At 30.6% G+C, this 271431-nt stretch overlaps 5 protein-coding genes across 10 annotated transcripts; 2 read left to right on the forward strand and 3 right to left on the reverse strand.

The window, feature by feature from the left end:
• Positions 1–8728: 8728 nt before the first annotated feature.
• Positions 8729–13017, reverse strand: mTerf3 (mitochondrial transcription termination factor 3). Its single transcript, XM_075355432.1, has 2 exons — positions 11995–13017; positions 8729–9080 (listed from the first exon to the last, which is right to left on the reverse strand). Exons 1-2 carry the CDS (start codon positions 12875–12877, stop codon positions 8803–8805), a joined length of 1161 nt encoding a protein of 386 aa, XP_075211547.1. The 5' UTR covers positions 12878–13017; the 3' UTR covers positions 8729–8802.
• Positions 13018–23476: 10459 nt separating this feature from the next.
• Positions 23477–43063, forward strand: mRpL28 (mitochondrial ribosomal protein L28). The gene is made up of 6 exons (XM_075355434.1): positions 23477–23648; positions 23848–24020; positions 33730–33991; positions 38750–38893; positions 40976–41154; positions 42911–43063. The coding sequence occupies exons 1-6, from the start codon at positions 23625–23627 to the stop codon at positions 42984–42986; spliced, it is 858 nt and encodes a 285-aa protein (XP_075211549.1). The 5' UTR covers positions 23477–23624; the 3' UTR covers positions 42987–43063.
• A 5009-nt stretch (positions 43064–48072) lies between these two features.
• LOC142318865 (putative phosphorylase b kinase regulatory subunit alpha) lies at positions 48073–197305 on the reverse strand. 5 transcript variants are annotated; one of them, XM_075355435.1, is made up of 27 exons: positions 197032–197305; positions 188476–188634; positions 185710–185926; positions 177529–177611; positions 174977–175168; positions 163848–164036; positions 152816–152968; positions 144994–145167; positions 134453–134666; positions 130394–130503; positions 128149–128296; positions 122088–122231; positions 108863–108935; positions 104158–104249; positions 101267–101431; positions 93040–93196; positions 90413–90448; positions 81697–81830; positions 80504–80676; positions 76016–76138; positions 74738–74827; positions 67217–67355; positions 66276–66328; positions 57206–57403; positions 53875–53928; positions 50876–51079; positions 48074–49151 (listed from the first exon to the last, which is right to left on the reverse strand). In XM_075355435.1, exons 1-27 carry the CDS (start codon positions 197107–197109, stop codon positions 48924–48926), a joined length of 3780 nt encoding a protein of 1259 aa, XP_075211550.1. In that variant the 5' UTR covers positions 197110–197305; the 3' UTR covers positions 48074–48923. The 5 variants fall into 5 exon arrangements, with proteins under 5 accessions (XP_075211554.1, XP_075211550.1, XP_075211551.1 ...); XM_075355439.1 differs by lacking the exon at positions 128149–128296 and having other exon boundaries at positions 48073–49151; positions 122088–122235; positions 197032–197117; XM_075355436.1 differs by lacking the exon at positions 90413–90448.
• Positions 197306–208598: 11293 nt separating this feature from the next.
• On the forward strand, positions 208599–211719 carry LOC142320188 (serine/threonine-protein phosphatase alpha-2 isoform-like). The gene is made up of 2 exons (XM_075357873.1): positions 208599–209433; positions 211390–211719. The coding sequence occupies exons 1-2, from the start codon at positions 208735–208737 to the stop codon at positions 211630–211632; spliced, it is 942 nt and encodes a 313-aa protein (XP_075213988.1). The 5' UTR covers positions 208599–208734; the 3' UTR covers positions 211633–211719.
• A 21181-nt stretch (positions 211720–232900) lies between these two features.
• LOC142318866 (uncharacterized) lies at positions 232901–248036 on the reverse strand. 2 transcript variants are annotated; one of them, XM_075355441.1, is made up of 3 exons: positions 247810–248036; positions 244905–245621; positions 232901–240268 (listed from the first exon to the last, which is right to left on the reverse strand). In XM_075355441.1, exons 1-3 carry the CDS (start codon positions 247925–247927, stop codon positions 240249–240251), a joined length of 855 nt encoding a protein of 284 aa, XP_075211556.1. In that variant the 5' UTR covers positions 247928–248036; the 3' UTR covers positions 232901–240248. The 2 variants fall into 2 exon arrangements, with proteins under 2 accessions (XP_075211556.1, XP_075211555.1); XM_075355440.1 differs by having other exon boundaries at positions 232901–245621.
• Positions 248037–271431: the final 23395 nt, after the last annotated feature.

Below are 271431 nucleotides of genomic sequence, written 5' to 3' on the forward strand. Positions count from 1 at the left end.
AGTGTTTCAAAATATCATACCATAATAGAGAGTGTTTCAAAATGATTATCACTTTCAAAGCTATGTAATATTTCTCAAGTTCCACATACATTGATTAATTATAAATGAAATGAAATAGTAACTCAAACAGTTTTAACTGTGTACAAGTTCATAAACTGTTTCCTGTACTGTCCGCTTGAAAGTGCTAGTAGCAAAGAGGCGACTTTCCAACAGAAAGCATTCTGTATTTTGCAGTTTGCAAAGTGTGAATCTTTAATTACCATTCAATGTACATTCCATTTGAAGTTCCTCTGTGATCCTCGAGCGACAATAACATTTGTGGATGTTGTAAACAATTTGAAACCACTGGCTGTATTTGTAAAGGAAATAGTACAGGACAACCAAGTGTGTCTGAAGACAATGTTGAATATGTAAGAGAATCTTTTTATGTCTTTTGACTAAGAAATCTTTCCTCAACTGCAATGCAAACCGTAGAACTTTATTTGGCAACAAGACAGTACACCTCCTAACTGGCATAAAGCTGTATGTGATTGGTTGAATGAAATTCTCCCTGACCGATGGATTGCTTGCTGGGGAGCAGATGATAGGGCTTGTTTGTCGTGGCCTCCACATTCATCTGATCTCACCCTGTGCGATTTTTTTCTTTGGGGTTTATTAAGGATCAAGTCTATTTGCCGCTATTACCAGCTGACCTACCTGACTTGAGACACAGGATTGAAGCAGCTGTTTCATCAATTACTCCAGATTTGCCGATTAAAGTGTCAGATGACCTCTCCTATCAGCTGGATGTGTGCCATGTGACAAATGGTACTTACATTGAACACTTATAGAAAAAACGGTTTGATTGCTCTTTCATTTCATGTTCAATTTATCAATGTAAGTAAAACCTAATAAATATACATAACTTTAAAAACCCCGACTTTCATTTTGAAATATACAATATATTTTATTTTAATTAAAATAATGACATTTTTATTCTGTTGATAAAGTGTCTTGAAGAGGTGTTATATTTATAATATAAGGAAGAGTTTTATAATCTCTGTTTATTCATTTTTTTATGATTATTTTTATATTACTGACTTGGTTAGGTAAAAGCAAATTACATTTATATTTATTCTTAACAGGTACACGTTAATTGCAGTTGCTTTATTAAATGGTAGGTGAAAAATGAACTTTTGTAGTATGTAAGAAATATCTAGTCTAACAGGATATAAACCTTTGCCCTGCTAAGAAGGTTGGCAAATAGTAATTGTCAAATAAAAAATGCTCTGCTGTTTACCAAGTTCCATCATTTTGAAAGTAGCACCAGATGGTTAGGTAAGAGTGAATAAGTTAATTCCAAGATATTGGTTCTTGCAAAATTTGTTTGTCTTAGTGTTAGAATCTTAATTTCTGTTTAGTATTATTTTAACTGCCATCATCTTTTGAAGTTTTGCCATGGGTTTGCTTATTTACTTTTTGGTTTTATTTCCTTACTGAAAAATTAAACAAACATGTAAATAACAATTTAAGTGTTTAATGAGAATAGTATCCGTACCAACTACAATGGTAGTCTCATATTAACTTCATGTAATTGTATAAATTTTTACTGGCGAATTAAGAATATTATGACTTACAACAGTGAGGAAAGATTACATTTTTTATGTTATGTTCTCTTAAACTTAAAACAAATTTTCTGTTGGATTCCAATTTAATGTTAAAAATTCTTATAATTTTATCTGTGCCAAAAATACCATTCTCTAATTTGTTGATAGGCACAACTAGTGGCTACAGCCAGTGGCAGTAGTCACAGCTAAAATTCAAACTCTCAAAAAGTTTATAATGTCAAAGTTATTTATTTTATTAATAAGGGAATGTTATATGTTTATTCAGTATTACGTTTTCTAACATTTCAAATCAAAATTTCTCTCAAACTTTGAGTTTGAAAAAGCATAATGTAAAAAGAGATAGAAGTAGTTTCGTCAAATGGGATTTGAAAAAAAATGTTTTATTTTCAATTCATCTATCAGATATTTCATGCACTAGTAGTAGATGTTTCCTTATTTGTATATAAAAGAAAAATCAAGGGATTTAGAAATTTTGCTTATTATGAAAATGTGTTTTTTATGGAAATAAAAGTAGATTTAACCAGCCAGGTTGGTGTAGTGTTGAAGCTCATCATCGTAAATCAGCTGATTTTGAAGTCGAGAGTTTTTAAATTCAAATCCTAGTAAAGGTAGTTGCTTTTGTTCAGATTCAGAAACTATATCACGGATACCAGTGTTCTTTGGTGGTTGGGGTTCAGTTAACCACACATCACAGTAATGGTCGGCCTCAATCTGTTTATGACTACACGTTTATTGGTACATTTACAGTTACACCCCCAATCACTAATGACTTCAATTGTTAATGCAACTATATATAAGAAGATATTAAAAAAAGGTAATTTTTTAAAAACGTTTATAAATAATCTATAAATAATCATTATTTTATTGCAGTGAAGTTTTTTGTGTGAAAATAGATTTTTGTTATATTCTAAATTTTTGGGAGTTGTAAATTATTGAATTAAAATAATTTTTATATACATCAAATGTATTAAATTAACTGTTTAGAAGATTGGTCAGAGATAGTATAAAACTAAACAGAATAATGAAATTTCTCTGATATTTATTAATTGAACTTGCATAATTCTAAATTTTTATCTTATCTTGATTTCCTTACTTTTTAATAATTATTATATTGTATTTAAAATAGTGAATTGTTTATTTTAAAATAAATGAATTGTGGATGTTAAATGCAACTATTACACAAAAATAACTTTTGGTATTGAGTCCATTTATAAATAAGGTATGTGGTTGTGCACTGTTCTGTCTCGGTGAACAGATTTAACTGAAATTAAAATAAATCTCATTAAAATTTATTAAGTCATCCAATGCTCAGATTATAATTTCCTTCATTAAAATTATTAATAAACAGAAAGATAACACTGAATTTAAAAAACTAGAGAGTTATAAAGGAATTATTTAAATCTTTGATATAAGTTTATATGAACATTATGTCAAAAGAAGTCTTGGACAGGAAGAATCGACCATAACACATTTACAGTATGAAAATTACATACAACACATTTACCTTAGTTACAGTATGAAAATAATTTTAATCTTACTCTACAGGAATACACTGATGACATTAATTTGACAAAATATGTAATTGGTTAAGTTAAAATTTTATAAAATTAAATAATTTGACCTTTCTACATGTTAAAAGAATTGTTAACATAAAAGAAATCATCAGATTCAACAAAATTCATGAGTCAGACTGAAGATCAGTTGGTAGTGGTTCACTAATATTATTTTTTTTAGATGAGCTTTAATAATAATAGCAGCTGTAATCCTACAAACATTTGCAGTGAATATTATGATTTCTCTTATTAGATATGTTTATGAATTTGCTCTGAATTTTATGTAACACTATGCAGATAAGCAACCATTAATCTATGCCATGTGGCATAGATGTTTTATTATATTGAATTCTTCAGTGAAGTTTTGGCTGAAAAAAAGTGTATTTAGTGATGTAACATGTATAAGAAAAAAAGATGATCAGGATGTGTGGGATGATAAGATGTGTAGTGGAAAAGTGTTTCAGTTGTAGTGGGTTTAATATTTTAAAGGGTATTTGTCATGAAAGTTGACAAATAAATACATTAAAAAAAAAATAAATAAATAAATAGAATTAGTATTTTTAAATGTGGTAGTGCAGTGCATTTAATTCAAACTTTGAATTTAAATCAATATATGCTAAACAGTGTACACTGGTAAATAAAGAAATAAATATGACAATCATTGTGAGAATTTTCTAGCAAATATATAAATTGTAGAAAAAAAATATAAGAAGAAATGCAATTAATAAATATGGTTTTTAAGAAATTAATCTTTTTAATTATGAGATAAATGATTCTCATCAGTCAGCAGTAAAGGTTAACTGATATCTCACTAGTTATTATTAATTATGCAACTAGATAATTTAACTTATTTTAGAGTTTGCAAATAAGTTAAAATTTGAAAACCGCTTTTCAAAGTAATTTGAAAATAATTTATTCATTCACCTAATTTGAAATAAATTTTGCTTAAGTTAATAATTGTTGACAGATGGTTATCCTTTTAATTGTTATATCTTAAGTTTAAAATGTTGGTGTGGAACATCTTCCATCAGCACTTATTACCCTATCTTTGGGATAGAAGATGAGTTCAGTAAAGGAGGAATCTAGGAAAGCTACATCTGTTACCAAGATTGATGCATATATAAAAAAATGTAAAGAAAAGTAACATCAAAGAAACAAACATAAAAATATTAAACAAATTTACAGGTATAGTTACCAAATTAAAAAAAAAAAATACAATGTGGGAGGACAACATTCTTTTAAATTCAGTGTTTTGAAAAACAGTTTTCTGTAGCATTTAAAGATTTTATTGTAAGCTCCAGATGTATTTGACTTAAGCAACAGTGGATAGGTTATTTTTTTTTTTTTTTTTTAAATAAAATATGTGCATTATTTATTTGTGTAAACAAAATGCAGTTATTATTAATTAATCGTTATATTTTCTTCTTGAATAATCATCTTTTTTCATGCTTTCAATGTTGAAACAAAATATTGGATATAAATATTTATTTAATCTGAAGTTAAACCCCTTTTTACATATTAGGATAAATACCAAAGTTTTTTTATCTAAAAAGTAGTTAATTAAATAAACATAATTTTAATTTAGAAATTTATTTATTCATACCGACAGCTACAAGTTGATCTCCAGAAGGGGTGAATCCAGATCAAAATGGAAGAAGGGGCAGCTTTCTGAATTTAACTTCTTTCACGGGAAAGGGTAGTCTCTGAGGGGGTTGCTATGCAATAATTCACAGTAGCAAAAGGAAGAATAAAATATTTATTTAAAAAATACTAATTTTGTAACAATAGTTTGCAAGGATTAGATACAAATTTTCTAAACTACAGCTTCAACTATTTGCGCCTTGTTAGCAAAAATCCATTGTCAGCGACTGCATAGCTAATCCATTTAAAAAGTACTTTTGAGGTGACGTACTTACATTCCATTCCTGCAATGAAACACATCTCATGTTACTTGGTTGTAAATTTATCAGTGAAAATGCAGGCAATTTTTTTCTGCAGAAAATCTAGAAGACGATACAAAGACAAAGAAGACTTCTAGAAGATGATACAATGGAATCAAAGTACAGCAGGAACAACTGTGTTTTAAAACAGCAGTCATGATGTTCTCTGCATCTTCCCAATGAACTCGTAGCACTTCAAGAATAGTTTGTGCTGGTTGGCTTTGACTATGTCAAGTGTCTTCAATTGAAGTGCAATTGCTACAATTTCCAGTATAATGGAATACTTAGCAATTAATGCTACTGACACATAAATGAAGATCTGCTTGCACTTTTCTTGATGCTGAATTTTCCTCTTAAGCTCTCTAATGCATTAACAGTATAAAATCAAGTGATCCTTAAAATGCTCATATGCTCATATTTCTCTGACCACCTAGTCTCACATATTTTAGAAATGCTAGCAATAAGCGTGCATCATAAAAAGGACTTGCAGAAAATGTGATTATCTCTTGTTAGTCCTATGCAGTTTCAAATTTCTAGGATAACATATAAATCTTTCAAAACAAGGTTAAGCTTGTGAGAAGAGCAATGGAAGTAGAAAGCTTTTTTGTACTTTTGCCATCACCTGCACACCCCCTTGCCCAGACATTGTGAAACATCTGTTGAAGCCTAAGTCCACACAATAATCAGAGTCTAGGTTTAAGTTTGTCACAAAATCTTCAATGGTTTTGGCAATACTCACAGCATTAAGTTCTTCAAGCTCTACAAAGCCTAAAAATTTTTCTTCAATTTAGTTGGCCTTTTCATCAAAGAAATGTAGTCCAATAGACAGCCATTCTTTAACAGAAACATCTGCAGTTTCATTAGCCAAACTGCTGTAAATGCAAGTTTTTAAAACCCTTGTGTTGATGTATTCTCTGATTGTAGCGATATTAATTATTTTATTTTCGATGATAAGTGATTTCTATGACGCGTTTTTCGATCTATACACAAAACAGTCTTTTAGTTGTGAATCACCTGCTTCGATATGTAAATTGATAAAGTCGATAAGTAAGCTTTCATCCAGATTTTTGCCTCTTGAGAAGTAAATCATCTGTCCCAGAAAAAATGAAGCAGGAAACCATTAAGGACTGTACTTTTTCTATTAACTTTTTTGAAGTTAGAAGTCTACTAGAACAATCTGCACATTCCATTGCAGTGTGATGTCCCTGAGGGACTTTAACAATGCTTTACAATATCGTGCATGTTCTTGTACTTAGGCAAAGGTCTGATGAAAAAAGAACCCCAACCATCTCTTGTTCTAGCTAATGATGGAAACAACACACAATTTTTTCAGAAAGCACCTTTGAGTCACCTTGAGTAAGCCTAGCCATAGTGAATATGTGTCCAGCCACTGGTGATTGAATTTTCTTTTAAAGTGTTAGGCATTTGCCACAAAATTGTAGTTCTTTGAAGGTACCCAGACATTTACCAAATGATGTTTACTCTTATCAATCAGCATAGTGCTCGCCAGGCTGACGAATTTTCCAATATCATTTTGACATTGTCTTCAATTCACACTTTCACTGTGTTGCACATTGGTCTGAACTGTATAAGAAGGCCCTGCAGTTGCAGTCTTTAAACTAGGGGGTGGTTGTACTTCCTTGTCCTGATCCTCATCAGTGCTGCTTGTATTTTTTTGATTTGTTTTAAATTCACTGCAAAAAAGGAATAAATTTAATTTGACCAAACATTGAAGTGAACAAAGATGTGGCAGCTTGCTGCATTGGTTTGACAAGGAAGGTTCTGACATTTTTGTCAAAATTGAGTTCTATAAGGTACATGACTATATTAGTTAAGCCTAATTAAAAAATATGACTCTTATCCTTATAACATTAAAAACATGGAAGAATCATCAATAGAAAGTTTATTAGACATTTTTTAAAAACCACTTTTTTGGACTCGGGGACCCCAAAACAGATATTTCCATATCATAATCGTAAATTTGTCACAAGGTAGTTTTAAATATTATCATGTTTTTACTGACAATTTCAAGATAAACAAGAAGCAAGTCAATTTTACTGAAATAAAAGCAGAACAATTGCCAAAAGTTAAATTTGTAATTAAGCCACGTTTTGTATTATTGTTAATTGTTCATAAAAGGTATTGATTACTGTATTCAGGAGAACTTAACAGAAATTATAAACTTAAATATGAAACTGTATTTTATGTTGAAAGATACAAAAGAATCCCTAGTGGCATAATACACTTGCAAAATGAAGAATAACAGATTTTAAGTTACATTCTTTAAAAAAAAGAGCTGTACTTATGTAGATTTACAGCATATACATTGTAAAATAAAAAATGCATGTAATAAACATCACAGTAAACACTTACCAAAAAATGTTCTAATATTCATTTGTTATAATAAAGTGAATGGCAGGAGGCCGGCATGAAAAAACAATTTTACAGTTGTAAAAAAATTGCATACACTTGTGTGATATTAACACTGCATTAACCATCTAACCAAAAATGTATGCGCTCATATACTTTCTAAATAGCTTCTGGAATATCCCCATCATGTCGTGAAAGGAGACACGAGTGAAGAGACTATTCCACAAAACTCTTGTTGCCGTAAGTAACATGGCACCAGTATGTAAGAGTAGTTCTTAAATCTTTTCACAGATGTTGCGATTGTCTCCGTTTGTAGTTTTTGTTTTAAAATTGTGTTTAATTTTTCAAGAACTTGTTATTTATATATTTTTTGTTTAATTTTTTTACATTTTTTCCATCTTGGATGGAGGGGCAGCTGCCCCCTTCTGGATATCTCTGACTAGAATTAACAGAATTCAGGTTTAGAAACAAGGAATATACACAAGCTATATTTCATTACTGTTTAAACTTCTTTAATTTTTAAAGTAGTATAGATCTACGATGAAATCTGTAATAAACTTACACAGGCTGGTAGTATGCAAACAGCGTATAAGATTTTAAGTAAATTTTACTATTTTCGTTGTAATACTATTGCCAATGTTTCCTTTCTTTTAAGAGAATGCTATATAATTTGGAAAATGAAGTTAATAATTTTATCTAAGATTAGCTTGTAACTTATTTTTCATGCTTACAATATTAATAAAATATCACTTACTTAGTAAAGATATAATCCAGAATTACATATTGTTCATTCTTACCAACCAAATTATTTTTTAACTCAATATCTGAATGTTACACATTTATTTCGGCCTTCCTAAAATAATCCTTAATTTAATATTTCTCAAATGTGTAAAATATTTCATAAAATCAAGCTGTGCAAAATGCATCAGTGAATGAAATGTAAAAGAAATATAATTTTGATTTTGCTTTTTAAATTATTACCAAGTTCCATCATTTTGGAAAGTACCACCAGATGGTTAGGTAAGAGTGAATAAGTTAATTCCGAGATATTGGTATCTGGTCTAAGAAGTAAAGAAAATTTACTATTTTTGCTTCATATTTCATAATGGTGCATAAAATTGGGTCTAATTCTATACTAGTTACTTTACAGAAAGTGCCTATAATTTACAAAGAATAAACTACTTCATATAATCTGATAAAATGATTATAAAGTGAATTTCTACAAAAAATTTTAATAGTAATAATGATATAAATAAAATAACTTTGTAATTATTTAAATCTTTATTCTTAACACAACAATAAATAATAATGCACAATAATACACAAAAAAATCTATAATGTCTTCTGAAACATGTTAAAGACACTAACAGCTGATTTTGCCACATCTCTACAAAATTCAGAATCATCACCACTGATAAGAGATTTCAGTGATACATAACCTGGTTGTGTTGGATTGAACTGAGCTCTTCCAAGCGATTCAAGAAACTTGTGCCTTTGTTGCAATCTAAACACACGGCATGTAAGTACTTCTGGCTGACTGGATATTAACTCGTGGCTTAATTTCATAACGTTATGAAGATAATTAAACCTTTCTAATATATGTTTCTTGCCTGTAACAAACTTGCTCAAATTAAAGTCAAATCTTAACATTACAATTATTATATCATGAAATTACTTTTAAAAAAATGCAATCCTACTCAATAATAATAATTCCTCTTAATGGCAGAGTATTACATGAATTATAAAGTGATATCCATTAAAAGGCAAACCCTCAAATATAAAATTTCTCTCCAATGCAAAATCTTATCAAAATGCTAATCTCATTTTGGTTGAGTGACATATTCGATTTTCATACAAAAAAATGCCCTTACAATTCACTGGGGTGAAATAATCTTTTGTTACCAAATTTACTGTTAACATTCTACTTTAAATTTAAAAAAATTTGCAATATGTTTTTTTCAATACATCGGAAATCAAAACCTGACTTTCCAAAAATGTTGATTAATTAAAGTTTATACTAATCCCATGAGTTATATTAAAACTATAGATTTCATTAGAAACTGGACAAATATTATGATAGCACTTATTTTCGACTGAATAAGAATAAACTATTTCTCTTTATGGCCAATTAAATCAGGTGAAAAAACTGATTTTTCCCAAGTTTTGTAAATATTCACTTATTCTGACAGTGCTTTGCAAGTCTGATCCAATATCACTTACCAAATGTCTCAGAGTCGAATAAAAGATAACTAAAGCACAGTTTGCACCAGATTAAGACTGACCTGTGAAATGAAATAGGCTAGACTAGATTGTGTACTTTATTGTAATTAATCATGAATCCTATCAACATAACAGTATTTTCAAACTTTTTTAATACCAGACCAATTTCTTCTATGTAGATATGATGAGGAGATGCTCATATTTTTGTGTTGTACATTATTACTTCAATTAACATAAATCAAATTAATGTTTTTTTTCTATAAAATTAGAGATAGTAATAATATCTTGTAACATGATCACCTTGTAAAATCTGTGTCTAGGTAATACCACTGGTATGAATATTGTTCAATTTTTATATACTGTATTTTTATGCATAAAAGTTATTTATTCTTATTAAGTTTGGTGAAAAAATGAGAATAACATAAGAAACATTTATTACTATTATAACATGTTTAAATATGTTGTTTTTTTTGTTATTATTAATTTCATAAGAATAAGATGTCTAGTTTACATGAAACAGATATAGCAAATTTGCCAATGACACTATAATATAGTCAGTTCAATTTTTAATTTACCGGTTAGATTGAATGATAAGTTAATATGCTATTATTTGATAAGCCCATTAATAACTAGGGATCAATTACAAATCTGAATATTTTAAATATTACTGATAAAAAGCCAATAATATAAACAATGAAATACCTATAATGAATTTCAAAACAAAATAATTTAAATTTTTAGTATTTTCTGATCAGTTTTATTTAGAAAAATTATGTCACTTTTATACAGCCAGTTTAAATTATGTGAAAATTATTAACATGCAACTTATCAATTTAAGACATTTTATAACTTAATGTTTACAACTGATTCTAACTAGTATGGACTGTTTTTTTACTCCCTAGTACAGTAAAATATCTTTTAACCTGTTATCTGTATATCATGATAGTTTCTATGTTACAGTAGTATCACATTAAGCAATGACCATTACTTATCCAAATTTCTTATCTAGTATTTATTTTGACAAAATATATATATATATATTTTAATAAATATATATATTTTAAGTCAGTTAATGAGCAATATTAATTACTACACTTTAAAATTGGTTAGTAGTGATATTTTTTACTTGCCAATGTAACCCTTAGCAAAATAACAATCTGCAAAAAACTCTGAAAAACTTTGTTCATCTAATCACAGAGATTATTAATCACTGAAATTCAATAAAAGGCATTTTAAAAGCAGCAGCCAAAAGTTGAAAAATGTGCGTTATGTAAATGGAAGGTAAAAAAAGACTAAATTACAAGAGTAATTTTGAATAATTAGTTATTAATTCAATTTTTTTCATACTTTAATATACCACAGTAGGTATTCTTAGGATCAGGAAAACAAATTCTAAATAAAGAATTTGTGGTATAGGAGAAAGTGGGTCAGACAGCAGGTGACCCACACAAGATCAAAGTTTGAGTGCATTATCAGTACTCTAGTCAATAAGCAATCAGTTTTGTAGTTATGGTGATCTGTTCTGCGAGAAGAATTAAGTTATGATTAAAGTTACAGTTCTACGGAGAGAAGAATAAACCATGAATTAACCTTAATAGTTGCCAGAGTCAGCTGTTGAAGATGACTAATATGATTATCCATCGCACACATAACTCATAGCATGGAATATATGGTGTAGTCTGTCTCTGTAGAGACTATATTAAAGTTTAAAAATAAATTAGGCCAAGTGTGCTACATGATCATGTTAAGTATTGCCACCCCTTTGTAATTTATTCCTAACCTCTCCACAAAAGTCTAACCTCAACCCTAACCTATTTGCACAAAATAAATTAATGTCTGCACAGGTCTCAAAAACTCACAAAACTGATAGCTAATTAACTACAGTACTGACAACAGTGTGGACTTTGACCTTGCATTAGTCATTTGTTGTCCAAACCTACTTTCTGACATTTAGATTTTGTGATTTCCTTAATCCTAAGTATACCTATTATGGTACATTAAAGTAGGTACAAAATTGAAGTTGATAAACTAATTCCTCAGAATTACTAACAATTATAATTGCGAAATCAACAATCTGCAGAATAAATGTTTGATATGGATAACTAGAACAAATACATTTGCATAATTAAAATCACATTAACCTTTATTAGGATAGTACATAGCTTATTATTAGAATGTTAAAAAAAAGTCATGTTCATTATCCCAAATATGGTTCAGAATAAAACTGGATTGAAATGTCACTATGCATTTAAATTAATTTTAATGTTGAATATAAATAAAGAACAAAATAAAATTACTACTCACTTTTTGTAAAAAGAAGAGGTTTATTCAATAACATTTTTTTTAATTCATTTGGGTTAAATCCCATTTCTTCCTTCAATGAAAATGTATTAATTCTCACGTGATTTAAATTATATGTAATAAGTTTGGGCTGTTTAACAGCTAGATATCTTGCTTCATTTCCATTTAATTTGAATTCTAACTGAAAATACCCCATTCTAAAATCAATATCTTTGGTACTCACTGATAACCATTCTGGATTTCTTGTGATAATTCTAGCTATCATATCAGAAGTAAACTTTTTACTGGATAAATAATTTATTCTTATTTGTAAATTAGCCAAATCCTCATTAAAAATTCGGGGATTACGGGATATAAACTCTCCAAACTGGTCAGCTGTGACACCATTATCATGCAAAAAGGTTAAATAATGCTTAATATCTTCAAAATCTAATTTTAAGATCAACTCAGCAACATCTTTTTGTTTTTCTAATTTGTAAAGTTTAACTCCTAATTTCACAAATTCCTGTAATGTCGGGGAATTATTCACATATGCAGCTAGATTAAATGAAGGAACAATAGCTGGCGCATAATCTGACACATTTTCTACATTTAATTTAGCTGGATACGAATTTTGTGCATCTGACAGAATATTAATTTCTGTGAACTTATTCACTTCATCACCGATTGAAATATCATACTTATTCTTGTTAACGTCTGTAATAACCTCAGAAGTAACAGAACAATTCTTCTTAACATTACAATAATTACGTTTAAAGGGAGTAATGTGTAGAAAGTCACAATACCAGTTATTAGAACATTCAGAAGACTGAACTGACAAGTTATTATAAACTCTTTTTGCAAACTTTAAAAATCCTTTCGAGCAAAATATAATCCTAACAGACATCTTTCATCACTGGAACCGAAAGGTCATGATTTTACATTAAAGGCTAAATAACATCACATAATACGTGAAAACATTAACCGATTTATTTAAAACAAAGCCAACCTCCAAAATACGGTTACAACTCGCCGAACATTTCTTTAGTGATGGACGACTTTGGAATGAATCGTTCAAACATTTCAATTATAGAGTTTTTCCCGACATATCTAGTGAATAATTTGATAGGCAACGAGAAGTTTGAAAGATAGTATAACCAAAATATATTTTTACTTTTGAACAAAATTCTATTTAAAAACCCATCAAGACAACATTTTGATCAACATGCTAATGACTAATTTATTTATATACAGCATACTCAATTTTAGTTTGTTTTAATGAGGTTAAAGTAATATAATTTATAAATAAATTAAATTCTTACGACAAAAAATAACATGGAAATCGTGAAATTTCTAAACAATATTTATGTACATATTAACAGATAATCTAAAAATTCGGGTTGAAGCTTTTCTTAAAACTATTATTTGATTTAATATTGTTTTTTTTTTAAGAAAATCATTTAATCGGTAATTATTTAGTTGAGGTGCCTCATCCCGAAATCACAAAAAAACATATCAAATTCATTCAAAATTAATATTTATTCATTTAATGATGTATTTTGGTTGTTGGAAAATAGAAAATTAGTAAAAATTTACATAGTAATACAAACAACACATAACACAATCAAAATCGAAAAAAATATTTATATCATAGTGAAACGTTATATTTAAAGATATAAACAATTAATTAAACAGTTAATCTGAATCAGATTGCGATGATACTTCAGCAAAATCATCACACACACGATTTGCCGAATCAATGTGTATTTCACTTACAATTCGCCATAAATGGTGAAATCGTGTTTTATAATCACAATACTCATTTTAAATAAAAATTCGGCCACATATCCCTGGAAATGGTATTTGGAATTTCCATAACGCAGCACATTGATTCTTACTTCACTCCATTGATGTTCGATTGTCTGCGTATGTGCCCAGTGTCCGGATATATAAAATTGTATGTATGATTCACTGATTCACAGTTAAGTGTTGTTAGCCTCCTTTTTGTAAACAATCATAAGATTTCCAACAGTCACTAATAATTGTAGGTCCTGGGTGCACATAGTCCTTTATAATATGGAGCAAAGTTTCCTTATCACGTGTTGGTACTGGAACCATGAAAACTTCTTTTGTGTCTCGTTGTATTCCACCAAATATTCAATTTCCATTTATAATTCTGCCGCGATTATATTTTCGTTTACCGATTTTGGCTTTATCGTTTTCTACAACTTTGTCTAGTTCTCCAATCTTTTTTGAATTAATACACAAATATTCAAAACAAATTTCCCGAAAATAATTGTTCCAATCTACCACAGTACTAGACAATAAATTTAGCTCACTACACCACATATCTTGCCGAGGTGGCTTTATTGCACACCACATTACAAAGAAACGTAAAATAACAGGTAATTCTAACCTAGCGGTGGATAACCAACCATGTATCGGCGAATTGCGAAATGGCTACGTTACACAGTTTACTTTCATGTTTCTTATGTTTGTTAAGTACACGAATGCGTTTTCTACAACGGAGAATGTGTCGATCTTCATTCAGCTTCATTTCCTTATTACACGATGGACATTGTCTGTGTTTCGGCAAAATGCCATGATTGTTAAAAAATTGTCTCACTTTATCAATCGACTGAGAGAATTCAATAAGAGTAATAAATGTAAATTCACAATTTTTACATATACATTTCAGGTCCAGCAGATTTTTATTTCATCCATTGTAAGTAGAGTGACTCTACTTACTGATCGCTGTAAATTCTATAAAGAAAACTTAGACGCCGTGTGATGATAACAGACAACAATGTAATGTAATAAATAAGTTATAAACAATAAAAGTAGTGTAGTGAATAAGAAAGAATTCTACATTATCGGGAGGTGAGAATCTGGATTATCGAGTGTATCAATATTCAAATATCTACTTTTCCGACACTTCATTTCCATCATAAAATACATTTCAAAAGATTTTACAACGATTTGATATGTTTTTTTTTTTGTAATTTCGGGGTGTGGCACCTCAACTAAATAATTACCATTTAATATTGTTTTTCATAAATTAGTAGGAGATATTTTAAATAGGTTGGAAATTTATTAAAAATGCAACAGAAGTATAGAACTCTTTCTGCTAGGTCAAAATATTGTATTGAGTGGTTTGGTAGCGATGAATATTTCTTATTGAGCTCCTATTTAATTATTCTGATGTTTTGTATTATAATGATTGATGTTATTTTCCTATTGTCATGATTGTTTGATGATAGTGTATTGATGCTGTAGGTCAACGCTACTTCTTGTTCAATTATGTGTATGTAAGTAGTTGTATGAACTTATGTGTATATTATGATGCATTGTATTTCATTGTATCATAGCAATAATGGAGTATGACTGTGTGTGTGGGCGATCTCCCCCTTCCTAAAGTAATGCTTCTTTAAACTGTGCTAGAGAGGGTGGTCCGCCAGGGGTGGAGGTTTATTCGGTAATGCGCAGGAACACATACGCACTTATTAACATCTTGCGGAACCTATTAGCGAGCCCAACACTGCTTAGGCGCCCGTAAATGGGGTTCCTCCACCTCGTAAAAAAAGAAAAAGAAGCTATTTAATGAGTCACAACTGCCTTTAGCAAAGGTTGCAAATTCATAAATTAATCACATGATAACTTAACATCAGTGGCGTAACGTAAGGGTGGCGACTCGCTCCGGGCAGCACTTTTTTGGTACGGCTAGATTTCACAATAAATATCTTGTAATCTGAACTAAAAATTTGAACCGTTTGTTTTCATATTTTTGTCGCACCTACAATTCGGACCGATTAAAATGAGCACGGACTTATTATTATTTAATCTGTGGCGGAACCGGGGAATCCCCTTTTCTTAAGTGAGGTATTCATCTCGCTTGCTCTAGCGACTGGCAACACCGTCTGTACTAACCAGTTGCCTTGCGGTAATTCCCCTGTTTTATTTTGTGCTTGGGGTTGTTCACGACGAATATTCAGCGAAAATTAATTCTTTCATATAAAGAATAGAGTTCAATATTTTCTAATAACACCTGCAATATCGGTTGTTCAATTCACACTGCTTCAATTAACCTCAGTTCATGATTTTCTTTAAGTGCGTGTTGTGATTGTTAAATTACTGAACTTTGTCGAAAAATTGTATGTAAACTATAAATCAATGGTCTACATGTTCGACTTTTAGTAAACGTGAGTATTACAATTTTTATTTTTGTTTACCTACTAATTAAAAGTATTTACTTTAAACTATAAAGTCAATTTTATAAGTAATAACCAAAATATTTGTACCTATACTAATTAGATTAGCATGTAGGGGAATTCAATGTATAGTATATCTGAATAGTGAATATTATAACCTGACTTCTATTCACAATTACACGTCCATTTTTTATTTTAAAAAACGGGCCAGTTGCGTAATTACGTAATTTAAACCCATAAATTCGTTAATAGTTAGTTACTAATTTACATATCCGTAATTTTGGAAACCCCAGTTTGTAGTGTTAGTACAATCATTAATGGAAAATCAAGATTAATTATTCATTTATTTGCAGCTTTTTACTATCTGCTACCTTGTCCATGCTTAACTTAATTAAAGTAAAGAAATCAAAAGAGATAAATTTTAGTAAGTACTATTTTTTTTTAAATGTATTACTTATTTTGAAATTTTTCATGATACGAAACCTTTGGTACTTAGCCAATTATAGTTATAAGTGTCAATATTATATTGTTTTGTTTTAGCATCAAAAATAAAAAGAGTAAAATAAAAAGGGGCTGCTTACCGTAATAAAAGAAGAGCTAAGGAAGAAAATACTGGAAAAAATGAAGAAGCTATATTTAAATATGTGAAAGGTCCTGTTCCTGAGACGTTAGAGTCCACATTGGGCTTAAATCCATCAGAAGCTACTGCTGTTTCAAACCCAGAACAAGATGAAAAAATACAAGAACTTGATACTGTTGATCTGGTACTTGTTATGAATGTTGACATCGTTTCTGAAAATCAAATTTAAACATCTACTCAGTCAGAGTCTGCATCTGTATGTATAGACATGGATCTCGATAGATTAGAGACAGAGACTGATATAACATCAGTATCATCTGCTGCCCAGTACCGAAACTTAGAGGATATCGGAAAATGGCCTGAGCATATAGATAAAAATATGCGATTGTTGCTCATTTAGCAAGGCCAGGAAGTTGTTCAGCATATCAATACTAACTTCACCGAAGCGTCAACAGTAACACGTTCAGAATCGTGCTCTTTAACATCAAAAGGAAAGACAAAGCGGCTTACCCGGGAATGGTTTTACCGTGCATTGACTAACGCCGAAAAGTTTTACATACTTGGATGGCTTATTCTCCTTCCAAAGCATCATTATTTTGCTTTTGCTGTCATTTTTTTGAGAACGTAAACACACCGAATGGATCAAAATTTTCTCATCTGATGGATTTAATATTCCATCTTGGTGGAAACTGAATCCTAAGGTTTCAAATCACGAATCAAGTGCACTCATTACACAACCAAAATTATTGCAAATGGAAGGAGTAAGAGACCAGATTTAAAAACGGACAGACTATTGACAAGAAAGAGCAAAACCTTGTGGCAAAGGAAGCAAAAAATGGCAAGAAATTCTTATCAGGATAATTGATATTACAACATTCCTTGCGAAACAAAATTTGGCCATACGTGGACACAAAGAAAACGATACCAGCGGTAATAGAAGAAACGTTTTAGAATTGGTACATTTAATCGGAAAGTACGATCCTGTACTTCGTGAAAATCTTGTAAGATCTAAAATTGGTAGCAAAATTTCAATCACTTATATGTCACCAGAAATTCAAAACGAATTTATTGCAATTTTGGGAGATAAAGTTCGCCAAAATATCATCAGACAAATAAAAAAGGTAAATTATTGCATATGGTATTATTGCAATATTGTATATTATTATTTATGCAATTAATGAAATTATTGCATGTTGTATTTGGTATTATTCGATTATATTTGACAGCACTCCGGATGTTTCTCACAAAGATCAAACAAACCAAGTATTAAGATACGTAGTGATTGAAAATCAGGAAGTACAAGTAGTGGAATCTTTTATAGATTTCATTGAAACAAAAAATAAAACTGCTGAAGGAATTTCAAACATGATTTTGAGCAAGCTTGAAGCTGATGGTCTCGATATAATGAACTGTAGAGGCCAAGCATATGGTAATGCTGCTGTTATAGCCGGAAGGCATTCAGGAGTTCAGCGTATAATAAAAGAAATAAATCCCAAAGTTGAATTCGTACCTTGCTCAAACCATTCGTTAAACCTGGTTTCTTTATATGCTGCCTCAGTTGAGGCGAGTACAGTAACTTTTTTCGATACATTAGAACGCTGATATTAATTTTTTTCCATGTTCACACGTCGTTGGGAAGTTCCGATAGCAGCTACAGACAAAGGTTTAAAAAGGATTCAGGAAACGCGTTGGAACGCAAGAGGCGATGCCGTAAATATGACACGGCATCATTACAAAGACATTTTGGTCACTCTGGAAAAAGTGACTGAGACAGATGAAAGCTTAAACAAGAACAGACGCTGGAACTTTGCTAGTTACGATGCAATCATTTTCCATTCTTTGTTTCTTGGGTCACTGGCAACCTTTTCTTTTAAGGATGACCTCCTCACTCCCCTCATAACCATCCCCAACCTCCATGAATTTTTTAAGCACCTCCAAGGCTGGTCTTCGCTGTTAAGTATAACACAATCACCTTGAAGTGCCGTAGCAGCAGTCTCTGTCCACCTTATTCTGCTCCTTTCCCAGGAGCTTGGTAAACACAGGTAGGTGTCTTTATCCCTGTTTAGCCATTCCGAGTCCGCCTCCATTTGGAACTACTTTTTGATTCTGTTTCTTCTTTGCTGCTGCGGTACATCCAGGTTTCTTTACCCGAGGCTGTAGTTACCCCCTCATGTGACTGCCTCTTCATCCAACGTATGAGCCTTTTCCTTAATATTGCCTACTTATTTCCATACCCAATAATATTATAAGTAATTGACATAATCTAATAAACGTAAATAAACATAAACATGAACATAAACATTGTAATAAAATACAATGGGCCTCTGGCGACCTGTGCTACATGAAGTGAACGATGCACAAAAATATTTACAAACAAAGGGGGTCGACATAAAACTGTGCGCTCAGAAAGTAAGTGTTTTGCAGACTGTATTGATATAGAAACGAGAGGAATTAATAACTTATAGACAGCGCTATAAGTTATGAAAAAAATATTTGTGAAGACCTTGGCATTTCCATGGAACCTCAGAGGCGCAAAACGAGAAGGCACATTTTTGACAACGAAAATAGAGATGCCAACTTGTCCCATGAAAATGAGTTGAGACGGAAGCTGTTTTCTACATTAGATAGAATAATTGTAGAAATTTGTGAGAGGTTTCAGCAGCTACGGAATTTGGCGGAAAATTTTCCCTATCTAACGCGGGCTATACTACTAGATTCCGATGATATTGAATGTAATCTAGACTACAATCTACCGAAATTGACGAACAGGACTTCAAACTCGAACGAGCTCGACTACGGGCTTTCATAGCGGCCACAGTCAACGAAAATAAATTAATTAATGTGGATCCATTTGGATTGTTACAATTTATTGTGAAATCCAAGCTGAAAGATCCTCTACCCAATATTATAATAATGCTCCGAATATTCCTCACAATTGCCATAAGCAATGCCAGCTGTGAAAGAAGTTTTTCAAAATTGAAGTTGATCAAAGATTATTTACGCCAACAATAAGAACTTTAAGGCTAACCAATCTGGCTATTTCGTCGATTGAGAAAGAAGTATGTGATGCTATAGACATTGATTGTGCTACAAAAAACTTTTCTCTTAGAAAAAGAAGACGAATAAAGTTTTAGTTAGACAGAAGTTTTATTTTTAATTCTACTAATTTTTCAATAAAAATATTTATCGTAACAGTATCGTTCTAGTTCTAATTGGAAGTTGATTTGTATTACATTATATTCGCTATTATTCGTTCTGTGTTGTTAATTTTATTATATAATAACTTAATTTTGTCGACGCATATCATCAATGTTGTATATATATATATATCTATATATATATATATATATATATATCAATAAGTGGCATACGTGTAAGAACTTTTGTAACAAATGTGTTAATTATATTATAAAACATACGTATATGACTTCTTTATTTGTACCCTGTACAATACACAATAAAAAATTTATTCTTGCCGAAAATTTCTTTAAAATTTATTTAAATTTTGGAGTCTTTTGGATTTAAATATCTAAATGAGGGGACGGCAAATTTGGCCTACGCCCCGGGCGGCTGAAATCCACGCTACGCCACTGCTTAACATTTTTAATTTTTTAAATACTGCATCAACCTATGTGATTCAAATTTATGGGCTCCAACCTACGATTAAACTGATCATTTTTTCATCTGAAATACTATCGTTCTGTCTTTTTGAGATAGCTTTTAGAGATGTTAGAGATGTTAGAGATGCTGGTATATTTCAGATAGAATAAAAATCTAATGTTGACACCACATGACTTCTTTGTATACCTATTAAATTACATATACACATTTTTTTTTTAAATGAAAAGCACAAAATTTTAGTTCATTAATAACTTCTGATTTTTTTTTATTGTTATTATTATTTAATTTTATTTTTACAATATATTATTACAAAAAAAAAGTTAAAAAAAAGGAGATGAAGTCTGATTCGAACCGTTGTGTCTCCCCTTGTAAGATCCAAATATTTAATTAATTAAAATTTTATTTGGCTGTAACTCTGGAACCAATGAAAATAAGTACCACTTATTATATATCGTTGAAAAGCTTTCAATGAGGGCTTATTACTGAAGTTAAGAAAAAGCCAAAAATCCAAATTTGTTTGATTTTGGGCTTTTTTGGACACTTTTGGTTCAGTCGATTGCAGTCAAAAGAGGAGGTGCACAACTACATGTTATAACAGTCCCAAATCAAATATTTCAACATCCTACAGCTAATCGTTTTTGAGTTACTCCAGATATTTACGTACGTATGTATCTCGAGAGACGTCACGCCGAAACTAGTCAAAATGTATTCAGTGGTGGTCAAACGGATATTTCCGTTGAAATCTGAAAACCTAAATTTTTCGCGATCACAAAACTTCCTTTATTTCGTACAAGGAAGTAGAAATAATTCTACGAATATTTAATGATGACTAGCTAAACGTTTTATGAAGATACGTTCAAGCAAAACAATACGGTTTAATTGTTTTATAAGAATTTGTCCCTACAAAATAGTCAAAAATTCTCAATACAGGCAACAGAAATGATTAAGAAGGGGAATCCTATCCATATGGTAGATGTATACCAGCCTGAAAGTCATAGCGCAATGGTTTTGTGTATATTTAAAGTTAAATAATTACATTGAAAATTTTTTTAAACGAAAAATTTTGTAGTCTTTTTGAAGCGTCCATCCAATAAAATTATCTAGCTTCCATCATTATATATAATGTACCTCCTTCATATGCTTGCTGACTAATTACTAATCAGTTAGGAAAAAAGAAGAGTATTAGAATATTAAAGTAAAAAGAAGCTATTTTTTTATTCTGTTTAGGATAACCAATAATTTTGATCCAACACATATCAATCTATTCATTTATTTCAGTAGAGAGAGAATAATTTTGCTCTACGTAACCTATTCGTGTAAGATCGACTCATCTTTATTACAGAAATTACCAAAAGTAAATTCCAGAACATCATTTATCCGAAAACATATTCGCATTTCCAAACAATTTCTAGGCTCTTACTGGATGATAGAAAAAAGTAGCGGAACATCCAACCTATTTGTCGTTGGATGGCAGAAATGTAGCTATCCAGCGACAAAGTTGGACGGAACTACTTCTTTTTCAATACAACGAGTTGTAAATGTTTGTGACGAATAATGAGACATCTTTTAACCCATCAAATTTTGATACATTTCTTAAATGATCACGTCCTAAAATGATGACATCCAAGCCGTACGGATGGTAAGGCAGATGCACCGGAGCGGGACGGTGATTGCAATGCACCGGTTCTAAATTTCGAACAGCTGCCCATTTCCCGCCTGCGGAGGAGGCTTTACAGCCTCGCGATGAAGCATGGCAGCAATAATGGCACGCCAAAACTAAGGGTAGTTCCTTGTATAGATTTATACAGGACTTGGGGGGATGGTGCGCCTCTAGTTTGTTTTTAAGGGCAACGGGAGCCCAAATGCTCTCCAACCACGCGAATTTGATCCGATATTTGTTTCGGTTCCATCTGGCAGCTGATGAGCTGTGCGTCTGCGGGGAGGTCTAGTCGAACTGAACAGTTTGACTGCCCAGCTCTTGGTGGAGCCAGAACTCAGGCCACCCTGGAACTTATAGGTCAAGGGAAAAATTGGTCAATCATAGGCGGCGAGTCAATGTGGCGTGAGCCCCATTGTCAGACAGTGTGGGAGTTCTTTGATGCCGTTGCTTTGTTCAACCGGCATCAGTAGTTTAAGGGATATAAGACTCCTACCGCTTGCTGTAGGAAGCTACCCTCGAGAAATGGATGGCCATTGGTCAAATATTGCTCCACGCGCTATAATATGGTGGACAGGTACTTGCTGGTATTCAGCGATCTAGGCGTGGCAGAAAGTTGCTGTCCTTGACGAAATAAATTTTAATTTATTTACAGTCATATATTTTAGTATGTAGACGGGGTGTGCCTACCCATTTTTGTAATATATGACAAGTGAGCGGTGGTGGGACACGCAAGCGAGTGGTGTAGGGCACCACGCTTATTCCGTTCACGCAGTTAGGTAAGCTCTAGGAGCTAATCAGGATATTGGTCGCTAAACCGTTTTGAGGAACAATATCCGTTTGTGGCACGGACATTCGGTCTTATGCTTTAGGGCGACCGAATGGGGTGGTGGTGGGAGAAATACCAGACAAACCAAGTAACAGGCTTACACCCAATTACAGCAGTTTATTTTAGATGAAATCTATAATAACGAATTCTCTCCGAAAAGCTCTTTGGATGAAAAAACTCAAGTATTTTGAAAGTATTATTTAAGTTCTAATTATTGTTAATATTAATAATTCGTAATATGTAATAACTTTATTATTAGAGCTATAAGTTGGTTTCAGACCATTGTAGAAGTTAATTAAATATCACATAACTTTATCCCCGCAGATTTTACATAACCCATATCTCAACTCTAAAAGACCTTTTTTTAAATAAATAATGTATTTCATAATTCGATCATTACATTTTATTTTTGAAGTATTTCTTAAAGTTTTTGTATTCCATCTTGCTTTAATTTTATTTAATCGTGATTTAATTCAAATTCAGTGAAGCATTAATTACCAACTATTTAACCATTTGTGGACATGTTAACACTTACCTGTTATGTGAACTGTTGCAAACATACCGTTCCATCTAATAGGCTGCACGATTACACCACGATTCGGATTTGACTATAAGCGTACATCGTATCACGTTCTTATTCAAAGTGTGGTTATACTGTGTTTTTGTGATGAATATTGGTTATTTAGTCCACTGTAGAAGAAGTTAATTAACCAGAGCTGTTGTATTACAATTTGCACATGTTATTGATCTATCAACAAGATGGCTGCGACAGAACTTCTAAAGGTATGTTTATTTAGGCTTATGTCTTGTGGAGAAGATTTTTCACCCTCTGATGTTTTTTTGGTACTATAATAATTGTATTGCAGTGAATTGAGTTGTATATGGATTTGTTTTGTCTTTAATTAAATTATTTATTTAAAAAAATATCAATGTATGTATACATTTAACCCCCAAAAAATAAATAACGTTTTTCTATTTTTAGGCTAATAGACTTTATCGTTTCAAGAAACTTGATATTCTGGATGATAATTTAAGGTGTAAGTTACCAGAAGCATACAAAAAATTTTACAGAGAATGGCGGTTGACAGTGCCTAGCCCAGTGAATTACATACCAAGGTCTGAGAAATGGGAAAGAAACCCAGAGACTGGTGTAGTGTGAGTATGATACATTTATTTATTTTTTTTTTGTCTTCTTGATGCAGCTCTCCAAGATTCCCTATCTAGTGCTAGTCGTTTCATTTCACTATACCCTCTACATCCTACATCCTTAACAATTTGTTTTACATATTCCAAACGTGGCCTGCCTACACAATTTTTTCCTTCTACCTGTCCTTCCAATATTAAAGCGACTATTCCAAGATGCCTTAGTATGTGGCCTATAAGTCTGTCTCTTCTTTTAACTATATTTTTCCAAATGCTTCTTTCTTCATCTATTTGCCGCAATACCTCTTCATTTGTCACTTTATCCACCCATTTGATTTTTAACATTCTCCTATAGCACCACATTTCAACAGCTTCTAATCTTTTCTTCTCAGATACTCCGATTGTCCAAGTTTCACTTCCATATAAAGCGACACTCCAAACATATACTTTCAAAAATCTTTTCCTGACATTTAAATTAATTATTTATGTAAATAACATTTATTTAATAAATTTAACTGTTTTGTGTATTTACTTGTATGAAAATGTAAGATTTAAACTTTGTTGCTTGTGTCACATTATCGTGATTCTTTTTTCATTGAAGTAATTATCAAACAGTCCATTTTAATTATGTTATTTAACTTTATAAAATTATTAACTGTATAGTGTTCATTAAAAAATTGTTTTTTCTCTGCTCCACAAGTGTACTTGCTCTCATTACTAACAGAGTTTCTCTTATCTTTATGTTTTTTTGTTATTAATAAAAATGATTGTTGGTTTTATAAAGCTATTTTCAGATAAAAATAACTACAGCTTAGTGAAATGTCATTGTTTTTGCTCTTTTGATAAAACACTACTTTAGTCTACTATTTTGATGCATAATAAATATGTGTGTAGTGTTTCCTCAAAACCTGGTTTTCTTTAAGTTTGTTTTAAACAAAAAGAAAGACCAGTTTCTCGATTTAACAGGAAATGAGTATTAGTAAAAAAATCTATAAAATCATACTTTATTAGTAAAGTCTATAAAATCAAACTTTTGTAAATTAATTTCCTTTGATTGTACTGTGAAAATTAAAATAAATCAAATAAATCATTGCATTTTACGAGGAAAACTGAAAATGAGTGATTTTCTATTAAACATAAACTGTTCATTCAATTACGTTATATAAATTAATAAAATATTCTCTAATTATTAAACATAACTGTGAAAAAATAACGGCTTTCAATTGTAATTTTCTTATTCTTTAAGACTTTGGGGGTTGGCGTCCCCATGGGCCTAGCCTCTCCAGCCTTTCTTCCCACTACAAACTTAGCTGCTGAACACTCTACACTATACACATACACTACACCAAGAATACTACACAATTTACAACCTATACCCCTACACAACTACGTTACAACATTTTAGTCTATTTCCTCTTACACATACACTTGGTGATGTTGCGACACCTTACGAAGCGCAACCATAACCCAAGGTTGAAACTATCATGCTGACTGGTGAATGGCTCTACATACTGAATCTTGAACGATATCCTCTGGGCACCGGGCCAAACCCAGTTATATTTAGCTTGAGGTCCAGTATGCGTGCGCTCTGCTGGAGTTGTCCTTGTGGACTGGTACTCGTGGGACCAGAATTTCAGTTCCAAATATAAATCATGTGATGACTGAAAAACCACCAATTTTAGTCCAGTATTAAGGTCTTGGTCAGTTTTTTTTTACAAGGATAAAAGTCCTGCAAAAGAGAATTGTAAACAATCAGACATAAGTATAAAAACATTCATTTTGTTGTTCTTTGGAATAATCAGGAAGGTGGCTCAATTCATAAGGTCTCGGACCTTTCCTGATCAATAAGGTAGTAAGTAACTGGTGCTAGCGGTTCTCCCAAGAACATAAGAAAACAGAGATGGATCAATATTAATAGATACTCTCAGTGATGAACAAAGTAGATTGCTTCTACGTCTGATGAATATGGCTGGTATAAATATAAGTGTGATATTTATACCAGGTTTTATAATTCACATTATAAAACCTTGAATACTAATCGAGGAGTTATTTTTTGCCAGGATCTTCTTGAGATTGACATTAAAGAAATTGCAGAACTTCATCCCCAAGGTGTTACAGAAGTGAAGAGAATAGTGAAAAGTCAGAGTGGGATGGAAAAACCTACTCCCTCTCTTATTTTAACCTTCAACCTTCCCACACTGACAGAGAAAATTAAAGAAGGATACCTATTGGTTAGAGTACGATCATTCATTCCTAACCCATGGCGGTGTTTCCAGTGTCAAAAATATGGCCATATTACAACTGCAATGTATGCTAGATGTAATAAATAGATGCATGTATGTATAAATGTAATATATGTTAAATGTGCAATATATGCTAAATGTGCAAAAGAAGACCTCAAGGACACCGACTGTAAGGAGGAAGAAAAATGTGGAAACTGTGGGGGAACACATTCAGTTTGATCTAGAGATTGCCCAAGTTTTAAAAAAGAGAAAGCAATCTTGAAAATCTGTATTGAGAAAAAGATTTCTTTCCCAGCTGCCCGAAGAAAATATAAAAAGACACTTATCTCTCGAAACCTTGTTAAATTAGATGTTCCTTTTGCCGCTGCAACATCAAGTAAAGCCCCTGTATATGGAAACAACCAATAGTGCGGCTCATGCAGTGAGCTGAAAATGCTTGTTCAGATTTTATCTGATCAGGTTGCTTCACTTACTGCAACTATTTTTGAGTTAATGAAAACGAATAAGAAGTCGGTACTTACATCTACTGAAACTAACACTAGTGGGATTCCCCTGAAAGTTCCCGTCACTAAAGTTTTACCTTTGTGGACAGGGATAAATACAGCTGGTGGTAAACCACCAAATAAGCTCCCTATTAAAGGAGCCCAAACACTACTTCCTCTGGGATGTTATCTGCAACTTCCCATTTTTCAAAATTTCCCCCTCCAATGCCACGTTTACTGGAGTATATGGTAGAGGAACTGTCCGATCCTAGAGCATCGGAGTTTCTCAAAAAAATTTAAAAAGAAAAATGCATCACCTATAACTAATTTTGTCATATATTTATCTGTAATTCTGTATCCAATTAACTTCATTCATGAGCACTATTTGGTAGAACGTTAGAGGTCTTTGGTCCTGCACTGAAGATGTTAGTGTTGATGCCTCTGATGTGTTGAACACTCAGAGGCTATATCTGTGAGAGATACGATTGCCTTGTAGACAGTAGAGAGAGTGGTGGTGTAGCTATTTTCATGCGGAATGAGGTTCGGCTAAATGGATACCACTAGCTATCCTCATTCCTGCTGTTGCTGTTGAAATCTCACTCCCCTTTAAATTGCATATCTGCAATTTGTATTTCTCACAAAACTCTGAGTTCAATGCTCTAGAAATATCAAATCTCCTCACGCAAATTCCATTGCCTTCCTTAATAATAGGAGACATCAGTGCCCACCATATTTTCTGAGGCTCATCTTTCTGCTCCTGTCGAGGAAATATGTTAAACAGTCAGACAAGATTTGGACCTTTGCCTTCTGAATGATGGATCATACACAGTTATGTCTTCATCTGCTGGTACACTGTCAAACATCGACCTCTCCTTATGCTCACCAAATTTACTTCCTTGTTTTAATTGGTCTGCTTGTGACGATCTTCATGACAGTGACCACAGACCAATTACTATAGTTTTTGGTGTCCACAGCAAGGTGAATAAAAGACCACGTAGTTGGATTGTTGAAAAGGCAGATTGGAACAGTTGCCATAAAGCCTTCCCATCACAGTATGACGATGGTGAAGATGCCCTTGACGAACTTACATCTCTGATACTTGACAATGCTAATAAATATATCCCACAAACATCGGAAACCCAAGACGTCATTCTGTACCTTGGTAGAATGCTGACTGCCAAAATGCTAATAGCAATCGATGATGACAAGCACTGCACAAATTTAACCGCAGGCTTACAAATGAACACCTAGATTTGTACCGTAAGGCTAGAGCAGTATTGGGTATTCTTAGACGCTAAGAAGAAGTCATGGAGGAATTACATGGACACCATCTCACGCACTATTACCACATCTACTGTCTGGAAAAAGATCCATGCCATCTGCGGATCACCAAAACAATCCATTTTCAGACACATTCATGAAGGTGAACTCCTTACATCATCTACAGTGGCAAGTATTTTAGCAAATTGTTTCCGTTCGGTTTCCCTTACCTCATCATAGTACTGAATTTCAGATGTACAAATTACAGATGGAAGTACTATTGTTAAAAGTTGGTGTTCGGTCTGTAAATTAAATGTCCTATTTTAATTCAATGAGTGCCCTTAAAAACTCATGTGACACTTCCCTGGACCCGACAACATTCTTAATATGCTGTCATACCTTTCCAATTCAGCACTACTACACCTGTTATGTATTTATAATAGTTTATTCTCCTCATAAGTTTTCCATTTGGTTTGGTCAGAAGCCATTGTCGTACCAGTACTTAAATGTGGTAAAGACAAAGCAAATCCCTCAAGCTACTGCTCTGTCTCTTTGACAAGTGTTTTATGTAGTCATAGAAAGAATGGTGAACCACAGGCTCACATGGTACTTAGAGAGACATGGTCATGTATGTCTAGCACAATGAGGTTTCTGTCAAAGATGTTCTTCCATTGATCACTTAGTGTCACTGGAAGCATCTATTCAAAACACTTTCCTATTCCACCAGCACGTCGTTGCTATCTTCTTTGATATCAAGAAGGTTTACGACACAGCTTGGTGACGTGATATTCTTAACATCCTTAAAGAATGGGGAGTCAAGAGTTGTATGCTTGTATTTATCAGGGGTTTCTTAAATGATGAAATTTTCTGTGTTCTTGTTGGAAATTTCTTATCGGATAGTATCGTTTTGGAGAATGGAGTACCACAAGGAAATGTATTAAGTTCCACCTTGTTTGCTATAGCCATCAACAGTATTACTAAATGTGTGCAACCACCTGTTTCATGTTCGTTATTTGTTGATATTTTGCCATATATATTAGGTCCTGTTCAACAGCTACAGCAGAGAGACTACTACAGAACACAATATCTTTTCTTGAAGCTTGGTCCTAGGTTACCAGCTTCACTTTTTGACCTGAAAAAAAAAAGTGTAGCCTTTTCTCGCTTGTGGGTTCCTTTTATACCACAAATCTTTCTGAATGAAGAGCAAATTGCTATCCCTCATGATATTAAGTTTTTGGGTTTGTTTTTTGACAGCTGTCTTACATGGGTTAATCACATCAAACAATTAAAAACGAAATGTTCCAAACTGCTAGATGTGGTGCAAGCTGTTAGCAACACCAATTGGGGAGCCAATAGATCATGTATGTTGCGATTTTATTATTCCTTACTTCGTTTCTGGTTAGATTATGGTTGTATCACCTACTCTTCAGCGTGTAATACCATGCTGAATGTTAGATTCTGTACATCATGCTTTCTTCTATCTTGCTACAGGTGCTTTTAGATCAAGCCCTGTCACTAGCATACTTTTTGAGTGCAGTGAACCATCGCTTTGGAATAGATGTGACCAACTTGTAGCATCTTTGCCAGTCTTAAAGGGCAACCGAATCACCTGGCTTTTACCGCAGTTCTTGTGAATCTTAATTTACAAAAGTATGAAGTTTATCCACGTTTCACTGCACCTTTGGGTGTATGTACCCAGCGGTTACTAAGCTATTAAACATAGACATACCTCCTATTTTTCCAACATATCTCTGTTCATATTCTCCGTGGAGAATTAACCTTATAAATTTTATTTTTGATCTTACCATCTACAAGAAACAATCAACACCACCTATCGTCTTTCAGCAAAGTTTTCACCATATTTTTTCCAAAATAAACCCAGATGCAATAGTACACTCAGATTGATTGAAACAGAATGATAACCATTGAATACGCATTTATTCTTAATAGCAGAATCTATATGTTTGGTCTACCTAATATTACAAGTGTATTTATTTCAGGACTGTACGCCATCAGTAAGGCTTTGAATATCGTTAACCCAAAATACCATCATATCTTTATTTGTAGCAACTTGTGTAATGCACTCCAAGCTTTAGAAGATTTTTATTCCAGACATCTTTTGTTCACTGAAATCTGTAACACAATCGTTGAGTTGAACCATTACAACACACAAGTGAGTTTCTGTTGGATTCCTAGCCATATGGGAATTCCAGGTAATGAATGTGCAGATTCTGCTGCTAAAAACGTATGCAATCAACCTTCTTTCACCACTCGTGTTGCTGTATCTGACTATATTAATTGTATAAAACAGTCTCTTCGAGCAAAGTTGCAAGGTGACTGGATGGCTACCATTGATAACAAACTTTGACACATTCAAAATTGAAGAATTCTGTAACTAATAAATCATGAATTAAACATGACAGTTAGGCATCATGATGCAACTTCCATTTACAGACCACAGGTCTAGCCTTTGCACTGAACTGCATTTTGAAGATAATCCAAAACCTACAGATAGTACTGTTTGTGATGCACAACTCCGTGGTAGTCTAAGAAACAGTCTGCATCACTTTCACTTTGCTCTACAATTGTCCTATTTTTTTGGTCTCGGGAATGATGATTACTTCATTATGATGACTGAGCTATGGTTTTTTGGTTGTAGCTATACACTAGGTTCATCACCAGCTTTTACAGTCTTAAGAAAGTTAGGATCGACTTTGGGACACTTCTTCATGTCCTGTACAGCAGCAAAATAAATCTAACTGTTTAAGTAAAAGCAGCTTAGGTATAAATTTTCCAGCCATTCTGTGGAGGCCCAAATTATTTATTAAAATCATGCGCACGCAACCATGATTACTTCCAATGTCATCTACAGCTTCTCAGAGACAGCTGATTATTTTCCATTATCAAACTTAGGATGTTTTTAATGACATTTGGATTTTGGCTTGTTGATGATCTTAAATTTGCTGGTTTCTCTCAACTGAAGTACGATCTGCCAATAAAACGTTAATTTAGTTACAGAAGCACTGAAAACATTAATCCCTTTCGCTATGCCTTACCTCTATGAAAAGAGTTTTTCGTCTATGATTGCGCTAAAAATTAAATATAGGAATTGTCTTTTAGCACTTGAAAATAGTTTTCTTTTATGTATTTCTAACATAGATCCATGTTTGGCAGCGTTTCAGTATTTGTGACCCATTTTTCAATCATAATTTTCATTGCACCCCCCCCCTCTCGTATAATAAAAATATTTTTTGATGTTAAAGCTATGCTATGACCTTAATTACAAACCTTGCAACTTACCAAGAATAAGTAAATTTATTAATAATTGGTAACATCGATCTGCTGCATTGAAAAACCAGAATCGGTGCCTCTGTGTTTTACATCCACCATACTCAACATTCTCACAGCTTCGTGAGAAGTTCCGATTTGTCTCAAACATTCTGGAACGTCTGCACAAACGTGTTTAAATGCTGCACCTTGTTCAATTCCAGCCAGTCTCAGTCGAGTTGATCCTTTTAGCGCTGTGGTATCTTATCGTGAATGAGTATGTAGTAATTTGCATGTTAATTGCAATTTACGGTATTAAATATTCACGGCAGTAGATTTATACAGAATCATGGGTAAATTTTTAAGTGGGCATAAGTGAGCATTAGATGATAGTGAAGCATCAAGTGTACAGAAGAGTGTGGTTCCAAAAATATAATCAAGAAAATATTCTCAAGAATACTTAAATTTTGGGTTTACCATCATTGAAGTAAATGAGAAGAATGACACCCCTCTGTGTCATTTGCTCAAAACTTTTGGCAGCAGGCAGCATGAAACCCAATAAACAACATTTGGAAAGCTTCATAGTGAGTACGTTAACAAACCCGGACACTTCTTAGGATTAAAATTAAAATCATATGAAAAGCAAACATCATTTAAAAAAAAAAAACCAGTGTATGGAAGAGCTTTTGCCTCTTACAAAGTTTCATGTAAAATAGCTAGATGTAGAAAGCCTCACACCATTGGTGAAGAACTTATTTTGCCAACTGCAATTGAGATTGTAGAAACTGTGTTTGGATATAATTTTATCAAACAATTGCAGTCCATACTGCTATCAATTGATACTGTTGCCCGTTGAATTGGTGATATAGCTGAAGATGTACAGCATCAGCGTTTCTGGAAATTGTGTGACAAATTGTTTTTGAAGATGCTTATTTCATTGCCTATTTTCAATTTTGTGATAGTATGTCAGCAGTAGAAGAACTACTTTTCTGCAAACCAATAGAACTCAAAGCAAGAGCACTCGCATTATTTGCTATCTTAAATGATTTTATATACAAGGCAAATATAAAGTGGAAAAATTGCGTCAGAATATGCACTGGTGTTCGTTCAATGTCTGGAAGATTCCAAAGTATATAAGCAGTTGTGAAACAAAAATCTCCACAGTGTGTCTGGACACATTGCATGAGCCACAGAGAATCTCTGGCTTCCAAAGAAATGAGTTCTGGTCTGAATATTGTGCTAACAATGATTGTAACCGTAGTAAATTATATAAAAATGACACTCTTAAAATCAAGAATCTTTTCTGCACATCATAAAGACATGGGTGCGTTCAGCATTACTGCTTTATTGCAAGGCAAGTTGGTTATCACGTGGAAAATCTTTGCAATATGTTTAAGAATTAAGAGATGAAATTGCCATTTTTCTATAACAGGAAAACCAACAGGCAGCTGAGAAGTTTCAAGATGGTTTATTTGTGATGGAATTGAGCTACTTGCCTGTATGAAATTCAAGAAATTAAATACCTTGAATCTTCAAGGAGCAAATATACATATGTTGGATACGAGTGATAAAGATAATGCTTTTTGTAGAAAATTGGAATTGTGAAGCAGAAATTTATAGCAAAAAACATAGAAATGTTTGCGATGTATTTATTAAAACTTAGAAGGCTGAAGAACAGCATTTGAAAGTTGTTTTGTTAACCAGTGGAAATCATTTAGCCAAGGTGGCAAAGAGTTTTAAAAAGTATTTTCTTGCTGACAACAACTTAATAGCAAATTACAAGTAAGTTAGGGATTGATTTCAATATATTCCCTAAGGGCTCTCAACAGCCGAAGAAAAAATCTTCATACACTTCATGGCAAGTGGCAAAATCAAAAGACAATTTAATAATAAATCACTCTCTGAATTTTTGGCAGGGGTGGATGATGAGTTTTCTGCACTGAAAACAAGAGCATTTCATATACTATTACCATTTTCAACATTCTACCTTTGTGAAACTGGATTTTTTGCAGTGGCTGCTTTGGAGACAAAATATAGATCTCTATATAATACTTTCTTTTTAATATTCTTGTGCCCCTCATTTAGTGTTATCATGTTCAGCTGCGGAGGGGGAGGGGGGTGCACCCCGGTTGAGAAACACTGACAAAAGGAGAAACTTTTAAATAAAAAACAAATGCAACCTTCTCATTACATGTGTACTATAGTATAAAGTATACAACCTTCACTTTACATGTGTACTAATTAATGTAAATAAAATGTTTATAATAAATGATTTTTGTCTCATAAAATGATTTCATTATCTGTAACATTGTAGGTTAATTTTGTGACCCTCCTTTCATATCACTGCTATCCCCATGTGGGTCATGACCCCAGGAGAAACGCTTGTTTAAGTCACTTTTATTAAGATTAAATTGATTGTTAAAACTGTAATTTGTGACTGAGAATAAAGTAAATTATTATATTTTACAGGAGTCCTGTTCAGAACATCCCAATACTGCCGAAATATCCGGATGAATCACATAAAGGATTATGGGGTGGAGAAGGTGTTGTAGATGGTCTTATTCAAAAAAACAAAAAATATTACCCTAAGACACCACATTTTTGGTTTCCACAGTTGAAACGCTCTGTTATATATAGTGAAATTCTAAATAGATTCATGTCAACTATAGTGACAAATAGAACTATTAATCTTATACTTGACAATAATGGATTGGACCATTATCTTCTGAAGGTAATCAGTTTGTCATATTATAAAGAGAAAAACTTGTGCAAAAATATAAAAAATTATAGGTGTAATAAATACAAATGGAAGTAATGTTTTTAGTAGTTTCATAAGTGTTGGTTTTTATTCTATTTATTTGTTTTTTTTCTATTGATTTTTTTTCGTAGCATATAAAAATTACACTCTCATGATGATCCTAATCAAGAAGTATTTGTAGAATCCTGCTTGACTATTGATTACCGTTTTTTTATTGTTAATATTTGTTTTGTATTTATTTAAGTGATGGATATTTTACAGTCAATATATGCATCTAGTGTTAGATGTTTATTCTCTGTAAATGGTTCTAGAGTGTTTTTTTAAAATTTAATTTCAGTAACCATTAGTGTGTAGCTTGTTCACTGCATTTCTTAATTGAATACAATTTCAATTCTTTAATGCATTATGTTTTCAGTTCCTTTATTACAAAAAAGTGGATTAGAAAAAATGTTGCATATGTTTTTTTGTAAGGCTGTAGCTATTGAACTATTTTTCCCATTTGTTTAGATTTCGTATACATTATCAAAAATCTAATACTATCTATAAATCCCCACATACAACAGACACCTTCTTGATTTAGTTGGACCAAACTCAGTCATAATTTAATAACAGTGGGAAACAAAAAATATTTTTTTAAAAGCTTTTATTTAACTAGGTTTAGGAATAATCAAATCTTGCAACTGCTATATCTTTTGATCTATCGTATGAAAATCAATGAAATTTGGTACACGTATGTAACTTCGATGACAATACACCACTACAGTGTTGGAATTTGATATGACCCATCCCCATGCGCTACTCCTACGCTAAATTCATGCATTTAGTTGAAAATTTTTATTTCTCATGAACATGAGAAATGAAAATTGTATGAAAATGATTGAAATTTGTTACATGTATGTAACTTCCATGTGTAAAAATAAATATTTTTACTTTTTTTTTGTCTTTAAAAAATACAAAAAAAAAAACAAAAAAAATTACAAAAATATATTTGATTACATATAAAAATTATTTTTTTAAAAAGCTTTTAACTAATATTATTAACATTAATAAAAAAAGGAAACAAATTAGAAAAACCCTCTAAAAAGGAAAAAATAAAAATTAAATAAAATTGAAAATTAAAAAAAAAAAAAATATATATATATATATATATATATATATATTAACAAATATAAAAATGCACTGAAAAGTTAAAAATAAATTATATAAATATCTAATAAATAACCAATAAATAAATGTAATAATTATTAAATTTTAAAATTAAAAGTAATGAAAATATTTAGTTAAATAAAAGTGTGGCACAGTTTTTATAACAATGTTTTAGAATAAGTATTTATAGACATTTGCTGTATTTTAAAATATATTTTTTATTTAATGAGATTGTTTAGTGTATGTTTATACTTTATTTATCTGTAATAAAATAACTCAAGTTTTAATTCTTTGATGGTTCAAATTTGCACCGAGATGACCTTTAAGGGTTAATAAGATTAAAAAGAAAAATTAAGTTTAGAAATCTTGCACAAAGTTATTACATTTTGACGGTAATGTGAAAAATTATTAATTATTATCATTATTATAATTGTAATCGTAATTATGAATTTATTAAATAAAAATTCATAATTAAAATGAAACTTTTAGCGGAAAGAATGCATTCAATTTGGCATAGATTTCAAGCAGAATTCGAAGATGAACTTCAACTATGTGAGAATACGTACAAAGAAAGTGAATGGGTGCATTTTTCTAGATTGTTACTTGTATAGTCAGTCTCAACTGGACAGGTTCCAGCAGACCTTTCCGCCTCCTCGTGTCGTTATTGAAAATGAAAATTAATTGTTATAAAAATAAATGTTGTGTTGTTTTAAATAAATTATAAAAACTATGCCACGCTTTTATTTAACTAAATATTTTCATTACTTCTAATTTTAAAATTTAATAATTATTACATTTATTTATTAGATATTTATATAATTTATTTTTTTACTTTTCAGTGCATTTTTATATTTGTTAATGTATTATATTTTTTTCTTTAAAATTCTCAATTTGATTTAATTCTTATTTTTTTACTTTTTAGAGGGGTTTTCTAATTTGTTTCCTTTTTTTTATTAATGCTAATAGTTGTGTAAAAGTTTTTTAAAAAATAATTTTTTTTTCTCAGGAAGAAAAATATGTGATTCTGATAGTATTTTTTCTCCTGAATTCAAGTATGATATAGATTTTTCCATTAATAATAATAATAAAACACATGTTATAAAAGTTTAGTGATATCTTTCATTTGTATGTTTTCTTATAACTTCTTAAGAGGAAGGTTCCATAAAATATATAATGGTTGTAAGAAGAAAATGAGATACAATTGATATAGCCAAAATTTAGTATTATAATTATTTAGCTTACTTATTATTAAGTAATTAAACTTTTTCTGATAAGAAAGGAGCTGGCCTACAATCTTATTCTTCTTGGCATAACCTTTTTGTAACAGTTTTGATTGTAGCACGGTGAATTTTAAAACAGCCTGCAGGTAAGTAAGTTAAATATAATTAATTTTACTCGATTATACGTTTTGTCTGTAAAATATTATGTAATAAATACATGTAATATGTATTCAGAGTGCATTCCAGATGTTTTTAATGCATTTAGAGCAGTTGATTGATAAAAATATTTAAATTAGATGAGTTGATACAGTTAATAATTAGTACTGGTGATGTAAAATTAGATATGCAAAAAGAGCTTCTAATTCATACTTACGGCTAATACTGTTTAATTCTATAGTACAAACCAGTCTTTTATCGTCCCTCCTTGCCTGTGATGTTACCCGGGGCAGGTATTATGCAACCGGCACGACGTTCCTGCTTAATTAATATACTTGCATTCAATTTTATGTTATGCAAAAATTTCTATATTTTACTTTACTTATCTTATTATAAAGAGTGTAAAGTGTACTCTTTACTTGTATACAGCATATCTACTGAAAAAATGGTGGGTATATTTCTTACACAACCTATTTTGCGTCTTATTTCAACAACCATTTTGTAATATAAAACTTGATTAAGATTTTAAATTTCACTTTATTTGTAAACTATTTACATTCTTGTTCATACAGAAAAAAATGTAATTTTATCTTAACAACTTAATTGAATAAGCCTTAATGAAAACATGGAGCTGATTTGGTTTAATGTCTTCAACCTTTTTAGGCAATTGAACATCTTTCAACTTTCCAAAATTATAAGCACCTTAATTCAGTTAAAAAAAAAAAAATTATATATATGCGTAAACCACTTCATTCCTTTTTTTGGTTTAATAAACTGACAGATCTAAAAATAAATAAAATTTCAAAAACCTTATATTAACTCCATTTTGTACATATGTTGTAATAACGGATCCCAGTTAATACTTGAATAAATCAATTTTTTTTAATTTATATTTATATTAATAAATATAAATAAATAATAATTTATATTTATATTTTATTTGTTCATTTTAAAATAAGCTAATTTAATTTTGTCCCATTTGAAGAATGTTCCATTTAAAGTAAATTCTTTCATAATATTTATGTCCACATCAGTTTAAAACCCGGTTTTTATTTTAATAATAATTACACCTGCTGTTAACTTATTTTATCATTGGTTTTATTCATGGATGGTTTACAGGAAAAATTTTATATCAGTAAAAAAATTATCAGAATAACAAGATAACTGTCATTTTAAAACTTAAATTTACATTTACAAAAATTATAATTTTCGTAAGTGTAAATTTATTTTACACTGGTGACACTGGTCAACATGCACTGGCTACAGTGTAGGCTTCAGCTGTTGAACTATTATTCCCATTCGTTTAAATTTAGTATACATTATAAAAAATCTAATATTATTTACAAATCCCCGTATACAAAAGACACCTTGATTCAATTGGACCCAAGTCCAAGTCATATAATTTGATAACAGACCAAACACCTTATTGGTCATATAATCATAAGAGATCTATTATTTTTATCGAAACATTTTGCTTTACTCTAATTATAATTTTAAACTATGCATAATTTCTTGCTGTTGCTTATTTATTCTTTTGCTCTGCTGTAAAGGAACATTATAGTTTAATAATGTAAATTACAGTAGCTCTTCACAATGTTTTTACAGGTAAGGTGCTTTAGAAAATCCTTTCACTCTGTAAAAACAAATTTCTCTTTTTAATTCTGTGGTCTGTATTTATATGATAGCTGAAAAATCTTTAAATATGAAACAACAGAAAATATGTACAGTTGATTTTTTTTTATGTGGTTGTTATTTATTTATACTTGAGGATATATCTTCTTTTGGTTTCTGATGTGGGTAGGAGTTTACACCTATGATAAAAAGGCATTTTAGTTTTCAGAAAATATTTTAGTAGCTAGGTTTCTGGTAATTGTTTATATAATTTATAGGAAAAAACTAACATTTTATTTTATTAAAATAAAATAAAATTGAACCCTTATTGAACCGAGTAAAATTAAAAAAACTAAGATTTAATAATACTCTTATACATTTTAGTTACTGTAATGTTTTAGTTACAATTCTATTTATTCATTAAATAAATGATTGAAAAAACACTGATTGTTATGAGTGCATTTATGGATTTTTCTTTTTGTCTGACATTTTCTTAAACCAGAAAATTCCATAACTATTTCTTTAGAACTTAAATTATAGATAACGATAAGTAATCTTATTATTTTGTAAATGTATGTATTGATTTGTGTTTATTTAGTCAAAGGCATGTGACATACAGTCAGAACTAGGAGTTAAACTGAAGAGAAAAATGTTGTTAGCATTATATAATAAGGACCTATATAATGATGATCCAGTTAAAAAAGAGCAAGTTTACAATAAATATAAAGATTATTTGGTTGATGTAAGTAAATAATAAAATTAACTTTCTTTAAAAACAATTTGAAATTTCTTTATGTGAGCTGTCGGTTTTAATTCTTTTACTTTTAGTAATCTTCTCTCACTTGAATTTTTTTATTACATATGTGACTGAAAAGTTATTTACAAATTTTATTAATTTATAATGTTTTTAATGGTAATGTATTCTTCATTCAATTTGTACTTAAGTATATAGGTTTTTCCGTTGATAGATGCAGGTATTTTTTAGGGAATCTGGCCTTGTTTTTAGGTAGTCCATTTGTACCTAGAAAAAACATTATAGTATAGTATAAACAGCATAGTAATCTCTCTTGTCATATATTCTGCCTCCTACCCCTTTTCTAATTTATTCTTTAGTAATGCTCCATTCAGAGACATATTGTAAATGCCATTTTTTTTTTAATCTCATAATATGAAGTATAAGGAGAGGTTAGTATGGGAAAAAATTTTGGAAAGTAAGTAGTCTCTAGTCCCATTCCATATAATTGGTCTTTTTGTTTCTTTATGATGTGATTTTATATTTAGAAATAGCATTAATAAGTAGTAAACATCAGAAGGAACTGGTAAACTGGTATCAGTTGCTTGCAGATATGAACTTATGAAATAATTAAACTTATATGTAAACATCAGAATTTCTGGATAAGTTATTAAACATTCTGTTGTATAAATGTTCTTCACAGCATGTTCTTGTTTTCCTAAAATTTAGCAAATAATATTACATAAGTTATGAAATATAAGAATAGTTGCAACAAAGAGAATAAGTCAAATCAAGAACCTCCCTCTGAAGATTGAATTGATGAAATAATTGTGTACTGTAGGCTTTAGGGAAATGAAAAATAGTGAAGTCTGTGGTCCAAGAGATTTCCTTACAGGCTCATTAAATATGTGACACATGATATCCTTGCCTGTATACTAGTGGACGCTTTTTTATCATGATCTCAAGATTGGTTTGTAACCTATTTGCAAAAATGATCATCGAATGTTTATATAACATGGCATATGCGATGTATAGATTAACAATGTTTATATAACAGTTTACATAAATATTACATGATTGTTGAATCTGAGCAGAGGAATTATGGTGTTAACCGTTGAAGGGGAGGCAGTATTAACATAGACAATAGTAACATCTTTATGCTACTCCATATTTTTATTTGGATTGCTAGAGATAATTTGATGGTTGTAGAGAGTGAAGAAAGAAATTGGAAATGTTTATCCTAGTCAGGTATGGCACATTTTATTCTATACTTTGTAACATAGTATAACTCAGACCAAAAATATGGACAATCACTGGGTCTCCAAAATAAATTAAGATAATTAAATTTTATTTACATAAAATGTACAAATAAGTATTCATATTAATTATAAAACTGTATAATTGTAAAAAAAAATATAAAAATTGTATTAATCCATAAAATAAATAATGACCTATATATTTTTCATTAAATTAAAAACTTCAAATTAAATAATAAGTATAGCAAATGAGATGAACTGAGTATTAGAAATATATAAACCTATTAAAAAGAAACATTTTTCAAATGAGACCTGGACATTAATAATAAAAAGATGCCACAGGAATTTAATGACATAAATTACAAAGCAAGAAAAACAAGATCATCCCTTTGTGTGTATATATGTTTAAATGTGCAATTAAAAAAACTGGATGTTAAGCTTAGCTCAATAAAGGGAGGTGCAGATAGTTCACTTACTTATCAAACCATGAACAGATCTACTTGTAAAGGAAGATTAAATCACATTTAGGTCATTAAGAAATTTTTTGTTGGTATTGTTGCTAACATTGCTGTTTAGTAAGTCAATCAGCATTAATTAATTTCCTAATACCTGTTCAATAAGAGAACAGGCTGCTTGAGCAGTTTATATAAATAACCACCCTTAGTTTTAAAAATTGTGTGACCCTATAGGGTACATGTGAACAACCCTAGGGTTATGCACACATGGTAAATGAAACTAAGCCCATTTGATTTATTGGTTTAAATTACAAGAAGTTTGTAAATTGAAAAAGATAAAAAACATTTTGAAGTGTTAATGTTAATTGTATTATTTACAGTACTCTAAAGAGGATATTGAATGGTATGGTTTAAATATGTATGAAGCATTAATGAAATTGGAAAATGATGCTGAAGCAGTATCACCTCAACCAATGAAACATCTGTTTAGAAAGCAACTTATAGATCAGTTGAAACAAGAGTTAATTGATGAGATGACCACTTCTGCTACTCTTAAAGCGTACGTATTGATATTTACCAAGTAAATCTAGTTAAAATTAAAAAAGTCTCACCATGTCAAAATTACTTAAAAAATTTAAAAAAATTCTTAATTACATTTGAGGTAAGAAACATAAATCTAGGATGATATATTTCTTACACTAACCAAAATATTTAAATCATAATAAAATTACATAAGATAAATTTAGCAGTAGTGGCATTTATAAAATTAATTCTAATTATAAAAAAAATATTAGTAAAACTACGAGAGCAGTTCGGAAAGTAACCTCAGTTACTCACTATATGGGAAGGAGTGGGGGTAGCACTACTGTTTTTGTACAGATGTACGCGAGAGGCCAGTTGGCATCCAGCCGTAGCAGTAGCAAGGTCATGTGATCGCACGTTGATTTTCTGTGGCTTGTTAAAATGTGCGCTGTAATAGAAAACCCTGCGACGTGTGAAGTGTGTGCTGTTATAAGATTTCTCATGGCAAAAAAATACGGCAGATATTCATTGGAACTTTGCGCTGCATATGGACGAAATATTATGAGTGAAGGAGTTGTATGCAATTGGGTTCGTTCATTCATTCAAAAGTGGACGAAGAAACGTGCATGATGAAGAAAGGAGTGGCAGTCCATCTATGGTCAATCATAAACTGGTTCAAAAGACTGATGCCAAAGTGTGTGAAAATCAATGTTTTACCATCTTGGAGCTTTTCAATGAATTCCCGCAAATTTCCAGGACTGTTTTGTTCGAGGTAGTGACGGAAAAGTTAGGCTACCGTAAGTAAGGAACAGGTGGAGATTTTTTACAGCCATAATTTCTAAGTTAGTGACAAGGTACGATAAGTACCTAAATTTTAATGGTAATTATGTTGAAAAGAACTGTGTTTTATTTATAACCAAATGGAGGTTACTTTCTGAACAGCCCTTGTAATATGTCATTTAAATATAGATTTTTGAAACATTTAAGAGCCTATAGAGATAAAATAAAGAATTTTTCAAATGTTGGTGATTACCTCATTACCCATAGTTACAAATATAGATATAATAATTATAGTTACAAATATAGAAAATAATTTAGAAATATAGGGAATAATAAATTAAATTATTTAGTAAAATATATTTACAAATATAAATTACACACTAATAAATGAATATGCAAATTTTGAAAATTATAAATTGGCTCATCTGATCTATTTAATATCAGATTTTATATATAATGAAAGTCATGCATTGCTTAATATATTATTTTAAAAGCTGATACTATATGAATTTTAAAATACCTTTTTTTATGTATTGGTAAGTTTGCTTGTTGTTAATTTACTATGTTCACAAGTAGTTTCAGAAGTTATGTTACAATAATTTTGATGAATACACCTACCACAATTTGGCTTTCTTAATTTTTTTTCAGTTTTAAGAGCAACAGTAAATTGAGATTTTGTTTATTGCATTAAATATGTTGTGTGCAACATAGTATGCCGTAATGTAAACTAATAAATACTATATTTCATTAAAGTTTAAAAAGCAAACAAAAATTTATATGTTGTATTTTTACAATTTTAAGAATTTAAAAAGGTATTTGCATGGTGTCTTAACTCTTGGAAATCAACTTATCTTAAAAGCATCCATCAGATTATTTTCTTGGTTTATGAATTTATGCATTCAGTAATGTAACACAACTTTCCACAATATAGAAGTTATTTTATCTGATTTTATTTTTAATGATTTAATTCTCATTCTAATGATAACATTTTTTGCTTTGTGTATTTTTTTTAGAGAAACTTCAAAGAGATCTTGGTTATCAAAAATTAATCCTTTTTCTAGTAGTCAGGAATCACCAAAAACTAAGTAAATTATGTTTATCAGTTAGTCTGTATCATAGAACTATGAGAATATAATTTTTGTTAAATAAATATATTGTCAAAAGCATTTCTTAAGTGTTTTTGTTATTTTTAACCATTTTGCTGTTAGGCAGTTAAGATTGAGTTCTACAATATTCTCAATTCTTCAGCTTCATCATCTATTAATATATGAAGAGAGCATGTACAAAAGAACAAACTGATAATATGATTCTAATGTAAGTATTTTTTGTGTTTGTTTGTTCTCCTGCTTCTGTAGGCTGGCTCAACAATCAAGTATTACTTAGCCCCAGGGGAGTGTCCTTGCGACTCTAATGAACCTCCCCACCTACCGACAGCACATCTGGCATGGCAGGTCAGCTTTCTGGTTCAGGATCTTATCCTTATTTTTATCTTGCCTCTGCTTCTAACCGCTAAGGCCAGGGATACCAGGCCCGGTTATACTGTTCCCAGCAGCTGGGTCTCAGTCATTATGTTTTTTTCTTAAAGTAATTCCTCCCACCTTTTGTAATCCACTTCCTTTGCTTGTTTAACCTCAGCCACAAATCTCTCTATTGTCAGCCATTCCTCTTTACCTGTCAGCATGTACTTCGTTGTAGTTTTTGGGGTAATTTCTTGTATGTTATATCTTGCCTTTAGATCCTCTCAACATGCACATTCAAAAAGGTGTGGCAAAGAGTGTCCTCTTGACCACAGTACAGACAATTTGGGAGGTCCCTTCTTTTAAACCTGTGTAAGTACACACCAAATCTTTCATGACCGTAGAAAAATTGTGACAGGTAGTATTCCCCATTGCCGTGTTTCCCCTCAGCCACAGCCCTATCTCAGGAATAAGCTTCTTTGTCCATGTCCCAGTTATAGCGGCATTCCACTTCTCTTGCCTATTCTTGTAGCAAGAGATTAGTGGCATCTCCCCTGTCCATGCTGTCATAGATCAGCTTCATTTGGGTAGCTTGTAACTGGATCAGCAGCACCCTGGCCAGGACTTTGCTTATCTGTCTTATGACCTTATTCGCCTCTTCCTCCATTTCATCTTCTGTAGAGCCATCAATGAGCATCGCCAAATCGTCACCATATGCAACAAGTGTCACCTCCAGGAACCCCAACCTTAAGACCCCGTCAAAAATTACGTTTCACAAGAAGGGACTTAGCACAGATCCTTGGGGGACCCCACCCATACATACAGAAACTTATTTCTCCTCCTTCTACTGGTTCAGCAGCTCTCTACCCTGTAGGTAATTATTTAGAGATTCTCAGGTATGAATATTCCTCCTCCGTATTTCTTCCAAGCTTATAATAGACGTGTCTCTGTGGAGACACGTCTATTTAATGCATTGCGGACATCCAGGAGGGTCATCAATGGTATCTTTCTGGTCCTCCGGGTGTCCGCTCTACTTGTCTCTATCCACCTCACTACCTTGGTGAGGGCATCCACCATGGATTTTCCCTTGGTGAACTCAGATTACAGTGGCTCCAATCCTCCAGATGCCTCTAACTCAGACTGAACTCGTCCTGCCAAAAGCCTCTTGTACAACTTGCCAGTTGTTGGCAGTAGACACAACGGTCTGTATGACTGTCGCTGACCTGCATTCACCTGTTTTGGTATCCACAGCAGTTTACCCACTTTCCATGTTGTAGGAAATCTCCCTGTAGTCAATGCCTTGTTGATTGCTTCCAGTAGAAGCCATGATGAATGTGATTTTGCCTTTAATAGTGTGCCTGAGACCCCATCTGGACCTGGGCTCTTCTCTGTATGTATTCTACCAACTGCTTTGTGTAATTCTTCTATAGTGAACCTTTTGCCTTCCTGTGTTGTGACAATCATGCCGGGCACTTCTGCTGTGGCGGCAGTGTGCCAAACTTTCCTAGTATGACCAGATATGCCTGACCCCATGGGTCAATATTTAGGTCCCCTACTGCTTCTTCCCATACTCTTCTTTTTGCTTGTTTCGTGACACTAAGATTTCGCCGTGCGGTCTTGTATGTGAGCTTAGCTTCTGCCACCTCAACTGATCGGTTCTGTCTTGCTCTTTGCATTTTTCTCCTCGCCACAAGTCACAACTCCTAGTTCTGCAATTTCATTAGTCGACCAATGGACGTTTTACTTATAAGCCTTTGATTTTCAAGCAAAAAAAAAACTATAAATATAATTCACAACATTGGACATTAAAAATGTGTTTTCAGTTTTATTAAATTACATTAAAAACTAATCTTCAGGACTGTTTAAGCTGTAATAATCTCATTTTTATCATATACACGGAAGAGGTAGGTATTAATGTAATGTAATATAATAAAACTAAAAAGACACTTTTAAAGATGCAAAACTCAACTGTCAGATCATTTTTCAGAGGTTTATGAACTATATTAACTAGTATTTAATAAATTAAAAATCTTAACGTATCTATTTTTTATTTTTTGATTGTTCTAAATGATATTTACTAAAAAGAATAGTTTATTCTTAAAAAATAACAATATCCACTTTTGTCAAACAAAATAACAATCCACTTTTGTCAAACAAAATAACAGAACTGCTTTCATGTATTTAACACAATACTTCAACTTATGGGAAAGGGGCCTTATTATTTCTGTTGCCATTTCTAGTAAATTACACTGAAGAATTTAAAATATGTACATACCATTTCATTTAAAATACAATTAAATAAATGATTTTATTTTTGTAGAATCAAACAATGTTGCTATATTAATGAATTTTCAATAATACTATTTAAAAAACCTGCAATTTTGTATATCCTTCAAAAAAAAAATATATTATGTGTACTCAAATAATTTTCATTAATACCTGTTATCTATTTATATCTTGTATCTTCATATATTTTGTTTAATAATCTAATTTTTATTTATAATTGTGTTCTTTGTGATGCTGCTCTGATAAATAAATGAGATGGGGCAATTCCCTCTTTTACCTGTGGAGTAGCGTATTTACCCATTCTTGAAGTGATCTATATGATGTATTATTATGTACCGAGGATTTATTAATCTTTTAATAAATCATACAGGGATAAGTAAAAATTCACAACTGGGACATTATAATACTATAAGAAATCACTGAAATGTGTGTAGTACAAAATTACATAAGACGTTAACAAAACCATACTTCCTTGAAAACAAATTATTTTCAAATCAGTAAAGTGAATAAACAAATACATATTATTTTCTTTATATGAAAAAAAAGAACACACTAATTACAAAAAAAATATAATAAACACTATTTAACAAACTAATTTTCAATAATGAAATCTTCTAAAACTTGTAAATATAAAATTATTATAACATTTACTATGTGATAAAAAGAAGGAAAAGATAATGCATCATTAATTGTTATTACAACGATAATCAACTAAAAACTAAAACTGTCCATTTATGTTATAAAATTTTTATTCTGTTAACAAAATAAGAAAAAATTTTGACAAAAATAATTCTGCTCACAACATGCCCGACTCATTGAACAGATTAAGATTAAATACTGATGTTTTTTTCACACAAAATGTGTCTTGAAAAGCAGACTAGTAGAATCTTACTTAAACACTACCCCAAATGCCAATCATGCAAAAAAAAAATGAGAAAATTTATTTATATAATATTTTATTACATGCAACAATCACACTGAGAGACAAATAAAAGATGTTTTGACTGATCTTGAAAAGGGTTGTATTTACTGTTTACAAGGATGGGCAAAAAATTAAAAGAACAAAATAAAATCAAGAACTTCATAGTAAAAATTTTACAACGTTAAACTAACAATCATGGGGAAAATTACAACTGAATAGAAAACTAATAAATTAAGATATACATATACAATGAAATAATGAGATTAGTAAAGAATAAATAGAATGAAGTGCATCAACTGGACCAAAGGATGAGGAAAACATGATATTTTTTGTTAGATAGTGAACTAACATATTAATTATTTACTTAGCTGATTCCATTCCTTTAGCTTTTCATTGAAGAGTTAATGAGACTGATGGTGTACAATAAAAATAAACTCCAGAAATGAAAGATTTATTCATTTTAAAATGTGTAATATGATTAGAATTGTTTTGTGACTGCTACTTGGCTCATAATGGTGAGATTGGAACAATATTCCTTTATGAAACATATAATTTACAATTTGACTTGGTTAAATACTACAAAAAAATGAACTAAATGAGAAATCCTACCTAGGGTAATAATTATTTCTCCAAAAGCACAAATAAACAATGCTTTTAAATTTATAAATACATGAATAAGGAAATAAAAAATCTCTAAGCTCATATTATTTTATATAAAGTATTTCATGGCCAAATTCACTGACTGAAAGTAGCATAAATAATATAGCCATAAAATATTATCACAAACAATATGCAAAGGTATGCAGCATCTCTGTTGTGGGTGGGCCATATATATTCAATATGCATGGAAATTTTAAACTGAATTGCTGGAAAATTTTTTTTTGAAAACCAGAAACATTTTATACATGTGTAGGTAGTACCATCATTTAACCCAATAATGTCCTTATTGAAAGAATTTGTTGGCTACATAGAGCTATTGCAATGTACTTTAATATGCATAATATTACATCAATGATGTTTTCTTTCTCATTAATCATATGTCATAACAATCTCAATTGGAATTTCACATGGTATTACTGTGTTTATAACACATTTCTCACATAATCAGTGTATTAAGGTTACAATGTAATTAATACAGATTTTCCTATATGATGTGAACTGGTGCAAAAAATTTAATAAAATTAAAAAAATATTATGCCAAAAAGTTGATCATAAAAACACATTAAAAAAATCAAAAAATCATCATTCAATATTTTTTTTAAATTGATCAATTTTTTCAATATTTTTTATGTAAAGTTATCAAAAACATTTTAATCTACAGATTATAAAGAATAAAAATTGGGAGTTTGTGAAAGAAGTGAAGAACTTACGTCAGTTGCGTGTTGAAAAAATCGTCCAGTGGGTAAGAAGCACTTAAATAAGGAGTAATAAATAGGTAACATAATTTTTAAAAAAATAAAGGAAAGACAAATTAAATTTATAATTTGATTTATAAGTATAAAATTTTACTTTCAATTAAAACATTCCAGGTAAAATTTTATATTTAGTGAATTAGTGCCATATAATAATTTTAACTGTAATAAAATACATATTTAAAAGTTATGCAAGTATCACAGATATTTATGACTTCCAACTATCAACATTAACAATATTGTGAGACTTGCTTCTAATTATGAATTTACTCTTAACATATGGTAATATGTCAATAATATTAATGAAATGACAACATATGACAAAAGTCATTTGTGAATTAACAAATGACAAAAGTGGAGTATTTTAGTAAATAAAGAAAACTTAAATTTTCCAATAAATCATTTATCAATAGCAATAATATTGTCTGAGTAATTTGTACAAGAATCTTTAAAAACAAAACGTCATCTGCAACATCTAACTATAAATGTTACTGGGATAATTTGGTTTTTTACAATAATATGTGTGATTCTCTAATTTATATATGTATTTATATGAAATATTTGAACATAAAAATTTGCCTGTATAAATTAAATATTGGATATATAAGTTTTAAAAACAATGTTTACTTTCAGTTATTATTAAAAGTTATTCTAGAAAAGAAATTAATCACAATAAATAAAAGTTAAGAACTTCATGATTTACCCTTCTCATAGGTAAAAAAACAACTTCAGGTATTTATTCAACCAAATAGGTAAATATTTATACAATAAATTACATCATAAAAAATACTAGTTTACAGAAATACATGGCACCTTTCATGTTAAAAAATATCAGCAATATAACAATACAGAATAAAATTTGATATATAATAATTATTCAAGACCACCTCCGGGTGAATTTGAATGCACTTTTATGTGTGTGTGTGTATGTATGCACATGTATTACTTTTTATTGAACACTGCAATCAATTTCCCCATCTTGTGGGAAACAGTTAAGTACAGTTGCACAAGCACGCATGATATATGTCATAGTACCATAGCTGCCACTAGGAGCACTGTCATAGAAATGTTGACATATATATCCAGCACCACCACACAGTAGTGCACCACCAAATGTCAAATCTCTATCCTTAACAGACTTAGCACAACAAAGTGTTGCATCACCATTTACTTTCATCTGAAATGGAAAAAAGGTATCCATATAAATTAAAGCAACAATAGTTTCTTTTTTAATATGATATACAATTCTATTAAGGTAAATAAATACTAGTATTAAATTCCTAAGTTCATTAAGGATTAAAATCTTTAATCAGTTTCTACAGAATGAAAAATATAACTAAAAATACATATAACACATAATACTTTTGAAAATAACTATAGTAGCACCTTTTAAATTTTACACTGCTGTTCAGATCTCATGTATCATTTCCTCATTATTTTATAAATAAGGAAAGTAGTGCCTTCTTCTTATTCATGTAAAGTATATAAGTTGTTACAATTCAGTTGGCCTTGTTAACTAACAGCTGACATTTTCTATTAATAGTGTATCTAATTCTAATATTGTTTAGTCCAGATTTACACATCATACAGTAAATATGTACATAGAGTAAATTACACATATAAATTAAATTAAATCATAAACATGTTAACATATAATGATCATTATAACTTATGAAAATATATTCATTAAACATAACTAACTGAACAATGTATTTTATTTACTACAAAATATGAATCACCAAATTTAATAGAGAGAATATAAATACACCTAACCAAGGTATAGCACCAAGGGTTTTTTTATTCAAATACTATAATCCTTAGGATTTGCAATATTTGTAAATGATCTGATTATTTAATTCTTTATGTATAATTACTTAGAACAATGAATAAATACCATCAGTTGATAACATCAGTAAAGATTATATAAGGTAAAATATTTATTTAAACTATCTGTTAGGGATGGCAAACAGTTGTGCGACTAGTAAGTGAAAGTAAAGAATACTTCTGTTTTCATGAATAGACTATGCATGTCACTTAAATGAACAATGGGCATCTACGAAATATATGTTAGAAGTAGATGGCATTCTGCCAATCATGAATTTAACTTTATACAAATTCATGTACTTGTTGATTTATCACTGAGGTATTAGTTTCCTTTTATATTGTTTTTAGTATGCATCAGTTACCCACAATATACAATAGTTAACCACAACACAGAAATGGCAGAAAAACAATTTTTCGATCTAGGTATAACTAATGCTAGTGCAGCTGAATTATTATTAAGTGTATCCTCCTTTTTTCTTGAATTTCAAACCTAATCTCTAATTATTACAGTTGTAATGCATTTTTTTTATATAAGAATTTTTCATTCTGTAAATGAATGGCTTTTATTATAGTTATTTAATTTTTAACAGATCACTGGGAATATAACACAGATTTATCTTCAATACTGACTTTTAATCAGTGCAAGTTATTTTTTAACTGTTTATTGTTTATAAAAATTAGTCATTTAACTTTAATTCAGAATAAAGAAAATAAAAAGGATTATCTAGTGCTGTTGTTTCTGTCCATAGGCAAACTATTTTAATTTTACATTATGTTCATATTTTTTATGACATATGTTTATAAAATCAAGGTGATTTTTGCTGTATCAATATATATATTTTTCATAATATTAAACACCTTTTGTTCATTGAGCTGGTCTTTGAAACACAGAGTACTTAATATACTTTATGTTTCAAGACCAGATCAATGGACAAAAGGTGTTTAATCTAAAATTAGATATTTTAAATATTTCATCATTTATAATTTTGCACATCATGTTTTTAAGTAATATATTAAAAGTGATTGGTAAGGTATAACTGTTGTAAAAATATTATGTACAATTGAAGTAAATTTTACCTGATCTTCTAGAAAAATCTGATTGGCTTTGTGAACAAGATTTTCAACAGCTATGACACCACCCAGACTATCAACAACATCATATTCAGCAATAATAGTTAGCACCATCAATGCTTCAACAACTAACTGCCTATACTCAGGCTGAGGTATTGCATTCAATACTGTTTCAACTGCCAATGCGAATTTCAGTTCGCCAGATGTCATCTAAAAAAAATATACAATTTTCATATTCAATAGAGGTCTGTAAATAAAGTAGTGAGACTAATTTTTAGCAGCCAAAGTGGCAACAGTGTAAAGTTACTAGTAAACATATGGTTAAATGAACAGCTGATTTATATTAGGTATTAATATTTTTAATTTATTGTTATGTCAGACGTAAACAAACTTTTCGTGAAACAAGTTTTTGTTGTGCATTACAAAAATGAGTGATTCTAATTATTAGCAACGTTGTGTAATCAAGTTTTATGTTCTTGGTGAGAATGCTACTAAAACTTTTTAAAAATTGAAAAGGGCATATGGAGATGACGCTCTGTCACGAGTCCAGGTTTTTAGGTGGTTTAAAGCATTTTCAGATGGCTGGGGATCAGTTGTGGCCAATCCATGCTCTGGAAAACTGTTAACGTCAAAAAGTGACAACAATGTTGAGTGAATCAGAGACTTGATACGGTACGACTGGCGATTAACTGTTAGAATGATTTCAAAACAATTGAATTTGAACCATACCATCAAATTTTGACAAAAGAATTGGACATGAAAAAAGTTTGTGCAAAACTGGTCCCAAAAATCCAAACTGTTCAACAGAAAAACAACAGGGTGGAAATGTGCCGCAATATTCTATGGTGAATTGAAACTGATCCTGATTTTCTAAAAACACTTATTACTGTTGATGAATCTTGGATATTTGAGTACAACTCAGGAACAGAACACCAGAGTAAGGAGTAGCACAGTTCAAACTTACCACACTCCAAAAAAGCAAAAATGAGCAAATCAAAAATCGAAACCATACTAATTTGTTTCTTTGATAGTAATGGCATTGTCCATAAGGAGGTTTGCCTACAGGACAGACTGTAAATCAATATGTTTACCGAGAAATTCTTGAAAGACTGTGGAAAACAGTTGCCTGTGCGAGACCAGCCATTAAAGACATCTGGATGCCGCATCATGACAATCAATGCACCTTGTCACACTGCACTCTCAATTAATGAGTTTTTGGCAAGAAAAACATTCCTGTAGTTCCTCAACCACCTTATTTACTTGAGTACCTGCGACTTTTTCCTGTCCCCAAATTTAAAAAACACCTCGAGGGATACCATTTTGGAACAGTAGAAAACATTAAAAAAAATTAACTGACCATCTGAAGGATATTCTGGTTTCTGAGTTTCATCACTGTTATGAAGAGTGGGAAAACTGTTTGAAGCATTGTGTGGCTTCCCAAGGGAACTATTACAAAGATGATAGAGTCCATGTATAATTGGATTATTAACAGTTTTTCTGAACCAGTTTCATTACTTTATTTACAGACCTCGTATATCCAATAAAACAAAGTATTATGGTTTACTTCTACTAATTCCACTCTTGAAAAGCACATTGCATTAGGGAAAGAATGTAAAAATTCCTTCTCATAATCTGGAAAAGTAAAGCATTCTAATGCTTTAGTCTTAAAAGATATTTCACCAATAAATGTGAGATAAATTACCACCAATTAACTTAAGGTGACTGTGGCCACAGTATGTCTTGATCACTTTTAAAATACACTGAAATGTACTTGTTCTAACTGGTTATTATCAAGCTAATACCACCAATTTCAATTGGGAAAGCTGGGCGCTATAATAAAACAAACTTTTAAGCTTCCATATTTATAAGCATATAGGCATAATTTTTAGTGTTTCTGATTGATGAATACAATTCTAGTTGCCTGACTGGTGAAATATCTTCTGACCATACAATTACTAAAAATAGTATCATTCCAGTTTTTACCATTCACACTAACATATTACAAATTTTAATTAGAAACTAAATAAATGAATGATTCTTTTGAAAACTTATGAATTATTTTCCTAATTATTAGCAGTTGTGAAAGACATTTTTTAAGTGTTGAGAAAAATCAAAAATAGTCTTCAAAAAATGCAGTGCATCTTGGAGGAGTCACAAAGATGTTCAGGTTTGTCTGATGAACTTAAGCTGCAAGTTGGTCTTTTTAACAACTCCTGAAGAGGAAACAAGTCCACAAACACCAATCTTACTCAACATAAAAAATACCACCCCCACTATGTTACATTAAAAAAATGATGATTTAATTCTTCAGCCTTTAGAAAGAGCCAGTAGTGAAAAATCCAATTTGTAAGGCATTCATTCATGAAAAAAGAGATCAAGGATTAGATGCAGGGAGATAGAAGAGAATTGTGAGTTTCTTGGAAGGTCTGACTAGTTTATCATTATGGAAAGGCTTTTTCATCTAGTGTCAACCTTTATGAAAGAGTGGTAGCATTTCTGCACTTCATCTGGAAGATTCTGGGTTCAATTCTTGGTCAGGTTTGGCATTTTTCAATCACTAAAAAATTCATCCTTCCTAAGTAATTATACTTATGATTAGCATATAATTACTAAGTTAAAATAAATGTTTTCTAATCATCACCTAATAGTCACGATATATGAAATATGGTATTGATAGGATATCATTGAGTGAAACCAAATCTGATAAATCGTTGTCAGATATTGAGATTATAATAAATTTTATGTTTAGTACTTTAAAATTATATGCTTACTGCTAATAGCAATTTTTATTAGACTTTGATCAACCTACTTTCACACAGTACTCATTCTAATTATTTACTTTGTGATCATTTGTTTAAAACCAACCAGTAGTAAGACAAGAATGCACTGCAATTCTCTACAAATAATATAATGCACAACATTTTCTATTGGAAAGTTAGAATAATTTCATTAAAGTGATTATAAAAGTAGAAGATAATATTGAAATTCTGTACAATAAAACTGACCTCCTGAGTAAGATTTTGAGGTAAAAGACGACCCTCTATAGCTAGACCTTGGCACTGAAAAAAAATAAATAGAGAATTAAGAAAACTAAAAACACTTACACACATTAAGTTGATCATTTTTATTTTTCAATGTTATAACATGTCATATATATGAAATTACACACAACACAAAAAGTTAGTTCATTATACCGAATGATCAATTTAAAAGACACCGCTATTTTCTTTTGTGAATGTTTATATCAGAATTTGTTGTAGTGGGAATAATTCATTTGAATGAGGGAAATTTAGTGTATTACAGTTGATGTGTGAGAGAAAGACTGTTAGACTGGATCGTAACTGACTCAGTACTGGTTACATCTATTGATACATTGTTAATTGCTTGAACAGTGTTGTGTCAATATGTGTTTAACAATAGAAGAACATCAAACGGCATTTTGCCATGTGTTCTTATATTTAGTGCATGAATGAATTTACTGAAAAATTCAACAAGGTGGCACCAACAAAAAAGCTATTGAGAAATTGGTAAAAAATTACATAATACAGGTTCTGTTTGTGACAAAACACGAATCAGGAAGAGGACAATTTTAACAGAAGAGGTGATGAATACAATTAAGGAGAAAATGGTTGCATTCCCACACACACACACATTTTGTATCATTTTAGTTGCTGTTATTACTGTTAACTTCTTCCAGGTATTCGTAGTACCACAGTAGCTCTATCATCTGGATACTGTTACTTTGACTTTGTAAAATATCAATTACAAATACTGATATTAAACACTCCAACTACTAAATTAAAAAAAAAAAAAAACTTTAGGTGATTCAATAAGAAATTTTATAAAGTACTTAAAAATGTTGTAAGTATATTTTAAATGATGTTACTTTACATGAGGCATACATAAAGCAGTCAACTTGCTAGTGCTGTAATTGTAAGTCTGAGAATTGTAATTATTAGAATATTATATTAGGTTTAATATTCATACTCACAGTATAGTATGTACACAATATAGTAACTTAAACAAAAAAAAAGGTTACAAAAACAGTAATCCTTCATGAACAAATACAAATGAAGGATTTTAAACATATCAAAATTTGTCTCTTAAAATATTTAACTACAACAGAATAACAGCATGCAGGATGAAATACACTAAAAGTACTGTTTAACAGCTATTTATTAGAACAATCTTCATTTAAAATAAATTTAAAAATGACAATTACTTCATTATATTAAAATTTAACTCTGTAAAGATTCAGTTTCAGAAGATTTAAATGAGCTGTTTTGATATTTCTACCAGAAAAAAATTTAAGATTTCTAAGTTCCAGGGAAGTATGGAAAACTGTTTCATAGTTTTTAGTTTTTCTGTTTGTTTTTCATTCAGTACCTGAAAAATTTTGAGGGGACTAATGTCGTGAAAATAAAGTGATAAATAATCTAATTTTTATACAACTGAAGTTATACCAGACAGTACACTTTCCAATATGGGTATATAACACTTCGAACTGCTGGAAAATGTGACAAACTGTTACATAATGCACAATCTTTAAGATTCTTTCAAAAAAAGTTTACAGACAAAATTAAAATTGCTAGTAACTATTCTCTATGTTGTTATTTTAATTTTTATGTCTATCTTTTAAGTAATATTATTTTTTGGAAGATAATACTTAGAATTGCAAGGACAGTAACAATTTTGTATACGAGGTGCGACAATAAAGTAATGAGACTGATTTTTCTTTGCAAGATGTGGCAACCCTGCAGCTTGTGTAGGCACACTATCTTTGACCTTGGTCTATAAGCTACTTCTAGTCTAAGCGGCACATTGATGCAACTACTCAGTCGTGAGTTGTGCTGAAATAAGTGAACACGTGTTTGTGTCTCTTGTCACAGAAATGAAACCGCAAAATATTGCGCAACGTTATGTCATTTCTTTTTGCGTTAAATTGGGTGAAAACGCGACGACAACTTACGGTAAGCTTCAGAAGGCTTTTGGAGAGGAGGAGGTTATGTCAAGAGCTCAAGTTTTTCGGTGGCATAAAATTTTTAGTGAAGGGCGAATGTTGAAGATGAAGACCGCAGTGGACGACCATCAACCTCACGGACAGATGTCAACTTGACCAGGGTGCGTGAAATCGTACGATCTGATCGAAGATTATCCGTGAAAATGATTGCAGAAGAACTCAACATCAATCGAGAAACGGTTCGTCTAATATTAACTGAAGATCTTTGTATGAGAAAGATTTGTGCAAAAATGATCCCCAAAAATCTCACACAACAACAGTGAGAAACACGGAAAAATGTGGCAGCCGATCTGTTAGACCAAACGGAAATCAATCCAGATTTGTTGAGCCGTGTTATCAAGGTTGGTTTTTTCAATACGCCAAAGTTCACAATGGTGCTCAAAGGGATCACCCAGACCAAAAAAAGTTTGCATGTCAAAGTCAGAAGTGAAATGCATGCTTGTGTGCTTCTTCGATTCCAAGGGAATTGTTCATAAGAGTGGGTGCCTCTCCTGGACAAACAGTTAACTAATATTTCTACTTTCTATTTTAGAAAGACTTCGTAAACGAGTTGATCGTGTCCGTGCCAACATTGCTGATAATTGGATTCTGCACGATAATGCGCCATCCCATACTGCTATATCAGTACAGCAATTTTTAACCTCAAAACAAATTTCAGTACTACCACAGCCACCTTATTCACCAGATATCGCTCCATGCGACTTTTTTATATTTCCAAGAGTCAAAATGGCGGTCAAGGGACACCACCATTTGCAAACAACACAAGATGTCCAAAAAGCTGTGACGAGGGACACAAATACGTTTTCACTTATTACAGCACAACTCACGACTGAGCAGTTGCATCACATTGATGCAACTGCTACTTCTAGTCCAAGCGGCACATTGCCGCTTATAGACCAAGGTCAAAGATGGTGTGCCTATGCAAGCTGCAGGGTTGCCACATCTTGCAAAGAAAAATCAGTCTCATTACTTTATTGTCGCACCTCGTATATCATGCATAATCTTGAAAATCAATATGTAAAATGTTATGGCCATGCCTACAATATCAGTTCCATTCCTCATCTCAACAATCCCTTTCACTACAGTACATAACTAATACTGAGCTGTTTTGGATAGAAGTAACTAAACAGTTACTAACTCACTGTTCAAAGTACAGTTACTTACTTACTTTTTAAAGTAGTAAAAAACATTAAAATGACATTAGATGAAATGAGAATAAAGTAAGGTAAATAAAGCACTTGTAATTTCCAGTAAAAAAGGAAATTATACAGCATTATTGCTTTATTATAATAAAAAATATAATATAATACACATACCCGTTCTAGAACAGACCAGACTCTAGGATAAAAATCACGAGGTACTCGATTAAGAGCTCCATCAAGACGTCTTCTACGCAACCACTGACCCTGTCTATCTTCTTCACCAATACTAGATGCTATACTACACGTATCACCAATGCTACCAGCAGCCCCAAAACTGGTATCAATTCCAACAATACCTCCTATTTGACTTTTCTAAACAAATTTTGAATTATATAAGCTGGTTTCTGAGCCAACAATATGATTTTTCAATAAATTATTATTCAAATTACATTAAAATGCTTTTATAATAATTTTATAATTTATAATTCTACATTGCTGAATGACTAACTTAAAAGGATTTTAAATGTAATAGTTTATAACAAAAATACTTAATAAAACAAAAACATATAAATCACTAAATTAACAAGAAATAAAATAATTACAACAAACAATCAATGAAAACACTATCATTGTAAAATCGGTTATTATAATATAATAAAATGATTAAAGTTTTATGTTAGCTTAAAACTTTTATATTGTTATTATGTATAGGTGTGAATTTCATGATTTTAAATTCAGTTTTTAGTAAATTTTTCTGATTTTTAAGTTCTGTGGCAATTCTTCAGCAGCAAAATAATGGAAGATGTTCTTAACAAATATATTCACAATATATAAAACATTATACGTTTATAATGAATAACACAGTTTTGGTTGTATCTACATCAGATCTTTTATTACAAAGAAAAAAGCTGGCAATGAATTGCATAACTTTCCCGGTTATGACAGTCAAGTTATGCAATCCATTTTGGAAAATACTTTCTCAATTCATTTAATTGAATATACATTTAAATGCATTTTGATTATATTTAAATCTTTTAATATTATTTTTGAAGCCAATATACTCAACAAAATAAAGCAGTAACCCCAAATATTTAATCAGCATTACAATTAAAAAAAATATGTTTTTGACTTTTGAAAGTTCAGGTGTTTTTTAAATGAAAACATTCATCAAAACTGATTTTAAATAAATAAATAAAAAAATAGAAAAAATCTTCTTAATTTGGGAGCTTTCCCATCACGAAAAAAGTTTATTACAAAAAGGAAATGATAATTTAAATGAGTAGAAATGGTACAAGAGAAGTGGGGAGACGCATCATCATGCTGGAAGTATATTATAGACCTCGGTAACATGTATACTATTGTAAATAAGTATGACTACTTCAATGGCAAATGGTACAAATTACACTTCCCTAAAACTTTCGCTAACAACAGCGCAGTTCACAATACCTATACACTTATTGTACCTTACAAAATAATTTAAACACTAATATAGTATTGAACTGCTGTTATTTTATTGTCAACTTCTAAATAATAATTTTTCAAATAAGTTATTGCATTTCTGTCATTAATAAAAAAATTATTATCCAAGTAATTTTTATTTATTTATTTTAATTTTATAATTGTTATGTAATTTCCAGTTTTTCAATGTTTTTTATGGCAATTTTAACAGTAAATCTTGTTCTTATAAATTTTTCACATCCCAAATGGAGAATTTGGTTTTTGTTTACTAAAAACACTTCTGGCAAATAAAAAAAAATAGAAGTACTTTTCTAACAAATATAGTAATGTGTTCTGTTTTTAAATATAATTTGATTTTTTTATAACTTTTCTTTGTTTTAGTCAAATTATCTTATACCAATTTGTTCAGAATTAAATTCTCTACAAGTTTTGTTTACAAAGTATGTATGTCAAACATAAAAAAACAGAGTTCCCCCCCCCCCCAATTTATTGCTTTTCATCCTAGATATCTCAAAAACTACTGTGGATATGGTTCTGGGTCCTATTTTATTAAAAAATTTTCAAATCAAAAATCAAGAAATCACTAATTCTGTTCCTTAATTAAGATCCTAAAAATTTCAGTATGACTTCATTACCCAACCGAAATTTTTAACTATCCACAACTTACAAATTAAGCATTTTAGTACATATGAGTGGTTATCTCTAGACAGTTTCATTGTCAAAAAGTTTATTCCGAAAACTTCATAAATATTTTTTATTTCTTTTTAACTACATACATACCTTATACTACTTTTCTATATAATTGTCACATGAATTAAGACATTTATCGTAGCGATATGCCTGCTTCAATGTACCCTTGTCGTATTCTTCTGCTGCCAGTCCATTTAGCCACTGATTTAACAGCATTTTAAGTTCATCACATGCGAATTGCTTACCACTGAAAAATTCTTTCAATTTCCCAACAAATAGTAATCAGAAGGAGCTAAGTTCAGACTATATAGTGGATAATTGCAAATTTCCTATCCAAATGTTCTCAGTAAATCACGTGTCAGACCCGCAACATATGGATGTGCATTATTGTGCAGCAGGACGATGTCGTCAGTCAGCCGCCCACGTTGCCGATTTTGAATGGCATGTTGTAACTTACATAGAGTTTTGCAGTAGACTTCTGTATTAAAAGTCATTCCACATGGCATGAAATCAAACAGCAGTATGCCAAACCAATCCCAAAAGACTGTGACCATCTGTTTGCATCCATATGGCTGTGGCTTGACCTTTGTTGGTCTGGTTGGTGATTGAGAATAACGCCATTCATTTCACTACCGTTTTGCTCTCTGGCATGTAATATAAAATCCATGTTTCATCACTGGTAACAATTGAATTAAGGAACTCGTCACCTTTTTCTGTGTAGCACATCAAAAATTCCAATGCAGATCCCATTCAAATTTCTTTGTGACATTCCATTAAGACGTGCAGCACCCAACATGCACAAACTTTTCTAAAGCCTAAATGGTCATGAACAATGAGACAGATAAAAACAGCTCTTGAAACATCAGGAAAAAAAAGGGCCGAGTCGAAAAACATTGAGCGATGATCTTTTCTGATTTCATCATAGACTTGTTTCAACAAGTCTTCTGTGATTATCAAGGGCCTCCCTGAACGTTCTTCATCACACACATTAATACTGTTATTTATAAATCTTTCACACCATTTTCAGACATTTCTTTCATTCATTACATTTATCACCGTTCACAGCAACAACTGCATATGAATTTCAGCCAGCATATTGTTGTGATGGTTTAAAAAATGTATGACTCCACGTATTTCAGTCAGCAGCAACATCGATTTTCCAATTCATTTTATAACATAATAACTCAAACGTAATCAGATACTATAACACAACAACTTACACACAATAATGCAATGTGTACATTACTAGCATGGCCATGAACAACACAGGTTCACCAACCTTACAGACAGAAATTTCCCACCGGTCTTTACTTTAGAGATATCCCTTGTGTATGTTTATGTGAACTTTTGCTACTTTACAAGTACAATAGGTTATGAAAGACTCAGAAGAACTTTGATACACCTGTGTTCATGTATATATCACCCACCATTTTTGAAAAATTTTTAAATTTTAATTAAAGTATTTTTTTCATTTTTCACCATATAGTAAGGATTTTAAGCTCCCATAATGTATTTTGTTAGCTCATTTTTTATTTTTTAACTTTGTTAACATAATTTGTAAGCTATAAATAAACAATGTTAGACAAAGAATTAAATTACAACTTATTAGAATAACAGTCACAAATTATGGCATCATATCTAATACTGAAGAGTGAGCCTTCATGGACAAGTTTAATCATGTCTGTGCGGTCAAAACATGTAGCTGAAAACACAGCAGTGTTGTTTGTATTAAGCGCTGGATTTAGGAATGAATTAATTTTGTTCAGTCCTATTGCTGCATTAAGTTTTTTTTAATAGTGCAGCGTCATAATGCACTAAATTGTGTAAATGATGTGGATGCCTTTTGTTATGTGTGTGAAGAATTTAAAATCTAATAGAAAAAACATTACACATTTAATTAAAAAAGCATTTCATTTGTACTTTCAGTGTAAAATTGGTGATCAGGATATTACGTGGGCTCCCCTGAGAATGGCTGAAAGGTAGGCTTTGCCATTTGGTATACCTATGGTCTGGCATGAACCAAAAGATCATGTAACCGACTGTTACTTTTGTTTAACAAGTGTGTCTGGAATTTCTAAAACATCTAAACATACTGTAAAATAAACTTCATTGCAATCTGCAATCAGGCCTGTACCTCACAGTGAAATTATTCCAGTTCCTGAGCCACCTGTAAATGTATGTTTTGAAAGCAATGATGAAGAATTGGGCAGCACTAAAGAAAATAATGATTTTGATTTTGAAGTATCTTTCAATAAACCACATCTTATATTACAAGGTGAATTAAATGACTTGGTTAGGGATTTAAATTTATCAAAAAATCAAGCTGAACTGTTAGGATCAAAACTGTAAAGTTAGAATTTTCTTCAAAAATATACAAAAATGTTGGGCTTTCAAAGCCGACAAAAAGAACTTTCTCAGTACTTTATTAATGATAATTTGTTTATTGTACAAATATTGATAAATTTATGTTGCACTTAGGTCAAGTTCATAAACCTGAGGACTGGCGCCTTTTCATAGATTTGTCCAAGTATAGTTTAAAAGTGGAGTGGTTCTACTACACAACGGTAACAAATATCCTTTGATACCAATCGCTTATGATATTAATTTGAAAGAGACAAAAATGTGATGAAAGACGTTCTTGAAAAATTAAATTATAAAAAACATAGCTGGAATATATGTGATGATCTGAAAGTTATAGCTATTTTGTTAGGCATGCAGTTACCAAAGAATAGAAGAAATGAGACAACTTAACTCCAAATGAAAAAAATATTATTCATAAGCCCTTAGTTGAACCCAAAAAAATATTTTTACTCCCTCTCCATATCAAGCTAGGACTAATGAAAAATTTTGTAAAAGCAATAAAGAAGGATAGTCCTGAATTTTTGCACATCAGCAGAAATTTCCAAATGTAAGTGAAGGAAAAATTAAAGAAGGAATATTTGCTGGTCCTCGACAAAGATGATGTATTTAACTTAATGTTAAATAATGTAGAAAGTGCAGCTTGGGCTTCATTTACGTTTGAAAAATTCATCTCGGCAAACAAAAAAAAGACAAATTCCATGATATTGTTAATAACTTCTTACTTCATACAGAGCTATGGAATGTAATATGTCTTTGAAAATACATTTCCTTCACTCACATCTGGATTTTTTCCTGGACAACCTTGGAGACATAAGTGACGAACAAGGTGAACGTTTACACAGGCATTTCGGTGATGGAAAGTTGCTATAAAGAGAAATGGAATACTAAAATGCTAGCCCATTACTGTAGGACATTAATTTGGGATGTGCCTGAGGCTATTTATAAAAGAAAAGCATCTGCGAAATCATTCTAACACAGGTATTGCCATGCAAAATTATATAAATTTTACATATTTTAACTGTATTTTCCCTTAATTTTTTCTGAAGCGTAATTTATTTAAAACTAAGGGTGATAGAAAGATTGTATTTAAAGATCTGTAATGTATGCAAAAAAGCAATTCAAGAAATGGTTCACACTTAGAAAAACAATTTAAAAAAAATTATTTTTGTCTATCAGTGTTATATTTTAAATTCCATTAGTATAAACCACCTAGTACAGAATACTGAGATAAGATAAATCTTACCTCAATTTTACCATGGAAGTACTTTTGCAGGATTCTGCATCCAAAGTCATTATTAAAATATTTAATTAAACTTCATTAAATATTAAGCTAACCTTAATTAAATATTTCAATCATGACTGAGGACGTGGGATCTCACAAAAGTACTTTCATGGTAAAATTGAAGTAAGACAAATTATCTTAATATTCTGTACTAGGTGATTTATTATTATTATTATTATTATTACCTTTTATGACCACATAGGATCACTTTAGTCAGTTATCCAAGTCTCATCAATGGGACTGTTTGGGCCTTGTGGTCCGCCCAGTACTTTTTCATACATTCAGATCTTTGTGCCCTTTCTAGTGTTGAAAACAACAATTGTTTTTGTTCTTGATTTTCCTGTTTAATTTTATCTTATCTGTGGTGTCTATTGGTGTAGGACCAATTTCCTTCAGATCCTCTCTTATTTCTCTGATCCATTGCATCCTATCTTGGAGTCAAAATTATACTGTAGTAGCTGTAAGTCTTGAACCAATGCATCCTCATAATATGTCCAAAAAATCCCAGTCTCCTCTTACACATGGAATCAGTGATGATAGGTTCTAAATCTTTGAACATGTCTTTGTTGGGGCACAATCCACCACTGCCCATCGTTCTGGTACTTTTTATTGATGCAGGTTCTTTTGATTTTCTGGAGTCTGTCTGTTTTTAATTGTTTGCTCAAGGTAGAAGAGTGTTTCTACTGCATAAGTGGCTTCTGGTTTTTTAACTGTGTTGTAGTGTCTTATTTTTGCGTTTATTGATATGTATTTTTTACTGTAACTGTACCAGGTTAATTTTTTAGCTTTAGCTAGTTTATTTCTTCGCTCGACATACTGTGGATATGGAAAATAATGCGGATTATAACCTGTACCCCCAAAAAATCTGAATATCTGAAAAAATCTGAATATCTGAAAAAATAAAATAGGATGAAGAAATGCTAGTCACCTTACTACGGTATTCAATATCAGTGTAAAACACATCATAAATCATTTGAAATTTTCAACAATACACTTCTAAATATAACATCTGTCAATTGGTCACGACCAATTTTAAAGCCTTGGAATTCCCAAAAACATGATTCAATAAAATTAAACTATAATTGTGGTAGAGTAATAGGAGAAATTCTTATGATATAATGCACATGACTCATTTCCTGTAACAGCGATACGACCGTCAATGTGCTGCCTATACAAACCACAGTATATGGTATCTGATTGTTATTATGTATTGTGATTTATTTTGAGCTACTTTTACTGTGTTTATCAGTATTGTTAAGTTTTATTACATTTGTTAATTTATTAGATTTTGTAGTGTTTGTTTTCGTTCATATTTGTCTAACATGTCGTCTAAACAAAAAATAAATTCTATGAAGGAAAAATTAGAAAGCCAGTTTATCCTGGGAATTGGGTGTGCTTAAAGGTACTATACTTAGTTAGGTGAAAGAAAAAGATAAATTGCGTTCTTTTATTGATTTGATAGATGAAATAGTCTGACTTGATTACAAAAAGGTCAGACTCAGTGAAGTTAATGTTGTAGATGAGTGTATGTACCTTTGGCTTTTGCAAAAACAGAGTGAAGGAGTGCCGCTATCAGAGCCAATACTTCAAGCTCAGGCACTAAATTTTCATGAAAAAATTAACAATGGAGAAGAATTCAGTGCTTTTAGCGGATGGTTATCACGATGGAAAATCCGTCATGGCATAGGCCAAGTAAGTATCGAAGGAGACTCTCATTCAGCAGATGCGACGGCAGCCGAATATTTTTCACAAACAATATTACAATCAGTTATAGAAGAGAATAACTTCAGTGACAAACAGTTATATAATTGTAATGAAACTGTTTGGTATTATAAACTATTGCCAACAAAAACATTATATGCAAAGTGAGCATCAAATAAGTCTGGTATGAAAATGAACAAAGAAAGCTAACTTTTCTTTTGTGTGCCAATAAGTAAGGAAATCATAAATTGAAGTCATTGCTCATTGGCCAGCCCACATTGCTTCAAACACATTAATACGATTTTATTACCAGTTATTTTTAAAAATAGTAAAAATGCTTGGATGATGTGTAATATTTTTTTAATGTTGGTTTAACAACGAATTTATGCCTTGTGTTAAAAATTACTTACGAGTTCGAAAATTGGAAGAAAAAGCTTTATTACTTCTTCACAATTGTCCTGCTCATCCATATACTGATTTGCTGAAATCTACAGATGGGAAAATAATCGCAATGTTTATATTAGTTATTCAAGCATTTAAAGCTTATTACTGACAAGAGCTACTGACCACTATCGTTAACTCAGAATTACAAGTAACAAAATTTCTTAAAACTGTATCATTAAAAACAGTTGTAAGTGTTGTAAAGCACTGGAACAGCATGGAGTAATGTAAATTCTATTACAATCAAAAATTGTTGGTCGGTATTGTCACAGAGCAATACATAAGATATTGAAACAGGAAATGTTCATATTTTTACTGATGAATACGCATTGGAATTGTCAAATTCAACTGGGCAAGAATTGTCTGTAAGTGATCTCAATGAGTGGGTTCAAGAAGACAATCAAACACCTATTGCCCATTACATGACCGACAAAGAAATTGTAAACTCCGATCTAAACCTAATGATAATTTGTCAGAGGAAGAAGGGGAAGATATTGCAGAGGTTGCTGTTACAGAGAGGTCTATATCCTCAATAAAAGATGTTCTGGAAAATATATAAACAGTGTAATAACATGGAAGGAGCAACAAACTGATAGTGATGATCGTTATTTCTTGTATTTACAAAGTAAATATAGTATAGTAAAATCATATATAATAAAGAAGAAACATACAACCTCGAAACAAAAAATAATAACTTCTTATTTTAAAAAATAATTTATATTCAAAGAAAAAATATAATACCTTCTGCACTTGTTTCTACACATTACACTGTTTCTACTTGTTACACGTTATACTGCATTGGATTTTTCTATTAAACCATTATTGCTTGATTTTTGCCTATTTTTTTTAACTGATCCCCTTTGTGATTTAAAATTTACTTCTTGAAAGTTAATGTAAAGCCTATAATGTGGGTGTCACGTAAGTCCCCTGATAACCGCATTATAGCAGGGTTACACTGCATTTATTTTAACATAGTATGTAGCTAGTAAGATTTAAAAAAATACAAATAAGGTAACTGATGAATCACAAAACATCTCAAGAAACATGTATATGTATATTATATATGTCTTAATTTGATCCTCAATGACATTTCAAACAGATGTTATTCAAAGTCTAACTATGGCAAGGTATATAAAATTAAACCATATACTTCTTGTTCTGTTCAAATACATATACAAATGAGTAACAATTGATAGAAAAGCCAGACAAAAGTACATATAATTATCAAATCTTCAACAACAAATTAACCACTAATTGTCAACCAGATGGTGCAAATGAATTAACAAAATAAAGACGTATTTATAAACTTACCTTACTGACACGTCCACTTTTGCAGCTAATAACAGAAAAATTACCATGACCAACTGCAAAAAGATAAAGAATAAAGAAATATTATGTTATACTGAAACATTAAAAAATAATGGGTGAGCCAATGAAATGGGCAATTCAGAGTAAAAATTACCTTTCTTGACTCACACAAAAAGCTAACAAAAATAAGGAAAAACATATTAGTGGTTAACAAAATTATTTATCATCATAACAGATTTTCCATTTATATGTGCTATGGCACATTATTTTGAAAAATACTTTAATTACTGACTTTTGTATATAAATCTAAGCCAGCACTAACACTGAGTGTTGAGAGCCATGAAAATTCAAAAGAAAAAAAAGGAAAGAAAGTTTTTTTTTTGTAGAACAATACATGAATGAGGGAAATATTTTTAAAAAAAATTAATAATTATTTTCTCAATCAGAGGTTAATAATTATTATTAAATCAATATATTTAAATTAAAAAAAATAAAGTTAAAAAAGGAGATGAAGTCAAATTTTTACCGATTTTCCTTCCTCTTGTAAGATCCAAATATTTCATTAATTAAAATTTTATTTGGCTACAACTCTGAAACCAATGAAAATAAGTACCACTTATGATATATCGTTGAAAAGCTTTCAGTGAGGGCATATTACTACAGTTAAGAAAAAGCCCAAAATCCGATTTTTTTGAATTTTGCAGCTAGATGTTAAAACAGTCCTAAATCCAAAATTTCAACATTCCATAGCTTATCTTTTTAAGTTATGTGAGTACATATGTACGTACATACAAACATCACATCAAAACTAGTCAAAATGGATTCAGGGATGGTCGAAATGGATATTTCCATTGAAATCTGACATTTTTCGTGATCACAATACTTGCTCTATTTCGTATAAGGAAGTAAAAATAAATAAATAAAAAATATATTTATTTACTTACCACTGCTAATTGCAAATTCTTTCCCACTCATTATGTGATGTAATAAATTCTTCATTTCAAATGGTGATAAGTTTAGCAAATGCTCAGATGCTTCCTCACCAGAACATGACAAAGTTCTTGATAATTCAGTAGCCATTACCTTCAACAAAGTTTATATACATTTACTAAAAGAAATATTAAAATGAAAAACAGATATCTAGAAAAACAATGTACATTCAGAAAGAACAATGGACGAAACATGATCTCACAAGTCAGTTAACATTACAAAAAACCTAAAAAGATTCAGACTAAGATTGCTATTAAAGTAGTTTTAATTCACGCAATTTTGAAGTTTATGTCAAAATAATTTCAACGTACAACAACATGAAAAAAGAAATGAATGTTTTTCAGTTTATGTAAATACAAATCTTACAAATTTCACCCAAATATATTTTTAATTTTTGTAAGAGCAGTTATAAATAACTTAGTGCTGAAAACAATAAAGCAGATAATCAGAATTATTGTTTTAATTTTTGAATTTCTGAAATGTTTTAATTTAAAACAGATGGTATTAATTGATAGAAAGCCTATTAATGATTACAATACAGTAATTAAAATAAATAATTTCCTTGCAAGAAATTAAACTACACTGTAGTGTAAAAAATTACACTAAATAGGTTTTCCCACAGTACACTGTGTGGAAAAGCCTATGTCTGAGCCGTTTTTTTTTTTTAATATTTTTCAAAAATATTCTGTTGTGTGTTGATTTACAGCAGAATCAGTTCAGCAGAAGAGTCATTGGTTGAAGGTGATGAAGAGATTTTGTAATTCTGAGATGAAAAGTTAACAGACAAAGAATTCTTATGATTGGACAATGGACAATAAATTTTCTTTTACAAAAGAATGGAAACACCGAAAACAGGAATAGATTGTAAGGAATTTGATTAAAACACCGAATAACTTCTGAAATTATATATTTTTTGAATATAAATTTAATTGAAGAAAATAATACTGATTATGTATAAATACAGGATTTTTTTTTTTTTTTTTTTTTGTCTTCAGTCATTTGACTGGTTTGATGCAGCTCTCCAAGATTCCCTATCTAGTGCTAGTCGTTTCATTTCAGTATACCCTCTACATCCTACATCCCTAACAATTTGTTTTACATATTCCAAACGTGGCCTGCCTACACAATTTTTCCCTTCTACCTGTCCTTCCAAAATTAAAGCGACTATTCCAGGATGCCTTAGTATGTGGCCTATAAGTCTCTCTTCTTTTAACTATATTTTTCCAAATGCTTCTTTCTTCATCTATTTGCCGCAATACCTCCTCATTTGTCACTTTATCCACCCATCTGATTTTTAACATTCTCCTATAGCACCACATTTCAAAAGCTTCTAACCTTTTCTTCTCAGATACTCCGATTGTCCAAGTTTCACTTCCATATAAAGCAACACTCCAAACATACACTTTCAAAAATCTTTTCCTGACATTTAAATTAATTTTTGATGTAAACAACTTATATTTCTTACTGAAGGCTCGTTTAGCTTGTGCTATTCGGCATTTTATATCGCTCCTGCTTCGTCCATCTTTAGTAATTCTACTTCCCAAATAACAAAATTCTTCTACCTCCTTAATCTTTTCTCCTCCTATTTTCACATTCAGTGGTCCATCTTTGTTATTTCTACTACATTTCATTACTTTTGTTTTGTTCTTGTTTATTTTCATGCGATAGTTCTTGCGTAGGACTTCATCTATGCCGTTCATTGTTTCTTCTAAATCCTTTTTATTCTCGGCTAGAATTACTATATCATAAGCAAATCGTAGCATCTTTATCTTTTCACCTTGTACTGTTACTCCGAATCTAAATTGTTCTTTAACATCATTAACTGCTAGTTCCATGTAAAGATTAAAAAGTAACGGAGATAGAGAACATCCTTGTCGGACTCCCTTTCTTATTATGGCTTCTTTCTTATGTTCTTCAATTGCTACTGTTGCTGTTTGGTTCCTGTACATGTTAGCAATTGTTCTTCTATCTCTGTATTTGAACCCTAATTTTTTTAAAATGCTGAACATCTTATTCCAGTCTACGTTATCGAATGCCTTTTCTAGGTCTATAAACGCCAAGTATGTTGGTTTGTTTTTCTTTAATCTTCCTTCTACTATTAATCTGAGGCCTAAAATTACTTCCCTTGTCCCTATACTTTTCCTGAAACCAAATTGGTCTTCTCCTAACACTTCCTCCACTCTCCTCTCAATTCTTCTGTATAGAATTCTAGTTAAGATTTTTGATGCATGACTAGTTAAACTAATTGTTCTGTATTCTTCACATTTATCTGCCCCTGATTTCTTTGGTATCATTACTATAACACTTTTTTTGAAGTCTGACGAAAATTCCCCTTTTTCATAAATATTACATACCAGTTTGTATAATCTATCAATCGCCTCCTCCCCTGCACTGCGCAGTAATTCTACAGGTATTCCGTCTATTCCAGGAGTCTTTCTGCCATTTAAATCTTTTAATGCTCTCTTAAATTCAGATCTCAGTATTGTTTCTCCCATTTCATCCTCCTCAACTTCCTCTTCTTCCTCTATAAAACCATTTTCTAATTCATTTCCTCCGTATAACTCTTCAATATATTCCACCCATCTATCGACTTTACCTTTCGTATTATATATAGGTGTACCATCTTTGTTTAACACATTATTAGATTTTAATTTATGTACCCCAAAATTTTCCTTAACTTTCCTGTATGCTCCGTCTATTTTACCAATGTTCATTTCTCTTTCCACTTCTGAACACTTTTCTTTAATCCACTCTTCTTTCGCCAGTTTGCACTTCCTGTTTATAGCATTTCTTAATTGCCGATAGTTCCTTTTACTTTCTTCATCACTAGCATTCTTATATTTTCTACGTTCATCCATCAGCTGCAATATATCGTCTGAAACCCAAGGTTTTCTACCAGTTCTCTTTATTCTGCCTAAGTTCGCTTCTGCTGATTTAAGAATTTCCTTTTTAACATTCTCCCATTCTTCTTCTACATTTTCTATCTTATCTTTTTTACTCAGACCTCTAGCGATGTCCTCCTCAAAAATCTTCTTACCTCCTCTTCCTCAAGCTTCTCTAAATTCCACCGATTCATCTGACACCTTTTCTTCAGGTTTTTAAACCCCAATCTACATTTCATTATCACCAAATTATGGTCGCTATCAATGTCTGCTCCAGGGTAAGTTTTGCAGTCCACGAGTTGATTTCTAAATCTTTGCTTAACCATGATATAATCTATCTGATACCTTGCAGTATCGCCTGGCTTTTTCCAAGTGTATATTCTTCTATTATGATTTTTAAATTGGGTGTTGGCAATTACTAACTTATACTTCGTGCAAAACTCTATAAGTCGGTCCCCTCTTTCACATTTTCTACTGTTAAAAATTCAGTCACTGCGCGCTGTTTTAACCATGTTGACATGTTGGCCGTACTTGACTCCATTTTAACTGCTACTAAAAATAAACCAGCAAACGAATTTCAACGCACTATTGCAGATTTGTAGAGAGGGATTTTAGCTATAATGTGCTGCCATGCTCAACTTGATAGTACTTTTTGTCTCCGTGTAGCATGCTAACATGCAAAATTTATCAGCTGAAACTCGTATTATGAAAAAAAAACAATGGTCTGTTTGACTTTGAAATAGTAAAAAACTGTTCTTAGATCTGTATCCCCAATAACGTTTGAGAAAAGTCTATTAGCTGAAAAAATAGCTGGTTACATTTTTTTTTAGATTTGACTTAAAAACAGTTCTGATAAACTGCCAGTTAACAAATAAAACTTTGTAAATTTTTTTGTAGAGAACTTTTTTTGAACAAATTTACTTTAGTTAAAATCAAAACTTGGGAGAAATTTTTATGACTGGAAATAACAATGAAGAAAAAGATCAAAATAATAAATATTCAAGTTAGTAAAAATTTAATTTATTACCTTGAAGATATTGAGCAAAATAAAACAAAGTGAAATAAAGCTTCTAATAAACATTCAAAATTTCTATCATTAAAATCAATGCACTTTTAACATGTTTTCTGAAGATGTTATGCTTTCTTTTTCTTTCTTTGTTATTGATGAGTCAGAGGATCCCCATTTACAGGTGAAGTGTCAGCCCAACACTTCATGCTGGTTGTCTGAAAACATCATCCATGTTTCTTTCTTTACAGCGGCAGCAGTATTTAAAAAAGTTGAGGAGTAAGTTCATCTTGCATATTAACAACTTCATATTCTGGCTTCCATATTAATTTAATGGAGAAAGATCTGGAGATCTTGGGGCATATATATGATAAACAGAATGTTGAGATCTGTTGTGTGGAAAATATGTATTTTCATAAACGTGTGTCTATTTGTTTTGACAGTGGGGCATTTTCCAGTATTTATAAAACTTCTAAATAACTTTGCCCTATAAAATGATGTGCTAATATTAAAGGACAAAGTGAACCACCATACTGACCAAAAATCTGCACTCAAAATGTGTATCTACATTAGTTTTTGAATTCTTTTCTGTTGTTAATACATCATGTATAAAAGTACCATTATAAACAGTAGCTGTGAAAGTTTGCAGTAATTCACATTAATCGATTCATAAAACTGCAATCTTGCAATACTATATCCTGGCTGAATGTGCTGCACTTTGGTATATGAGATGAGTACAACCCATGAAATTGTGTTTGGCATAAAAATGTTTTTGGAATATTAAATTGCCTAATAATTAATGTTTAATTAATATCTTCAACTCTTTATATCTTGAGATGAAATATTAGACTCAAAAAATAAATTGCTAAAAATCCTACTAAATATTTTATAGTCTGGAAAACAACAATACATGTAGTAAAATCCATACATGTAAACCATATCTGTGTACTTGTCATGAGTGAATAATTGCGGCATTGTTAAAAAAGAATTTTAGTTTTTATAAACAGAAATTGAATTAAAATTTTTAATTCCCGTCACATGGCTAAAACCGCATTCCGGGAAAGTCCTACAACTGTGGGTTATTTCTGATGTACGACTTACACATACAACTTAATTAAAAATATTTATAGTTTTATTTAAATAAAACTATAAAATGATTCTAACTAACTACAGCATGTGCACACACTATATTTAATTTGCGCAGGTGCGGTTACTAGTGGGGATGGTCGGGTAATCAAGTTCGAGACCCAGCCAACTTTAAATATTATTCATTTATTTATTCTACCACTCAACTGTGAAGTCACAACATAACAGTAGTTTAGAGCATTTTTTGCAAAAAAAACCTTTTTTTGCAAATATTTGTTTGTTTCACCTTAATTAGGTGATACCTGTGACCACTTTGCTCTATAGTCTCACCCCCTTGACCTGTAATCTGACCTATTTATAATTTTCTCAGAATCAGATTCTCTGCAACAAAATCATGTCTTTTTTAACTTGAGTTTATTTAGTTTTATGTAACAATTCTACAAAAAGATTAGAGAAACAGACCAATCTGTAATAATTCTCAATTAGTAAAATTTTAGTACTGCAGATTTGTAAAGTAAATGTGGTAGGTAATACTCATACTAAGATAAAAAAACTGTTGTGGGCACCACATGACGTACACCTGATAAATTACATATACACATTTTCTATATGGTGTTTAAATTATATCAAATTTTTTTGTAGTGTCCATATCAGCATTTTATATTAGTTTATATATTAATTTTGCTCAAATAGTTATGTGGTGTAAGTGAGAATGTGTTGGATCCGTAACCATGCACACATCGGTTCGATGTGTGTGTTTTTAGTAAAAACTTCTTTTTTTAAAATTTAAATATATTGATTTATTAATAATTATTAACCTCTGTAAACATTTTTGAATTAAAATGAAAAGTACATAAAATTTTATTTCACTAATAAATTCTGATTTTTTTCATATTTTTTTTTTTGTATTATTATTATTATTATTTAATTATTATTTACTGCAAATATATTTTTGTAATTAGAGGATAATTATTAATAATTCAATATATTTAAGTTAAAAAAAATAAAATTAAAAATATATGTATATGAAGTCTGATTTGGTGTCTTCTCTTTGTAAGATCCAAATATATCATTAATTATAGTTTTATTTGGATATAACTCTGAAACCAATGAAAATAAGTACCACTTATGATATATTGTTATAATCGGCTTATAACTGCAGTTAAGAAATAGTCCAAAATACAGATATTTTGGATTTTGGGCTTTTTTGGACACTTTTGGTTCAGTCGATTGCAATCAAAAGGGGAGATGCGCAACATGTTACAACAGTCCTAAATCCAAAATTTTAACATCCTACGGCTGCTTGTTTTTGAGTTGTCACGTTGTAACTAGTCAAAATGGACTCAGGGATGGTCAAAATGATACTTCCATTGAACTGAAAACCTAATTTTTCGCAACCACAATTCTTCCTTTACTTCGTACAAGGAAGCAAAAACAGCCAGGCTACATTGACTAATAAGATAACGACAAACCCAGCATTAAAAACTGGATTAAAATTCTCTTGGAATTTCAAAAATTTGCTGGTGTAGGTGGTAGGTATAACACCTTATGACTAAGTTAATCATTATTCATAAAATATATACAAAAGTTTTGTATGGATCAAAATAATCTGTCTAGAAAAGTTTAAATGATAAACATATAAACCAACTCATACATCAAATGTAATAAAATAAATTGCCTACAACAAAATTATATTTTCTTTGTACTCGCTACTTGATGTCTGCACTTTCTATTTTAGTAAAAACTTATCGTTATTTCTTTTTATTAATTAATTAATATCTTAGAAAAGAGATTACTAACCCAATGTTCAATACATACACGTACAGTAAAATCATGAAATAATACATACTTTACCTACATTTACAAAATCTGGTCTGGATGCCGGTTATTAAGCAAAACTAATAATAAATATCAGAAAGAAAAGAACTGAAATTAACTAAAGAGATTCAACTATAATAATTCAGTTTTCCAGCTACTGATGGGTCTGGGTGTGAGAGTATAGACAAATGCAATTACCGCTACCGGTTTGCCAGGCCTGATGTAGTTGCAGTGTAAGTGTAAATATACCAGTAAACATAAGTTTGGAACAAATTCAGGTTGACCACTTCTGAGACATGTGATTAATTGATGCCCAACCACCAAATAACACTGGTATCCACAGTCTAGTATTCAAATCCATATAAAAATATGTGTGTTTACAATCACACCTTTTTTTTAATTCTAAAACCAAATTTCTTGACAACAAGCCATAACTGCCCATTTTGTTAATAGTAAGTTAATAACTGCATATTCAGCGTTAGATTTATCAGAGAAGTTTTTAAAATAAGAAACATCTTTATTGAAGCTAAATTAATAAATGAACAATTACTAATAAACTACTAATAAACCAAAACATTGTTACAAAAAAAATAATACTTAATGTTAAAATATTTTATATTAATTTGTAAGTAAAATTATACTATAAAATAGTTCAAATCTGTAATAATAAAAGTTAACTGTACCTGAATAATTAGACCAACACGAAGTCTTAACATTTCTAAAAATAACTGCGGTTCTGTCCTTATAAACATGGCAAGATAAACTAAAAGTTCCTGTGAAAAACAAAATTATTTTTACATGAAAAATAATATATCTCAAAAGCCACTATGACTTGAATAATAAATTATACTTCAAAATGCAAGTAAAAATTTTTCTATTTAAATTAATTAATTAAAAAATTATAATCTATTTAATCAGTTAATCTAATAGTAAAAACAATTCTTTTACAAAGAATAAATAAAATTAATAAATTTTTTGAAACTTATAATAAATTCTAGAACTTGTACTATGAAAATAAAACACTGATATTGCAAAAACCAGATTAAATCTTATTGGACAATAAGACATTAATTAAAATTACTGTTAGGACTTTGTAATAAAAAAAAAACAACAAGATAAAGTAGTTCTTCTTATAGCACTCCTTTGATATGTAACGATTTTTTTTTACTTTTATACTGGCACTATATTTGAAAGTATAATAAAGGTTACAGTTTTTAAAACATTACAGGATGTAGTTTTAGTTAATCTAGAAAAAATATCCAGAAGTTTTTTGCCTCAACTCCAGTTCTCATTAACCCATTCAATTGGAAGTCAATAGGGGTTCTATTTCCAATAGAGTTACGTCACTCTACAAAGTTTCATCAAAATCAGTTAAAAATTATGCACAGTAGAACAAAAAAAAAATCAGAAAATGTACCCAAAAACCCTGTTTTTTGGCTCTACGTGTGATTCCTATGAACTGATTTACTAAAAAATCAATAGGGTTCAATTCCGAATAAGTTTACATCTCCCCAAGAAATTTTCATCAAAATCATTTAAAATTTTGATCTGGTAGAGCAGACAAAAATATCTTATATTTTTGTCTGAATCCCCTTATAAAATCTAATTGGGCACAGTAGTAATTCCTACAAATTCTTTGGAAATCTGCTAAAAAAAATAATATTTCTTGAATTATTAAGTATTTAAGTTTGTCGGTTAGGATATTAAAACTTCATCAAAAAAATATTTTTAGAGGCATAAAATTAAATATTTAATTTGGTATATAACATAGTTAATACTACCTATGACACCATAAATAAAAATGTTACATGCTTCACCAGTGCTACATAGGTTTTGTATAGAACTGTTGATAAGCATCAAACCAGTCTTATTTCTTAAAATAAGAAAATAAAAGTAAATGTAAAAAAAATTGTGCCCAGTATGGTTACAAATAATGAGTGACAGCAGTAATAAACAATTACCTGTGTTAACATGGCTGTACTCTCATCATCACCATATGCCTGATGTATTAATTGCCTCAATTCACTTTCAGGTAAAGGTGCTGTGATTGTGTGTTCATTAGTTGGTGGCATTCCAACAGTTACCTAAATAAGATATTAACAGATAAAAAATAATAATATAAAAAAGTAATTTATTTAGGAAGGTAATTTTTATCTTTAAATTAGATTATTCTAATAACAGGGGTAGTTCACATAATGTTACTGGCGCTTTTTGAGCTCATTCAATTAACAAAAATAATGAAATAAAGTTCATATAAACGTGGGTTTGAAAACGCTTTGTTAACAAGTTGCAGCTAGCAAAAGATTTTATCCTGGTTCCTAGGCAAAGAGTGAAATAAAACCATAATGAAATTCTAGGAATCCAAATTAAGGGAGTAAATATGATGGTTTTTTTTGTTTTTGACCTGAAAAATTGAATAAAACAGGTTTTCCAGAACCACATCTCCATTAGTTTTCAAAATTTCCTACATAAAAACAAATAGTTTGTCGTCCAAACACAGTTTTTATGTTTATAATACAAAAAAAATTGTTAAATGGCTAATAAATGTGTAGAATTTATTATCAAAACTTGTAGAGAATTTTTTTCTGAGAAAACTAATGTAAAATAAACCAATAAAAAGTTCAAGAAATTTGATTTTTTTCCTAACAATTAACATATAAGAAAAGAACAAAGGGTTTAGACATACAAAACACATTGGCTTTCCTACAAAGTGCAATGATATAAAAAATAGTGTTATATTAAAGATAAAAATAAAATTAAAAAAATTAATAAAATTAAAAAAAACCAGTACTAATGTTATTCAGACAATAAAGTTTATGTGTCTTTCTTGAATTAATTATCAAATTGAAAATTTGAGAAACTTTGATTTTGTAAGTTGGTAACACAAAAATCAGCTGGCCAATAATTTTTATTGTGTCATCAGTGCATAGTCTGCTTTACTGCTGTGAATTGTTGTCAGTACAGTGTCGTTTAATTAAATGTATGTGTGTTTGTTTTAGTTGGTGTCATACTACGGCAATGCCTTTGTTGTTTACAACTGAGGAATATGTCGACAGGTTATTTTATCTTGGAGGGGTGTAATGGAAATGTAACTGCTGCTGCAGAATATCAAAGATGTTTTCCTAATTGCAGAGTTCCAAATCCTAAATGTGGAACATTCCATATGACATGAGAAAATGGCTACACTCAAAAACCATAGGAAACCATCAAGTTTACCCCATAAACTTAATTAATTTTGATTCTTTGAATTTCAGTATGGTTTTATTTCACTCTTTGCCCAGGAATCAGGGCAAAATATTTCACTAGCCGTAACTTGCTAATAGAGCGCTTCTGGATCCATGTTTAGAGGAACTTGCTTCATTACTTTCATTAGCAGAATGAGCTCAGAAAACACAGGTAACACAATATGAATCACCCTATTTACATGCTCGTCACTATCACAATGTGACTCTTCTAGGATAAACTGAAAACTAGTCAATATGGAACTAATTTAGAAAAATTATTCAAGTATTTTAAAATTTGTAATAATTCTGATGATAAAAAACAGAATAAAATATAATTCTCATTTTGGTCATATTTTATTTCATTTTAGTATATAAACTATACTAGAAAAAAGAACTAACAGTATATGTTGTTTACATTCCTGGAATTAAAAAACAAGAAATTTTGATATGTAGAATGTGAAATAAAGAAAAGGTACTTTAATGATACAAAGAACAAGACCATATATAAAAGATTTTGACAAAAACAAACGTAAGAAATTGTCAAAAAATATTTTACACACAATAATGTGTAAACAGACATAACAGTAATGCACGATATCCCATAACAACACTAAGCACATTAGCTTGTAGTATTATTATGAATTCAAACATATTTTATGTGTACTATTAGAAGATGGAAGAAATGGTAGTTAAATTTTTACACTGTTGCCAGGAACTGAACCTATACCAGATTACCTAGAAGCCTAGAAGTATATAAATCACTATATTTTGCCAGCCAGTTATTGAAATATCTTTTGAGAAGAAGATTGATGGAACTAATCAACTTATGTAATCAGCAATACCATCCAATAATATTACATCTAAAAAACTTAGATGCAGAGAAGACAGAGAGAGGAGTGGTTATGGGAGTTTCAGCATTGCTAAGTAAAAGAGAGCTACCCAGGATCAGGTCACTGAGGCCAGCGTTTGGGAATATCCAGAATGCCACATTAAATTTTTCTTACAGGCTGGGAAAGAGATTTTTAGAGAAGACACATACCAGGATTGGTTGGTTTATGAGTCAAGTTTTGCCACAATATAGGGATGATTGATGTTTTAAGTGTGTGGTCGTAAAGTAGTCCAATGCTCTGGACCTGATTGGTCCAAACTGGTTATCAATTGTGCTCAGATGGGACACAAGAGGATAGAATATTACTAAAATTACCAAATGAAATAAATGAATGGTCTACTGCCAAATGTGTACTGTGTGGTAAGGAGGGCCACAGAGCGAGTAGCAAGTCCTGCAGATGCAAGATTTCCCAATAATGAAAAGAGTGATCCAACTAAACTGAAATGTAGGTAGGGCTACACACAATGTGGTCCAGGAGATGGCATTGAGATTACAAATAGATTTTGCTTTAGTTAGTGAGCCCAAAGAAAGGATTTCATATGAATCTGATCTGCTTAGAGAAGTCTGCAGTGATGTAGCAATTATTAATGATATTAAAAGAACACCAATGACTGGAAGTGGTACTTTACATGGATGAAGGTACCAGGGCTGGCAATTTATAGTGTGTATGTGTCATTGAATATTTACAATGGAAAATAGGTAGAGATAATGAAAGAGATATACTGGATGTAAGGAAGAAATCATTAAGTATAGGATTGGGGAGTGACTTTACATGTCAAGAGCAGATCCTGGGGCAATGGAGTCACATATAGTAAAGGAACTCTGTTGGAGCCTGCATTGAGTGGACTGGACCTGATGTGCATAAATAGTGCTCCGTTCCAACTTATGCTTTATTTTTTTATTTCTGTTTAGCCTCCGAAACCACTGTAATGTATTATTTCAGAGGGAGATATGTATGAGTGCAAATGAAGTGTATTCTTGTACAGTCTCAGGTTGACCATTCCTGAGATGTGTGGTTAATTGAAACTCAACCACCAAAGAACATTGGTATCCCCAATCTAGTATTGAAATCCATATGAAAGTGCCTTTAATAGGATTAAAACCTTAGAACCCTAGACTTTGAAATCAGCTGATTTGTGATGAGTTCACCACTAGACCAACCCGGTGAGTTCAGTTCCAACTTATACTACGAGCCTTTATAGTTCCTACAGAAATTTAGCAATTTATAATAGTTTACAGATATGTCTGAAAAGTGCAACACATCCTATTTCAATGTTTTTAATTAGGTTTTTCTTTCTGTTATTATTTTATTAGATAGGATAGCCTGATATCAATAAACTATTTACTGTTCACCTTGGTTTGCACGTTGATGGGAACAAGCTACTACTGCTAAGGCATAGTAGTTCCATACTTTCTGTCCTGTACTGCCTGCAACATTGTTAAGTTAATAAACATTTATTTATATTCACACAGACTTAAGTAAGGGAAGGTGATAATGATAACCTTTTCACTACTCATTATAAAATTGACTTTTTTTGCGAGTTCCTACATTACTAAGTGAAACAGACATTTCTATTCAGATATTATCAAACTATCTAGGATTTCAGCTACAGTAAAGCCTATATTTTAACATTAAAACATTTGCAAGAAAATAATTTTAAACTGTTCATTAATGGAAAAATACAAAAGACAATTGATTTGTACTTTGCTGTTAAGTAAGTAGTTATATTATTGTTATTTTCTTAACAAATTACATCAGTTATTCAAATTAATAAATGCAAATGAAAGTACGTAACATTTTCTGTTGGTTATTCCACTGAAATTCCAGTAATTCCAGTAACCTGACAAATTCCGGTAATCCAACACCAGGGCTAATTGACATGTGTCAGATTATTGAGAGCCTACTGTAATTGTCTTAATGAGAGGTAATGGTTGTGAAGATGGATCTTTTGTAAAACTAAACAATCTGTTGAATGAAAATTGTCCTACATCAAAATCAACAATTTCAAGAATGGTTAGATATTTTTAAGAGTGACATTGTTAAAAATTGCCCTCATTCAGATAAACCAAACTTTGTGGTAACTGGTGACATGGTTATTCATGTTCTCAATGATTTTAATACTTCAAACAAAAAAACTGCTCAAGAAATTAACAATTATAACAGCTCAACACACAAAGTTCTTAAAATTCATCCGTATAAAATTAACTATACGCTAAGAATCAAAGGACAGTTTTAACTGATAAATTAAAAAATACTAAGATCAAATAATCAGAATTGAAAAAAATTTAACTTCAGTAAACTAGACTTTCAAACTTTTCAAATAATGTAAACTTACTTGTTTCTGACGAACCAGTAGATCAGTGACAGCTTTAGCCAAATCTTCTACTCTCTTTCCCAACATACCAGCAGTATGTCTTACTAAACCCCATAATTTCTGTTGACAAGCTTTCTCATACAACATCTTCAAGAGATCTTTAACTGAAACTGATCTTCCATTCTCAACAATACCTATAAATCAAAAAGAAATTTATCATAAACTAATACGTTTATTAATTTAAAAAAAAATATTTGTTTGTTTACAATCTCATCACATCATCAATCTAAAATTAATGCATCTTCAAAAAACAGAAGTTAAATCTTTTATATTCAGTATACGACTTAACAATTACCCTACATTTATATACAATTATCCTATACTTTTATATACAATACTACTTTTATATACAATTACCATATAATTTATCAGGTCAGCTAAAATTGGATAAGAATTTCTAGTAAATTTTAAGTGGGCTAACATAACCTGTTATGAAAAGCATGATCAAAATGAAAAGAAATCTACATTTTCAGCTGAAATGTGGTCAATCATAAACAAGCTTTTTAAATTTCACATTTAATGTGAATACTGTAATTACCATTAATCATACAATGGATTATCATTTAATGGTATAATGAATATACACAGCATTCAGTTTCCTGCCTAAAGCATAATTGTAACCAAAATTGCTTAACTCTGATAAACAAGGGATTATCTATCGAGCGAGATTTCAGTCACTGGAAATTTATCCTCAATACTCAACTTTTATTTTCTAGGATGCTGTTGTAAGAATTTTTAATCATTCTAAGAAATGCAATTTATACAAAAGTATCAGTATTTGTTTAATACTATTAGAATACTCTATTTATTTGTCAGTTACATATGTAACACATACCAGCAACATATACATTTGCTGCCATGTAATATTTTTAATTCTACATCAGCAGCATGTACATGGGTGCATTAAAAGTTTTGAAACAACTAAATATTCTGAGTAATTATAAATAGTTTCTATTCATTATAATAAATTTATTTTAGATATGAAATACCAACATTGCATCTTCTTAGAACATTTAGCCAATTCCATTTTTTTATAAACCCAGAATTTAAATTTAAATATATGTTTGTGAATTGCATAGTATGTAGTGTGTACAATACATGCTCAAAAATTCTTAATGTTCAGCAAAAAATAAAAAAAATAATAGTTTACAGACCAGTATCAAATGTAAGACCCTGTGTATCTACAAGATACTGCAGGATATCTCCTTGTTCTTCAAGATGATCAGATTCTCTTAACATTGTCAACAACTCTTCAACTTCAGTATCTTTATAACATTGTCCTTCATTCCTATGAAAATTAATAAATAAACAAATTATTAAAAAAGAAGATTCAGCCCAAACATATAATTACTGTAGCATTATTTTTACTATATTATAATGGTCACAGATTTTTTTTAAGAAAGAATTTCAAAATAAATTCTTGCGTTTTATCCTCAATACAATAAACAAAACATATTTCTAAAGAAAATTCTAATTTATAAATAATATTTAACAAATAAATCAAATGCAGGATTAACAATTTGCAGGATATAATTTATGAGCAAAATAAAATCTTTAGATTTTAGAGGCTAGAGGAAATCTTTATCCGACGATATGTTTCAAGGTTAGAGAAGTTATTTTTTATGTTCTGCAGTTTATTTTCTGAGGTAGTAATTTTATGATTTTTATTTATGAATTCTAGTTTCTGGGCAAGACTGTAGACAACCCTGATCTTTCTTTCTCACTCATTCCATACATATATATATAACTTTCATTAAAGATGTGGATAAAAATTCATACAAATAAATAATACATATTCAGATTATGTTTTTTATTTCTTGTTAATTTTATTTTACAATTATAATTATAATAAATAAATAAATGCAAAAATAGCAGAAATAATAATTAACTAACCCTCATAAATTACAAAAATATTACCTTATTATTTAAGGAAGTAAACTCTCGTAAAATTGACAATCTATTTAAAATAAATGACTACTGTACAAAATAACACATTTTTTTTATACTTTAGAATATTAATTTAGCCAACAAAATTAATAAATAAACAATCACAGAAATTCTTAAACATAATGTGTGAATATCCTAATTACATACACAGACACTTGAACATATAAACATACATTTTTATATCCATTTATTAAAATACATATTTCTAAATCATATCTATCAGCCATAAGAGGAATAGGTAAACTAAGTTGTAAGAATACCAAACAACATTGCCTGACATTGTCGAGTTTTTTGATTGAAACTTACATGATTTTTAAAGACCAGTAGTGATTATCCTGCCATGTTATTTCTTAGAGCACAACAGTTAATTACTGTTCTTCTTCTAAAACAACAGTAATTGAAGAAGGAAAATGTGAGAAGTAACCTGGTTCAAATACTTTGTCTATAGTATAATGTTAATGAAAGTAAGTAATTTATTATATCCAAAATTGTTTATAAAAATTGCACATGTCTATTATTAATAGTTTAAATTAATTTTTCTTTGTCATCATTTTGATTTGGTTTTATTAATATTTATGTTTTTTTAATATCTAATGTTACAAATATTATATTTCATTACTAATATAATATATTTACATTAATATATATTATTATTGATAGGTATTAAAACCAAAATAAATACCTACTATGATGTTCTTAACTGAAATTAACAAAAAAATGTCAATAATAAATATATCTTTCAGAAATAAATAAATCATGTAAATGGAAGAAATCAAATAAATCAATTTTTCTTTTTCCAAACCTTTAAGTGAATTTGTAGGCAACATTTTTACTTATGTGATTTACTTGATGTTTTTTTACTTACATTACATATCAGTTATTATTATCTGCCCAGTCCAATTTTGTTTTGTTTACAGTAGAGATGACACCTCTTGTATAATAATTTTAAAATAATTTTTCTCAACCTTGTTGAGAAGTGTATTTTCATAAAATTTAATGGGTTAGTTTTTTAAATAATAAAGTCTGCAGTGATACGATGTATGCATTGTTTGGATTGGTTGCAGTCTTTTTGTGATTAATGTATTGTGTGAGAAAGATCTGAAATTCATTCAATACTGAGCTGCAGGCTATACTGAACTTGATGAATTATGTTCTGCTCTTCATCAATACGATGTTGATCATGTATCTGGCATTCAACAGAATAACAAATACGATGGAAAAGAACCAATTGTGTGTAAACATTGAAATATTGAAGCAGAGGTATTCAGATTTGGAATCCTGCTATTACAGAATCTTTCTTGATATTCATGATGTGCAGCTAACATATTTACATTATATATAATCACAAACAAAAAATTGTCTGCATATTCTTCATTTGAAAAAATGTATTTTAAAAAGTGATACTAAAAGATTGCAATTTTCTTCAGCTTTGAAAGCATCAGAAACATATTCAAATGCATTACATTAATTTCAATTGTAGATGGAAAATATTGATAAGACCAACTTACAAAATAAATAAATAAGTTGGTCTTATTTCTAAAACCAACTTAGAAATAAATAATTTCTGAATTTCAAAATTATTTCTAAATAATGAATTTCTGTTACTTAATATTTTTAACATAAGAATCTAAATTATGCTATAAAACTATTCATTTTTAACAATTGATTTTGTTCTGATTTCACATTGTAATACAATATGTTTTTGCCATATTTTGATCAGTTTTGTTTTAAATAAAAGTTAAATTTCTTAAACTCTTCTTATGTTTATTTGATGTTACTTAAATAAATTTTCTTAAAGTTAAATTTACTACAAAATTTTATTTGTTTATTGAAAGTTGTAAAAGTTATTATACATCAAACTTGGAAAATTGTGTTTTTATGGTAATTTTCTTAAAAATCATTAGATATACAATTCTGATAACCATTTTATTCAATTTTGAGGTCAAAAACACAAGATGAAACCATCAAATATTTTTCCTTCATCTAAGTTCCAAGAATTTCAGTATGGCTTTATTTTACTTTTTGATATGTGATATGAATCAGATGAAATTTTTTGTAAGGTGCAACTCAAAAACAAAGTATTCAGAGCTATAACTTGTGAAAACTTTAATATAGACCCATTTTTATATAAACGTTTTTCTTTATTTTCTCTTTTAGAACATATCCTGAAATCTGTTTCATTTCTTTGGAGATATTTGTCTTCATTTAATAGCATTAACTACCTTCAATTAAATATTTCCATGAATTTTTAATTCATTTTATAACAAACTTAAACATAAAAACTGCATTTTCCAACAAAAAAAAATTAGAACATATATAGAGCATTCAATACTTCTAAGTCAATTTTGTTTGTGCATTGTTATAATTGATTTTTCTCACAAACTATAATACAACAGCCAAGTGAACAGTCAGTAATCATTAATTCATGATGTACATGGTTAAACATAAAAGAATAATTACAAATTTATTTTAGACATATATCACTTGTTTACATCAATTTTTAATAATGATTAAAATTAGTGAACAGTAGTATAGGAAGTAAATGATCAATAACTTAAAAGTTTTCTCTCCAAATTTACTATGAAAATCAGTAGTAATGATTTAATTCACAGATGGACTGGAAGCTAAAGAGCTGCAGTCCTTTACACAGACGATATACTTGTGTAGATGTGTGGTGATAAAGTTTGAACAGTGCACTCACTTCACTCTGAATTAGTTTATGCCTGGACATCTTTAGATATGACTTGTAATTTCTTTTTCAGTTGAAAATGTAAATTTTACTTTAAGACAATAACAAAGTGAAAGATTGTTTTTTTTTCTTTTTTTTTTTTAAACTGAAAGAATATATTAATAAATGTGATATATTTTAATAAGAACATATTAAAATTGCTAACAGAGAACAATTGCTAACAAAGAAGAACAATTGCTAACATGTACAGGAACCACCAAACAGCAACAGTAACAATTGAAGAACATAAGAAAGAAGCCGTAATAAGAAAGGGAGTCTGACAAGGATGTTCCCTATCTCCGTTACTTTTTAATCTTTACATGGAACTAGCAGTTAATGATGTTAAAGAACAATTTAGATTCGGAGTAACAGTACAAGGTGAAAAGATAAAGATGCTACGATTTGCTGATGATATAGTAATTCTAGCTGAGAGTAAAAAGGATTTAGAAGAAACAATGAACGGCATAGATGAAGTCCTACGCAAGAACTGTCGCATGAAAATAAACAAGAACAAAACAAAAGTAATGAAATGTAGTAGAAATAACAAAGACGGACCACTGAATGTTAAAATAGGAAGAGAAAAGATTATGGAGGTAGAAGAATTTTGTTATTTGGGAAGTAGAATTACTAAAGATGGACGAAGCAGGAGCGATATAAAATGCCGAATAGCACAAGCTAAACGAGCCTTCAGTAAGAAATATAATTTGTTTACATCAAAAACTAATTTAAATGTCAGGATAAGATTTTTGAAAGTATATGTTTGGAGTGTCGCTTTATATGGAAGTGAAACTTGGACAATTGGAGTATCTGAGAAGAAAAGATTAGAAGCTTTTGAAATGTGGTGCTATAGGAGAATATTAAAAATCAGATGGGTGGATAAAGTGACAAATGAAGAGGTATTGCGGCAAATAGATGAAGAAAGAAGCATTTGGAAAAATATAGTTAAAAGAAGAGACAGACTTACAGGCCACATACTAAGGCATCCTGGAATAGTCGCTTTAATATTGGAAGGACAGGTAGAAGGGAAAATTTGTGTAGGCAGGCCACGTTTGGAATATGTAAAACAAATTGTTAGGGATGTAGGATGTAGAGGGTATACTGAAATGAAACGACTAGCACTAGATAGGGAATCTTGGAGAGCTGCATCAAACCAGTCAAATGACTGAAGACAAAAAAAAAATATTAAAATTGCTCCAGAATTTGTTAAAATAACATACATTTAAATTAAAAAATTTAATGAAATAGTCTAGTCAAACAATTAGAACTGACATTCCATTTTCCCACATCAGATGAATTTTTGTCACAATTACAATGTGCACTATATTTTCTGAAAAGTAAATACAGTATATTAATCAGATAGGTTCAAACAAACTACTGTGCACAATACTAATAAAAAACTTGAAAATGTGTATACAAATATTAAGAAAATGTGTAAGCAAGATTAGTTGTTTTGATTAAAAATTTAGTAATGTGTTAATTTTTGTAAATTGTAAAGCACTGATGAAAACAATGATTTTCATTTAATTAGTATGTCACACTGAAGAAAACAATGATTTACATTAAATTAGTATATGTCACTGAAGTATAAATGGATATGTAGTTTAGAAATAGTTATTGCATGTGGTTCTAAAAACACTCCAATGAGTAGCTGAATTTTAGATAAAGGCATTTATCAGTAAGAAAGATAGTCAATAAGAGAAAAACACACACAAATGGCATACAAAAGTTGTTAATTGCAAGACATTTATATTAATTATGGCTATTAGAAAATGAAATTGTACTACACCAGAGAAAGTGTAATCTTACTAGAATTTTTTGTTGGATCAGTACCAAAACTATAAGTAATTTTGATATAAAACATAATAAAGAGAACAATTCATTACAGTAAAATTTCCCTGCAAGAGCTATTCCATTAAATAGAAAAAAAATAGTATTTTATTCTTTCATTCAGCTATCACTTGTCTTAAGGACTTAATTTTTATGGAATAAATTTTATTCAATGTCAATTAAAATACACTTAACAGACACTTCTGTTACTCTCACAACTGTTCCCTCAAATATAAATTTATTTATTAATGCAATCAGCACACTTACTTTTTAAAATATGTATAATATTTAATTATGATTTGGTAAAACTTATGATATAAAACAATTTAAACCTAATGAACAAAATATTAGCGCACATTAGAGGCAATTGTAAAGATAAGTAATTATGCAGAATAGAGTACATTATAATAATAAGTATTAAAAGAAGAAATATATTATTAATTACTTAAAGAAGGTTTTATATTTTGGGTGGTCTATTTAAAGAGGTCTTATATATTTTTGCATTAAGTTTTTCTATTGTTAATCAGATTATTATAATCAGTTCCTTTCATGAACTTACAGTACTCTGGCTCAACATCAGTAGCTTACATTTGTGTAAGCTGTTGAAAGAAAGCCTAAGTTATCTCTAATAGAACAACTGTTTTGGATTTCTCAAGAACGATATTTATGGGGCAAAAACTTTTAGTTCAATATTATGAAGAATGTTCTAGTAACCTTCCATCAATGTGGCAGTTGTGAACAATATAGCAGTAAAGGACATCAATTTAACAATTTTCAGATTTAGGGGATGGAAATCAAAACAGATGATTCACTGCAACAGGAATTTACAATTTAGTATCTTAGATATTTCTATTGATATCCTGGGCTTCATTCATGAAAATGAAGTTAAACAAGAGCTTAAATTCTCTATGTAATTTGGGTTCTGAGAATTTTAATGGAAGGCCAAAAATGCAAATGGTGTACACAATGGAGCCACACATAAATTTACAATACAAATTCATATTAATAAATGTGATGGAAACTGCAATACAACTTCTGTACCCATCTTGCTTGATGAGTGGGTAAAGTCATACAAAACACTTAAAAACAACTCACTGAGAAAATTAAGAATGTACATACATAAGATAACCCTATATCCAAACACTTCTGTATACTGAAATTATCAATTCAATACTAATGTTGTATATAAAATGATCAACATACAATAAAATACAAAAACACATAACTGAAATTACAACCTAAACAAATTATTAACAGATTAAACATTTTCATGAAAAATAAGCATTACACTCTACCACATACATCAGTGGGTTTAAACATTTCTAGTTTCCTAACTGAAATATTTTTACTCTGAAAATACACATATCCACACAATGAAATACATGAAGACAAAACATTACACTGGGGTTGTAATGTGGATATCAATTTCATACACATAATAATGCCATAAATTTTTTAAATCATAAAAAATTTACATCAAACTCACAATTCATTACATAATAAAACAAAAAAAAAACATTCTAATTTCTAGACCTCATTGTATCAAGAGAAACAACAAGCACACCTTTGAATTAAACAGAAAACCTATCAAAACTGATTATTTATCCACAATACATGTAATCACTCAACACAATACAAATATGTAGTTTTTTGCACACGTTCCTAGTATTAACCCTAGTATTGACACATCTGTGATGGTAGTAGCTAAGCCATAGCATTAACATTGCAGCTATAATGCTGCAGCAATCCTCGTTGTTAAGGCTTGATCTAACTGCTTATTTTTATTTTTAATAATATTTTTACCCCATCAGCACTTATTTTTTATGATACTAAACATTCTAATTTTCTTTTTAAAATAAACATTCAACAATCTTATAAAAAAAAAAACTTTTCACATCTGAAAAATTACTAAAAAAGTTGGTAAATTGTGTTTATGTTTAGGTTAACCTGACATGATTTTGTTAGTTACTTTCTTTCAAAGTTATTTTTAATGTGTTTACAATGTTTTGCATATTTTGTGTATAATTTCATGTTTCTACTGATGTTTGACATCACTAGTAGTGCGAGTGAAAATGACTCAGTCAAAGATAAACAGAAAAATTGGATGATATTATGAATTCATCATAATATAATAGCATCCCTAACATTTTTCTTGTATAAGGTAGTGGTATACTCGCCACCACCACCCTCACATCATCATTACTGTTATTTTTACTTTATTCTAAATCAAAAAAGTAATAATTTATATAAACTGAAATCAATATTAGTGACTTACATAATTTTTTAATTAGGTAGGTGTTCACAGTATCAAATGTTTGTTTTGTTTTGTAAAAAACTGAAGAAATACCATCAAAAAATTTAAGGAATGTTATTAGATATAATATAAAACATATAAAAATTTAGAATTCTATCTATGAATACAGCATTATCTCTGTAAAATGAAAATTTAATTTTCTGGGATTTTTAAAATACATCCTGTGTGACCCTAAAAATTACATTTAAACGCAATTGCCCAAACAAGATTATATCTACCATTGTCTAATATGCTAAAGAAATGAAGATGAAGACCTAGCACAGGTTAATGACTATTACCTAAACTTACATGCAAGTTACATAAAATAAAAAAGGATACTAACACATTATTCATACTAATTAACATTTTCAATAAAGAAGGTCATCATGTCACTTACAAAATCAAAATATATAATATAGTACATGCCTATAAAGCACACACCAATAAACATTACAGCCCAAGAGTACGCAAACTAAAATGCAGCACCAGACTAAATACTACATAGGGCAAACTAAATGCACATTCACTCACAAATACAAAGAATATAAAAACAAGCATTACAAAAAAACTAAATAAAACACCTTTGGATATCTCTTTAGAAATGAAATATAGTTAATATTTTTATACATAATATCAAGATATCAATATAATATGTAATTTTATACAGTGTATGTGAACATCATGAACTCAACACAGCTAAAAGTACAAAATTTACAACATATTAAATTTGACAAACTATTCACAATGGATTTGTATCTAGTTTGCCCAACTAGTATTTACTTTAATTAGTATGTAGTTTGTCAAATTTAGTATGTAACTTCTAAGTTAATGTAAATCTAGTTTGCCCAATATAGTATTTATTACATTTAAGTAATTCAAAACAGAAATCAATGTGGGTAAAATTTCAATTTGATTAAAAAGTGAAAGATTAAATAATTAAGTTAAACCCTGTTAAAATAATAATATTTTTATAAAAATGTCAAGGAATGTTAACACTCAGGTAAAACAATCTATATACAACATGAGTAAAATATGGCTCAATAAATTAATACAAATAAAAAATAAATAAACAAACCTTTCTGGTTTGCCCCCAATCTGTATTATTGGTACCCTATAAAAATTAACATATATTTTAATTTTAAAAAAATTTACAAAAAAAAATCATTTTATAAAATACCTACTGTGTTTAATTTTGATACATAAATATTTTTATATTATAATCTTGAAAAATTAGTCATACAACTAACAGGTACTCAATCTCATAGGCAAACTGCACAAACCCATTAATGTCAAATTCAATAGTGTTGTTTAGATTAATCTGGACTCAACTAGACTAGGGACATGAAATTTCTAAGGAAAATTATTATGAAACACATAATGAACTGAAACACAAAAACAACTTCCATATGAGTGCAATCTCTCTTTTTTCTGTTTAGCCTCTAAAACTACCATAAGGTATTACTTCAGAGAAAGAATGAGGATGATATGTATGCATGTAAATGAAGTGGTATCTTGTACAGTCTCAGGTCGACCATTCCTCAGATGTGTGGTTAATTGAAACCCAACCACCAAAGAATGACCGATAACCATAATCTAGTATTCAAATCTGCATAAAAGTAACTGCTTTTACTAGAATTTGAACCTTACAATTCTTGACTTCAATATCAGCTGATTTGTGATGACAAGTTCACCACTAGGCAACTCAGTGGGTTACATGAGTGCAATTTGTGCCTACAAAAGCTACAGGTCTAAATATTTATGCAGTAACATCACAATAGTTGGGCAATGTTGCTGTATATTTTATTTTATTTATCCTGTTTTTATATGTGGTACATCATTTTCACATATTAATTTAGAATAGTCTATTTTCAACACTAACAGCATCACTTTACAAGGAAATTATTATTAAAAAAAATCCAAATGAAATGTTCTAAAAAAATCACTTGTTCCAAATGCTATTCATTTATTGTATAATGCGAGTGCATAATTGTTCATTATTATGTAAAAAAAATTAAAAAAAATTTTCAACTGCACTGCTGTAAGAAAGCTGATCAAACCTTTCAATGAAAGCAGTTCAAATGTACTGAACTACTTTGTTGCACATAATCCATCTATGTAGTCAAAACACATACAAAAATTATAGGAAATATTCCATATATTTAAAAATACTCTTAAAAAGTTTTGGCACAATGAAGTTACATTATAATTTTTATAGTTTCTAACAATGTTGCATAAAAATTTAATTTATAAAATGTTACTAGCATTTTTACCTTAAAAGATTATTTTATCATACTGCAAGTTCATAATTTTTAAAACATTTTAAAGAAAAAAAAATTCCATTAGTCTTGTTGAAAATTTTATTACTTGCGAAATTTAAGTCAGGTACTTTAATTATTTTTTTAAATTAATGTTTGGTTTCAGAACACTTCATGTAAAAACGAAAGCAGGAGAGAGAAAAGTAGCAACAAGTTTAGTAGGACCTAGTAGGACCCTAGTCAACTGTACAAGTTGAGAATTATATACATAACATGTGCTAGTTTTCTCCAAAAGATTAATATAGGAATGACAAATAAATTTCTTGTTTTACTTAAAAATACATTTAAGTGATTCAGTTCAGAAACAAATGTGGATAATATTTCAAAAAATTTAACTGTAAATAAAAAATTAAAATTATATTTTTTAAAAATAATTTTTTCCAATGACTGGTTCTAATACAGTAGTCATTAAAAAAATTGCTATTTGGCTAACTAAAGTAGACAAATAGTAGTAGTCTTTTTCATTAATTTATGTACTCATATTTTAACAACATATCAAACACACAATACAAATATTTTAACATATTATAATAAACATACAGTTTCATCATTTTAATAAATAACAGGATAGAAAATGAGTTATGAAGGAAAGAATTTTTATTATTAAACCTGCTGGGAATTATACAGTCTGTTAGTAGTCAGTTTGTAGCACTAAACAGTTGTACAGACAAGTTGTGTACTCCATTCTATGCTTACAACAAGTGAATTTACTCTTTCCTAACATATACTGAAATTTCCAGCAAGTTAATGTTTTTTTTCTTCAAAACAAACCAAATTTTTGGGGTTGTAAAACCCCCAAAATACATATTTCTTCTTAGTTTTTCAGAGTTTTCTTCAAATAAATTAAATTTCACAATAATACAGAAAAGAGCAAGTCTTACTATGGCATACACATATATTTTTTTTATCATGAGTATCTTTAAAATATGCCTCTTCAAATTTGTTTTATGTATACATTAATTTGTAAGTGCTATTCAGGGGATAAATAAATAAATACAACCCAATACAAAAGTACATTTAAATAAATAAATGCAATAACAAAAAACATAGACAATAACTACTTCCCATACCTACAGAATCAACAGTAATTAAATAAGCTTTGAAAATATATCCAAGTGTAACATTACGGTTTTAATTAATTTTTTTTTGTGAAATACTTCTCATGATCCTTCTTTACTAGTAGAGATAATTTTTTAATGAGAGATGGTTGAAATGCTCACTAACATCAGCAACAAAAATGAATTTTTTTTTCATTTATTAATCAAAATATATAAAACAAGATTATTACTTAGCAATCAATATACTTTTAAAACTTTCTTCTCTGCCACATTAATTGATGAAATATATGATGTATACATTACATTAGAAAAAAATTTATTACTGTTACCTGAGACGTGGTGTTCCTGACTGTTTCCAAGATGTGACAACCTCCTCAGGCGATGGACTGCGAGGTATGTTCTTAGTTGGTGATGATTCTGTTGGTACAAGTGGTAAGATACCAGCTGATGAAAGTCTCCGCTCATCAACAACTAGACCTGAATCCACTGTTTGAAATATTATAAATTTATTTCAGCAAAAAATAAGAGAAATAAAAAAATTTCAACTTAACTGCTTAGCATAACAACTTGATTCAGATTTAAGTCTGACTTTACCTCTCTCTCTTTTGTCCTGTTTAGTCTCTGGGAATTACCGTTCAGGTATTACTTCAAAGGATGAATGAGGATGATATGTATGAGTGTAAATGAAGTGGTTTTGTACAGTCTCAGTTTGACCATTCCTGAGATGTGTGATTAATTGAAACCCAATCACCAAAGATCACCAGTATCCATGATCTAATATTCAAATCCATATAAAATAATTGGCTTTACTAGGGCTTGAATGCTGGAACTCTCGACTTCCAAATCAGCTGATTTGGGAAGACGCGTTCATCAGACTAAAGTGGTAAGTCTGACTTTACCTGACAGACACCTAGCAAACCTTGACAAAAAAGATAGGTATTATCCCTCCAATCCACAAAACAGTTTACTTATCCTTATGTAACAGTTGACTTATGTACTTATGTAAGAAAGAAGGAATAAAAAATATTGAAAAGGATAAGGTGAAAGGTGATAAGGAGTGGATGATAATCCGTTGGAAAGACCTTCAAGAGATTTTGATAGTTTTCAGACTAGTGTAACATCATAAAGAAAACAGAAAGATGATATTTATTTCCATAGTCATACACAAAATATAATTGTAAGTTGATGATATTAAATATATACATAAGTTTAATTATACATGATATATATAAGACAAAGATATCAGACTATGAAAATTAAATTACTCACTCTATAAGCCTAAAGTGAGATTATCATCAAAATGATCAGATGAAAAAATGAGAAAAAGTATAGTCATTATGGTAAATTAATATTAAAATTCATATTTTAAAATTCTTCTTATCTTTATTAAAGGAAATATAACAAAAATTATACATGCAAATAAAATAATCTAATCTTAATTAATCTGTTTAAAAGTTTAGTACTTAATATTTTGTTATTTATTTATTGATATACAAACAGTTTTTTGTCTTATAATAATAAAAACTAAAAAACGGGTAGGAATAAAAGTAATGAGAAAATAAATAAGGTATAAAGCATCTAAAAATAAATAAATATATAATGGCTAGAACTTTATACCTAATACTTTTAATGTTCCTAATTTAACTAAAATGTATTATCCTTCTTCAATAAGAAACTTTTATTAGCCTTACCATATTATTATTATCTCTTTAAATAATTTGTCAAACTCTGTAATGTAATACTTACCCCAAAATATTACCTAAAAAAAAGTTTCAATATTTTCATTTGTATAGAAATAATTCCTTATCAATTTAAAAAAATACTTCCATTATATATTGTTCTTATCTCCTTATGTAATTTATTAAATGATTTTAGAGGTAGAATCTTTTAAAAATTTGATTATTTTGGTTATATTGTAATGCAATCTTGAGTAAAAGTGAAATACAACATCTTCACGACTTTAGTACTATATTACGATCTAAGGTAATAGAATTTTCTAAATACAATAATTATTCCCTTTTCATTTTATTATGACTGTTTTACTTTAAATTAAAATTAATTAATTTCCCCATATTTTGTAGTACATTCGCAAGTCTCATAGGCGTAATGAATAGGTTATAAGTTTCTTTAGTTGATCGGATTTTAGTTTATATTAACAATTTTTTAGCCTTTCATTATAGTATTATGCAATATTTTTTCTAAATAATGATTGCTTTCTTTTTATTTTGGAAACAAGGATGTTATCTATCCATGCACAATGAGGATTCTTTTTAGTTAATTTTTTTGTAGGTGTAAGTTGCTTTTTCAGTTCATTTATTTAGAAGATACACAAATATGTTTAAGGCCTTGTTTACTATTATTATTGTAAACATCATTGCAGTCAGTATTATCCAGTCAATACCATAAATGTTAATTTTTTAATAATTTGTTTTGCCTTGGTTTGTGTGATTAATTATTTCTACTGATTTCATGGAACAGTCTGTAATATCATTTTGGTCTGTGATGGGTTGGTGTGTGAAATATTATTTTGTTTTCTCAGGTGTATTACATTTAATAATTAATCAACTGTTTGAATCTAGTCTGGTTATTTGAATATAAACAGACTAAAATGTATTATCCTTCTTCAATAAGAAACTTTTATTAGCCTTACCATATTATTATTATTATTTCTTTAAATAATTTGTCAAACTCTGTAATGTAATATTTACTTAATTTATATCTGTTATCATTAAAATTTAATATTAAGAAATCCGACAGTGGTTTTAATTAATTCTTCATCTTTTAGTTCCTCGTCATTTTCAAACCTTCTGTAACGCAAGCTACTGATAATCGTAATAACCATTAGATGCAAGTTGAGATTGTGTGATGGATATTCAAAAATTTTCCAGTGAAGCTGATTTAATTCTTGAACCATTTTTTTGCTGTATACAGTTAAGAAACAAAATCATGCAGTTACAAAATCCCACATTAAGTCATGCAGAAACAAAATCCCACTGCAAAGCTACCCACATCTTTCGTTCTGAATAGCATGTCAAAGTTTTTTAAGAGTTTCACAAAATGAATTGGCACATTACATCTGAGTGTAGATTATTTGTTGACTTTGGATCCTGTTGGGTGAAAGAATACCTTGATGTTGTAGGTATGGCCACAGAGCCAAATTTTGTAAATTTACACTTGTCTGAGTGCATTGTGGCAAGAAAGGCCACAAACGCAATGATTGTCCACAGAAATCAGAGATTCCGACCTCCGGGAACTGCAAAAGGTTGTGCAAGAATCATAAATACTGAGTTGTTAGTAGAGTATGAGGTTGTTACTTATGGACAGCTGAGCTATACTTTAAAACTCTTGATGGTTAAGTTTGGTCAGCTGAATGCTGATAGTATGAAGTCCAACTTGAGTTAGGTGAAATTGTTGAGCGATGGAGCCTCGATGTTATTTTCCTGCAGCAGCCGTAACTGATTAAGGGTGATCTGCCAGGTTTTTATGGCTGGAAAAAGTTTTATGTAGGACATAATAGCATGTCTGCTATTCTGTGTATGAGGTCGCTTGATAGTGTCCTTTGTGCGACAGGCTTCTGACATATATCATGTAGTGGTCAGGCTTGTCATTAATAGTCAGGTCTTGATTGTTATCAGCTCGTACTTTGAGTATTGGGATCCCACTGAGGAACATCTGGCAAGATAGGATAGGATCCTTAGATTGACAGGCAATTGTCCATACCTTAGAGGAGCTGATGTTAATGCCAAATCGCTTTTTTGGCACAGTGAGATCACTGATTTTAGAGGTGAATTGGTTGAAGGTTTCATCACACAGCATGATTCTGAGGTCTTTACTGTTGCAAACCAGTTGGCCTACCTAGATCGGCATGGCCGATAGATGGAGGGCCTTTTGTCACACTAATATTGACATTACCATTGGTAGACATATACCTGGTAGGAAGCTGGACTAGTAGTTTGTGGTTGATGATTGCTCTAGCGATCATCGTCTAATACTTTTTGAACTGATGGATGGGCTGCACGATGTTCATGGAAGGCATTTTCCTGTTCTGCAGGGACGCTTCCTGTACAGGAGGGCAGATTGGCCTGGATTTTCTAATCTCATTGAGTCCGAGCTTGAAGTCTTTTCTCAAAGCCTGGACGAGCTCCCATTGGATGGTCTGGCAGAAAATTTTACTTCTGTGGTGGTAGCAGCTACTGATAGTTCTATTCCCCAAGGCTCTGGCTGGGAATGTGTAGCAGGTTGGTGAACTTGGGATTTGACTGTGATGAGTCTACTTGCAAATTATTGTGGAGAGAGGGCCAGGTACTATCATTATATTAGGTCTTCTAAGTGTAATTCCTGGTGCTCATTTGTTAAGGAGCAAGGAAATAAGAACCCTTGGGGTGTTGTATACAGAGTACTTGGACATAAGCATAGGAAGGAAGTCCTTTTATTAGCCCTTTTGACTCAGGATGGTGTGATGAATGAAAATTGTGTCCTCCACATTTTGTTAAATGATTTGTTTCCTGATGACACTGAGACTTATGAGACTTTGTATCACCAACGTGTCTGGTGAGAAATTGCTGAGTTCCATATGATGTACAGTCTCTTGAGATTACCAAGGCGAAGGTTCATCAGGTGGTCTGTAGTATGGTACGACAAAAAAGCCCCCCCAGATATGATTGTATCACGGTGGAACTCCTTGTTTGCTCGTTGCTCATGATTCTTGATCCCCTGACTAGGTTTTTTAATAGGATGCTTTCTGCTGGATTTTTCCTAGCATGTTGGAAGCATGAAGAATTGATATTGCTTTTTAAAGGTGGCGACAAGGACCATATTGTTAGTTCTTTTTATTCGCCTTTGACGCTCTTGCCTGTAGTTGGAAAGGTTTTTTTTGAGTAAGTTAATATCTCTGTATTATTAGAAGGTTAACTGCTGAGAATTTATTGATGGACAGCCAATATGGCTTCCGGCCTGGCAAGAGCACGGAGGACACCATATTGAAGGTGATGAATATTGCTTCCTCCAGTATATGTAGGTATGTGTTTTTCTGGATATATCCAGCGCTTTTAATAACTTATAGGGACCCTCTGCCTCGTTTCAAATGCAGAAATGTGGTTGTACATGGAATGAAATAAGGATTTTTTCAGATTATTTCAGCCACCAAACCGTTGCCCTCCGTGATGGTAGCTTGGAAGTAGGGAAGACCCTATCCAAAGGGTGCCCGCAGGGCAATGTATTGGATCCCCTTCTCTGGATAATTGAGTTCGTTTCTATGTTACGGTTAAGGTTGCCTAGTAGTGGTTTCCGCATTACTACTTATGCAGATGATGGGCTATTGCTAGTTGAGGGGAACTCGTGGAATGAGACAGAACTCTGAGCTCTCCAAGTTGCCTGTGCATGTGAGATTCTCTGGTTGTGGAGTCTCCGCATAAGATGATTTTTAGTTGAGAAAAAACCACAATTATGTTGTTGAAGGGTCAACTGGCCAATTCACGCTGAGCACGGGTTGAAGACTGTTGCTGCCTTTTTTGGAATTCACAGAGTTATCCATCCCAATTGGGGGTTGAATTTCCATACCATGCGTATCCTCTACAAGGGTGTAAATGAGGCTATTATGTTATATGCTGTGCCTGTCTGGGCTCATCGCATGATCTTTAGGTGTTACAGGGACTTTTTTTGAGAGTCCAGCATCTCCTTCTGTTGGCTGTTCTCGAGGGTTACAGGACTGTGTCTGTGTCGCAGGAGGCAGTCTGTGTTATTGCTGGCATTAAGCCGATAGATATTCTTGCCATAAAACAAAAGGAATGTTATATTTCCAAACAGGGTGGCTTCTTAGTTTGGAACATTTTACATCAGGGTTTTACATCTCAGCAGGCCAGGTGGGATGACTCTCCTGTTGGTTGTTACAAGTACGGCATATTTCCAATTGTTTCTGATTTGCACAGTTAGGTGGTTTTCCTCCAGTTGGCATATTATGTAATTCCTTTCCATGCATGGTACTTTTACGGAGAGATTGGCTAGGTTTCATTTAGTAGATTCAGGTCTATGCCCAGATTGTGGGATTGATGACAACGGATCATGTCCTCCATGTCTGTCCCCGGTACGAGGCTGAATATACCAGAGTAGTTAGAGAACTTGAGAGAGTGAAATCCTTTCTGGAACTCCAAGTTAACTGGAATGGGGAAAGGTCGATAGTGGCTGGTTTTCTCAGTTCCCTCGCATTACATAGATTGGCTGAAGGTGTTTAAATGGAGTAGGAGCCCGGGTGGCTTTTGGCAGAGACATTTGATTGGCTGGGAGTAGGTGTTTTCGAGCAGTGATTGTTGAAGTCAAATGGTGGAGCCAGTGTCAGGGGAGGGGTGACCGCACTACCGAGGGCATGGTTGTCCATGCAGCCATAAGGTGTGGCATGGTCTTCAGGTATGATGTTTATAGTGGCTGATGGGAAATAGGTCTGAATTTCATTGCTATGTATAACACATTTTGAACAGTGTGAGTTTAGCACTGTATTGACTCGTTACTTAATTGATGATTGAGGCATTTACAGTCACAAGCGTTGGTATTAAAATTGGAGTAGGTGCGGGGTTCACACTTCTGCAGACTTGGTTAGCTAGTTCACAGGGTTATATTGTAGAAAAAGAAGAGTGAAAATGTCCAAAAAAAGCCTAAAGCGAAGGTGTTGGCTGAGATAATAATTTTTACTGATGTTAATGTCTGCCAAGGCATTTGCATTGGTGGCAACCTGACTGATGATTGTGAGATGTAATCAGTCAGAGGGTCTAAAGACAACCTCCAGGGCTCGGAACAGTGGGGGTGGTGTGACAACTGGAATCGCCACAAGGTGGGTGTCTTTCCCTACAGGATTGGGATGTCCCAAAAAACTTCTTGAACTTCAGAGATGATGAATATTACTACTGAATCAATTATTATTTTGTTTTAACATAGGTGTACGATATAAAAGTCTCATCTCCAGTCATCACAATGTTAAGTAGTTCATCTTCATTTTATTAGTGCTGCAAAAATGTGAATCTGGTTTTTCCTTGTGTTTATTTGTAAACATTTGTTCATCCACTTGGTGCACAACTTTCTCTATCCATTTCCTGTTAAAATTTTGTAAATCAGCTAGTCAAACATTTGGAAACTCATTTGTTAATTTTGAAAACGTTAACTATTTTTTTGCAAATGTTTTTTCCAAAAAATCATTTTTTATTACAGACAGACTATAATTTTCATTGTGAACATTTGTTCTAGCTTCTCAAAACAAACTGACATCATTTTTTTAACTTTACCTTTTCATAAAACATTTCAAATTCTTTGTGGATTTCAGCACTTTGTGGACTCCTTGAACCGCAAAGTTTGGAGGACTATTTATTTTAGTTTCTTTTTTTTTTTTATAACACTACAGTCCAACTGGACCTTGGGTTCCTTGACAATGCACCTTCGATTATCTCTTCTAGTTGTTACTCCTGTACAGTCCCTCATCCCACATCACATTCTACAGCCAATATATCCTTGGTCTTCCTCTTAAATCTTTCCTCTTAGCAACAGCTTCTGCAGCCTTTTGCAAAGCACACTCTCCATGAGACCAAACAAACTAATTCTCTTGATTTAATAAATCTTACAGTATCCTCTTTGTAATATATTTTCCATTTCATAATTATGTCTCATTCTCCACAATCCCTCCTCATTGACTGGACCATACATTTTCCTATATTATCTTGTGTTCAAGAATCTTCAGAGCATTCATGTCCGCTGCTGTCAGGGTCTACATCTAGCATCTGTATGTTAGCACTAATCTGATTAATCGTTTATAAATTTTAATTCTAACAATAAACACACTATTATTAATTTAGATTTCAGTAGCTTTAGGTTTGCATAATATGTTTTATTTTTGCTTATTATTCTCTCATTAATTCCACAAGAAATTCTATTGTCAAATGTAATTAGAGTCTCTAAATACATATTTACAAAATATTTTACAAACTCAAATTTACAGAGTACTATCAGGATTGTACCTACTATTCTTCTTACTAGGTCAGATGACATTTTTATATTTTTGTTTTGTTCTCTTCTATTCTAAATAGTATTTAGTTTAAAATGGGGCATTCTCTTTAAATTTTAGATTTAAGTAATTATTTTCATTTTTTTTGTTATTTTTTAACATTTTATTACACCTTTCAAAGTTAATCTCCCAAAAAATGGTAAGCACATAACAAGATTTGTAAAATATTTTAATTTCTATATATTAATTGTTTTTACTACTTTCTCATTCCCTTATTATTCTCACTTATGTAGTACTTAAATTTATAGTAAACGGATAAAACAGCCTAACATTATGCTTATTTAAAACAATTAAAAAAAAAAAATTAAGCAATCTTTTAGTTAACATATTATTCTCTACATTGCAAAAAAAATAGAGTTAGTTGCCCAAAAAATATTATTCATTAATCTAGCCTTGAAATATAAAATGAACCTACTCCAAATTTCTTCATCAAAATATTTCAAATATTTACACTTTTATGTCTTTGTAACAGCATGCTTCAAGAAAATTAATACTATACTATAAGGACTCACAATCAGCATTAATAATGGATCTTGTTTTTTTTATGGCTCCCTTAACAGACATCCGACGTCTTGGATTCATTCGGTGTTTGGAAGTAGGTTTTACTAGAAGGGATGATCGATGTGAAGACTTCATTAGATGTTCATCTAAATACTGTTCAACTTGAGGATTAAGCCCTGTAAAATGAAAAGAAAAACAATTATAATGAACATTAACAAAAAAAACTTTATTTAAGCTTTTTGAAGATAATTGATGACATTAATTGTAATAATAATTTTAATCTCATCTTAAGTACATAATTCTTACAAAATTACATTGTAATTTTAGTAACAATTCTTGCAACTATATAAATATATATATCCTATCTACGGCTTCACCGCTGCATGCAATGAAACCGGAATTGGTGAAAAATGCTCTACAGTTTGATATAGAACACCTGAAATAATAGCGGTGTAAAATGATTCATGGTGTGGAGAAAGACAATTTCGACTTTTGAATTATTCAGTTACTTTATTCATTTTAATGTACTTGACTTCATTATATTTATCTTATTTAAATTTCTAACTTATACTTAATTAATTATCTTATTTATATTCAAAATATATATCTTATCTATATTTATAATTGTACATATAATTCTTTGATAAATTAACTTATTTTGGAAAAGAAACTTTTGATATAATCCTCTTCGAGTAGTCACCATTTTAATGCTGATTTAAATTTTGTAATTATTTTTAGTTGTTTGATATCTGAAGGGATTTCATTGAAAATCTGAGGTGTGATAAAATCGACATAAAATCTCTTTGTTTGGTTTGGGCAGTTTGATGCTGCACGTTTACATGTTGGAAGCAGTGCGATTGTGGTTTAATTATCATTTATTATAACAAAAATGCTTAAATAAGGCACATTCTTTTATTAATGAAGTTTAATATGTTCATCTGAATTCCTAAAAACTGATTGTTTTAAATGCCTGACTGATATGAAGTAAGGATAATTTACCAATGAATGAAGCCATATTAGATAAAATAGACTTTTTAATGAAATTAAATAAAATCAGCTGGAAGTACCATGACTATGTAAACGACAATCATTACAGATAGATATGCTGAATAAACCAAGTGAAACTAACAAATAAGAACTGAGAACAAAAAGTTTGACAACTCCAAACCAGACATAGCATGATCAACATGATTTTCAGTTAACTAATATAAACCTTTAAACAACATAAGCATTCTAAGCAGATATGGTAAACTGCTCACTGTACTGAGCAATTTACAATATGTTTTTATTTTAATTTCATACTCATGTAAGGTTGTGTAATTGTTAGGTTAGATGTGAATTAACATGAGACACAAATTACTATTGAAATCAGCTTATGAATAATAAGAACCCGTGTTAGAATTAGAATAATTGAGGGGTAAAATCAGTTCCAAATATTTAGTGAAGAAATTGGTTTTTCTTTAATTTAATTACAATAAAAATCATAACAAATATTAAAGAATTCCCGGCCACATAATGAATGAGAGCATTCATTTTTATTTACATAATATTATAAAACTTTGAAAAATGATTTTTAATATAAATATTATTAATATGAAATTAATAATATTTCAATATGATACTTAATATGAAACATATGAAATTTGTAAGCTCTGATCTGAAAAATACAGTTGGACACCAGCGTGACAAGCCCAACAAAATAACTATTCAGCTCTACAAGTGACAACTTCTTTGTGATCAACGTACAGATTGTATGATGAACATCACTATTTGCAAAGAACATAATTCTGGCTAGTGGTACCAACCAATACCTTAGATCAGCAGTTCTCAAACTATGGAACGCATACCATAACTGTTTCCCTGAGCTTCTCAATGTAATACGCAGACACAAAAATTACAAAAAAAATATATAATACAAAATTACAATTTTTTTATTATTATAATACAAAAAGTACAAAAACTGTATATACCATGACAGTAAAAAATAAATTTCATAATAAACTCAACCTTAATAAAAATTTGCGCTTGAAATTAAGTTCCACTGAATTATCTGTTCACTTGTTTTAAGCATGTAGCACTACTGTTCTCCCTGAAGTTTTAGTATTTTTTTTATAAAATATCTTTTCAAAAAAGATAGGAATTTTTTATGGCTTTACTATTCTAAGATATAACACTATCGCTTGCTAATGACATATTAGATATTTAATAGTTCAGTGGTATGCTAATCATCTCTATAATTCAAATGAATGGTATGTAAAAAAATTTGATAACTGCTGTCTTAGATAGTTTGTAAGAATCATAGTCATAAGAAAAATTGAGACAGGTGGAGTAAAGCAACAAATTTTTTTTATTGCTTAACTGTTTTATTTTATTATTTTTGAAATTTAGAATAGATTACAGCACTAAACCCAGTCACTGATTAAAAAACAATTAGTATGATATATTTTAACCTAATTTTTTAAATTAGTCTAGAAAACTGCTGTGTAAAGTTTAAGATTAAAAAATAACAATAAAAACTAAATTATTAACAATTTTATGCAAATGTATAAATCTTATTTTCAAACATAAAAGTGATTTTAAAGTCTTAGATATATTATCAGCTTATTTTCCATAATAAAAAAATTCAACAGTCTAGTACAAGCAGTCTTAATTCAGATAAAAATTCACTAAAAAGGATGTTCGACCATTTATTTGGCAAACTAAAGATTTAATCTCAAAAAATTCAATAATTTTAAGTTTTTTATTAAAAGAAAATGTAGTAAAAAAATATGTGATTGAGGGGTTAAATAAAAATATTAATGTAGAATCTATTATGATACAACATAAAGATAATAATGGGGAAAATCTTATTAAGTTATTTAAAATAGCAAAGTATAAAACAAAACGGAAACAAAAAACATACGGTCTGGGATACCATCTTCTTGACTACCAAGAAAACTAAGATTAGTAATGCAAGATGTACTCAGGAAATCATTCAAATTACCCAGTGTTACTCTGTCAACAAAAATAAAAAAAAGTGGTAATTGTAAATGAAATAGTAAGAACAAAAATGAAAAAAATGAAGTTGATATTAACAGTGACCAACCAACCAGCCTATGATGGATAGACACACAAACAATATTATAAAATATTTTTAAAAATAATAAGAAAATAAATAAATTCATTTCAATAAATTATATTTATTCTTTAAATAAATATATTATTTTTTTAATAATAAATAAAATAAAATTAATTAAATAATGATTCTCTTATAATGTCATCGTGAAAAATAATTTAAGAAAATATTTACATAATCATTTTTATTTACTTCAACATTGGTGATCTAGTAAAATTATTTAAAATACTAACCAGATTAAATAGTTATAGTTTACACAAAAAATTAAATAATCTAATAACACCAACTAATTTTAATAAAAAAAAATGCATTATGAGAGGGATGATTTATGATTTAAGTTGGTATCACTTTCAGACAACTGTTATAAAACAACAAACATTTTTAATCATTTTAAAGTGTTAATTTTTTAATAGTGGTTCTATGATGATAATGATGCAATAAAATCAACAAATGTTTAAGAAGATTTATTTTAAGTAAACTATATTTTCTTTTGTTTTGGTGATTTCATTATTATCAATACATATATTTTAAATACCAAAACCTGATATGAAATTATAGTGGCATATTACCTTGTCAAATACACCACAACGTAACTGATAATCAGCTCTATTAGTGACACCTAGACTCTGTTCGCTGTAATGACTGGCTGCACAGTGGACATTATTAACCTAATAGAAGGCAACTTTGATTATTGACTCTTGTACCTCAGGGATTTTATATGAATTGCAACCATAAGAAAGGATGAGACTGCAAACAGCAGCAAGTAATGTACTGGTACTCCTTTTTGTTGTGTTATAACATTAAGTGTATTGCTTCAACTCAAGAAAGTATATGTACACATGCATTATTAATAGTAAAAATCCCTTCACAACAGTAATTTATAAACCAGGAAAAAAATATTATTAGGTAAGGTATATTGTTGTAAGTAGGAATAATCTGTGGTACAAAAAATACAAAATGTAATATTCAGAAGTGTTTGCAGGATGATAATGCATCCAGGACATGGAAGTGGATCCCCTTTCATGTATTTCTGTATTTTTTAATAGTTTTTCAATTTTTACTATCAGTTTTTAATTCATTTTTTTAATTTTATTTAGCTTTTAGCATGCTTTAGTTTTACAAATGAATCATATAATACCCTGAAACATTTTTTCTGTACAATGTTTTTTGTAAAAATGTAGCAGAAGTGAACAAACAATTATAACTTGAGTTCGGTGCTAGCACTGGATAAGCTAGAATGCAAACCTCTGCTTAAACTAGTGGGGATTAACATATGTGGAAAGCAACATAGGCGTACCCAGAGGGGTAAAAAAGGGGGGCTATCCATCCTTCCAAGACAGAAAAAAATTTAAAAAAAGAATAAAACAAAAAATAAATAAAACAAATATTTGAAAAATGTTTAATTAAATATTTTGAAAAAACTAATTACAAATAGAGACATTTGCACCATCTGTGAGAAAATTTAAGAACTACTATTACATACTGGTGCAATCTTACTTGCAGCAACAAGAATTTTCAAGTCTTGTCACTCTCATCTTATTTCACAATGCGACAGGAATATTCCAGAAGCTATTTACCTAGTATATAAAAGTGCAGCTGTTACTTTTACACAAGTGTGTAAATCGTGTGTGCAATTTTTTAAAACTGTAAAGTTTGTTTTTTTCGTGCCAGCCACCTGCCATCCACTTTATTACAACGAATGGATATTACAATATATTTTGGTAAGCAGTCTCTGTGACGTTTACTACATGCTTTCATTAACAGTGTATGTACCTAAATTTACATAAGCACGGCTCTTGCTTTAAAAAAATGTAACTTAAAATTTGTTATTCTTCATTTTTTTGGTTATTTTTCTATGCTTCTTTTGAATCTTTCAACATAAAATACAGTTTCATAATTATGTTTATAATTTCTGTTAAGTTATAAATACTGTACTGTGCAAATTAATTGGGACAAGCTATTTTTTTCTCTAAATTGTTATGTGATTGCCAGTTATGTTTGAAACTGCCTTAAACCATTTTATCTGCCTTGAGGTGATGTGATTGACTGACCTTGACAATAAGAAAGCAGTGTGACTGGTTTTAAATTGTAATTAGTCACCTTATCTTTAATTGTGATCCTTTGAGTGAGGCAGATGGATGTTAGTTTTTGCGCTCTGTGCAACATGTGTTGCTTTTGTGTGTTTAAAAATGGATATTATTCCTAAGAAGCATGCAAAAAATATTGCTCATAAAGATGACACTTATATGACAGTGAGAGATATCGCTTCTACAGTGATGTAAGCAAATCAAGTGATCAAGAATTCTGATTACATTCAAAGTATCTGGATCATCATCTCCAAAAAGGAGAGGAAAATGTGAGCGTAAACAGAAAACTACTCCAAGAACTGATAAAAGTCTAGTAAGAAATAGTAAAATTATTCCAAGGAAAACAAGCTCAGACAATCTCTGAAGCGATTTATTGGCAACTGGTTTTGATAGTAGTTCAACTATACAACTATACCTGGAAGCAGTTTGGAAGGCAAGAAGACCAACGAAAAACTGTTTTTTAACTCCTAAAATGAAGAAAAAATGTTTAGCATGGGCCCAAAAATATAAATCATGGACTGCTGACGAATGAAAGAAAGTAATTTTTAGAGATAAATCTCATTTATTTGTGCAGGGTTACAAAGCAAATGCCATGAGACGAGGTGACAGTGAACCTTTGAGACCTGAGCATGTCCAACAAACTGTAAAACAATCTCTGAAACAGATGTTTAGGAGTTTTTATACAGCAAATGGCACCAGAAGCTTAGTTCCTCTTCAAGGTATGAATTCAACCAAGTATATAGAAATATTACGACATAGGATTGTTCCATTCATGCAAACTTTTGACAGGACACCATTTCAACATGAAATGGCTCCTTGTCATAATTCAAAATTGGTCAGACTTTTAAGCTGGAAAATCAAATTTATGTGCTTGACTGGCCTGGAAATTCACCCGACTTAAATCCCATGAGAACTTATGGAATATTTTGAAGAGACTTTTAAGTATGACAAAAGAATGCATGATACACTAATGCTGTAAAAGCCAAAACGTCTTCAAAAGGTCATTTCTGGTTACCAAAGGACCTGTTGGGTTGATACCATTAAAGCTGACACAGGCATGTCCATGAAACATCTGAAGGAAGCAGTCAATAACAGAAACGAATGGAGAAAACTTATCCATACAATTGCCGAGGGTCAGACATGACTGAATGGATAAGAACAACAATAACACAGAAGCACCATTCGTGAAATTAGATTAAATGGGTTAGCTATGTTAAGTATTCCCTAACAATGGGTTTTTTCTAACAAGGAGCAATTAGTTGAAACCACAGTTAGACAATTGCATCTAATCCTCGCAAACTATTGTTACAAGATTAGCTTTTTTTTTTTTTTGAATATTCTATTCTTCTTTTTGTTATTGTGTACTATTGCATACCACCCTAATCATGGACTACCTTCCAACATGAAAGAAGAAAAATTCATAAGCTGTCCCCTTCCATTTTGAGCTGGATACATCCCTGGAAAGCAATAGATGCATCCAATTTATGAAAGCCATTTAATTTTATAAATAGGAAGAGGAAAGACTTATCATAAACAGATTATTATTGAATACCAAGAACGTTTTTTAACAAAGCTTATGACAAATTTTATGGATTTTGATACAAAAGACAGTCTGTACTTTTCTGGGTTAGAGAATCCATCAAAAAGGTCCCAATTTTACATCTTCAATGATTAAGAAATTACTTAGATTTTCAGTTTCTTGGTTACTTTTCACAGAAAAATAATATATACTTGTAAAAAGGTTCTGAACAACTCAAGAAGTGCTAAAATCAGCCAGATAGAACTCTAGAAATAAGCATGATTTTATAAAACTCTTAGCCTTTTATAAGATGAAGTTGGACCTTATTTTTGATGTATTATATATTTATTACGTATTAATACAATTTAAGATAAATAAAAATTATTATTTATTTGAGAAGTAAAGTTTAAAATGTTGTATTACATAAAGAGTAGGCAATTACATTAGCATTGGACAGAAACTGAACACAAATTATTGGAAATAAATGCAATCAAATTAATAAATATTAGTTTAGTTACATTATTCACTCATCACTTTTTTTTTATCCAAGAAAAATATACTACTTGGGAAATGAGGTATTTTTTACAGTAACAGTGTTTTATGACATTCAATAACTATTATTAATTACATAAAATTATTAAAAGATAACAGTATAGTAAAAGAATAAAGGATAACTTCGATAATGACTTCATCAATTTACTAAATAAAAATAAATATTTAAAAAATATTTTGATTTTAATTTCACTAAAACAGTTTTGATGAGCATGAAAAACTATCCAAACAAATAATTTTCAATAAAAATATATTAACTATAAAATTATATATTTTACCAAAAAAATGTATATAATTTCTAAAACTAAATAGTATAAAGAATATAAATAATTACCTAGTTCCATTAATATATCCGCTCTTTAATTTTTTCATTGTTGTAACCATAGCCAATGGTATTTTACCTTGATCTGTACAAAGAAATAAAAATTGAATTCAGTAAATCTACATTGGTTTTTGTTTTGCAAGCCTAAAGATTATATTTCTAGGCATCACTCAGATTAATATCCAATATTCATATTCAATAGTTTATTTATTTTAAATATAATCCTGTTGTTTATTTATAGTGTTGTGAATTTTTCTTAGTTAATTTTTTCTGAACGTTGGCTTTTTATACCAATCTTGGTTTGTTTTTTCTGGTATGGACCAATTCAACTATAACCCTTAGAGTATCTTCTTTCTGTCATTGTATGCTATTGCTTACAAAACTCTTTTGACAATTTTACCAAATTAATTGTTTATTTTAATTCATAGTATTGGAATGAATTGTATGTACAACCTTTCTGCTCTTTACCAATGAGAAAGAGTTTAAATAAATCATTAATTTTTTTTCACAAGGTAGAGGTACTTTTCTGTTAGGTGTGACTTTCTCCTATCTGGTTCTATTGGTTTGGTACAAGAGATTTATGATGTATTTATTTGCATAGATTCACTCCAAGTCGGAATAACACATTACAATACATATAAAACAGATCAATACTTATCACTCAAATGTATTCCACTAGTAAAAAAGTACATATAAATAATGAGTTGAAAGACAGAGCAGCTGCTCATTTTTATTTATGAGAAATAAAATAATGTTAAGATTTTTACATTTAAACAAAGTTATGGAGACTTTTTATATAAGTAATGAGGGATGATTAATGGCTGTGAAAGTATTTACGTGCAATATTAGACAAACAATATTGTATGTACCAAAATTGAATCTTTGTAAAAAAAAATCATCTGAAATTGTGCCAAACTGAACCCTCTACTCAAAAAATTATACATTTCTTAGTCACATATTTAAAAACATTCTTCCAGATGTAGTAAAGAGAATAAAGATATGACTATTTGACAATTGAAAAGGAACTTACAGATAGGATATTTGTTTTAAGTTATGAGGAGATAAACAAAATGTACACAGTAGAAATATAATATAACACTGTGATGTATTTTTTCCTCCAGTCAACAATAAAATTTTACATTAAATTTAGAAATTGTTCAGCAGAAAAATTCTAACGTTTTTATAACATACTTTTTGTAATTTTGTACGCCCATTGTAATCAATTACTTCATTCTACGACACTAAAATGAATATGTGAACTAATGATTTCTGTAATTTTAGAAAATAAAAAGTACAAAACCCTAAACTATAGATCAAGAATACAAAGCACTATTATGATCATAAACTTTCAAATACATACTAAAATGCTTAATACACTGAATATTAGAAGGAAAAAGTGGTTAAGTAAACCAAAAATTATTGATATTCACCACTGAAACGAAATAATGAAATGGAAACAAAAACATCTTGCACAGTTCTGCACAAGAAGACTGACTTTTCATTATTTTATTTCATTTCCACATTCCAACTTGCAGCATTGTAATTAATCATTATCAAATATTTTTGACCTTAACTCAAGAATGACTCGACCAATCTTCATCAAATTTTAAGAACAACTTCAGATATACTACTACACATATCTAAATTTCAATGAAATTGATCAAACAGTTTTGGAGATTTTTGAGCCACAGAATTTTATACAGACCTATAAATAAATATACAGTACAACCCCATTTAACCGGTCTTCCGAATTATCAGGACCGAAATCAGGAAAGGGATTTTTAATTTCTAAAAATAAAATAAGTAGTATATAGTAAATAGCATGTATGTAGCAGTAGTATTTAGTAAATTAAAATTTTTTAACTAAATTAAATAAAGAAATACAGTAACAGGCCTACTGTATAATGTATCCACTTTATTGGCAGTTAGTTTGTATCACTGATTTTACATACTGTAGTACTTATTAAAACTACGTACATATTTGGGTTTAGATAACTCATGTACTGTTTACTGTAAACATTTACTTTTTCTGAAAATAAAGTTGCAATATTTTTGTACACTAGTTAACACTGACTCATGTGCTGAAAATGTTTGTTCACAAACAAATATCCTGCCATAGCTTTACTGTCTATTATAAGAATAGGGTGATGTAATTTTAACGACTGGATATATAGGCCTATACACTCTGTCGTACTCTATTTTAGTAAACCTTTATTCAGAAAATCAGTACAGTACCAGTATTCATTGAATGTTGTAATCGTAAGGTGTAGTTTGCTACAGTATTGATTGCGATTGAAATTTTGTGTTCTGTGTGGTGTAATTTAGTGGAATGGCAACTAAAAGAAAGAGGTTAATCATTTCTATGGAAGAAAAACTTAATGTGCTATTTCGTATAGATAAGGTGGAATCTAGATAAGCTAAAAAAGATTTATGATGAATTAGGTGTAAGCAAACCTTTTTGAACTGGAAAAACCAGAAAAGAAATTGAAGATTTATGTTTGATAATGGTGGCTAAAGATGGTTCAGGCAACAGGGCGACTATCAGAATGGCAAAAAATAATCAGCCAAAGCTTTATTTATGTGGTTTACCCAAGAGAGGGAGCATGGGGTTTCTACATCAAGTGCCATTTTACAATCTAAGGCTTTAATTAATGACAAATTAGTTAGTGATCCATCATTCACAGCAAGTTCAGGTTGGTTAGATAGGTGAAAGGCATGCCTCGGAATACGACAGCTCAGTGAATCACAGGATCATGCTGCTAGCAAAAATTGTAAAATGACATTTTCAAAATTTATAAAAGAAGAGAATTTATCACCATCTCAGATTTTCAATGCTGATGAGATGGGGTTATTTTTTAAAATGCTACCTAAAAAAAACTCGCCTCAAAATTGAACTCTGCTGATAAGAGGCATAAAGTTTGTAAGCAAAGGGTGACAATTCTTCTACGCAGTAATGCGTCACGAAAGTTGTAGATCAATTCTTGTAATAGGAAAATTGGCTAAACCTCAAGCACTGAAGAATATTATTAATGTGAATGCACTTCCATGTGTTTACAGGTCACAAAAATCAGCATGGATGTCTTGCGAAATATCTAAAGAATGGGTTTCTTTGTTCTTCATCTCTGAAGTGAGATTTCTAAAAAGAAGAAGAGATACCACAAAAAGCTGTTTTATTTATCTATAATGCTCCCTGTCAACCAGATGCAGATGACTTGAGAGATGGTGACATCTCTGTAAGAGTTTTACCTGCACAAATGACAGCACTTATTCAAGCTTTAGACCATGGTGTAATAGAAGCCTTCAAATGACAGTACAGATAAAAAAAATTACTTATAAAACTTATATATATAAGAAATCCACAATTTAAGTAAATGGGTTTTTCACACTCCTCATGCCTCAAAATATAAAGGAAATTTATTTTCACCTCCCACTCCCATCATGTGACAAAAGGAATACTGTATTTTTCTTTGAAAAGTTGGTAAAAATGAAAACTATCAATAATGAAATGATACAGTTTAGGAAATGAACACTGCAGTTCAGGAAAAAACATTACACCACAATAATGCAGAACAAACTTATGCAGCATTACCCAACATCACATAAGCAATAAACATATTAACTACTTACAGTCAGCTGATTAATTGGAATTAAAAAAATTGCAGTCTATATTGCATCTGAATTATTACAGAATATAACTTCCTTAAGCACAAGGTTATTAAAAAAATTCCAGTATTTATAAAGTTTCATACTTCAAAACAAATAAACATATTTAAGTAGTTTCACTATGAGAGTAGACAAAATAATCTTACAGTTATTTGACTGGGTATTCCACAAAATATCCATAAATTATCCTCCAACAGTTCGCATATGTGTCTCTAACTACAAATTGAACGCAATATGACAAGCAAAAAACATTCTTGGAAATTGAACAGCCATATCAAGAGTAACAGAAATACAATGTAAAGCTTACTGGTGGAGAGTGAAATTATTTCATTTTGTCTTCTCCACTGAGATACAATTTTTTGCATATCCACATGCCAAGCTCATTAAAATGTAGGTGAATTCAGCCCTGTAAGTAATTCATTACTAAGTTCACCACAGAGACTACCTGTATAGTGAACATCATTAATTTCCTCTCAAAGAAAGGAATGCTGAATGATGCCTCATGTACCTCAGGTGCTTTATATGCATCACAGTCGGGGACTGAGATTTCTGTAAAGTAACAAATTAATGCACCTACTTTGATCAAGCAATACACTGCTTTGAGCAGTGTGTACTGCAGTAATACTGATTTGAGCAGTGTCTTACAAAGAAACAGGAATAATATCAAGATATGTTTTACTGAAACACTGAAGAAAGAAGTCCATATAAAGCTAACTCTGGAAAGCTAGCAAAAGATAATATTCTGGTTGCTATTCCATCAGTAAAATCAGCCACTGCTGAAATTTTTGGATATAAGGTAAAATTAGTGGTTTTATATGTTTTTGACATGAAAGAAAATCAGGTTCTGAAATTGTACCTCCAGTAATTTTTAAGAAAATTCAAAGTTTTAATTCAATTACTAGTAACTCTGAAAAAATCGCAAAAAATGCAGTCAAAAAGCACACATTTTTATGTTTGGAGTAAATTTGTTCTATGTTTACTTTATAAATGTTCTAATAAGCTTTAAACATTGTAACAGCAATAAAATAATAAATACAGTTTATTACTCCTAGCTGCATCATTGCAAGGAAAGTTGTACAATGGAATAAGTTTATTCCTACTGTAGTGTTTAGTAAGATGTTATTTATATGTAACTCATATTAGTAAAAAACTCATGTAGAGGCTAATGACTATAGCTGTTGATGTCTGCTCTTTTATAACAAAAAAAATAATAAACTCATGTTAGTACAGAGTTCTCTGAATTATCAGTTACCAAGTAACTCTGCTGACTCAGAATGAATTATTTCCACAAAAATAATGCATTCATTTTTGAAGGGAATAATACTCATTATCAGGAAAGAGTTATGGTTGTATAAGAAAAGATTACAATTATAAAACAATAAACTATTGCATTTACTCATACTTCATTTTTAAGTAAATACAGATTATTATTTTCCAGGATTACTTAATATTCTTGTAACTAAGAGTAACCACAATGAACTAGAGGATAGAAAAATAGGTTAATATAAAGTTTTAATTTAACTACGTCACTAAAAGTTGCTCCAGGAGGAATTTGACTTCTTAATATACAAATTTTTCATCATATCAGTTAAGTTTTGTCATATACTTGTAATACTTCTCTCCAGTTTAAGAATAAAAAAACCTTTTTGTTAATAGCTGCTCAACTGCTTAAGGACATAGTGTTTATATCACTTACAGTTATGCAGTCATAACTAATTAATAGAATACACTTGCAACTTGTAATAAAATTTAATTTTACTCAGAAGCAGATACTTGTCAGTGTAGGGGTCACATAACTCTTTTAATTTATTTCTAATATAAAAATGTTGGGCAATTTTGACAGAAAAATATTTTTTTAACTTTGCAGTTGATAAACTATCAACTTTGCAAATGAAAAATCAAACCAAATTTATTACATATACAGTTTGTAAAACTCATATCACAATGATTTAAGTCATTTTCAGAGACTGATGTTGCTGTTCTCATCATGGTTTTGATTTTTTCGGTTTACACAGTATTTAGAATATGGTCAAAAAGTATATTGAAAAGAGTTGTTTCTGTCATTCAGTATATCACTGTAGAGCATTTTTCTGTATTTGTACATTTCAAATTAAGTGTGTTAAGGTGAGAATGTAGAATATATCACATTGAAATTAATATTGGTGGATTTGTGATTTGCATCTATGAGATGATGGTTGGCAAATAATGACTGGAAAGGATTTTTAAGTATTTACTATATCTTTGGAATTAGTGAGGTTCGGTAGGAACAGGAAGGCGACTTTTGGTCAGGTGATTTTAGATTAATTAACTCAGCTTCAAATAATGGGCATACAGAAGTAGGGTTCATAATGAACAAGAAGATAGGGAAGAGATTAGAGTATTTCAAAACGCATAGTGATAGAATCGTTGTAATAAGGATAAAATCAAAACCTAAACCGACAACGACTGTTAACGTCTATATGCCTACAAGCGCCCATGATGATGATGAGGTAGAGTGTGTATACGAAGAGATTGATGAAGCAATTAAACACGTAAAAGGAGATGAAAATTTAATAATAGTTGGAGATTGGAATGCAAGCATTGGAAAAGGCAAGGAAGGAAATATAGTGGGTGAATACGGGCTGGGCAAAAGGAATGAAAGAGGGGACCGACTTAACGAAGTATAATTTAGTAATTGCCAACACCCAATTTAAAAATCATAATAGAAGAATATACACTTGGAAAAAGCCAGGCGATACTGCAAGGTATCAGATAGATTATATCATGGTTAAGCAAAGATTTAGAAATCAACTCGTTGACTGCAAAACTTACTCTCGAGCAGACATTGATAGCGACCATAATTTGGTGATAATGAAATGTAGATTGGGGTTTAAAAACCTGAAGAAAAGGTGTCAGATGAATCGGTGAAATTTAGAGAAGTTGGAGGAAGAGGAGGTAAAGAAGATTTTTGAGGAGGACATCGCAAGAGGTCTGAGTAAAAAAGATAAGGTAGAAAATGTAGAAGAAGAATGGGAGAATGTTGAAAAGGAAATTCTTAAATCAGCAGAAGCAAACTTAGGCGGAATAAAGAGAACTAGTAGAAAACCTTGGGTTTCAGACGATATATTGCAGCTGATGGATGAACGTAGAAAATATAAGAATGCTAGTGATGAAGAAAGTAAAAGGAACTATCGGCAATTAAGAAATGCTATAAACAGGAAGTGCAAACTGGTGAAAGAAGAGTGGATTAAAGAAAAGTATTCAGAAGAGATGGACATTGATGGACATTGAGATGGAAAGAGAAATGAACATTGGTAAAATAGACGGAGCATACAGGAAAGTTAAGGAAAATTTTGGGGTACATAAATTAAAATCTAATAATGTGTTAATCAAAGATGGTACACCAATATATAATACGAAAGGTAAAGTCGATAGATGGGTGGAATATATTGAAGAGTTATACGGAGGAAATGAATTAGAAAATGGTGTTGTAGAGGAAGAAGAGGAAGTTGAGGAGGATGAAATGGGAGAAATAATACTGAGATCTGAATTTAAGAGAGCATTAAAAGATTTAAATGGCAGAAAGGCTCCTGGAATAGACGGAATACCTGTAGATTACTGTGCAGTGCAGGTGAGGAAGCGATTGATAGATTATACAAACTGTTGTGTAATATTTATGAAAAAAGGGAATTTCCGTCAGACTTCAAAAAAAGTGTTATAGTCATGATACCAAAGAAAGCAGGGGCAGATAAATGTGAAGAATACAGAACAATTAGTTTAACTAGTCATGCATCAAAAATCTTAACTAGAATTCTATACAGAAGAATTGAGAGGAGAGTGGAAGAAGTGTTAGGAGAAGATCAATTTGGTTTCAGGAAAAGTATAGGGACAAGGGAAGCAATTTTAGGCCTCAGATTAATAGTAGAAGGAAGATTAAAGAAAAACAAACCAACATACTTGGCGTTTATAGATCTAGAAAAGGCATTCGATAACGTAGACTGGAATAAAATGTTCAGCATTTTAAAAAAGTTAGGGTTCAAATACAGAGATAGAAGAACAATTGCTAACATGTACAGGAACCAAACATCAACAGTAATAATTGAAGAACATAAGAAAGAAGCCGTAATAAGAAAGGGAGTCCGACAAGGATGTTCCCTATCACCGTTACTTTTTAATCTTTACATGGATCTAGCAGTTAATGATGTTAAAGAACAATTTAGATTCGGAGTAAATTAGAATCTCTTTTTTAAAATTACAACTTCGAGTAAAAATGGTCATTATGGGAGCTGTTGCAACTATTTGCACGTGTTAGGTATTTTATAGTGTTTAATGTTGTCTTAGGTGACACGGCTGTATTGGATACTTCTAAAAGTCGTGTCATAAACAGAAAATTAACATGTCATATCCAAACCATGTCATATATTCAAATTTTATCTGTAAGATGAAATCACAAATCATAGACATCACACTTTTCATGCATAATTTAATAGTATGTCTAGCTAAAAAACCGCCAGAAAAACACCAGATTGAGAACATTATCACCAGTTACTGAAGACAATCTCATGAGCACCTGACAAAAGATGAAAGTTTTAAAAACTGCTTAATAAACTTAGTTTTTAGTTTGGTTTGTTGTTTACATAGTTAACAACTATTAATAATATTCAATGTCAACAGTAATGGAAAATATATGGTATCTCTCATATTAAGTAATTTTTCCATTCTATTATTCCATAAGATTTATTGATTATGTTAATCAGCACTTACCAATAATTTCTTAACTGATGAATTTTGTTGTAAGGGTCAGTTATATGCTTACATTAATAATAAATTTTCAAAACACATTTAAGTAATTTTATTATGTACGTGTCTGCAAACACTTTTTCAAACAATTAGATTTTTTTTTTTATTTTAGTTTATATGTATATATATATATATATATATATATATATATATATATATAAAACAAATGGCATGTCTGAAGTAATCCTGCAAAAATACTTACACTTCTTATCACTTGAGAACTGTTCCTATAACACTTCCATCAGTGATATTATTAAATGATAATCATTGGGGGTCAGTAAAATTAAGACATCACACTATTTGAGCCAAATAGTATGCATATTAATTATCTACCATTCATGTTGAAAATCATCATCCAAAGAAAAATAAAAACATTGAATTGAATCAGGTCTAATTATAAAATTGAGTTAGCCTTGAAACGAAATGGTTTCATTTTTTTGAATACCATTCCATTTATACTTGATGAGTTTGATTCAGGTAAAATAATGTACATCCATGACTTATTAATGAATTTAAATCTAAAATTCATCACCATCTATTTCCAGATAAGTTACACAACAGAAATTTCTAATTTTTGACTTTCTTTTAACCTGTGGTAAAAATGGTAGCTTTCTCACTGCATTTCATCCAGAAAGTTCTAGGTTCAAATCCTGATCAAGCTTGCCATTTTACACATGGTACAGAAATTCATCTCATATCATAAGAAACTATAATTGGGCATTTAGCCATAGTTGTTAAAAATAAAATAGGTTGTAGGTTGTACAGTAAAATGTAGTGTACAACCTACAGTATCTAGTTTTTCATTACTTCCCATCTACTGTTATTTACTGATAACTTCAATAACGGTTTTTTTTTTACTGCATTCATAAAATTTTCTTCTTTGTTCCTAGTAAAATATGCCATGGAAATGCATAAAATAAAGTCTCAATAGCAAACTATACATATAATCTTTTTAAAATTTAACTTTTTTCAACCATTTTGTTTGTTAAAACTTACTAATAATATTAAACCTGAGTAACAGCACTACTAGCTGTTTGCTTAATAAATTAGTAACTAACAGAATGGTGACATGGATATACAGACTAACTATGAGAGGTCAATTAGTCTAGACATGCTACTGACTTTCCATGTAAATCTTATAACATCCCATATTAAGCTCATACAAAAAAAAGTTAGTAATGTCTGCTCAATGTCAACGTTTAACTCTTTCAAAATTTAATAGTTTTAACTGTATCCTAGGTAAAAACGGTTAAATGCATGCATTCCTTATAAAATTCATAGAGGTACAAAACTGAGAACATCTCAGGGAAATAGAGCTTCCTGGAAATTAAAGGAGATGAAGTAAAGGTAAAATGCAATGTTGAAAATCATGTTTAACTAACTAGTTCTGATAGATCACCTAAATTAAAAAATACTTAGTACACTTTCAGTGCTTTCACTGTTATGGGACAGCAACATAAAATGTTATGGATGCAACATAAAATACACAAAAATATTCATAAACAGGATGCAGACAGTAGCATTTGTTTATCAAAATTTCACTTTTAGTTCAAATAAATTTATTTTAAAGTAACATTATTACTTTAAAATAAATTAAATTATATTATTATATAATAGGTAACAGTAGTCCATTACCATTCTAAACAATTTGCACACATAAGCACAAAAGGATTTTACTTTTAAATGTAGTGATAAGTTTTTCTATACAATAAAAAACCTGCACCATCTAAACAGATCATTCAGAAAACATATCCATCACATCATTTCAATAACTGTCTTTATCACAAAATATTAAAACGAATTCTGTATAATAAGTAACCAGAAATGGTAATGTTCAGGAGCCATATTATCTGTTGAAAAAAAAAAATCAAAATTCACATCCTTTCAGTTGATTTTTCCAGATCTGAAAGGGTTTTGAGAATGCCCTCACTATTTTCACTCAGAATTTCAGCTGTTTAAACCAGTTTAAAAAATAAGTTTATTTTTTTGCCTACGTACATTGGTAAAAGAAACAAAGAATTGAAAAAGAACATTTATATTGTAATAACAGTATCGAGTATATGTATCCAACAGTGTACATAGGTGGAAAATAACAATTTACCAGGGGTCTACATAACAATACTATATATAATGTCAAAATCCAAAATTATATTTAACATAATGTAATAGGAAATTTTAGAAAAAAATTAATGATTTTTTTCATCAGTAAGAAAGTTTAATAGCAATATATCCTCCATTGATTTTCTTACAGCCAACCATTAATCTTTTGATATTGGATCTTAACGAAACAAGTTGCACAAATTTTCAATTAATACACTTCAAGTTGATCTAGCAAAGTTTTTTAAGAAAATTTATTTTCATCTTGTTTTTCGAACATAATATTTTCTGCTCTTGGATACATCCTTCAGTGTTAGTTTCGGTATATCACCTTTAATAAACACATATTCGTGCGAAATCAGGTGGATAGAAAGTGTTTCAAATGGGGAGTTTGAGGATGTTCTTCTATTACTCAAGATTTACTACTACTGCTTCTAGTTAAATATTACGTTTTCATAGTAGATCATAAAACTATCAATTTTTAGTTTCTGCAATTAAATTTTTTAAAGATTAACATTATTGAGAAAGTTAATTTTTTTTAGTACATTTTTTAAAATTATTTTAATCAAATAAGATTATTTTTCAATTTTTGACAATTTCTTCAAATAAAATAAATTGCCATTCATTATAACAAACTATAGAATCATCATAACAATAAAACAAATTTTCAGTCAATATTTTAAAGTATTTTTTACATTAATACTTTACTCCAGTTCTCCATTTTAGACAGTTATGTATTCTTTTTTTAATTTTATCTTCGACTATATTTTCATTTCCATCATCTGGTTTTCCTATTTTGCAGGAAGTATTTCTTTATAAATTAATTTCTAATTAAAGTAGAAATACATAGTACATAAATTAGTAACAAAGCTTCTAATTTACCTACAATTAGGAAGATGTATATAAAAAAAATTTTCTTAAAAAATAATAATTCATTTTTAACAATCATTTGAAAAAAATATTTTTAGGCATAAATTATTTCAAGAATCTGTAAATTTTCTTTTGGTTCTATCTCTTATTGAAGATTAGAAATCCTTGTGCAATTTTTATGACAGCAGCAAATTTGAACTATAGCCATCTCCTACAGTGCAGAATCAGAACATTCTTCTTTGACCCACACTTACATTCACGTAATCTTCCTTGTATAATAAACTTTGCCAACAAATTCATCTTTCTGAATTATATGAACAAGATATTCTTATTTTGTTCTTTTGTTATTTTGCACTACCTACAATTTTTCTCTGTTCCGGACCATTTCCTTATTAGTTACTCTTTCTGTTTATGCTACTCTTACCTCCTGCATAATATTTAAAAAGCCTCAATATTTCTCAATGCTTGCTTCAACATTCCTTTCTTTAAATCATAAAACATAAAAGAAAACATTACATTGCAACATCCGTGTTCAAAGATTTTGGTTAATGATCTAATAGATCATTTAAAATTGGATGAAACTTAGCTTGCTATTTCTATTCTTCATTTTTTGATCAACAGTTTCAGTAATCCATTGCCCTAATCATTTATACGACCCAACTCTTAGTTAGTGTGTTTAAGACTATTAAACTGGTATCAGTGTTTTAAGATTTCAATACTTCGACTATACTTGATTTTTTCTTTCCAATTACAAATATTTTTTTGAGCACTTAATTTTCAACTAGATGGTGAAAATTAATTATCTGCCATTAAATATGTACAAAAGTAGTATGGAGAAAGAACAAAAACTTGGTGGATACCATGTCAAAATTTTATCACTTTAAGAAAAAATAATAGTAAATAAAGCTATTTCTTTACATGTTACTAAAATATATGAAGTTCAATGGCCTTATGACCCATAATCACAGAATGGGCTTTTTTCAACAATGGTCCACCAAATGTTGTAAAGGATTAGCATGCTTGCTGGATTTTAGATCATTTGGTCTCAGATTTGATTCCTGACAAGAGTTTGGCTTTTTTCACTATTGTTTCAATCAACATCTCATCTTCCTTGTTAAAATATGTGCAAAGCATGCCTGAGGTTGTGTAGTAAAAAAAAAAAAAAAAAAAAAAAACAAAAAAACATGGATCTCACACCCTACTTTCACAAGGATCCACCATTATCCTCTTTTTTCTTAAGATTTCATAAGTGTAAAAATTAAAAAAACATTTTTTTTTTCATTATTACAATTCATTGCCTACATTCATCAAAAAATTATAGTTGTTAGGAATTAAATAATTGGGAAAATGATCTTAGTGAATGTGCTAATGAAAATAGAAAAGAATTCCATTACCTTCCCAAGTCATTGGCATGATTCTGATCTACATTACTGTTTGTTCTTTACTTCCATTAACTTAGTAATTTTATTATTTACTGAAACCTGTACAGTTAGCCCTTGATTATACAATATAACATGGTCATCATAGAGTTCTTTATTGCTGGGGTTGACTTCAAGTAAATTGTTATTTTCCATCCTGTACATAATTGCATTATAGAGGATACAGAAATTACTAAAATTGAATAAACTTTTTAAAAAATGTGCATTTTAGCACTTTTTTTAAATGTACATTAGCAGATTAAAGGATTTTGTTTTCCATAGGAATTATTAAATCAGACTGGTAGTGTAAGCAGTCCTTTATGTAATATATTTATAATACACAGATGGGTTCATCAGATCTACATAGATGGCACAGTCAATTTTTATATCAAACTAGAAGTCTGTATTACCAATAACATTTTGAGATGCAATAATCGTATAAGTTGGTCTTCCAAGCATATGTCTCCAATTCATCGTAAGAAAAGACAGGTCCATCATAATATTGTTAGCAAGTAATGAAACATCATTCCGCATATAGTACTGCTCCAAATCAACTGTCTACCAACACAATCCCAATTTACATCCATAAAAAAAAAAACTCATTTTTATAAGAAAAAAAATTCTATAATAAGCTACTTTCAATACAAATTTTTTCTTTCAATATTATTCTTTTTTATCAGTGTTATAAAAAGATTCAGCCTGTCAAAGAGAAGATATAAATGTATCAAATATCTGTAATGAAAGGTAAGTAAACTGATAAGTTATTTTCTTTTAACAAAATATCCTATTTACATTTAAAAAATTTTAGTTTCAATTAATGTAGCTGTATTCTTTTATCTTTTATAAAAAAAACATTTTTAGTTATTTATATTTTATTATAATCTGTTAATTCACTTTTCCTGAGAAAAATAATAATTGCTGTAAATACAAGCTGTGGAGAGGTTTTATTTCTGAAATTTCTTTAGTTCTTTAGTATTTTCTTATGAAACAAGACCGCAAACCAAACTATCACCTAACATGACTACAATTTTATTTTAAAACTCAATCATTCTATTATTTTTTTTGTTCAAATAAAATCAACAGTTGTCCTATTAATAATATTCTGGAAGAAGACAGCTTCATGAAATGAGAAATTAGACAAAGAACCTTAAATACATAATTTTAATGCACATAATACAATGATATGAAATCACAAGCACAAAAATAAATAAAAAAATTATACATGAGCATATATACAAAAATACATTATATGAGATTCATACTAAATACTCCTATCAAGCATGTATTAAATAAAAAAGCAATATATTTATATATGATACTAGGCCCAAATAAAATGTAAAGTACAACACAAAAAAACTTCTGTCAAAATGCATAACTGTCTTTACTTAATACAAATGCTACTAATTAAACCACAAACCTTTTTACACATCAAGCTAAACAAGTACGCAGGTGCAACAGCAATTCATGAAATGTTACCATTAATTATATAAATTATTAGATACAAAAAAGTTACATTTATAGTAAAATCACAAAACAATATAACTAATAAGATAACATGGTATCTCTATGTAGTAGAATTTTATTTAAAAAAATATGTGCTGTTATAATTCTTTATTTAATCATTCAAAAAATAGATTAAAAATGAAAATTTTATTTCAAAATAATTACTGGATTGGCCCAAGTATAAGCTGTGCATTTCATAAAAAATTTTTTTCCAAAATTAAGTTGTAGCTTACAAGCACACCTCTTGAAAAAATCAAAACAATATATACAATTAAGATGTTTGCAACAAATCAACTTAGTGCCTGTTTTGTGTTTAGTGACTTAAGAATAGACCAAAGATATTTATTATACATTAGAAAGCAATGTTTCCATTTACAATTATCAAGTTGCTATTATAGTTAGGTCACCCTGCTATAGTTTTCAATATGTCAAAATGTTTCTTTAGAGAGATGTATAGAAAGTATTCATAGTCTTCAAGATTTATAAACATAAACTATACCACTTATTACAGATATGCATCTTTAAAATTATAATCAATGAGTATAGGACACATATTGATTCTTAAATATCCTTATAACTATAAAGTACAGTAATGAAACAAAACTTTTGAAATTGTGTTACACATTTGTAACAGAAATTTAAAAATAAGTTTTGGGATGTTTGTTCAACTACATAAGTTCAGTTTCAACGTTTCCAGTAAATAGTTTTTGTAATTTAATGCTCATGTTTTGTAAATCAGTAAAGTTTAAGATAAATCACTTCTTTAAGATTAAGTTATCTAAATCGTGTCTTGTTGAGAATAACATAACATGAGAAAGAAATGGAATACAGTCTTGAATTTGATTCATTTTCATTGTTATGAACCAACATGCGATCCTAACTATTCAGCAGGTACTAAGATTTGTCAAAGCTAAAATGCAAATTAAATAAGAAGTTTTTTAAATAATGTTACAATAAAGTTTCACCTAATTTCAAACTAATTTATTAGTTATACTGTTAAATATCATTAAATGGTTAATCCCACTACATTTACTCCAATATTTTTTTCTGTTTAATGATCAAATTTAAGTTTGTAATTTATAATTTTATAATTTGTAAGGTGTAGCTTATATTTTGACAAATATGATAATAACAGCAATAAACATTATAATTACTTAAATACCTACAATCTTAAATATACAGCAAATAAGTAATAGTTTTACTGGAGCATAGTATATAGGGTCTTGGGACATTAACAACGAAAGGACATTCTTCTGTCTGCTCTCTCGATCAGGTTTGGTGTAATTTTGGATACATCTGAAAGTTTACACAAATTACTAGATGATTTACTGCCTGATGATAGTGCAGCTAGAGAAACTGCATACCATCTGTGGGTGCAGCAAGAGATCGCTCAGTTCTGCAAGGGTGAAGTATTCTTAGAGATTACAGAGGCTGAGGTATGTCAAGCTATCTGTACCTTAGGTAGGGAGAAGGCCACTGCTTTGATGAAATATGGCAGAGCTTCTTGTTCGTTTGATTGGGGTGAGTGTGAGAGTTTATCACATGAATTTTTAATAAACTGCTGTTTGGAGATACTTCCCTGTGTGTTGGAAGAAGGGAATTGTGAAATTGTTGTTTAAAGGTAACAACAAGGATCCTACTGTTACTTCTTTGTACAGATCCTTGACGTTGTTTCTGGTTATTGGTAAGGTCTTTGAAAAGGTTCTGTATCTGCGTATAAATGAGAGGTTAACCCCCACAAAGATTGTTGATGGAGAAGCAGACCAGTGAGATGGAATATGTCCTGGGAATTTTCCTGGACCCTTTCTAGAGCATTAACAATTTATGGTGGTCTTTTACTATTTATACACTCCAAAAAAGAGAATATACTGAAAGTGAATTGCAAGTTATGCAAAGTTACTTCAGTCACTGGGATGTGCTGCACACCATGAGGGTAGCCATGAGGTTGGCAAGACGCTGTCCAAGAGATGTTGGGTCCTTTATTGTGGGTGGTGGAGTTTGATTCTCTCCTGCAGCTGAGATCGCCCAGCGGGTATTGCATCGTGGTCTATGCTGACGATAGGCTCCTGCTGGTCAAAGGTTGAACTCAGAGCCATTCAAGCTTGTAGGAAGCTTGAGCTGCGAGATCATCAACACAAGATTACATTTAGCCCGCAAAAGAACATGATGATGCTCCTCAAAGGCCGTTTGCCAGTTGATGAGAACTCATCAAGAAATGACATGTGGTCAATCCTGATTGGGGTCTAAATTTTAAAACCATGAGCATCCTCTATAAAGGTGTGTGCAAAGGTATTATGCATATGTGGCCCCTGTTTAGGCAAATAGGCTAAAACATAAAAGCTATCGGTGCATATTGTTAATAGTAATGGGTAGTTACCATACTATTTCACGGGAGGCGGTGATTGCAGGCATGAAACCGATAGTCTTGATTGCGTCTGAGAAGCAGCAGCAGTGTGTAACTAAGAAGTCCAGTGAATTGACTTCGGATAAAGTTTGAGAAACTGAACAACATGGCAATGCCTTGTGGCAGACCAGATGGGATGAGACAGAGGGTGGCATTATATGCAGCTCTGTCCAAATGTTGTTGGTTTGCGGGACACCTCTTGGGTACAACCTAATAAATATGTGATGCAATTTCTTTCTGCAATTTTCTTTTAGGGGCAGACTGCAGAAATTCAGCCTGGTAGATTCTGGGCTGTGTCTTCAGTGTGGAGAATTGGATGACACCCACATGTTCTTTATAAATGCTCGAAGTATGAGTTAATGCGCACGAAGACCATCTGTTGGCTTGATCTTATCAGGTAGGCATTGGATCTCCATGTAAGCTGGAGGAGCCAGGCTGAGTGGGATATAGTGGAGAGTTTTACAGTGTACCTAACAAAAGAAAGGATCACTGAGGGGATCTAGAGCCCTGCTTGGATTTCCCTTGTATTGTGTTTTTGTTGATGTTTTGTTTTATAAATTATGCTTTTGTTACTGTAATTGTCCTTTATTTTGTTTTGATGTTACTATTGTTATTTTTCCATATAATATTTTTACATTTTGTGTTGTATGTTGAACTCACTTTTACCTTCTGTGGGTAGGTAGTTCAGTTCCTTTCTTTAGTTAAGTCCTTTCAGTCTTACTTAAGACTGAAATATGTATTTTGTTTTGAGTCCATTAAACAGTAGTACACCAATGGGAATGTCACTCATGGCATTCACTCGGTGGCATCCTGGCCGTGACAGGCTGGAATATGTCAAAAGCCAAAATTTCAAAGATGACCTCCAGTAAAGCCCGTAAGGGCTATGAACAGAGGGGGTACCAGAGAGTCTTCCCCTACAGGGTTCAGGATGTGCCAACACTTACTCAATTTTTCTCAGCAATTTGATCAACTGTAAGTTGTCGGTCTTTTTGGATAAGTGAATCAATACGCGAAGGTTGACAGTGTAGAACACTGTGACGAGCTGTGCTCATCGGTCACACTTTTTCACCCACACATAAAAACTAACACAGTTCATTCAACTATTGCCATATTGTTTGTTCATCTGAGAGAATATTTCCGACACTTGTACACTTTTCGAAAGCAAATATCGAATCACAGAACGCTATTCTTCAAAAAGACTTTCTTCAAGCGACATGCCACTGTAACTAAGATTTTATGAGGTTATGTTTACACAGATATTAATCATACAGCTGACTAACACTCTTCCCAAGGTTGTCAACTAACAGTAAAAAAAGTTTTTAATTTCCTTCGCTAAAAATGTTTGTCAGTTTAATTATTGAACGACCCTTGAATAAATAAAATTTAAAAAGAAATAACCTAGTAACAATCATAAAGTATATTAAGTAGATTAGAATTTTCATTCTTTAATCAAAGCTAAAACCCTAGATGAACTATTTTGCTAGCACAATTTCTATTAGAATATTTTGAAATAAAATAATTCTGAAAAGTTAAATAAGTTTTCTGAAAAATTAATCCTGAAAACTTTTATTTTCACATTTCTAAAATAATGAAGCCTTAAAAAATATAAAGTGAGATATTGACAGATTCATATCGATAACATTTAAACAGGGATGTTAACGTAATGATATTGAAAAGTAACACCTTTTTACAGCACAGAATTCTTGCATTTTTTTGAGCTCAGTATTAACCAAAACAACAATGATTAAAGTTACACTGATCTCTTATATGATTACTTTGAAAATAATAACAGAAAAAATAAAGCCCATACAGAGAAAATTGTAAAGTGGATTATCATGGGAGAAACCTATCTACTAACTGCACTTAAAAAACTGAATGTATAAGTCAGTCAAATTAATCTATTACTCTAAAATGCCCACATATCATTCTCAATTTCATTTTTAGACAATTTTATATGAATGTATACTTTAAACAGATAACCCTGAAATATAGAAGAAATCTCTCAAGATAATACCTTCTATAAAAATAAATAAATGTTTATTATAAAAATATTTCCAGAAATGCTTTATTTTCCAACTTTCTTTGCGTTTTAACAGAAATTGATACCTCAGTAATAAACAGAGACATTTTGACACAAAATTTAATGTACATGTTTAAATCAACATTCTCTGAATAAAATACATATATAAATAAATATGAAAATAGTTGTTTTTTTAAAAATGGAACCCATGTTATATTGAAGTAACTTATTTTCCTTAATAATATTTTTATTTACTATTAAAATTTTATATATAATTATTATTCCGAATATATTATTTTTTTTATGTAAAAATATGCATAATTGTCAAATTAATATAAAAAAACACACACACACAAAAATGCAGTTAAAACTAAGCTGCTTCTATGTCACTGGTGCATCTAGACTAATTTTTAACTAATTATTACTACTAATCCAGTAAAGAAAAATCTACAAAAAAAAATTCAAACCACTAAAAAACAATATCAACAACCAGTAAAAAATATCACAGCTTACAAAAATGCACAGTAGTATATAATAACACTACCTAAATAAATATGTTTGATAGCCATGATGACTAGTGGCCGACCTAACATGTTCTGCCAGCTTGATTTAAGAAAATATATTTCGCTCTTGAAACGGTCAATCATTAACTCATTATCAGATGCAATATAGTAACGCGCCTGATCAGCCAACTAAAATAAATAAATAATAAAAGTATGTAATGGTAATAGACTGTACCTATATAAAAGAAAATTAGTAATATTATTAATAAGAGTAGTAATCACAAAAAATCGAACAGTTGATATTTATATATATAAAAAAAAAATTCAAACAAAAAGTCACTAGGTAACTGACTGATAAAAAATTTACACGATGCATTAAAAGGCAATATTGACCATTGGAAAGGCCTGATGGTAGCTTTAGTTTGTTTTTACTAAACGAGGGATTCTTTCACCCTAAGCTATAAAAAATTACCGGTCTTAAATCTTGATATAATATTCTCACAGAAATAGCTTTGAATGCAGCAACAATATTATCACTTAGAAGTTTGAAAATAAAACAACTTCACCAATCCTAAGTGATTAACTAAATTAACAAAATCATTTAACAGTTTAATTTAAATTTACCACTCAAGATATTATAAATATTCAGTTCTGTAGCCCTTTTTCACAAATTCTACCAAGAGAAAAATGCTCACAAAGAATCCAACTAAAAGAATTTAATTAAAGTTCCGAAGTAATGACATAAAATTTAAACTGCAGTATATAAACAGAGCAGTAAAAAAACTAACTATTCATTTGCAACTAATACTATCAGAAAACATTCCCTCCTCCTTTTTCACAATTAGAATTTGAAAACTTAACAAAAGAAGACCTACAACAAATCTATATTTTTTATTATTATCTTTTATGATCACATAAGATCATTTTAGTCAGTCCATTATCCAAAAGTCTCTTCAATGGGACTGTTTGGGCCTTGCGGTCCTCCCAGTACTTTTTCATATATTTTGATTGTTGTGCCCTTTCTAGTGTTGAAAATGTTTGTGTTGAAGTTTTTTCTAGCGAGTGCTTTTGTTCTTGATTTTCTTGTTTAATTTTTCTTCATCTGTGGTGTCTTCTGGTGTAAGGCCAATTTCCTTCTGATCCTCTCTTACTTCTCTGAACCATCTGCATCCTGTCCTGGTGTTTTTCGAGTCGAGATTGTACTGTACTTGCAGTTTCAGAAGTCTTGAATCTTGTATCCACATGGTTTATCCAAAGAATCGTAGTCTCCTCTTACGCATGTATCAGTCGAGATTGTACTGTACTTGCAGTTTCAGAAGTCTTGAATCTTGTATCCACATGGTTTATCCAAAGAATCGTAGTCTCCTCTTACGCATGTATCAGTGATGGTTCTAACTCTTTGTACATGACTTTGTTGGGCACAATCCACCACTGCCCGTCTTTCTGGTACTTTTTATTGATGCAGGTTCTTCCAATTCTTTTGATTTTCTGGAGTCTGTCTTCTTTGATTGTTTGTTCAGGTGGAAGAGTGTTTCTGCTGCATAAGTAGCTTCTGATTTTATAACTGTGTTGTAGTGTCTTATTTTTGCATTTATTGATAGGCATTTTTTATTATACGTGTACCAGGTAATTTCTGAGCTTTAACTGGTTTTTTTTTTATCTGGATCGAGGTTTTTTCATTTAAATAAATTTGTTAAGAAACCTCTATTTACCAACAGTAAGTAAAGTAATTAGTTCAGATTTAATTTTCTATTTGAAATTGTCAGCTCCATCTATAAATATAGGCAAATATGAGCAAAAAGAAGAGAAGGCAAGGAATGAGCAGGATTAAGTAAATTATTTGTTTTTTTATGCACTAAAAATTTTTGATTGTTGATAATACTTATTAAAAATCAGATTTTTCATCTGAAATAATTAAAACTAGGCCAATAACGTGTCTTTTTAAATTTGTCTATGTTGGTCCCTAAATACACATCTGTCCTATATCACCTGAAAAATTTACTTTCTCTATCCCTAACTATATCCCAATTAAATATAATAATATAAAAGTATAAAGAAAAAATCTGATTTTTTAAATTATTGTAGACATAACCAAAATTGATGTTTCTGTTTTCATATAAATTTTTCAATAAAATAGGAGACAAATAAATATTTAACTTAAAATATTTTCTAAATAGTTTCTGATCAGTTCTTTATTGAAATGTATTGAAATCAATTTTCAGCATTCATCTAAAAAAAAATTATACTAAATTGAATTTATAATTAAACAGTACTACAATGTATTACCTGTGGAGTAAATGCAAAGATTCTGTCATTAAGCGAATACAGTTTACTTGTGCTTAATATACCAACATCTCTTGATTTACGACCACTCAAACCCAGCTTCTGATTACGTCCTACAGAGGGAAAAAATTAATAGTATACATTAGTCTTTCTTTTATTTTTATTTCTAATAATGCCTTTTCAGCCGACTCATGTACTTTTCTATTTCTTTCTATATAAATAGAATAATCCAAAATGTATAAAGAAAAAAAGTTAATTTTTCATTTTTTTAAAATCTACACAATCAAATTAGGAATATAAAACCACAATTAACTCGTAACAACAAATCAAGAAATTTTCTTCATAGATTTTGGTGGGTGGTTATTAAACTATGCAAAAAAAAATAAACAAAGATTTTTGGTAGAAAAAATATAAGTAGTAATGATTTTTCAGTTATTCAAATGAAACAAATTTTAATTGAAGCACTAATATTGGTTAGTAATCTTTCTAGTAAGGTCAGTAGTGTTACTGAGTAATGATATGGAAACACCCAATCTTTATGCATGTATTCCCCACAATACTAATTCCTATATCCTAAGACAAAGCTTAAGCGTTCTAAGCACTCAAAATAGTATGTTAAGTGGAGGTACTAAAATAGACATAAACATTGACATCATTATCATAATTTACATTGGTCATCAACTTATTGGTAACATGGATCAAATTATATAATTTTCATTATTCATTTTGCTTGTCACTTAGTTATCAATCATTAAAAAAATGTCAGCATGTAACGTTTTTATGTAGCCATATCATTAACAGCTACCCTCTAATAATTTAGTATTTTTACAATCTTGCAGTTGACAACTTTGTAAGTTAGTAGTAAGTAGGGTACTGGAATATTATCTTTGTGTTTACTTCTAATAGAGAGACAGCCTTTGTTTGGTGTAATTCTTTTTTTAAATGCACTTTACTTTCTAATTAATAACTTTTCAGCATAATCTTGTAAAAATTCATCAATTCCTCAGATAAGTTTTCCAATGTTCGTAAATATTTTACATTAGTCACAAAGTAAATTATAAAAAAAAAAGGAAAAAGATTTTTTTTCTGTATCCTGGTTGTAACAAATTGGGATTAAGATAAAAATGTTGCCCCTCATGTTAGTTTTGTAAGCTGCAACATGAGTATTTCAGTGGATGAAAGGCATCAGAAGCTATGGAAGGCACCACTCCTATGGTGTGGTGTGAGCCTACCAATCATTTTGATGATTGGTATTTTTCTCTTTCAATAACAGAAGAATACTCAAAGAAACAAAAACATAAAATTAACTACATGAATTTGCCATCACACTTGACTGGTTCCTCATAGAGAAGGCTTACCAAATACTGACCCACTACTGAAGTGTGATTGAGTGACAATTAACAATTTAAAGCTTAGTGACAGTAATAAATACTCTGATGAAAATATAGATCTTGTGATCCCACTTATAGTTCTCAGATATCCAGTGAACCCCATCAAACAAACAAATTAAATGATTTGGTGCATGACTTGAACCTATTAAAATATTTAACTGAACTTCTTGGATCTAGATTGCAAGAGTGGAATCTGTTGGTAGATGGAACAAGAACATAATTTCCTTGAGAAAACGAAATGCTGATTTCTCAGCGTTTTATAAAATGGAGATTTCTTTTTGTATGTTTTGACATCAACAGATTAATAACTAAATTAGGAGTAAATATAAAGCTTACAGAATAGTATCTTATTTTTATTTATCTAAGTTTAGCCTAAAAGTAGTTTTACTTCATAATGAAAACAAAAAGCTAATCTATTCCAGTTGTTTATTCAGTTTTAAAAGAAATGTACAACACGAAACCTAATATCAGAAAAGTGATCTGCAACACTGCTTTGTAAGAAAAATTACACCAAAAGAAATTAGCAACTAAAAATCCTGTGAAAGTGGTCAGCTTTTTTTGGGCAACAAACAAGAAGAAAAATACAAAACACTAGTACAACAGCTTCTTAAGACCTACAAAGTTATTGGATGTCAAGTCCCACTATAAGTATATTTTCTACATTTGCAAATTGATTTCTTTCTGGGAAATCTTGGTACAGGAAGTTATGAACAAGGAGAGAGATTCTACCAGAACATTATGATCATGGAAACCTGATACCAAAGTGGCTGAGAACCAGCAGAGATGGATTACTAAAAAAAAGAAGCTTTACATGTTTTTCTAACATATACAATATTGCTCATAATAAAAAACTAAGTGTTACAAGTTTTTAAAATTTTTCACTGCAAAATCAATAAGAAATAGATAACTTCAGGATATTCTACAAAATTTTTTTCTTTGAACCAGTGATTGCTTGCTTATTTTCTTTATCAAAAAACTGCACAAAAAAAAATCTTCCCCACATTCAAACTTAAACTAAATTGGTAACACCCAATCATTCTCCTCAATCACAATATTCAATCTTTATTATTTATAACACAATGATGCTGACAGAAATTATTAATAATATGTAAAACATGACATTTAAATCACTTTTAATTTAATGATGTTGATGATGACACCAGATTATACAGCTTGGTATCATCAGCATACTCACTACAGCAAGACTGCAATCCTTCATTAATATCAAAGTTGTATTAAAAAAATGTACACTCATTACACATACGCTGAGGGATGTCATTTCAGGTGTTATATAATTTAGACCCAGTTTCCCTAAATTTCACATACTTTTTTGTAAGTTAGACATATCTTAATCCAGTTTAAAACTGGCTCTCAGATTCCATAATGCTCAAACTTCAAGAACAATCTTTCATGAGGTATTCTATGGAAAACTTCAGGTTTATCGCACTCAAAGTTCAAACTACATAATAATTTTTAATAAGTCTGAAGTAAATGATATACAAATAAAAAGTTGTGAACAGATGCAGGGATCAGCCTGTTATCAGAGGAAAATTTGAGGATGTAATTCTCACTATTCATCATTTAAAATTTTGCATCCAACAGCTGATGCACTAATACGGTGATAATGTAATACAAAATGTTTATTTTCACTTTTTCTTAAAGTAAGGGGTTACTGATGAAATTAAGCACTACTATGTAAATTGGATAATCCATATATAAAGTCTAACTGGTTACACAAGAACGTTCACACAATGGAGAATACAAGGGGATGAATACCATCTATACCACCTGGTATTTTATTCCCTGATAGTCTTATCTAAGAATACTGGAGCTTCAATTATTTCATCAGGGGTGAAAATTAGTTTCTCAATACTAGATTAGTTTTATGTATGAATGTAATGAAACTACTGTCTCTAGAAACTTCCAGAAAGTAGTAGCATATTTTGTAAAGAACATAAAAAAAAAAATGAAAAAAATCATGTAATTATTTACAGTGATACATGAATATAAATGGAGGTTTATAAGAGGTATAATATATGAAACTGTAATTATTTATAGGGCAGAATAAAAACTAGAAGTTTTATCGACACTATTACTGAATTAAACCCAATAAATATGTAAGTGGTTTAACAATAAGTTCATAGTTTCTGGTCACTAATATATTAATGACCTAGATTTTACTATAGATCTACATTTTTATGGACTAACAACTAAGATTTTAGCAATATTAAGCTAGCTTTACAAATTCAGAATACCTACTTTCCCGAATAGCAGAAAGAAATAATGGTTGCCAAATGCCACAAATTTACAATAATGAAGATGCATCAAAAATTTTTTTTTTTAACTGCTGTTCCTGAGAAAGCTGTAATATAGCACAAGAAGGATGTGCACCTTGTTTTCTGTTGATGATGTATACCCCCATTTTATAGACATCATTTTATACATCTAACAAGATTTTAAAAATAAAATCAGTAAATTACGATTAGTAAGTAAAATAATTTGTATTAAAATAACCCTTGAACTGTTTAAGACAATATGCCTGACAATCAATCTTGCAAGTTATAAGAGATATGATACTTTGAGTATATATTCCAACTATGCTTGCTCAAACTCACATTTTGAAAGCAGACATAATGCTTACAATATCATGTCTAATTAAATAACTAATTACCTAAGTACGTATATAAATGACTCAGCACTCTAGCTGGCTGTACTTCAATCGGTGCAACTTCAGCAATTGTTTGTACATTAATATCATGCTGCAGTAATTTCTCCTTAATATCATTATCTTCAGCTAATATAACAACTTGAACAACAACATCTGGCTTCTTTTCTGAACACAATCTTCTGTTTAATGGATCTAATTCACCTACCGCAAGAAAACCCTGTTCAATAAAAAAGAAATATATAAATATTATGTATGATTTTATGTAACGTTTTATCATAAAATACCACTGTTAGGAATATTAATTTCACCAAAGCAATGAAATAAAAGTAAAAAATTTTAACCTTACTGATTCATCACTCTTTTACACTGAGTGATGTGTTTTTGGAGATAATTCCACCATCGGTTCTTTTATTAAAAATACGCTATTTTTTTAAAATAAGTATAACAATTTATAAGCTACAATTACAATCTATAAGCTCTTTATCCATCTAGTCAGTGACATGAATATAGTGCTCAATTGTACTTTATCAGGAAAGTGCTGTATTATATGTCATTCCATGAATAAAATTTGTATGTTCAACTTTAAATTTCCTTTCTGTTGAGTGTTTTATAGTGTACTGTACTTGGTGAATTAGTGAATTTAATTTCAAATACTCTTTGTAAAACTGTATTCTAAACTCTTTGTAAGAGTTAAAAAGAAAACATACTTGTTATTATTAAATTAATGGTAAATAAAGGCAGAAAACAAGTACAGCTTTATTCCAAGATACCACAATCTATAAGTCCTGTAACTGTAGGAGATTAGACCCCTGAAAATAGTTAGAATTGTGGAGTCTGAAGAAGTAATTTTCAGAAAGCACTATTAATCCAGATCGCGTGTTAAGGAAAGTGAGTTTGAAAAAGGTGAGATATTGTATCAATAGTATGTGAAAACAACTGGAAAATCTCTGGACCAATATTACATGAGAAAATATCATATTTGCAAGATGAAAGTTTCTCTGTCACTCGTTTTCTGTTTAGCCTCCAGAACCACCGTAAGGTATTAATTACTTCAGAGGATGGGTGAGGATGATATGTATGAATGTAAATGAAGTGTAGTCTTGTACACTCTCAGTTAGACCATTCCTGAGATGTGTTGGTAATTGAAACCCAACCACCAAAGAACACTGGTATTCATTATCTAGTATTCAAATCTGTATAAAAGTAAGCCTTTACAAGGCTCACTTTTAGATTTAAAGCCTTTACAAGGATTTGAACCTTGGAACTCTCGACTTCGAAATCAGCTACTTTTCGATAACGACTTTAACCACTGGACCAACCCGGAGCAATGGTTGGTTAGACAAGAGGAAAAAAGTATAAGAAAAGAGCACTTATTAGTGCCAAAAAACTTGCTGTTGTCAATGAAAGTGCCGATTCATTTATGATAAAATTGGTTGTTGAAAAATGGTACTCTAAACCAAATTTAAAACTGTAATGCAATAGGTCTGAATTTCAGAGCACTTACAAAGCATTATAGTGCCTGGTTTTAAAAGATCTATGAGGTTTGATAAAAATAAATACGCTGAATGTTTAAATTTCCCAGGTTGTATAAGTCCAATTGTCACAATTTTGTTGTTGTTGTATTGGTACACTTGTCCTTAATGTATATTTACATTAGTAGCCATACTGGATGTTTGCTTAGTTTACTGCTGGCTGACAAAAAGGTTAAAGTGTATGGTATGGTCGGCGATTTTTAACTTGTGGAAAAAAATGGAACAAAGAATTTCCATTAAATTTCGTTTTAAGAGTGGAATAAAGTTCAGTACTGGATTGTAAATGTTGAATGTTACTTTTGGTGAATCTTCTATGAATAAAACAAGTGTTTGCAAAAGATACAAATGTTTCTAAGAGGGCCGTCAGGATGTTGAAGATGACAAGCGCCCTGGATGTCCCAGCACATCAACAACCAATGACAACAATGAAAAAGTGAAGAAAATGATATGGGAAGTCAGTGAATCTCTACCAGAGAGGTTGCTGATTATGGCATATCATTGGCTCATGCCAAGCAACTTTTTTTGGATGTTTTGGGCATGAAACATATGGCAACAACATTTGTTCCAAAATTGTTGAATTTAATTCAAAAGCAGTGCTGAATGAACATTGCTCAGATGTTGCTGAATGAAGTGAACGACAATCCAGAATTGGTCAAATGGGTCATAACTGATAATGAAAAATGGATGTTAGGGGCATGACGTAAAACTAAGGTCCAATTGTCCCAATGGAAGCTTCCTGAAAAGCCAAGACTAAAAACAGCTCATCAAGTTCAACTGAATGTGAAGGTTCTGATCACTGTGTTCTTTACTTTGAATGGCTTAGTGTATAATGAGTTCTTGCCACCAGGTTGTACGGTCAATGAGTACTAACCCACAGAAAGAAGTCTGAACTAGTTAGATCAGGAGATGTTCGTGGCCACAATCCTTTAGAAATCATTCTTCCAACGAAATAATCCAGTAGTATCTCCATAGAAGAGCAAGCTCTATGAAAGTGGCGCTGTCTTGTTACAACCAGCAATCACACTCATCCACTTGTAGTAAGCCTATGAATTGTTGCATAATTTATTTATGAACGGAAGCACCCACAGTTTTTTCCATAAAACAAGGGTCCTATTATTCGTCGCCTTAAAACTGCACACCATACGCGTAATTTTTTGTGGGTGTAGAGGAGATTCAAAGAAATTTGTGGGTTTTCAGTATCCCAGGTTCGGTAGTTCTGATTATTAACATACCCACCAAGATGAAACAACGTTTAATGTGTGAAAAACACTGATCTAAAACGTCAGTGTTACCTCTAATGAAGTTCTTGAACCGCTGACGATAATGAAGCCTTCTAGCATAATCAACATTAGTTAGCACATGGAATATCTGTATTCGATACGAATAACATTTCAGCATACTCCTCGCTGCAGTGTGACTGAACCTAGTGAAATGTTTTTTTCCTGGCTTAGTCTTCGCAAAACATTTATGAGGAGATCTTAATTAACTGCCGCCTTAATTTCCTGTACGACCTGTGCAATTAAAAGGCTGACCTGTGTTGAGCACGTTTCTGATCTAATACCAAACCTGTTTCGTGAAATTTTTTAATTAACTTCTGAGTAAGATTTTTCACTTGCGTTTCCTTTTTAAATCTCTTCCTGAAATTTCGCCGACATACAACACGAGATTTCGTCTCTAAGTAAGTTTTCATCACGAATATACGTTCTTCAACAGTAACCGCGTTTTAACAAACGACATATGATTATGCAATCTTGTTTAAATTCCACAGAGATTGGCAATACTCAAATGTGTAGGCAATAAACAGTCCTTCCTACTCCAGATCCAGTCATAACAATATCTAATAATTATTTTATTCATCTCACATCAATATATGCATTTTAACAAATATATGCATTCCGTTTCTAAGAGATGAGGCCTCTTTTCAATTGAACATTCTGTAGTCTTAAAAGTAACTCTTAAATAGCTACCTCATAGCAAAAAATAAAGAAATAGAATTTAACTTATCCTCTTATCTTCATTCCACTTTATAGATATGGAATCACTAATGGGGATGTAATATAGATCATCTTTGAAAAATGTTGAAAATAGTCTTAAATGACTGCCATTTTGGTTACATACCTAACATAATAGTAAGGTGTATGTAAAGGGTTACATAGCCTTTAGTAGCCTGAAGTAATTTTTTTTTTCATTGCTTCTTAAAATATCCATTTAAAATGTTTGATTTGCTCACCTGTGTGAGTCCCTGTTGCCTTGGAGGTGTGATGGTCTCATACAGAAAAATAGATCGTTTAGAGAAAGAAGAAGTTGCTAAATTCTATTTTTTCTCAGTTTTTTAAAGATTTTCATACTTTATTCTCACCTATGAATGTGTGTGTGTGTGTGTGTGTGTGTGTGTATATATATATATATATATATATATTAGCTTCCTGTCGCAGCCCGCGCTAAATAGTTACTTGCGTTTCCCGTAGCGGTCAATCTTTTTTATTTTATATTCATTAGTCAGGTAATCGGAGGCAGGTACAGCCAGTCACAAATATAGTAACAGTGGCAGTGATTGTGTTGGTTGAGCCACAGTGCCATATACTTTCGCATCCCTTTAAAAAAAACCGAAAATGGTTTTTAAATATTTATCTGAAGAGTATTTTCAAGCTCAGATCTACTGAATATCTCGTTTACTGTAATCTGAATTGGGAAAATTTACAATCATTGTTCAAATATGTTTTTACCTTCATCCCCTTTCAAGGACGAACTGCAAAAATCTAGAAATCGGTTTATTGACATGAAAATTATTCTCACCAAAAATCAAATTGATTTCTACATTTGTTACAATGAAATTAAAAAAAATTACAGGGTTTCAAAAAAAATTCAAAAATTTTAACCTTCGAAAACTCGGAATGGAACTCAAAAAATCTAGAAATTGGTTTTAGATGTTCATAATCACTAAGTTCAAACCCAGCTCACACAGAGATAGACACTCACAGTTCACAATACATTAATTTAACTCATTAAAGTTTTTGCTTTAATGAAGTGAATTTAAAAAACCCTCTTCCTCTTTTATATATATATATATATTTTTTTTTTTTTAAATTTGTTTATATTTTACACTTCTAAAATATATTTTTTTTAAGTTAGGCCAACAATGAAGCAAGCAAATATCATTTCTTCTGCTTTATTTTTCTTTTCTCTCAATATATATTCTTTCATTCTTTCCGCGTGTTTGATCTTTCTTTTTTCAGGCCATTTCATTTTTGTGTAATTCTTTACTTTCCTCGCCGTTATACGTACCCATGGTTGCTCTTTTGTTTCCAGAGTTTAATGAATGTTTGTTTATTTATTCTCTGTTCATCCATTCTGTGTATATATGGCCCAGGTATCTCAGTATCCTTTTTCTTACCGCTCTTTAACAGTTCCAGTCGGTAAGGTATAACGTTTCACCTCTATGGTATCGTTCTCATTACTGTGGCGGATTGGCTGGGTTTGAACCTTTTAAGAAGTTCTTTATATTATAGATTTCTTTGATCAGGTAACGTACAGGCAGCGCAACAAATATTCATGTTTACGGCAGCGACAGCCGCAGTTCCAATTATTCTACTCGTGCCATGCTTTTAGCATAACATTTGCTTCATTACCTAACAACGAATAGGCCTTCTTAAGATGTGTTGTGGTGTTATTATTGGATCGCAGAACACAATTTTTCTATATTTTAATCACCTCAATGTTAATATTTTGAACATTATTACATTTTTAATTTTAATTTAATTTAATTTTATATATACATTTTTTATGTCAAATTTAATTTCCTAACTGAAACCTTTTAATTAATATCCGACAATTTTCTGCAAAAAAAATTATTATTATGCATTTTTCAAAATGGAAAACGTGCCAAGAATTACAAAAGCGCAGCGCTTATGTGAAGCGGGAAATTGTGAAATAGAGAGTCTACACATAAAAGGTATAATATGCGAATCAAAATGATTTTGATAGAGTGAATGCTTTTCAAAAATTATCAACATTCGGACAATTAAGTTGTTCTGATGGACGATTACGTGCACCATAAAAATTACGAAGTACTCTAGAAGTTTGGCGAACAGAACATTGATTTTTTGAATTATAAATGATGTAATTATAAACATAAAATTTGTTGCGGCGTCATTTTTTCCATGATAATTTTCCAATCCTCATTATTACAAAAATTCATGAATAAAGAAGTGAACAGTAACACAGAAATGGGTGAACAACATGGTTATTCTGGGGTGGTGATAATGTGAGGTGGGGAGGAGGGCCCCCACTGCTAAAAATTTACAATAATTCAGAAATAAAGAAGTAAAGAGGAAACAGAAATGGATAAACAACATGGTTATTCTGGGGTGGTGATAAAGTGGGGTGGGCTGGAGGGCCCCCACATCTAAAAATTTACAATAATTCAGAAATAAAGAAGTAAAGAGGAAACAGAAATGGATGAACCACATGGTTATTCTGGGGTGGTGATAAAGTGAGGTGGGGAGGAGGGCCCCACCTCTAAAAATTTACAATAATTCAGAAATAAAGAAGTAAAGAGGAAACAGAAATGGATGAAAAATATGGTTATTGTTGGGGAGTGATAAAGGGTGGTGGTGATGAGGCTTCCAGCTCTAAAAATAAACAATAATTCAAAATAAAGGAGTGAATAGTGAAACAGAATTGGAAGAACAATATGGTAATTGTCAGGGTTTGTTAATGTGTGGTGTGTTGGAGAGCCCCACCTCAAAAAGTAACTACAATTGTTTAATAAAGAAGAAATAAAGAAGTTATGAGTAAAACAGAAATGGAAGAACAATATAAAACTAATGTAAAAACTTAAAGAGACTAAAACCCAAAGGAAAAAATTATTAAACGGAAAGAAACCAGTTAACACTAATAATGTAAGAAGAAAGCTATTTCAGTAAAAAAAAAAAAAAATGTTTAATATCTTCTTAATTTTTGTACTAGATTTTTAAGTTAATTATTTTGCAATTCAGTTAATTTACTTTTATAAACCCAATCAATATATTTAATAAAGAGAAAAATATTTATAGAAATTTGGTTATTCTTAATTTTTTTTAAAAATCACCTCTTTAATTTTGAACCAAACGTTTAAACATTAGGGTTTAATTTCTTAAGATTTTTATTTTGTTGGTACGTCATTAATCTTCGAAAGGCTGAAAGTTTTCAAACTAATTTCATCCATTTTTCTTCCATATCTTGTTTTTAAATACGTAAATAACGTTTGTTATTTTATATTACAAGTGTTTGGACTCTGCCCGAGATCCGTTTTTAAGTACAACTTTTAAGTAAATAATACACCGTAGTTATAAACAAAATATTTACACAGAAACAAAACTAGTCAAAAAAGGTTGAATCAGTTAATTAGCTACACTTAAGAAAACATTTCTGTACTGTTCTAAGAAAACACATTTTACTGTTCATAAGAAAGGTTTTAAAACCTAGAGAAACAAGAAATCAGACATGTAAATTGTAAATACATTTAAAGAACTAAAAGAAATAAAAACTAATCAATAAATTAATGTAAAATTTATTGCCTGTATTTCTTTATAAATATTGAAAAATTACTTTGATTCATTTAAATAGTATATTTATTCCAAAAAAAAAAACATTGCATCTGCTTTACTTTTACTTTTATGCTGGCCAAGAGTTTTTAGGATTTTTTGTAAGTGTAACTGGGATCAAAGGTACATATGAAATGGATTTCATGTTGGTCATTCATCTTGGTCTTAGTCTATAGTGGGTATTTTTGTAGAGATTAAAATTATTTAGATATAATAAATTATTATAAATGCATAAATAATAATTGATCTTAATTTAAAATAATAATTTATATTATAATAATAATAATTATATTTTACATACAAGGTCTTTAAATAAAGTAATGAGACTGATTCAAAAACCTTTTTTAAACCATCCAATTGTACATGGATTCTATCACCTTCAAAATAATTTCCTTTTGTAGCCATGCAACGCTTCAAATGGTTTTCCCCCTCTTCATAGCAGTGTTGGAACTCAGAAACTGGAATGTCCTTCATTCCGGTTACATTTTTTAAACATTTTCTACTGTTCTTCTACTGTGTCCTTCAAGTCAGGTGATTAAGGTGGTTGAGGAATTACAGGAATGTTTTTCTGTGCCAAAAACTAATTACTTGCAACTGCAGCGTGTCAAGGTGTGCATTGTCTTGATGCAGCATCCAGTTATCTTTGATGGCTGGTCTCATGCGGGCAACTCTTTTCCGCAGTCTTTGAAGAATTTCTCGGTAAACATACTGATTTACAGTCTGTCCTGTAGGCAAAAACTCCTTATGGACAATGACATTACTATCAACGAAAGAAATTAGCATGGTTTTGATTTGCTCATTTTTGCTTTTTTTGGACGAGATATATTCAAGAATCATCACCAGTAATAAGATTTTTTAGAAAATCAGGATCAGTTTCAATTCGCCCTAGAACATTGCGGCACACTTCCACTCTTTTGTTTATCTGCTCAATAGTGTGGATTTTTGGGATCAATTTTGCCCAAAGTTTTTTCATATCGAATTTGTTTGTTAAAATTTGATGGACAGTGGTACGGTTCAAATTCAATTGTTCTGCAATCATTCTGACAATTAATCGCCGGTCGTACCGTATCAAGTCTCTGATTCGCTCAACATTGTCGTCACTTTCTGATGTTAACGGTTTTCCACAGCGTGAATCGTCTGCAACTGATTCCCGGCCATCTGAAAATGCTTTAAACCATCTAAAAACTTGGGCTAGATCGTGGATACCGGTGTTCTTTGGTGGTTGGGTTTCAATTAACCACACATCTCAGGAATGGTCGAACTGAGACTGTACAAGACTACACTTCACTTATACTCACACATATCATTCTCATTCATCCTCTGAAATATTATCTGAAAGGTAATTACCGGAAGCTAAACAGGAAAAAGAAAGATTTTAGGTCAATGTAGATTATGGAAGTGATCTTTCAAACAATTTGTATTATCTTATTTATAGTTCAGGAATATGAAACAACACAGATTGTTCACTGTGTAGCACAAAGATGTACCTAACTATTCATTTTCGGATTCTACTTGCAAAAAAACAAACGTTTTTGTGAAAAAAGCTATTTATCCTTCGGTAGTAAGCTTAAAAGAGTTTAAATTACAAAAAGGTCAAAAAATAAAAAAGGTAAAAAATACTGAATACACTAAATAAATAAATTTAAGTAATAAACTTCAATACACTAGTAGTATTTTAGATGATAAAAACCTGGCCGACCCAGTACAAGTGAAGTTATTGAAAAAGGAATATTATCAAAAATTTTTGATGTTTCTCTAAGTGTGATACCATTTCTTGAATTGCTTTTTTGCATAAATTACAGATCTGTAAATATAATTTTTTTATCACCCTTAGTTTTAAATAAATTAAGCTTCAAAAAAAATTAAGGGAAAATATAGTTAAAATCTATAATCTATCATTTTGAAAGGCCATATGTGTGTTAAAATTATTTTGCTGATGCTTTTCTTTTATAAATAGCCTCACATCCCAAATTAATGTCAACAGTAATTGGGTATTATGTCAGTATTCCATTTCCCTTTATAGCAGCTTTCAATCACTGAAATGGCTTGGTGGAAACGTTCACCGTGTTCATCACTTACGTCTCAGAGGTTGTCTGGGAAAAAATCCAGATGTGAGTGAAGGAAATTATTTTCAAAGACATAATACATCCCATAGCTCTATATGAAGTAAGAAGTTGATTAACAATATCATGGTAATTGTCAGATTTTTGTTTGCCTAGAAAATTTTTGCAAACATCTTTAAATGAAGCTCAAGCTGCAGTTTGTAGATTATTTAACATTGAGTTAAATACATCATATTTGACCAACTCTCTTATCTATCTATCCTTCTTCATTGCTTTTACAACATTTTTCATTAGTCCTAGCTTGATATTGTGAGGGAGTAAAAATATTTTTTTGAGTTCAACTAATGGCTCATGAATAATATTTTTCCCATTTAGAATTAAGTTGTCTCATTTCTTCCACTCTTTGGTAACATAATGTTTATCCCTAGCTCGGCTGTCCCATTCACAAAGAAAACATATGTATACTTAGTATAGCCTAACTGCATGCCTAGCAAAATAGTTATAACTTTCAAATCACCAAACATGTTCCAGCTATCTTTTTTATAATTTATTTTTTTCAAAAAGGTCTTTCATTACATAGTATGTCTCTTTCAAATTAATACCATAAACGATTGGTATCAAAGGATATTTGTCACCGTTGTGTAGTAAAACCACTTTTAAACTATACTTGGATAATAACAGTTTTCTTAGCTAGGCAAAAACAAGATTAAAATAGAATTGGAATGAATAAGGAAAAATAACAAACTCCACTTTCTTGAATAAAAGTAATGGGATTAAATAGTACAAACAGTTTTACAAGAGAGATTAACTACTTAACAAAAATAAATAACTAAAAGAAATATATATGTATATTTATATAAATGGAATGCAAATTTCATTTGATATTACCAATATGAATGAAACCAAGATTTATGGGCCTTAAGTGAAAGCACTTTCTAAAAGATCACTTTTTCAGTATTGAAGAAGAATTTTATAACAAATATAACTTTCAGTATAGTTTTATAGTAGAACAATTTCTGTTATCTAAGTTGTTTCTTAATTTCTTTCTTACCATGAAATTTATTGTATTCTAATTTCATATAGAAATACACAATATTACATCCCAAAACATATAATATGAAAAAAAAAATTCCATATATGTTTTGGGATTTTTATAAGATAGGTCCAGTGCCTTAGATGAAGTCCCCAGATATATGGAATGAAATGAAATTCCGAATAAGTAAAAATTTTAAAAAAGATAACTTAAGATTTTTCTTTAGATCTATCTTCAATTCAATAAGATAAACTTTATTTAAGTTGAAATATAATAAGTGAAAGAAAAAAAGAATGGTAACATTAAAATAAATCAACAACAGAATACTGACATCTTGAAGTAATTTGCCAAGAATATACAGAGATTGTGCCCAGATGAAAGGACAACGACCAAGAGCAATCCTTTCTTGACTACCAGGATCTTTATACTCATCATTTACTTTATCAGTTGGTACTGCATATAATTCTGGTACAAGTTTTATACCATCATCATTTTTAACCATTACCTATAAATAAATAAAACTGATAACACTAATTAAATCATAAAAAAACAGATTTTACTACAATAATAAACTCTTTAATTAAGTAATGTATCAAAAGGATAGTGATCAGAGCAGTGATAAAAATAAATTGCAAAAACCATTCAATACAACAATATTTTCCATGAAACAGGCATTCCTCTGATAAACTAATTTGATACCGATATATTAGAGCATATATAGATACCGATATATTAGAGCATATATAGATACTGATATATTAGAGCATATATCAAACCACAAAAAAAAATTATTGCAAAAATTTAGTGAATCTACTTATGACAAAAACATTATGAAATCAAAAAAATGGTGAATAATACAAACCCCGAAAAACACTTAGTGTGAAAATATATCTCAAAAAACAATTTTGTCCCAAATAAAAAAAATAATTGATATTTTTAAAGTTACAAAGGTACACTTGCTTTGGGGCTGTTTCAATTACAAAATAATAAATAGCAAAATAATGTTACTCTAAACAACTGAGTAGCTTGCTTGTTTACTTCATGTTTTTTCTAAACTAGTTGTTTTGTTATATTTTGAAATAGCTCTGTGGCAAGAGAACAATTGTTACTGTAAAAACTTCAATTCTTTTTGGATTCAGTACAAACAAGGGGTTTTTGAGAGACACCTATACACTGTTAAGTGCTTTTTGGGGGTTTGTATTATTTTCCATTATTTTGATTTCATAATGTTTTTGTCATAAACAATTTTCCAATAACATTGTTTTTTTTTGGTGATTGTGATATCAGTTACTTTTGTTATAACATCTTTCACCACTTTCATCATGATGTATATGATGATAAAACAAATGGACCATTTTACTGTTAGACTGCACCTGTCGATTTTCGCAGCAAAAACATATTTCATATAAGTGTATTATTTATTATTAAATAATAATAAATATCACATGTGTATTATTTACATTTATCTGGTAATTACCTTATCATAGCCAATTGTAATTCAACTGTAATTTTACTGTTTACCCTTCACCATAATAATACCCAAAAAATATAATGACCTTTAATATTATTATTTTTGTTAATAATTAATAACAAAGATCTGTAACGATAAAGCTGTCTGGAATCTACCTAGTGGTTTCAATAAATTTTTTGGTGCTGAGAATGGAAAAATATTTTTTTAAATTCCATCACATAAGGTTTTTTTTCACAATTTGTCATTTCTGTTTTATCTATAGATGAAATATTACATCCCAAAACATATCTATTATAAGAGATCACTTAGTAAAACTGTTTAAATAATTAATCATAATTTTTTTTATGTATGAAAATGGAAAAAGTTCATATTCTGAATAAAAATACAGTGGGGATTTATGATAAAGAAATTAAAAGCAGTAATAAATCTATAACATAACTATACGTATATACAGCCACTTTCATTGAATGGTTAGGTTCTATGTAAAATGAAAAAAATCCTTACGTACTTACTTAGGGCAATGTTACTGATGAAATACAGATGGCAACATTAATTATAAGCACTGGTTTAGTACAGTACATAGGTACACTACATAAAATACACTACAAAATACAGTATAATTCCTAATTTACTTGAAAGCAATCACAAACTGTTTGATTTAAAAACTCACTACAGTTATAGTACATTAGGTACTATATTAGAAAACGGTATTACATGTTGAAATCGTACTCGGTAAATGCATTAAATATTAAAGAAAACAGCACTACAGTACTACATACACTAAAACTAAAATTACTGCAAAGGAAATTTGCAAAGCTAACCTACAGTATTTTGAATTGAATTTACAAAAATTTGTAATTTTTCCTTCTCTCGCTTTTGTTTTTAAGTCCATGTGAAGTTATGTGTACTCTTGCATGGCATCTTAAATCTTGCATTTAAAGATTAAGCTTCTATTCAAAGATGGATCAGCATCTATAAAAAAAACTGGATAAGATCATGGGATAGTTTAAGCCTTCGGTAAGCATTTTGACATTTAACTGTTTTCCAGGGATCATATCATCTACCTCTACATATTCATACTCTATCTGCGCCATTAAATCTCTTAATATTTTAATTTTTTAATGTCACTACATAATTTAATGTATGTGAATACGAATATTTTAGCTGAGAATATAGAAAGACATCGCAAATATGGGAAACACAAACAAGGATATTTCAATACAATTTTTTTTTTATGTATTTATATTTCAAAAGTTTTTATTAAATTAAATTCCATTGGCATCAAGAAGCCGTATCATTCTTTTGCTATATTTGTGGAAACTTTACCATCAAAACACAAAAAAAAAAATTAAAAAATTCATAAAAAAAGTATATTTTTCACATTCTGATATGAAATTAGGAGACCAAGACAAATCTTGGACTCCTCATAAGATCTGTTAAGTGTATGTGTTGAAGAACTTCATCAGTGGTCAAAAAGAAAAAGGTCTTTCCACTTTGGAGTGTCCATGGTTTGGAGAGAACCAATCAGTCGTAGCTATGATTTTTGTTCATGTATGATACAAGGATTCAATTTTGAAAACTGAAAGAACATTTTTTATTCAAACCTTCGATCAGCGACACACTCTGTACCTCATGGACTAGAAATACCTGTTCCTTCACCACCACATAAATTAGATGTTATATGTGATGAAGACTGGTTTCATAAGCCTGTGCTAATGAATTGGATGACGAAAATGATTATGATCCTTGAAGTGATGAACCAAAACTGTTTGAGCAACCTAAATTAAATATTTAGTGAGGGAATTAAACCTTTCTCAGGAATCTGCTGAACTTCTAGGCTCGCTCAAGGTTTAAGGCAAAAAATTGTTAGCTCCTGGCACTACTTTTTCTGGTTTAGGAACAGAAAAAAATCTTCACAATATCTTTCTCCAGAAGATGCATTAGTTTACTGCAATTATGCACCTGGACTCAACAACAACAATTCCACATTGACTACAAGGTTCTGAATGGAGACTGTTAATTGATTCATTGAAAAGGAGTCTTAAGGGAGTTCTGCACAATGGAAGTAAGTATGCTTCTTTACCAGGGGGGCATGCTGTTCATTTGAAAGAGCATTATGAAAATCTTGAGTTACTTATAATTAAACTTCAATATATGGATCAAGGTTGGATAATTTGTGGCGATTTAAAGGAACTTTCCTTATTACTTGGGCAACAAAGTGGTTATATCAAATATCCATGTTTTTGTGCAAATGGGATAGTCATGATAAAAAGTAGCACCACAATAAGAAATAATGATCAACAAGACAAACCTTAAAAGTTGGTAAGAAAAATATTGAAAGAGAACATTTAATAGAGGCAAACAAAGCTTCGCTTCCTCAGTTACATGATAAACTAGAGTTAATGAAACAATTTGTGAAGGTATTAAAAAAAGATGGAGAATGTTCAAGTATCTTTGCAGTCAGTTTCCAAATTTATCAGAAACAAAGATAAAGTAGAGTGTTTTTATTGGGCCAGATATAAGGAAGCTTATGAAATATGGAATATTTGAATATAAAATTAAAGAAGCAGAAAAACAAGCTTTGAAAGCATAACATATAAATATGTTAGAAAAATTCAAAATTTAAGCTGTAAAATGAGCTCAAAGGTGCATTTTCTAGATTCCCACCTCAATTACTTTCCCAAAAAATCTTAGTGCAGTAAATGAGGAACAGGGGAAAAGATTCCTCCAAGACATGAAAGAGATTGAGAGAAGATACCAAGAGGGATGGAATGCGAATTTGAAAACTGATTACTGTTGGATGTTAAAAAAGGATGACCTCCTGCAAGACCACAAAAAAAGCACCAAAAAGAGCATTGAAACAAAAAGAAAAAGATTTTATAAGGACTTATAAGAATATAAATAGTATTTTATTGTGTTTTTTCATTAGTTTTTATGGTATTTTAAAGTAATACTGTTTATCATATCACTCGTAAATAAGTCCTAAATTTAACTAAAAACTGTTTTTTACATTTAAAAAAAAATGTACAAGTCCTTTTTTTTAGAAATCCTTATGTGATGGAATTAAATTGAGGTCACATTTGGATTCAGCATCCAAAAATATATAAGAGTCAACTATCAAATTGAAAACAATTTTTCATTCATTAAAAAACACAAGCCTGTGTAATTATTCATTAATTACATGTTTTTATACATTTTTTATAATTAAAAATTACACATTTTTACTTATAAAATTATAATATATTTTATTTTATTATAATATTTTTTATATCAATTACACATTTTTTTATAATTAATTAATTATCTTTAATTAATTTTACATTTAATATTAATTAGATTTCAAGTTATTTTTGTTAAAGATTATATTTTCTAGTAACAGGTTAGTCTTTAGTATTTAAAATAAATATGTCTATTTAGACTGGACATATTTATAATTAATTAAAAGGAAGTGTAGCTGCCTTTGATTAAAATATAAATTTCTTTACAATATTATTTCAATATTTTACAGACTAACTACTACTTGCAACTAGTACCAGTCTATTTACTTCATTAGCAAATGTGATTAAAGATTGGACATCAGAACTTAGAAAAAGATCTTATACTCATCAATTTGGGAGAAAATGATTATCCTTGATTTGATTACTGACAATAGATTTCTGTGGACTGATCTAACTGTTGCAGCTGCAACAGTTAAAAGCACTTTTTGGTGAATAAAAAGCATACTCATATGCCATGGCAGCAAAAATGAAACAACTTAAAAGTGTTTAGAGCTGTTTTCCAAAAGTTGATTACTTATTACTATTCCTCAGAGAGTTTCTTTTTCTTTAGGTTTCTTATAAACAATAAATTTGATCTGTATTTTGCACTTTAGTGTCAGTAAAACTACCTACATATTTCACATTAAAATATTATAGTAAGAAATTGAAAAAAAATTTAATTTAATTTTAATAAAGCCTTTTAATAAACTTACAGGTTTTACTCTCCAGGCAATTAACAGAGGTCACTGGCAATAATAGAAGTAATTATAATTAATTTAATAAAGATAATAACTGAAAGGAAATAATTTTATTCAAAGAATATCTATCCAAACAGAATTTAAAATTATACTTTCATAATTTTGAATTTTAACTCGCCCATCTTATTTCAAAATTTATAGAAACCCTAAAATTATAAAATATCTTTTAGCAGTCTATACTGCTAAAAGATTAAAAACCATATATACATAGATTAATTTCTATGTATATACATAGAACAGATCTGTTTATAATGACATTTTTAATAGAAATACAAAATTTCTCAAATGAAATTATTTACAGTCTCTGCTTCTAAAATATAATCATCACTAAGATCAGAAAAAATTAATTAAAATAATTGTGATGGATGAGTCTCATGAAGATAAAATATCTTATTCAAATCTATTATGTAGAAATTCATACTTTAAAGGTTCTAACTTAGTAACCCAAGAGAAAATTCAGTGAAACTTATTTTATCGGAAAATCAAACTTATGATGTAATTTGATTACAAAACTGCCCTGCTTTCTCAATTTTTTGTTTTTCCTTTACTTCCATAGTTTTTAACCACATCAACAGAAGCTTATAATCAATTAAAATAAATTAACTATCTGGTATAATTTAAATAGATTTATAATTAAAAGTTTAGTTAAAAATCAAATGATTAAAGGGTACTACCATTAAAAATATATATAGAATGATAATTCTGAAAAAATTATGTATTGATGCATAGCTGGAATAATATATTTTTTTTTTTTTTGGGTGAAAAATGCTTTGATGTTATCATCGCCTGGACACAACATATTTGTTGTAATAACCAAACATATATCACATTTTATGTCTCAATTAGAATACTACATTTCAAACTGCAGTACAGCAATTGGTATGAATAGCTGATACACACTACAGCAATTTAAATTATTGAGTATAAATTAATGGCCCTAAGAAACCGTAAAACATAAGATAAAAACAATTCATTATCCCCTACAATAGTTCAAATGTTAGCCCCCAGTTTAAACTTGTGATGTAATGTCGCATAACAGATACAATCCACAAGGATGTGGTGCACTGTCAGTCAGGAGTCGCAGCAAGCACAAACTAGTGCATTTGTTTGAGTAATCAGATATCCATGAGCGAGCCTAGTATGCTCTATTCACAAATGGCAGATAATAATCTCCTCTTGACGGTTATTTCTGCATGAGGAGCTCCACAGTAAAACAGTGTTCTTAATTGGGTGAAACTTATTGTTTATGGTAGCATTCCAATCACTTTGCTACTCACCATGAACCACCCTCTTCAGAAATAGACAAGATCGTTAGAAGCTCTGCAATCGGTGAAAGAAGGCTGGAAGCAAGCCTCCTTTGCCGCACTATCAACACGCTCCTCATTGCCTGAAATTCTTATATGGCTGAGGATCCAGCAAAATCTTACTGTTGTATTATGTTTAGTCATTTTTGAAATGATACAATGAATCTCACAGATAACAGGGTGTCTAGAGTACACGCCATTAATTGCCTGTAAGGCACTCATGAAATCTGAGTCAAGAACACGTCAATATTTTGGGCTAATTATATGTAAGGCTCTATTAATGGTATACAGTTCTGCAACAAAAATACTGGTGATGCTGGGAAGACCAAACATGTATGTTCTGTTGCCAACAACAAAACCACAACCAATAGAATTAACGTTTCTAGAGCTGTCAGTATAAACAGTAACATCAGGATTCAAACTATTTATTATAAAATTTATTTTGTAAGATAACCAGATCTGTATTCTTTTTATTATACTCACAAAGATCAAAGTAGTAATTAACGAGAGAAGCCTGCCAAAGGGTGTAATAAGAAGGAACAACAGTAAGGACTGGAGGTAATTGTATTCTTAGAACTGAGAAAAGCATTGAGTTCTGATGCCCAGTGAAGCAGTAGATCTCAGCTGTTTCTGGTATTGATTAACATGTTAGTTCAAGAATACCACATCAAAGGCTGGATAAGTTGGTTGCGCTTTTATGCAAGCCACATATGAGTGTATCATTTGCTTTTGTCTACTACAAAGAGATGGCTCACCACTGTGCACCAGCAGACTTACCACGGCTGGAGCAAAAAGCACCTGAGGCAAGACAGATGAATGAATGATAGACTGTATCAAGCATCTTCAGTGTGGTGGCCCATGCCAATGAATAAGCCGTGCAGCCGTAGTCTAATCAGGAATGGAATAGAGCTGGGTAGAAGTGCAACATGCATATACGATCAGCTCCCCAACAGGTATTAGATAGAACCCTAAGCATGTCTAATATTTTGAGACATTTTACCTTATGTTACCCCTTTTTATAAATTATGGTAAATTACAGCTTGATAAATAGCACCATATAATTTAACACAATACTAAACTAATTTACTTCAGGCTAGCTTTATACATATTTATTACTGATGGATATATTATGTTACTGATGCTAGCCTCCTTTATCACATCACAATAACCACCACAACAATGTAGTTACAAATGCAAGAAATTCATAAGCGAGTGAGAGAGAGAGAGAGGGGCGAGGGGGGAGAGAAAGAGAGATAGAATTTTGGTGGATGTGCAACTATATACAACTAAAAGTCAAGCGTTAATTAAACAACAAAAATAACAATAAAATTAATATTCATTATTTATATATTTTGTAGTTCACCTGTTCCAATAGTTGTATGTATTCTTCAGCATCATCCTTATCACCATGGAAACAAGAGTCTAAAACTAGGTAACAAAAAAACAATGGCCATTCACATTCTATTTTTTCAAACATTCTTAATTCCCATGGATCATAATAGAGTCTGTTTGGATCCTGTAAGACCAACAACAAAATATTAAATGAAATATACGACAGATAAATGTGCAATCTAAAGTATAATAAATAAATATAACCTTTAACTCACAGTTAGAAACTACTGTTTAATATTCTGTAAAATTATTTTTTAGAATATAAGAATTATAGTTAAAAAAAAACACATCTCCAAATGAAATATGAAGTCTGCTATTTGTGCAGCTACCAAGCTCTTACAAGGCCTAGCTAAGGTTGCTAATTGGTGCCTCAATACTATCTTTAGGGAAACAGTAGTTTCCAGCAGCCCTGTAGACATGATATCTGGTGTTGACAACAAAATAGTGATGAATAGAATACTGAAAATAAATATTGTGAAAATTTACCAGTTCTACTGCCACCATTATACTGCATTCAGCCAAATAATAACAGGTGTTTTAACAAAATGGGAATAATACAAATCCATCTTTGATTTCCAAGAAAAATAAGAGAATAAACGTATACATATAACAATTTTAAAATGTACACAATCAATTAAGTAGAATAAGATAGGTGGAGTATGAATAATTAATTATATCCATGATTTCAAGACCAATAGCATGTATAAAACAAACAACAAAAAGAATTATAGCATATTCATCAATTTCAAACTCTATCAACAACACAATAGTTTTATTTTATATTCATTAATTAATGTATCCATAATTATAAAGAAAAAAAATTAATTACATTAATCAAATAAATTTGCAAATACATTGAAACAAAATCATTTATAATATTTACATTATCCATAAAAGAGACTGCCAAAAACAACAATTCTATTTCTTGAGTATTTAAATGCAAAATCAGACTAAAATCTTTAAACACATCAACAGGTCAGAATAATTTGTTGAAAATGAAAGTTATATATACTTGGCCCAGCCAATGTACAAGCTTGTGACGTCACGAGCAGACTAGATATTATTACTCAACCTGAAAACATCAACTCTGTGTATCAAATCGAAGTATTATTTATCATATTGTACATATGAATGCCAATTATATGTTTTTCATCAGTTAATTTACCTACTTTTAGAGCTTCTTTTTTCATAAAATCATAAACATTATTGATAATTTCACGAGCTTGACTCCTAAGTTTTTTCCTAACTACGATTTAAATTCTGCCATAACAAACTGCATTAATAACACATGAACAAAAATAAAACAAAAAATTTGTGAAAAATGAGTAATTATAAAATAATATCACCGCACAAAAACTCTATCCAAATACCTTCACTCAACACGATATAAACTGGACTGAAGTTCATTTCTTCATATGCACATTGTGTACTACAAATGACAATCTAAATGTAATCATGATGAAAGACATCATTTCTAACTGCATGTATAATTTTTATAGGTTAACAATTGTTATTGTTTACAAGATTGAGTCATTAAGCATTTTTATACATGCAGTCAACTCAAGTGGAAAGAACTGAGCACACAACATAAATGTATTGTTTGGGTGCCCGTATTGTTTGTAAGTAAAAAAAATGAAATAAAAGTAATAATTACGCACAAAAATAATGTTTTGAAAAACAATAATGTAATGAGATGTCAGCACATGATGTCACAAGCTCTTAGATTTACTGGGAAAACTATAGTTGCATAGTTTAATTGTTCTATAGAAAAAATTAACCAAAGACTGACAAAATTAAATCCAAAGAATATAAGAACGTATGATTCATTCATACAAAGGATATGTAAATTCAATTAACTGAATGTTTTTATGTTCCATTCATATTCATGTACATGTATAGGTTAATAATATATTATGTACATATTATTATTGGTCAATTTTTTTCACACATGCTCCCTCACTCTCATTTTATTTCACAGAGCTACCTTTTCTCTTTTTGTATTTTAAGAGAAGATTACCAGAAAATCAATGTTAACAAATTAATTATAATATTTTCTGAATCTTTTCCATTTATAGGCCAGAAAATTTTTAGCATTTATTAACTATTGTTAAGATAATCAATTTTAATAAAGAAGAAAAAATTGATAATATGAATTAACACATAATGCGCTGTGCCATCATCAACCACACAGACCACTACAGTTTTAATGTGTCTTTTATACAAATTTTTGTCAATTTTTTTTTTAAATTTTTTTGTGCATTATTAATTTTAAATGTGTTTTTTTTTTAAGTTAGTGAAAATTATTCAAGAATATTTTTATTTAATGTAATTTCAAGACATGATGAAATTTAAATACAAGTTAACTTATCAGGTAAATCAATTATTATAATTTATTTTTTTGACAATAAGTAGTATTTATTCTCAATATTTCTGTATTATTTTCTGACATAATTTCTTGTCTTTTTAGTAATTATACATTTAAAAATCTGACTATATTGCTACATGGTGTTTTAGTCTTGATTTTTCTTGTAGTGCATTACTTTACAATTTTTTTCAGTTTGTTTTTACTATTATAATTTTTTAAATAAAACACTGTTTCATTACTTTTAAATTCAATGAATTTGTTGATGTATTATTATTTTTATTTGTGTAATAAATAATTTAGAAAATTGAAACAAAATAAACCTTTTAAATCTCAAAAAAAATTCACATCAGTCAAACTTTTTATAGCTTATTACTAATTACACATTATCATATTTTCAAATATTTTTTATATTCTTGATTCAAACTATTTTATTGTGTTACTATTTATTACTTATGCTATATAATGACATTTATTTACTATATTCAAAAGTGTACAGAAATACAAAATATCACAAAACTATTCTAAAAACATTATACCTGTTTTCTGCCTTTTTCTTTCTTTTCAATATCTGACCATAAAATTAATTTTTTTGTATTTACACTTTTTAATAATGTTATTTTTTATCTACTTATTATAATATATATGTAAATTTTGATATTATTTCTAAACTTTTTTCAAAACTGTTTTTTTTTTCTTTTATGTATGTTTTTGTATTATGTGAATAATAAGTAATTCTAAGAGAATTATTTCTGTTATTTACTTTTAAAATAATATTATCGTTTTTCATAAATAATTATCTTCATTTATTTAAAAATTTTTTCATTCAAAATTTGCAGTTTTTGTTTTTTGTGTTTTATAAATAGACAAATATGCTGAGTAAAATTTTTAGTATAACCAAAGTATTTATAAAAAAAACTGAATAAATGAAAATATGTATCAAACTGTTCATTGTTAATTAAACGGGGATCTTTTAAATCATTCTTGGCTTGGACTAAGAATATAACTCTGACCTATGCATTGTGAGCATGATCAGTGACCTTTACAAACCATGGCTGTGAGGGCTTTTCCTAACAGATTTCCCTCACAGCCAACATCAACCAGCAATTATACAGGTCGGTTATAAGCATTCCCTAATCAGATCCTTCCCTCGGCCAAGACGAAACTATAAAAGAGCAGGATTAGGGGAGATTTTCCAGCAGGCTTGATAAATGCGTGGAATGAAACCCAGCTGTGATCAATAACTACCACAGATTCATAGGAGCAATAACTAAACCACAAAAAAGACCAGTCCCAGAGGATTCCGTAAAGAATACATACCAGGGTGGAATGATGAATGTGAAGAAAAATACAAGGAATTCCTTGAGAAAGGCGACAGAGAAATAGCTGATAACCTATTGCACAAAATGGATACAGCACAAAGAGAGAAGTGGGCGGAAACAGTTGCTAATCTGGACTTTAAAAAATCTAGCAGAGAAGCTTGGTCACTATTGAAGAAATTAGGCGATAGCCCTAAAACAAAAAATACCTATACAACCCTTCTCCCAGACAAGATTGCAACCCACATCATGTTCTCATCTAGAGCTCATTCAACATGAATTTAAAGCACTGAAAAACTGGCTAGTCCAGTTCTTCACAGACATCATGAAGAGAGGAAGAACTTTGAGTGAGATGAAAAGGTCAAATGTCATTGCTTTTCTAAAACCAGGTAAGCCAAGTGACGACACAAAAAGCTATTGCCTAATAGCTCTGTCGAGCGCAATATACAAGCTCCTTGAAAGACTCTTAAATAACAGAATTGGGAGCAAAATACTTGAGAGGATTCATATCAAGCAGGCTGGCGTTAGACCAGAAAGAAGTTGCATAGACCAGATAATGTCACTGACAACTTATACTGAATTATTCGCTTAATCAATTATTAGCTATACTCGCAAAGAATCTGAAAGGTCATACAAATTGATGGTGGACTCAGCCAATCTGACAAGTAACCTCGGACCCCTCACTGATAACTTACGTAGAAGCAGATTTCCAAAAATCTGAAAACATCAGCTGTGTTTATGGACTTCTCTGCTGCTTATGACACTGTATGGAGACATGGTCTTCTATATAAACTTATACAAGTAATTCCATGTAGAAAGACTTTATGACTTGTTGGTAGGACTTTTCAAGTTATATTGAGTAGCCACAAGAGCTCCTCAAAAATGCAGAACAACAGGCTGCCTCAGGGTCCATTCTGGCCCCATTGTATTTCAGTCTCTATATCTCCAACATTCCTGACACTAGATCCCATAAGTTCAGATATGCAGATGACTGGGTAATAGCCACAGGCCAGAAACACAGAAGAAGAAACACAGGCCATTTTGACACCTGACCATTCTGATCCTATCCATTCCAGGAAGTTTTATTCACTTTAACCTTTTTCATAACCACCAATAAATCTTCTAAATTAATATTCCTGTCTGATATTCCATTTACTCTATATGGTGGTGTGTAAGATATCTGAGAACAATTTTCTACTGCAATGAGTAAATTCTTTAAGTAATCATCTCATTTTCAAGCATTTATTTCTGTATCAGTTTTAAATCTATTTTTTTTCACTAATTTCATACATCTCAAAAAACCATTGACTCTGTAGGACCCTTAAAATATTGTATAACATTATTAAAAAACCTTCCTTTTACTGACAGTAATTTATACTCTTTCATTTATAAGCTCTACCTTCCTTATACGTAATTTTTAATTAACATTTTAATGCCTCATTTGAATTCTGGGGCGATTCATCCAAAATACAACATCTCTGGTTCATCTCCATTTGATATTTTTCTTTTCCATTATTTTCCCACTTTAATTTAGGTAAAATTGACTGAATCATATCTCTAGCATCATCTTCCTGCCCTGATATCACTAGTTCCAGTGACATATGGGCTAAAAATATTTCAGATTCTGTGAATTCCTTAATAATATATAAACAACAACCTGCCATAAAACAGTAATAATCAATTTCAGAAGATTCCTGTTGATTTATAAACATGAACTCCTCCTTTTATCCATTTCAGATCAGCCATTCAGTACTATTAAATTATTATTTTTACACACATCCAACATGCATCCATTTTCTATTAAGGATGCAATCTTTAGAATTCCTCACTGCTCTAATACATACATCAGTCTTCTTCTACTTTTGTCAGTATTGCTCATTAGCTATTCTCAACTTACAATTCTCCATGAAAATAAATTTTTATTGCCCCTCATAATCATCAAAAAAGTCTATCAAATCCAAGAAGTCCATTTAACTCTTTATCCTTTCTGCCAGAAACATAAACAAGTAGCATGAAATATCTGTATTATTTAAATATTACTAAAGTAAATTCTTCCTCCAAAATTTAAAAATCTAAAAAAATCATTTAATACAGAATCATTAAACCCATCATTAACTTCCCCTTTAGCCAGACCATAAGGTACTCAAACCTTCACTCCCAGCATAATTCATACTCCTGGAAATAATTTGATCAAAATTCTGCTATATTATTTTCGGTAAAGATTTTACATAAACAAAATATATCAAAGTTTTTGACTAACAGAAAAAACATGTGCTTGCTTCTCATTTCACTTACACTTAATATTGATTACATCAGCAACTGCATTACTTATACAATTATTATTTCTCTGGCAAACAACTTTCATTGTTTTCTTCTCTTTTTTTCATGAATACCACCTCCATCATACCTTACCCTGATAGCAGCAATAACTTTTCGACATGATTTCCATCTCTTACCATCAGCTGATTTCATTCCGACATAAAACAGTTTTAAACAACCAGTCAATTTTGAATAATTAGAACAGCTTACATGCAGAGATATTCTTAATTTATTTTTTTTAAGCCATAATCTTCTTTTCATAAGGCATGCATTCTGACTGAAATCTCTATGTACCCCAATAGATCTTTAAATCCTTCTCACATTATCCAAGATGTAATTTATATCGTAATCATATATATATATATATATATATATATAATTATATTTATCTGATCAACTTAAGTACAGAACAATAAATAAAGTAGGATGACACTTACCATTATACGTGCAAAAACATTTTCGCGAATTTCTCACATCATCAGTTGCATTACATTTTTTTTTTAAATTATTCAAATCAGATTACATATTATTATTTATATTTCTTATAAAAGAACAAAACTTTGTTAGAATTTCATTATTAGATTTATCTTTTATATACAGGGTTATCATAAAAGAATGATGCGGTTTTGAACATGGTTTAAATTAAAACAGAATTACTTACAGTTTATGTTTTTTATTTTTCAAATTTGTCGTCTCAAACATTTTTTTATATAATTAATCAATTTCAATATGTGCGCCCTTAGTCGCTCGACAAATGTCCAAACGATACTCAACTTCTCTCCAAACATTGGTTAACATTTCTTCGTTAATGGTTGTCATTGCTTCATTAATCCTGTTTTTTAAGTGGTTTAGGTCGAGAATTTTTTGAGTATAAACAACGCTTTTGATGTACCCCCACAAGAAAAAGTCGCAAGATGTCAGGTCTGGACTCCTTGGAGGCGAAAGTATGGGTCCTTGCCGGCCTATCCATCGATCTCCTAATTTTTCGTTCAAAGCGTCCGTGACCAATGCATTGAAGTCCGAGGGAGCACCATCTTGTTGGAAATGAAGTTGATGAATGTTTTTGAGTTCATCCAGCTGAGGAAAGCAATAATTGGTTAACAGGTCAAGTTACACAACTCCATTAATTGTTTTTTCAGCTAAGAAGAATGGCCCTATTACACGATTTTTCATCACACCACACCAAACATTAACTTTAGGCGAATCGCGTTTCTCAATAATTGCGTGTGGGTTTTCAGAGCCCCCTATTCGTGAATTGTGTCTGTTAACACATGCATTCACATGGAATGTACTTTGTCTGTAAAAATTATATCATCTAAAAATGATTCGTTTTCACTTATTCTGTCCAACATTTCAACAGCGAAATTGTAACGTTTTATACCATCATCGGGTTTCAATTCCTGCAGTATCTGGATTTTATAAGCGTGTAATTTCAGTTTTTTATGTAAAACTTTGTGAACTATTGATTTTGGAATACCTAATTCGATGCTTCGATGGGAGATGGACTTCCCAGGACTTCTAATTGCCGATTGTCTAATTAGTTCAACCGATTCGTCTGGTACACTTGGTCTGCCGGTTGATTTCTGTTTCTTAACTGATCCAGTTTCTTCGAATTGTTTGAACCAACGTGTTATATTATTTTTGTGGGGTGGATCTCTTCTGAATTCACGTCGAAACGCACGTTGAACTAAAATTACGGATTTTAATTCAGGTAACAATAAAACACACTTTGCTTTGTCTTTATCAGAGAACATAGTAACTCACTCGACTCACAGCAACAACAATACAAGAACTGACGTTGTGGTTACAACTGCTGATAAACAAACTTTTGGGTTGTAGGCTTTCAGGGATTCTAATAAAACACCTAGAAATTTCCCTACAATCTTCCTATGAATTACTGAAACCGCACCATTCTTTTATGAAAACCCTGTATTATATATTTTAAATATTTAAATTTTTTTAAATAAAATTAAACATTAAAAGTAAGTTAAAAATTAAAAAATTACTTATATAGAAATATGATGACAATTAATAAAAATAAATTAAATTAAAAATAAAAATAATTTAAATAGAATAAATATACACGTGGTCTAGCTAGCCAATGTTACATTACTGAATAGAGTTCAAATAGATTGAATTAAACATTAACAAAATTGAAGAAGTGCTCATCTATTGCAGCTTTTATAATCGTTATCATCCTCAAAATCTGTTTGAAGGTTGATCAAATTAAATCTACTTTTTGGTTTATATAAATAAAATCTTTCTAAAACGTCTAAACCCCTATTATTTGTATTCATATTATACTTTTTAATTTCCAAATTTGTTTGACTATCAGATATTGAATGTGTATTATTAATAAGATTGTCAGAAACTAATAGAGAAACCCAGTTTTCCATTTCTATATCTAAAATGTTCAGAGAATCTCGTTTTGAACGATCTAGTGGTGTTTCCTACACATATATGGTCACAATCATTATATTTTATTTTATAAATTCTACTCAAATTATATAAACCATCTGAATCAGTATGTTTATGTTTTTTAAACGTTTTATTATATGGTTATTTGTCTAATATGCAGACTTAAATTTATTTTTATCATAAACCTTTGTTATATTTTCAACAATATTATCAGTAGATACATATTTTAAATATACATTGTCAATTTTTTGTGTTATTTATTGGTATTAAATATGAATTATTTGTTAATTTGTGACATTTGTTTTTTGTATATATTATTTGCTAAAGGTTCATTATAACCATAATATGTAACAATTTGTTTTATAATATTTATTTCTTTTAGTTTATTTTTATTTTCATTATACTTTGTATAATCATGTTAGTATATATGTATTAATTTTGTGTGACCACGGATGATTTGAATATTTATGTATTGTGGTTTTGTTATTTGTGGGTTATCTGTATACTGAAGTTACAAATTGATTATTTTCATTTTTATTGTTAATTTCAATACTAACATCTAAGTAATTTATTCTCCTATTTTTATCAATTTCAATTCATTATTGTAAGAGTTTAAAATGTTCAAAATTATTAGATCTTCATTATGTATAACGAGAATATAGACCACAAAAATATCAACATATCTAGTTCATAATAAAATATCATGAGTATGAGTAATGCCATAAACAATTTTATTTTCAAAATCTTTTAGATAGGTTGGATTTCAATTAACCACACATCTCAGGAATAGTCGAACTGAGACTGTGTAAGACTACACTTCATTTACACTCATACATATCATCCTCATTCATCCTCTGAAGTATTATCTGAAAGGTAATTACCGGAGGCTAAACAGGAAAAAGAAAGGTATGTTGATGATATTTTTGTGGTCTATAATCCCGTTATACATAATGAACATCTAATAATAATTTTGAACAAGTTAAACTCTTACTATAATGAATTGAAATTTACTTTTGAAATTGATAAAAATAGAAGAATAAATTACTTAGATGTTAGCATTGAAATTAACAATAAAAATAATCGCAATAACCACTTGCTTGTGACTCACTGTGTACACCATACCCATCAATGTTATTTACCACTTGCATAAGATCACACAAATAAATGAACTGTAATTTTTGATATTCTAGTAGAATATATGATGGTACTTGGTGGCGTTGGATAATTGCATTGATGTGTACAGATGATTCAAGAACTCCATAAACTTTTATTACAAGGTTAAATTTTAAAATGTTTCTCATTACATGGTGCCTGTTTCAATAAGTGCTTTCATTTTTCTTTTACAAGATACAGAAACTTAAAACCGCAACAACTTTGGGGAAACAACATGTTACCAAGATAATGATTCATACTCTGAAATATCACCACTTAAAATCTTGATAATGTAACAATACGGTTTATTTTGTAGAAAATGATGGATTAAATATAAATGCTTTGAATTTTAGGAGAATATTTTATTATGTACTGATAAATGAAAATCATTAAACGGCAAAAAAAATAAACATTTTTAGATACATGTTTATAAGAAATTTTTTCTAATTTTATTGTTCTAAATCAATTCCTGAAGTTATGTTACATATTTTTTAATACATTTTCAAGGAAATTAGAAATCACTACTGCGCACAGTCATGTTTATATACATATGTATGTATGTACGTATAAGATTTTTTTGTCCACTACTGTATGCAAGTTGCAACCAATTTTGACAAAACTTGGTGGGGGTGATGTAAACGTATTGGGAATAAAGCCTTATTGATTTTCAAGTAAATCAATTCACAGGAACCAGAGTTAGAAACAAAAAACAGGGTTTTTGGGTACATTTTCAGCTTTTTTTCATTCTACTGGGTGCAATTTTCAACAGATTTTTATGAAATTTGGTAGGATGTAAACTCCCCGTATTGATTTTCAAGCAAATTAGTTCACAGGAATAGGAGTTAGAGGCAAAAAATTGGGTTTTTGGGTATATTTTCAGTGTTAACTAAAACCAGAAATCTGCCCTTCTTATGCACTTACTGCAACACAAAAGAGTTTTTTTTTGCATCTAACACACAAATAAATATTATTTATCTCTCATTTACTTTGCTTAATCTAAAAAATTTGGCAAATTAATTTGATAATTTTGAATGAACAATTAATACAGCACAATATCACTAAATTAATTTCAGTATTGACATAATAATTTAATCTTAACACAAAACAGGAAAGGGAAAAAGGATGGATCAGCTGATTGTAGAAAAAAGCACTCCTTTAACCAAACTATAGTTACACATCATAGTATATTAGAGAAAACATATGGCTAAAAAACAACAGATTCACAAGAACTTTGAAACTTAACAATTAATTTTTACCAATAAAGAGCAATAAATAATGTTATACATCACTATCTGTAGAGGTTATCAGCCAGGGATCTGAATGAGTTAGCCTGATTGGCAAATATAACCAAAATGAAACAATAAATATGGAGTAATAAAATAAATGGAAAAAATAAATGGTTGCATATCTTAATAACCTTCATTTCACTTTACCTCCTTCGGAGTTTTATGTCCATCACGCAAAAATCGTTTACAACCATAACGTCCTTGTAATTTAGAGCATATAGCATTTCTAGTTAACTGAATTAATGATGGATCATCTACAGCAAAAGCAGGAAAACTAATAACAGATAGTAGACCACTGTCCAGTTCTTTTGAGTTTGATTCTCGAGGTAACATAGACTGAAATAAGAAGTAAAAATGAAACAGTTAGTCACGTTTAGAATTTTCAGTTTAAAAAAAAATCAAAATGATTATCGTAGTACATAATTAAACAATAACGCTTATAAATAAATCTCATAAGTTACATTAAGTAATATTTGTCACAGTTCTAATATAGAAAAAAAGTGGCTATTTAATACATACAAATAATAAAGAATAAGAATGTGAGTAAAAGCTTGCATTTCTTCACGATTAAAGTACATTTTTCATTCTCTATTCATAAAATCAAACCAAGTGAGCACTTAAAAACCTAATAGTATAATTCCAAACTTTGTCTGTGACAATACAAACTGATTATTTCTAATAAAATGCTTTTCCCTGAGGTGCAAAAAGGCATGAAAATGAGAGATATCAAGTTAATTAAGACAACTATAAACAAATGAAAAGGAAACTATAAATTTCTGCCTGAGCATAGAACGGACATAGAAGCAACTAATCCTTGTGTCATGAAATGTTGCAGCAGATATAAATATGAATTCAGCGTACATGAGTTATTTCTCAGCAGTTTAGGCTGAATCATTCTATCACTCCCACATGAAAGTATATAATTATTGTTTTGTGCGAATAATGTACTGTAAGTTATCACATGTCTGGTGCCGTGGCATGCCAATGATAAGCAATTAAAATATTTTAAGTCTTTGTTATTGATGTTTATTAATGATACATGATTTGTAATACTTCACACCATTATTCAGTTCAGTGAAAGAAAGTATTTCAGTCTGTGTTATCGGGTTACTCCATACGGTATGATAATTTTATAGTTCACTTTTATAACAGTTTTATTCAGTGTTATTTTCCTTAGTTTTACCTCATCCTGTGTTTTTGTGCCAAGAGGTTTTAATAATGAGTGATCTTGTCATGAAACATAAACCGGGAAAACCCTAAGAAGCTCTGAAAAAAAAATTCAACAACGTATATATCTTAAAACAAGACCCTGAAACTGAAGTCAGAGACATTGCTCAAAAAGAAAGTAGTGCAAAAGGTGTTAGTGAAAAATTTTTTTTTAATATAATAAAGAATCGCTGACCAGGACATCATGGTATCTCAAGGATATATGCTCTACACAGGTATACCTAGGATGAGAGTGCTGAAAAATGTCTCCCAGTTTGGAACAGGCACTTCAGTCAGCCTCAAGATAAACGCCATACAAGAATTCGTCATAATCTCCAAGAATATCACCATTCATCCTAAAAGCATCTAATAAAATCCATAGTATAAAAACTGCCCATGCAACCACTAAATAATAAAAATAACTCACCAAAAGACCATAAAGAAACAGAAACATTCCAGATCTGCTCGACCTGACTAATAAAATCCCCAAAAACTATGTTAAACAATTAATCGGAGACTTCAATGCTCAACTAACCAGAGAAAGAAGGTACCACAACATCATCAAAAAATTGTCCACCCAAAAAAAAAAAAACAAAAATGGACAGTCATCAAGCTCTGTAGAAACCACAACCTAATCTCAAAATCCATATATTTCAAGAAGAAACCTCAAAAAATCAAAACCAAAAAGGAGAATGAAAACTAGACAATGTCTTCATGGACAAACACCACCACAAGATCTACCACGTAACAGTCCTCTGAGGAGTAGACCCAGGCTCAGATCACTATGTAGTCAAAATGAAAATTAAATTTACTTCTCAAAGAACGCAACAAAACCTAGCCCCTAAAACTAAAAGAGAAATGAACCCTTCCCAACTAATTAAGAATGAAAATTACCAAAATGCAACTGAAAATATAACAATGACGAGTAAACTTGAAGATCTAGATAATAAACTTAAACAAATCGCAGAAGAATTAGCCCTAATAAAATCCTGTAAAAAACAATATTTATGGTGGAACAGCAAATGTGATGAAATAGTGGATAAAAACATCAAACATGGCTATTTCACCAATCCCAAAAATCAGAAAAATCCTTCCAAAATCTAATAAAATAAAGAAAAAAAATCACCTGAACCCTAAGGGGAATAAAAAGAATACCATAAAGAAGAAGAATTCAATACAACACAGTCGAGAGACTACTACAAAACCTTCAAAAATCAGCTCCAAAATTACAAATCCCCAACCCTACTAATAAAGAATGAAAACGGTAAACTGACCATTAACAATAAAGACAATATGGAAATCCTTGCTAAATAATTCAACAAACTCTTAAATTGCAAAGAACCAACAGAACTACACTTCAACACCCCAATAATACCACCATCAGAATACATCAACCCTCCCATTATAAAAGAAGTCTACCAAGCATTGGGTAAGATGAAGAATTACAAAGCAGCAGGAGAAAATCAGAGCAAAAATTGCCCTGGATCAATCTGAACATCTGGATCAAAGAAGAACTACCAGAATGCTGAATGACAGCCCTCATTAGGACTTCAAAACATTGCAAATAAAATTTGCCACAAAATATCATTCAATAAGACAGAAATTATGCCCCAAAAATCAACACGAAGTGTTGATTTTCACGAACTGTTGATGTTAAAAGAAGTAAACATAAACAGTAATAAAATCAAAATAACAACCCAATTTAAATACCTTGGAGAAATAGTAACAAACAACCTAAACAAAAAAAACCTCGATCCAAACGAAGAAGAACAAACTAATTAAAACTCAAAAATTAACCTGGTATACTTACAATAAAAAATACCTATAAATAAACGTAAAAATAAGAGACTACAACAGAGTTATAAAACCAGAGGCCACTTATGTAACAGAAACACTCTCCTACTTTGAAAAAACAATCAAAGACAGAAGACTCCAGAAAATCAAAAGAATTGGAAGAACCTACATCAATAAAAAGTACCAGAAAGATGGGTAGTGGTGGATTGTGCCCAACAAAGTCATGTACAAAGCGTTAGAACCTATTACTGATACTATGCATAAGAGGAGACTATGTTTCTTTGGACATATCATGAGGATGTAAGATTCAAGACTTCTGAAACTGGTAGTACAGTGTACAGTAAAATTTCAACTCGAATAACACCAAGACAGGATGCAGATGGATCAGAGAAGAGAAGATCTGAAGGAAATTGACCTTACACCAGACGACACCACAGCTAAAATTAAACAAGAAAACTAAGACCAAAAACATTCACTTCACAATCACAACATGAACATTTTCAACACTAGAAAAGGCACAATGACAGGAATGTATCAAAAGGTACTGGAAGGATCAGAAGGCCCAAACAGTCCCATCAGAAACTTGGATAATGGACAGACTAAAGTGATCCTATGCAGTCAGAAGAGAGAATAATAATAATAAAGATTATAATAATAATAAAACTGATGGTAAACATGGTAGCCCTAAAAAGACTCAAAAGCATTTGAAAATTATTGAAAAGAAGTTGGACGATTTTACTAAAACTGTTATCAGAAAAAAAATTCATTCGTTTTATTTCAATAACAAGTTCCTAACTTGAACAAAATGATTAAATGAGGTGAATACCAATTCTGAACTGTCATATTTTTCTAGTAGTACATTACATCATGTTTTAAAATCAATGAATTTTCATTTCATGTCCAGAAAAAATTCTTTACTGATTGAATGTGAAGATATTATTTCATGCCATAGGGAATATTTAAGAGAAACTAAGCGATTTTATGAAGAGTGGAAGACAATTTATTTTATAGATGAAACTTGGATGAGTGTGGGATATATATGGGAAAAGGTATAGGTAGATAAAAAATAAAGAGTGCAAAAGATGCTTTTATGAAAGGTTTAACTGAGGTGAAAACCCTGGCTGGAAAAGGTAAATAATTAATAGTAACACATGTAATTGGTGAAAATGGGTTTTTGAACAGTGGTTTATGGGTATTTGAATTCAATTTCCCAAGAGTATGATGAAAAAATGAATGGTGACAACTTTATGCAGCGATTTAAAAAGATTATTGAAATTGTTGAAGAATCCATCATAGTAATGGATAATGCACCATAGTATTTCCTGAAAACTACTGAAAAAATTCCAAATACTTTGACCCAAAAATCAGAAATTGCTGAATAGTAAAAATCAAAGAAAATTGGGTACACTGAAGATATGGTAAAAGTAGAAATTATAAGATTAGTAAATCAATTAAAGAAACATACATATATTCATTATAAAGTAGATGAAGTAGCAAAATAAAAAATTGTGTCGTACTGCATCTTCCTCCATACCATTGCAATTTTAACCAGATGGAATTAATATGGACACAAGTCAAAAGCTACATTGGGAGTAATAACACAACATTTAAGTTAAGTGATGTAAAAAATCTACTGATGGGTGTTAATAGAGTAGTTGTAAATGCTTGGAAAGATTGTATTCAACATGTAATTAAAGAAGAAAATAAAGCATGGGAAGCAGACAGTGTGTGTGAAGATATTGTGATAAATTTGGGAAACGATGACAAAGTCAACAGACAGCATGTTTTAATGTAACAGCTACATAATTAATACCAACTGAGGATGCAAGATACCATGAAAATTAGTTATTGGAAATTAATATGGTAAGATTAACTTATCTAATTAATGTGTTTTGGTGGTTTATATTTCATATAATATTAAATACTAAAATGTATAATACATTTATATAACAAAATCGTATTATATACGAGTATATTAAAAATATAGATTTAATGTAAATATAGTATTTAAATATTTTATAACATATAAATTATATATTATACATACTAAATATGATGAATAAATTAATTACATTATAATGTATTAGCTGGTCAATGACTCTTTTTTTTTTTATTACAGCAGTATCAAAATAAATTTGTTTCAAAACAATATGTAAAATACAAACAAATATGAGCAGGCATAATAAGTAAAAAAATATGTATGTTACCATTTTCAAGAAATCAAAATTCAAATGTCTACATAAACTAATGTGACTGCCATGTGTCAGCAGTATGTTTCTTTGTATGCTTAGGAGAAAAATAAAACAAATTTTACAATAAGTTTTACTTTTTTCTTGTGTCTTATGTGTGTGTCCATTGGTGTCTACTCTTGTGTGCAAGTTAAAATATTGAGCCTTGATTAACAGTTTAGATCAGCGGTTCTCAACCTTTCAGGTTCTGTGTCCCCCTTTGAACACTGATATGAGGTCACACCTCCCCACCACCACCATATGTGGTCAATAGGAATATGAAACTGAAGCTGATTAGGTTAGGTTAGATTAAGTTAGCTGAAGCTGGTTTATTAAATTAAACTTCAGATAATTTTATACACAAAATTTAATATTACTACATATAACTTTATTTTCAACATATTGCTATTAGTATACAATTTTATTAATTTTTGAAATCAAAGAATCACAGAACTAACTAAAAATTTATCTGAGGTACTCTACAATCTACATAAGGTAGTTATGCATGTAATATCAGTCACTTTCACAACATTAATGAGAGGGCTGGCACTGTTTGTCCTTGACAAGTTTTTGAATATTTGGCTGTAACTGTGACAAAGCAGACCTCAGGTCACTTTTGACAACCAGCCTTGCTCAATATTTTGACTTCATGTACACAAATGTAGAAAATCCAGAATCACAGAGATATGTAGATGAAAACTGTACTAACAACTTTGCAGCTTCCAAAGCAACTTGTGGGTAAACAGGAAAATAGCTTAACCAAAAATCTTGAACATTCATGTTTGTGAACTCTGCGTTTGTTTAAGAATCACATTTTAGCTCGATTGCCTGTTCCTGACTATGATCAGGAAGTATATCCACGTCGATTTTAAAGGGAGCTGTTGTCAGCTTAAACTACCGGTTCTCTAAACTAACATCTGGAAAAAAGTCTCCAATTTCATGTTTCAGTTCTACCAAATGCCCAGATATAAGGTCCTTCAAATCATTTATTAGGTGTAATAGATTTTTTGTATCAAGGAGGTCATTCAATCTTGGAAGGGATGAAAAGTTTGGCTCTGAACTCTGAAGGCAGCATTGCCAAAGAGCTATCTTTTCTGTGAAACCCTTAACTGCAATATAAGTCTTCAGAATTTTTTCTGACCTTGCAGCTTCAGGTTCAGCAAGTTGAGTGTTTCGAATAAGTCTGATAAATATGCCAAGTAAAAGATAAATTTATCATCTGTAAACTTGCTGTACAGATCTTGTCCTGACGTCAACAAAAAAATGTCAACTTCCGATTTTAAATTAAATAATCTAGCAAGCATATTATCTTTTGATAGCCAACAAAAGTCTGTGTGAAAAAGAAGAGTTTCTTGGTCACTGTTCAATTTTTGACACAACGCCTCAAAGAGTCTAGTGTTCAAAGTGCTGTTTTTGACATGGTTTGCTACTTTAATTGCTATGTTTAAAACAACATTGAGTGATTCAGATAGACTCTAACAAGCTAAAGCTTGTCTGTGAATGATACAGTGAGAACCAATTATTTTAGGGTTCTTTTTCTTAGCCAATTCTATAAATCCCGATCATTATCCTATCATGGCTTGGGCTCCATCAGTACACATTCCAATAACTTTCTCCCAAGGAAGATAATTAGCTGCTAAAAAGTATGAAGAGTAGAAATATATCAACAGCTTTAGTTGTCATTTCAAGAGATTTTGAAAACAATATTTCCTCAAACAATTGTTTTCCTTCAATAAATTTACAGTAAAACAATAACTGTGCATGTTTTGAAATGTTGGTTGTTTCATCACACAGCAAAGAAAAGAATGAGGAGCTCTTTAGTTTTTGCACTACTTGATTTTTAAAATCCAGAGCCATTTCATCAATTCTGCATTTTACTGTGTCATTTGACAAAGAAAGTTTTGCGACTTTATTAGTGCTGCCTTCACTGAGTATAGTACTACAAGCAGTAAGTAAACAAGGTTTTATTAGTAACTCATCAATTGTATGAGGTTTCTTGTCTTTTGCTATCAACAAGGCAATTTTGAAAGAAGCTTTAACAGCTTTATCATTTTTCATTAGAAAACTTCCAGTGAAATCAAGTTTCATGTATTTAAGACCGTTTTTTTGGCAATAAAAACGTTAGTAGGCTTGTCTTTCAAAGCAGAATGATTTGTAGTCAAATGTCGTTCCAAATATCCACGCTGTATTGCATCAATATTCAGAACAACATGGTAAATAACACAGTGAGGTAAATGACTACCATTCTTTTCAATGAAGGTAAGTCCGTATTTAATATAGTCTTCACTATATAGTCTTTTCTTTTGTATTGATTTAGCCATTTTCAGTCCTACTACAACACACAAATTGTCACTTTCACTTTTTTATGCATTTAAAACAAACAACATAGGCATCTAGAATCACAACAAAAATGACGACTCATAACTACATTCACACGCAGATGAATCACTGACTGACGACACTGGTACGCATGACGCTGGATGATGCCAGAAAGGGATAACAAAAGGAAAGCAGCAAGTAACTGTTCTCACACTCTTACAGTGTTGCCAGACATATGACAATAAACATGTTATTACAATAATCGTTTGTTCGAGTACAACATACAAAAAAGTACAATAATCGTTTGTTCGAGTACAACATACAAAAAAGTACAATAATTTTGAAAATATACATGCGACCACAAAACTGAGTAAATTATAGTTTTATTTTTCTATTTTTTTTTTTTTAAATACACTCATGCCTCCCTTGAAATTCTTTAACGCCTCCCAGGTTGAGAACCACAGGTTTAGATGAATAATAAAAAAATGAGATTAACACAAAATAGTTATTAAGTATGTATTATAACATTCATTGCTAATTATTGTTAGTTTTGAAAAATATTTTCAAGTAATTCAGTTTAATAGATGAACTATAAAGTTGCCAGGGCCGTTCCTGGCTGGCCTGCAAGCTGTGCCTGCAAGGAGGTGCAGAAATAAAGGGTGAATAATGCCTTGTGCCATTAACAAAATGTAAACAAACTTCATTGTCGTTCTCAAAGTAGGCCATGTGTAATATTATCAACTTTGTTTTAGTTCATAGAAGAGACAAAAAATTGATTAGTAAACATACTACCTATTACTACACTGGTTACCTAAGATCAGTCAGAACATGCATACGCACACATTCTCAGATATACCTAATCGAATTGTTTCTAAACAAGCTCCTTGCAATAGTGGATAAAAGATTTTTATTCTGTTTATTTATTGGATTCTCATTTTTTTCAAGTAGGTACGTACATTATATTTTTAAAAACATTAAAATTACATTAAGTTTAATAGTAAGTAATTAAAGGCAATTTTTCATCTTTTAATTTTTAAATTTTACTGAAGTCAAGAAAAATCTAGTATTTTATAATACCTTTTTACACTAAAAAGGTAAATCTTTTTATATTATACCTTTTTTATATATTTTTAACCTACCATGTGGCAATGACACACATTTTCAAAGGTAATTATAAGCTTTATATATTAATTATGACTTTGGGTATATACAATATTATGTATATGAATAATTATTAAAAACTTAAATGAAATGTTATCACAATTTAGTTTATTTCTGTATTCTATTGAACTACTGTACTTAAAATGATTTTACATTACTTATAGGTAATAAAAATACAATTATATATATTTATTATCTATAATTAATGTAAAATAATTTTAATAATTGTAAATGTATTAATTTTGGTTTACATAGTTGTTTTATTATTGCTGATATTTCAATTTAAGAAAAAACAGTCATTTGAAATAAATAACTAGTATGAATAATTATTTTTAATAACATCTCAAGAACTAAAAAAGAAAAAATCAGGTAGTATTTGCAGAAAAAGAAAACTAGAAATTGAAGTAAAGAAAGAAAGACAGAAAGATTCAATGTTGAAATTCATCAAAAAAGAAGAATCTAGAACATCACAAGTAAATGATGCTGAACCATCAAATCTATTAGCACTGATGTTATTTCAGAGAAGGTTATAAACTATGATGAAGGCAGATTAGAAGAATATTCATTATCAAGATGACAAACATTTCTTGAAGGAAATTACAGGTAATGAACTATTTCAACAAAGTGAAAATCTACTGAAGTTCATGATTCATCAACTTCGCCAACTGTGTTGAAACATAGAATTGTGAGCTTATAGTTCTTCAACTTCAAGAATCACTCAAGCCAACTTTAGAATTCAAATCTCCTATTGATAACAACAACCAATCATTTAATGCATCACAATATTACAGTTTACAAAATGGAGAGAAAATCCAAAGAAACTGGTTTGTTTACTCTATTAAAACAAACTCAGTTTATACTGTAAAATATTTGATTTAAATAAAACTTACAAGTCTAGCAAGTTATTCAGACTCAAGACACTTAGCCATGGACCTACTCACATATGAAATTTTTTTCTTAGATCACATAGAGAAATAAAAAAAAGACTTTTAACTTAAAACTCACTTCATGCAAAATTCCATGATTGATACAACTGAACAAAAAATATTTTAAAACAAAAATAAACAGTGGAGAGCAAAAATAGAGAGTATTATTGCTATAATTTAATCTTTAGCAACGTAATGCTTGGTTTTTCGTGGCAAAAGATATAAATTGTATGAAAGCAACAATGACAATTTTTTAAAAACGGTAGAAATAATTACTAAATTTGAGTCCATAATTTTAAACAAATCGATGTTAAAAAAAAATCAGCAAGGTCTCATTTTCCTCAATATTTAGAGTTCATTTCCAAAATGATATATCTCTATTAGGAAATCACTTGAAGTCAAGTACTGTCAAAAATTTAGAGACCTAAAAATTTTTTTAATATTATGGACAGTACTTCTAACATAAGTCATGTAGATTAAATTACATTTATTATTAGCTTTGTAAATTGATACAGAAAAAATCTGCTTTTGTGAGCATTTTCTAGAATTCTGTCCAGTGTATGATACTACTGGCCAAAGTTAACTTAATTACCTTAAAAAGTTACTCAAAAACATAATATTACCGTTATACAAGGCTACAATAGATACAATACGCATTGACAACATAGAGAATTACAAAAAAAAGATTAAAAAAATAATCCTTATACATTATATGTACCTTCTGCATTCGTACACCTTAAACTTGGTGGTTAATAATGGCACAGAAGTTAATTTTAAAACAATCTCTTTCTTCAAATTAATTCAAGGGCTTTCTATAATTCTTTTTTAGTCTCTACTGAAAAATGGGATATTTAAAAAAAACAAAACACCTTATGAAGTTGACACTGAAACACATAAGTGATACAAGACAAGGAAACAAAGATTAAATTCATTAAACCTTTAAAACTTCAATTTAGGAAAGTGTAACTTGCCTAAATGACATTTTAGTGAAAATTGACATATCTAGTGAACTTCTTTAAAATTCCCAATTAAATATTAACGAATGCTATCATCTTTACAAAACTTAATAACATATTTTAAAATTAAAAGATAGGGAGAATATTTTGATTTACTACTCAATGAAACAAAAATTGAAGCATTAATTTTAATGATTGGCATCGAATTTCCTACTGTAAGAACTAGAAGGAAGCCTCATCTCTTTGACTATAAAAAATGCAGATGAAATTCTTCAGAACAGAAAAGAAAAATTTTTTAAGTAGTTTTACTATACTACTGTCGATCACTGCCATTAATCGTACAAGAAAGATTTGAACTATTACAACATTATGATAATTTATATAAATTTCTTTAATTTTGATAAAAACATTTTGACAAACGATGAATTGTGATGTTATTTCTTATACAGATTTGTTCTTACAAATAAAAATGGTAATATTTTAAGATATATTGATGGAAATGAACTTTTTAAGGAAATAAAAACTTTTAAATCAATACAAAATCTAATATCTTAGACTACTTTCAGTTCTCAGTAGGGAGACGTCATATAAATAAGTACATAACACCCAGAACAATAGATCCTGAAGTTCAAAATGGGAACATTTTTTAAAATATTTTACTTTAAAAGGATTTTAATTAACTATACCTGTAAAACAGCCTGACATTTTTGTGCCTCATCAGCTAGAACATGAATAACTGAGGAAGGACCACCACGAGCTCCAAATAAATCTAATTCATTCATTGCTTCTAAAGCTGCTTTTGCCATACCTATGGAACTAGCATTAAGTTCAGGTAAGCCATGATTTGCTTTATCACCTCTTTCCCAAATGCCGTAATCCTGAATAGTACAAAAACATATATCACATACTGAGATATTAATATTAGAAAACAGTAACATAAAAAAAAGCCTATCAATTCTCATAACAAAATAACAAACTTTACATTAAGACATTAATCAGCTTGGTCTCTTATTTGAACAAAAATGCTTTAAAATACAAATATTAAAGGTACTAAGAGGAAATAATTTCAAAAATAAAACTAAACTATAACCTGACTTTTAAATCAATTTTAATACATCCATTAAACCTGAAGTACTGCTTACACTAAGGGAAATGAGTAAATAATTGACTAACAGAAGATATCTGAAAATAGTGACCTGATTTTTTAAATGTCAAGGTGAATTCACAATCCTACTTTACAATATTCAGTTAGTAATCAGCAGGTATTCGCTACTGGTTATTAAGTGAGGAATTATGCCGCTTACCCAATAGGCATTTTAGCCACTAGATGTTTAGTACAACCACCAGACAAAAAACAGCATTTAAATTAGTCCACATTTAGGCTTCTATCAGACACCAAGGATGCAATAGCTTCTCAGATCCTGGCATTATTAGTATGGAGAATCTGGAATGGTCAGACCTCAGTAACAGGGTAAATAGGGTCACAGACCTAGGTAATCTACAGTCATAAGGTAAGAGACATACATGCAGCTCAGTTTAAAGTACTCCTTATAAAGGATACTGATGAAGAAATATTTTCTATTTATGGTGAGAAATAATTATCATGTAAAGCAGTATGGATTTCCATACTACTGTAACATACAGATTGCAGAAATTGTAGTGATAAATTTAAAATTCATAAAAAAACTATTAGAAATTGTTAAAAACAAATAAATAAATAACTTTTAACCATACAAATAACCTAAGAATGTTCTTATTGGAAGTGGTTTCAGTTAACTCAATATGCCCTTCATGTAATAAAAAATATTTGGTATTGAAGAAAAGGCAGATGAGATTGATGTAAATTTCATACTAGGAACTGTAAAAAGTGATTTATGAAGATTTTTGTAGATACTGCATAAACATTTTTGCATTTACCTCCAGCTTCTATGTAGAAATATTAAGCAAGACAGCATCAGTCAGCTCAAAAAAGAAAACAAAACATCTGCTACAGCAAAAAATGAAAATTATTACATCCTTTAATAAAAATCTAAATAGAGCTTAAAATGAGAAAAATGAAACCAAATCAAAAATGTTACTAGTTAAAAACGAAAATTTAATAAAAAGTATATGATTGCAAAATACTTTCAAACCAGAGAAAGTCAGTCAGTAGACTTTTACAAACTAAAATCTGTGAAGAATTTAATTAACAAAATACGTATTAAGATTACCTAACAAAAAGGGGAGGTAATAAATTAAATGAAACAGTTATGAATGATGTAAACGAATTTTATCAGTGATTAAAGTAGTAGTAGACTATACCCTGGCAAAAAAGACTGTATGTCAGTAGATGGAAAAATATCCAAGCAAAAGAAACTGATTATGTTCATTTCAAATTAACTATTTGTAAACTGAAATTTGTAAAGAGAAATAAACTGATTATAATATTGGTAGATATGATTTCTATTGTTTTAGGTGTGTACTTCCTGGAGCATTTAAAACAAATATTGTGCCTGGGTAAATACAAGTGGAATGTGAAACTGTGAATTACTGATACAGTTCTTTCATTTGCATGGTACAACAGCTTTGTCAAATCACCTAAGATGACCAAGTGTTAGTACAAATTACTTTGGTCAAAATAACTTTGGCCTACCAAACATACAACGTTTTATGTAAATTTACGTGGTTTTAGTTTATGTTGATATCTTTAAAAACAAGAACATTATTTAAGTTTCTCCAAACCTTGAACTTGGCCTATATAAAATGGCAGCACAAAAATATATAAAACTTCTTAAAAAATAAAGTAACTTTTGACTTCAAATTGCTAAAAGTGCTACGACTCTATGAAAAAAAATAATAAATTTTATCAGCAACAACTACCTATGGGTAATCTGAAATGGATTAATTCTTAAATAAAAGCAATTATTGTATTATCATGTAGCTAATAGTATTTCTCATGAAACCTTTGTTATACTGTACATATAACTTTTTAAATTTTTAAGAAGGAAGTAATTTGTATATAATAGTTTTTGTTTTTTTAAAAATTTCAAATAGTTCTTGTTTTTTAATCAATAACTGATATACATTACACAGCACACTGAAATATTAATAAATATATATACAAAACAAAAATGCATCAAAATGCACTTTGATGTCTTTTTTTTATAAACTAATAAAAATTTCAAAAAGTATATTTTTTATTTTTTAAAAATCAAGAAGTACAAAAAGTAGCAATAACAATATCATCAAAAATACATACCGGTACACAATATGCAGACTCAATGTAAAACACCAAATTTTGAATGAATGCAACTTCATCTAAATTAAATACTATCTGTAACCCTAAAATATAAAATGAAATGGACAAAACATTAATACAAAATGAATAAAATATTAATAGTACTTCTACAAAATGATCTATTTCCATATAGTTAATTCATGGTAGATTGTAAAACCATGATAAATAACATTTTTAAAAGTAAGATTTTAAAAATTAACACACAAAACATGTTAACTCTGCCAATCTTCATGGTGGAGTAGTAGTTTATTGACCTTTCATCTGGGGGTCCTGGGTTTGAATCCTGGGCAGGTATGACATTTTTCATACCCTAAAAATTCCATTTCTATATTCCCATGTACAAACTTCTGTGATGAATTACTTCATCAACCAAACAACAAGCAAAACGTCTGACAAAAAAGAAACAATATCATGGTCTATCTTCATTAAATTAACACATCTATTGAAACAGTAGTAAATAAACCTCATTACTGAGTAACAAACAATCTTATGATTCTCATGACATGATTTTTAGTTTGTTAATGATAATAGAGCTCTATAAATACATGATATTTTAGATTTTAAGAATCTTTTTTACTTCCTTGTGCAAAGTAAAGGAAGTATTGTAATTTCAACAAATTTCTGTTTTCACATTTCAATGGAAATATCCATTTTGACCATCCCTGAATCTATTTTGACTAGTTTTGGTGTGATGTCTGTATGTATGAATGTATCTCGCATAAATCAAAAACAATTAAACATAGAATGTTGAAATTTTGGAATTAGGACTGTTGTATTTTACATCTAGTTGTGCACCCCCACTTTCAATTGCAATCAACTGAACCAAAAGTGTCCAAAAAAGCCAAAGAAATCCAAATTGTTTGGATTTTGGACTTTTCTTAACTGCAGTAATAGCAATCATTGAGAGCTTTTCAACGATATATCATAAGTGGTACTTATTTTCATCTAGAGTTACAACCAAATGAAAGTTTAATTAATGACATATTTGCATTATACAAGGGGAAGGCATGTTGGTTCAAATCCAACATGCCTTTCAAAAAGTTAAAAAAATATATGTAATATGTATATGAAGTCTCGTATAGATATATTTTTTAACTTTTTTTTTTATTTAAATATATTAATGTATTAATAATTATTAACCTCTGACTGTAAAAAAAGTTTTTACAATAAATAATAATTCAATAATAATATAAAAAAAGGTGAAAAATCAGACGTTTTTGGTGAAATAAAATTTTATGTACTTTTCATTTTAATTCAAAGATTTTTACAGAGGTTAATAATTAGATAACTTAGATTAGATTTTAATAATTAGATTCCAGAAGTAAGTGTGCAAGTAAATAGTAACACGGAAAAAGACAAAAAAAATGTATTATATATCATAATTAATACTAAAAATTATAAAAAAATATTATAAAATATTTAAAACTTTATAAATATTAAACAAGTCTACAAAAAGAAAAAAAGCACAAAGATCAAGAATTTAAAAATATTTCAAAAAAAAAAAAAAAAAATATATATATATATAATGACATTAAATTTCAAATGTTATATTATTCTGCTAGTTGTAAAAATCAAAATGAGATGTGACATATTTCAAATGTATTTAAACCAAAACCACACACTGTTAGGTGCATATATTAAAAAAATTTAATAGAAGAAATAATGAATGAAGTTTAACAAATACAATTTCTTCTTTACCAGATTTTTCAAAATGTTCATTGTGCAAAATCACAACTTGTGAAACAAAGAAAATATTTCAGAAATTATTACATATTTCCTTGCTAATTTATTGATACATTGCCTACTCTCTTGATACTTAAGATGATATTACATATATTATACAAATTAAATAGATATTTTCAATGGCTTGTAAAAAATTCATTTTTCAAATACGGAGAGTATTGCTTACATAGTTTACAGGATATCTCTAAAGTTTATATCTACAAATATTTTATGTGGGCATCATGAGTCACATGATAGATATCGACACGGTAGTCAAATTCATCCCAAACAAATGAAAGCACATCCTGCTCAACAGTAACAACAGTGTTTGTGATATACATTGTGTAGTCATTTACATCAACAGGAAGGAGGGACAAAAACTACCCCTTTTTGCAGACAAAAAGTAGTCACACTATGTTAAGTCTGGACTTCTTGGTGGCTAATTTATCAATGTCATGTTTTCGTCAGCTGGCAAATCCAACAACTTAATAGATGTTCATCCCGATAATTTTGAACGTCTATGTGCCATTGAGATGCAGCTCCATCTTGTGCAAGAATGAATTTCTAAGTATTTTACTTGAATTAGGGCATTAGTGATTAAATTAACATATGAATGAACTCACTTAAATTCCTCCAGTTCATATGTGTTTAAAAAAAAAATAAATAAAAAAGAACAGTCCATACTTTATACACTTCTTCAAAAGAAATATCAAAAAAAGGTCATTCACTTTCTGTAAATCACATGATTTAGTGAAAGTATAAACGCTTTATAAATATTGCAAACAATTTACAAACACTCAATTTACTTTAGTTTTAGTGTTTATTGTATTAGTATTCTGCAAGATTTATATTTTGTTTGTGTTTATATTTTGGTTTATATTCTTATTGATTCTTGTTCGATATTGCGTGTAAAGCTGACCTTTTTACCATTTTCAGGCAAATCTAGAACTAGTACAGCTCAATTGGTATGGTCTTGATTAAAACTATTGAAAGGAAGTTTAATTAGGTTAGTGGTAGTATACCAACGGGAATGTCATTCGTGGCATTCACATCAGTGGCATCCTGACTGAGGCAATTGAAACTAGAAGATGTCTGTTTTATAGTATTGAAAATGACCTCTGATAAAGCCCCTAAGGGCTAGCTACAGAGGGGGTGGAGTGGCGACTGTAACTGCCATAGAGGGTGTCTTCCCTTTGGGTTCAAGATGAGGTAAATTACATATATGTAGCAAAATTTCTTTAGAATTTTCTGTTCCCCATATTTATCTATTGCATCCATTGACCTTTCCATTGATGTGAATTCCTTTGATCTTTCCACTTGAAATATACAATTGTTACCAGTGATAAAAAGGTGAAAGAACACATTCCTGCATGTCCATACAGAAACCTTTATCATTACTTAAACTCTGTACTTATTAAAATTTATAAGGCATCACTTTCAAACGTTTCCATAAAATTTCACCCATGGTCAGTTGTGGAATTTGTAATTATAGACTGGCTGATGTAGATGATTTACCTGAGTTAAATTATTATATGGCATTAAAAATATTAATATCAATTTGTTCTTTTGACATGGAAAGTCATCCAGAACAAGTATGTGTTTTTTTTTATGCAGACCTATTCTTTTTTAATTGCTTCTTCAAATCATAGATAGATTGTCTTGGTGATCACTTAACATACTTTGTTCTGAAATGTTGCTTTGCAGTAGCTTCAGAGTTTGTTTTGTCTTGTCAGACTGGTTGTGAGACAAAATCAATACTGACACCGACATCAGTTATACTGACTTAAAAACATTCCCTGTAAAACATTACTAGTGTGTTAATAAACAAAAGTAAAATTTTTCATAAACCATAAAAATTGTCTATTTCTTTTGTAATAACCCCTGTAAAATGGCTCAAAAAATTTGAGTAGTAATTTATTATTTTTTTATTTGAAAAATTGTTTCCTTATGACAAAGGAAAATTAAATAATCATGTTTATCAAGTTAAAGAGGTCTGCGGAACAAAGAAGATTTGAGCAGATTTCCATGATCATTTTGAGTAAGTAATTTTACTCCACATATACAATGCTATAAAACCAATTCTCAAACATATTTATTAATTTACTTTGTAACGTCTGCATCATTTCCATCATTCAGCTGAATCACTAAAAATTTCATGAAATTCAAAGTACATCTTCCAAGGTAACAAAAGATGCATAAATATTTACTTCCAACACACCAACAAATGGCAACACAAGGCCACATATGCAATCACAGGGAGCACCAACTTTCATAAGTCAGTGCGCCAAAAGACACTGTACTATGCATCAGTAGCTGTGCAGTTTGTGCTACTGTGTCCATGTGCATTAACACCTTTGTGATTTTAATATGAACAGCAAGCTAGAACAAAGAGCGAGTGTGAAGTTCTGTGTGAACTCAGAAAATCTGACACAAAGACATTGCACAGGATGCAGAAAGTTTACGGTGATGCTGCCATGAGTTGTGCAAGGTGTTTTGAGTGGCACGTATGTTTTAGGAGTAGAAGAACATCACTGGAAGATAACAAAAGATCAGGAAGACCCTCAACACACTCAACGCCAGAAAAGCTTAACATTACACCGTTGCGCATCAAGAATTTGTCCCTAATAGTCAGACCATCAATAGCAAGTTCTACAACCAGGTTTAATACAACTGAGGGAGGACATTCAGGAAAAACAACCATACCTGTAGCATGTGAAAACTGGATGTCCCATGATGACAATGTACCCTGTTACCATTCTCTCCTCACATATGAGTTTCTCGCAAGATACAACATGATTTCACTTCTGCATGCATCATATTCCTAAGATATGGCTCCTGCAGACTACGCCCTCTCCTTCTAGTTGAAAATCCAGCTTAAAGGGTGACACCATTGCAGAGATTCAACGCGAATCGCAGAAGGTACTTGCTATGCTTCGAGAAGTAGACTTCCAGGACACATTCCAGAAATGGCAAGAACACTAGGAACACTATATTGCTGAGCAAGCGGACTACTTTGAAGAAGACAGTGTGTGAACATAGATAAAGTAGTTTTTTGTCAACAGAGCTAGTCTCTAAACCTTTTGATATCCCCTCATATACAGTGTACGAAAAAGAATATTGGGGACTTAAAGCTATTTAATATCTTTAACTCATGACTAACAGTAATGAATCACAAATAAAATGAAAGAATAATTCTCACACTTTTTCCCTATAAATATTCAATGTGAGGACCTTTTGTCACGCAGTCACATCCAACCAATAGGAGAGATCATCCCGTACTTTAACCTGCATGACTGGAGTAATGCAAAGGGCAGCTGCTACAACCCTGTACCTCAAATTGAGCAATCAGTAGGTAGTAATGCCATATATAAAAAATCCTTTATAAAACCCCAAAGGAAAAATTCACATGGGGTCAGTTCAGATGATCTTGGAGTCAATAACAAGCTCTGTCTTCGGATCCATGCTGACCAATCTAGTAGTACAGAGTTATGCCACGGAGGCAACCATCTTGTGCCAAGTGCCAAATAAATTTCCCTGGTCCTCCTTGCAACTGGGGAAATAGCTGTGTATGTAGCATATTCAAATAACCAACTCCTGTTACGCTTACTTCAGCAAAAAAGAATACCCTGTAAACTTGTAGTTGGAATATTGCATACAAAACATTTAATTTTGGGGGGAGTTGCCTACTGATTATAAAAGTTGATTGGGATTTTCTGATCCCCACACACAGACATTATGTGTGTTAACTTTTCTACTAACATGAAATGTTGACTCATAAAGAAAAACAATATGATCAAGAAAGTCATCTTCATGCTTCAACATTTGGAATGCAAGGTTAGCATAAACAGCACAATCAGTAGTAGGCTTCAAAATCTGCAACAGAAGTAAACGGTACAGGTGCATATGTAAGGATATCCTACAGGATTTCCTGTGGTGTCATCACTAGTATTGTTAGTTTGCAGCTGGTCTTCACAACACTTTTTTTGGGGCTATGCAGGAAAGACTCCCTGACATGTTGAATATTTTCTTCAGACACCCTTGATTGTCCCATATTCTTCCTTTATATAGACATTTCAAACTCATTATGCCACTGACAAATGTTGTTATAATCTGAAGAATAATAATTCTTTGGAAGATATGTTAAACTATACACAGTAACTGCAGATTTACATTTAGCAAAACTGTAAATCACCTGTTGAGGAGTCATTATCTTTGCTTGGGATTGAGAGCACTTTGTGCTATTATTAATATATTACACTATATTTTTCCATTGATTTAACGTGCCCACTGTAAACCACTTCAAGAACATCTTTTTAAGAAACTGCCAAAATTTTTAAATAAAAGATGTTTTTTATTTACGTTTCCAAAACTTATTGATGTGCAATTATGATAAACAAATATTCATCTCCCATGAAATTTACTTTCATTACATACTATAAATATCTCATTGCTAACATAAAAAATAAAAGACAAAAGTTTAATCTCTTCTGATTTATAAGTACACAAGTAACCTGCTAAATTTATGAAAACATAACTTGCTGTATATTAATCTACAGCAATGTTAGTGTTAAGACTCAGGTTTCATTTCCTCCTTTTTTATTTATAAAAGTAAAAATTTTCACTTTTTTCTTACTCTTTATAAATTTTCACTCTTATAAATTCTCACTTATTTGTTATACTTCTTAAATGAATTTGTCTAATGCTTTATTGTGTCAGTCTTGTTCCATCCTTCAAAGACTCAACATATGTTTATTGCAGATGTATAATTAATTAATACAATAATGTTATATATATGAAATATAAGTTCAAAGATTATAATATAAATAATTTATATTATAAATGAAATAAAGACTTTTATTTATTTAAATGAACCAGCGAATAATAAAATATTTAGAATAATTAAACCTAACCAAGGTATTGAACCAAAGCGGCATATTATTTGACATTTTGGTCCCTATAAATGTTCAATGTGAGGCTGCGAATATAACCTGCAACTTTGAAGAATCATCATTTTTGGTCTTCCAGAACCACAGATAAAATCTGAAATTTTCAAGAATCTTAATTCTTAAAAATCCAACAAAACTTCATGTTTCTTGCTTTGCCATTTTGATTGTTTAAATTAGTGCAGAGTAAAATAATTAAAAAGGAAAACTATCATGAGAGAAAATGAAAAATTAAATGTTCTGTGTCAAAAGATAGCAATTTAAGTCATTTTAAAATTAATTCTCCCCAAAACTTTTAAGTAAACTAAGCCTGCAACTGCACATAAGCAAAATATTAACCAATAAATTAGGAGCAATCATGTTTGAATCAATTTTGTCAGTAATTTTTTTTTTTTTGGAGGATGAAAAATGCCTATGCGCGTTATCATTGCTCGGATTTTTTTTTTTTTTTTAAATAAAAGAAAGTAAGGCTAATCTAAAAAATAAATAAAACTTACAACTAATATCACAGCTAAAATCTAAAATAAAACTAAAGGTATAGAATTTAACAAAGTCTGAGATGGGTGTAAAGGGCCCATTCTCAGATAACAGAAAAACTTAAAAAACTAACATAAAAACTGTAACATAAAAATTAAAACTAAGTAAAAAATTAAAATTAAAAAATGAAATAAAATTTAAAACTAATATCACAGTCAAAAATACAATAAATTTATTTAAAAGAAACAAAGTAAAAATAATAACTGAAACTATACAAAATTTAACAAAGTCCAACAGAGAGTGTAAAAGGCTCCCTTCTCAGATAATCAAAAGCTAACACAGGACCACAAAGATTAAAACAAAAACAAACTCATTAGAAACTCTTCCAATACCAAACATATAAGCAAAACTATCAATAATAATTTTTTCTATATTATCAATCATTTTTTGTATAAAATTAGCACTACGCAAAAACAGAAACATCCGGTCTAAAATTTCATTATCATTTTGCAAGACTCTACAGATGTTTCTGGGCAGTTGAAATTTACGATGCAATGCCGCACATACCACATGCGTCAGTAATGTCAGTAATGCTGAGATATAAAAAGACTGCATTGTAAACAATACGCAGGGGAAAGTTCAATTTCATATTTATAGACTACAATATTACAGTATATTTGTATACTGTACAAATATATACATATATATTGCACCGTACTACTGTATATTACAGTACAATGAATATTTTTTCTCTTTTAATTTTGAGTTAATGCAAGACTCAACAAATTCTCATTACAGGAAGTGATAATTACTATAATGAAGTAAGGAGAGAAATACTCTTTAGCATTTGTCACTCATAAAGAAATATTACATTTAGAATCAGCGATGAAACTTTTCACATCAGTTCTGTAATTCCTCTGAATAGCCCAGACAATCAATAAATTCTACTTCTTTTTATAACAATATAAATGTATACACTAATAACAAAATAATATAATACCTGAAGCAGTCATTTGTGCCAATACCAAAAGATATAATGAAATTGCATCGACCTGTAAATGACCCCATTCATTATCACCAACAACTGTCTGACCAGTTGATGAACTGTATTTAGCATGCAGCGAGTCCAGAGGATTTTGTGTTATTTTAAAGCGTTCAACTTTTTCTTTCTGCCTCATCATACCCATTAGAAGACCTCTCATTAACTTAACGCAACTCTAAAACAGGAGTAGAAAATTAACAAATAGTAAATTTTGAGAGGTTAAAGTTTAGAAAAAAGTTAGTTTTTTTAAACTAACTTTTTTTAAATAACTTTTTTTTAAAAGTTATTACTAATGTCCATCAAAATCTTCTGTAAAAAATTGTTAAGAAAACTTATAAATAATTACTATTTACATGTTACAAGTGATTTTATGTACACCAACCAAAAGTAAGTCTGAGCAATATTTCCAAAATCTTACTGCATGACAATTGTCATTCCAATGTATCCTATTGTTTTCAACTGGTTGAATGGTTCCCAGTTTATTAAGATGCCTTGTACTTAAGTCAATGTGATCTAATCATTAGATTTGGTTATTCAGGCACCCCACATTTTATTATTCATGAAAAGATATTGTAAATGAATATTCTAAAAAAAAATTATTCAACACCTTTTAAATTTATTAGCATAGACTAATTTTAATAAAGATAATTATTTATCCCTGATTCTATGAACCTAGTAGATTTTTGTAAAGTAAGTCATTTCTACATAGTTTTCTTTAGCAAAGATAAATTTTATAAAGAAAATTAACACTTTGTTTCTATTAAATTTAAATTATATTTTTTTCTCATTTTAGTACATACATTCCTTTATACATTTTAAATAAAAGGATATTCATTTTTTTTATTCATAATTTCTTAATATGAATAGAATTACTCAATTAAAAAATGGTTTTATAACAAAATTGTGATTAGTCACAGCATAACCCTAAAAATACATGAACATTTTCTGTGATAAATAAAATTAATGAATTAAATGATAACACTGATAAACATAATTTTTGTTTCCTAGCATCCGATACATGATTTTAATCTGTTTTTTGATGCTGAAAACAAATATGAAAGAATCTTTCTATCACCCACCATTTTTGAAAAATGTTTTAATTTTAATTAAGGATTTTTTTCATTTTTCAACATACAGTTATCATTTTAAGCTCCTATATTATATTTTGTTAGCTAATTTTTTATTGTTTAATTTTTTTAACCTAATTTTTAAGCTATAAATAAACAATACTAGACAAAGAATTAAATCATATCATGGTCACATATTATGACATCATATCTAATACTGAAGAGCAAGCCTTCATGGGCAGGATTAATCAAGTCTGTGCAGGTCAAAACATGTAGCTGAAAACACAGCTGGGTTGTTTGTATTAACCACTGGATTTAGGAATGAATTAATTTTGTTCAATCTTATTGCTGTCTTAAATTTATTAACATTGCCGTGTAATAATGCCTCAAAATTGTATAAATGATGTGGATGCCTTTTGTTATGTATGTGGTAAGTTTCCTGTAAAATCAAATAGAAAAACCATTACACCTCTAATCAAAAAAGCATATAATTTGTACTTTCAGTGTAAAATTTGTGATCAGGATAAGACGTGGGATCCTCATATAGTACGCACTAATTGTTCTGTATATTTAAAAGGATGGCTGAAAGGTACACAGAAGGCTTTCCCATTTGGTGTACATATGGTTTGGCATGAACCAAAGGATCATGTAACTGATTGTTACTTTTGTTTACCAAGTGTGTCTGGAATTTCTAAACAATCTAAACATACTGTAAAATTTGTAAACGTTTTGAAGAAAAAGATGTGAGAGGAAAAAATGAAGAACTAAAATAACACATGATCTGAGAACTAAGCAAAAGTAGGTTAAAATATTCAAAATAATGTTTATCAAAATTAGTAGCATCAAATTCAAAAGTTACTTAACAACAGATTAGAATGTGACTGTATCATTCACAAGTAGCACTGACTAGTAAGACTACGAAGCAGAAGTATCAAAACAGTGACCAAGTAGATTGGAACATGATCATTTATACCATTCACAAACTAGTAAATCAAAAACAGAACAATGAGAAAGTAGACTGGAACATGACCACTAGTAGATTTGTATCACTAACAAGTAAGACAACTCAAACATCAGAATAAATTTAGCCAATGAGAGATAATTTTATAGAATGTAAAACATACCTGACCTCAATACAAACTAGAAACTGAATCAAAATTGTTAAGTTAAAAGTTCAATGAGTCTACTTCATATTTCTCTGGTGAATACCAAAACACCATTTAATAAAACAGGTCTTCATACATAAAACAGTACTTTTACTAATTAATTTGGCAATTGGTGATACATACGTTACCTTTTGTAAAGTAGTCATTAACTTCATTCATCAAAAACAGGGCATCAATTATTTTTATTTCTATTTACCAAGTAATTTAATAATTTTTATGCCAAATAGATTTTAAAAATTGTGCAAAACACACAAAATTATATCTATGTTACATTTTAACTGTTTTTGTCCACTATATCCCAACAAATTTAAAAATATTATTTTATACTCAACAAACAATTATATCTACTACCAATTCATAAACACAGCATACAATCAAAATATATAGTAATAATAAGTAATACACTTACTTTCAGTCAATCAACTGATAAACTTCATCCTTATATAAACTACATATTCATCTTTTCAAACAAAAAAAGATAGCAAACACACCTGTTCAAGTTCATATGTTTTTGCTCGATCTTCATCCATATCTGCCATTTTCTTGTAAGCCATTGAAAGACCCCATACAGCCAATATACAATAGACATTATCTCTGATCCAAGCATGTTCATTATCTGGACTTGCAGGAAATAGACCGGTTACAGGATTCTAAAAAAAAAAATCAAGAAATAAGTAAAATAGCATAATTAAGCAGCATTAGGATAATAAAATTCTTTAGAAATAGTGTTATCTAATCAGTTCTGTAATATAGAACACACTTTCTAATTTCAAATAAAAACAAGAAATCATATATTACCATTAAAATTGTAATATAAAAATTCCAATATTTCATTAAAAATTTATTTATTGAAAACATACTTGGTTCTTTAATATCTAAGGCTACTAGAATAAGTAATAAAAGACCACATGTGAATAAACATACATGTTGTTCACTTATGAAACAACCATACTGTTTTAATCCGGTGGTCTTTAAAATATTTTATTTAAATCATCAATCAACTGTCTTATTTCATGCTATTTACCATGTTATGGAATGTGAAACTTTTAATTTATATAGAATGCTTGATATAAAAACAAGAAAAAATTGAAAATACAATGACAGAACAAACAAAAAGAACCATGAAAATATTTTCCACAATTAGTACATTGCTGCTATTCCTACTTTTTTAAAACAAAAAATTAGTTAAGCTTTTATTTTCAGGTCAATCCATTTAAAGTGTCCCAAAAATAAATAAGCTGGTTGCTTAACCAATTCAAAAAAAAATTGAAACTTACCCACTTGTTTCCTACACGTTTTAAGACTTTAAAACTATTTTTTATTTTAATTTTTTAATTTAAGCAGTTTACCTATGGCAGCCACTTCTGTTAAGGTGTGCACACCTATTTTTGTGATTGTAAGGGTTTACGGAAAAAATCATTACTAAAAATCTATTGGTCCTGGAAGGATGAAACAAATATCACTTTATTCATATTTTCTCAGGGTAAAAGATCCTTTGTTCTTTCTATGAGAAAATTACCAATAAAGCTGAACAAGACAAAAAACAGTGAAATCTTACTTTTGGTAGTTTTTTCAAGAGGCAGAGATGGCATACAGTTTGAATTAGTTTTTTATATGTAGGTATATATTAATAGTTTTACCACAAATAATATTATATTATATATTATTATTAATTAATATTAATGGTGACATACCTACCCCTAAATTTTATGAACATTTGAAAAACCTTTAAAAAAAATTCTAATTTTGGCTTCAAATAACTCTGATGGGGTTGGTGATAAAAATCTCAAATGTGCACAACTTGCAGTAGATGTTTATGGCAAATAAAAACATTTCATTTTTATAATTAGCCCCTATGTTGTTGAAGTTGATGTTTTCAATACTTTAAAAATAGTATTTTTTTTTTTTTAATTATTAATGATAGGTCATAATTTAATAACCAATATCAGTAACCTAATACAATTTGGTTCAAAAATGCTTGTAAAACTTACCCAAATGCTTGTCAAACAGATTTCAATGAGTGACCTACATCTTTTTTCAAGAATTTATTTTTATTTTTACATTTGTTTATTTTTATAAACACTATCGAAGAAAAAATTAATTACAGCAAAATTATAATTATTCTTCAATGAAATAGCCTGTTTTTGTAGCAATGAAAGTTTATTATTTAGTATGGTTAACCAACAGCTGTAATATCTCTTCTGATAATTCTCCTGAAATTGTATGAGAACAACTCATCATTGTAGTTAGTTCAAGTGATGTCAACTTTCTCAGGACTTTGCAGATTGGTGCCCACACTTTGTCTTGTTGAGACTTTTGAAATGATGTACGTGGTCCAGCTGGGTGGAAAAAATGAACCTGCATGTCATAATTTTCAAAGTTAATATCTACCACTTCTATCCACCACTGATCGTCATACACACAACCATAACAGTTTTTCTTACATGAAAATAGTACAACACAAACACAGGATTGTCTTCATAGCCCTTGGAGTCTGAAGTAAAGTAACATCTTACAATGCCTTCTGATACAGGAACAAACTTGTGGTAGCTTCTAGTACCAACAACTTTTTCACAGCAGTCAAAACAGTTTTTTTGAGTTTCTGAAATCATGGCTATCTCATCTGATTTAATCAAAAAATACTTGATGTTTTTCAGCTTGTGATTACAAAATGAATACATTTCATCAACATTTAGTATCAGACTGTTTAATAGTTTTTTCAGGCTTGCCTTTGCCACCTCTCATTTTGTTGTTCCTCCCACACCATCACAGGTGTTTTTACCAAGGGATGATCCAAAGAAGTGCCATTCGGCTTCAAGATTGAAGTCTTTTTTCTGGCTGCACAAATTAGGAAATTTTTTTTTATTTATATACTGACTTGAAGCATTATCAGTAAAATAGATAAGTTTTTAACATTCTGATGTACTTCCTTGATATGATCTGTTAAAGTTTTTGAAAACAATAAAATGTTTCTGTATCGTGCTTCAAGTGATCACTTAAAATACAGACACTTTTGTGTAGTAATACATCATTTTCCTTGAAATAGAACACAGAAGGGTCAACTGTGGCTTGGCTGTTGACCCAATGGAAACTTTGTATCTCATCTTGTACAAGAAGTGAAAAGTTTTCTGCAAAGTTTGCCAATACCAAACATTCTGCTTCACCTAATTCTGATTTTTTCTTCTTGAAAAACTGAGCTTGAGATTTTGACATGAAATGGTGAATTCAGCTTTTCCAATTTTTTCACTAATGATTAAAAAACTCATTGGTCTGAAGAACAGTAATCATCTCTGCCCTATCAGCTGTTACCCATTGTTTGTACATTATTGTATCTTGCAACACATCACACTCTTCGGAAAAGTTGAGCATGTCAAACACTGCCTGAATCCTATCACAAACAAAGATGTCTGCTAAGTCCTTATAATCAACATTAAGTTTGGGACCGTCAATCATGAGTTTGATGTTCTGATGGTGGGAGCAGACACAAATTGTATGAGTTCCGGATGCACCAGCCAAGTACACCATTTTGGACAGAGTTCGCAGAACTTTGATCTTCCAATTTTTTCCTCAGGGTTTTCACTTTTAACAGAGACATACAATTCATTTAAGTTTATCAGAATATGGCGCTTTTGCTTATGCATTTTACACCATCAACACAATCCTTTTTACATGTACACAGCCTGCTATTGTCATCATCTTCACAAAACAACACAACTTTTTTAATTGTGTCGTTGCTAATTCCTGTTTTATGTCTTTCACTTAACTCCGGTAGAATGCCTTGCTTATTAACTAATTCTCTAGTAAGTCTAACTAAACACTCAGACACATTGAACTCTTATATTATTTTAGATCTGGTCCAAGATTGGGGAAGTAAACTGATAATTTTAACTTTATCTTATTTAGAAGCAAGATCATATTTTTCTTTTAGTTTTAAAATATGATCATCATATTCATGCTAAGAAGATTGAGCTGGATATTCATTTTTAGAAACTTTTAAGTCAAAACACAATTCAAGATTCTTTTTTAATTTTTGGGATACCTTATTTATTTTAAACTTTAATGATGATGGCCTTTGATTTTTGATGCTTAATTTTTTCAATTTTGATGGAGGTGTTACACCCAAACTGCTACAAGCAGCATCCAATTGTTCAGTACTATGATGTGGGGCAATGTATTGCTCTTGGTCTTCGTATTCAATGTAATTCTTTGTTCTGCTGAGAAAAAATATTTTTGAAAGAGTTAACACAAAGAGACTTTCCGGGAACTAAATTTAGCTTTGGAAAAATATATTTTTTAAGAGCTTGCTCTAATGTTATTTGTCTTAAGTTTTTCTTAACTGTATTTTTATGAGTTCTCAAAGGGTCACAAAAGAACTGTTCAGGTGACTGAATTTTGACAAAAACGTATAAACACGTTAAAACACCGTAATTTTTTGAGTATTTATTTAATAAATTCAGTAATTATTGCAATTATTTATTATTTAAAAATCAAAACACTCCTGTTAATTAGTCAAGGTTAGCGAGCGAAGGTTAAGTTTGGTTAAATTATATTTATAAAATAAATAACCATTTATTAAAATTAATAAAGAGACTGTTCATTTTCCACCGAAATCTGATTGACTACTTTGTTTTTAAATAATGCTGTAGCTGCGGTGGCGTTAATACGTAAGTACTGGTATTGCTTTTAACAGGTTTTTCATGACTTTTGAGAGGTTATAAATTTTTTATTAGTACAATATATAAGAAACTTTTTATCTGCCATAAACATCTACAAAAACACTGCAAGTAGTGCAAATTTGAGATTTTTATCACCAGCCCAATCAGAGTTACTGAAGCCAAAATTTGAATTTTTTTTTAAAAATTAGTTTTCAAAAGTTCATAAAAGTTTAGGGGTAAGTATAGTACCATTAATATTATTTATGGTAAAATTACTAACATATAACTACACATAAAAAAATAATTCAAACTGTGTATGCCATATCCCTGCCTCTTGAAAAAAATGACCAAAAGTGAAATTTCACCATTTTTCATGTTCAACTTCATTCGTAATTTTCTCATAGAAAGAGAGATAGGTAAATAAACCACTGGACCAATATTTTACCCCGAGAAAATATGAATAAGGTGCTTTTTGTTTCATCCTTTCAGGACCAATAGTTTTTTAGTTATGATTTTTTCCATAAACCCTTACAATCACAAAAGTAAGTGTGTACACCGTAACAAAAATGGTCACCACAGGTAAACAGCTTAAATAAAAAAATTTTAAAAATAGTTTTAATGTCCTGAGACATGTAGGAAACAAGTGGGTAAGTTTCAATTTTTTTTGAATTGGTCAGGCAACCATCTTTGGGTCACTTAAAATGGTTTATCCTTTCTACAACAATAAAAAAGGTGTGTGGGTGTGGGTGTGGGTGTGTGTGTGTGTGGGTGTGTGTGTGTGTGGGTGTGTGTGTGTGGGTGTGTGTGTGTGTGTGTGTGTGTGTGTGTGTGTGTGTGTGTGTGTGTGTGTGTGTGTATAGCAATATATAGCATATATACTTTGTTAATAGCTTTATTATGTGCTGTCCAGTCTGGAAAGCACAAGTACATGTATGTTTAATATCATTTAAAATTCGACAATAGAAAATATTATAAGTTCTGAACAAAAAGATAAATCACTAAAAAGAGTAAGTTTTAATGTAATAAAAATAGAATTTAATACCAACTGAAGAAGCAGGTTATTAGAAGATTGAAGATGTGAAAGTGATTATTGGAAATCAAAAAGGTAGGTATAATTTATCTAATTACTGTGTTTTGGTGATTTATATTTCATATAATATTAAATTGATATATATATATATATATATATATATATATACATATATATATTTATGTAAGTTCTCATTCACAATACTTCTCATCTATAAATGACACCCAAGCTTACATTTCAATGCAGAATATGAATTCAGTACAACATTTAGCCATGACTCACCATATCAGACATATATAGACAAAAATGTTACAAAAATAAACAAACAAGAAACCCACTACAACACATCCAGTCCCCCCCATTCAGAACAAACAGTATTCTTATACACGCTAAATTACTAAATACATGCACCATGATTAGCTAATAATTGCAACAAATTAAACAAAATAAATGTTGATTAGAAGTTAATAACCCACTTAAATTTATAAACATGTTATATTTCTATTAACAGTCTAGCAAATTGCATCCTAGCAGGAGAATAAAATCATTAATTAATTTTTCCATTTACTGCTTTATTTTTCCTCTGCATTCAGCACTTTTGCAGAGATCATTCTCAAAACATATCTGTCAGAATAAATGGTCATAATGTGTGTGTGGAAATTTAAATTTAAAATAAATAGTTAAAAAGATAAAACTATAGGGTACTTACATATTAACCCATCAACCATAACCATAATGATCCCATAACTTTGAAAATACTTCAAAGTTATGGGATCATTAACATATTTTACATATTAAAAATATAAGCATTATTGCTAATAATTATAGATATAAATTAACCGAACTTAACCTATGCTCACTTCACTTGCTAACCATGACTAATTAACACAGTACTGTTTTGACTATTTAAATAATAAATTAAGCAATTATTTATTATTTAAATAATAATTAAATAAAATGAGTGTAGGTTAAGTTTGGTTATATTATATTTATATAAAATAAATATAAATGGTTGTAAAAATGGTAATATAATGATTATATCAGGTGATATTATATCAATAACCCAAATGTTTGCGATGTATTGGTCAATGGACTAATACATAAATACCAAATATAGTTATATCTTCTACCTCAGTCACTGATATAAAATGAATTATTCAGCTGCTGTTAACAAAGCGATCATTAATATCATTATTAAAAACTGAATGAATCACAGTTACTTTATATTTAATGTTAAATACTATTTACAAGAATAAGGCTAAACAATGAATTCACCTTTAAGTAGTATAATGTCATAGTTACTTTTACAATATATGTTCTAATAAGTTACCAATATAAATACCAATGAAATAAAATAATGGATTAGGTATGTTGACCAAACTCATACTCAATGTTAGCCTGCAGTCACTAAAAAAGGTAAATATAAATACAATAAAAAATTAATTGGAATAAAAAATCATTTTTATAAACCCAAACACAGTATTCATAAATATAATGAATACAATTTAGAAATAGAAATAAATTACCTAATACATTTCATTATTTGGATACTAGCATTAAAAAGGATAAAAATAAATTGAGGGTGGATATAGATTAAAAAACAATATATGAATAACAGTTAATAAATCAATATACCCATATCACCATAACTTGGCAAAAACCTATATATGTCAAAATAATAGTAACTTACTGTAGTTGAACAAGTTAAACAAACTCTGTAGTTACAACTGCTTTTAAAATGTAACAAAAATTAAATAAAATAATTAATCACAAATTTAGTTTATAAAATGGGGACAGCAAAACTGAAAAATATTCTACGTATAAATAATTAACAAAAATTTTGTAAAAATTACAAAACACACACACTGGCCTTTATGGCGCAAGTGGTAGCACCTCGACCCTTCATCTAGAAGTGCCAAGTTCGAATTCTGGTCAGGCATGGCATTTTCACATGCTAATTGTCATTCATCTCATCCTCTGAAGCAATACCTAACAGTGGTCCCAAAGGTTAGAAAAAAACACATACACACATATCTGATTACGCTGATCACATTAATAATAATAATAATAATCAGACTTTCAAATATAAAAAATAGTCTAATATTAAAGCAAATTTAAATTCCTTACTCTCAAAACACACATAACAAAAAACAGCCACAAAAATATAATTACAGAACAAGTAAAATTTAAACATTATGATTGTTTTATTTTAATGAATACATTTATATTAAACAACTGTAATTATTATTAATTTAATTTTAGAAAATATATCATTAAAATTATTGAACCAAAAAAATAGCAAACTGGTTCATTTTATAGCGATGACTTAAGAAATAAAATAAAATTTCTTTATTTTTAATATTGCTTTTTATCCAAATATTCACATATAAATTCTGATGAAGCCAATATCACAGAGGTACTACTACTAAATGTAAATAAAAAAGTGAAAAATACAAAAAAGTGGAAAAATTAATTTTTTTAAATGTTACTTAAAATAAAAAACAAAAACTACATTAATAATACAAAATACAAAGCACTAACATGCATCAACCAACTGTAGTGATTGCTTTTAATATTAAATTGGGTAGACTTTTAACGTAAATTCATTCAAATATAAAGAACACATGATTGTACACAACAGCAGAATCTACCTTTGCAAATCACCTCAAAGAAACTGGATCACATACAAAGATATTTACCACAAAATTTATGTAAAACTAGATCCAACATAAAACACATAAATGAAATTTACAAACTCCCTAAAGTTAAAAAAAAACAAAAGATCAAATGAACAATCAGATTAAAATTACTATTCTATCACACGCTAAAGGCATTTACTAACACTATAACATTTGTGCCATTAATAAACACTGAAACACTGCATATTAACACCCAAAAAGATCTTCTAGATATACATTTTCTATGTAATTTTGAAAGTAATTAATAATTTTTAAAAGAAAATAACATTTTAAAACTTGAGTGTTCTTCAACAGACTATTATTATTAAAAGGTAGTGGAAGTACACTCTATGGTGTGAATTCTAATCATACTCCACAATTAAAAATCCGGTATTGGTAATGCATTCTTTTTTTTCAGGGAGGAAGTGGAACTTAAAAGCAGTTAAAAAGAACCACAACTTATAACTCTTGATCAAAGGCACCAGTCTCCGGAGTAGTCAAAGCACAGTATAGAATCGGATTATATAAGGGAATAACTAACAAACAATCTGACTGATGGCCTAACATATACATATTTCCACCTAATAATACAGTGTGGTAAAACCAAATTGTAAATATATATATATATTTAAAAACGTTATATAAATATATAAGTTTTTTTTAACCAACAAAACCATGACACACCTGATTACACATGATAATTTTGTGCACAATCCTCTGGTAATAGTCCAAACGAACACCAGAATTACTTCGACTTCTCATTTCCGTACAAAAATAAATAAACTGTCACCTTTAAAATAAATTTGTTGCAGCAAATTTTACAATAAATTTTCTTAAAACATCCAGATCAATCAAACATTACGAATAATGACAACACTGTTACAACCACATGTCAAAATAGAATTAAGTTCCGTTGAACACAATTACTAAGTTTTAAAGTCCTTCAAAAGAGGTTAACATAACGTACATTCTACCAATATCGAAGTACATCGTTTGTAGATATCGATAATCGAAATGCTGTATTTTAAGTATTGATGGCGGCTCACTCACACTTTTAATTTTTTAAATCTGTAATTACTCATTATACCCGTACCCTAATGAATTGTAATTTACCCATGTAAGCTAGTTAATTTACGTCAAAAATATCCGTAAAAGTTTTGAGAGTATCACATGCCTAAGCAAGAAACCTTGCATAACTATGTTATCATAATGGGATGGCTCCTTTATGCTACCAATTGATTAATTTTACACTCCTACCTTAATAACACTTAGTGAAGCATTTTTTGTATTACTTTTTGTACTTTATTTTCTTCAAATGATTCCAAAGTTTTTCAGTATTATATCCCAAAACATAGAAAAAATAATGTTTGAAAAATTCTGTTAAGATCATATAAAACAAATAAATGTTTGTTTTTTTTCTAAAGAACACCAATCAGCTGCATCTCGATTCCTCCCCGAGGAGAGAAGAACCCACCTTGTCACTACACCTCCCCCTCCGTTCCTTGCTAGTTTTGGCTTTAACGGAGGTCATCTTCTTGCCCTCAAACTGATCACATTCTACAGTGCTCAGTCCAGCCTTGTGAACCACCAATCAGTTGCATTGTAATTGGATCAGACCACTTTATAACAACTTAAGTTTTATCAAAGTTTCTCAGTCATTATGTCATCTAATATGAAAACCCAGGTTATTAATTTACTCTGAGAGTAATAAATATTATTGCAGCTACATTTATATTAAATTGTAATTTACTTCTAGACAAAGTTACAAATAGAAATGCATTAAAATAAAAGGAAATACAAAAATTGGTACAAGAGTAAAAATATCTAACAAAAAAATTAATACTTTACTTTTTCAACAACACAAAGTATATGGGAGGAAGTACTGCACACATGCAAAAATTCAATTTGCACATTCTTTGAATCTAGATTCCAAGTTCAAAAATATGATTTCCAAAAAAAAATTTGCTCTTGTGTGTGTTCTTTACATGAGATTTGAATGACCTTAAAACTTCAAATCAACTCATTTTATTTTATTATTTAATAGTTTAATTTTATTTGCTATTAAGGAAACATTTCTCAACCTGTTCACTTGCAGTCCTAATAGACCAGAATTATCAGACAATGTGTAAAATTAATTCATTAACTCATGCAGTCTAAGAATCCTCATTTGATGGCGCTAGACATTTTAGTTTTTTTAAGCAGTCACATAATTTCTTTCACTTATAACTTACTTTGCACATGGATGGCCTAGTATAGTGTCATCCTAAAATGTTTAATCATTTAAGCTTCTTGCAAATAAAATACGTTAAAATATTAGATTAATAACAAACATTTTTGTTAAGTAATAGCATGTTAAATGGTTGAAGTTAATTACATGATATATTTATTTTTAATATTATTGTATTAAAGGTAAACATTTGTACAAAAAATCTTTTATGTGCAAGTTTAGCAACATGAAAAAGGAATTTCTGTAATATATATATATAAATGAATGTTTGTCTTTCTGTATGTCTCTTATGCCTTCCTAAACCGTTCATTCGATAGTGATAAAACTTTGGGGAATGGTTGGACGCATGCCAGGGAAGGTTTCTGAATTAGTTTGGACCCACTAGGTGGCGCTGGTGTCGAGATATTTCAAAAAATTGTATTTATGGTTCGATTTGCCTCATTCAGAATACATGTTACTTACATGGAAAGAATTATCTCTGCAAAAATGAACCCGCTAGATGGCGCTGGGGTTGAGATATTTAGAAAAATTATATTTATGGACCGATTTGGTTCATATTCAGAATATGAATGTTAGTTACGTGAAAAGAAATATTTTTGCAAAAACTATACCCGCTAGGTGGGGCCAGTGTCAAGATATTTACGAAACAAACAAATATACAAACAGACTTTTTTATTCTATATTTATATATATATATAAACTCTCTCTCACTCTTTCTCTCTATCTATATATATATAGCAATAGTGAAGCATTGCCAGGTCTGCTAGTTAAAGATAAAATAAAGATGGCCACAATTACAATTATCAGAAAAATGAAAATAATTTATTTGATTGGGTAAAGCAAGTCTTGTTTTGACTCTGCTTTTCATTTCAGATCCTTGTGATCCAGATACAGCCATGTTCATCCAATATCCATTTTATGATAGCTGCAGTAAAGTTCATTGCTAGGTGAAATGACTTATAATAATTATTTTTCATAAAATTTTCAGTTACAAAATGGCATCCAAAACAGCTGTTGAAAAAAGCACTGATCATCAGCCTTCAGTCACTTACTGCCCAGCAAGTGTCCTTTGTATACTTATACAAAGTATATTTCTTAATATACTTATTAAGAAAAATTGATTATACAAAAACATTATTAAAAAAAAACAGTGATATAAGGCAAGTGCTTCCTTAACAGTTATAGTTAATAATGGTTGGTGTAATATTACATCTATGTAAGTAAATCTTTTAATTTAATTTAAAATAAACTGGTTGGAAGATTCTTTAGATTTATCTTCATTGAAAACAGAACCTTAATCATAATTACGTTCTTTCTTGTATTTCAAAGAATTATGCTACGTTAAGAGAAAAGTAATAGTATTGGCTTGATATAAATAAATCTTGAACCTTTACTTTTTAAAAGAAAATCCCATTCACTATTTTTTTTCTTTGTTTCTAAAATTTTGTACACACCCAGTAGCTTTGTCAGCATTTTGTTGGAAATACTGTAAAAGAGGTGTAACTGAAATGTGGCTGTTATTGATTACACATGCAATACGTATACCGAGATAATGATTTAAAATTGATAACGTTTAAATTTAGGTACTTCAACTTCTGCAAGCTTATTTGTCTTGCAGAGGAATACATATACATATTAAATAAATAAAAACAATGAAAATGGTAGGTTTTATTAAAAAGATTTTATTCTGAAAATAAAATAAGCTTCATAAAACATAAATGTTCAATATTAAACTTATGTAAATTTATATACCAATGTCATAAACTTATGACATTGTAATAATTATCACATGCATGCGTACACACAAATTATATTTCTGTGGATGACCACAGGAACATCATTTTTTTTGTAAAAGTAAAATCTAGAAAATCTTGTTTACAGTAAAGTAACACAAATGAAAATAGATCTAAAATGATCAACAGTAAGTTTTACAACTTCAGTATAAAAAAATGACCAAACAGACATACCTGTGGATTAATAAAAAAATATAAAAGAATACACAAATATAAAGGAATGAAATAGAATTAAAAATAAAATAAAATTATAGTTTATAAATAAAATTAAAAGTTAAAATAAAATTAAAAATATGTTTTGAGAAAAATTTGCATTAATTCCTACACAAATGACTATGAGTAGCCCTGTTTCTGAAATTAAAAATTAAAAAAAAATATTGAGATCAGTATAATTAACATCAGGAATGAATGCTACTCTCATCAGTTGCCAGTGTTTTGTAAGCTTAAAAAGTATTTACAGGGTTTCTTTGGTTTTTTAATATATAATTTCTTTATTATGAAAATAAATTCACATTATTTTTACTATGTTTATATTTACAAAATAATATACTTTTTTAAAGCAAGATCTTAATTTTCATTTTTGAATGAGAGCTAAGTCAATCCTCTTATCTAGAGTGTTGTTCCCAGTACAAATAAATAAAATTGCATATGTTCATAGTCCTTTCCACTCATCTAGTTACATACATATCTTATCTTTTCTTTGTATTTATATTTTAACTCTTAAGCTGAGGATATGGTTTAAAAAGTACATCTACTGATGTCAATTCTAGGTACGTTAAAATTGGTACTAGTTTTCAGGTTATCCTGGTTACATTTTAGATCACTAATGATACAATGACAAATGGATATTTAGATAAATTTTAAAACAAATTTTGTTTAAATCTCCTCGCTACAAAAAAGTTAAGTCAGTTTGCAGAAAGTGCAAAGTATTCTGAAAATATAGACAGAATTATATTAATTTCAAGTCTTCTGTACTATTAAATAATGAAATATGTTTTTCTCATAACACTGTCAATAAGGTAAAAAAATTCATTCTAACAGAAATTAGGCCTGTAAATATTTGATAAAAGCAGCAAATGTGTTCTCAAACAGTTGCATCTAATCTGCTAACAATAAATTTTCAAATTCTAATTTTGCAAAGAGTTAATTTAATAATTCATTCTTACTAGCCCCTCCTGATAGAGGCCAGGATACCACCCAAATAAAATATCTATAGACCTAACTTCTTAAAGAATAAATTTTTATATACCTGTGCACCCAACTGTAAATCAGTCTTTCTTTCTCTGTTCCTTCTCAAATTCAAGTCATATATGCCCTGCCTATTTTTAAAAAAATGTTTAACGAATTTTTTAAAACCTTGGTTTAAACTTTAGCTAATTTCATTAAAAATAATTGACAGAGAGAGAGAGCGAGAGAGACAGACAGACAGAGAGAAAGAGAGAAAGAGAGAGACAGACAGACAGAGAGGAAGAGAGAGACAGACAGACAGATAGAGAGGACAGACAGACAGAGAGGAAGAGAGAGAGATAATAAGCAAATGCAGGTGTGTAGAAATGCTAAAAGAATGCTAAAAATGCTAAAAGAAAGAAATTTAATCATTTTTATTTTTATTATTTAAAAAAAAAATAATGGAGTACAACAGAAAATAAAATAATTTTCATTTATTACTCATAGTAATTTAATTAGAAATAAATTACTTTATTTCCCTTTGGCTTTTTTTAATTATTAAAATGTTATTGATATATCATAAAATCGATAAAATAAAATAAACTACTCAGGTTTTATAGAAGTTTTATGATAATATTCTATATAATCGGCTAACAAGAGTGTCAAGCTAACTTTTGGTTCTGTACAAAACCGTATCCTTCTATATGATTAAGGGAAAATAAAATCATTTTTGTTAAATATCAATTAGTTAAATGTAACATAAATGGAAAATTTCAGTAAATGTCTAATAAGAAATAAACAATAACATCTTATATCAGTAAGAAATAAACATCTTTGCAGTTTATTCATCTCAATTTTAATTTTATTTACAATAAGTTATTGTAAAACAGAATTTGCTGAAAAGTGTTCGAGTAATGAAATGTGCATTCAACCTGTAAGAGGTGATTATTTGTTTATATGAAAAGAAATATTCTATCTAAATTCAAAACTAAACCTTTTTTCATTGTTTTGCCCTTAGTCATTGTTGAAAATGATGTAAAATTGTTAATTTTTTAATGACAAACCAAACCAAAGTTATTTTATATGTCATTTAAAATTCACAATAAAACTCATATTGTAATACTTGTGCAGTCACGATGCTGATGCTGCTCCTTATTTCATCAACTGATATTGTGTTGCCTTGTTCAGTCAGTGTATGAAAATTATTTTTTTTTTTGTCTCCAGTCATTTGACTGGTTTGATGAAGCTCTCCAAGATTCCCTATCTAGTGCTAGTCGTTTCATTTCAGTATACCCTCTACATCCTACATCCCTAACAATTTGTTTTACATATTCCAAACGTGGCCTGCCTACACAATTTTTTCCTTCTACCTGTCCTTCCAATATTAAAGCGACTATTCCAAGATGCCTTAGTATGTGGCCCATAAGTCTGTCTCTTCTTTTAACTATATTTTTCCAAATGCTTCTTTCTTCATCTATTTGCCGCAATACCTCTTCATTTGTCACTTTATCCACCCATCTGATTTTTAACATTCTCCTATAGCACCACATTTCAAAAGCTTCTAATCTTTTCTTCTCAGATACTCGGATTGTCCAAGTTTCACTTCCATATAAAGCGACACTCCAAACATACACTCTCAAAAATCTTTTCACCTCCTATATAATTAATTTAAATTAATTTTTGATGTAAACAAATTATATTTATTACTGAAGGCTCGTTCAGCTTCTGCTATTCGGCATTTTATATCGCTCCTGCTTCGTCCATCTTTAGTAATTCTACTTCCCAAATAACAAAATTCTTCTACCTCCATAATCTTTTCTCCTCCTATTTTCACATTCAGTGGTCCATCTTTGTTATTTCTACTACATTTCATTACTTTTGTTTTGTTTTTGTTTATTTTCATGCGATAGTTCTTGCGTAGGACTTCATCTATGCCGTTCATTGTTTCTTCTAAATCCTTTTTACTCTCGGCTAGAATTACTATATCATCAGCAAATCGTAGCATCTTTATCTTTTCACCTTGTACTGTTACTCCGAATCTAAATTGTTCCTTAACATCATCAACCGCCAGTTCCATGTAAAGATTAAAAAGTAACGGAGATAGGGAACATCCTTGTCGGACTCCCTTTCTTATTACAGCTTCTTTCTTATGTTCTTCAATTGTTACTGTTGCTGTTTGGTTCCTGTACATGTTAGCAATTGTTCTTCTATCTCTGTATTTGAACCCTAATTTTTTTAAAATGCTGAACATTTTATTCCAGTCTACATTATCGAATGCCTTTTCTAGGTCTATAAACGCCAAGTATGTTGGTTTGTTTTTCTTTAATCTTCCTTCTACTATTAATCTGAGGCCTAAAATTGCTTCCTTTGTCCCTATACTTTTCCTGAAACCAAATTGGTCTTCTCCTAACACTTCTTCCACTCTCCTCTCAATTCTTCTGTATAGAATTCTAGTTAAGATTTTTGATGCATGACTAGTTAAACTAATTGCTTTGTATTCTTCGCATTTATCGCCCCTGCTTTCTTTGGTATCATGACTATAACATTTTTTTTTAAGTCTGACAGAAATTCCCCTTTTTCATAAATATTACACACCAGTTTGTATAATCTATCAATCGCTTCCTCACCTGCACTGCCCAGTAATTCTACAGGTATTCCGTCTATTCCAGGAGTCTTTCTGCCATTTAAATCTTTTAATGCTCTCTTAAATTTAGATCTCAGTATTGTTTCTCCCATTTCATCCTCCTCAACTTCCTCTATAACACCATTTTCTAATTCATTTCCTCCATATAACTCTTCAATATATTCCACCCATCTATCGACTTTACCTTTCGTATTATATATTGGTGTACCATATTGGTGTACCATCTTTGTTTAACACATTATTAGATTTTAATTTATGTACCCCAAAATTTTCCTTAACTTTCCTGTATGCTCCGTCTATTTTACCAATGTTCATTTCTCTTTCCACTTCTGAACACTTTTCTTTAATCCACTCTTCTTTCGCCAGTTTGCACTTCCTGTTTATAGCATTTCTTAATTGCCGATAGTTCCTTTTACTTTCTTCATCACTATCATTCTTATATTTTCTATGTTCATCCATCAGCTGCAATATATCGTCTGAAACCCAAGGTTTTCTACCAGTTCTCTTTATTCCCCCTAAGTTTGCTTCTGCTGATTTAAGAATTTCCTTTTTAACATTCTCCCATTCTTCTTCTACATTTTCTACCTTATCTTTTTTTCTCAGACCTCTTGCGATGTCCTCCTCAAAAATCTTCTTTACCTCCTCTTCCTCAAGCTTCTCTAAATTCCACCGATTCATCTGACACCTTTTCTTCAGGTTTTTAAACCCCAATCTACATTTCATTATCACCAAATTATTGTCGCTATCAATGTCTGCTCCAGGGTAAGTTTTGCAGTCAACGAGTTGATTTCTAAATCTTTGCTTAACTATGATATAATCTATCTGATACCTTGCAGTATCGCCTGGCTTTTTCCAAGTGTATATTCTTCTATTATGATTTTTAAATTGGGTGTTGGCAATTACTAAATTATACTTCGTGCAAAACTCTATAAGTCTGTCCCCTCTTTCATTCCTTTTGCCCAGCCCGTATTCACCCACTATAATCTCATATACACCCATCAATCTCTTCATATACACACTCTACCTCATCATCATCATCATGGGCGCTTGTAGGCATATAGACGTTAACAATCGTTCTCGGTTTAGGTTTTGATTTTATCCTTATTACAATGATTCTATCCTGTGCGTTTTGAAATACTCTACTCTCTTCCCTATCTTCTTGTTCATTATGAAACCTACTCCTGCCTGCCCATTATTTGAAGCTGAGTTAATTATTCTAAGATCACCTGACCAAAAGTCGCCTTCCTCTTCCCACCGAACCTCACTAATTCCTACTATATCCACCTTCATCCCATTCATTTCCCTTTTTAAATTTCCTAGCCTACCAACCTTTTTTAAGCTTCTAACATTCCATGCTCCGACTTGCAGAATGTTATTTTTCAATCTTCTGGTGACCCCTTCCTTAGTAGTCCCCACCCAGAGATCCGAACGGGGGACTATTTTACCTCCGGAATATTTTATCAAGGAAGGCGCCTCCATTATTGTTATGTGAAAATGCAGAGAGCCACATTTTCTTGGAAAAAAAAAACAGCTGTAGTTTTCCATGCTTTCAGCTGCGCAGTACTCAGAGAACTGAGCGATGTTGATATGGCCGTTTAAGTCATTGTGACTCACGCCCCTAACAACTACTGAAAGAGCTGCTGCCCTCTTTCAGGAATCATTCCTTAGTCTGGCTCTCAATAGATACCTCTCCGATATGGTTGTACCTTCGGTCCAGCTACTCTGTATCATTGAGCACTCAAGCCCCCTCACCAACGGCAAGGTCTCATGATTCATAGAGGAGGGAAAAATTATTTAACATGCATAAATAAAATACACCATAATTAAATGTTACAGTTGAAAACAAATTTTGTTGATTTCACAGCTTTTTTTTACAAAATGCAGACAATTAAAAGCAGTTTAAAATTAAAAAAAAAATGATTTTAATGAATATATCAGGTTCATAACAACTTAAACTACCCAATAATCTGCTTTAACTACTACTATCCATCAAGTTTCAATGAATGTTTTTCATTTTAACATCAACAAAATCCAACAATATAAAACACCTAGCCCATATTTACACATGTAACACAACCTGCATTAACTTATTCAACACATAATAAATACAATTGAAATAAAAACAGAGGTAATCAAGAAAAAACTCACATTAACATACTTAACAACCTCTTCTGGGAAAATAAGTCACAAATTTTAAAACAAATACACTGTGATCTTCAAAATAAAAATAAATCATTATACAAAAAAAAAAGACCAAGCAGACATATACCTGTGGATTAATAAAAAACCTGTACTGGTATCAAATATTGTTCTACAATGGACAACCAGGATGCAGCTTTGTACAAAGGTACAATAAATATTTAAAAGTAAATAATCTGCTTATCATCTCATAGACTGAAAGTCACCAACATTGATACTATAAATATGTGCATAGAATTATTGCTGCTACACATAACAACATTTTTTTTTTTAATGTAAAATATAAATTTTAACAGACTTGAATATTACAAAATATTAAAACTCAAAATAGCTCAACAATGCTGCACTAAATGAATAGACAAAATTAACACATTTTCAACTGCATTCAAAATATGTCTTCATAACTCAAAAAAACCACCACCAATATCAGCTGCAGCCAAAATGAGAATCAACAGCATTAGTCACTGAGAATGGACTACTGTTATGGAATACTGTTAGGATCAGAGTGTGGTTATGACATAACTTTTTAAAATTTCAAATTAGATAAATTGGTTCAGTTTATCGTTAAAAAATTGGTAGTTTTACATTTAAACTTTATTTCATCAACTTCACATATATTTTATAGATTTTTTTTCTATTTTATGAATGATTTTGCTCAGTTCAGAAGATGACCTCTAATTTTCTATAAAAATAGTTAATTCTCAATTTTCCTTCAGTTTCAATATCTCCTTAGTTTTCCTTCTGCGCAAGTTTATGCGCGCGCGCACTCACACTATCTCTTTCCTTTCGCCTCGCGCACACCACACTCGAGAATAATTTGGCAAAAATAATTTATAAGCTTCTCTTTCTCTCTTCGTATCTTTTCTTTTCTCAACCAATAACTCGCAATGGTCTGCACGAGTCCAAAAATTTGGTTTTCAAGGAAACGTACCGAAGTAAAATCTCTCTGTAGATCTGCCACTCGAATTCGATCATCTCTAAAGCTAAAACTTACAATAATTTGTATTCTTGGGTGTTCCCGTGCGTAACTCAAGCAAGGCAAAACTAAATTGAAAATAACTTTTGCAGACATTAATGAATTTTTTTATTCAGATTTTAAATCATCTGCATATCCATTCCACCTTAGTTAATATGGATGCTAAGAAATGTATTTTTTAAATAAATGTAATGTTTATCTCTTTTATTTCTCTTAAACTATTCTGTTATAAATTATAAATTCTGCAAACGATTAGGTTTCTCAAGGCAGCTTCTTGTGTAATACTTAACCAGAGTGACTTATTTCATAATTGAAAATCACAGACCGATCACTGAAAGATAAAGACAATATTTTAAAAAGTTTACAACAGTTTTTAAAAATAATTACAAAAAAGGCTGAAGAAAGAAATAGGTAAAGTCTGAATAGGAAGAAACCTTCGGTAAATTTACCGAAGGTAATTAATTACTCTCTTGTAAGCCCATTGCCTTACAAGAAAGAAATTCAGTCTACTTAACATATTGTCTAAGTAAATAACAAAAATAAACGCATTAAGTTTCAATCAGCCATTCTTTACATTAAAGCTAAAAGACCTTTTTATTACATTTCTTTTTTTATCGTTTTCTTTCTCACAGATTATAGAAACAAAGGTATAATCTAAATATTCAGGATCTATAAATTCAAATAAACTCATCTTGTAAAATACGCTATAGAATATCTTTACCTTTGATTTTTCACACTTTATGCTGATACACTTCAGTGAATGGCGAGATATTAGACCATTACACATCAATTATAGCACTACAAACCTATACTGCTTAATTTTCAACATATTTGTCTATCAAGTTTCTAAATGTCATTATGGCATTAGTGTTTTATTTTAAAATTAGTTATACCGTATTTCAGTGAATGTAGGGACATAGTGTTATGAAATTCGTTTTGATGCTTTTGTTTTTCTTACATTCTCTTTCAACAGATTACATTTTTTCTCAAAAGTTAGTTTTCTACGAAATTATCAAAACTCAGTTAATTTTTTATTAATCGGTAAATTCAGTCGTTAATTGTTTCTTATATAATACTTTAAAAATTAAAGTAAATAATATTTCTAAGAATATTCAGTGACAAAAAGACGAAATATAGAAAGCAATGATTAGTTACATATTGTGTCATCTTGTATGTTTAATTATTATAAAAAAAATTTATTTGGTTAAGATGGATTTATGAAATTTACAAGTATGTAGGGCAAAATGAAATTTCTTAATTTTTAGGTTGACATGTATACCTATGGAGAAAGTAATTTTAATAAATACGTTATTTTATTAGCACAAACGATACTGTACAGAAAAACATAAAACTTATTAAAAACTAAAAATATATAAGAGAAATGGCGGATGATGGCCCGCGTGATAGATTTAACGTTGACAGCATTATTTCGAAATTACTGGAAGTAAGAGGTGCTAAAGTACAAAAAAATGTACAGTTACAAGAAGGCGAGGTAAAAGCTCTATGCATGAAAGTTAGAGAAATATTTATGTCACAACCACCTCTACTGGAATTAGAAGCCCCATTAAAAATTCTAGGTGACACACACGGACAGTATTATGATTTATTAAGATGGTTTGAAATGTCAGGTTTCCCTCCAGAATCAAATTATTTATTTTTAGGTGATTACGTTGACAGAGGTAAACAAAGTTTAGAAACGATTTGTCTTCTCATGGCATATAAAATAAAACACCCATTAAATTTCTTTCTACTTCGTGGAAATCATGAATGTGCAGCTATAAACAGAATTTATGGTTTTTACGATGACTGTAAAAGACGATTTAATATTAAAATGTGGAAAACATTTATTGACGTATTTAACTGTTTGCCGGTAGCTGCAGTGATAGAAGAAAAAATAATGTGCATGCACGGTGGATTAAGCCCTGAACTGAAAGATTTCGATCAAATACGCAAGCTAGAAAGACCAATGGATGTGCCTGATAAAGGACTAGTATGTGATTTATTATGGGCCGATCCAAACAAAGAAACTGTAGGATGGGCAAAAAATGAACGTGGTGTATCGTTTACGTTTGGCAGTGATGTAAGTGTTTTTATATTTCTTTTAAAATTGTATAAAATGTACATTTCTGTAAAGTTTTTAAAAATTACACTGAAGTTCTTTCCATTTTTATTTCATTTAATGAAAAAAAATGGAGGTCCACAAAATTTCAGAATACTAAATATTTTGCATTCTACTTCCATTATTTTTAATGACATTTTAGCTATTATTATTCACTTCTTGAGCCCTCATGTTTGTATCTACATTTAGCTAATAAAATGAATACAAATATGTTACTTGAATGTTGATTACCACTCATAAACACACTAAAAGAAAATAATGTACAAAAAAATTATGCAGCACATGCCTGTTTCCCCAAGAATTATTAATTATACTAATACAAGAATATATTAATTTTTAAATAATTAATAAATAAGCTGATTATTATTAATCAGTTATAATTTTATATTTGGAATTCAAACTTTATGTAGGCTTACTTTTCTTGAGAGTAATACATTGGGATATCAACATTGATCAGGATGGCAAAACATAACATTTAAAAATTTTTAAAACACTATGCTGTAAAGTTATTTGGAAATAAAGATTTCAGAAGATCTTTTTGAGACTAATTGTAATGGATACAATCTGTGGAAATAACATAAGTAATGTCAATGGTGAAACCCTTTGTGTTCTCTTTCTGTACGTAAACTACATACAGTCTGATCCAGTATTAATGTTGTCAATTACCATTTAATAACTGTACTTTCCTGTTGCTGTGTTTGTTAATTTGCCTTTTGGTACTTTGCTGTGTGATTGTGTTTTGAAACACTGTAAAGTTCTTTTCTAAAAATCTTTGTGATTTTGTACAATTGCTGGTTGATGTCTGGTACTGATAACGTTTTAATGTTAAATTTTCTTTGAAGAAAATTTAGATAGCCTTGTCTTAAATTATACCTGTTCAACATCTGCTGTATACCTTATATGTATAAATTTGACAATAAAACAATCTATGAGAGGAATTCAGTTTCAGTAGGCACATTTTTTGTAACTTGAGTCATGAAAATATATACTTCTCTCAAATACACTAAGGTTCAGTTTGTGTATTTGTAGGTGTTAGGTATTGTTCTATTTGTCTCCTTTCTGACATAGATATTTAACGACTCTTTGACTTGTTAGTTTCTATGAATATTTTTGTATGCTATTGGTAACTCCAGTGAAGAAGAAGCAGCTGCATAATTAGCTCTGGAAAGATCATCTGGAAGTAAATTTTCTATGTAATTTTGAAAAACAATATTGTCATTCATTCTATCCAATCATTTTATTTTGTCACACAAATTTAGACAATTTGTTTAGGATTAAGATTTGTATTACCAAAAATCTCTATCTCTCTCAAAATGTAGTCATATTCTGATTCCGATGTAAGAATATTTTACTTAGATGACTGTATGATCAGTTACTTTACACTATAAACTTTCAGCCTAAGTGCATGCATAGGCAATAGATTGCAATTCTTAAACATTTTTAGCTAAGAAAAATCATGTTAAATCAATATATTTGTATGTGCATTAATATATATATATATCTGCATCTCTGTTCAGTACACAACCCAAGAGTCAGTTTCGGAAGATGCACAGTACTACTTCATTACAGTTGAAGAAATAAATTAAGGTTTTATAACTTTATTTATGCAACAAATTAAGTGAACTTTTATCTGTAAGGAGTTTCTGCATACTATTAGCAATTAAGTAATCATGCAGCAGCCAATGCTACTGATGAAAAAAATAAAGGAATTCTATTAACTGCTGTAGGCAAAACCTGTAGGCAAAACCTGTTTAATGCAGATATCTACCAATTCTTTAAACATCCTACTGTTTTTAAAATATTACAAATAATATTTAATATATTAGAAATTTAAAAATACAATTTAGATTAATTAGTCATTTAAATTATTAAATTTCTGATTATTATTTATAAATTCTTTTAAATTTCTATTTGCAGATTGTAAGTAATTTCTTGGAAGCACATGATTTAGATTTAATATGTAGAGCTCATCAAGTTGTAGAAGATGGTTATGAATTTTTTGCCAAAAGGCAGCTTATAACATTATTTTCAGCACCTAACTATTGTGGTGAATTTGATAATGCTGGTGGTATGATTGTTGTAGATGAAAATTTAATGTGCTCATTTAAAATATTAAAACCAAAAGTAGCACCAGCAGCCAAAAAAGGATGGGGTAAATAGAACTAAACTTAATTTTTTCTTAACCAAAATTGAAGACTATTTTATTGAAAAATACTACCTACTTTTTTATTAAAAAATTCTACTTCTCCAAGGAATTAACAATGCATTATTGCTTATTCGTAAAATAGATATATTTTTAATTAATGAATAATACTGTGTTCAAATTGATATCTTAATTGACTAATAAAATAATATTTTTATTAAAACAATCCTTTTCAATGTTATTTTTTTATCTTAAATTAAGACAAAGCTCAGTAGCATTCTCTAACCTTAAACCATGATTACACAAGTGCCATGAACCATCCCAAATTCATATTTATATCAATGCAGTAAATCTGAGTAAGACCAGTGAAAATAAATCTGTAATATGAAAGTAACCACATCTGAATTAGTAAATATAAATTAAGTTTAGTTAAAATCTGGAAGTGAATTGAAAGTTTAAATTCTGTAAAAATATATGTTTATCTGAATTAAAAGTTTAAAAGAATAATATATCAAACAATGTGTCTAGTGTTTGGTGCAAAAAAATTTATTTCAGCATTTATTCATCAGATGAGATGTAGAATATAGTGTCAATCATTTGATAGAAATAAGTTTAGTTTTAATTTAATTACTGATATGCAATTATATTAATGTATTGTTTGTATTCTTCTGTGTAATAACATACCATTATCTACTTTTCTGATCACTTTTAAAAAATACAGTGAATAATAATGAAAAATAACAGTAAAAATGTTATTACTTTCAAAAGAATTTGAATAACAAATTTTTTCTCAATCTGGTTTTAGCTAAAAACAAGGCAAAAAATCATTTCTCAATTAAAAATATTTAAATATAAAAAAGTCCCTTTTTCAAATTTTATTACTAGAACAAGATTTAAATTACTCTTAACCATCACTTACATTTAAATTAGAAATTCAGTGTTTTCACAAATTCAGGTATAAGCAGCATTTTTCATTCAGTTGATTCAATAAGCACTCAACTAGTTGAGATAGCTTCAAAAGTTTTTTTATGATAAAGTATGAAGACAAGGGTGAAAACATTGTTCATATCATTCTGGTATTTATTTAAAGCTCTTTACAAATCCAACATTTAGTATCAATTATGAAACCAATTTTTGATATTGACAATGGTGAATTTCAGAGGATCTATAAGGAAAAAGAGAGCTAGTGTTTCAGAAAAAATTCAAATAAAATTACATTTAAATGAACTTTAAAAAATTAAAGCAAGCCTTATGTCTGAAGAAAAATAAAAAATTTTCAACCATTTAAGGTTGACTTAAATTTTGTATGCCAGACAGTGGAAGTTGGATCAATAAGTGCAATAAATCTGATACACAGCTACTTAATACACTTGAGGTATTTGATGAGCCTTCTGTTGACTGGTGAAGTAGGCTTCATGCATATCCAACTATAAACTCATAGTTTGAATTAATTTCTCAACAGTACAAATCCCAAAACAGATAAAGAATTATTTGATAAAGATATTTGTACCAGAGTACAAAAAATCAATGTGACTAATAGCAAAGAACACGGAAGCCATGACAGGGAGAGGAGTAAAACTCTTGTTTGGAGATTTGCAGTATTTCAACTCAGATGGTATAATCACATAACTTTTTATAGGGCATAGGCTAATTAAAAGATATAATAAAAATGACTGTTAATTGTGGGAAGTGAAATGATGCACACAGAATCTTAATCTAAATTCATGAATGTGATGCAAACATTAACTTACTATTTATGATACAAAAAATTGGAGAAAAATTAAAATTTGAGTCCAGCTGTAAGATATAATTTGTAATTTGGAAACATCTCATAGCTACTCTTTTACAGAAAAGAAGCAATTTTTCCAATTTTAATTTCCCTGATTTTTACTGATACCTGAACCTATTAATCATTCCACTAGTCAACCTTCATGTTTAAAAGATGCAAACTTCTTTTTGGAGGTAGTTGTAATTTTTAATGGATTTTCTAGCTTAATTATATTCATGCCTTAAAACTGTATAGTGAATTACAATTATTACTAAATTAAATAGCATTAAACATTGTACCAATGATAAGCCTTTTTCAAGATTTTAGTAGAATAAATAAACTTAACACATCCAATTCATATCTCATTAACAGTATAAAAGGTTTTCCTAAATAATAAGAAAAATATTAACTTTATAATGTTGCTTGGCCTAATATTTTAAATGTGAAATGCTCTTTACCTTGTCCACTGAAGATTGATTCATTAATAATTTTGCCTACTTATCACAATATTTGCTTTATAAAGCAAATTTATTTTTGTTGGGAAGGTAACGGAATTATTGTTTTGTATCCTAAATAAGAGAAATTTATATACTGCACATATAAGTGCACATATAAGAGAGATTTCAATGTAACTGCACAAACAGCCACACAACATTACAAAACTATTGATTTTGCATGTACTGTCCAAATCACAGTTCCAATAACGGAAAAAACATAAATAAATGCAGAAGGCAGTATTTTGCTACAATTTACTTCTCTGTAAAGTTGCTTTATGAATCTGAACTCTCGTTTGAAATTACTCATCGTACTTTAAATTTATAATTAGTGTGTTTATTATTTAATATTAATGAGATCTGCCATATTAATGAAACTGCAGCATCCCCTATTTCCACTTGATATTACTGATAACATTTAATAATGAGTCCTTTTTTCTTTAATTCTTTCTTTATAGTTGTACAATATATAATCCTTAAGCTTAGCTTAATGTAAGTAGTCATCCCCCAATTTATGAAAAGATACAAAATTTTTTTATCTTTTAAAATATTTTGTAGTTCAAGGAGAGAGAGCACTGTAGTTCCAGCAGTTCCGACCCTGACGTATTGGTGGAAAGTAGTTTATTTTAGTGAGTGGAAGGAATATGAAAGTGGTTTAGTTGTTTTTTAAGTAGCGATCAGGTGGCGGAAAGCAAGGGCTCTTTGATTGCCAAATAAATCTGTCGAAAAACAGCTGGAAGGGGTAAAGAGAAGGTAATTAGTTTTTACTAATTTCTCTTCTGTGTACATAGAAATTTAAATTAAGCACCATTGGACTATAGTGTTTTTAAGCGGATATTTTATTAAGTTATCTAATAATACTAAAAAATATAATTTTATTATTTATTCGGTTAAACCGAATACGGGTTTTAAGCACAACGTGCTTAAAAAAAAAAGCATTGTACTATATTCTTGAATGTGATAAAGTATAGAATTTATTCCGCTTCCAGCTATTCTATTTGATTCATTTTATTTTCGGTTCCTTTATTTTCGGTTCCTTTATTTTACAAAAAACTTTAACCATGGCCTTAAAAAGGCCCAGAAAAAAATCTTCTGGAGCAGCACCCCTATTAATTTTAGCTACGAGCCGCCACTGCTGGAGAATATGGAATTTTTTTTCATTATACAATGAAAACAGTTTTTAAAACTGTTTTTTAAAATAACAAATTAGGTTTCTAAAAATATTTCATTTTATAAATAAATATCTGTGCAATTAATGTGAATAAATTAAAATATATTATTTTAATTTATAATATAATAAAAATAAAATATAATAATATTTTATATTTTTATTGTTTATTTTGCAAACACAAAAAAAAAGTTAATTTAGGATTTATAGAAAGATTTTAAGATTTATTCCAGGCCAGGATTCTGCAGTCATACAGGCAGCCACAAAATATAAAAAGGTGTAGAATAAAGTAACATTTTTCAGTACAAATCAGAAAAAATTAAGTATAATACAAATTATTTAGCTAAGAGAAGTAAAATCCTAAAAAGAAGAATATTAAAATAACCTGTATGTCAATATACATGAAATACTAAATAGCCAATAAACTGATTTAAAAAGAAAGACAAAATGCTGACTTCTCGATATAAAGATATTAAATTGACCGAATTGATCGTTCCATATTCTACAGTGTCACAGTAAATAACTCATTAAATAATAAAGTTCGGTGAAGAGGCACCTACCAAGCACACGTAACGTGTGACGTTGTCTGTGTTGAAAGTACTGCGTATATTACGAAGGAGATCAACATTTTTAACAAGCTAGTTTAAAAGCAATACAAATTTCTACCCTTTCTTTAAATTTTACAATTTAAGCTCTTTAAAACATGCAACAATGAGGGAATATTTCCTGGCATCAGAAACAAACCTCACATCATAAGTCAAAGCTAGTTGAAGCTTATTACGAAGCTTTTTATGCATACCGGCAAAACAGCCACACGTACATACAAACATAAATTACGTGACTTCATAAACTCTTCAAAAATTATACCGTGATAGTTCTAACGAACAAGCAAGGCTACATTAAAATTTACCTTTTATCTTAACGAGACATGGTAATAAATTTCAAAGTCGTCAGTAAAATGTGATAGTAGCAAAATCAAAACGATGAAATCATATTAAAAAAAAATAGAAAATAACAGCTGACCAAAATCGAATTGCGGAACATTCGAAGTCACTGGTAGCCAACTATCAAACACTATCATCTAACAACATTAGTAAAAAACACTATCAAATAAACCTTTTATTTTGAACGGTACATAACAATGCATTATATAAACGACATCAGGAATGGAAAGAAATTCTACTTCACGGAAAAGAATGGAACTGTCCCACCTTTTACGGGGAATGGATCAAGGGAAACCGAGCCAAACATGATTAGAGCAGCATCACAAATGCACACTTGATTAGAAAATAAAAAACAGATTTATTGAATTCTTTATAAGTTATTTAATATGTAAATAACTTATGATATGAAATAATAATAATATGTGAAAATACTAAATAATTCAAAAAGCCGAAGCGGTTGTTCTAAACACAAACCTACAAGCGGTCGCCGTTAGAATGAAGCGTCCGCTCCAGGTCACTGTCTGCAGCATATACTTGCCGTATTTTGATTGGAATAAGGATGACATAGCAAGACTATTTTCCGAGCTTCCCCCACCTGTTTTACTGGTGGGTGACTTTAACGCTCATAATTCTCTTTGGGGATCGGATCGAGTAGATCCCCGTGGAAGAGAATAGGAAGGGTTCCTGATGAATTCAGAACTTATTATTTTAAACGACGGATCAGGAACCTTTTTCAATGCCAGAGATGGATCGACGTCCTGTATAGATCTTGCTCTTATAACGGATCGATAGCACCGAGGTACACCTTCCATGTCATAGACGATCTGCATGGAAGCGATCATTTCCCGGTGCAAATTGTAACTGATGTTACAAGAACAATATATCCCATCCCTAAAAGATGGTTATTTGAAAAGGCAGACTGGACGAGCTTCACAGCTAGAACGATACTCCCAGAAACAACTGGAGTTATCGGAGACGATGTCAACGCCATAACAAATGCAATAATTGAGTCGGCATCGAGATATATTCCTAAAACATCTGGGAAACTTACAAAGAAACCCGTTCCATGGTGGAACGATGAAATAAGTGAAGCTATAAAAAGAAAGAAAAGGGCGTATAACGCCTTTAAGAAGCGTCCTAGTATAGAAAATCTTGTTGCCTTTAAGAAATACAGGGCGTATGCAAAACGTCTTATGATAGACTCGAAAAAACGATCCTGGCAGCAATTCGTGTCATCCATTGACAAAACTACTACTGCATCAGATGTTTGGAGGAAAGTGAAGGCGATTTGTGGGCGTAATGATTTTGCTCCCATAACTAGCCTTCAAGATGAAGATGAAATAAAAGACACTCCATATGAAATTGCAGAGCTGTTATCCAATCACTTCGAAAAGGCCAGCAGAACGGCCAACTACGAAGAAGATTTTCGTACTAAAAAAGAACAACTTGAAGGTCTACTAAACTTCAGAACTGAGTATAATTACTCATATAATGTACCTTTTAAAATGGAAGAATTCGCAAAAGCGTTGGAAAAATCAGGTAACACAGCTGCTGGTCCGGATGAAATCCACTATAATATGATCAGGCAGCTGAATACCACTGCAAAGCATAGATTATTAGAACTTTATAATAGAATATGGCGGGATGGAACGTACCCGCAGCAGTGGAAAAAAGCTCATGTTGTACCAGTACCAAAGAAAAATAAAAATTTAACAGACCCCAATAGCTATCGTCCTATTTCTTTGACGTGTGGTATGGGAAAAATACTGGAAAAATGATTAATAATCGACTCGTCTGGGTTTTGGAAAAAGAAAACCTGATATCACCGTATCAAGCAGGTTTTCGGAAATACCATTCTACCACTGATCAAATGATCAGCTTAGAGGACGTTATATATAACAGCTTCATTAAAAGGAAACATTGTGTCGGAGTCTTCTTTGATCTTCAGAAGGCTTTCGATATGACCTGGCGTCATGGTATAATGCTCCAGATACATGAATGGGGCATTCGTGGCAATCTGCCTATACTGCTCAGCAACTATATGAATGACCGTACTTTCCAAGTACGAGTCAGTAGCGAATATTCATCTGTAAGAAATTTGGAAAATGGCATACCACAAGGTTCGCCGTTGAGCGGTACCTTGTTTACCATTGCCATCAATAAATTGATATTAGCCATTCCAGCAGAAATCAGCAAAAGCGTCTATGTTGATGATCTGGCAATTGTGTATGCCAGCAACAAGACTGCTATGGTGAGGTACAAATTGCAACGAGCGATCAATGCTCTAAATGAAGTTGCAAAGAGTAACGGATTCCAATTCTCACCAGAAAAAACGTGCTGTGTACACTTTTGTAGGAAGAGAATTCCTCATCAAAGTCCTGCGTTGACAATTGATGATAATCCAATACAATATAAAGACAGCGTAAGATATTTAGGACTAGTATTGGATAAATCCCCTTACATGGGGATTACATATACAGGACTTGAGTGATAGATGCAAAAGAGCCCTAAACATTATAAAATGTTTATCGAACTTAAATTGGGGCTCAGACAAAGAGACATTATTGAGATTGTATAAAGCATTGGTTCAATCTAAACTAGACTACGGATGTATCGTATATTCATCCGCTAGAAAGTCGCATTTAAAAACGTTAGACGTAGTTCATAATAGCGGAATAAGATATGCAACAGGCGCTTTCCGCACAAGTCCGGCGGCTAGTCTGATGTCTGAAGCCGGAATAATGCCACTACATTATAGAAGGGAGATCCTCTTGTTAAGATACGCAGCAAATATATGGGCTTATCCTGCTCATATAAATAATAAATTGTTTACGAATCATCCCATGGCTGCATTATACTAACGTCGTGCTACCTATTCCAGACCAGCCGGAATTAGGTACCACGAATTAAGAAATAAATATGAAATTGCCATTCCAGATACATTGGCAATTTCTACTAGAGAAATACCGCCGTGGTTCTTGCCAGCGGTAAATACAAGTTTGGATCTCTTTCAAGGAGAAATAAAAAAGAAACCAGCAATGATCATCCAGCAGGAATTTTTGGCAACCGTCAGTAGCTACGAAGAACATATTAGAATTTATACTGACGGTTCTAAAACCGAACATGGTGTTGGATGCTCAATATATGTAAATGAAGAAGCCCACTTTTGGAAACTGCCAGATGTGGCCAGTGTCTACACGGCAGAACTCACTGCAATTCAGCAAGCTCTTCGCTACACTGAACACTATTGCGAAGAGAGAGTGCTAATATGTTCCGATTCATTAAGTGCACTTGTCGCAATTCGGAACAAAAACATTAAGGATGTCCTAATTGCAAACATCCTGTCCATTTTATACGTTCTAAAACAACGAGGACAGCGATGCGTATTTGTATGGACTCCGGGGCATGCTGGTATTACAGGTAATGAAATCGCAGACGAAGCTGCCAGAAAGGCAACAGTCTGCGATGATTTGGATGCATTTCCTGTAAGAGTGGCAGATGTTAAAAACCGTCTAACAAACATAGTAAGAAACAAGTGGAACGCTGAATGGAGGAGTTTAAATACAAAATTAAACTCAGTAAAAACTTCTCCTTATAAATGGAAAAGCGACTTTAAGTTGACTCGCCGTGAACAAGTAGCGGTGACCAGACTTAGAATCGGTCACACGCGATTAACAAATTTATATTTGTTAACCGGCGAAGTGAGACCAATGTGCGGTGTTTGTAATAAAACACTGACAATCAAGCATCTAATAGAAGTGTGTACTATATATGAGGACCTCAGAAAGAGGTTCCGTCTTACAAATAATATTAGTGCTGATCTGGATAATGGAAATGAAGAAAATATAGTTGCATTTCTACACGCCAGTGGACTTCTTAAAAGTCTATAAAATGAAAGTTTAAAGCTGTGGTAAAAGATACTCTAAGCGGTAGTTTATATATATATAAAGAAAGAAATGGTATTGATAAGTTTAATTTTAATTTTAATTTCATGGTCTTTTGAGAACCTTATCTCAAATTTTAATATCGGGGCCCTTTACACCCCGTAAGTGTTTGTGATTGTCCTTGTCTTTTATGTCTTAAATATTTTGTGTAGTTTGTGCTTTTAAATAAAATGTAAGGGCCCTTTACACCCTTACATATGACGATCCAGATGGTGATAGTAATTTCTTTTAAAGATTGTGACGAGGGCTAATGACCTTAGCAGTCGATGCTCGTAAAATTCCAGATACAAAAAAAAAAAAAAATTCAAAAAGCCTTAATGAATATCATTTGGGCACATATTTATGTAAACGTTGATTAGCGATGTAGTTTTTTTAATGTTTTAATATTAAGTTTTATTTAAAATTCATCGACAGAATAATAATGTTTATTGTGAAAGAAAATCTTTGTATTTTAAACAAATTAGTGTAAAGTTTTTTTAAAAATAGACTGGTAATTTATTGAAAAATTATTAAAGTATAAGAAAAAGGATAAGGAAAGTAGATGAGAATTACGAAAGTAAAAAATAAAAAGAAGGAGAAGATTACAAAAGTGAAAAATATACAGGAAGATACAAAAGGAGTGATAGGGAGCACCGACGAATAGTATCAAATTAATGATAATGGGCCTAACCTCTAACCACCTCGAGGTGACTGATTTCACTGAAAATGAAAAAGGACAACGAAAAAATCGATGAGAAATAGATATTGCAAAGAAAGTGAATGAAAGAAAAGGAAGAAGAAAACAGGATGAAGAAGAGAAAGTCTATAACACGGCACGTACACGACCACGTACTGAAAAACACTATCTGACATATACAACTCCTATAAAATTGTAGATGAAGTCAAAGGCATACTAATTAATTGAATGACCACAGACACACTAAAACCAGTAAACCGGTAAAAGAGGATGCCGCCCACCACGAAATGTTTGTCTGCACCGTATAAAATTTCCAACACTAACTAACCAAACCTGACTTGTCGTTTAGAGTTGCCCCTTCTGTGCCTAATCAGATAGCTGCTGCATTCTCACATGATGGATTTTTTTTATGAATTGTTAATTCTAAAAATAATTTGCATAGCTGCTGCATTCTCACATGATGGATTTTTTTTATGAATTGTTAATCAATTCTATCACAGTTATCTACAGATAATAAAAATCTATATTTCTTACGTTATCCTTGGCGATTTAGTTGGTGCAATAAATGCCATAGTGAAGAATTTACAAGGATGTTAACAGTTTACCCGTTTTTATACGACATTTGTTTTGCTATTTTAATCTCACTCTCCTACATTTTCAATTATTCACTACAGCGTGACTTTTTCGCGATTTGTGGAAATAGTAAATGGTCTATTCCTCATGTTTTTTCCTAATAGTTTTCCTTCTGATTTTCAAGCAATTAATTTTCTTTGATCTGTTTCTAAGGGTTTGGAGAGAATTGCTTAGTCATGTTATACGACTATTTAACGTTCTAATTTTTTTTTGTTGTAAAATTTTAATGTGATTTTATCTGCACCATAGCTGCTGTGGTGCAGATGTAGTGAGGTAGTGACCCTTATTTGATTTCTCAAAGGCCCCTTATTTTATAGAGGTCTCCTTATTTTGTAGGTTTTCAACAGAAACTAAAAATCAATCGTGAATTTTCGAAATCATGAGACAATGTCTTGAGTGTGAAAAGTTCGAACCAAGCTGTAAAAAAAGTGTGTCATACTTCCGTCGAAACTATGTTACTTCTTGAGGTCTCAAAAAGACAGAGCCAGCTTTCAAGATACAAAAGTGGGCTGTCAAATCATTGTATCGCTCTCATACGTATGAATATGTGGACAATTTAAAATATTGAACATGTTAATTTATTCATGTGTTTATGTTTATGAATGTGTAATTTTTTCTAAAAAGGATGGTTACTTCTTATTATTAAAGAAAATAATATCAAGCTCTTCTACACCAAACAAAAATACCGGTTTTGTGTATAAATAAATCAACACAATACTTAGTCTTTCGAGAAAGGGACGGTATGAGGTGTTTTTTGAGGTTAGCTGTAGCGATCTTAACCCACCGGGTTGGTCTAGTGGTGAACGCGTCTTCCCAAATCAGCTGTTTGGAAGCCGAGAGTTCCAGCGTTCAAGTCCTAGTAAAGCTATTTATTTTTACACGGATTTGAATACTAGGTCGTGAATACCGGTGTTCTTTGGTGGTTGGGTTTCATTCAATTAACCACACATCTCAGGAATGGTTGAACTGAGAATGTACAAGACTACACTTCATTTACACTCATACATATCATCCTCATTCATCCTCTGAAGAATTATCTAAACGGTAGTTACCGGAGGCTAAACAGGAAAAAGAAAGAAAGAACATATAAGTTCTCCACTTAGTGTGAGAATCAAGTAAATATTTTTCCGTTTATACTGAAACTACGTAATTGATTGCCTAGAAACCTTGCATTATTTGTTTCTTTCTCCGCCCTCTTTTCTTTCTTTTGTTTTCAATTAATTACCTGCAATTAAATAAATTGAATTAATTTAATAAACTATTAAACATTAACATAATTATTCAATTATTTAATTAAATTGTAACATAATTAATAATTATTTTTATATAATTAATAATTGAGTGTAGATAGTTTAATAGTTTTATTTTTATTCATTATTAAAATAAACAATGGCTTCAGCAGAACACGGCGAGACTAGGCTGGGTTTAATCCATTAGGTGGCCTCGACTGAGGCAGGTGAATTTCCTCTGATTTTGCCTTAGAGCCGTGTTTTTATACAAAGCAGGTCCGGCTCTTAGGAGAAGTAACAGAAAAGAGTGGCCTCGATGAAGTCGCCATCAGTGTATTATATCCATCCACGATTGGTGCTAATATTAACACCAGCACGAAATCAAAGATCTGTACCGGTCTTGTTATTACAGTAAATGACCTCCTTCCTTTCAAGGGTTCAGGGGGTGTTAGACAGGTAAAACTCATAATGCTGTTATTCAGATTGTGAGAAAACAGGAAGCGATGAGTTACGCTCACTTAACTCAAAGAGGATGGCAGTAGAGAAGATTTGAGCGTTATTCGCAGTCAGTTGTCAGCGGACTGCTTCGAGAAGTCGGAATTGTGAAGTGATCTGTTTGCAGCTACCGCAAGGCAAACGCAATAGTTGTGCTTTACCTGGCGACCAGCCGCTTGTTGAAGAGTGTAGGGCGAAGCCGGGTCAGGTTCTGGTGAACAGACCCGCCGCTGGGTTCCTCATTGGTGATGTCACACTACTTAAGATCTTTATAGTTTTTTTTTTTACTGTAAGAAAGGCGAGTAGTAAGCCCTTGGAGAAGTGCAACGGCAGTTGACCAAGATCATGGACAGATCCATAAACAAAACGAAAGTGATCTTGTGTTGAATACTTTTTAATGTAACTCGATTAATAAAACTGTGAAATTAACTGCCTACTAGTAACAATATCATAATTTTTATCGAATACCGGCGCCACCACTTGTTTCCTTCAAATAAATTTTTCGAATGAATTTCTTTATTCATTGTTAATTTACGGACTACTACATTATTTCAATTTAAAGATCACGGAAAATTTACTTACTGACTGCTACATGGCCACTTCAGGCTCAGCCAGATGTCCCTTATTAAACCCACCGAGTTGCTCTAGTGATGAACTCGTCATCGCAAATCAGCTGATTTCGAAGTCGAGAGTTCTAAGATTCAAATCCTGGTAAAGGCAGAGTTACTTTTATACGGGTTTGAATAATAGGTCATGGATACCGGTGTTCTTTGGTGGTTGGGTTTTAATTAACCACACATCTCGGGAGTGATTGACCCGAGATGTGTGTACAAGTGTACATTATGGTTGCACTTGTGCAAATACAACACTTCATTTCATTCATACATATCATCCTCTGAAGTAATACCTTATGGTGGTTCCGGAGACTAAACAGAAAAAGAAGAAAAATGTGTCCCTTATTGAGTCGAGAATTTTTTTGGAACGGGTTCTCGTCTCCTATCATGAAACGCCAATGAATTCGGGGAAGTAGGTTTCCATGTGGTGCCTGGCACACTTCTCTTGTGTTTTTTATTCCACCATTTCAGCCAACCCTCACAAACGTCATACGGTTTGAGTATGATCACCGTTATGAGAATCAACTAAATGGTACTGATGATTCACAGTATAATGGCGGAACCCTTCCATTTCTAATGCATCGGTGTGGTACGCACACCAGGAATCAGACTACAATATGATGTAGGGGCATACGCAAGAGGGAGTTACCGGGTTTGAACCCCCCCCCCTCCCCTTGAAGGTTACTTTTTAATATTAGGCTTATATAAAATAAACATATTATAAATTTATACATATATATTTCAGTATCTTTTTAAAAATCTATCGTATTCTCTTCTCTAATTTCTCACTGTCAGAGTAACAAAATCTATCGACATACGATCCAGTCCGCCGCCCTTCCTTCTTCAGTAATTTAATCATCGTATTCGGAGCTGCGGCACGTACAATACATCACTCAACGTGCGACACAGTAGCAATCTGAGAAGGCGGCAGTGCTCTCACTGACGCGTGGGTGTCAAAGCATATACCCCTCCTCGTCTAGAAGAAAAACCATCAAAACCGAACCGCTAAGTAAGAAGGTGCTTCACTCGTACGGTATTCAATCGTTAGTCTAAGTTCAAATTTTGTTGTGGAACGTTCGCTTAACGTTTTGTGCATTTCGAAGTTCATATTTTTAAAAAGAAATTTCACATTATCGTCCCGTGTTCTTTAAAATGTCTAAGCGACCTTAAAGTTTAATTTTACAGTTTTTTTAGCGAAACGTCGCCTGCCAGTAGTGATTCTTATAACGTTAGTGAAAATTTCACATTGCCAAATATTTCTTCGCTGCCGCAATGTGACGATGCTGTCGCAAACGTTCTTCCCGAAACTAGTTTCACACCCTCCTGTAAAAATTCGGCCGGTATTGAATGTACATCGACATCACTCAATAATGTTGACATGCCCGCTGAATCGTTTAGAAATGATAAGTGTATTGTTCTGGTTCCGGAAGCTTCAACATCTTCAAGTTCGAGTGAATCATACGCTTATGATATTGATTTTTACGTAGTAAAAGACTTGTCTAATGGAAAAACTGGGTGTCTTGAACAATAGCTGGGAACCAAATCCAGGGTTTGTTTTTCTAACAAAAGGAAAGAGAAATCTACGATTTCGGTTTAGGTGACTTTACCGCTGGAAGTGGCTTGAATATTCCGAATTTAAGGGAGGCAGGTTTTGTAAATGATGTGCACTTTTTGCTCCAAGAAAATGGTTTTGGATCTGGTAAGCAACCCTTAGGTCAACTTTGTAGTGAGAAATTTCACAACTGGAAGAATGCCGTCGAGCGATTTTCAGAACATGAGCAGTGTCTTTATCACAAAGAACGTTTGGAGGTAGCCGGTCCTCTTTGACCTAAATATCATGTGGGAACTAGTCTATAGATGTGCTAATAGGTACTGCAACAACTAAAAAAAAACTGGAGAACAGGAAAAAAACTTATTCCTATCATTGAAAGTATTTTGTTTTGCGGGAAACAATGTATCGCTCTGAGAGGCCACAGGAAATCGGGATGATTAGAAATCGAGGTCGACCAAGAACCAGAAGGAAATGATGCCAATTTCAGGGCACTTCTTCTCTTTCGTAGTAAGATTGATACTGTATTAAAAAATATGTTGACGTATAGTGTTGGAAATACGCAGTACACCAGTCCTAGAATACAGAACGAAATAATTGAAGTGTGCAACCACCTGATTGTTCGAAATCTCGTGAAAGAACTTAATGCCTCCAGTTGCTTCTCTACTCTCGCCAATGAGATGTCAGACATATCAGGGTTAGAACAATTATCACTGTGTGTTCGTTATGTTGATAGAAAAAATTTCACCGAGAAGGAAAACTTTCTACAATTCGTACCATTATATGATGTGACCGGAAAAGAAATCGCAACGGCGATACTGGACAAGTTGCGTTCGTTAAATGTAAACATAAATAAGATTCGTGGTCAAGGGTGTGACGAAGCTATATCCATGTCAGGAAAAGTAAACGGAGTCCAGGCATATGTAAAGGAGATAATTCCGTCAGCGTAATATGCCCACTGCTCAGCACACAGCCTCAACTTAGCTGTATCCAGTGCTTGTGAAGTAACTGTGATTAGAAACTGTATGGGTACAATATCGAGTCTGTACTAATTTCTTAATACCTCTAAAAGGCAACACGTTTTAAAATCAGCGATAAATGAATTGGAAACTGCAACCTCACGCCGTGAAAAAACTGGTTCAACTTTGCGCAGCACGTAGGTTGGAAAGGTGTAATTCCGTGGCCGCGGTGGTGAAATTATATGACCCTATTATTGCAACCCTTCAAATCATATCAGAATGGAATGACAAAGATTAGTTCTCACAAGCAAAATCAATTTTATGTGCTTTGACTGATTGTCAATTTGTGATATCACTGTTTTGTATTCAGTGACAGTTTTCTTTAAGTCTCCCACTGTGTAAATTCCTGAAGAATTCAGCTATTGATCCCGTGGAAGCAGTAAACTTTGCTGAAGATATTAAGAGTGAAATGAAATGTATACGCAAAAATGTTGAAGAATTTTCTAAAATTTTCATTTGTGCTTCTAAAGTCTTGAATAGGTTGGGGTCAAATCATAACCAAAAAACCGATGCCAGCGCGAGCAAAAAACCGTGTAAACTTGAACTTATCATCAGTGACGCCAGAACTTTATTTCCGTGCCTCTACTTTTACTCCATTTCTGAATACCTTCATGTCCCAACTAGATTCGCGTTTCTTGAAACGTAGGGAAATATTGAAAGGTTTTCAATGCCTTTTACCTACAAACCCAGACCTTCTGCCCTTGCCGTCTCCAGTTTATGTTTTCACTTCGCTCACAAAATTCTACACCACGACATAAGAAGCGGTTGCCAGGAAGACCTGAATAATTAATTAAAATTATGGTACAGAAAAATTGCACGTGTTGAGAAGGGAGATCAACCGAAAACGACCGTAGATGGATTAACTATGTGCAATCCCAACATAATGCCAAGTATATTCACTTTCTTAGAAATACTAGCTGCACTCCCAGTGTCCACATGTGCAAATGAGCGATGTTTCTCAACATTACGCCGTCTATAAACATATTTGCGTAATTCTAACGTGGAAATACACGTTTGAATAGATTAACACTCCTCAACATACATAGAAACTACACACCAACTGCAGAAGATGTGTTAAATGAACTAATGAAAAGGAAACGTCGTTTGGACATTGTGTTGTGAATGCTGAAATTTCTGAATGTAGTAACATAATATACCGCAGACTACGTACATTATAAGTACTATATTAATTTTACTACCAGTACTCTTTTTAAATGTGGCTTCATCAGTGCCAGTTTTTTCACAACGAAACACTAGGCGTTTACGACAAATACCGCCAAAAACCCACTGTTGTGGCTAGACACGACCAGTACGATTTTTACGCCTCGAGAACAACGTCTCATTGATTTCGACGACCAAACCGTTTCCCCCAATTTTATCTTGCCCGTGCTGTTCAGGATAGTTAACACACACTTCTCTAACGAAATTTGAGAAGTCGATTACCGTATTCGGACCCACAGCCATGGTGACACCAAGCAAGACCGATTGTTCGAAAATCATAATTACTTAGTAGCTTAGCTTTCAGGCCACAAATAAACAAGTCAAAATAAATTATTTCATTTCTTTGAAGTAATACATAATTTCCGTTATACAAATATTTCATTAATAATCTTTATTATATTATGAACTTTGGAAATACATAAAAGAACTATGGAGAGGAATTATAGGGCTCAACTTTTATGAATTTAACATTAATTTGAATTTTAAACTGAAACAATGTAAATTTAAAAAAAAAATTACTTTTTTCCTTTGCGTAATAAAAGTGTAACTTACTGAAAATGTCCAAGCAGACGTTTACGTCTTGGTCATTTTCAGTTTTCATTTTTTCACGTAATAACAAAAGTAAATGGTGTTTTGGTTCACAATCCACGATATAGCTCAATTTTTGGGTAACAAATGACCTAAATACTCTGTGACGATTTAAAACAAGAATGGAGAATTGAATGGCAAGACAATGATTAAAATCTAATTTTCAACACGTTGAAAATTAATAAACTTTTTGTTGAACGTATATTTAATACTGTAGGCGGGATGCATATTTTTGAAGTGTAAAAAAAATATCATTTAAAGAATCATTTTATCACAGCCAAATAGAGGAGAAATTTGTCGATTGGTGGGGTCGGCGTGATGAAGACAAGGCAACCGTTCCGGTTTATTATAATGTATGTAGATGTTACTTTCAATTTTGTATTAACTTCATAAGGCTTCAATCCAATCACTTTAGTAAAGAAATTATTATGATTAGGGGCGAATCAAGGCTTTGCATTTTAGGGAGAGAGTTCGCACTTTACTTATTTTTTTCTACATAAGTTGGTACTCAAATGCTTACCTAAGGTAAATCACAAAAGCACATCGAAAAGTGTACTGACAATATATGTACTAAACAAAATAATATAAACATTCAGAACAATATAAACTATTTCAGTACATCTAGAATGTGTCACGGACATTCCAAATATTTCACAGGAATTTAATTACTGCATTGTTCTACAAGTAATGTGGCAGTTTTGGCATATTAGGGTAACGCCCAAAAAAAGCTTATGCGCCTATTTGTTAAAACTTAAATTGTATTTAATTAATTATGTCAACATGTGTGAAGATGTATGATTAGAATTTTCAGGAAGCCTGAAAATTTTTAATTTTCTTGGTGAGAAAGTTTGTGTTCATGAAACTTTTGTGGGAGATTGTCGTCAATATATTCTGGGAAAATTTTTTTTTCAGATATGGTGTAAAAATTATTTGCTGCAGGAAGATACACATAGAAAACTAAAATAAGTGAATGTTGAAAACAAATCTGTAGGTGAAATGTGACATCTATCACAGCAATCAAGTTTATTAATATGAATAGGACCTTTTACACAGACAACTTATATATATTGTGTCAATTTAGCAAATTATCTTGTGGATTAACAGGCAATTTATGTCGCACATTTCAACCAAAGTTTTTAAATGGTAAGATAAGCAGAATGATTTACTTGAATGAACATATGCCATTACTTATTGAAGTTCAGACAAAAAGATGTATACCTTTGAAATCAAATGTATCGTAGACTATAACTCTGCCAAGAATTTTGTTGATTTACCGAATATCGAAGACAATCTTATGCGATTGTACAGAAAACTGGGAGTGCAGTGTTGCAATATACAACTATAGTTTATGCTCATTACATTTAACAAGTGCCACAAATATGATGAAACTTATCAAATTTAGAGAATTAACAGCATTAGCATTACTTAAAAAAATATGAATTCTGCAGTTTCTATATCATATCACACGTCACATGAAATTGAAAACAGACACCATCTAAAACCTGTTATGACATTATCTAAGTTTTATGCTGCGAATCTTACGAAGAAGAGTAATCAAATTTCTCTGAAGTAAAGTTGTCAAGTTGTACATATACGAAATATTTTTTGCAACTGCAAAAAACAAAAAAAGTCTTAATTTTTTTTATATTACATTGTTTATTCTTATATATTTTTTGAATTGTCTAATTAATATTTTTATTCGACATTCATATATTTGAGAAATTTTTAATTGTTCTTCGTCTTGTTTTACTACTTTTATACAATTAGAATTAACCAATGTTAAAAGTTATAAAATTTCATTACATGCAAACATCGAAATAATTTGTTATAAAATTATAACAGAATTAAAAGAAATAAGTAAATTTATAATCAATTTTCCGCATGACTAATATGCTGCAACAAACAAGTGTCATGGTTTGTTGTAGGCGGAGTATGGAATGAGGCCTTAGTAAGTATGCGAACGAGAAGCCACTATTCATTCTGAAAGTATTCAGCGAACTCCTGCTAACCTCTTATCAGACTGTCGGTTATTATAAAATCAAATTGTAGTGTAGTGTAGTTTTCATTACTAGTTAATACTTCTATTACTAATGTTGTGTTTTGACCGTCACTCTTTGTATTTATGGTTAATTTTAGAAGTACAAACCGGTAGTGTTTTTTTTTTAATTACGCAACTTTATAAGTTAGTTTTAATAATTATGATGGAAAAAGAATGTTAAACGAAGTAAAACAATTCTCAACTCTATAAGAGAATTAACGTAGATTGTTGCAAGGAAGAGAAAAAATTAAACAGGCTGACGATTCCACTAATTAAAGAAATCAAACAAGTAGCAAAATTTTGTAGTGTAACAAAAAACTGTGAATGCTGTAAAAAAAAGAGGTTCGTGCTAGTAAAGTTGAATCACTAACCCCGGAGGAAAAAAGGAAGCGTCATTACCGTAACGCAGACATCAATAGTTTTGATCCGGACGTTATTAGAAATATAATCGAATATTTCTATGTCCGATAAAAAGTTGTTCCCATAAGTGGAGAAAATATATTTTTTAGATAAAACTTGAGCTGAAACAAATTTAATTTTAAAAAATGTTGGCAAAATAAAAATGTCTTGGGAACACTTAAAACTACCAGTGTCTCAAACAGACTTGTCATCGTTCACATCAGGTCTTCCGAGGGGATTTGTTAAAGGTGCAGAATTAAAACAGGTCGTGGATCTGGCGATTACCACAGGCACATGAATGCTGCCAATTAGTGCTGGTCAAGTCATCTTTAAAAGAAGACACTGATCAATTATTTGTGACAAAATACGGTTTGTTGTGATGAGAAACTGAGCAAAAACCTACTTCAGTTGATACATCTGCCACCAAAGAGAAAGAATACAAAGTTGATTAACTACTGGCCCCTACATGGTCATTCCATAATTTGTTTCCCCTTAAAAGTGCGAATTAAATCCCATGGAGTTGTTAGCTTGGGCAAAAATTTAATCAGATCTAATGAAACAACCAGTGTTCAACCAATTTCAGATGTATCTAGCCAGACTGTGAGAACTGGTGACAGAAGGTATTGAAAGTACCACACCTGAAGACTAATCAACATACTACAAAAATGTCATCAAATTTGAAGATGAGTTTTGGACTAAAGTTGGAATTTGGGAAGATGCAGTTGACAAAGCTATCATAAGTCTCAGCAATTATGATAGTAGTGAAGAAGAATCAGTTGAAAGTGACTTGGAGAAAGAGGAAAGCAGTGAAGATGAAGTTCTAGTGCTTCCGCTAATAGTCTAAGATCTCGCAGCTGATTTCTGCAGGTATCTGTTTTTTTAATGAAACCTGATTTAAATGTATGATTAATGATAATTTAATAAATTACTGCTGGGTTGCCTAGCAAAAATTAGCCGCAATTATCTTTAATTAAATATATTGTAATCAATCTATTCCAACAAATTGTAACTATATGTTTTTTAAGTGAATTAGAACATTATTTGAAAGAAAATGATGTGAAGAATTTTAAAAAAATTGGTTGCCAGCTCTTAGTTAGCCACAACCACAAGGTTGCCTGGTGTAAACAGGTATGTTATTATTAATTATTTACTCTCACTGTTTTTCAAAACAAATTGAAATTTAATTCTTTCTGTTCATGATAGTTGCACTGCATTCTTGTTAAATAATGGCAATTCTTATTCTTGTTAATTAGTTCAAATAATGGCAACCACTACTTGTGGCCATTCTTTAACAGGCAACCATGTATTATCGTGTACAGAAAAAATTAAACTTCAATTTAGTATATGATTTTTTTTTTAAAAACATGATGGGCATAAATAATTAACAAGCAGTAAATAACAGGAGAAATCAGCTGCTTGTACCATAAGTTTGTAAGAAGTTCACTAGTCTTCTGGACTTTATATCATCCACACTAATTTTTGAATCTTATGGAATACTGTAGGCCTATCAATATTCTTATGTGACAAAATTAATGCAATAAGATTTGAACATGCATATTAGGACGTAATACGCCTACATTTCATGCATTCAGTAGGTGTAAGCTTGCCTAAGAATCCTAATTTGTGAAAAATGTGTTTTATGGTATGATAAATAAGTTGAAGAAATAAATATGGGCAAAATTATGAACAAAGAATTATTTTAAGTACTACTGTATATCCTGGAAATGGAGTTGTAAATTTTCTTTTGCTCTAATGTTACTTTTCATAATGGCAAATCAGTACTATTATCTGGCTGCATCTGGAGTAAGTTAATGCAACAAACAAGTACTAGGGAAAATAAGGAATTAAGCAGTTTCCCCTTGAAATCTTTAGTGATCTGATATGCTGTTGCTTTTCAAAAAACGAAGCTAGTTGAATTGCAGATGATATATTGCCTTACACGTAGTCTAAAGAGCATTATTACCATTAGAGAAAATGATTCAATTAATGCTGCCTACACTTTAGTTAATTTATATCCATTACAGTTGAAAGAAAGGCTAGTGTTAGGGCCTAAAATAGTACAAAGCAATAAATGAATATACCCATTTCAGTGAAAATAGCACATTATATAAAATGCTGCCATTCAGCAGGCTGAAAGGACAAAAGGGTAAAAATCAAACAACATTTATGTAATTTAATATAATTTTATTTATGAACTGAAAACAAATGTTATTAATTATTTTATTAATAAATATCTGTGTAAAATATTTTAAATAAATAAATATTTAAAAAAAGTGTAACATTCTAAAACAATACAATACATAGTAATGTATTATAACCAGAATGTTTATTTAGTTACATAAATGAAAGTTTTGATGTAAACAGTCCATAACAAACCTTACAACTGAAATTACATCGATTAATAAATTATAAAAGAAAAGATAAATTAATATATTTAAATGTAAATGCTTAGTATTTTTTTTATTTTTTGGTTTAATAATACAACACAGGAACTAACAACATTAAATTGTAAAAAAGACAAGTTTATTAGAATGATAATTGAATTATCATGAATTATCTAAAGTACAAATTTTATGACTTAGAACTAAACAAAATTTTTATATACAACAAAGCTAACAACTAAAATCACATAAAATGCATGTAAAGAAAAAACACAATAACATTTCTGAATGTTTTGAATATTTATTTTTATAGTTCAGTTTTATAAAACATGAATGCAAATATGAAATAAAGCACAGTAGGAATACGCCAGCCCTTGCTGGAATCCAACCCAAATCAGCCAATCTAGAAACCAGAATGCTAATCATACCAGTTATACAGATTGATGGACTGATTTGACACGACATGAATAACTTCCTGAAATTTTTAATTCAAATGAAGAATTGGACCTTACCTCTCAGGTACAGTTTTGTGATATAGAAAATGGAAAATAAACAATTTTTATGTTTATTTAGATAAATTAAAGGTAAGTTATTATTAAATTTATTAAGTCTTATCTTTAATGAGTGGAAATGTTGACAAAATAATGTTAATATTTAAACTACAAAAGTGAAAATTATACAAAAATTAGGCATCAACTACACAAATACAAAACTGACAGTAAACGCCCAATTTTTACTATCAGTACAACAAATACTCTCACTACTCTTAAATTTAAGGCATTGATAAAAAAATATATCATTAGAAAATCTAGTTTTTAAAAAATATAAGTATCACACAATGTTTTAGTACTTAACTGCAATGTATTATAAACATAGACATACATATTTGATAAATATACATAAGACTTACCTTTGAAATCACACAATTAGTTAAAAATAGTTTCAAAGTATCAGAATGCACAGTACATATATTAATTTTTATAACTAATAGATTTTAAAATGATCTAATTAATAAATAAAAGTTGTATTTCATATTAAATTACTATATCCAAATATAGACAGCAACAGCTGAAAGAGCTTGCAATACTAGAGAATCAAAAAGTACCTCCATATAAACTAGTTTTAGTTTACCGACAATAAATTACAGTGAATAATATTGCTGAACCTCTGTAACGGTTCTAAATATTTAAGACTAGTTCAGTGTAAAATGTTTGTCCTGCTGTATGTTATCACCAATCTACTCAACTAAGTCAAAATTATATAATCTAGAAATCAAATAAAAATATATAAATTTTCTAGTATAATCAATACAAGTTTTTCAGTGATTTTTAATGGGGAGGACATCATTACCTTAAATAACTTGGACATCTGATGTAATACCATTACTTAATCTCACTTTTTACTACTGTTTATAATTTTAAATACAAAGGTTAACACATAAGGCATTAATTGGTATTTCTTTGCACTACTTCATTCCCAAAGAAAATTTACTGTATTTCTTTCTCTTTGTAACAATGAACATTATTAATTATTTCTAAAATAGTAAATTTATATTTAATAAAATAAAACAAAAAATAAACTCGTACTACTTATATTATTCAAAATACACTGAATTAATGTGGATTTAACAAAATTTACTTACTGATGTAAATTTTCAGTCACACAACATCAATTAATAATGTAGAGCTCAATCACTATTGCTATAAATGTTTTAAATACAAAACAGTATAAGTAATAATAATAATACAAAGTTATTTTATTGTAACTAAAACTAATATTTTAATAACTATTATTTTTTTGCTTTAATTTTAAGATTAATAAATTCATTGTATTTTTTATTCTCAGAAACTGTCAGCATGAACTAGCAACATGCTTGTGAGTATAACCTGTATGTACAGATTAAACGCATCGTAAAAGCATTAAAACTTTTGTTTCTATTTTCCATTGACAACCTAATTTAATAAATGATTTACCTGGTAAGGGCTACTGACAAAGCACTTTATACTATCTACTATTCAACTAACTGAATGATTTGCTGCAATAGAGTAGCAATTGACAAAACAAATTTTTGTTTTACTTCATTAAAAAACAAAATGTTTTTCAGTATAAACAATCTGATAATATTTTGAATCTATAAAAAATGAACTTGGTTTGGAACAGCAGCCAAAATATAAAGTTAAATGTTGCCAAGGATTAAAATTTTCTAATATTTTAAAATCGACACATCTTTAATAATACATGGAAGTACTGCTGAAGAAGTTCTACATCCATATTTAACTATTTATGTATGTTAGACCTGAATAGCGTGTGGCTAGAAATATGGAGGATAAAAGTAAATCTGAATAAGTCTAGTCATCTCACGTTCACAAAAGGAGTGACTGTCCCCCTCCTAGTCCACCAGGATGGCATCTTCATCCTGCATTATGACTGAGTTCGGTACCTTGGGCTCCACCTTGATTATCATTTAATGAGTACCATGTGAAAAAGAAAAGAAAAACAACTTAACACCAAGTATAAGAGGCTTTATTGGTTGTTAGGTAAGAACTTGCACCTGTCTCTTTCAACAAAATTTCGATATACAAGGTGATTCTAAACCAATCTGGAGGTATGGCATACAGCAATGGGGTATGACAAGCAAACGTAACATTGAGATAATACAATATTTTCAGAATAAGTTGACACGATTCACTGCAGAGGCACCATGGTTCACCTTTCTTTCTTTTTCCTGTTTAGCCTCCGGTAATTACCTTTCAGATAATATAGAGGATGAAATATATGAGTGTAAATGAAGTGTGTGTAGTCTTGTACAGTCTCAGTTCGACCATTCCCAAGATGTGTGGTTAATTGAAACCCAACCACCAAAGAACACAGGTATCCACAATCTAGTATTCAAATCTGTGTAAAAATGACTTTACTAGGACTTGAACGTTGGAACTCTCAACTTCCAAAGCAGCTGATTTGGGAGGAAGACGCCATTCACCACTAGACAAAGCCGGTGGGTCACTGTGGTTCACCTGGAAAGAGTGAACCACAAAAATCCATAACAACCTTGGATTGCCCTATGTTTGCGATGAGATCAAACGGTTCAGTTCAAGTTACAGACAGAGATTAGACAATCATGTGAAATTTCTTGTTTTTAATCTCCTAGACAACAGTGAAGATGTCCGGCAACTGAAATGCTTACATGCATTGGACTTGGGGTATCTGAGTGACACTCAAATAACCTAGATATGTTAATCTCTTGGGTATTAATCTCTAGATATTAATGTATTGTTTTTTTTTATTCAACTTTTGTGATCTCTTGTATCTTTGTGATACCAATCAATGTGAGTGTGCTTATTTATAAAAACTTTATTCATTTCTATCGTCTCCCATAAATAATAATAATATTGCACACATTTGATGAAGCCATTGGGTGTTAGATTCTTTCAAGCCATGAAAGCTGTTACATTATAAATTCTAAAAGAATAAAAAATTTACCAGGAGAATAAAAGAAATGCTTTCACCAATGTGTTGAACTACTGGTGCAGTATAATCTGGGCTTAATAGGAACCTGTGATTGTTATATCTCTCATGCTAATGGCAACAGAATTAAAAAGGCAGAAGATGGCAATTAATAAAATTTCCAAGAATCAAAAGATGCTTATGAGTTTATAAAGTTAATGTAAGCTAATTAAGATGCGAGTCAGTCTGTGGAGAATGGAGTTGTTACATAAGTCGTAAAATATTGTTCACGCTTGGTATTATTAATAGTTTCAATGATGGAAAATGACATATTATATGTAATAACGTAATGTATTACAACGATTGATATTCTGATTAGGATATTAAGGTACGTTATAAATTGGATTCATATTTAAAGCTATTTTATTTATTTATTTTTTGTATTTTGGAATAAAGTAAATTAATATCCATTGAAATGTTATTTTTAAATAACAAGTAACTATTTCTGTCACAGTGCAAGGTCATAAAAAATTATAGAAATGAATTAAAGAAATAAACTGTAATCACATTATCTGCAACAGTTCAATCCTCACTTAAAAGATGAAGACAGAGGTTCTTAACAAAGAAAAACTTTTTCCTCAAAATTTCAAGAGAATAATTAATATAGAATAATACTGCAAAAGCACCAAACCAATTAACTGATAAATTGGAACATTACTAGTTTTTCCTTACGAAAATCAAATACCTAAGCATTACTGAAATCCATAATGAGGATTATTCATTAGTGCAATGCATTAGATCAGATAAAGAAAGATGACTATTTAAGAACAAATCTAACTGTCAACTTGGCTTAATCACTAGATTTTTTTTTTATTCCAATAATTTTTATAAATGAGAATTTTTAGTAATATTACTTTTTTTTATAATTTTAAATTTATTAAGTTAATAGAATAGAACAGGTGATAATTTTCTGTTATAATGAAATACTATGCATTTAATGATGCATTTTTATGTTTATCAGATATTTAAAAATAAAATGTATTAAGACTTATAAAAGTTTAAGTTTTTTTTAAACTGAATTCATTCAATGTGTACGTAAACCATCAGAGCAAATAAAAAATTGTTAGAAATTTTCTTCATAATGTTTTATTAATTATAATTATACTCATCTTAAGTGGGTTGCCAGTATGTATGATAGACTGTATAAAAAATATATTTTTATAAGAAATATAGAAATGTTCAATTAAATACAGCTGCAAAGAAAAGTTCTAGAATAACTTAATTCATTAAACTCTACAAGCTTTTGACTAATGTCAAAAGATCAATCATTCAAAAGCAGTGCAATTCAGACTGAAATATCTTATGAGTCAAAGTGAGGTTTATTTTGTATAGTTACTTCACGTTTAACCCACCAGGTTGGTCTAGTGGTGAACACGTCTTTCCAAATTAGCTGATTTGGAAGTCGAGAGTTCCAGTGTTCAAGTCCTAGTAAAGGCAGTTATTTTTATACAGATTTGAATACTAGATTGTGGATACCAATGTTCTTTAGTGGTTGGGTTTCAATTAACCAGACATCTCAGTAGTGGTCGAACTGAGTGTTTTAGACTCATACATATCATCCTCTAAAGTACTACCTGAACAGTAATTCCCGGAGGCTAGACAAGAAAAAAAATAAGTTGCCTCACGTTTAGGTCAACTTCAATTTAAAAAAAAATGCCCACTACAATTTATATTTAAATAAATAATAAAAAAAATTAATATAATCAATTGCCATTACAACTAAATTTTACTAATTTAAAAATAATAAAGATAAATTATTACTGAATAAAGATTTAAAGTAACAGATACTAAACACAAAAAAAAACTCCACTCGTTATATTATAAGGGATTAGTTATGAATAATAAAGTACACAAAAAAGAATTTATAAGGTATTTGACGTCAAATGACTTAACTTTGTTTAATTACTCCTGATACCTGATATCATTCTATCTTAGCTGCTAGATTGTATTAATGAAATGATTACATTTAAATATATGGTGCATTAAAAAAAAAAACTGTAATGAAAACAATATAGCAAAGTTTTAGTTATTTGATTAATTTTTTATTACTTTAATTAGTTAAATTATAATTGCTTAATTAGACATGACTATTTTTATTCTATTGTGTACTTGTTAAATAAGTAAATTTTTTTTTAACATTAATCAATAAGTGAAAATAAATAATAAAATATAAATATGAAGCATAATAATAATAACATAAATAAATATAAACCATAAATAATCATAAGATTTGATTTCTAGTATTTAAAAAAATTATATATATCAGACATTTTCTTAACATTAATCAATAAATGAAAATAAATAATAAAATATAAATATGAAGCATAATAATAATAATAACATAAATGTAAACAATATATAATCATAAGAATTGATTTCTAGTATTAAAAAAATCATATATATATATATACATATCAGACAGAATGTACTATCTGCATATTTTAATTATTTATTTCATGCAACTGATACACGGATCATTCTATTTATTCAGAATTTAAAAAAATGCCCTTTTAAAGAAAATTATTTTTTACAGGAAGTAAGAGCTGGATTAATTGAAAAGACTTTTACGTGCTGTTTAAGCCAGCCACACTAAGCTCTAACAAGTTAATAGTTGCATAAACATGGCATTTAATGTAATGTATAATGCTGAATAATTTCTTTAATTTTAACAAATATGATATGAATGAAACTGCAAGTATGCCACAACCAAGCTGTAAATCAAACCCAAAATAGACTAACCAAAAATGTAGAATGGTTGATTATATCCATTATATCGTAACCATTATATCTGATTTCCGTTCTTCAATAACCATCCTAATATAAAAACCATAATTCATAAGAAATAATTGTGATTTTACAAAAAGTAATTATTAATGAAAAATAATTTGGGGTTTTACAAAAAGTATTAATAATGAAAATAACAAATGCTCAGAAAATACACAAAAACCACATTAAAAAACTTTCAGATTTTTTTTTATTAGTCAAAAAATCAAAATTAATAAATAACATTTTTTATAGTCTTTGATCTTAAAATTAAATAAATTTCTGATGTAAAACATCAGGACAAAACTAGCATTTTCTTCATAAAAGGAATTCTGTTGATTACATAAAGAAATTTTTATTTAGGTTGATTTTTTAATAAATTTATATTAGTAGACTGCCACAGATGTGAATTCAAAAATTTCAGTAATTTTTATTAAATTTTTATATTTAATATGCAAAAATTATATCAAACAATTATTTTTAAAATCTAAATCAAATAAAAAAATCTACAAACAATAACTTTCACTACCAAAAATACAAAATAAATAGCATACAAAAAATAATATAAAAATATGATAAAATAGAGAAATGTAAAAATATAGTTTAATAAGACAAAATGCAACCTATGTTATCAATTTTATAAACACTATATGTACATTCAGGATAAAAATAAAGCTTGTTGATTTAAAATAAAAACACTACAAATCACAGAACACAAGTGCAACATAATTTTAACTCCAAATAGGTAGAATATCCTAATCTATGCTACTAAAAATAATCAAAAACTAACAACTAATCATGTTACCATATAAACAGTAAACTATAGTAATAAAAACGAATTAATGCTTTCAATAATGGAACAAACTAAAAAATTCTGTCCACTAAGTAGTAGTAGTAATAGTAATGTGTCAGAAAATATCAAACAAAATACCAAACAGTGCCGTGCCGTCAGCTCATTCTAACAAATGTTAAATTAATGAAAACACATAAAGTGAATAAATTGTTTGCTGTTTGCTGAGAATAGGTCATTTTCCCCCAGACTGTTGTTTTATCAATATTAAAAACACTGTAAGCTAACTGCTAAGATCGAACTCAGTTTCAAAAACCAAACAAATCTTATTCATGAAAATACTGAAATATTAAAGTGCAGAATAAAATGTTCATAAAATTGAAAATCTTCTGATAGAATATCTGGATTTGCTAGCATCAACAAAATATCCTGCAACCTGCAAGCAATGCAATGAGAAAAATATTAAAATGAGACTACTGTTTTTAAATTAAAAAAAACAAGCAGTTTAACAATGTAATTGAAAAATGTTCCATTAACAGTAACAAATCAATAATTTAACCTGTTCTTCCCAACAGTTTGTGCAAACAGTTATTTTTTCAATGAATAAAAAACAGTGTTTTGGTTTACACCCACCTCTACAAAGCAATAGCATATTTCTGTTTATAATTATAATAAATCATACTGGGACCTAGATAAAATGCTAAACTGTATGTTAGAAACTTAAAAAAAATAAAGATTTTGCCAAAGACAACTGAAAGCAACAACATTGGGTAAAAATTGACTTTTATTATTATTTTACATGCATAACTTTGATGTAAAGGCCTAATGGACTGTACTGAGGAACAGGGAGATATATACAACAAATAAAGTAGAGAATAATTTGTAAAAAATTAAATTTTTTATCTTGATTATCACAGAAAATTGGTTAACTAAAAATATCTATTATAAAACAGTTAAAAATGACCCAACAGTGTAAGGCACAAGTTAACTATCTCCTTGACATAAACAAACACAAGGCCAAAATTTATTCTACATTCTTTTGAAGAATTTAGAATAAATTTTGGTCACAATTCAATGCAGTCGACATTATCAATGCCTTACTTTATATTATATACACAAATATATTATACATTTTTTCTTTGTTATTCTGCATACTATTTAGACACAGTTCAGAATAAAAATTAAAAATATTCAGTGCCATAAGGCTACACATGTTACATAAAATACATAATAGTTTAAAATAATAAAAAAATGAAAAATAATGTAATAATTATAGTAAATGTTTAAGTTAACAAATTATTAGTTTATACAGAAATATAATTAGCACAATCATATTATTTTATACAGTATATGAACAATGAAATATTCACAAACTCAAGACATTTTTCTTTACTTGAAGGACTGATTAATCAAATTACTCATTCATCATTGTTTATTAATTTACTTGAAGTTCAAAATATATGTACGTAAATGTCTAAAACTCATTTACAAACTGTTAATTTATTATTTGACTAAATCATTTATTTGATTATTAGATAAATAAGTAAGCAATGGCAAATCCTACAAAACCACCATATCTGAGGCTTATCTTTGCATCCTGCAAGTTTGCATGTTATTAAATAAAGTTTTAAGTAAGACGTTTAAAAAAAATCCCATAAGAAAAATGTTTATCATGGAAAAAAAATTTATAAAAATTATATTTTCTTTCTTGGTCAAAATTGATTATAAGGTTACAACTAAAAACCTCTTACAGTCTTTCAGCAAAAAACCAAAAATACTGTCAATCATAATTTCCCAAGGTTAATACTTGGTTTTGTTTAGGCATAATTACTTCAGTTATGTATGCAAGCATTAGACATAAAAAAGTCATAAAAAATCTGATGTGGATAACACGTAACTTCCTTGAATGCATATTAAATTACATTTACACATTTTTTAAAATGAAAAGTACATAAAATCTTATTTCCTTAAAAACTTCTGAAAATTCTGACAAAAAACATGCTAATTAGCAAATCAACCAAAAGGGCAACGATTAGGATTGAGGGAAATAAAGTTGAGCAAGTGGCATCCTTCAAGTACCTAGGGTGCATCATTAAAGAAGATATGAAGTGTAATCAGGAAGTTAAAGTACAAATTGCAAGAGCAAAGGAAGCATTCAGCAAAATGAGGAGAGTGCTATGTAGCAAACTAGATCTGCGACTAAGGAAAAAACTTGCGAAATGTTTTGTGTGGAGTGTGGCCCTTTATGCAGCAGAGAATGGACTATTAGGAAGGAGAGGAGAGGAGAGGAGAATGGAGGCCTTTGAAATGTGGGTTTGGAGGATGATGGAAAAGATCAGCTGGACAGAGAGGGTTCAGAATGAGGAGGTGCTTCGTAGAGCAGGAGAAGAGAGGGCGATTATTGAAATGATAAAAAGAAGAAAATGCAGTTGGTTGGGACACTGGCTGAGATGTGACTGCCTGTTGGTGATGGCACTGGAAGGATTTGTAACGGGGAGGAAAGCAAGAGGTTGGAGACAAATGAAAATGATAGAGAATGTAAAAAGGGAAGTAATTACTATAAAATGAAATGGATGGTACAGAAACGAGCAGAATGGAGGGCGGCCATGTGAAAACCTGCCTTTGGGCAGAACACTTATTATCCTTAAAAACTTCTGATATTTTTTCATATTTTTTTTTTATTGAATTATTATTCATCATAATTTTTTTTTTATAATGAAAGAATAATTATTAATAAATCAACATATTTAAATAAAAAAAAAAGAGATGAAGGCTGATTTGAACTGATGTGCCTTCCCATAAGATCCAAATATTTCATTAATTAAAATTTTATTTGGCTATAATTCTGGAACCAATGACAATAAGTACAACTTATGATATATCATTGAAAAGGTCTCAATGAGAGTTTATTACTGCAATTAAGAAACAGTCCAAAATCCAATTTTTTTTTATTTTGGGCTGTTTTGGACACTTTGTGTTCAGTCGATTGCAATCAAAAACAGATGTGAACAACTAGATGTTACAACGGTCCTAAATCTAACATTTCAACATCCTATGGCTAATTGTTTTTGAGATATGTGAGGTACAAACATACGTCACGCCAACTAGTCAAAATTGATATTTCCATTGAAATCTGGAAACTGAAATTTTTTACCATCACAATATTGTCTTTACTTCTTACAAAGCCCTCTTCTTAATATGTCAAACTGAGAAAAGTGTGAACGAATTCAGGTTTTGTTAGATTTCTCCACCATCAACATAGGGAACAACATAGAATAACTAGAGTTGTTATCACTGCATTTTATGATTTTTAAGTTTGAATGAAGACATAAAAAAATATCCTAATGCAAAAACTGAGAATTTTAGAAAACTGACTCTTGCTGGCTGGTTGAGTAGGGGTTTCTCACAGACATCATGGAAAAATGTAATTCTTTAAACTTGGAGCTCCTAGGAAAAGACAAACCTGTCTCTAAAATGATAGGCTCTGTAATCTCATTTAAACCTAAACTGACTTATGGACATTACATTGGCAGATGAAATCTCTTGTGTTCTCAAATAAGAAGAAATTGGTAGAAAACAGTGCATTTACCTAGTCATTATTTGTTACGCAACATTAAATACTAAAAAAAAATTAAGAGATTTTAGCAGTTTAGTATCATCAAATCAATGGTCTCTTTTTTATCACTCCTTTTACTTGCCAAGAAATTATAATAGAAATAGCTACTTGTTTCATTGCAGAGCTTGTTCAAGTAAGTTTAATGTTTCCATTCTTAAAACAAGTAGTGTACAAGATAAAATTATTTTTCAGTTTCACATACCTTTGTGAATCATTGTTATTGCTATGAATATCATAAAATTAAAATAGGAATTCACTGACAAATATCTTAATGACTGTTTACAAACTGAAATATTATCATACTGTCCTAATTATGAGGCAATGCCCAATGAAATCCAATGCCAAAGATCACACTGACTTTGATACTGATTTTTTTTAGAACTTTTTTTATATTAAAACAAAGTAAAAATGAAAGAGCCTAATTAGGAAATGCGAGGTAATTTTTTTGTTATTCTTGTTTCTCTTTTGGGTGTTTTTTTTTTTAATGAGTGTAAGGTTTTAGGATATATTCAGTTTCATCATGGTCCAAGTAATTTTGGTTATATTGGTTTGTTTCACCCTTTTAGTGATGCATTGAAGTTATTTAGTTATTTTTTAACCAAAGTTTACATTAAGTTTATAATTTAAACTTTGTATGTATTCATTTAAGGCAAGAATTTAAACAATAGTCTTTAAACACCGCCCTACTGCTATTTAAGAATATGTACTAGGATACTAAAAAGTTGGTAACCCCTGACCTAATTTATAGATCAGAAAACTTCGGTATGTCTATTCACAAATCAGGCAGCATTCTAAATTAACAGCCAAAAATGTTTCGTTATTAATTAAATACATTAATTATGCAACTAAAAATCACATTTAACATAATTTATTTAAATCTGCCTAACGCTACTTAATTATTCTTTCCCCAGAATGGTGGTTTTTACAAATTTTGCTAGTCACATACAATACATGAGCTGAAGGTCTGCTCCTCACCCAACTGCTGCGTCTAGTGTACTAGTTACTGTATTGTACTAGTCTGTTGTATTTGTGTTTTATATACAAATGTGTCATGTTATTAGAAGTCAGATGATGTTATCTGGTTAGATAGTACAACAAACCCCACTCATCTGTCCCAGCTAAGCCGGCCAACAGTTTGGTTGACAAAAACTGGAGAAAACCTTCAGCTCACTTAGTGTACAGACATATAAGTTCAAATACATGTTGTTCCCAATGAATTGTCACAAATAACATTTTTTATGTAAAAATTCCAAGAAAACAAGTGCTTTACTAATGTGTAGTATTTTTGAAATACTGCTACATTTGCGATAAATATAATTTACATTTGCATGTAAATGTAATTTTTGTAGCATTAAAAATTCCTTCTTCTACAATAGTAAATGCTCAAATAATTTTTATCTATCGCTAAGTAGCATAACATCACTAACACATAAAGGATTATTTTCAGTATACATACCATCAATAAGATAAGTGGACCTTATATAATGTCTTCTCTGACATAAATGTTTAGCTTTTCGACATATAATTATAGACAAAAATAATAATACAGGTGTTGTCAACATTATAATTGCATCCTTTAATATATATCTCATTTTATCATGACTATGTCCCACAGCAATTACATGCTCATCATTTTCATTTATTTCTTGTGCGTCATAAGTAATATCATCTGAATTAACTGCTTCTTCCTTTACTGATGTTTCAACAACTGAAGAGTTTGTTCTTTCGTAATTATTATTGTTGTCATTATATTGGTTATTATTAACTACATCAAAAGGTTCAGTATTTAAACTTGAACAGGGTGGACATAATTTACATCTTTCAGGATTATAACTTTTAATTGGAGGGCAAGCACATAAATTACAAAAAAACTGACCATCTGATGATACCGTATTATTGTTTTCACTAACATAAATATCTGCATTTGTACCTCCTTCTTTTAAGTCTAATTGGTCAACACTCACTACCGCAGGTTTATACAACTGAGTTTCTGATTTGCCATTTAGTAATTCTGAACTCTGATTTTGGATTTTGGATTCTGCCTGTAGCGTAATGTTTTTCTTTTCAGGCTCATTTTCCTGTTTTTTAAGTTGCTGAATTGGTATTCTAACTGGAATGTTTGGTAAAGTTACTGTTGGACTTGAGTTAAATTCAGGAGCAATACCATCTTTTTCTGAAAATAAAGAATCAATTAATAATATATTTTTAATAGAAAAAGCTTGCATACTTGCTGGTGGCCATGCATAACTGAAGTTAGAAACTGCACTTTGTTCCTCATCCATCCAGTATAGTCAGTTTACTCTTATTCAAAGGTAAAATTGAAAATTAAACATCTGCTTGCACCATCCAACTATGAAACATAATTATTTCTATCCTGCTATTCCACTATTCTAAATAATTTATTATATGTACATTATTTTCAAATTATCTTCATTATTTATTTATTACTATCAGAATCGTAACAAGACAGTTAAGAACGATTTTAAAGAGCTAAATCCAAAACAAAAATGAGTAGATATTGAAATATAAATTTTTATCTGTCCAGTAGTGATTGTATGATTCAGGTAAGTTATTATTATATCACAATTTGTTAATAGCAAAATTCAATCACATTAAATTTTGAACAATTATTCAGGCATACACTAGGTGATATAAATAACATTACCAATCTTGCTGATTATGACCATAGAAGTGATGACCTCACCCCCGTAAAACAATCAAGAAATACAATAAAGGGTCACCATATAGTGACACTTTTACAGTGCCAAGTCATACAGAGTACCAGAAAGAAACTGGTTGGGCACGACAAGCCTGTGAATACATTTATTCCGGCTGTATTAGGATTTAATTTAAAATTGAAAAGGTCCTAACAATATATCTACTTTAGAATAATTAATTCTAGGACTTAGATGTTTAAGATAAACTTATTAGAACTGGGCATCAGAAATGAATTATTGTTTATATAAATACCAAATAACAATCACAAAAATAATACAATCAGGCACTAGTTTGTTTTATAGTACTACATAAAAATTCTGTTTATAATAATAAAAAACTACTGTACAGAGTGATTTATCTTTTTATCAAAATATCTTATCAAATCATTAAAAATTCACAGCAACGGAAATGAATAAAATTATCATCAAACTAATAATCTGACACACTAATTATAACCGCAAAATGCTGTGTCATGTAGAGAAGCTTCTATAAGCAAAGTACGAGAACATGAAGTAGAATGAAGAACATAAAAAGAAAAATCAAGTTTTATAATATTGATTTATAATTCCAATCTCATAATCACTTCCTGTTTTATATTAATTTTCATAATAGACATTATAATTTATATATTTTGTAAATAGTAAGATTCTAAAAAGTAAATTAATTTTATATTTGTAAGCATTTTAATGTAATTTCTTAATATCCTTTGATCAAACTGACAATACACAATATGATCAGTTACAAGTAATTTATGACTAAATAACTTTAAATATGTCATTTAACTGAATTCATATAACTACATTCTTCATACAATTCTAGACTAATTTACATAATTTTATTTACACTAATAAATTTATAAATAACCCTACTAAATAAAAATATATTTTTAATTAATTATATAACATCTAATAAATTTTTCATTGGAATAGATAACTCAGTTTTTAAATTTATGCAATTTTTGTTTGCTTGAATATTTAAAAAGTGCAATTTTTTAAACTTACTTTGTCCTCTAAGTTATTTATAAGCCTGCTAAAGCATATGCCGTAAAATTATACTGTATACAATTGCAACATTTTAATTATTACAATTATTTTATACACTGCATAAAATATATACTAGATTTTAAGATCCACTGAGGGGCACATGTTTTGTTGTCAATATGCTATACATGTGAACACGTTTTTTTATTAGAATATTGTAAAGATTATTGTTTGTTTAACAGCAGGTGTAATGCCAACTTTTATACGTATTTGAATATTAGATTGAATATACCGGTGTTCTTGGATGGATGAGTTCTCCTTTAATGAATGTAAATTGGACCAAATACAAAATTATAAATAACATGACAATATCTATTACAGTATATTGGCATAACAAAATGCTTAGATAACTGCATACCTAAATTGGATATGCAGTTAGGAAAATATGATTACCGATTGATGTACATTACATACAGAATAATTAATTACTTTCAGCAAACAGATTCAATCTTGTACTAAGTACTACCCAACCAATGCAATATTCAGCAAACAGCACAACTTACAGAATGATACGCAGTAAATAATTTAGCTGTCTATTGACAGCTAAAATGAGAAAATTATTTCTGTAAAAGTAATAATTTTATATAATAATGTTAAAAATACCTTTTCCATTACTTTCGTTTCCTGGAACATCAAGTCGGCTTTCAAGATTAATAAGCACAGGAGCATTATAGCATTGAGGAAAATAAAAGAAATATAAAAGCACGCATAGATGATGCATTATCGTTTAGAATAAAGAAGAAAATCGTTACTTAAGCAAACAATTATTAAACTTAAGGAAAATCATCACCCACGTTACACCACATTTCTCAGAAGTAGCGACGAATATAGGAACGGGATTTCTCGAATTAAAAAGTAGTTACAATTCGATTGTTAAAATATCTCGAGATATATCGAATTACTAACTGCATCAATCGAATGATGTTCTCGCTTGGAATGTTATGAATGTAGATTGGTAAATTTACTACTTTTAATTCGTCAGACGCTCAGATTTGGAAGATGTAAAGACCGAACACAAACTACTAATAAGAATATGAATGAAAAGAAAATATCAACTACTAGTTTTCATTTTCGCTCGAGTGAATATTTTAATATACAATTACTAATTCCAGTAACGAGGCAAATTTATTTTTTGATGTCATTTCTCGCAACTTCACTATGCTACTCGTATTACCCTCCTACTATTAATTTGGAAAAAAAAATTTAATTCGTACTCACCGTAAACATTATGTTTTCAATTCCATGTCTTAGGAATTCACAGATCGCTACACTATTATCATTCCACTTTCACTTTTATTAATTAAAGAAAAGAAATAACTTAAATAAAATGCCAGAACTATATGTTAATTTTTTTTTTAAATTAAAAAGAGAAAAGTTTGATGCATTTTTGCACTGCTAAATTCTTATCTACAAAAATAATTATTAATTAAGGTTTTTTCAGAAAATATAACATCAAGACGATCAAATAATATAAAAATTAGGCAAAATAAATGTTCTCCATCACTTCAAAATGTCATTTATAATTTTTTTTTTTTTTTAATTAGCTTACGATCTATTTAATTTTAATTAAATTTATTCACAAAAACACTCATTAAATTACGGTTTTTATTTTTGTTTGTAAATTTTAAAGTTATTAAACTTAATACCAGGAAAAAACAAGTTATAAAAGATAAATCAGTTTAAGATTCCACTTTAAAATAGCCATTTAAAAAATTATTCTGTCCAGGTTTTTTTGGATAAAATCTATTCATAAGCAAATTGGTCAACTGTCCAGCCTTAGTAAACACTCTTTCTGATGGAACTGATGTTGCAGGTGTATAGGAGTATTTTAAATCTATCTCAGTAATTCAGGTAATGATTTTTTTGCAATTCCCAAAATTTCAAAGGATTTTTCAGTGTTTAAATGTGCCATTTCCAAATATTGTCGTATTTGTAATATTCCGGTTGTTCCAAGGGTCATTGTTGTTTGCACTTTACGCAATTTTTGTTCAAATAAACACCAAAGACCGTTTTTAGGATTTGTGTCTGAGGTTATAAGATTTTCATTTAACAACAGAGTATCAACGTCCATTCGCCTTTGATTAATTAAATTCGTAACCTCATCAGTTATCCATTTTTGGGCATTTTTGTATTTTCTTCTACGTCAAACGCGGGTTTTTTTTAAAATCTCGGATCAACAAAAGTGGCGTTGGCTACTAATTTATTACCTTCCAAACGACCAAGCCTTCTGCCAATAACTCCAAATAAATTTTCTTTTAAATTAACTCCAACATTTGTTTTTGAAATTAAAAAAATGTAATGTTTGTTGCAACCCTTTTACTAAGGGAACAATTAATGCCATCGTCCGATATTTTTCTCCTGACAACTCGACAGTCATTTGCTGAACAGGCTTTAAAACACTAATACAATCGGTGACGATTATCCATTCTAAGGCATCCAAATATTGGGGAGCAATTTCGGAATTTCAGATATAGTAACGGACATTGGATCTTTTACTTCCAATAGCCTTTCATTTTATATCGATGATCTTGAGGACTATATAAGAAGTGTTAGAAAGCCCTTGATGGGGGATTTTAATGCAAAAAGTTATGAACTGGGCGGCAGATTGCCAACTGCACGAGGCTATATCATGGCAAATATGCTAGCGGCATATTTGCCATGGAACATCTAGCATTGTCTATCAATCAATCAATCTGTACAATCTAGATTGTCTGTCAAACAATCTAGCATTGCCATGGAACATCTGCCCTGGAACCAGATCAGGTTCCTGGGATGTTGGTGAGACAACACCCATGGACTGTACTGGTTGCGTTTAACCAGTTTATGAAGGTAGCACAATTCCCAAGTTGCTGGAAAGAAACCAGGATTGTTCTAATACCTAAACAGAGAGAAGCTCGGCCTGACCGGAAATCCTATAGGCCCATTAGCTTGTTGAACACCCTGGGAAAGTTATTTGAAAGGCTACTGGTGGACAGTAGTAATGAGATACCTCTCTGAACATGCAAGATGGCAACGCAAGAAGGAGAAATGGAGATAGATATACACGGTGGAGTGCCCCAGGGCTCAGTTTTAGGCCCATTATTATGGGTCTTAACGTTTGATGAGATCTTAAATCTAGACTATCCTGCTGGGGTTGGAGTTATGGCCTATGTCGACGATTTGGTGGTCTTGGCGAGTGACAGGCATGAATTGGAGGCAAAAGAAAAGGCCAATTTGGCATTGCAGATAATAAATGGTTGGCTATGTGAAAAGAATCTAATGCTAAATACTGGTAAATGTAATTTTATTACATTTACTGGCAGAAGGATCATCGAGCGGCTAATATCAAGGTCAATGAACAAGTAATAGCAGAAGCAGATAGATTAAAGTACTTGGGGGTCACCTTTCAGAGAAATGGTGCATTTACGGAACTCATACACGAGGTTTGCAATAGGGCTGATAAGATGACTAAATCTCTTAATATTATTATGACGTCTCAAAGAGCACCTAAAGCGTCTAAAAGGAGGGTTGTTGCGTCCTCGGTTATGTTGTCGATATTATATGCTGTCCTGGTATGGTGGCCTTCAGTACGGATAAAGAAGAACTTGGCATGCTTAGTTAGGACCCATAGGAGACTGTTGCTTGGCGTGGATTCCGCGTACAGGACAGTCTCCTATGAGGCGTTATGCATTTTATCAGGAGTGCCTCCGATCGACCTTATGGCTCATTTCAGAGTCGAAAGAGATCAAGGTGTTGAAGTTCATGAAGCGAGGCATAGGCTACTAGAGAGATGGCAGGATAGATGGAGCACAGCAGGCCCTGGAGACAGGACCAGAAGGTTAATCCCCAATCTAAGGAACTGGATACATAGAAAACACGGTAAAATAAACTTTTACACGTCACAGTATTTTACAGGACACGGTAGTTTTAATTACTATCTGCATAGAGTCTGTAGAAGGGAAACTGCAGCCTGTATGTACTGTGACTGTGATGATGATGTCGAACATACTTTCACTGTATGTCATAAATGGAGGGAAGAGACAGACGGTATTGACCTGTCATCTGATGGAACTGGGAGACTAATCAATAGTATGTTAAACAGTGAAGAAACTTGGAAAAAAGTTGAGTTGGTCATCAAAAGAATACTTATGCAGAAAAACAACGATGAGAGGAGACTAGGATTTTAAACTTTAGCATAGGGCAGGGTGGACAGCCTCAGTGGTGAGGGCTGACATGCCGAGGTGTGTCGGTTCCGATAATCCATTGGGGACTCCTAAGGGTTTTTCGTTAGGTTAATATCAAGACCTGAAAATACCTAATCGCCACGTCACGACAATACATGGTATTGAGGTGGCGATATACGGATGGGCAAAAGAACTGACCGGTGAGCCGACCTGCCATGCCGGACTTATAGCCGGTAGGTGGGAAGGCCCATTAGAGTAGAACAGGCACTCCCTGGGTGGCGCAATACCAACCAGTCGGACCGGCCCAGGGGAGTAGAGTTTAATGCTGTTTAATGCACATCTTAATTCAGTTACCGAACGCGCTGAAGGGGCGATCAGCAAGCTGAGCAGATTAATGAGCAACCATAGGGGCCCGAGATCATCCAGAAGAAGACTCATATTGACAGTGGTAACATCCATAATTTTTTATGCAGTACCAGCATGGGCGACGGCTTTTGATAAAGAGAAAAATGTGAAAAAAGTAGCTGCGCTACAAAGAAAGAAGAGTGTCCATCAGAATGACTTCCTCTTATAAAACTGTACCGAGGCGTGCAACGGAAGTTATTGCAGGCGTACCACCTGTTAAATTAAAAGCAAGAATGTTATGGAGGGGTTTTAACGGCATGCCTAGGACTGAGGCTCGAGTCCTTATTAGAAGAATGGCAAGCAGAGTGAGAGGCATCCCACACGGGCAGCTGGACGAGGACAATCATCCCACGTGTGGATGGATGGGTGTTAAGAAAATCTGGTGAGGTGGGCTTCTACACGTGAGGTGGTGTACCTGACCCAGTTGGTCACTGGGCATGTAAGGTTTGAAGCCTACCTCCACCGATTCGGAAAAAGAGCTTCGCCATTATGCAGATATTGTGATGAGAATGATACTGCCGAACACACTATGTACTACTGTCATAGATGGGATGAGACCCGGAGAAACCTAGGACTACAAAGACTCACGCCAGAAGAGACGATGCCATTCATGTGAACGGGCAGACGCGAATGGAATCTGGTTGTGATTTTGGGGACCAGAATAATTGGTACAAAAAAGAAGGATGCCAGAGACTGGGACGGGGCGTAAGGATTCGGGTAGGAATTTCTGAAGTCAGCCCCACTTATGAAACCCACCGGGTTGGTCTAGTGGTTAACGCGTCTTCCCAAATCAGCTGATTTGGAAGTCGAGAGTTACAGCGTTCAAGTCCTAGTAAAGCAAGCTATTTTTACACGGATTTGAATACTAGATCATGGATACCGGTGTTCTTTGGTGGTTGGGTTTTAATTAACCACACATCTCAGGAATGGTCGAACTGAGAATGTAGAAGACTACACTTCATTTACACTCATACATATCATCCTCTGAAGTATTATCTAAACGGTAGTTACCGGAGGCTAAACAGGAGAAAGAAAGCCCCACTTATGAGATTGTGGCTCGCTTAGGTGGGCCATTCTCGATGAGTGACAGGGGACCCCTCATGCTTGGGTACTAAAAGACCGGAGTCCCGGCTGGGACCCTCTGGATGGCCCTGGTTAGAGGCATGGAAAAGTGAAGACCGAGTCCTGACCTGCCGGATGAACGATCCCGTGGGGCACGACATTGCCAGATCTCATGGGGTCTCGAAAGGTATGAGGCAAGGTACACTGAAGTTGTGCAATGCTGTAAAAGGACCAACCTCAGTGGTAAAAAAAAGGGAAAAAAGAAGCTTTTCCAGTAACACTAAAACAGAATTCCACCTAGTAGAGACATCCTGTTTAAGTTTTAATACAGGTTTTCCCAAGGTCATTTGTTTATCCCTTCCTTAATTTGCCAGTTGTCGTAACACTATGTTTAAAATATGAAAAAGATACCTGCATTTTTTCAATAAGCCTGAGAACTCTTTGTTCTTTTTAATAGCATCTTGGAGAGATAAATTAAAGGTGTGAGCCACACACGGATGGTAATGCAAATTTGTATGTTCATTAATTGCATTTTTTATATTACATCCTTTGTCTGCAACTATTGTCGGTGATATTCCATTCTTCGAAAATTGTTTTTAAAATAGTGCCGATTGCCATTCCTGTAAGAGCAACAAATATTTCGCGAGTACAATTGAATGCAGTTTGTTACTGTGTAAAAAATGACTTATCACTGTAACAAACGATTTATTGTCGTAGGTCGACCAAATATAGGTAGCTACTGAAATATTTTTTATTGAATTTAACATATATCTCATTTTTTCCGATATTTCAGAGTAAATTTGTGGTAGCACTGTACATGATAAATTTTTCTTACTAGCTGGTGTGCACAGTGGTTCCAATTTCCTTGTACATTCTAAAAAACTAGGATTTTCAACCAATGATAAAGGTTGGAAATCAATAGCTACCATTTAATGATGCATCTATCAATCGCAGTTTTTCTGCTGTTATTCTTTGTCTTAATGTCCAAATATGTAGTTGTTTTTTAGACGTAACTGTATTTACTTTATTAAATGAAATTATAAAATGTTACTACCTGGTGTTTCAGCTGATGATGTGGAAGGAACAGAATCTGCTATTACTGTACTGTACGTTGGTGAGGTTGATTAATCGATGAAGTAGAAGTTTCAGAAGTATTTCCTCTTTCGTTATTATTATTATTATTACCTTATTCTTCATTTAAGTGTAAAAGATATTTCCGTCTTAAGTGCTCTTTTAGGTTTGAAATTATTTTTTTGCCAAAAAATTTTAAATGTTTTTTGCAAATTTTTCAAGAAACATTTTTTTGTCTTCATTTTTAGTAAAAAATATCCAAACGATTGATGATTTTCCCGCCTGGTTTCATAATTATACTCCACAAATACAACCAAATATGAAAGTTTCTAATTGGCTAAATTATAAACGAAAAATAATGAAACTGTATAAAACCAAAGTTTAACGAAATAATTTCTAAAGGAGTAAATTCTATTAAGTAATAACTCCTATAATACTAAAATAAACGAAAAATTCTGTAGACTGAATCCAACAACTAAAGAAAATAGAACTCAAAAACGCTATTATTTGACAGTGACTGAAACGTTAACAAATAACACCACACTATTAACGCAAGATTTATAAACAAAAATATCAAAATATTAGTGACTGAATTAGAATGAAATAATAATTCAAGTAAAACCACGGTATTTGCAGAAAATAATTTTTAGGTTGGGATTAATTGCGGCGCCAGTAACCAGTAGACAGTCATAACATAGGAAATGATCCATTAGTAACAGCTATTAAAGTGTATTAGTCAAACTAATAATATTATTCAATGTTTGAACTTGCGAAAAAAATGAGTAATATTAATATTTCGAATTAATTACTCGATTACAAATACCTCGATTATTAAAATCATTCGATTTGGCCCATTACTAGATGAATCACAGAAGAACCAACATCTTTAATAGATACAATTACCGACTTCTACTATCGATTGTTAGATTTGTACCAATCACTATACTAGTACGTAAGGTGATTATCACGAGAGCTATAGCAGTAGTGTAGAAATGGAGTTTGGCACAAAATCAAGGTCACCAGAAAGCGTGGCGCCATCAGGGAATCCCCTGTGACGTCATCACCGGGGTCCCCCTCTGTCGTCATCGCCCCCTCCACCCCGCTGACGTCATCGCCCCCTCCGATCTGACGTCACAAAAACCTTCTTTTTTTTTTTTTGGTTTGTTTTACCTCAATGAAATGCTTGAGTGTCCGCACTCAAGCATTTCATTCCGCAGAGGATGAGACGAATGATTTGTAGCGTGTGTCAAAAATGCCATGCCTGACCGGGATTCGAACCCAGGACCTCCGGGTGAAAGGCCGAGACGCTACCACTCGCGCCACGGAGGCCGGCACGTAACAAAAACCTAAACTATCAAAACCTAACCTAACCTAACCAAAACAAATTGGTGGGTAAAAATGGTGGGAAAAAAAGCATGCACGGTACACGTGCTCGCTTGCTGGGCGGGAAAACTTGCGTACGGTATACGTGCTCGCTTACTGACATCGTTGTTTTTGTTTGTAAGTTATCTCTTCTTCTTCTGTTTAATTTTCCTCGTCACCATTTTATTAATTAATTCAAGTTTAAAATAATATTTTTGTCTTTGTGTTAATATTATTATTACTTTGAAATATTGTTCTGAATCCTAAAAAATATCTATCTCCTGTTATATTACGACTTAGAAATTCTGTTGTTGATATTATTAATGAATTGAACAGTAATATTAAATAAAACTGTTTTTTTATTCTGTTTTATTCGATCGTTTAAGGTACAAAGTTCTACCACAAATGATAACATTATGATTATAAACGTTATTTTAATAACATAATATGAAATAATATTTCGTCTTTATATGTAATTGTAAAATTTCCAAAAATATAATTAATGCTAATATATAGTACTAACACATCTTAATATAATAGTGCGGTTTGTGTATAATTCCCGCAATAATAATAATAATTATATTAATATGTTAGAGTAGCTATGCATTTAAACGATATTGTGTTTGTTTAATTCTGACGATAATTATATATGTAGTTGTAGAATATATATATATATATATATATATATATATATATATATATATGTATAATTGATTGATTTAAAACAATATGTATCCGCAAAAAGTAATAGTTATATACATTTGTACAATTAATATGATAATACAGTTATTGTTAAAGCGGATAATTTAGTAGTAAACAAAATTAATAACGATTAATATCGATAGTGGTAAATGGATTCGTTTAAATATAAATATATATTATAGCCGTAATACTTTAATACTTTTGAATTGTACAGTAATATTAAATAAAACTGTTTTTATTCTGTTTTATTCAATCGTTTTGCAAAGTTCTAGCTGAAATGATATTATTATTATTTAAGATAAGTGAAACGAGATTTAATTAAATTAATAAAAAATAATATTTTATGTGTTAATATTATATATTGATAAAATAATTATTCATTTTAAAATAATATAAATATTGTTTAAGTCTGGTTTAATTTATTAGCGAAAAAAATGAATATTGATAGAGTAGAAAATGATTTCGTTTAAATATATATTATAACCGTAATATTTGTACACCAATGAATTTTGCAGTAATGTTAAATGAAACTGATTATTTTCATATAGGTAAGAAAGCATCACAACCTTGCTTTATAACCAAAATCATGAAAAAAACCTGAGAAAAGCTTGAAAAGCCTGAAAACTTACATATGTTGTAGGTTGCATGTTTGCTCCATGTACTAACATTGATAAATTCTTGTTTTTGCATGTGACCGAAACATATTTCATTTTGACACTCATTGAAAACCAGAGATTAACCGAAAAAAGTCTGGGAAAAGCCTGAAAACTCATGTGTAGTAGGTTGCATACCTGCTCCGGTACATACTTACAATGTAAATATTTAAAGCAGTTTGTGTTAAAACGTTGTGTGTTATTTTCTTTTCCTAAATTAAACATTGAATGTGCCTTAATGCTAAGGAAGAGGCATTAAATCTAGAAATGAAAAACTATTTTTTTTCTTTTTTCAAAACGATTTATTGATTTTAAACAAAATGAATACAGAAGGAATGACGTTATGGTTTACATACATATATTTCTCATATAAAAACAATAGCATATTACAAAATAGATCGACGTTAAATTTAATATACATATGGTAACGAAAAGCTAAATGTTTAATTTCCGCTCCAGTTCTTGTCTTCTGGAAACGGTTCTTGAATCTTGATTTCTGGATCTTGTTGCAAGTAGACTGGTAGATCTGCGTACACCTTTGCAGGAACGTATAAACCATAATGATCGATGATGAATTGTTTGAGCAGGTAGCGGAGAACTTCCCATCTGGGGCTGTTTATGTAGCACTTCTGTTGCTTTTTTCATAGCATTTCCTACCTCTTCCAGCGCGTTGTAGAATTTTTCTGTACTCATTTCATCACATATGAAGCCATATAGCTTTTTTTTCATAGCGCAGTTGTGATTTAACTACTTTTCATATAAGTAAGTTAGCAGGGCTGCGAAGCTTTCAACTACATACTTTTAACTAATATTCAACGTCCTCTATCATTCCTTATCTCCTATAGATAGAAAACGTTGAAAAGTAGTTAAAAGTAGATATTTGAAAGCATCACAACCTTGCTTTCTTACCTATATGAGAAAATGTAACACATTTGACGGAAGGATCACCTCATCAAATCCTAAAAGAGTACGGATAGAATACGGGTACGGGTTTTGTAAAATGAAAAAAGCATGCACGCTAGCGTGCAGGCTTTCCAATAAAGGCGACAAAAATTAAATCTATACCATCCTTTATCGATATCTGTTTCTGTATCAATTATTAAAAACTCATTTTTGACCGGTTCCAAGCCTCGTTACATACTCCACGCATGCTAGCGGGCTCTTCATGTGCTACCTTCCGTGAGGGTTTCCAGCGTTTCCTGGGGAACCAGCGACGACGAACCTGTTGGACCCACCACCATCCACTAGAAGCTGACCTTCAACCCCACTTCCAAACCATGTTTTAATATATATATATATATATATATATATATATATATACCATGTAAGCTACAAATTACTCCATCACATCCTCCGATGCAGTCGCCTCGGTCCTATCGTTAAATACTTGATTCAATTCCAGCGGGATACTGACATAACCCCATGGCAGAGTATTTAGTCTGTCTATAGCAACACGTTTATCGTCAATATAACTTAATATAACTTAATAACTATCGTCATATCGTCAAAGAGCTAATTTGTTCTGTTGGATCGTTTCGATTATGTGTTTTTTATCTAAACATCTTTATGGTCCTATACATAACAGTATTACTGTCGAGCAGACACTTTTTATAATCTTCAAATTCAATTACGTTTTTAACTACATTCTTTTTTATTCCTTTAGCTGTTTTGATAATTTTTCCAGGAGCAGTTTTGCACGTATATAGTTTTGCTCTCAAACCGATCAACTCTCGGATTGGTATTCCGCTGCACTCATCCTTGAATTTCCCTATCACTTTCTTATTCTTTAACGAGTGACAGGGATTATCTACCGGGTAGTCGGACGTATCGAAGTAATCCGCGAACGTGCTTTCTTGTAGGTCTTGGTAAAAGTCACGCGTTTCTACTTCGTAGAAAAAACTGTCAGTATCCATATATAGTAGAGATATTTTCGATCCACACTTTTTTTTCATAACATCGTAGAGATAGTCATACATAAGTGTCTTGCTCAACTCGAGCACGGACAGACCTACGTATATAGGTTTGTCGAAATATATATTTTCCTTTGCGCACTGAACGGCGCATAGGATTTCATTATATATGATCTTATCCTGAAAGGTTGGTTTACTGATGAGCTTCATCAGCCTTTTTTCGGAGGAAACCAATTCAATGTTGACCCTCTTTCTGACGTTCTCCATACATTTTCCGAAAACTGCATTGTTCATCAGTTTAAAGAGGTCTTTTTCAAATTCGTTTCAAGCTGCTTGGCGATTCAGGGTGTTGAGTTCAATGTAACCCTTCAACCACGCAGATTGTGCGAACTGTAACATTTTGTGAACTTTAGTAACCCGAAGTCCGTTTCTAATCGCCTGTTTTAGGGTGGAGAAGTAACAGACATATTTCGACTTGTTCCGTAGCGGTGGGATGAGTTTGGGGTAATTAGAGATCGGAGGGGTTTCGTTCGTAGGCAGAAAGGGAAAGTCGCTGTGCACAGTGTGGAGGTGTGAGGGATATTCGACATCTACTTCAAGTATATATCCGATTGGTCCATCGTCCGCTATGGTCATGAAATTTGACATGATAGAATCTTTTTCTTCAGTCGTTACCCACCGTATATCCTTGTACGGAAGACATTGGCTCAAGGCCCAGCCGTATAAGTTGTTGGCATCAAGGTACATGAGATATTTGGGTGGTTGATGAGGATTATATCCCTCTGGGATGTAGGGGTTGTTTGCTTCCCCATGTTTTTTAACACAAACCGAAATACCGCCGCGGATACCTTTTTCAAAGAACATGTAGACATCGTAGTCTGTGATCAGTTCAAGTTTAATATTCGTTTTGAACAACATCGCATCGAACGAGAAACCGGGCAGGGTGAAGTAATGCGCACAGTCTAGACTATACTCCCTAAGGCATAAGAATCTGAAATTTTCGAAAACGTCCGACAGGAGCAGCACCTCACATTTAAGGTAAAGATCGCTATATTGGCCTAGTGTGCTTATTTTGAAATTGTCCCACACTTTTATCGCATGTTCATAGTCATCTTCGCATATACCGATCCCGTGAGACTGCTGTAGAATTTCTCTATCGGAGGAAGAGAGGTCTCTTCTAGGGTTTCCCAAGAGGTGGTGTACTCGTATGGGTAACTCCTTTTCTGGTCACAAGGGCCATGTCTGATTCGTTGAAAACCCTTTTGGTATGGTTGAATTTATCGGTGGGGATGATTTTTACAAGGTAATCTAGGCTGGAGGCCATGAATCGGAAGTTATCGATGAACCGAACGGAAATACGATCGTTGATTCTCTTCGAAAAGGAGATGTATTTTTCGGTAGAGTTCGGGATCACAGTGATTTGTTTTTCGTCATAGCCTAGTTATCTGACGATGAAATGGGAATCATAGTTTGAACTGTTATGTATGAAAACGGGGATGAAGGTCCGACTAACCCTTTTCAGGTTGCATATGGAACATAGTGCTGCGCGGTAGTTTCCTGTGATGTGACAGTGGTCTCTCACCGGTCGGACCTCAGGGGTGAATTTCACATTACACATCTGACACTTTGTGGCTGAATCGAAGGAATGTCTGTCTTCTTCGGCAAATTCTATTACTTTGTTCACTTTTAGGATTTCAACAACACGGGCAGCAACGTCATGGAGGAGTTGCATAAACGAACAGGGCACTTCTTTTCCTCTGTAAAGGATCTGTTGGAATCACGTTTTGAACAGCCTCCGGCGTAGAAGGATGAACTACGAAATATGCACAATAGCTCATGGGGATGCTCTGCTCCGTAGAAACGGTGTATTAACTTTTGGAGTTGGGATAGCACTTTGCGATCGGTTTTAAGATACATTCAAAATCGGCGTAACATACTATAGGAACTGGAAACATATGATGGTAATTCACGAATTGCAATACGGGTTGAGAGCCGTCTTCCTGCACTTCGGGGAGAACTACTCTTGCAGGAGGATTACTGCTGCATCTTTCGAGATGATCAGTCATCTTTCTCGCACAATCTTTATCAGTTTTGTAGTAGTAGGTGAAACACCTCTTACAAATCTTAATTCCGTACTTGTGTTTCGTCAGCTGAGATCGTATCAACCTTTCGAAATCGGAAATGAAAGAGAAATGACGACGATCATCTTCGACTAGCAGCAAAATATCGAAATGGTCATGTTTTTCAGCAGAACAAACCTTGAGGGGAACTATGTTTTCGTTCTCATCTACCGAATAAACGTTTACAGAAACCCCATCGTTCATCTTTTCAAATTTGTAGACATCACTTAAGGGTGTTGGAAAGTTAAGGGAGCCAAACTTATACTTGTTTAATAGAGCGTTGTATCTGTTATCTATACGATCACGATTACGACCTTGCACGTACTTGTACAGGATCGACCATACGAAACAAAGATCGTCGTTATTCTTCACGTCGATGAAGGCATGTTTGTGTAGGATGGATTTAGGTAGTGGAATGAAAGATGACCCTTTGAGTGGGAGGTAACGGTTTATGCGAACCAAGTCCCCATCGATACTCAAAAGCGTCCAGCCCCTCTTCTTCCCTTCATTTTGCCTCTTCACAAAGCAACAACTCAAACGCGGCTTCTATCGAATGTTTGATATCGATACGTTTATGACTGCAAAGTTTTTGGTTTTGAAACAAATGTCTCTAAACTCTTCTGTCAACGGCTTTTCGTACAACAGCTCAATTAAGATGTTATATTTAATTGAGCCACTGCATACGATAGCCTCTGTCAGCAGCGTTTCGGTTTCAAGCTTCATTGAATTTAAAAGCGGTCTGATGTCCTTGTTTGTTTGATTGTCATTCTTGTAGTAGTATATAGCCAGGTTGCAATTAAATGCGTTTTAAATAAGGATGAACCGACCGACTTGATCAATCGCAGCGAGTCTTATAACGCTTTTTCTTATAACGGTTTTCTCCAGACATGTTCCTGCAACATCAACAGCAACAATCATGAATTAGATTGTGTTCGATTATTAGCCTATAGGGTGAGAATTAATAATGCGATTAATTTTAATAATACCTATGTAGTCTTGTTTACTTACATTAGTTTTATCGCAGTCGGTTTAATTGCTGTATTAAGCAATCAATTATGATGTAGCAGGCGTAAATCAAACCGAATTCGGATAACTTACAATTTAACTGTTGAAGTAAATCTAACATCAGTTATCCAAATATAAGCACTAGTATGACTTACTCTCACTAAATCAATTGCAGAACTGAAGAAATATCTTTTGTAAATATTATAGAATATTCAGTTTACATATTATTGCTAATAAAATATTTCACATAGGCAAACTAAACAACGCATAAACACATATAAATTAAAATATAATTATTTAAACATAAACATTAAATTTAAACACTATATTTAGTTTTTTATCAATATTAATCAATAATTTTTTATTTGTCGCTGAAAACTTTTAGAGTTATGTAAAGTTGTAATATGTTATTATATGATAGCTCATTATACGTTATGTTTAAAAAAATACTTTTTAGTTTTTAATAATGATAGATCACTTTGCACGCCTAATATTAACACCTACTAATTTAAGTAAGGATGAAACGATATAACGGTATTAGGTGCGTCAAATTGTGTGCGTAATCAACTGAAATACGTTATGTTCATATATCGAATACTTTAGGTAAGGACGATATAGAATTTTAATCGATACGATATAAACGATATGGGTGTGGTATTTTGGGGCTCGTAATCATCTAAGGAGGGTTTTAAATAATGTTTGATCTATAAGTTAGATGAGAACATAATTAATGCTTACAGGCTTTCTTCATAATCTTATCTTATTATGAATCAAACATTTGCCTTTTTTTATTTAATATGTTGCTTCTTCTTTGGTTAAAAAAATATATATATGTCGTATTGATTCAATATAAACTTAAGATACAACAAGTGAACCATGTGAATAAGTTAATACGTTCCAACAAAGGTGCATGCAGATCTACTAGTTTACTTGCAACAAGATCCAACAAAAAAATCAAGAAATCAAGATTCAAGTACAGTTTCCAGAAGACTACAAGGACTGGAGCGAAAATTAAACATTTAGCTTTTCTTTACCATATGTATATTAAGTTAACGCCGTTCTATTTGTAATACGCAATTGTTTTTTGTATGAGAAAATATATGTATGTGAACCGTAACATCATTCCTCCTGTATTCAGTTTTAAAGTCAATAAATCGTTTCGAAAAGAAAAAATATTTTTTTCATTTCTAGATTAAATTCCTCTTCCTCACATTAAGAAATAAAATCCTGAGTAAATATATAAATGACTTGAATGTGTTGAAATGATCAGTCTACAAACGTAACGTCAATAGATGATCTTGCTGTTAGTAAACATCTACGCAGCGATAGCTGTCACCGATGCAAACCAATTCGTTTCCAATAAATTTTTTTATTAGATTATGAGTTTCTGAGGGTTAATATGAGCCTATACGATGCAAAAGCGATAGAACATGATGATAGGTTATTTCAAGGTCGCTTATTATACAATATCATAAACAAATGAGAAAAAACTTATTTAGTTTTTAATAATGTTAGATCACTTTGCACACTTAATATTAACACTAACTAATTTAAGTTAGGATGAAACTATGTAAACGGAGGTTTTAAACAGTGTTTGAACTAAAAGTTAGATGTGAACATGAGTATTTCTTACAGGCTTTCTACATAAACTTATCTTATTATGAATCAAAACACTAACCTTATTATTTAATATGTTGCTTCTTCTTCTTTGGTTCAAATATATATTCCATATTGATTCAATATAAACATATACTTCACCAATATTCGAGTCAAAATTTTCAAAATATATTACCTTCCACATCTCTTTGTCTGCAGCCTAATCCGCTTTTGAAATGGTAGTGCACTGTTTGAACTATAAATAAAATATAAATCTTTTTAAATTAGTTAACAAGAGGGAATAGAAACAAAATTATATTATTTATGCGGTAATAAATCTTTTAGATAATTGATGGATGTTAATAAATATTATTTATGCGGTAAATAATAATGATATTTTATAATTATAATCGAATTTTGAAAAGATAAATCTTTTTTATTAAGAATTTAATTGGTTACAAGTTTAGAACAGCAGTGATAAAAATTATTTATATTTTAAAATGGTTTTATTATTTTCTAGGATTCGAACCCGAGACCTCCGGATGAAAGGTTGAAAGGTTGAGATGCTACCATGAGGTGCTCACCTCGTATCATCTAGCCTCGCACCAGGGTTCACACATCTCACACCTCACTTATTGTGGAACTGATATATATTGTTCGGAAACATTTCTTGAGACAACTGTGAATAAATATTTCATTTTACTCTATCAAAATTAATCAAAAATATATAACTTCTAAGAAAAAAACTTTTCTATAAAGGTGACGAAAAATATAAATATAATCCAATACAAAAACAGTCTTCAATCTCGACACTGAAAAAGGAAACAATTACATTACTATTATTTTAATTTATGTACTAAAACAGAATTATTTTAAGTGATTAATTTACATTTAAATATTAGCTGGAAAAATAATTAAAGAAAGCAATACATTATTTAAATTTTATGAACTAGAATATAAAGTAAAACAGAATTATTTTAAGCGAATAATTTTACATTTAAATATTAGCCAGAAAAATAATTAAAGAAAACAAATATATTATTTGCATTTTTATGAACTAAAACAGAATTATTTTTAAGTGATTAATTTTACATTTTAATATTGGTTGAAAAATAATTAAAGACAACAATTATTTAACAACATTATTATTATTATTTTAACAACATTATTTTAATTTTATGAACTAGAATATAAAGTAAAACAGAATTATTTTAAGCGAATAATTTAAAAAAAAACATTACGTTATTTTAATTTTATGAACTAGAATATGAAGTAAAACAGAATTATTTTAAACGGATAATTTTACGTTTAAATATTGGTTGGAAAAACAATTTGATATAATTAATTAAAATAAGTTTCACTTACCTTTTTAAATTAAGATAGCAAGATGACGATGCAAATCTAATAGTGAAATAACGTAACACAGTACACAGTATTGCAAAACGCGGTATGAAACCGTTAAAATTTTGAGGTATTTATATGCATCGGTTATCGTGACGCAAATGCATTATCGGTCGACTTTCAAACTGGTAAACAAGATTAATGCAAATTCATCATTTGGTTTTCCCGCCCAGCAAGCGAACACGTGGACCGCACATTTTTATCCACTAAATTTTTTTTTTGGATCACGTGATATATTTTTTCTCGCGGTTTTTGGATCACGTGATCACCGCGTGATAGTCACGTGATTTTTTTCAGTGGAGGGGGCGATGACGTCAGAGGGGAATTCCGTGATGACGTCAAGGGGATTTCCTGATGACGTCACTGGCGCCACGCTGTCTGGTGACCTTGATTTTGTGCCAAACTCCCCATTTCTACACTACTTATAGCTTCTCTCTTTTTCTGTTTAGCCGCTGGAGCTACCGTAAGGTATTACTTCAGAGGATGATATGAATAAATGTAAATGAAGTGTAGTCTTGTACAGTTTCGGGTTGACCATTCCAGAGATATGTGGTTAATTGAAAGTCAACCACCAAAGACCACCGGTATCCACGATATAGTATTCAAATCCGTATAAAAGTAACTTGCTTTACTAGTATTTAAACCTTACAACTCTCGACTTCGAATGCTGATTTGCGATGACGAGTTCGCCACTAGACCAACCAGGTGGGTTGAGAGCTACAGCCTGACAAATTGAAGAATTAACTTGCAGATTGTCTGCAATAATTTTTTAGGGTGCTTATCGGTTATCTTCTCGCCACGTACAATCTTTGTTTTAATCAAACCGTTAGTTCTTAGATTCTTTTTATTTAATTTTAGGGTTTGATTTTATTTTGTTATTGTTCATTTTTGTGTATTTTTTTTGAAATGGAGCCAACACCGGGCCCAAGTGGAAGATTTACCGATGATGATATTAGCGAATACTTTTGACAAATACAGTAATAGTGAATATACAAGGTTACACAAATAGTGGTTCTGAAAGTGACAGTGATATTCTAGGTTACATTTTAAATGAAGTGGAAGACGCACAATACATTGAAGTGATAGCACCTGAAACACTACGGCCAGTACCACTACCACACCCTTTTCATGAGCTACCTTTTTTTTTTGTACGAGATGGAGGAACCCCATTTACGGGCGCCTAGCCTAGTCTCGGTAACAGGTTCCACAAGATATTAATAAGTGCTTATGTGTTCCTGCGTAATACTGACTAAACCTCCACCCCTGGCTATCCACCCTCCTTGGCACAGTTTAAAGAAGCATTACTTCAGGATGGGGAGATTGCCCATGCAAACAGTAATACTCCAAATTGCTATGATACAATACATTATAATAGCAATACTTAATACAAATCAGTATACTACTAACACAATACACATGAATCAAAAAGCAGGCAAAAAATAAATGATACAGTACATCCACAATACATCATACTTACATGATACAAGTAATTTCTGAGATACAATTTTTTTAAACTAATGCAACCTTTTTCAATGACCCTGTACTTTATATTGCTAATACCAAGATTTTTAGCTTAAGTTATTATAAGGAAAAGTACTTGGCGCAAGTAATAATTAGAAATAATAAAGGTAGGGGAATAGATTATTTAAAAACGAGTATTAATGACTGGAAGACAGAGATGGAAAATTTATGAAATTTGATGATGTTTAGATGTAACTAAAGAGTTATAGTTGATATAAGATTGACACATTACACTGAAAAACAAAAAAAAATTTAATGTTTCTCTAAGTGTGCTATCATTTCTTGAATTTCTTTTTTGCATACATTACAGATCTGAAAATACAATTTTTCTATCATCCATAGTTTTAAAAACGATTTTGCTGATGCTTTTTTATAAATAGTCTGAGGCACATCCTGAATTACTGTCAACCAGTAATTGGCTAGCATGTTAGTATTCCATTTCCCTTTATAGCGGCTTTCAATCACCAAAATGGTTTGGTGCACTTTCTACATTATTTAACATTTAGTTAAATACATCATCTTGACAAACTCTCTTATATTTGAGGACCAACAAATATTCCTTCTTTAATTTTTCCTTCACTTACATTTGGAAATTTCTGTCTAATGTACAAAAATCCAGACTATCCTTCTTCATTGTTTTACAAAAATTTTACATTAGTCCTAACTTGATATGGAGAAGGGGTAAACATTTTATTGGGTTCAACTAAGAGCTCATGAATAATATTTTTTCAATTTGGAATTAAGTTGTCTCATTTCTTCCACTCTTTGGTAACATTATATTTATCCCTGGCTCGGCTGTCCCACTCGCAAGGAAAACACATGTACTTAGTATAGCCTAACAAAATAGCTATAACTTTCAAATCATCACATATATTCCAGCTATGTTTTTTATTTTTTCAAGAACATCTTTCATCATATCGTATATCTCTTTTACATTAATATCAAAAGCAATTGGTATCAAAGGATATTTGTTATCGTTGTGTAGTAGAACCACTTTTAAACTATACTTGGATGAATCTATGAAAAGGCACCAGTTTTCAGGTTTATTAACTTGTCCTAGGTGCAACAGTAGCTCATCAATATTTGTGCAATAAACCATATTATTTTCATCGACAGAATACTAAGAAAGTTCTTTTTGTCGGCTTCAAAGACCCAAAATTTTTGTATTTTTTTAAAGTAAATTCGAACCTTTTGATCCGAACAGTTCATGATTTTTTGATAAACTTAAATCCCTAATGAAGACATTTAATTCACCTTGTGATATAAAATGTGGCTTATTGGAAGATAATTCAAAGTCAAAATCATTGTTGTCTACTTCAGTACTATCTCATTCTTCATCGTTGCTTTTGAAACATACATTCACAGGTGGCTCAGGAACTGGAATAATCTCACTGTGAGGTACAGGCCTGATTGCAATGAAGGATATTTTACAGTGTTTAGATATTTTAGAAATTCCAGACACACTTGTTATAATGTGTTAGTGATCCTTTGGTTCATGTCAAACCACAGGTACACCACATGGCAAACCCTTTCATGTACCTTTCAGCCATCCTCTTAAATATACATAACAATTAGTGATATAAAATGGGTACTGAAGTGAATCAATTAATTTGAAACTTTAATCCATCAATTCAGGATAGGAATTTAACTTGTCTGATGTCTAATTTTATGTGAAAATGAAGACATATTTAATTTTGTGTACCAGTTTTGTGATCCAATTAGACTCGACAGTAAAGACTGGATAAGGTTGATATCCTGCAGATGCAAGGAAATAATGAGAGAAATTAATTCAGTATTTTAATTACTGAGGAAGTATTGTTGATTTACAGCTATTTTTTAAGTTAGGCTATATGACTAGGGTATTTATGCATGCAGAAAAACTTAATTTTTTTAAAAAGACTTGTAAAAATAATTTTTTCTTGAATTTGGCAAAAAGATTAGAAAATGCTTTTTTTTAACAAATATGCTAGACATAAAGTAATCAAGAAGTATAAGATTATATAGGGGTTTAAATGAATAGACCGACCTATCTAAAGTAATTATCATAATAATGGAATTATTTTGTTTGTTGATCAATTTGGCAACATCATTTGATTTATAACATGATTTCATGTTATAAGTACTTCGAATCAAGGTATGATTTGTTATAGTTCACAAGTATTAATTTTATAAATCAGTATTTACTGTGTCATTAATACAAAATTGTTTGTTTGCTCAATAAGGCGGGAAATTTTGTATTCCAATTGATTTATTTTATGTTAAACTGAAAAGTTTATTATTACTTCCCTGTACGAAGTAAAGGAAGTATTGTGATCGTGAAAACTTTCAGTTTCCAGATTTCAACAGAAATATCCATTTTGACCATCCCTGAATCCATTTTGACTAGTTTCGGCATGACATCTGTACATATGTATGAGCTTACATAACTCAAAAACGATCAGCTGTAGGATGTTGAAATTTTGGATTTAGGACTGTTGTAACATCTAGTGTGCACCTCCCCTTTTGATTGCAATCGACTGAACCAAAAGTGCCAAAAAAAAGCCAAAAAAATTTAGATTTTGGACTTTTTCTTAACTGCAGTAATAACCATCATTGAGAGCTTTTCAACAATATATCATAAGTGGTACTTATTTTCACTGGCTCCAGAGTTATAACCATATAAAATTTTTAATTAATGAAATATTTGGATCTTACAAGGCCTCCATCAGTTCAAATCAGTCTTCATCTCCTTTTTTTAAATTTGTTTTTTTTTTTAATTTAAACATATTGATTTAATAATTATTAACCCGTGATTGTAAAAAAATCTTTACAGTAAACAATAATTCAATGTTAACAATAAAAAAAAAAAATCATAAGTTATTAGTGAAATAAAATTTGATGTACTTTTAAGTCGGAGTTCATTACCATTTCATTTATTTGCTTTTTGTTGCCAATCATTTAATCGCTCTTTGGTTTGATATAATTCTTCTTATCTTAATTTGTGTACACATTCTCTAGTTTTCAGATTTTCTTTCTCTTTATATTTATGATCTTCTCTTAATTTTTTTATTCTTTCTTTGTTTGTAAAATTTTCTTCCTGTTTATTTTTCCTTGGTTTGCAAAATTAAAAATGTGTACATGCAATTTAATAGGCGTACAAGGAAGTCATGTAGTGTCCACATCAGATTTTTTTTTATAGTGAACATTACTGAAATACTTATCATCGCATCGCTTGTCAATTTATTTTCTTGCATTGATAGTATTATAATTGTTTAATATCACTTTTCATATAAAACTGTATTGCAGTTCCAGCTGTAGATTTATATTAATCAAATCATATGTGTTATTATTATATTTCTGTAAGCTTTGTTTAAATAGTTTTATTAATTTTATTTATTTTGCTAGTAAAATACAGTAAGATAATTTCTTCTTAGTTTTTTAAAGAATATTAGGGATCTAGCCAATACAGTTCACTGACTATTGAAGGAACTGTAACTGTTAGAAGGAAAAGTACTGTGAACCACTCGCATAATTTTGTAGACCCAAAAAATACTGAGGTACATCATGACACCATAAGAATCATATTTTGCAAAGTTCATGTTTTCGGCCAAATATTCATGCACTACTATTTTTGACACTGTCTTACACTATATCACTGAATATTCACAATGTACCATCCAGTATCATGGTAAGACAACTTTAAAAATTTAGTTTAACTTTTATGTTGAAATATATACAATTACTAAATAATTGCTATATATAAATATATTTATAACTATATAATTACTTAGCAGTAGTATTACTGTGTCCAGGTACAGAATCAAGATAATAAACCTGATACAACTGGGTTCTTGTCTATTATCTCCAATCCTCTCCTCCATGTAAATACAAAATGCTTTTCAAATAATTTATTGTTAAGTACCACAATCAACCATGAATAACCTTAACTTTTTTTTTTTCACAGAAAGTTAGATTTGTATTGGTGATTTTTTAATAATTACTAGGTAGAGTTAATACATGAGTCCACTGGGCACCTCGACTCCCCCTCCACTCAAAAGCTGTAAAAAGAACTAGAATTGTCTGAACAAAATTTAAATTAATTCAAAGAATTGACAATTTAGGTTTTCGCTTATACAAATTAATGAAAATAATTTTTTTAAAAATAGGGATACTACTAACAAAAGTACTAAAAAAGGATTACATAATTCCAGAGAAGTGTATCTCAAAGAAATATTAACCAAAATCTGCAAGCAATAGGTTTCAAATTTATATGATCATTTAAGAAACTGCCTGCAATTATGAAATAGAAGATAGAATAAACCAGTAGTACAGGCAATCTTAAGGTAAAAAATATTAACCCTCTCTTAATAACTGCTGGTTCATCAAACTGACAGGAGTTTGTTTTTGAGAGGTGATGGAGGAGTCCTAAGAACTCGCGACAAAAAAGTATTATCCAAAAACTGAAGAAAAGTTTAATGACTAAAACTACCAAAAATCCATTATCAGTGATAATGTACAGTCAAGAGCTCTAAGAACTCTGATAACTTTATGTGATCTAATGGGCATGAGTAATACAGAAGTCATTTAAACATAATTGATATTTTTTTAATATTTATATAGTGGCCTAATAATTTGGTCAGTGACCTATTTTCAAAAAATGTTTCACAAATTCTAAAATATATTTCAGTTGAAATTTTATTGCACTGTTTGAATTAACTACCCTCAATGCTTATCATTTTGTGTTTATATATTCTGGTATCCACATCTATAATGTAATATTTCAACACTTTGTTATGTAATTCTATGCGTTACAAAATTTTCATTTTTATTACAAATTTTTTTATCATGGGTTTTTAAAATAAAAAGTCAATTAACCATGTTGATTTGGAATATTTATCTTCCGTTAAAAGACATAACAATTACATATTGCATTAGAAGTGACTTTTGGTTTTATAGCAAGTATTTCTGAATGTGGACAATATCTTGTTAGTATAACATTTTAACATAACATTTTAATTTATTATATTGCTATACATATCCTTTAATATTTTTTGACAACATGAAGACTTCAGTGATATAGTGAAAATTATTGCAAAGCATTTCAGATGCTACATTTTTATATTTAATTGTAATATTTTCAAAGTTCTTTATATTTATATTAATCTATGGAACAGCCTAAAATTTTAGGGGAAAATCTGTAAATATTTTTTAATTTTTAAATTTCTAACACAAATAATTTTTAAATAAGGTTTTTTTTTGTTTAATCATTTTAGAA

The sequence above is a fragment of the Lycorma delicatula genome, chromosome 2 (genome assembly GCF_047948215.1).
Source record: "Lycorma delicatula isolate Av1 chromosome 2, ASM4794821v1, whole genome shotgun sequence".
Lineage (NCBI taxonomy): Eukaryota > Metazoa > Arthropoda > Insecta > Hemiptera > Fulgoridae > Lycorma > Lycorma delicatula.

Excerpts from the sequence above, each read along its gene's own strand:
- LOC142320188 (XM_075357873.1), top strand. The coding sequence starts at position 208,735 with ATGGCGGATGATGGCCCGCGTGATAGATTTAACGTTGACAGCATTATT. Across the intron at positions 209,434-211,389 it reads CGTTTACGTTTGGCAGTGAT|ATTGTAAGTAATTTCTTGGA; the intron begins GTAAGTGTTTTT and ends TTCTATTTGCAG.
- LOC142318865 (XM_075355435.1), bottom strand. The coding sequence starts at position 197,109 with ATGAGAAGTCGAAGTAATTCTGGTGTTCGTTTGGACTATTACCAGAGG. Across the intron at positions 185,927-188,475 it reads AAACATATGAACTTGAACAG|AGTTGCGTTAAGTTAATGAG; the intron begins GTGTGTTTGCTA and ends CTCCTGTTTTAG. Across the intron at positions 108,936-122,087 it reads TGCATCTCAAAATGTTATTG|ATCAAGGTAAAATACCATTG; the intron begins GTAATACAGACT and ends TTCTTTGTACAG.
- mTerf3 (XM_075355432.1), bottom strand. The coding sequence starts at position 12,877 with ATGTCTGTTAGGATTATATTTTGCTCGAAAGGATTTTTAAAGTTTGCA. Across the intron at positions 9,081-11,994 it reads ACCTCTTCTTTTTACAAAAA|GCAAGAAACATATATTAGAA; the intron begins GTGAGTAGTAAT and ends AGTTTGTTACAG.
- mRpL28 (XM_075355434.1), top strand. The coding sequence starts at position 23,625 with ATGGCTGCGACAGAACTTCTAAAG. Across the intron at positions 24,021-33,729 it reads AACCCAGAGACTGGTGTAGT|GAGTCCTGTTCAGAACATCC; the intron begins GTGAGTATGATA and ends TATATTTTACAG. Across the intron at positions 41,155-42,910 it reads ACTTCTGCTACTCTTAAAGC|AGAAACTTCAAAGAGATCTT; the intron begins GTACGTATTGAT and ends TATTTTTTTTAG.
- LOC142318866 (XM_075355440.1), bottom strand. The coding sequence starts at position 247,927 with ATGCATCATCTATGCGTGCTTTTATATTTCTTTTATTTTCCTCAATGC. Across the intron at positions 245,622-247,809 it reads AAACGAAAGTAATGGAAAAG|AAAAAGATGGTATTGCTCCT; the intron begins GTATTTTTAACA and ends CTTTATTTTCAG.